This window comes from Ursus americanus, chromosome 1 (genome assembly GCF_024610735.1).
Source record: "Ursus americanus isolate L20-20 chromosome 1, mUrsAme1.1.p, whole genome shotgun sequence".
Classification (NCBI taxonomy): Eukaryota; Metazoa; Chordata; class Mammalia; order Carnivora; family Ursidae; genus Ursus; species Ursus americanus.
Genome location: NC_142127.1, coordinates 14,139,189 through 14,427,546, shown reverse-complemented (window position 1 = coordinate 14,427,546; position 288,358 = coordinate 14,139,189). Strand labels below are relative to the sequence as shown.

The 288,358-nt window shown below is 39.0% G+C and overlaps 1 pseudogene; it reads left to right on the top strand.

Moving 5' to 3' along the window:
• Positions 1 to 219,723: 219,723 nt before the first annotated feature.
• On the top strand, positions 219,724 to 220,713 carry LOC123796614 (nucleophosmin pseudogene; annotated as a pseudogene).
• Positions 220,714 to 288,358: the final 67,645 nt, after the last annotated feature.

The following is a 288,358-nucleotide window of genomic DNA, read 5'->3' as shown; positions in this document are numbered from 1 at the left end:
TACAGAAAACAGGGAGGGGGTTATCCAAATAAACATGGGGTTCTGTTAGAAGCAATCAAGAAGGTTGGATGGTTTGGATGGAGAAAACCAAAAATATGTACCACCGTGATCAGCAAGGAAGATTTTCGAATTTGGTGGATATTTCCTACGTAGCACACTGTGAAAGACAGGCAGTGCCATGGTCTGAGCACTGTGTCCTCAATGGTGTAATAAGCTCATATACAATATTGGCTCTGATTGCCTCGTAGTGGAGACCTCTTCTATGACTTCAGAGCAAAAGGACAAGAAGAGAGGACCATAATATTATCTTATTCAGACAGCCTTTTCTCCTTGGATCCCAGATGACTCCCTGTTCAATCGATTTTGCTTTGTATTGTCATATGCTTGGTGTTTTTTGTTTGCTTGTTTTACATGTCTTTGGGCTCCTTTCTTTTTGGGGATAATGAGTTTGGGGATGATGCAGGCAAATTATGGTGATATTCTTCATCAAATAATTAAGGTTGCTCAGGGACTTTCATAGTGACCTCCTGGTACCTCTAGGGACTTGGAACTCTGAAGTCCTCAGGAGCATTTAAACACTGAATGTCTCCAAGGTTAAGAGGTAACATAAATATTACAGTTAGATGTAACTTGAATTTGTGGTAACTGGGGAGGACATGTCTCAGCTAAAGGCATCCCGGAGGAAAGCCCACTCCCCTTCCCAAAGAAATACCTTGGAGGGATGTTTAATGAGGAGACGATCGAAGATACAGGATCACACCAAAAATATTTTTAGGGGCTCAGGACATCTGGTCTGTAACCTCTGGCTGAGTGCTGTTGATAAATACCATGAATTTAATTACCAGATCCTGAATACCAACAGACTGGGTCTCCCACCCAGACCTTCCCCTCTCCCTCTATTCTTACATGCTGCTCTGTACTCCATATTCTCACTGGGATGTCTAATAGACACTATATATTACCATCAAGACTTTTGATCCTTGCTGCCTACCCCTGTCTCAACTCACTTCCTTAAATGATACCAATATCGTCTTTTCAGAGACTCAAGCCAGAGTTTGGTTTCTGCTAAGATGGATCTTTCTTCTCTTCATCACCCGGTCCATCAGAAAATCTTGCCCATTCTACCTCCTAAATTTATCTTCAGTCCAACCTCCATATCCACCACCACCCCTGTCACTCAAACTCCTTGCACACTTACCTGAATTATGGCAACAACTTTAGTGGGCTCCTGGCTTCCAGCATGCTTTATCACAATTAATTCTCCACTCAACAGCCAAATGGGATTTTAAACTTTAATCACTTTGTACACTGGCTTAAACCTTAACATTCCTTTTAGAAAACAACCCCAGAGCCTTCACCTTACCCTGATGACCCTGCATTATCTGGCACCTGTTCTTCCCTCTGACCATATTATGTCCCATTGTCTCCCCTCCTCCCCCACCCCATGACTATTCTCCAACCAGTGTGGTCCCTTTCTGACTCTGAAACAAGCCAAGCTCTTTGCCAGATGATGGTTTCTTTGCTTAATGTTCCCATTCTGGGTTACTCTTTTTTTCTTGTCACTTCCCATAGCACCTTTCTAGTTTCACTTAGGCCTTTTCTGATGCACTCTGCTCATCTAGGTGTGGTCACCACTATGACAGTGCTGCAGAGGCTCATAGCCAGAGGTGGTAATTATCTTGCATTATGCGGATAAGGCTGCTCTCAAAGTCTGTAAGCCACAGGGGAATGAGGCACTCTTTGCTCCCTGAAGGCTTTAATCTTTGTTATATTTCTTATCAGAATCCTGATTTGTTCAGGGTTTTATTTTATGAAAGAACCATTCTGTATTCTAGTTTCCAATTCTATTCCCAACAATATGTTATTTCAACAAATACTTATTGAATGCACAATAAACGCTATGTTGCACAGATGAAGATACCAAAAGCCATAAGACACAGAGCCAGTCTTTAAGAAGCATACAATCTGGCTTCTTTTCTCCTCTCTCGTTGGCTGGGATGAAGGAGGAGGACATGAAAAACCCAGTCACTGATGAAAATAGACTATGAATGTGCTTGGTCGATCAGAGAAGGTGCACCTTACTCCAGCTTGCCGCAGGGAACGAAGTTTGAACTGAGACTTGATGGGCAAGCAGTAGTGATTTTGGTGAAGAATTGGGGGATAAGGGCATTCCAGATGGTGGAATGTGCAAAAACATCCATGTAGGAAAGGGCACCACCACCACCATCATCATCATCATCTCTTCTTTACCATCCTAAGTACCACACCACAATACATACAATTCTAGGTGCTTTTAAGTCCACAAAGAACTATTAGAGAAAGACTTATTTTTAGGTGAGGATATTAATTTGCCCAGGCTCTGAGACTGAAAGAGGTGGGGCTCGTACTTGAACCCAGACAAGTTGCTACAAAACTCAAGCTGATCGCTCAGATTTCCTGGCTCCTGTTTGGGTGTTCCCAACCACTCAAATGAACTGCCAATCGCTGTTGCCCAGGGTCTCTTCCTGTTTTAAGCCTCTAAGCCTGTTATCTCCCACGGGAATGCCCTGTGTCCTTCCTTTTTACTTCTCTGGTTTGGATTCACATCACAGGAATTCACCTCCTTTCTAAAGCTTCCCTCCTTCTCCTCTCCTCGTTCCCTTCTTTCCAGCCCCAGGAAGAGTCCTTGCTTTGTACTTGACTGGAACTGCAACACACGTCTGTCTTTATATATATTTATCTTTGTATCTTCTTTCTCTGCCCTCTTCTTTGTCTTAACCACTTTGCACTGTACATTCCACCCACAGCTAGACTGCAGGCTTCTTGAGGCAAAGGCAGTGTTCCTCTTATCATTGCTATGTTAGTGTCTAATGCTGTCCTTAATATGGAATGGATGCCCAAAAAGGGCTTGCTGGGTGAGTGAGCGAATAAGTTAGTGAAGGCTATCTTATGTGGGGAATATGTTCTTGCTTCAGAATATTCTTCATAATATTAATATTTTCTTTCATTTGGTGTATAGTTACACAGCTCTCATTCTGGCAGAAGATACAAGTATGTGAAAGAGAGCCAGATATGTTCTTGGTTTTTTCAAAGGATTTTCTTCCCTCACTGTGGGTGGGTGGGTGTGTGTGTGAGAGAGAGAGAGACAGACAGACAGTATGAGAGTTGGGTTTTAAAAAAGTAAATATAACTGCAGTTGACTTATTGCTAACTTCTTTCATTAGAGTTTAGCTGAAAAGGCAATAAAGTAATTTCAAATGTGGAGAATTTATTATTTTTAAGAATGAAAAATTCACATAAGTAGAAAATATCTTCTTAGCACCTGTTCTGTGCCAGAAATTCTCATACCAACAAATTCATTTATTTTTTACCACTTCCCTGCTAAGGAAAGAAGTGGGAACCAGCACATAAATAGCTCATCTTGGTGAGGCTGTCTGCATTCAGTATCTCTTTTAACATTGCAGGGCAGACACGGTTCTTATTCTACCACAGAATATTAAGGACTTAATGGATTAAGGAAGGCGAAGATCTGGGCCTCCTCCCTGGTCCTGTGTTGACTCCACAGTTGAAGTCCCTTTTATTAGACCACGGGGAAAATACCCACCTCAAGGGACCTTCCTTCCAACACATGCAGGCACTCGATTCTCCAGGCAGTAGTTTCATGCTGCCAGATTTGCCTCTGCAAAGTCTCACATTTTCACATGAATCGCTAATGGATGGGGCCCACCTGTTCCTATTAAAACCCAGGGTTCAGCGAGGCAAGAGGAACAATAGAATCCACAAAGTGCATCTGATAGGAGCACCGACATAGCACTGTAAGCTAGTTTTAAAGGATAGCTTAGGGTCTGATAGAGCCAGGATATTCAGGAACAAGAAGAAGTTCACACAGGTATGGAGGAACAGTGATTTTAAGTCCATCTGGACTAGTGACTTCTTAATGTTTGAGACCCGAGCAGAGGAATCTGTAGCAAATTGGGCCTCGCTAGAGCCAGAGTAAGTATATTTATAGCAACCACAACAGAAACGTGTGTGTTCCAAGTATTTGCAAAACAGTTTTAGATAGCTGCTTATTGAACGTCAGCCACAGTCTTGTGAAACACATATACATATTATTGATAGGATATGACAAAACGGAGAAGGAAATTCGTGGGGTTGGAGTAAGAATAATAGCAGTATTTGAGGAAGTATGCTTATACTATGTGGTTTTGTAAATAGTAATCATTTTTTTAATTACAATCAAATGTGAAAAGGCAGCTGCTAAAGAGTGTGGTTTGTGATTATCTGGACAAATATTTGGAGCATTTAAAGTACTGCGTTGAGTTTTTCCTGGTCAGCAAAATAGGGCAAAGGAGGCAGCTGACATTCTGGATACCGTTTAAGTGCAATAGGCTGTGGGACCATGTAAAGCTGGGACCAAGTGAGGCAAAGGTAGCAGTGAATATCACAGCACAGTGCATGTCCTCTGTGCCTGGTCACCGTGGTTACAGAGTACAAGTTCTGTATTTGATGGCACGCTAAGAAAGCCATGGGTGAATGTTGAAACAGGGCAAGTGGAACTTACCCATGCCAAACTAGCTTCATCATGGGGGAGCATCTGAGAATTTGAAATCAGTTTATGGACTAGACCAAGAGTAGGATCTAGGAGGGTAGTCTTGGGTGAAGAAATATGAACTGCATGTTCAGATGATACCAGATACCATGTATCTGTTATATCTTCCACCAAGACTCTGTCAGTCAACATAAATTTAATAAATAGGATTCTCTGTATCCGTTTGGTCTCACGTGGTCTAACTTGGAATTTCTCAACCTTGGCAACAGGGACACATTGGACCAGATTGTTCTTTGTTATGAGAGGGTCATGTGCATTGTGAGACATTTAGCACCATCCAAGGCCACTGCCTGTCAGGGGCACTGTCCCCAGTTGAGACCAAAGAGTCTCCAGACATTGCCAGATGTTCTCTGGGAAGCAAAATTGCCCCTGGTTGAGAACCATTGGCCTAACTGGTGGCCAGTGCTGCAGGTGAGGGAAGCATGGGACTGGGAATAAATGTGGCTTATTCTTATTTTGTGGCTTATTTGTGGCTTTCTGACACTGAGGATGGTTGAGCTGCTTAAAGGCACTCAGACTATTGAACAATGATCATCTAGGGTTTATAGACGGAGGAATTCAGACCAAGAGCTAGGGATCTGGCACCAAATCACACGGCCAAACTGATACTTGAACACCAGCGATAACACTCAATACTCCATCTCTTTTCTCTACAATTTTTTTTTTATCCTGTAATTTTCAGAACTCCAAGCCTTAGGTATTAAGGGAAAGGCAAAATAGGTAGGACTTTCAGCCCTTCTACATTTCCACTCCATCCCTACTCTTACCATGGCCAAAGCAACATCGCTATCACCATCCTGAGTTGATAATGGTTAATGTTGCTATTAAAATAATAACATAAAATCCCCTGCATTATCTCTTTATGCCTGTTTATTTATTTAGGAGCAAAGGGGACATAGAAAGCTAATTTTTTTTTTTTTCATTTTAGTGAACATACAGTTCCATATTGGTTTCTGGAGTATAATTCAGTGACTCAGCACTTAGATACAACACCCAGTACTCATTAAGCAGGCTGTATGCCCAGCTTAGAGCCAGATGCGGGGCTCGATCCCACAACTCTGCGTTTATGACCTGAGCCAAAATCGAGAGCCAGACACTTAACCACCTGAGCCACCCAGGCACCCCTCTTTATGCCTGTTTAGACTTGAAGAAGACAGCACGAATCTTAACCCAGAGAGAAGCTCAACAATATTCCTTATGTGCTGTTGGAAATCTATTTTCAGGGGTAAGACATGCTGAAACTGTAGGGGCATTAAGTTTGCTAACGTGCAACGTAGAAAGTTATAGGAACTGGGACCCAAAAAGGCCATTTCGTCATCCATTCCTGGTCTTTTTCCAGAGTCATCATCTTGCCTCTGTATATCACTTTTCCAGGATACCCTGAGTTATTCTGCCCGAGTTTTCTCTTGGCAGAACATTGCTAAGTTGTACCCCATTCCTGAGAATCTCAACTCTCATCCTGGTAGCATCTTGTTGGCAACCTTCAAATTCTATATTCATCCAGGAATTTCTGACTCTTCACTTTTTCATAAAAATAGGGATTATCTCAGGGTAGGAGAAACACAGCTTGACCACTCACATCTCCCCTCTCTACCTGCCATGATAATCTGAAATTTAATGTTTTGAGATTGACTTGGTTAAATAAAGAGATTGACTACCCTAGTTATCATTTTCTTAAAAGCAGATGAACTTGAAAATTTTGACATATGTATATTTTGTCAGCCAAAGGCAAACCATCTATTTCAGGAGGCAATATTGCATACTTGTTAATTGTGTGCTTTGGAATCAAACTTCCTCAGTTCTTAATCCAGGTTGCCACTTTTAGCAGTATTATCTCAGACAAGTTTTTAGAATTTTTATGAACTTCATTTCCTCATCTGAAAGGTGGGGTGATAATCCTCTCCATTAGAGTCATGGGGATTAAATAAGGTGATAAATGTGAAGTAGTTTTAAAGATGCTTAATAAATAATAGTCAGCTCCAGTATTATTACTATTTTATTCTTAGGGGCCACCCTGCCTGCATATTTTACATTCAAGAGATCATTGATAAAAGTAAATGGAGTATTAGAGATTATCTTGGCAATTTCACAATCATTTCCATGTTATTGGAAAACAGGGGTTATAACGAATAGATTAATAAAAATATAACTACAGCACGGAAAAATGGTATGAAATAAGTTATACTAAATCACCCTGATCAGAATCAAATTCTTATTGTAATAAGCCAGCAGAGTCCATATATTAGACATTTAAAAATGTGATCTACTTTTCTTCTTGTTACAAACCCAGGGTTAAGTGGATTTCTAGGCTTCTAGTGGAATTTCCATGCTCTTTTTTTGGACTGATAATTCCAGAGGATCAAGGATTTCTCAAAGAGTGAATCTTGCCTTATGTGTTAGAAGTCTCAAAAAGAAATATTAAAGTGGCTGAAAGTTGTATTAAATATTTGCTGTTTCAGATATAAGAAGAGTATTGTAAAAATTGGGTAATTAGCATATTTACCAAAATAAGTGTCTTCAGACCAATATTTTATTGTATTCTTAATCTGGGGCTTAGAGGAGAATTATATAGTCAAATTGCTTCTACCTTTACTAATTGGGTAAGTTCTAGAAATGTTAAGGAAAGTACAATGTAGAAAGAACTAAATAAATATTTGCAGAATGACTGTTGAAGATATTTTGTTCCTAAGGGTTGCCATTCTCTATACCACGCATGTTCTTACTGTTGCTATGACCTTGTTCTGTTGGCCAACTGCACTTTGTGATACAGCAAGTAACATGTACCATTGGGTGACGTAACTACCGACCTCGTTGTTATGCCAGGACAGATTTTTTTCTAGGAACCTAAATTGTAAATACCCACATCACTGATTTTATTACCCAGTGGTATCTCTTACTCTTGCTACATGTTGGTGTCAGGGGTGAGAACCACTATCTTTTGTAAGTAGACCTCACATAGCACAAGAAAGACCCAGATCTATGTAAGGTCTGCTTGCAAGGACTGGTGTCCTTCTGAAAATGATAATATTGTTATCTTTCGTTTTACCTGGGCTTCCCCATTTTCTAATACATGCAGAGCCAGTAGAGTCAGCTTGGATTGCAGAGGAAATGATCTCTTCTGTATTACAGGAGGTCTCAAAATAAGCTTATCCCAAAAGGATAAAAGCAATTTAAATTAAATAGCAGTGGATAATCATTTAGTTTATTATAAGGCATTGCCCTTCCCACATTACATTTTCACTATAAAATTTTTGTTGATACTTGTTTTTTCATTTAATATGTCACAGGGCAAAAACATGCTGTTGCCTTAATGAAGCTGTGTCCTTTCTTCTCCTCCTCCTTCCTCTTCTGTTTTTGACTTGTAGTAAACAGAGTCATATCCTGCTGTCACCATGGCTTACCCCCACCATTCATTCCTGGGGAAACTGCTTGGGTGTCATGGCCTGTGTCGTGACAGGTTATTCCTTGGTGGGCTTAAAGTGCAGTGGATGAGAGCCATTCTCATCTCCCGAAATCCTCTTACAAACCATCTACCAAGGTGTGTCAAGCCGAGGAAAATGTCTTCCATTCCTTCCTGCTGAGTATATGTAGCAATATGCTAGGATGATAACAGGGCTAGATATGAAAACAAATAGAGTATCAGAAAATCATTCCATTGCAACCAAATACATTTGAAATGATTCTTTTTAATTTTTGTAAATTCTAAGAATATAAAACATACACTTTTGCGTTGAAATTTTTGTTGCTGCTTTTCTTAACCCTTTTGGAGACTTAATGAAAACTTCGATGGTACTCAACCTCAGTCCTTTCTTATATTTTGGATACTACTGACTTTTTACAAGCTATAGGCCTTTTGCATATAATTTAATATTAGTTGATATATCTAGATTTAATTAAGCTCCACCCTTCCTACAAGAAGAAAAAGCTCATTTGTCTGAACTGCAGTAATTCCGAATATAATGATTTAGATGTGCCTCTTATAACTACTTAGTTAAAAAAATAAGTACTGCTGAGCAAATTCAAAATGTATACAGGATAATGCAGTGTACATTTAAGCTTTTGATGCAAAAAATTTTTCAAGCGATCCATTTTGTGAAAAATAGTACCAAGTATTATTTGTCTCTACTCATTAAAGACCAATTCTCTTTTAGGTCCTTCTTCTACTGTAGGTTTTGTGGCTTAGTTTGTGTTACTTTTTGTATATGAAACAAGTCGAGCTGCATATTTTTCAGGAGACATCAACCTTTCACTAATTTAGAATGTCTATTCCTTTAATTAATCCAAATTAGAGATTATGTTTCTCCCCAAACAAAATACATCCTTACATCAATTAAATGAGAGTTTTTGATGAAATGTTCCCTAACAGAGAGTAAGTAATTGAGATATAATTGTTTGTAGATGAAAAATAACTGCCACTTTTATGGCAAATGTGAATTTAATGCAGATGACTTCCATGATTATGGTGTGCTTTATGTGGCTTTTTATACCACTGTTTTGGAAGCATTCATAGTACCAGTTGAGGCAAAAGCATCTTAATGTTTGTTTTAGTGTTTGGCAACAAATACAGTCTATAAAATATGTAGTAGTTAATATTAAAAGCTCATGCCAGATTGTAACATAAAGAGTTTATTCAGTCTCTTTAAATGCATCAATTTAAAGCTTCATCTGAATGAGTTCTCGTTTAGCATTTGGGTTTCTTATGATTTTCAGCAGGTGAGCTCGGACGAAGTTAGGAGGCATATTTTCCCCCCAGATTGGCACAGCCTGCAAACGGAGGACTCTTAATGAGCCTGCCTCGCTCGTTCTTTTAGGAGGACCACTGGAGGCAAGCACCTGCAGTGCCCATAGGGTTGGCTCAGTGAGCAGAGCATAAACAATGCTCTATGTAGGAGGCGAAGATGACTAGAAATGCCAGGCTTACTCTTTCCTTGTCCCATTGGATCACCAGGAGGGAGCAATTTTCTTTATTATGGTTGCATTTTCTCAAGGTTGCCTTTACTTACGATTTGATTACTTGCCTCCCTCCACCCACTCCCCTCTCCCATACACTCCCTCACTCCCAATAATGATCAGGTTGTTTTTAAAAGTCAGGTAGTACATTTCTTTATCATGTTACATTACATGCTTGAAGCAAGCAAATCTAGAAAGCTTTAAGAAAGACGCAGCAGTGTCTGGCTGGCAGGGGACCTGTGCATTGGGAGACAAATAGTAGCTTTTCAATTTGGTCGGATATAGGCCACTTATAAGCCACCTAGCCTTGGGCAAGTTATTGAAACACTCCGGGACTCAGTTTCCTCATCTCTAAATTAGAGGGTTAGAAACAATATATGTAAGTAGCTGGCATATACCAAATACGAGAGAAGATAGCTTTAATATTTAGATCAAGGATGGAAGGGGGAAAGAAAGAGGGAGAGAGATGAGAGCTGTGTGTGGAAGCTGGGGGGCTGGTTAGGAGATAATGACACCTGGACTATGGAAGGCGTAGGGGTCCTCCTTATGAATGGAAAGGGAGATGACTGGGATTCATCCAGATGCCACAGACTGGGCCGATGTCAGAAGAGAGGCAGGAACAGAATGATCAAAGCAAACACGTGTGGAGCTTTTTTAGAACAGAACATTATCGTGCACTACAAGGTAATTTACTTTTTTAAAATACATATTTATTTTAGAATCCTTTCATATTAACAGACAGGTTGCAAAGGTAGTACAGAGAGTTTCCGAAGATTCCAATTCACGTTCCCCTTTTGTTAACATTCTAAATTTGGTACATTTGTTACAACTGAAGAGCCGACATTGGCATGTTTTATGAACTAAACTCCATACTTTGTTCGATTTCATTTGTTTTTTCCTAATGTTCTTTTTCTGTTCCAGGATCCCACTCAAGATACCACAAGACCAACATTTAGTCACATGTCTTCTCTGGTCTCTGATGGTTTTTCTGGCTTTTCTTGTTTTTGATGACTTTGGCATTTTGAGGAGTCTGTTATTTTGTAGAATGTCTCTCAAGTTGGGTTTGTCTGATTTCTTTTCATAGTTAGACTGAAGTTATGGATTTGGGGAAGGAAAACCTCAAACGTATTTGCTCTTTAATTCGTATTATACCAAAGCAATATGCTATCAATGTGTCTTGTTACTGATGATGTTAACCTTGATTACTTAGCAAAGGTAGTGCTTCAGTTTTCTCTGTTGTAAAAATGCTCCTGCCCCCTCCCTTCCCACACCTTACTCTTGGAAGCAAGTTACTAAGCACAGCCTAGATTTAAGAGATGGGTAGTTATGCTCCATATCTTTGAGGGGGAGTTATCAACATAAATTATATTAATTTCTTCTATTCAGAGATTTGTAGCTTTCCCCTGTTTATTTATTTATTCAGTCACGTGTCTCTATTTGCATGTACTCATGAATATTTATTTTATATATTGGATTGTAATCCAATACTACTTCATTTATTGCTTAAAATGTTCTAGTTTTGGACATTGGGACCTATTTCATGTCAGTTCCTGTGTCCCTTTGACATACTCTCATCATTTTTGCTTTCTTGAGCATTTTCTTGCTTTCTGACACTACAAGATGCTTCAGACTTACCTTGTTTATTTCCTGCCCTGACCCCAGAATTCCATTTCTCCAAGGAGCCCTGCTTCCTTTTATTGGAGAATGGTATTAGAAATCAAGATCTGGGTGCTGAGTGTGCTCATTATTACTGGGGTGTTGTTGCTTCTAGGCTCTTTCATCAGACAGAGTTAGGACACACGTGAGTATATAGTAACCCATGCATGCATGTATGTGTGTGTGTGTGTGTGTGTAGAATTGTAAAATATATATATTTATACAGTATACAATTTTATACAACATACATTTTATATATATAAATATATATTTATATATGTATTTTATACAATATACAATTTTTACTATCTCTATATGCATCTCTATTAAGTATTTGCATCTATATTATTTAAATCTGAATTTATACTGATGTTTCCAATTCTAATACTATAGCACATAGATTATTATAGCGTTCCCTTTTTGCTTGTCTGTAACCTTTCACTCCAGCAGTGACAAACCTGACTTTTGCCATTGATCATCCATTTACTTACTTTTTGATTCCCAGTTTACATGTATAGTGGTTTCGGAATTGTTACCTTGCATGTCCCTGAAAAACATTTGAATATCAGTTAGAATACTCTACCAGTTAAAGTGCAGTACGTATATACTGTTGCTTTTCTCTCTAGTCTTATACTTCCCAGTCATTTCTAAAGTTACTTAGGTTGATACCTTTTTAACACACTCTCTTCAGTGAGGTTGGGTTATACTTTTAAAATACTTTTAGACTCTTTTGTCACAATATGCATTCCATCTTGAGATCCCCTAACCTAGTTATTTTAAAAATTTGCATACATTAAGAGTCACTCTTTGTTTAGTAAAGATATATAAATTTTGACAGACGTAGGGTCACATAGCCCTATGACACCATACAGAATATTTTCACCACCCTTAAAAATTCTCTGCCACCTAGTCAGTGGTCTTCTTCTCCAGCTCTTTGCAGTCTATCAGTTTTTGTCTATACTTTTGCCTTTTCTAGAATGTCATATGAATGGAATCATAGAGTATGCAGTCTTTTTTGATAGATTTCTTTTACTTTGTAATATGTACTTAAAATTCATCCGTATTGTAGGATAGATTCCTAGTTCATTGCATTTAGTGCGGAATAACATTCTCTGTGAATGTATCACAGTGCAATTTAAAATCCCTTCACCTTTTGGAGAACATCTTGGTGATTTTGAATAAAACTTCTATAAGCATTCACATGACGGTTTTTAAGTGGACATAAATTAAAATGTCTTGGGCAAATACCTAGGAATGGAACTGGTAGGACATATGGTTAAGTCTATATCTAGCTTTATAAGAAACTGAAAAACTGTCTTCCAAAGTATCTATACCATTTCACACTGAATGAGAATGTTTCACCAGCAGTATTGCTTTTGTCAGGTGTTTTGTTTTGTTTTTAGGTTTTAGCCATTCTAATATGCATGTAGGGACATCTTGTTGCTTTAATATGCAATTGCCTGATGATAAATGATACTGAACATTTTTTCATATACTTATTTGTCATCTGTATATTATCTTTGGTTAGGTATCTCTTCAGTTCTTTGGCCTATTTTTAATTGGGTTGTTTTCTTGTTGAAATTTAGTAAATCTTTTGGTACTTTTCTTTGCATATTTTAGATACAAGTCCTTTATTAGATAATGTTATTTGTAAATATTTATTCTAGTTTGTGGCTTGTCTTTTTCTTAGCTGTGTCCTTCTCAGAGCAAAAGTTTTGTTTTTAATTTTATTTTTATCCATAACTATATCCTCTACTAAATGGAACTGCTCAACTTATTTTTAAAGTAAATTACATTAATTTCTGTTATTCTACATAATTGCCTATTGTAGTCAAGAGAACCGTTTATGGAATGGTACAACTGGTAATCTTAGTTTTTCCCATTTTGCATATAATGACAGCTGTGTCTGTAAGAGCTGCCGCAGGACGTCTCCAGTCATTGACAAACCAGGGGCCCTTGAGTGGAGGAAGCCTATTACATTTCATCTATAGTACGACAACCGTGGACATTGATTGCACTCAGGGACCTTGGTTCAAATTCTGCTTTTAACATTTTCTTGTTGTATAAAAGTGAGAAAGTTACTTAATTTTTCTGAACCTGGTTTCTCATTTGTAAATTGAAGACAATATCACCCACCTGTTTTTTTTTAACTTATTTTATTATTTTTTTCCACCCACCTGTTTTTTTTTATTATTAAAAGATTTTATTTATTTATTTGACAGAGATAGAGACAGCCAGCGAGAGAGGGAACACAAGCAGGGGGAGTGGGAGAGGAAGAAGCAGGCTCATAGCAGAGGAGCCTGATGTGGGGCTCGATCCCATAACGCCGGGATCACGCCCTGAGCCGAAGGCAGACGCCTAACCGCTGTGCCACCCAGGCGCCCCTCCACCCACCTGTTTTTGATGCTATTAGATGAGTGTACATTTGACCCTTAAACAGCATGGGTGTGAACTGTGCAGGTCCACTTATATGCAATTTTTTTTTACAGTACAGTGCTATAAATGTATTTTTTTTTCTTATGGCTTCCTTAATAACATTTTCTTTTCTGTAGCTTATTTTATTGCAAGAATACAGTAAAAATAAAAGCAGAAAATAATGAAATAGAGAATAAAAGAACAATAGAAAAGATTTTTAAAACCTCAAATCTAATGCTTTGTAAATATTCATATAATTGATTAAACATGGGAAATTAATTTATAAAAAATAAACTCGTGGCTAAAAAATCAGAATTTTTTATTAATAGATATATTTATAATAATAAAATAACATCACAAACAACTACAATTAGAATGAGTAATGGTAGGAGAAAACACAAAATGCCAAATATGTGCAAGACACAATAGAAAGCCCAAGTAAATCAATGACCATTAAAAATTTTAAAAATATATAGTACTTAAAATATATAAAACATGTGTTAATCTCCTGTTTGTTATCAGTAAGCCTTCTGGTCAACAATAGGCTCTTAGTAGTTAGGTTTTTGGGAGTCCAAAGTTTTATATGGACTTTTGACTATGTGAGGGTCATTGCCCCTAACCTCCATGTTGCTCAAGGGTCACCTGTATATAAAGTGCTTAGCACAGAGCCTGGCACAAGGTGAGCACTCAGTAAATGTTAGTTCATACTGTTTCTCTCCTGTATTCTGCATTTTCTTTCAGCCTCTCCTGGTTTTCCTTGCTGGAACTCCTTACTCTACTGCCAGTTTTCATCCACCATTTCTATTATAGTGAGGGGTATGCCACTTTGAGGTGCTTTTCTATTCCCATCTACACTGCAAATGGCTCAAGATGAAGATGATTTCCCTGCTCCAGTGCTTCCTAATGTCCAGATCACAGTTCTGGAACAGACCAAGGCAATATCTGTTAGAAAAACAACACATCTGCAAGCTCTCCCTTCCCTATCCCTCATTTCCAATTTATCACCAAGCCCTATCAATTTGACTGCATAAGGATTTTTTCAATCAGCCTTCCCTATGATTGGACAGAAAGGCTTAATATTATTAAGATGATGATTCTCTCAAAATTAATCTATAAATTTAATGGAATTCCAGTTAAAGCCTAACATGACTTTTTTTGCAGACCTGACAAATTCATTCTAAAATTTATTTGGAAGAGAACATGTTTGGGATTAGTCAAGAAATATATCAAAACATTCTATAAAGCCACAATCATTAAAGCAGTCTGATATTGACTATATGTATTTTATCAATAGAAAATAATAACATAATCATGCATATATATGTCTATATAGTGTGTGTGTATATTATATATATGATTTTAAGCATATTGTAATGGTAGTATTTCAAATTATCAGGGAAAAGATGGACCACATCAAAAGGTCTGTATTGTATGATAGGTACGAGCATCAGACTGGGACCAGACTGTCTGGTCTGAGTTCTGGCTCTGTCATTTCCCAGCTGTGTCACCTTAGGAAGGTCATTTAATTTATTGGGGTATTATCTCAGTTTCCTTTTGTGCTAAATGGGAAGAAAAACTAGTACCTTCCTCAAAAAGTAATGGTGAAGTTTAAATAAATTAATGGGTGAAAGCTTAGAATAGACCTAGGCCCTAAGCACTACTAAACATTCAATTATTATTAGTAGTATTGAAATACAGAGTCTAAACAGTTGTCAAACTGTTTTGAAAAGTAACCCTTTAAGTGCCTGATTTAGAGTCCCATAGGGATAGGTGCCCGATTGTTGATTTTTTGCTACAGATACATTTTGACTTTCTTAAGTAAATAGACAATTTTAAACTTTATTATGAAGGTAGTAAGTGATAAAAGATTCTTTAAGAGATAGCCTTTTAAATACATTATGCACAACAAGAATTGCAAACTCAGTTACTTAGTGGGGCAGTGGGTAAATCATGGACATAGACTAGGTGGGGAATGTGGGGAGATGGAGACCTCGTAGCCCATATAAAAGAGACAACTGCTTTTCAACTCCACCTGATTCTTGTCATGCAGGAATGTGAGTGCACGTTTTTTCAAGCGACTCTGAAAATTTCATGGAAAATCTTGTGTTTCTAAATATTGATTTGAATTAAAATTTTTAAACATTGTGGGGGACAAATAAGACCTGGGTCTGCAGGTCATAGTTGGCTCATACTGTTTGTTTGCCTTCTGAGACTTAGAGACTTTAGGCTAGACCACCCTGTCTTTCTGCCAGCCTGTATATCCCCAGCAAAGCTCTCACAGTGCTGTCTAGATAATAACAGCTCAATACTTGTTTTTTAATGAATCAATTTGATTTTCTTCCTGAATCTTTCTGGTGTTGATCGATACTTTGAATCATTAATAATAGTACCTCCATTTGTTAGCCATTTATTTTAAATTTAGGGTGCTGTTAGGGACTCCATATACACACTCCTCTGATTGTTACAGTATTTCATCAGGTTGTTGTTTTCTCATTTTATAGATAAAACTGGAAGGCTAAGTTACTTTTCTAAAGTCTAAGGTTTGTGGTCAGGATGAATGTGATCCTACATTGTTTAGGTCTGCTCTTTAAAGTGAGTTAGAGTTCCAAAGAAGTAATGAGGGATTCGTATCTTTCCAGGGCATGACATGGTCCTGACACCAGCTAACTGAGTGTGCTGACCACATCTTGTTCATCTAGAAAAAGTTTTCCTAAGACCATTCTATTGGATGACCTTGTCAAGCTACCGCTTAGAATGCAGAAAATATAGGATGAAAGAAGTCCTTCCACTTACAAATGGGTAGCTTTCCAAATGTTCATTTGTAAATCAGTTGTTTGGAACTCAGAATTCATTTCCCTGCAGAAACAGTTACAAATGGCAGTTATGTTTCCCCTGAGGCTTGTCCACAAAAGACTATTTAGCCTTAATGTATCTGAAATAGTGTGCGTTTGCCATGAAAATGTGTAGAAAATAGAGCTGTTGTAATTCTAGTAATTAAATAAAAGAAAAAAAAAGTAAAATTGAATGAGAACTTTAAAATGTATTCTGAATGCTGATGCAAAGGAAAGGAAAATTTACCCAGAGGAGGATGTAGAATTTGGAAAATAATTTTGTTGGGATTTTAAGGGGGTTTCTGGACACTGTCAAAGTACTTGCAAAATTAATGGAATCATGTTCCTGAAATTTCTGATTTCATTTCATGACTTCTGGATTCACCATGATTAATCTCCCCATGATTAAATGCTGATTCTAGTGTCCATTATAGTTAAATGAAAGATAAGAAAATAGAAAAGAAGATAAATGGATTTTTTAGTGATGTAGAAATTGGGTGACACAGCAAGGAATGAAACTTAAAGATCATGCCCGTGTTTCCATAACCATGACAGAGGTAGAAATAGCTCTAAACTATGGGTAGTGAGAGAGAAACATAATTCTTAATTCCTCATGAAATCTTTCTCTGAGATATCCCAGAGGTTGTTACTATCTTAGTCCATCATCTCAGGTATCTTGGTGATAATCCATGGCAAATGTAGGCTTGGTACACAGTTGAATTCAAGAGTGCAAACACTTTTAAAATGCACTAAATATTTAGAAATGTGAATATTTAAAAGGGGAGGACTTGGACTTCAAATAAAGATCAATTTAGTATTTTAGTATTTAGGTTTTATATTCCATTTTGTTTAAGTTTCAGCTAGGAGAATGAAAGGCAGAGATTTTCCGTATCTTTGAGATAGTCAAATGGTTGAATGGGAAGTTGAGGAAGAAGAAACCATCTCCTGATACTTCCACAGTATATTTGGAAACAGTCATGTGAACAGCAGTATAAACAATAGTGTAAAATGCATCAACAGAGCAGCAGTCCTTCCTGGCAAACAGCTTTACCTAGAAGTAGAGAAGAGAGGAGTAGTCAAGATCATAGGACAACAACAAACCAGGGTGAGGAACTGTAAACTAACAAGACCAAACAAACGGGCACCATGAAGTAACAAGGGTAGACATGCATGAGGTATTTCCCTTCGTGGTTCTTTCAAGAGTCAGCTGGGCTTCTTCCCCTGACCCTCCTGGAGTTAGTTGCCCAGTCAGACCGAATTGCTCCTTGACCACTCTGCACTCACAGGAGCACAGAGACGTCAGAAGCTTTGTTGTGTTGCTGCGGCACCTGAGGAGTGTTGTTAAGGCAGCCTTGGTAAGTGGGAATTTTTAACCCAGCTGTAAGTAGTTCTTTTCTGGTTGTTGTTTTTAATCATTTGGAGTTGACATCCTGGTTCCCGCTGGGATTTGCCATTACAGTTATTAGTGATAGTAAAAAGAACCAAGAGTTTGTTGCTTCTAAGAGTTCCCATCCACTACCAGCTGAAGGATTGTGTTCTTTTTGGCAAATGAAATTAAAATCCATTTTTTATTCATTTCTCATTTAAAGTTAGAATTTTAAGTCATATATTCACATTCTAAGGTTGTTAAAACATATATTTGGGGCACCTGGGTGGCTTAGTCAGTTAAACCTCTGCCTTTGGCTCAGGTCATGATCTCAGGGTCCTGGGATCAAGTCCCTCATCGGGCTCCATGCTCCTCAGGGAGTCTGCTTCTCCCTCTGCCTCTGTCTCTCAAGAATAAATAAATAAAATCTTTAAAATAAATAAAACATATATTCACTTGCATTTTGGTAATTAAAAACCAGTGAATTAAAAATTGGCAAGATTAGGGTTCCGTTCCTTTAATGATAGAAGAAATTTATATGTTCACTTTGCATTTTGGTAATTAAAATCGAGTGAATTAGAAGTTGGCAAGATTAGGGTTCTATTCCTTTAATAATAGAAGGAATTTATATCACATATGAGAAATTTTGTTTTAGTCATAGTTTGGGTTGAGATATCCCATTATTCTGGTCTAAAGAATTCTAGATTGGTCAAGTGATAGAATTTCTAAAATCTAAGGAGTTATCTCTTGAGTATATTCCTAGTGGTTTCACACTGATCGTTACTGTGGGATTGCAAACTATTTAATCATCTTTCTCTAGAGGGGCTTAGGTTACTAGAAGAGAAGTCAGTGTCAGGTTTCATGCCTTATTATAAGTACACTAGGCTAAGGGTAGTGTGTGCAGGATGGGTCTAGGGAAGAGCAAGTGGCCTGAGGCATAATAATCCCTCAACAGCTTTTGCTGTCTTTGGTTGATTCTTCTCCTGCATTTCATTTGCTGTAAATAACCAGTGTAGACTTATCAGGCAATTAAAACAATCTTAACTATATAAGTTCATTTATCTCTATTGTATGGAATTTCCACATAAAGCTGTTGGGACCTGAGAAATTTCTAGAAATTTCATTATTTACTTGACAAATGCTGTCTATATTCATATATGTATTATCTTTTTCTTTCTCTAATTAAATTCTGAGCTCCTTTAAGTAAGGGACTTGTGTTCTATTTCTTATATTTTTCTTTTCCCACATCTGTAGGAGCCAGGATATCTCACTTCCACATACTTAAAATTGGAGTGCAAAACGTTTCATACAATTCTCACTTAGAATACACTGCTTTATTTGCTAATCGCTTTACACATGCAAGTTTTACCTTACCAGCTGGATTTTAAGTACGTCATTGGTTGGGGTTTTGTTTTATAGTAATGGTATGACAATTTGGATCTCATATTACCGTTTAGCACATTAGAGGGACAAAATATCTTCTCAACAAATAGTTGTCAATTACTCAAATATGGAAGGGAATAAGAAAGGCAAGAGCTTTTGGATTAATCTTGTGACCTTTAAAATCCATATCATTATTTCACAGCTTAATTATGTATCTTTTGAAACACATAGCATGTCATTAAGACTGGATAAATAATGCTTCCTCAATACTATTATTAAATAAAGAGTAATAAAAATATGCTGTTGACAATACAAGCATTCTATTCTTACCTCCTTAGTGCTTATAAATTCAAAATGGAACTAGTTTGAATTTGAGAGATTTGGATCCTTTTCCTGGCTAAGTCAGGAGACGTTTGTTTGCTTTAGGCAGTGTAAAAGGTGTTAAAGGATTAGAGCAGAGAAAATTCCAGCATTGCTGTGCTATAAGGTAGATTCCTGGATAATCAGGTAGAGTTGGGAACAAGGTGGAAAAACCTATCTCTGCAGAGTTTCTACCTAATTTCACACCTACAACCTCTCTACTTTAAAATCTTCAAGAACTAATAAAATTAAACAGGGCTGATAAAATATTGTCTGGAAGATAAGCAGTATAATTATTTTAAATTTGATTGTGATGTCTATGGATATAAATGAAAAAGTAGTTTCTTAAAAAAGGGTTCCCTTTTTATAAGTTATAGCTATATTATTTTATTCTTATCCTTTATAGGGATAAGAATTACAAATGAATTTATTATCTATTTTGGTACCTTATGGGTCCCCTATTGTCTATTTAAATGGTTCTACATGCAACTTATACATTGCCAGACCATGAGAAGAAATAGAGTAAAAGTCAACAGGCACATTTCAAGACCAGGAAGGCTAAGAAATTAGAGGTTCCCAAAGGTAAGAAAAGCACTACAAATCAAATGATTAGTGGAGATCATAACTATTAGGGGAACAGGAATCCTGTTAGATAAACTCACAAAGAATATCCAATACTACGGAACAGGATTGGTAGGAAATGAAACTTAACACAGCATCAACAAGCAATATCATCAAAAGAGGCAAAGCCAGACACCTGTTAAAGGTGTTAAAGTCAGATTTCATTCAGCCATAACTATTGCAACAGAGGAGAGACCTCAGTCTGACCTTAGGTCAATTCCATTGAAACAAAAGGTAGGATTGTTTAAATGCTGGGTATTCAGATGAAAGGCACTGAAGGGTGTTAAGAGGGGATTTGGTTCATATGACTAGACCATCAAGGTTTGCTGATTGGCACTTACAGGAGAAACGTACTTCTCATATTATTATGACAGAAGGTAGTGGTGGAAGTTGGAGCAAGGTGCCCATTTAGGCTGTTACCCTCCTACAGGGACTGAGAGCAACAACTATTTCTTTCAATATTTGTATTTCAAAGAGATGGATCCCAGGTCCTTGGGGAGACAGTTTTGGGTGGTAGAAGATTTATATCTTAAAGGGACAGAGAAAATTTTTGTAATTGCAAGCTTTCTCTAGAGGGGTTCAGGGGCCTATTGGCCTATCCCCATGTTTTGGCTGAAGTAAGTTAATTCTCCTGGCAGCATTGAGCTTTCTCAGGCAGGCATTTTAAGGGGAGCTGGGGTCATCCTAGGGGCAGGGCCTTGTGTTGTTAGAAGCAAATGCCAAAGTTTGGTTAAGTCTCTTAGGGAAGAGGTTTAGACAGTCATTTGAGCAGTCCTTATAGGCTAAGGTCAAGGCCTCATTGGAAAAGTGCTCAGGGGTACCTGAGTTGGGACAAGGAGAGAGTCTTTGTCAGTATCTTGGTAAAACCTGACTCACAGGCAGATTTCCCTATTGTCATCCAAAGAGGCTAGGGAAGAGTATGCTCCTCTGAGAGCGTGGAGGAGTGAATAAGATAACTGGTGTGAGCAAGACTGAACACCTGCCATCCTAGTACTCTTCCCATGGATGTAAAGTGCTTCCCCATCCAACATTCGTCTTCATATTGTTTCAGAAGAGTCCTAGCCAGGAGCAGAAAAAATGGTTGTCAGACTTTTATCTCCCCCAACCTCTTGTCATTTCCCAGAAGACACAAAGAACTTCATGGGTGATGGAGATCCCTGTAGGGAGCAGAAGCTTTGGTATATTGTATCAGTCCTGTGATGTATTCCAGAATTATGGAAGGAAGTAAAGAGAACTGTCAAAACTAGCTCACAAATAAGTTGGTGCAAAATCATATATGGTGCAGATTTATCTCAGTAATACAATGCTTTTAATGCTCCTCTGCCTTAGCTGATGCCCTCCTGTTACCATAGCAACCATACTCCCATAATAAGCCATTCCAACTCACAGAGTGACTCAGCACTGTCCTTTACACATGTGGGTTGACAAAGATGGAAGATACTATTGTAGGCAGTCTGGCCAAATTTTGGGTGGTGTGTGCCCTACTCGCTGAGACCTATGTCAGTCCATGAACACTTTCTGCCAATCATACTGATTCTTTTTCTATCTTCAGCATTTTCATTCATCTAGGAGTCTTCTGTGTTAAGTCTAGACAGACTTGCCCCAACTGTACAGCCCCAATTTTCTTCGTAGCAGTGAGTAACAAAAGTAACATAAGAATATGATTCAGTAAAACAAGTGCAGTGTTAAGTGTATGGCAGTTATTCGTTATAATTATTTACTTTTCTATGACTAATAGAATTCCAATTATCAATAATAATGGTTCCCCTGGGAAAAATGCTTATGTTTGCAACAAGAACATACTCCTACTTTTTTGGACAAACTGCTTTAATTTGGGAACTTTGTTTAAACTAATTTTAGGCTTCAGAATACTTATTTGACCCCAGTTATGGTCAAGTCTGTTCTCCTAGAGTAGCTTGCTTTTCCTCTAATGTTAATGTAAACATTTGATTATTTTAATGAAGGTGAAAAAAATTGTCATTTTTACATCAGGAACCTAATGAAATGATTGCACAGATTCACAGATGTCGGCGAAAGTGAGTTCATCACAGCCTCTCAGAAATGTCTTTAAAAGATATAGGATTTCTTATAGCAAAGAAAAATTCTGAATAGCCCTAGATATTGAATGCTGGATAAGTTGTTAGGTAAAATAAGGTAAATTTGTGCAATAGGCATAATGTAGTCTTACAATTGATGGTAGCTCTATAACTTTTTTGAAGTGGAAAGGTTTCACAATAGACTGTTAAGTGAAAGAAGCAGTTTTCAAATTAATATGAATGCTGAAATTTCATTGTTAAAATATATATAATACACAGATACGTAAATATACGCACATGCACATTCCAAATGAATACACATACATGTATTCATTGGCCTACACAGAATTCTGGTAGGATGATTTGTGATTTTGTGTGTGGTTCACTATTCTATAATTATTTTTCTATTAAAATGTTATGCTGATGGTGCAACAACCAAAATAAAACAAACAAGGACTGTGAAATCACCATTATTTTTCTCACCCATCATGTCGACAAAAGCTTGGGCAGATACACTAGCCCGTCTTCTGTTTCTGGGCCAGATCGGTCCTGTATCTAATCGTGACTAGAAGTGTGGGAACAAGATTTTGTTGGCACAGGCTCACCATGGTATCCCTCAGGGAATGCTATAAACAGAGGGCTCTAGGGGATACTTGAGAGATTCTTGAGGAACCTCAAATTCCAGTATTCAGAGGGATACTCATTACTGGTCTCTGTCTTGGGGCGAGAATGGGCCCCAAGAAAGGAGGAAGGTCACCCTAAGGTGCAGGAAGACTGTGGTACTGGTACCACGTAAGTACCATGCTTGGCTCTAGGACTGAACTTCGGTGTTAGTGGAAGAGTAGCTTTTAGTTGAGTAGCTTTCCTTTCCACTTGCAAGGCATCGCCTAGGCACCCAGTGGTGAATTGTAGCATGGAAAATCTCTTCAAGAGTTGCGAGCTGTGGTAGGGGCTGTGTTCCAGAAGGGCTGCAGACCCTGAAAGATGGGTCAGCTACACTCTGACCCTTGAAGGGGTGTAGAAACCATTGTCACCCAGAGGGCATGGAAGACTTGCCATATGTGTGGGTACTTCTTTTTTTCTCTTGTTTGGTTTTTGTTTTAGCTGTTTGGGCCCAAAAATTTGTGGTCAGCTTGAAGAGTCTTAATTCCACGGAAGGAGAAAGGGGTCTGTAGGGCATTCATGCCAAGACTTCCAGGGACACAGATGGAGCCACGGTCCCCAGGAGTGTGGATGGTGTTTGCATTCAAGGCTCTCTGAGACTTGGATTCTTGATCTTTGCAGTGGTTGGTTTGTCCTGAAGAAACAAGGCTTAAATAAAGAAGATCGACAGTGTAGCACAATTCAGCCACAAGGGTGCCTACCTATTTTTCTGTTTTCCCTGTTACACTGTCAGCTTTTTAAGGCATATTTCATCACTGCGTCCTCCAGTCTTGGCCCAAAGGTGTTTTATAAATAGTTATTGAATGAATGAATGAATGAATGAATGATGGGCAATGTGTGATCTATGATATTTACTGATCTCTTAACTTTATAAATCAGGCCTCATATTACTGGCTCACGGCAGCGCTATTTATACTCAGTTGTTATTGCCATTTGTATTTGAAAGGAACAAGCTTTATTTTCTTGCAAAGATAATCTTTGGTCTTGGGATTTTCATTTATTCAGCCTAGTTCGTTCTATCTTTTCCTCTCTCTCTCCCTCCCCATCCCTCCCTCCCTTCCTCCCCCCTCAAATGCTGTGTATCGGAATCACCTGGGATGATTGTTGAAAATGCAGAATCTAGGGCCCCACCCTAACCTGTGACTCTGGCATCTGAGCATCTGCATGTGTTAATGCCACTGTGGCTGATTTTCATGGACATTCAAGAGTGAGAGGTACCACTAGTTAATCTGTTTAGTGATATTCAGATCACAGTTTTGTATGCTCTCAGTATAAAAATGCAGGGTTTCACTTAGAAACTTTTCTTGTTGACAACTTTTCCTCTTCTGAACGTTGTAAAAGGAAATAGAGAAGTGGAGAAGTAAGGTGACAGAGGTGGGTGGATCAATAGAAACTCTGTTTCTTGTAAGGGTAACTTAATAGTGACTACACATTGCAGTTGGGCTGAATTGATTTTGTTCAAAGAAGTTTTCCTGTTCCTCAGAGTGTTGGCTGAGTGTTTTTTGCAGGATTCTTGCAGTGTAGGGCTTTACAAACTAGGAGAGGCATTTAGAAGGGCCAGGGGTCTTGCTAAATATGTCAGGGCTTAAGAACTTTGAATCTCTTGGGTGGAAGTAGTTTTCAGTGAATTGTTTGTTCTTTTGATGTAAGACAGTACCAGTAACCACTGGAATTTACTCTTCCTGCTTATTGTTTTGAAGACAGGATCTTCTCAGATTCTTTTTTTTTTTTTAAGATTTTATTTATTTACTTGACAGAGATAGAGACAGCCAGCAAGAGAGGGAACACAAGCAGGGGGAGTGGGAGAGGAAGAAGCAGGCTCACAGTGGAGGAGCCTGATGCGGGGCTCGATCCCAGAATGCTGGGATCACGCCCTGAGCCGAAGGCAGACGCTTAACCGCTGTGCCACCCAGGCGCCCCAGGATCTTCTCAGATTCTTGATGTGCTTTACTCATCAAGGCTTTCATTTCCAGTATGTATTTAATAAATCACTATTCATTTATCAGTCTTAAGTACAGAACACCAAAGAATGGATATCTACAATCACAGATGCTATAAGGCTAAATTATTTTTAATTAGCTAAGTATTGTTATAGAGAATACTCTATGATATCGCTATTTTCAATACAAAGCAAGCTTGAAAGAGTGCATATCAAATAAAAAATAGTTGGCAGAACTATTTTGATCCATTTCCTCTCTGTTAGAAATATGAATGGTTGTCAGACTGTTCAGCTGGCTTGTACATTGGACAGCAATGAGGCTGTTCAACCCTAAGGCCTAAAAAAACAAAAACAAAAATAGATGGTGGCTCTTTTTGAAAACACTGAAATTAATGTCCTCCTAGTCAAATGCGGTATAAAAACAGCTGTTTTCAGCTTTATGTTTATATGAATATTGAGTTCTGTAGCTCTGGTCCCTGGGAATTCAAATAAGAGGTAGAGAGAGTACCTGGGAGGGGAGTCCTCTATGGGGCTGGTGATGGGTATTGTTTTTCTTTCTTAACCAAAGTGTAGCAAGCATACAAAATGGGTAGGTAACTACCCATCTCAATGAACTACTCACAAATACCCATATTTCCATTACCAACACACAGGAAAAGAAATAGAACATGACTAGCACCCCAGAAAGCCTCCTCTATGTCCCCTGTTAGGAACTATTCTTCAGAAGGTTAACCACTATCCTGACGGCTAATGTCATAGCTTAACTTCCCTTTTTTGTTTTTTTTATAAGTAGAATCCTATAGAATGTACTCTTGTGGCTGGCTGATTGCTTAAAGTAATGTTGGTGGGACCAATGCGTATTTTTGTGTGCAGTTGTGGTTCATTTAGTCTCACTGCTTTATAGTAGTTCATTTTTTTGAAATATGATAGTATATAATTGTTTTCATTGGTGATGGACTACTGAGCATCTAAGTTTGGTCAACTAAAAATATACTACTACTCAACTGATGAGGCCAGTGTCACTCTGATACCCAAACCAAAGACAGCGCAAAAAAGAAAGCTTTAGATCAATATCTTTCATGAACTTAGACTTAAAAATCTTTAACAAAATATTAGGAAACTGAATACAAATGTATAAGAAGAATGATACAGTATGAACAGGTAGGATTTATTTCAGGTATGAATGGTTGGTGTGAAAATCAATAAATGTAATCTGCCATATCAACGGCTAGAGAAAGAAAAATCATATGATCATATGAGTTCACCCAGAAAAATAATTTGACAAAGCATAATGCCCATTTATTGCAAACACTTCCCACAAGTTAAGAATAGAAGATAATTATATCGATGTGATAAAGAGCATCTACGAAAAACCTATAACTAACATCTTACTTAATGATGAAAACCTCAGTGTTCTTACCCTAGGACTGATAATATGGAAAGAATATGCATTTTCGTCACGCTTTTTCAATGAAGTATCGAACACCCTAGCCACTGCTACAAGGAAGAAACTAAAATAAAAAAGAAAAGGAAAGAAAGAAGGAAGGAAAGTAGGTAGGAAAGAGAAGGCACAGAGATTGGAAAGGAAAAAAAAAATTCCCTATTTGCAAATAACGTTATTGGTTGCATAGAAAATCTGAAGGGGTCTCCAAAAAAACCCCGAAACTTATAGAATTAAAAGTTAGTTAAAAAAATCATAGGATGCAAGATTCTGACATTTAAAAAAGTCAGTTTCTACATACTAAGAGTGAATATGTGGAAATTTAAATTAAAAGTCCCATACCATACCATTTGTAATTGTTCAAAAGGTCATGTTAGGTGCACGTTTAACAAAACATGTGCAGGGGCACCTGGGTGGCTCAGCTGTCTAGTGTCTGCCTTTGGCTCAGGTCATGATCTCAGGGTCCTGGGATTGAGCCCCGCATCGGGCTCCCTGCTTGGGTGGGAAGACTGCTTCTCCCTCTCCCACTCCCCTTGCTTGTGTTCCGTCTCTTGCTGTCTTTGTCAAATAAATAAAATCTTTTTTAAAAATGTGCAGAATATGTATACTGACAATTACAAAATATTGATAAAAGAGAAAAGAAGACCTAAATAAATGAAGATATATACTGTGTCCACATATTGAAACACTCAAAATAATAAAGATGTCAGTTCTCCTCAAATTTATCTACAGATTTAATGCAATTCCTATTAAAATCCCAGTTTTGTTGTTGTTACTGTTTTTGCTCTTGTTGTTTTACACACAGACAAGCTTATTTTAAATTTTTTATGGAAAGGGATAGCCCTGGAATAGCTTAAACAATCTTGAAAAATAAAAATATAAGGAGTTACTTTTTCTGATGTTAGCTTACTATATAGTTCTACTAAAATCAAGACGGTGTGATATTGGTGGAGAGATAAATACATAGATCTGTGAAGTAGAAAAGAAAAGCTAGAAATGGAACCACTCTAATATGCCAAACTGATTTTTGACAAAAGTACAAAGGGACTTCAGTGGAGGAAGGACAGCCTTTTTAACAAATGCTGCTGTGGCCCTAAGACATTTATAGGCAAAAAAAAAAAAAAAAAAAAAAAAAAAGAACCTCTTCCTAAACCTGTCACATTTTATAAAAATTAATTCAAAATGGATCATAACTTAAATATAAAATACATAACTGTAAAGCTTTTAAAAGAAAAAAAATCTGTAGGATTCAGGGCAAAGAGTTCTTAGATTGGGTATCAAAAATTTGACTTCATCACAGGAATAAATGATAAATTGGACCTCATCAGAATTAAACAAAAACCTTTTGTTCTAAGAAAGACCCTGGTGTAGAAGATAAATAGACAAGCTGCAGACTTAGAAAAAAAACAAAAGAAAAACCTTGCAAGCCACATTTCTAACAAAGGACGAGTATCTAGTATATGTATAAAACCTCTAAAATTCCAAGGTATAAAACAAACCAAATGGGAAAAGGACAGGAAGAAACATTTCTCCCAGGAGCATATATAGACTGTAAATAAACACATGAGAAAATATTAAGTATCATTAACTATTAATGCAAATTAAAACTGCTATGAACTATCACAATACATCTGTCAGAATAGCTACAAGAAAAAGAGAGCTAAGGCTAAGTGCTGGTAAGGATGTGGAGACGCTGTATCAATCACACATTGCTGGTGAGAATGTTAAAAGTTACACCCACTCCAGGGGTGCCTGGGTGGCACAGTCGGTTGAGTGGCAGACTCTTGATTTCCACTCAAGTCATGGTATCAGGGTCATGGGATTGAGCCCTGTGTAGGACTCTGTACTCGGCAGAGAGTCTGCTTGGGGATTCTTTCTCTCCCTCTGCCCCTCCCCGCACTCATGCACATGGGTGTTCTCTCTCTCCCTCCCTCAAATAAATCTTTAAAAAAAAAGGTACAGCCACTCTGGAAAACATTTGTCAGTTTCTTAAAAAAATTAACAGGAATCTATTATGTGACTTGCAGTTGTACTCTTGGGCATTTATCTTAGAGAAATTACAATTTATGTTCACACAGAAACCTGTACATAAATACTTATAACAGCCTTACTCCTAATAACCCCAAATCAGAAATAGCACAGGTGTTCTTCAATGATGAACGTCTAAACAACTGTGGTATATCCATACAATGGAATACAACTCAACAGTCAAATGGCATACACGTGCAACAACTTGGATGAATCTCCATGGAATTATACTTAGTAAAATAAGCCAGTCCCCAAAAGTTACGTACTGTATGATTCTATATATATAACTTTTTTAAATGACAAAATTTTAGAGAAGAGATGAGTAGTCGTTCAGGGTTAGCAGGGGGAAGGAGGAGGAGGGCGTGGTGATAAATTGGTAACCTAAAGGATCCTCGTGGTCCTGGATCTATTCTGTATTCTTTTCTGTTTTGTTTTGTTTTAGAGATTTATTTATTTTAGAGAGCTCATGGTGTGCGCACGAGTTGGGGAGGTAGAGGGAGAGGGAGAGACAGTCTTAAGCAGACTTTACACTGAACGTGGAGCCCCAATCGCTCTCACCTCCCTGAGATCATGACCAGAGCTGCAACCAAGAGTAAGGTCTTAGCGGACTGAGCCACCCAGGTGCCCCTCCAATTCATAGTCTGTATTCCGCGTGAATGCGAGATCCTGTTGATGTAATGGAATTGCTCAGAACGAAGTACACACACAATATGCACACACACACGCACACACACACTCACACTCTCAAGTACCAGTAAAACTGGGGAGATCCACTAAGATTAGTGGATTATAGCAGTGTCCGGATACTAGTTATTATTCCATAGTTTTGCCAGATGGTACAATTGCAGGAATCTGGGTACAGGGGGCATGAGATCTTTCTGTATTATTTCTTACAATTGCATGGGAATCTACAATTATTTCAAAGTAAAATCTTTAATTAAAAATAGTATCAGTATAAATGTCGAATGTCTTTTAGTAAACATAGGTATTTTTTTTCTGTTGGTTGCATAGCTAGGAGTGTAATTGCTAAGTTGTAGGGTATGCATATATTCAACTTTAGTGGATACTGCCAAGCACTTTTGCAAAGTGGCTATGCCAAATTACATTCAAAACCTAGTGAATGTTTGACACATGAGAAAGGAACAGTCTTAGGAAAATGACTGCTTTAGAGCTGGCTTTCTGCATAATTCTTACCCTTTTTCTTCCTCTCCCTTTTCCATTGACCAGTTTTAACTTTATCAAGAGACTGTTCAATTTCCTGCTGCCCCTTACCTCTGCCCTCAAAGAACATTCGCTATCTTCTTTTAACCCTCTGTGCTCCTCTGTGACATAGTAAATAATAAATTGAAGTATAGACCAATGCCTTCAACCTGGAGCCCCTAAACTATAGCCTGCAGGCCAAATTTGGCCAGCTTCTGTTTTTGTAAATACAGTTTTGTAGAAACATAGCCACACCCGTTTGTTTACATATTGTCGATGGCTCATTTTACACACAGTGTAGAGCTAACAGTGGTGACCAAAACATTAGAGCTAGTAAAGTCTAAAATATCTACTATTTGGACCTTTACAGGAAAAGTTTGCCTACTCCTTTCTGAAAGCTTTACAAAACTCTATCATGTAATATGCAAATAGAATTTTGTAGCAAATACAGAGGGTTTTTTTAATACTCTTATGATTTAAATATGATCATGATATGAGCTTTGATACAGTAAAGAATATGGTAGAGGAGTTGTAACATACCTTATCAAAAAAACTTATTAGCAAATTGCTAACATACATAACTTTCTTAGAAGCACATTAAAGGTTTATCTGAGGCAGTATTTCCCTGCTGAATACTAAGGCAGTGGCAATATGCAGCAGGTAAACTATATGCTTTGGGAGGATGCTGATGAAAATACGTGGAACCAAATGGCAAACCTTGAGTAATTGTTGAAATCCATTGCAGCTACAGTTAAATAAGTGCTGATAACTAGAACAATATTGGCTTAATGTGTATGCAGCATGTCAGCGGGAATCATATGTTATAGAAAATTACAAATTTATCTCTTTCTTGCTAGGATCTAAACACAGATCTGCTACTTAATTCAGTTTAAGTTTTTTGTTCCTTTGAAGGAAGATACTTTAAAAATAGAGATCTTTCCAAATAGATCTTCACTATAATCTATGGATTTAATTGAATCTATTTTTACCTGCTTAGAAGAATACAGTAGAGACAGATTCTTATGATTTATAAGCTCTGTGAATTCCATTTTAGTAGAAATGAAAATTTATGAAAGCCAAACATATCAGTTATCTATTGCTGAGTACCTCAAAACTTAGTGGCTTAGAACAACAGTCACGTATTACTTTGCAAGAATAAGGGTCAGTTGGGTACTTTTGCTGATGTGGGCCAGGGCTGGCAGATCTTGGCTGGGTGCATTTGCTTCTGTAGTCTTATCGAAACAGATTGGTCGGTGGACTAGAGGTAAAAACATGCCCAGAAAGGAGTGAAAAACAGCCTAGGTATATTAATCAACTTTTTTTTTTTTTTTAGAGGCTTCTTGTGTGTTTTAATTTCCTTTCTTACTTAAGAGTTTCAAATAGATTTCTGCTTTGTCAGAGATTGCCTATATTGTTCAATACATTTTTTTAAAATTTTATGTAACTACTAATAAGTGTCTTTGACTTTGGTTTGAAGATCTGGGAAAATAAACTTCCTGCTCAGTGACCTGAATCCTGGATCTCATAACTTCAGTTTCTGGATTCACTCCCTGTGCAAAGCAAAACCCCACAACACTGTGTATCTGTGGCCACACAAGGTGGATTCTTTCAAGTCAGTCTGGCAACTTTGCAAGTGAAAAGTTAATCAAACAAATTATTGTGTTTACGAATAAATTTAATAAATATACTAGTTTTTTTGCCATTTTTTCGAATAGCTATTTAGTAATCACAACCCAAGAGTTGGGTGAGTAATTTAAGTGATATAATCATGAAATTGATTGAATCTTTTGTTGTCACCAGAACTTGTCTAAACCCAAAACTCTTTAACTAGAAGGCAGTGGGACCCTTGTTAGGACAGGAATGGACTTACTTGTTTTTTCTTAACCATTCTTCAGAGTGGTTGGATTTGGTGAGAGAGTAGAAGATAAAGTAGAGGTAAGTTTGTTTGTGTGAAAAAGGAGAAACCTCAGTGCACATCTGTTCAAATATGTTTTCTTCTTTTATTTTATTTTATTTTATTTTATTTTTTTAAATATGTTTTCTTCTACTACCATTTGGACACACTTGAAAAGATTAAATGACCCCAGCATTCGGCTACCACTTTGAAACAAGTGCCATGAAGCCTTTATAAAATAACCAAGTTATTGAACTTCTTTGCCCCCCAAAAGAACAAGATGCTAACCAGTAATCGTATTAAGTCCCAAGGTGCTTCTCAGACAACAGGCAGCCTCTGACAGAGCTGAAGAGAACAGTCTATACTTGAAGTATTCAGCCCGCCATTAACCACAAGGATCTTGCAGTAAACAAGAACTTTAAAAAGAAAAAGAAAGAAATGTTGACTAAGAATATATTAGGCAGCTGTGTAACTTCTTTTTGGTCATAAAAAAAAAAAAAAGGATATTCATACTTGGGGGCAACTTAGATTTGATTAGAAGCCATCATGTCTACACGTAGAATCTGGTTCTGCTTCCAGAGCTTACAAACCTATGCAGGGAAAGAAGAATTCTTCCTCTACCCTTCAAGATCTTCCAGCTGGACTTAGAATTAAATTTACATGAGACAGGTAAATAGGAGAGGAAAAAATAAAAACAACAAAACAAAGGTTTTATTACGGGAGGCTCAATAATGAAACTGAGACCTAAAGAAATGACCAAGGGGAGCAGATTCTATGCTTTTTAGACAAAGAGACAATAAATCAATGAAGAATTGAGTGGACAAAGAAAACTTAACTTTGAGAGCTTCGATTAGTAAGAAATTCTTTTTTTTTTTTTAAAGATTTTATTTTATTTGACAGAGATAGAGACAGCCAGTGAGAGAGGGAACACAAGCAGGGGGAGTGGGAGAGGAAGAAGCAGGCTCATAGCGGAGGAGCCTGATGTGGGGCTCGATCCCATAACGCCAGGATCACGCCCTGAGCCGAAGGCAGACGCTTAACCGCTGTGCCACCCAGGCGCCCCAGTAAGAAATTCTAAACAAGATTTGAGCTGGGTAGTAAATTAGTAAAATAACAGTAGCCTTCTCAGCCCTGAACTTTCCATCTTTGGTGATGAGGATGTCTCTTTACTTCCCAGTACAGGGAGGGTACAAGCCACATGGGAGATTTATTTCCTGCTTCCAGGGGGACAGAGGAGAGATTGAGTGTCCTTCTTGCACTGGCTGTCTCTTAAATACTTTTATTGAAAATAATGAATATGCCAAAGTGGCACATTTGGGAGTGGCCTGCCCTTGACCCCTATACCTGAACAATCTGAGTATTTGCTTGTGTGCAGTAAACATGCCTGTATTTCTATGTTGCAAAATTGTCTGGAGCCAAGTAGCAGCACTTTCATTTTGTTTCACTCCCCATCAGCCCTCTTGATGGGGGGTCACCTTTAGGCATTTGCTTTAGCTTCCTAAGCCCTGGAGACTTGGAGTCTGAGTGGTTTGTATCTATCTGTTAGACTGGACATTCTCTTCCATTTCTTTTGACCAAGGCCAATACTATGAGGGTCATAGTGTTTCAGAACTCCAGAGAATGACTTCAACACTGAATACTGTAGATTCCAGTAATGCCATGGAGAGGCTGTGAGCCTGCCCAAGTGTCCCACTCCAGTTCATAGCCCAAGTCGAACTTGAGGTGTACCCAACTACTTTGACTCTCCTGGGGTTGCTCAACCCACTGTGTGCTTTCAGCTAGATTTACATCACTTTGCCCTTAGAATCATGGAACTGGAATGAATTTGAACATAGGAGGAACTTAGATCTGGAGAGCTTGAGCATTCTCCTGATATGACCAAGTTCTGAATGGAAGAGCCGTTTAGTTACATAATTAGTTTTATTGCTCATTAATCAGTTCTTATTGGTTATTTTGATTTTTAAGTTCTTTAATGGGCAGAAGTAAAAATCTGTACTTTTTTAATTTTAAAATTATTAGAACACTATCACGTGCATGTACTTGCATGTAAGAGTGGGGGGAGGGACAGGGGGAGACAGAATCCTCAAGCAAGCTCCCTGCTGCACATGGAGCCTGACGTGGGGTTTGTTCCCAGGACCTTGGGATCATGACCTAAGCCAAAATCAAGAGCGGGCTGCTTAGCCAACTGAGCCACCCAGGTGCCCCCGTGCATTCTTTTACGTGCCACAGGGTTTAGCCCACAGCTGGTAACACAAGAGTCAGTATGTGGTCATAGGTCAGCAGCCTCATCATGTAGGAGTTTGTTAAAAAGATAGACTCTCTGGTTCCACTCCAGGTCTCCTGAATCAGAAGCTGTATTTTCACAAGGGCCCTGGGTCATTCATATGATACTCATTAGAGCTTCAAAGGCATATATATACAATCAAAGAACACTCAAATAAATACGTAACATAGTAAAGGAAGACCACAAAACAGCACCGCCAACGATTCAAGCGCCCTCCATACAGGAGTTTCGTGGAGTTCCTTCCTGATTTCAACACAGAGTAGTATGTGATTTTCTGCCTTACTTATTGGGCTTCTCCTAAGATTTTTTTAAAGAGAGATTTCCAAAGGTTTAACAAAACCAAAACTGATGATTGTTTTTGCAGCACAAACTGAAGAGAAAATAGAGGAATAAGGGGGGATTTCCTGGACAAAGCTCTGTAGAGGAGGTTGGTAAGTCTGAATGGCCTTTGGTGGTCGTGGGAAGCACGGGCCGACCACAGCAACTAACTGGAATTATAGCTGGAAGCCTAAAGGGCTTGCATGGTGGTGGTTATTGCATGTTTTTTTTTTTTTTTTTCCTGGACTGTCCAGGCTCCTCATTTTCTTCTTCCCTTTTTTTAGCTCTTTCCTCAATTTTCTCCTTTTCTTCTTCTTTGCTTTTTTTTTTTTTTTTTTGTATTGTCTATTTCTAAACTGGACTCTAAAAATCCCACATGCCTGATTGATGAGTTGACTCTGATAATCCAAGATTATCTAGCCTTCCAGCAAAGGAAAACACGAGTACTTGACAGCTAGAGGTAGGAAACATCCCTGGGGCAAGAATTAAATGCCACCTTATACAAAAGAAAAGTTGAGGCTAGGGTACATACATCCTGCTGTCCACTCCACCCTCTTGACACAGGCTCTCGAGGTGATAAGGTTGCTTATACTCTCTGACAGGGTTTGAGAGAAGAGCGAACTGCCTAGAGGATCCAACAAGGTCACATGCAACCACCAAGAGAGTCATAGAAGAAACAGGATGTTGATACTGATCAGTTGGTTGTAATTTATGCTAAAGAATTACAGAAACCCAGGCCATAGTGCTACAATCTTGAGTAGATTAGAATGACTAGACCAGGGTCTCCAAAGGTACATTCCTTTTTTGCCTATCATGTTGATAGAATGTAGCCTTGTACATGATATTCTAATGTTTTTCCTAACATTTGGGGACGTCCATATGGGGCTTATTCTTGCAATTTGTAAGAAAATTAAAATACAAAGTTTTAGGCAGGATATTAAATATCAAATTAGCATAAAGCATCTAAATAAAATGTATTAATATTTTGATAAGCATCCTTCCAAGAACATAATGTTTTAATGCAGATGCTTATCTTTGAAAAAGCTACAAGTGATTTTTGAGGAAGACAATTTAATGAGGATCTCTTCTTTTTTTTTAAATTTTTTTTTTAAAGATTTTATTTATTTATTTGACAGAGAGAGAGACAGCCAGCGAGAGAGGGAACACAAGCAGGGGGAGTGGGAGAGGAAGAAGCAGGCTCATGGCAGAGGAGCCTGACGTGGGGCTCGATCCCAGAACTCTGGGATCACGCCCTGAGCCGAAGGCGGACGCTTCACGACTGCGCCACCCAGGCGCCCCTAATGAGGATCTCTTCGAATTCTTTATCATCACAAGTAGATAGTATGTGATATCAGGACTATATGTAGTACTTTTTTCTCCGTTTGTTTACAACACCTGTCTTACCATCAATCAAAATTTATTTTCTTTAAATTATACATCAAGGAGTTATAACTCCCTAACTCAAATGATTTTGATTTGTCTTTTTCTTTCAAGAGAAAATATGATGTTGAAAATACTTGATAATGTATGCATATGGATTCCCTATCAATATTTTCATGTCAAATATTTTAAAAGAATAATGAAGCTTTTCTTCAAATACACACAGATATTGTTCCATTAGTGCTAATAATTCTTCAGGGTTTCAGTAAAGTGCTGATTAAACATTACTAATGAACCATTTTAACTCACTTTTTCAAAGTTGAGTTGTCTTTTGAATCTAAACGTTTTGCCAGTAAATAATATAATTTTAAATACACTTTGCATTTTTGTCTAAGTTCATTCCAGTGCTCAAAAATGTAAAAGAAGTAAGTCACTTTTCCCCATACCCCCAGTTTTATGGAGGTATGGTTGACAAATAAACAGTGTGTGTATTTAGGTTGTACGATGTAATTTTTAAAGGTATATGGTGTTATGAAATAATTACAACAATCAAGTTAATTAACACATCCGCTCCCTCGTTTTGTGTCTGTCATGAGAAGACTTAAGTCTACTTTCTTAGCAAATTGCAAGTATATGATGAAGTCTTATTATCTATAATCTCAATACTGTATATTAGATCTCCAAAAGTGATTCATCTTGTAACAGAAAGTTTGTATCTTTTGACCAACATCTTTCCATTCCCACCCCAGCCTCTTTACCCTTTAATCTCTAGCAACCCCCATTTTACTCTACAGCTTTATGAGTTTGACTTTTTAGATTCCACATGTAAATGAGGGCATGCAGTATTTGTCTTTCTGTCTGGCTTATTTTACTTAGCATAACGTGTTGCAGGTTCGTTCATCCATGTTGTCACAATGGCAAGATTTCCTGCTGTTTTCTGGCTGAATGATACGCTGTTATTTTTTTGTATCCATTCATCCTTCAGCAGATACTTAGGTTGTTTTCCTATCTCGGCTATTCTGAGTAATGCTGCAGTGAACATAGTGCAGAAATCTCTTTGAAGTTTTTGAGGTACTCCTTGATTTTCTCTAGATACATACCCAGAAGTGAGATTGCTGGATAATATGGTAGTTCTTCTTTAAAGTTTTTGAATAAGTTACTTTTTGAAAAGCAAACTTTAAAAGTACTTTGAATTTGGCAATAATGGTGTGCTCTTATAACTAGTTTATCGAGCTGTACATACTACTGTTGTAAAAAATCTTGTAGAAAAACTGTTTCATGTTTTGCCCTTGCACACACTTAAAGTTCAAATATTTTCCTGTTTCGTACCAGTGCAGTATTAACTATAATCATCGTGCTGTACATTAGATTTCCAGAACTTATTCATCTCGTAACAGGAAGTTTGTACCCTTTGACCAAAATCTTGCCATTTCTCTCCCACCCCCAGAAACCACCGTTGGTTTGTGGTAATTTGCTTAATAACTTTTCATGCAAATGAGCCATAAGTTTTGAAGAAGGAAAGTATTAAACACAAATAGAAATTTGAGAAAACCCTCATGTTGCCCAATTATTCATGCAACTTCTTTTGTGGTGAAATCTTTGTTTGCCTTATTAATCTGATGACTTCAGCTTTAATCAAAAACATTCCAACTATGGTGGGAAAAGAAATGTCAAATAAAAATTAAATCCATTGAAGTATAAAGTTCTGAAGAGAAACGATGATCGTTATAGCTTCAGAAAATTGATTTTCTGGTTATTAGACTATTAAGTTTCATTTAATTTAATAACAAAATTTTAAATCTTTATAAAATGTGATTTTTAAGTGATAAAGGCCTACCGTTTCTTTAATGACTCAATTTAAACAAATTACGTTCAATTAGTTTTATCAGGAAATAAAAAATTGTGCAAACAATAATTACTATCAAATTCCCTCAAACAGACTTTGACTAATCTTAAACATCAAAAGCTAATAAAGTGTAAATAAATGAAGAGATGGAAATCTATAGAATTAATATTACTTGTCTTTTAAATATCAATTCTAAGAAGAAAAACAATAACGACAATCATATGTAACTTCTAGATAAGTAGAGAAATCATGAAGATAAGAACATTCGAGGGAAAGAACAGGGAATGTTTTGCATGCACTAGCAAACAGAAGAGCTGTATTCTTGATAAATAACTGACAAATTGGGGTGATTCAGTAGAAAGACGCTATAAAGTTACTCCCATAAAGTCTTCATTTGCTCAAGTAATAATTGCTGAATTCAGGAAGTTACATACAATGTTCAAACATAATTTCAACTCTTCAAATTTTGAAATGGTTGAAAAAGTGGCTTTAAACTTCTACTGTTTGTACAAATTTTACCATCGGCTTACACATTTAGCCATCAGTATGTTATACCTGACCTGTATCTCATTGGTCGACATTGGCTGAGTGACTTTGGTTATGATGAAGTGACTGGGCAGGGTGTGGAATCACCTGGATTTTAAGCCAAGCTCTACCCCTTACTTGTTATATGAGCTTGGGTAGGTTACTCTGTGCCTCAGTTTCCTCATTTGTAAAATGATGGTAGCAATGCCTACTATATTTTAGGCTGGCATGAGGAGTAAGTGAGTTAACACTTGTGGTTCATTTCTGAACAGTGTCTAACACGTAGTGCTAAATTAACATTACTCATTTTTAGTAATACTACCAGTAGTAATAGTAATAGTAGTACATAAACAAAGAAGACACTTGATCAAATAATAAATTTGGAATTAGGGTAAATTAAGCACCTTTCTTAATTATAGAGTTTTCATAGCCATTAATATACTTTTAATATGCATTATGAATGTCTAAGGGAGAGGGTGCATAATATATTGTGTTCTCTCAATTTATATAGCTGTAGAACTTTCATTTTGGCCCAAGGATCTCATGCAGACACTGCTTTGCAGAATACAGTTTAGAAACACTCGCTTCTTGGCATTCCCACGATTAAACCAGACTCTGCAACATCCTTTTAATGAAAAGGTCTTTTTTTGAAGTTCAATCCTGCCTCTGGCCTCTGTCCTTTATGTCTGGAATCATATCCTTATGCTCTTTGTCAAGGCTGATTTAGCAGATGGTAAAGCATGATAGAAATATAATAAATGCTTATTGATCATCCTGACTAATTTTACATCATCTAACACATTAACTCAGTCCCAGATTTTTCTTGGTTCTTTGAAGACCTCTGCCAGGAAGAACATTTGGAGCATTTGTTCCCTCAGACACCCTTTGGATTACATGTGAATATTTCCATCCTATTTGAATCTGTTTTCAAAATAAAGCGTGATCAGAAGCTGCTTTAAATGTTTGACCAGAATCCAAATCCCTTCAGAAGGCTTTGTGAAATGTCATTCATGTCCAATTCCCTGATGTATTTATTATGTTTTTGTTGTATCTTTCTTCCCTGCATCTTTATGTTTTAGATATCCATCCCATTCTTTTCTTCAGGGAGGAGTGAAACTAATATTAAACAGAGACAGCCTTCCTGAGGGGTTGCCAGTAGATGTATAGCCCATGGGCCAAGTTCTGCTGTGCCTAACGGCCATGGCCCATGAGACAAATGACAGAAGCTTCCCAATCATATCCAGATGAGCAGGGAGGGCGACATTTGCTGTAGCTGGAGTCCTGGCATCCAACCCTTGTAATTCTTAATAAAAAAATATCAAGCACACTTAATGGGAAAACAATACTTTTCTCACAAATACTGTCATACTAGCATCAACTCCCAGAGAGCGGGAATAGCAGCCAAACCCCTATTTTGAACCTTTATCCCATTATTGCAGTACTCAAGGACATTACATTTTAGCTTCTTGACTCAGCCATTGGCCTGGCAAAAACTTTGTCCCCCTCTCACCTCGAGTTTGTGAATAAGGTCTCTGAATTTGGGCACACATGAGCTTATTTGGAAACTCTTGGAGGTAAAAGGACCTTGGACCATATACAAGTGGTTATTTTTTCATCAGCAGTCTCTGCGGTAAAATATGAGGCTTATGGGTACTTAAGAGGCACATAGAACCAAGTCTGAATGCAGCTCTAGTACCTATTATCTGCGTCATTCAGGAAGTTTTGTTAACCCCTCAAAGACTTAGTTTTCTCACCTGTAAAATGGGCTGATGTCAGGATTGCAAGAAGTAGTGTATATAAAACCCTTAACAAATGTCTGAACAGAGTGGAAGCTCAGTAAGTATTACTCTATTTATTGGTCCAGGGATTTTTTTTTATAAGGTCACCATGGTTTCTCCACCAGAGATTGATTGTCAATGAATGCCCTTTTAATGATCTCTTTTACACCAATTGCACTTGAGGATGTGTGTTTTTCTAAAGGGTTAATTTCCCAAACTCTGAACACTTTCTGCCGAGAATTTCCTGCCCTCTCGGTCCCATTCTGCATTTGGTTAGCTTTCCCCCACTGCCTTCTTTTCACATAGCCTTTATCAACCGAACCTACTGTTGGTGGTTTTGTCCTGCACTTCCTTGCCTTTGTAACTCCGCATGGGCTTTTTCCACTGTCCTGCTGGCTTTGCATGGAATGCTAGCTTGAGGAAAAGGAGAGATAGGGAAAAGATCCTTGAAAGTGAACCCAAAAGAGTTTCAAATCCATAATCAATCCCAGGAGACCACACAGATATTCAGGGGGCCACTACTGTGAATTGGGCACAGCCAAGTAAAGCTTTGTGGAGGAGGCAAGATTTGTAGAATTGATAGATTTGTCTAAATGAAGAAAGAAAAGGGAAGAAGAGAAGGAAGATATGGAGAAAGAATTCTCCTGAATGTTGGTAAAAGTCTTAGATTTGGAAACTTAAGATCTAGGTTTGATTCATTGCTTTGCTTTTCTAACTGTGTATTCTTGGGCAAGATATTTAAAAACTCTGAGCATTCGTTAATCCATGATGTAAATATGGTCTGGTAATGCAAACTCAGAAATCTTCTGTGACAACATATTTAATAAAAATTAGTTGAGTTTTATAGATGTGACTTCAATAGATGTATTTAGTTATGTAAATTTTAAATTGTGATATTATCTATGGTACAAAGCTGTTAGTGCTTGAAAATATAGTAGAATCCTGATATAAAACAAGCATCAAATCAGAACCATAATTATCATTAAGGTATTTTCAAGTGCCTACTGTGCCCTGGCAAGCTCATACCTCTGCATTTTGTCCTTTTTTTTTTACATCTGATTTAAACCAGGGATGCTTTAAGGTGTTTCAAGAAATTTGCCTTTAAAGGAAACCAATTATAATCTGATGGACTCCTGCATATGTAATTCTTTCCATTTAAAATTATTTTTATTCTCCCGAGAACCAAAGAAATTATTAAATTTTAAGAAGTTTTAAAAATTTTTTAAAATTTTGAAATTAGAGAATATGCTGAAGGTATAAAACATTGTGCATAAGCTTTTCCTACTTAACATTTTCCTTCATGACATATTCTTTGAAAATATCACTATTTGAAAATATTATTAATGGCCTCATATTATTTAGAGGTGTGGTAACGTATATGTATGTCACCATTCTTTGAACAGTGAACATTCTGTCCCAAGTTTCCACTATTATAATTAAACCTTCAGTGGATAGCCTTGTATAAAAGTCAACATCCATGGTGATTCTATTAGTTTCCATGAAGGAAGGAAATATGTCTCCTTCATTTATAGGTTTAAAAGTGCAACTTGACCCTCCATCTCTTATGCAAATTTTTTCCTGCAACATTAGAAGTACCATTTTCCTTGCATACTATCAGAAGACCAATTTCCACTGGCAACTTACCTGGAAGCTTTTCCATCAAATATGGCATTTCCTTAGGAAGGTTTTACTATAGTTCACTAGAAGATTTTATTCACTGAAGGAAAAAAAAAAAAACCCATGATCTCAAGATAAATAAATTCATGTCAAATGAGTTCTGGAAGAATTAATTTTCAGATATGTAATTCCAGAATTTAATTAGATCACCTTGAGGATAGATTCAATAAATGGTCTCAGATTGAGTATTTATGAGACAAAAAGGATTTTCCTAAGAACTAATGAGCATACTTGGGTTTTTACTTCAACTTCTTCTTTTTTTTTCCCGAGTGTATCTTATTCTCCTATTCATGAAAACAGTTGTAAAACCCTCCCCCCCAATAGAATGATGAATGAATATAAGCCTTTGATAAAGAATTAACAGATTCTGTAAACGAAAGCTAATCCTTATCAGTTACTTCGTATGGTGTCACGTATTTTTCACCTCTCTTCTGGTTAAGGGACATCAGTTGAGTTAATTAGTTATAACTGGACTGGCTTGTGCATTCTTATGCAAAAGATTATTTAAGAATTTCTAATTATCGAATAGAGAGCCCAGAAATGGACCCTCAGCTCTTTGGGCAACTAATATTTGATAAAGCAGGAAAAAACATCCGGTGGGAAAAAGACAGTCTCTTCAATAAATGGTGCTGGGAAAATTGGACAGCTACATGCAAAAGAATGAAACTTGACCACTATCTCGCACCATACACAAAAATAAACTCCAAATGGATGAAAGACCTCGATGTGAGACAGGAATCCATCAAAATTCTAGAGGAGAACATAGGCAGCAACCTCTACGACATCGGCCAAAGCAACCTTTTTCATGATACATCTCCAAAGGCAAGAGAAACAAAAGATAAAATGAATTTATGGGACTTCATCAAGATTAAATGTTTCTGCACAGCCAAGGAAACAGTCAGAAAAACTAAGAGGCAGCCCACGGAATGGGAGAAGATATTTGCAAATGACACTACAGATAAAGGACTGGTATCCAAGATCTACAAAGAACTTCTCAAACTCAATACACGAGAAACAAATAAATCAAAAAATGGGCAGAAGATATGAACACTTTTCCAATGAAGACATACAAATGGCTAACAGACACATGAAAAAATGTTCAAAATCATTAGCCATCAAGGAAATTCAAATCAAAACCACACTGAGATACCACCTTACGCCAGTTAGAATGGCAAAAATAGACAAGGCAAGAAACAACAATTGTTGGAGAGGATGTGGAGAAAGGGGATCCCTCCTACATTGTTGGTGGGAATGCAAGTTGGTACAGCCACTCTGGAAAACAGTGTGGAGGTCCCTTAAAAAGTTAAAAATTGAGCTACCCTATGACTCAGCCATTGCACTACTGGGTATTTACCCCAAAGATACAGACGTAGTGAAGAGAAGGGCCATATGCACCCCAGTGTTCATAGCAGCAATGTCCACAATAGCTAAATCGTGGAAGGAGCCGAGATGCCCTTCAACAGATGACTGGATTAAGAAGTTGTGGTCCATATATACAATGGAATATTACTCAGCTATCAGAAAGAACAAGTTCTCAACATTTGCTACAACATGGACGGCACTGGAGGAGATAATGCTAAGTGAAATAAGTCAAGCAGAGAAAGACAGCTATCATATGATTTCTCTCATCTATGGAACATAAGAACTAGAATGATCAGTAGGGGAAGAAAGGGATAAAGAAAGGGGGGGTAATCAGAAGGGGGAATGAAACATGAGAGACTATGGACTATGAGAAAGAAACTAAGGGCTACAGAGGGGAGGGGGGTGGGGGAATGGGATAGGCCGGTGATGGGTAGTAAGGAGGGCACATATTGCATGGTGCACTGGGTGTTATACACAACTAATGAATCATCGAGCCTTACATTGAAAACCGGGGATGTACTGTATGGTGACTAACATAATATAATAAAAAATCATTATAAAAAAAAAAGAATTTCTAATTATCATTTGTTCAGTAGTTCTTTAATAGGAACTATCACTTCAGAAAAATTTTTTAAAAGATTTATTTTAGAGGGAGGGACAGAGAGAGATAGAGAGTGCGTGTGCAAGAGTGGTGGGAGGGGCAGAGGGAGAAGGAGAGAATCTCAAGCAGACTCCCTGCGGAGCATGGAGCCCTATCTGGGGCTCCATCTCATGACCTATGAGACCATGACCTAAGCCGAAAACAAGAGCCAGATGCTCAACCGACTGAGCCACCCAGGCATCCCCCAGAACTTTTTTGCTCTGACAAAGTGATGTATTGTATCATTTTATCCCCAAAGCTAATTTGCCATTCCCCCCCATATGAAATGTTGAAAGCCTTTAGTGGGGCTGTAAAATGAGCCAGTAATTAGGTTATCAGTGATCAACTAACCAAAATAACTTCATTTTCTTTTAATTGAATAATAGTAACTACAATGGTAGTCACACACCCATGTGCAACTGCAAAATAATAACCATGCCCTAAGCATCATTTAGTATTGAAAATGACTGATTTCAAAGGATCAGGTAAATAAGGTTTATATGGACATGCATATATTCCCCAGAACTTAAAAAGCAAATACTTTGCATTTCAGTGTATTCCTTTCTTTATATAAAATAAGATAAAATCTTAAATATAGGCTAAAAAGAGGTTGCTTTCCAAAAGCAATTAATTATATTAATAATATCTAATGATATAGTATTACTAGCATATTCCATCACAACAGCAGCAGTGAACACACTTGAGTGTGGTTCTGGGTTAGGGTACAGCCCCTAGCTACAAGTTGAGATGGGGAAATAGCTTCCTCTCTTGGGAATTAAAGTAGTGCCCTGTGAACTACAGTCTGACTTTCTGTGGTTTCAGTAAGTTTTATTACCGTATGTTGGTATAATTTTTCTGTTTTATTAGTAGTTATTGTTGTAAATCTCTCACTGTGCTTAATTTATAACTTAAACTTTCTCACGGTCATATACGTATAGGAAAAAACAACATATATAAGGTTTGGTGCTATCTGTGGTCTCCGACATCCACTGGAAGGTCTTAGAATATATCTCCTTCGGATAAGAGTTGGGGGACTACCCTCTGCTATCTTCATTTGGCAAATGCTTACTGAAAATCTGCCATGTGCCCAGATGCCACGCTTAGCCATGGGGATACAGACGTGAGCAACACATACACAATGCTGGTTCTCCAGAGCTTGAGTCCCAGTGGGTGCTAAGATAGCTACACTGGTAATATGAGAAATAGTGGACAGTTCCTGCTTTGCAGGTCATTTACTCTTTACCAGGTCACTTGATGTCTAGGCCTGTGTCCTAGCAGTAAAACGGGGCCGTGATAGGAAAAATCACATGGAGATAGGGGGACTGAATGATATGATTTGCGTCTGAGAATTGCCACAGTGACTGGCCTGTTGTGGGCACTCAGTAGATGTTGGCCAAATGATGATGATGGGACTGTTATTTTGAGTGTGGACTTCTGTGTACCTGCTTTGGAGTACAAGTACCAGGTGAGATGCTCACTGCATGGTAGGGACAGAATCTTTCCTGGCCTGTGGAAAATGAGAGAAGCGTTAACAGGGAGTTGGAAATTCAAGCGGGCCTTCGCTATTGTACACTGTATATTGTAGGCAGAGCCCCACACCTGGGAAACAACTAGTCATGAGCTGCAGCAGCGAAGAGGAAAGGAATAAGACATGGTGAGAGCAGAAGAGCGCACATTGTCTAAAATGGCCTTGTGTGGAGGGAGGGGAGCCATGTGGCGTCAACCTGCTTGAAATCGCTGAAGTTATATGGAGAAAGCCAGATTTTGTTGTGGAACCCAGGCAAGGGAGAGAAAGGGCAACAGATACTGGAATTATGGGATGCTGTAGTATGTGGAAAACAAAGGACTTATGGTGGTTCCAAGGAGAAAGATTCAGAATTCAGAATGGTGGTTTACCTGAAAGGAGTGTAGCATGGTCAGGGATGGAAGAGAGGGATTTAAGTTAGTCCTGGAACCATTAAGAGGAAATCGAAGCCTATAAAGAAAAGGGAACTTGCCCAAATCTCTATACCGACAGTTCACAAATTTCGTATCAGACAAGCTGGGACTTACCAAAATGGGGAGTGAAATGTCATAAAGTAGCAGGAGACAATCTTTGTAATTCTGACAAAAAGATTAGAGGATTCAGTCATTACTGTACAAAAATTGACTATGGGGAATAGATTACAACAAAAAATGATAGTTGGTTCTTTAATTTTAGTTGCTTGCATTGAGGATAGGATATTACTCTGTTAGAATGGCTGAGAGGACAAAGTAAAGGTTCTTTTGCACCTGAGGAGGAAGGCAGACACTTTCTTCCACTTTAGCCATGGAAGATGGCATAGACCTTGTGCTGGTTAGAACTCTGACTAGGAGATCTGGCTTCTGGTGAAATTCTGTGACTTTTTTGGAGTAGCATGCTTTTTCTGGGCCTCGGTTCCCTCATCCACAGGTATGAGGGAATATTTTCATTTCTATTTCTATAGGCTCTAGAATGTAACCTGATATTTCACCTTGATACATACTCTAATTGTCTATCTTAGTGAAGGTATAATGCAAGAATTCAGAGCCGTGGTAGATAAAAGTAGTCAGGAATAACACCCCCCAACAAAATCTGTCAGTAAAAAATACTTACTGAGAGCTGAACTTTGGAGGCAGGCTACCTGGGTTCAAATCCTGGCTCTGGAGAGTTGATTCTTGGCAAGTTACTCAACTTTTTGTGCCTCAGTTTCTTCATCTATAAAAAGGAAATAATACCATTATATTTCTCATAGTGTTTTTGTGAGAAATGATATACTTTTAGTATATCTGGACTTTTAGCGTATCTGGACATCCAAGATGTTTATCTGATGTTTATCCTGCAGTTGCCAATATAGCCAGTGTTTTAGGGTATCAGTTGATGGCCTTAACTTTTAATGGTCTATCTCTGTTGGCATCCAATGCCAATATCTGAGGACAAGTCCTCGGAGGAGGTGGAACTAATGTGAGCTATGTATTAAGTGTAGAAGGATTCAGAAAGAGATTCCAGACAGAGGAGAGAGCATGTGGGCGGAAAGAAGCAAGTATGAGTTTGGCACCTGTGGATGCAAGACAGTGAAGCCATTTTCTAGAGCAGAAAGAAACTAGGACTGAATAATGGAGCACATTAATTTCTAGTGAAGAGATTTCTACCAAAAGGATTAGGGAATTTCATCATAGCTACTGAGCACATCATACTTTGCTCTGTGAAAATAATGAATGGGCAATGCTGGAGGTTCTCAAAAGGGAATTACATAGCAAACATACTTTTGGGGAGGCTGGATCTGATAGCCATCCATATACAGGTTGGATATACATGGATATACACTAATATACATTGGTGCCATTTGGTCAGGGTTCTCTGCAAGAGTAAGGGAAAGACAGTATTTTTAGATAATAGTAGGTCTGATGTACTCCAAAAGATTCAGGGTTTGGGCCATGAAAGGAAAACCTTGCCTTTGGACCTTCCCATGTAAATCACACGTAGGAGGTGCTGCAGACTGGAAAGAGTTTTGTATTGAAATGATGTTTTCTGTGGGTAACTTTCCTGTCAGGGGCTTTGTGAGATATTTTAGGTATTTAAAAAATATCTGTGTCATCTAGTTTAAATGGTAACCTGGTAACTTGGGAGAGGAACAAACAATATCATTAAAAGAAATCAATATCATTCAAAAAAAACCTTCTGGTTTTATTTGTAGGAATTATAGAAACATTTACAAATACATGTGTAAGATTCTTTGTAGGTTATTACGCATATGTCTTTGTTACAAATTTTAATTGTTATCAAAGATGTCCCCACCCATAGCATATCACCTGAGCCTGCATGGTGCCGGTATTTGAGCAAGCACCGAGTCATCAATTTGCACTAGGTCCATTAGTTTTGAGCCCTTTGGAGACTACCTGTAAGATTCAACTACATTCAACTCATTTTATCTGCCTTTGCATTTGCCGCCCCAGTTGATTAAATTTTTCTTTTATATCATATGGGAACAAGTACTGAACTCTGTAAATACTGCTTTTAACTCCAGCAACCATTTGTAAGCATTTTATTTTATTTTATTTTTTAATTTTTTTTAAGATTTTATTTATTTATTTACCAGAGAGAGAGACAGCCAGAGAGTGAGGGAACACAGGCAGGGGGAGTGGGAGAGGAGGAAGCAGGCTCCTAGCGGAGGAGCCTGATGTGGGGCTCGATCCCAGGACCGTGGGATCACGCCCTGAGCCGAAGGCAGATGCTTAATGACTGAGCCACCCAGGCGCCCCGATTTGTAAGCATTTTAAAACATGTAATCTTTCTCCCTTATCACAGGCCTGTCCTTACTCACTGCCCATCAACGTAGGAAATACCATTCAGGGAAAGCCAATTCCTCAGAAAACTCAAGCTGTGATAAAACAGTGAATCTGGCCATATCACAATTTGATAACTCTGATAGAGAATGTTCTTTTATAAGAAGCTGTGAAGGAAGATTTTATCCTCTAAAATACACCAAAAAATCCACTTGTCCTCAGATATTGGCATTGGATGCCAACAGAGATAGACCATTAAAAGTTAAGGCCACAAACTGCTATCCCAAAAACATTGGCTATATTGGCAACTGCAGGATAAACCTCAGATAAACGTCTTAGGTGTCCAGATATACTCAAAGTCCAGATATACTCAAAGTTGAGGTGATAGAGGTTCTGTCAGCTGAGAAGCACATGCCAGCTGTGTGTTGGCACAGACACATATATAGACACACACGTATATACAGTTGACTCTTAGACCATTTTGGAGGGTTAGGGTCACTGATCCCCTGATGAAAGTCTGTGTATAACTTTTAAATCCCCCAAATCTTTACTAATAGCTTACTGTCTACTGGAAGCTTTACTGATAATATAAACAACACATATTTTGTAATGTCATATGTGTTATATACTGTATTCTTAAAGTAAGCTAGAGAAGAGTAAATGTAAAGAAAATCATAAGGAAGAGAAAATACATTGACTGTACTGTACTCTATTTGTCAAAAAAACAAAACAAAACAAAACAAAACAAAACAAAACTGCATGTAAATGGACCCAGACAGTTCAAACCTGGGTTGTTCAAGGGTCAATTGTGTGTGGGGGGTGTGTGTGTGTGTGTGTGTGTGTGTGTGTGTGTGTGTGTATTCAATTTTTTCACTTTTCCCTCTTTTCACAACATTCATGTTGCCCTTTAGTAAATTCTTCCCCTTTTGGGGCAGGATTGATCTTGGTAGCCCTTGTATCAATCAGTGCCAACTCAGGAAGATACAAAGCAGACCAGATACCATAACAGAGATAAATTATTACAAGGAAATTAGTCAAATGATGTTGAACGACTAGCTCTGAACTTCCACTGACGTGGTACCTACAGGAAGCAGCTGCCACCTCCATGGTTGGGGGTAGAGGGAAATTTGGGGCTATTAGAATCAAGAAGCTTGGAGGAGAGGCCCACGAGGCTGGGATCCAGATCTATGGAGAAAAGCGGTTCTGCCCAGTTGGCAGTACTAAAACAGAAGCTCAAAGAAAGAACATCACAGAACCGGGACCTAGACCTCTAAGTGGATGCTTTGCCATCACTTCTGTTATATCTGAGGGGAAACAAGGGGCCCAGTTGGGGAAGACCCAAAGAAGAGTTGGAACTGGAACCAACTACCACTGCCAAGGCCAAGGGCCATTGTCAAAGTGACACCTGCAGGTACAGCAAACAAAACTGAAGAAGTGAGTCCCTTATTTTTCCTCTAGCCTTCCGGCCTTTTAGTTCTTCCTGGCAGAGTCTGACATGGAAACTCCTAGCAAAGGAGGGATATACTTGCTGAATTCCAGGCTGCACATCACCAAGCAGGGTATGGCAGGGTGGGTGTTGATCTGAGATAATGGGTTAATGACAGCACAGATCTTTTTACCAAGTTTTACTATTATAAAGTATTCCTAATGGAAGTACTGTAGAGACTCTCTCACCATGCGTAGACACATGCATAAATATACCTTAGAGCAGGGTGACTGGTGATCATAAACTAGGATGATGGGAATTATAATAATTCAGGGAAAAAACCTAATATCTCTCTTGCCCCATTATGGGTCAAGAATTTTATTCCTTCAGAGATATCATTTCATTTAATAATCCCAACAGCCTTGTTAGGGAATGGGATTATCTCTATGTTGCAAATGAAAAAAAAAATCACTCTCAAAGGATTTAAGTAATTTTGTTCAGTGAGTAGAGGGTAGAATTCCAGCCAAGGTCTGTGTGACAACAAAGGAAATACTGAGTTTTCTTCATCCACCAAAATGTGGAATAAGGCAAAACCAAGGAGTCAAAAGCACAGATTACCAAGAAGTAGGGGACAGAACAAGGGGGGGGAATGGGAAGGGGACCTTGGTTCTAAGAGAATGCCCATTTGGTCATGGAGGACACCCATGGTGGATTCAGTTTCAGTACTTCAGGACTTCACTCTGACCTTGACTTCTGGATGAGGTAGTTATCTCAAGGACTTGGGTTCTTCTCACAGACTTGAAGTCAAGTTTCTGCTACAAAAAATGGGCACCGTTAACCAGTGGTTCACCTCATTTTCATAATTTTCACTTCTTACCTCCCACCCGGGGGCTTTGCTGTATAGCCGAGGGACTTGAGGAACCGGAGCACGTGGTCAGCCCCCATGCACGTGTAACTCACAGGCGCAGCGGAGTTAATAGCCATTGAGCAAGGGACATAAAGGAATATTAGAACATGTGGATAAGCTTTTCTCCCTTCCTCTCTCTGGAGGGATTCTCTCGATTTACAACTTCATGTGGCCTCCCTGAAGATATCCTGCAAGGCTGAGCCGACAGCTTGTCACAAATTCTGTCCAGCTCCGTAACAATACTCTTATATTTGCTTCCTTTATATTCCTTTTCGTTCATTCGTGCTGCCTTGCGATTGCACTCCCCAGTACAATGGTAGCACAGTAAGCTTTTGCAATGACTGTTTTGGGGGGAAGGGAGGTTGCTGGATTGTGGGGGGAGAGTGCCAGGTTAAGACAATAGGACACACAGTTTTCCTTGTGCCTGGAAATAATCCCCAATATTGACTATTTTAAGCATTTAGGTGGAAGCTATAATGTGGTTAAACAAAGTAAGGAGAGAAGTTCTGGGGGAGAAGCGAGGATAGATCTGACGTCTCTTCCTTTATGAAATGAAAGTTTGTCATCCTGTAGAGCAGTTCTTGTGGGAATTATTCAAACTAAATCCTTAAATGAAGCCTGATGTATAGCAATGTTCTTACAGAACTTTCCTATTGTCAACTCAGACTTCAGTTGGTGTTCCTACAATCCCATATTCTCTGGATAGCCGACTTCCAATCAGAATTTATAACTAACGTCTTGTCACCTCCTCTGAGAAGAGTTTGCTTGACCCTCTTCTTTCTGCTGAAATTTTGAGACTGGTAGGGTATCACATCTATGTTTCAAAGATCTTTTGAAATTTATATTATGGCATAAATCATTCTGTTTCTATATAGTATGGAGAGATCTGAAAGCAGAGACTATGCCTCGGTTACTGCCGAATTTCTGGAAGCTCACAGAAGCTTGGCATACAGTAGGAAGGCACCTAATATTTGTTGATTCCATTGACTGAAACAAAGGATTCATGAAGAACTCTGATCAAGTCCTAAGCTTTTTAATTACCCTGTTGAACAAATTCCAGGAGAAAATTGCCGAATCAGACTCACATTGTGTGTGAGTATAATGTGCATTTGTCCATATGATGAAATATGAGGGCAACAACGATTCCATGGTATTAAAATATTTGTATCTCTGCCAATAGTCACAGCTCCCCATCATATAATTATTTGGGCCAAGCCTTTGAAAACCCTGATAAAATGCTAATTTTAAAGTATCATATCAACATATTTGATCAGATTAGCCACCAGCTCTCTGCTACATAGACAAAGAAACCAGATTTGGACCCACTCAGCCTAATGCCACAAAGTAGTGAGCTGTCCCCCCTGCCACACTACTTTACTCCACTAACAAGTGCCTCAAAAGCAAAGTAGGGTATTTATTGGCCTCCAGCGTCCAGGAAAAACAGAAAGAATAAAGGGCGAGGGAAAGACAGAAAGGTACATAGATTTGATGTATTGGAAACAAAAATACTGAGGCCAAAATACTTTCGTCTTCTTTGGCGTATATGAGAAAAAGGAGCCTTGGACAAGTAATTTGGTGGGGCAGAATAGCAAGGCAGGAATCCATCTGATGCATGAGGGTCTCCAAAGGAGATTGTCAGCAGCTAAGGGCAGCAAAGGGCAATAGTGAATGCCTCAGAATTGAGGGCCACAGAGAGGGCATTGGGAAGATTTTGCATGCACCTCATAACTATGACCAGGAGTTTGGCTTAGGCAACCTGTTTTAGAGTAAGAATTAGTGGTACGAGATGAGCAGTCATTTAACTCCCTGATGAATGACTTCAGGTCCCATAGCATTTCTTCTGGCAGGATTTTATTGTACTGAAGAGTGGGTGGTCTGTATCTATACAAAATAATCCATATTTTCACACTGTGAACATTTACTAACCATGTGACCATCTCAGCCTAGTTCTTTAACTTCCATCTGCCTCAGTTGTTGTAAAGTAAATAGCATTGCCTTCAGAGGGTTATTGTGAACATGAGGGAAATAAGGCACGTGAAGCCCCCGTCCCAGTAGAAATGGCAAGTGCACAATAAATGCTCATTGTCACATCGTTGGTACCATCAGGGTCCAGTTCTTGCAGGAAATCTCCTGCCTTTATGTTTTGATTAACAAAGGACGCATTTTTAAAAATACTCAAAGATTCCTAGTCCTCAGTAATATGGGCATCTGGTCCCTGGGACCTAGAAAATAACCACTAATTTCCCCAAAGCTGATAAAAATCTGCCGTATTCTGAATGACCTTATCAAGTGCCGTCCTAGTCTGGGGAGGCGGGGGAATGACTTGAAGGTGAAATACCCTGTTAGCAATCCCCCAGGTGAATGGAAAATTTAAAATAATATTCTAATGATTCATTGTACATTACTACGCCCCATTAGGTGCCTACATTACATCTTAGGGCACAATCAATATCTGTCATCTTGCTTATGGCTTTGGTGCTAGAGCGGTTCAATTTCATTTTGCAGCTCTCATGCCCACGAAGCTGTAGCTCAGGTGTCATATGGTAAAATATTACTCAGAAGTACATATTCACTGCGAAAGCATAGTGGGAAATAATTGATGAAGAAGGTGTCTTTCCATCTGGTCAAACACCATTAAAGTGAGGATACAATTGATAGGAGAAAAAAGTAAGACCAACATTCTATGAAACTTTTTGGTGAATCCATTTGAGAGCACATGTGTGTGTGCACGTGTATTCTGTATTAAAGAGAGTTCTCTGAAAAGCATTTTTGCATTATTTTGAGCATTTAAGCTAGATTGCTATTTATGAAATTTTAATACAGATAAAACTTAGTTCATGAGTGTATCTATTATATAAAGAGAGATATCAGTATGGACATATGCTATCTTTTGTTAAAAACATTAAAAAAAAAAGACCTATTCAGTTACAGACTATGGCAATACCAAAGGGAGACATTCCAAAGTAGCCATGAGTAGGTGATAATAAACCTGTTGTCATCATCCTAAACAAAACTAGAGAATTAGCTAAATAACCTGTATTTGAGGTGTTTTTTTTTTTTTCTTCTTCCAGAATTGGAATGCCAATGACTGCCCCCTCTTTTTTTCATGCGGGTGCTCTTATGGAGGAGTCCAGGAAAATACTACAATTAAAATATCTTCCCCACGCATTCTACCAAGTAGAAAGTCATTCAGGTTAATAGCAGCCTGTATTTGAATTTAAGTATAACTGGGAGGGTTAAACCCATCATCTGGTGTCTCATACTTTAGTGTGAATTCTTGAAAATGTTAAATGTATCATTTCTTTCCAAATTGAAATCAGATAGAAATGTGAATTCTGCTTAAGAGAGAGGGAATGCAACACTCTAAGGACTTCAGAACGCTAGGGGATAGGACAGGCCAGGACCTCGGCCATGGTGCGGAACTGCGGAAAGACAAAAGTCAACCTGAAAGTGTGTGTATGTGTGAATGCGTGTGTGTGTGTGAAGTATAAAAAGACCAAAGAGAGCTCCAGAAATAGATATGTAAGAGCCTCAAAAATGAATTTAACTGGCACTGCTCTTCTGTTTAAGATGCTGTTGGCTGCAGGCACCGTTTGCCATGACTCTGGAAAAACACCAGTAACATGGTGCCTCGCGCACAGATGCCCTGAGTGCTCCTAGACGTGTACAATGTTATAAAAGGAGGGACATATGCAATTCAGTACATCTGGTGACATTTGCTTTGGGATTAAAAAAATATATTTCTTTGACAGTGGCTTTCTTTGACATAGGAAAAGGTTTGGGCTAAAAAGGACTATGAAAAAGTGGCTTGATTTGATTGTTATTATCTAACTGTATACCTTCTGGTCAGGGTTTACTCTTGGGGATATTTGATACACTATAATAGTTTATTTGGTTTCCTTAAAAAAGCTGAGAAATGTAAACACCTTAATACTGATATATCACACCTTGGAAGGGCATTTTTGGGGTTTTAGAACCCTGAATTGAGACTCAATGCTACAGAAACACTGATACTGGAGCAAATGCCCTGAGATTGAGAAAAAGAGCCTATCTTGAAAGGGAGAGAAAGATCTGGAGGCCCAAATAATGTATTGTTTTAGCTCAGGGGTTGTAAGGAAGGAAGGGAGGTAGGTGTAGGATAAGGCAAATGAAACCATCACACAGAAACGTTCTGACTGGGATGGTCTCAGAATGCACTGGAGGAGATAATGCTAAGTGAAATAAGTCAAGCAGAGAAAGACAATTATATGATTTCTCTCATCTATGGAACATAAGAACTAGGAAGATCAGTAGGGGAAGAAAGGGATAAAGAAAGGGGGGTAATCAGAAGGGGGAATGAAGCATGACAGACTATGGACTCTGAGAAACAAACTGAGGGCTTCAGAGGGGAGAGGGATGGAGGAATGGGATAGACCAGTGATGGGTAGTAAGGAGGGCACGTATTGCATGGTGCACTGGGTGTTATACACAACTAGTGAATCATCGAGCCTTACATCGGAAACCAGGGATATACTGTATGGTGACTAACATAATATAATAAAAAAACATTAAAATAAAAAAAAAAAAAGAATGCTGCAGGTGATTGTAAACATTGTGGGGATCGGTGGGGCTGATCAGTGCCATTCCCTGTTCTGTTGTTTTCTTTTATGCTGGATATTGTCAGATTTTTCTCCTTGAAATAAAAAAACACTAGGAAGTTTTTTTTTTTTCCTTTACAATTATTCATCACTTTCTATTTTTGTATAGCTCTGGGGGACCGTAGGATGTCCCTCATATATTTTAGAATGCCTTTAAGGGGGGAAAAGAATGACAAGCAATGAGGAATTTACCTTGATTGTTGGAAGAAATATGTTTAACCAAGTGTAGTAAAGAGGGTCCCCTGTCTTCTCCATCGTCTGTTACAGAGGAGGCTCTACTCCCTCCCCACTCTCAAAATAAGTAGAATCTTCCTCTAATTTAAGACTGCTGTGGGGTGCTGTTTATTATGTGGATTTCTGACTTTCTCATTTCAGGCCTAAAGTTTAGAATTTTGTCGAAAGATACAGGTTCTTCAGTAGCCTTCTATTTATTCTTTCTTTTGCCACTTCCTATTTCCAACTCATGTGTTGCTATGAGACAAATTTTCTTTAAACACGACTTTGTTTTTTGAGCTATTCCTTGTCGAAGAAGGTAACCAATTTTCTCCTGCTCTTGTGTGTTATCTGTATTTCCCTTCCCAGATTTCAAGCTCGTCCTCAGTTTTGTTCCACTTGGTCTCAGCTTAATTTCCTGCCCATTTTCTACATGAAATATATCCTCCCCGCACACCAACTAGGCTTTTTTTTTCCCTCACTGTCCTTTGTGGTCTTCATGCCATTCCCTGTGCTACTGCTTTTTTCCTAGAGCACCCACCCTGCCGCCTTCTTTCTCCTTCGTAAATCTTACTGAATTTTAAGTTCACCTTGATTCTCGCTCATACGATAAAAGAGTTAACTCTCACTGAGACCTGACAATGCGCCAGCCACTGCTCTAAGCACCTGTCATGAATTGCATTATTTGGTTTCTGAATCGACCTTATAAGGTAGTTCTGCATCCCCATTTTACAGACCAGGCAACTGAGGCACAGAGGAGTAACTTGCCTAATAACACAGCTGTGAAGTCTTTCAGCTGGGATGCACGACGGGCTGCCCGCTGCCGCCTCCTGCTCTCTCCAACGCCATGCCCTCCTGCCACCCTTCCCGGTCTCCCGAGACATGCAGCTCACCCTGGTTTTCCTCCGTGATGAGCTTACAGGGTCGCTTTATTTGAAACCATACAGTGTATTATTTCATTATATCTGTTTTGTACGTGTTAATTTTTTTTCTGGACAGTCATATAACAGGATATCTTCAAACTAATTCTATACCCGTTCTACTTTCTTTTCAAAATAGCATACAGTCTCCGCTCATGGCAGGAACTCATGAAATACTCATTTGCTGTTGATAGATAATGCGAAAGTAACGCTCCTCCCCTCCCATTATGCAATAATTGTCTTCGTTTTGTAATTCATTCTGGCGGTATTGACTAAGTACCTTCAAGTGTAAGTGACATACTGTAAAGTGCTTTAAGTTTCATGTACAAAAGTTGGTCATGGGTCAATTGATAGTTAACTGCATTTTGGTCATGGGTCAATTGACAGTTAACTGCATTTTGCACTGGCTTCCGAGTTGGGCTCCAGCAGATCAGAATTATTTGCTTTTATTCCAACATTTTTTGGACCCAACTTTTTGAAACATTCTTAACATCACATCACACAAACCAGAAAAATCCCACCATTTGTGATATTACAGTCTACATTATAGGAGACACTATTTAACTATCTTGGATTCTCCTTAGTGGGTACCAGAAAGTACATGCTTCTAAAAACATGGCTATTGGCTTTAAAAAACTCATTTTCACTGTGGTTTAGCTGAGTTACCTTTCTTTTAACCAATATGATCACGATTTGAAAATATCAGGTTTTAACATTGGATTCAATCTTAGTAGATGGCCTTTGGGAGCAGAGGCTTGGGAATCAGGCAGACCTGAATTTGAATCCCATCTCTGCCACGGACTAGCTGGGCAATCTTAGCAAGAAACTTAGTTTATATAAACAACTGCTTCTTAACACCTAAAATGAGGATAAGAACACCTGCTCTGCAGGAGTAACTTACTCCTTTGTACCTGCAGAGTTGCTTGAGAATTAATTTCAGTAATACATATAAAGGAATTTACTTAGCATACGTTTTGCCATATGGCAATTGCTTTGTAAGAAGTTTTTATTGGGAGCAATCATTTATTTCTTAAAGGTAATATTTGATATATCCTGACTCACCTGAAAAAAATGGCATGTAGAATTTGCAGGGGACTTCTCTCCCTTCCTCTTTCCCTCCCTCCCTCCCTCCCTCCCTCTTTCTTTCTTTCTTTCTTTCTTTCTTTCTTTCTTTCTTTCTTTCTTTCTTTCTTTCTTTCAGCTTTGAAAAGAGCTTTATGGAGGTATAATTTACTTACAATAAAACTCTTCCATTTTAACACACACTTTGATGGATTTTGGGGATTGTGTGCAGTCGGGTAAGCACCACTGCAGTGAAGATGTGACACAGTTCCGTCACCAGAAAGTGTTGCTTCATGTCCATTTGCCATCAAAACACACCCCACCCCTACTCCCATCCCCGGGCAACCACTGATTTGTTTTCTGTCGCTATAGTTTTGCCATTTCTAAGATTCCATATAGATGGAACCATACAATGTGTCATCTTTTGCGTTTGATTTCTTTTACTCAGCAAGATGTTTTTAAGGTTTACTCATGTAGTTACATGTAATATGTTATGTCTTTTTATTGCTGAGTAGTACTTCATAGTATGAGTACATATCACAGTTTGTCTATCCATTCACCACCTGATAGGCATTAAATTTGTTTCAGCTCTTAGCTTTATGAATAACGTTGCAGTAAATATTTGAATACAAGGCTTTGTGTGAATTCTCTTTCTCTCAGGGCTTGGTGTGTCCAGGAAGAGGATACCAGATCTTAATGGAAAGCATCTGGGCGCCGGGGTGGCCCAGTCGGTTAAGCATCTGCCTTCAGTTTGGGTCACAATCCCAGGGTCCTGGGATTAAGCCCTGCATCTGGCTCCTTGTGCAGCAGGGGGAGGGGGGCTGCTTCTCCCTCCCCTTCTGCCACTCCCCTACTTGTGCATGCACTCTGTCTCAAATAAATAAATAAAACTTAAAAAACACAAGCAAGCAAGCATAGCACACTGTGCCAGAATCACAACAGCTGTGTTCTGGTCTTCTCTCTGCCTCCAGTGCTGCGATGATGATGATGATGATGATGATGATAATAATAATAATAATGAAGAACGAAGTAGGATATCCTTTTATTTGACTGGCCTGCCTATATCCCCTTCTCAGAGAAGCTGCTCCCTGAGCCCCCACTGAGCCAGTTACCCTCCCCCCAATCCCAGTCATTGTTTCACTGAACTGGGTAGACACCCGGCTCAAGTTTGCCAAATGGGTTTTTTCCCCTGAGAATGTGGAGTTCAGAAAAGGAGCTTTTAGAAAGAGGGGCTTTGTTTAATTGCGTGTGCTTGAACTACAGGTAAGGTGGATTTGGCTGGGAAAGTCAGTTGCCTTTCTTTTATTTTTTATTTTTTATTTTTTTAATGTTTTTTTATTATGTTAGTCACCATACAGTACATCCCTGGTTTCTGATGTAAAGTTCGATGATTCATTAGTTGCGTATAGCACCCAGTGCACCATGCAATACGTGCCCTCCTTACTACCCATCACCGGTCTATCCCATTCCCCCACCCCCCTCCCCTCTGAGGCCCTCAGTTTGTTTCTCAGAGTCCATAGTCTCTCATGCTTCATTCCCCCTTCTGATTACCCTCCCTTTCTTTATCCCTTTCTTCCCCTACCGATCATCCTAGTTCTTATGTTCCATAGATGAGAGAAATCATGTGATAATTGTCTTTCTCTGCTTGACTTATTTCACTTAGCATTATCTCCTCCAGTGCCGTCCATGTTGCAGCAAATGTTGAGAACTCGTTCTTTCTGACGGCTGAGTAATATTCCATTGTATATATGGACCACAACTTCTTAATCCAGTCATCTGTTGAAGGGCATCTCGGCTCCTTCTGTGATTTAGCTATTGTGGACATTGCTGCTATGAACATTGGGGTGCATATGGCCCTTCTCTTCACTACGTCTGTATCTTTGGGGTAAACTCCCAGTAGTGCAATAGCTGGGTCATAGGGTAGCTCCATTTTTAACTTTTTAAGGGACCTCCACACTGTTTTCCAGAGTGGCTGCACCAACTTGCATTCCCACCAACAATGTAGGAGGATCCCCTTTCTCCACATCCTCTCCAATTAAGTACTGAGACAGCAGAGACCTCCTGTGTGTGTGTGTGTGTGTGTTGTGTGTGTGTTGTGTGTTGTGTGTGTGTAGCAGCAGGGAAACAATGAGACCCAAACAAAAGGCTAGATGATCTGATGGAGGTATAAGCTACACCCTTTCCTCCCCTTTCCAGTGTTCCAACCTGCCAAACAATCCTTTCTGGAATTTTTGCCAGATGCCCAGATAGTCCTCCAGTGAACTCTCTCTTTGGTCTAAACTAGGCTTAAAGGGCTTTTGTTTCTAACAGACGTATCAACCAAATGATTCCTGACTGAGACAAATCATAATTGTCATGAAGATTTCCTAAGTTCTACCTATGAGCCAAATACTTTACCAATATTGCCTTTATTACTCTCTTAAATTTTTAGCACCACAGTAGCCCTGTGAGGAAGGGTTTTCCTTTTTTACAGGTGAAGGAATTGAATTTCAAAGAAATTAAGTCATTTGTTCAAGGTCACATCATTGGAGAGTAGCAGACCTAGAGCCCACATTCTTACCTTCTTTTCTTCAAAGTCCCTGTTGGCAACAGAGCTCCCATGCTGACCCTTGGTTGTGAAATGGAGAAGGTGACTGAAAGCTCCCTAGAGCTCCCCCAGTTTAGTGATTCCCCATTTACATTTCTTTTTTTTTTTTCTTTTAAATTATTTATTTGAGAGGAGAGAGCTCGAGCATGAGAGAGAGGGTGGGGGTGGGGGGGGGCAGAGGGAGAAGAAGACTTCCCATTGAGCAGGGAGCCTGGATGGATGCAGGGCTTGATCCCAGGACCCATAAGATCATGACCTGAGCTGAAGGCAGATGTTTAACAGACTTGAGCCACCCAGGCGCCCCATTTACATTTCAGAGGGAGTGAATGGAGTAACAGGCCTTGAGGAAGTTCCTGTCTGTGGACTCCAGTTTCTCTATGAATCTAGATTATTTGCTGCTGCTGAGGGCAGCTATGGTATGGGAAATTTGAAGAAAGCCACTGCAAATGCTACAGCGTGCTGATTTAGGAATGCAGAGAAGTTATAAGTATATGTGAGCGTCTAAGGGCTGTATTTCACACGTGTAAAATTGAGAGAAGTATAAATATTCGCTGACTGCATACTTGCTTGTTTGTTCTTTATTTTATAGAGGGAACACGTATGATTTTGAAAAGCCAAAACACTTTATTTCTGTTCCTTCTGATAAGGGACTAGGGGTGGGTTAGGACTTGGCAAAAAGCAGGAAATGAGGAAAGTGCGGTCAGCCATGGAAAAGGAGGGAGAGGGCGATGGGAAAGGCAGGGGCCTCAGGAGCTGTGAGGAAGCACTCAGAAGTGAGCCATGGTTCTTCCCCTGACCAGGGGCACTTTCCGGAGCAGATGCGGGACCGGTGGGAGCGCGTGTTTCACCCTTGCTCTTTGGATGTACGTATAGACTTTGCCATAAATTGCTGTGGCCTTTGACTAATTGCCGGTCTTTTCTCAGCTGTAGTTTCCTCTGAAAAGGAAGATTAACGTCATAGGCTTGCTGTAAAAAGTAAATGGGTTAATGCAACTAAAGTACTAGGCCTGCGGCCACATAGTAGGTGCTCCGTGAACAGGTTTCTCAGCACTGCTTCCTACTGTTTGAGACTTTCATTCATTTTTCCTTGAGGATTTCCTCTACCTTTAGGATTATTAGGATAATCCAAAAAAGTCCACAGCGGAGAATATCATGTCATGGCCCATCGTGGGGTCACTGTTTCACCCTCACACTTAAAATTAGATAAAAATAGGCCAGGGATTTCTCTGTAGTTATTAATTTAAATTTATCAAAACATCTTCTTAGTTATAGGCACCAAAGGCCTTGGGTATATGGTTTATAAAGCATCAGACACAAAGAGTGTTAAATCTTTCTACGGCTCAGGGATGACAGGTGTGCCTGGATCACAAGCCTTAGTGAATGGTCCCTTCTGCAGACAATATAGAGGCAGTAAGAATATGGACTAGTGATTCCATTTTATTTTATACTAGAGGTAATAAATATACATATATTTATATGACATATATATATATATATCTCGATACTTTTATAATGCATAGTGATTTGCCAAAAAAAAATTAGTTAATTGCTTTCTATATTTAGTCTTGAATGTTCTGTGCAAGGAGACTGCATAAAGTCTCTGACTCCAAGAAAGCAGTCTTGAAAACTTGGACCTTGAGACATACTTATGGAACATAGTCAAACGTTCCATCATTGGGCCTCAAAATGTTTTTATGCTAAAGACAAAGAGAACTGTCAGATCGGGCTTTTGACATTTGTCTGTTTATTCGTGCACTAAAACAGGCAATTTAAAAACAGTAGAAGAGAACTGACCAGCTATTTTTGAGCACAGTCCTCTGGAAGCGCAGCAGGAATAAAAACATATGTAAATGCATGAAGCTGATGTCAGGAAAGCCCAAATAAACCTTAGAGTTGGACATTACCCAGAACTTGAGTGCGGCCTCTGGCGTGCTCCAGGCTAATTAAACTTCATTATTGGTATGAATGTTGTATAGTGATTGGTGGTAAGTGGAGACAAGGAGGATTCACCTCCATCAGCTCAAATCTCACAAGTGTTCCCAAACTTCACATTAATTCAAAGTGTTTGCTGTGAATGTGATCCACCAGGTGACCCGGAGCCAACCAGGGGGAAGTTAGGCATGACGCTTCCTCCGGGCATACAGTCTGGGAGCTCCTAATTGCTTCTTGCTCTGTGTTGTTTCCAGATGATAAGTTTTCCATACATCTTCTCCCTTGCTAGAAAACATTTTATTCTGTCACCTACTTTTAAAAGTCAATTAAAAGGATTATCTGTAAAGATCTCCAGGCACCTGTGGAGATGATACTCCTAATTACTCGGAAGAGACTATGGTCTTTGAACATTTCAATGATACAGAGTTATTTTTATTTGGGAAACAGGACAGAAATAAATAGCGTAGAGAGGCTGTTCTTGCCTTTTGTGAAGCTTCAGTCTTTTGTAAAACATAATCCAGATGATCTTATTGTGAGTAAGTGTACCTTGATGTGAGGTTAGTAACCTGGGACAGGGAAGGTTCTTTCTCTGCCAGGCCCACCCAATTTCCTTCTCCTTTCACTTTTTGAGTTCTGATGGTTTCTGAGATATCCCCTGACGCCATCATCACCACAGCCTTCAGGACGCAGTGATTACACGAGTGTCTGTTTGTCTCACTGACTTGCTTACACGGACCCTGCACCTCAGGCTTTCATTCATCCTTTGCAGAGCCAAGTATATGTCAGACAAACCTGACAAGATGCACAAACTCTGCGGCCTCAGTTTTCTCATCTGTAAAATGGGGAGAATCGCTATAAGGACTCATTGTGCTGCTGTGTATGAAAGTTCTGAGCACAGTCCCTGGAGAGCCATAGGTACAGATGAAAGTCCTTTCCCCCCCACCCCTGTCAACACAGTGCTATGCACATGCACAAATATACTCTTTTCCCTTTACGTATCATAAGTTAGCCCGAGTTTTCTCCTTAACGTGTGACTCTGAGACTATTAATTTACCACCAGCAAAGCATGAGTGTTTTTTAGAGCTGGGCTATGAGTTCCTTCAGACCTACGCAAGCGTTCCAGGTACCAGCCAGCCGCAGACCTGTGCAGGCATTTCCTCAACTTGGAAACCCACTGCTTCATGGCGCTTCCTCACCTCTGACCAATCCCGACGTCATTGTGGAGGAAGGTTAGAGCTAGGTATTACGTGAAAGGCAGATCATCCGTTGCGTATCTGCCTGTTCAAGGAGTGCATTTCACTGCCTGTGATGCCTGATAGAGTAAAGAAGGAAGAGCAGGAGGAGGAGGGAAGCGATATCAATCTTTTAACCTGATTAGGTGTTCTCACTCCTTCCCTAGGTTGAGGAAACAGAATAGATACGATTACGACAGGTATTGAAGCCTCTTTAGGTCTTAACCCCCTTATGAGTCGTTCAAGGGAGGACAAAGCCTTAACAGGATACACCCTTCCCTAAGGAAGTTGGGCGTACTTGCATTCTGCAGGGCAAAGCCTCAGGGTCCCTGGCAAAGACGTAAGGTTTGCTTGGTACTTGTCCCTCCGGCCAAAATGTAGATATCTCCTAGAGAAACAAGGCAGTGACTTTGTCTTAGAAAAAATAGCTACAGTGCATTTGTATTTTCTGTCTCTCCATTGTCAAGGAGCAAGAATTTCCTGTCCCTTTCAAAGGTCCTTCTAGCCGGACTAAGAATCAAATTGACATGAGACAGACTAGAAAAAAAAGTCAAATTTAGTTTTGTACATACGGGCAATACACACAGACAGAAATTCCAGACAGGCAAGATGAGGTATATATGTGATTCTGAGCGAAGAGAAAAGGAGAGGAATCTGGGACTTCAAAGGTAAGAAATGTAAATTTTTGGTAAACACACATTTGCTGGGCCACTCAGTAACCTTGGGGCCTAGAGGACTTTGATCGAACAGGCCTTGCTGGGTCCCTCCCTGCAGGCCATACCTAGTTCTAGTTCGTAGCATAATGTAGATATCTCCGGTGATAGCTCCCTTCCTGGAGCAATTCCTCTATTAAATTCTTTTCAGGCAGTTGTGGGAGAGATAAAGTGCTTTTCCTTAATTTGCTGAGTTTTGATTGCTTTTTAATGCAAAATAATCTTCATGCCAAAGTGGCTCATCTTGGCACTGCCTCCCCTTCGTCCCTATAGAAGGTAAAAATGTTCTATAGTGAAGGTAGGAAAAGCAGGTCCAGGTCCTCATCAGAGTACGTGCCCTGATTCCCTGTCACGCGAAAAGGAATTACCAAGTATCACGGCCGTATTCCCCGACAATACTCAAGAGCGTTCACTCATTGCTGGTAGTAAGGACAGCAAATTGTGCATAAGCACTATTATACAGCATGCTGCAGTATAATTCAGCAGATACCTGATTAACCAGGCTCTAGATGCAAGCCTTTCCAATAATCAGATCTTCTTTTTCTTCATGCTCCTTTTAGAGAAAGAGGTAAAGAGATCAGAAACATACATAAAGTGAGGATTTAGCCCTAAGACAATTTCCAATTTTATCATAGGGTCAGCTTTACTTTCCAACATTCTGTATCCACAGACTTTTGTGATTAGAGTGAACGTTGAGAATGATAACCCCTGTGTCCTCCCAGAAACTACTTTGCCATAAGATGAGAGGATTTTAGTGTTGGAAGGAGCCCGTGAGGTCCTGAGGCCCAGGCTTCTAGTTTTCCAGAGAATCCCTTTCCAGCACCTCTACAATGGGCAACTAGCTTCTGTAAAGTGTTTCAACAAGAGCAGGCAAGAGAACCAGGGTATTTTAGAAAGGTAGGCAGCTTACTGAAGATACATAAATTTACAAAAAGAGCTTTGGGTACAATGCATTCTGATACTCTTTTTCCTGAAAATAAAATGCTGATTCAGATGCAAATAAAGGAGTTTGTTTCCACAGATGGATAGAAAATAGTACAGCATGCACCCTGGAAAGTCTAAATTCAAATATTGTGTATACAAACGGTTGTTTAGTTACCATTTGGAGCCGGAGATTGTCCCCAGCCCAATTCCATCGAAAGAGAAAGTCCAAAATAATGTAAGAAATAGTTTGTTCCTTCTTCTTCTTCTTTTTTTAAAATTATTGAACCTTAATCCATAACTCCACCCCTCACATTATCCTCTTTTAAGCATTAAATATTAAATATCACCAGGATATTTAGTTTCCTTAGGGACATCTCTCAGTGCATGTGCTGTGGATGAGACAGAATTCTAGCCCTCTTCTCTGCATGCTGGGGGTCACTTAGCTCCAAGTTAAAGTGAATGTGTCCCCACAAGTCCCTGTACACAGTTGTGTAACGGGTGATCCTGTTGCATGCATTAAAATCACCCAGAGGGCTTCTTAAAATATGTTGCTGGCCCATCCTGAGTCTCCAAATCAGTAGATTTGAGGCAAAGCCCAATAATTTGCATTTCTAACTTGTCCCCAGGTGGTGCTGATATTGCTGGTCCAGTAACAATTTGAGAACAATCATTACCCCCCCCCCCGTTCCCCCCAAAATGGTTGCCTGTATAATTCTACTCTGGAGGCACCTGGGTGGCTCAGTCGGTTAAGTGTGGGACTCTTGATTTCAGCTCAGGTCATGATCTCAGGGTCATGGGATTGAGCTCCCAGTTAGGCTCCACACTGAGCATGTAGCCTGCTTAAGATTCTCTCTCTCCCTTTCCCTCTGACCCTGTACCTCCTCTCTCTCTATATATAAAAAATAAATAAAATAAAAAAATAATAATTCTACTCTGGTTAGAGATGGTGGGGATGAGGTGGGACATTGCCCTGTACCCCGCTGCTGGATACACCACGCAGAGGCATACTATGCACACAATGTAAGAAATACTGGAGATGGAGTTCAGAGGTACAGATTTAATCTCCAAATCTCAAGCCAATCAGATTCATTAAGGCAATTTTTTTTTCTTCAAAGTCCATTTTTCCAGCCAGCCCTTCCTCCATTCCTGCTATGATGAGGCGCTGTGTTTCCTGTTTAGCTGCCTCTGCAGCTCTCTCAACCTGGAAAAGATGAGCAAAGACTCATCTTCTAACTCTTCAGCCTTTGGACAGCAATCAAAGGTAGATTGGAAAGAGAAGGGGGAAATATGTACACCAGGAGAAGCACCTTGTAGCAGACTGGCTCTGTACTTAGGTTCCCATGGAAACAGGATAATAAGTTAGTGATTTGCTTTTACTTAATGTATTGAAGAGAAAATGCCTTTCATTATTCAAATGTTTTGCTTGCACTTCACCAAATTATGAGAAAGCAGTACCAGTGTTGGCTCCTAACTAGTTTAAGCTGGTTTACCACCTAAAACTCGGAAGAGGGTGTCTCATTTAAAAATATAAATGAACTAGAATGGTTTTGTGATAAATTATAGGACTTTTAAACATTTTCTTTTTGTTTTGTTTTCATGAACTACTGATGTTAGCATTAAGAGACACAAAATCTCCGGGTAAAATCTGTTTTAGAAATTTTTGAAAGCCATGTGACTGGTTTACATACAGATACTGTCAAAGGGTACAAAAAAGACTTCCTCTTATTATGTTGTATTCACAGCAACTTTGGTGAATAAAAGTCAATACAATAGGTTCTCCATCAGCTTCTCAAAAGGTGGCTCTTCTCCACACTGATTTAAGGCATTCTGTATATCCTTGTCATTGATTTAATGAGATGTTTATTACATGGCCATTCACTTTAGTTCCTTTTGTGGGTTTGATACCACAAGCAATAGCCAAGTTCTTAGGGTCTGGGGAGTATAACCTGTCTTTACAGGGTTTGTCCGTTCCACGGATGAGTAAAGAGACTACCACTAGGGAATCAGCATCTGTCTTTTTGATAGGATAATAAAGACTACAAGAAAGCCTATGAAACATTTGACTCATATTTTTACCACTAATTTGCATTAAAGTTTCTAAGGTCATTTTGTGAATCCAAATACTGTCTTGAAATGAAAACACATTAAGGTTGTTTTTTTTTTTTTTTCCAAAATCCAGCCCCACTCACCAGGAGGAAGGTCACTGATTTCTTTTTTTTTCTTTTTTTTTTAAAGATTTTGTTTATTTGACAGAGAGAGACAGCCAGTAAGAGAGGGAACACAAGCAAGGGGAGTGGGGGAGGAAGAAGCAGGCTCCTAGCAGAGGAACCTGATGTGGGGCTTGATCCCAGAACACCAGGATCACGCCCTGAGCCGAAGGCAGACGCTTTAACCGCTGTGCCACCCAGGCGCCCCACATTAAGGTATTTTTAACCTGCAAATTACTTGATCAGCTGCCTCAGGTATGTGAAGTCTGACTGAAGGGGTAAGGAACAGTTGACATTCGTGTGCTTCTGGGGGCAGTTGTCAACTTTTCATTTCTACACTCATTCCATTGTTGATCCTCTCTTTCTCTCTCTCTCATATATGCATTACATATATATTATATAATACATTATACATATATGCAGTATATGTATATATACATATTGTATGTATACAATATATACAATACATATATATTATATAACATATATATATATATATATATATATTGTACACTACATATATTTGTTTTTTCAGGATTTTCAAACTTGTTTTTATAATTTCAAAAATAATCAGGCCCGGTGTGAGTCACTCCATTTTCATACTAATACTCTGAGAATCAGTTAGCGGACCACTCAGGACCTCTCCTCTCTCTGCTTATTTCCTTCTTCTGTTTTAAAGTAGACTAGTCAGGATGGTGAAGACGGAAGTTCTGAGTGAATGAGTTTTCTGGAAGCGGTTCATATTTTAGATGGGATTTCTTTCTAGGATGCTTGCTCAGTTTCTGGCAACATGGTGTAGTGGAATGCCTTGCTTCTCCAAGGGAACTCTTGGACCAGTGGCATTGACATCACCTGGGACCACGTAGAAATGCAGAATCTTAGGACCCTCTGTGACCCATGGAATCATATCTACATTTTATAAGATTTCTAAGTGATTCATGCGCTCATTAAAGTTTGAAAAGTACTGATAAATTGTATGGGCATCAAGGCGCATTACCTAACTAACTTCTAGTTTCAGCTCGACTTCTGTCTAGCAAGGTGACCCTCTACCAGTCAGTTTTTCAAACTGTGTTCTGTGGAGCTCACTCAGCTCAGCTGTGATTACTTAGAGGCCCATGATGAGGTCAGGACTCCCACCTGAGGCCTGAGCAATGTGTTTTATTAGTTTAATCCGCTAGACTTCAACATGAGATGCCATTTGAACAAAAGGTCTGTCTGTGAAGGAGATGTGGGTCCTACTGTCCCTGAGGAGTTCTAAAATCATTTGCAGACCCAAATTTTCTTGAATTATGATAGCACTCATTGATACTGAAAAATCTCTTAAATGGACACATGTCAGGTACTGAGACTAACAGTTTATTTGTCTCTAGGAGTTTCCATGAGTAGGAAAGAGAAACTCAGGTTGCCTGTCACTGAATTTCCCACTGTTTTTCTAATCTTAGCCATGTAACTGTCTGACTTTACCCCTTTTGACCCTTGCAGGAGAACTGTTTATGAGATCTCATAATAGCTATCTTTTATTTAATCATTTTATCAGTATTGGTTATTTGGGTGCACGCTGGCCCTTAGACATCCGTTGGCCAGTGCCAGTCACTTTCCATGCATTGATCTAAAAAGAGTTCAGAGGTCTGAGACACTCAGTGATAGCCTATGTCTGCCAAAACAATTTCCAGTCCCGTACACCCTGGTGAGCTGAAGAGGACCAGACTCCCCAGTTCATTTTTACTTGGCACTTGACACTTTCTGCAGCTGAGTCCCTGGGTCAAAATTAGAGTCATAGTGGCAGTCAGGTTCCCTGATCAGATCTGTCTTCATTCTGCAGAGAAAGAAGACACCTTAATAGCCCAGTTCTAAATGTGATGCCTTCTTTTCTCAAAACAGCAGCAAATGCACCAGATCTGTAGTGTGGAGCCATCACCCACCCTTTAGATTTTCCATCTGATAGCTACATCAGTCTATTACTTATTTATGTGTTTATTGGCCTTACATGGCATATTTTCTCCAAAGAACTCAGGCAATGAAAGGATTTGTTTTAGGAGTTTGTAAAATATATCCTTACTGGTTCACCTATGCAAGAACATGAAGTCCTTTTACATTCCCTTTCATGTATTGTGGTGGGACTATTATAAAAATACTCAGATCTTTAAATCTTCTCAAGAGTACATATATTCCCCTTTCAAAAGGTAACCATCGAGAAAAAAGAGAAATCTTCTGAAACAACTGACCAATGTTCTTTTCTTAGAAAAATCAATCTCATCAGTAGCTCATAAAATTCAATTTCCCTGGTCAGGAACAAAGCAGATAATCATCGCTTAACAATATTTATGGGTGATAGAAATGCAGACTAAATAAAATTGGCCTCTAAAACTATCATCGAATTCTTTAAAACATTTTTGTTTATCTCCAGAGGATTTATGAAGTGCTGGTAAGTGTATTTTCTTGTTTTTTTTTCTCAATTTCTGTTTGGGCCAACACACATCAAAGGCACTCCATAGATATTTGGTGAAAGAATAAGGGGTGAGTAAATGAACAAAGTAAAATACAGATGGCTACTAATTTGCACATAATGCATTGCTAGGGACCGCTTCACAACAGAGATTGCTTAAAGGCAAAGCACTTACTGCAGGAAAGCTGCTGCTTCGGTTTATAGAAATATTTGGAAATTGATAGCAGATAAAGTAAGAAAGACCAAAAGTAAATATAGGTCTTCATTAGGTAATAAAAAATGGATGGGGTGGTAAAAGTGTGGCAAGAGGAGGCATGGGCGCTGAACAGAAAGCGGAGTTCTAGGAAGAGACGATTGGATAAATACAATACTTGCTTCCCTTTAGGAAAGTATCTGTTAATAAGAAAAAAAGAAAAGGAGGAAACTCATCTTCTTCACAGAAGCATACTGATGCCAATCCATTCTTTTCTCCACCTTGAGCAGTAGTTATTAGGAGTTTTCTGAACCTGCTAATCAGAGTCCCTTGAAGAGAAGAAAACTAACTGCAAATCCAGAAAGAGGATGCGATAAGGGGCTTAACCATGTACCATGCAGAGCCAAAGGGCAGTACCAAAACCTTAGGAGACACAGGTATCCTGACAGACAATGGGACTGACTTAGGATAAAAGTGTTGTGAGGCAGCATTCCCCAGGTGGAAGCTTCTGGCTTCTCCAGACCACACTTTGCCCATCCTGCTTCCCATTCATGGACACATCACTGGTTTAAACAGAACTTGCCTCAATCCAAGAAGCACAATGAGCAGAAAGAAGCTAATACAAGATCTATAGAGGAGAGGAATGCCGAAAACAAAAGGCAAATCTGATAATCTATCAGAAAAAGAACTGAAGGAAAAGAAAGAGTATATTCTTCATACTTTAAGATAAAGTGAATGTAAGCCATTAGAAAAAAAAGATATCGGATAAAAGCTACACATGACATTGAAAGGAAAAACTGGTAGATCTTAAGAAAAGGTGGAGTGGAAAGAATAAATCTATCAAAAAATGTGACCATGTTGAAAATATGAAGGATTAAATAAGACGATGATGAAAACAGCATCCATGGCATAGAAAAAAGGCTTGATATAATCACAGAGAAAGAAATGGAAGTCAAAAAAAGAGACAAGGGGCACCTGAATGGCTCAGTCGGTTGAGTGGCCGACTCTTGATTTCTGCTCCAGTCAATGATCTCTGGGTCCTGGGATCGAGACCCATGTTGTTGAGATTCTCTCTCTCCCTCTGCCCCTCCTCCTGCTCATGCTTTTCTCTCTCTCTCTCAAATAAATCTTAAGAAAAAAAAAAAACCCTCAGATATGAAAGTGATTATAGATAATTTTATAGATATGGAAGTCAGACAAAGGAGATATAAATTATAATAAATGATATTCCTGAGAAGAGAATAATATAACACAGAAAAAAATTTTAATATTCAATAGAGGAACATTTCCTGAAATCAATTAATATCTGAATCTTAATGTTAAGAAGAAAAGGCCCCTTGTGTTCCAGCAAAAGTTGATGTGAAAAATATTCTGATGAGTATAAACAAAGTGCCCATGGGTATCCAGGCAGAAAAAGCAAGTTGGGCTAAAATGGCAGAATTCAATACCAAAACACAGAGGAGGAATTATAGAGAGTAATGATAGAAATTATTATCCAAGGTCTTTATACCCAGCCAAATTATTAAATATAAATTGAGACCAGTGAGTGCTCAAAGATTATAACACCCAAGACCTTTCCTCAAAAAAACAAAAAACAAAAAAATAATATTTGATGAAAGAACAGAGCCATACAAGATAACTCTGGATTAAAGAGCCCACTGCATCAGTGTTGAATCTATACATGGTGACTAAAAATTTATATATGTATACCTAAGGCTAAGAGCATCTCTGGGAATTATGATTATAGGAGCAAATATAAATATTGTAAATGTATTGCTACACTTCATATTATACTTTCAAATATTCATGTGGGAAGTGGGAAGATAGTCTAACAAGATGGTTCTATTTTGAGGAGCTTGGCATAGTTTTTCTATATGGAAATACAATAAACATTCCTGAATAAGATAGGTGGCTATAAAGGCAGATATAAAATAGAAATGGAAGAAGGAAAGAACCATGAGGAATTATTTTTAAGGACTCAGAGTTTGAGGAGAATTGGATTCTCTAACTGGTCTTTTGGTGCTGTCTTAGGTTGGATTTTTTAGAAGCAGACAGAGTCTGAAATGCAATTTGGGCGGAGTTAGTGAGTAAAACATGAGGTTAAGCAAAAATGTGGTCCCAGCTTGAGTCCGGCTTTAGTTGATCCTATACAAAGTTCTGGAGCATAAGTTGCACCCCAGAGTTGACCCCACCTTGAGGCGAGGGCCTGGTCTTTTGTACCTCTTGTGTTGGTCAGTCATTAACTACATGGAAGGAGCAAAGAGGGGCCTAACTCTGGAGCTAGGTGGCTCTAGTTCCAGAGGGTAATTCTCTGGAAAAGAGGACAACTGTGGGGGTGCCTGGGTAGCGCAGTGGTTAAGCATCTGCCTTCAGCTCAGGGCGTGATCCCAGCGTTCTGGGTTCGAGCCCCACATCAGGCTCCTCCGCTATGAGCCTGCTTCTTCCTCTCTCACTTCCCCTGCTTGTGTTCCCTCTCTCGCTGGCTGTCTCTCTGTCAAATAAATAAATAAAATCTTTAGGGGGAAAAAAAAAAGACAACTGTGGGCCACTGGTAGTCAATACTCAAAGCAGCTGGGGGTTAGGTGCACCTGCTTGATAAAGGACATCTGGGCAGGGTCTCAACAGTGCCACCTGAAGGGTGTTAATAGCTCTACTTAAGTTAGCTTTCCCTGTTGCTGACCAGTCCCTTATCTTTTATAGTGGTTTACAGATGCCAGCTTTGGTGTCAAGGAGATGCATTGCACCACAGGAAGGAAAGTAAAGGGACTCTGTGGAGAGAAGAGGCTGGGCGGAAAAGACTAGATTTTTTTTTGGAAGAAAGCATGCCAGTGAGCTTTGTGGGAGGTGTCCTAGCATCAAGTTCTCATTCTTGTTGCCCGGTGTGAAGTCACAACAGTCTTAGATGGTCAGCCTGTTCCTTTCCCCGCACACTCCACTGATCCAGCTCACCTGAGATGCTGCGTCTCCTATCACAGCCTGGAAACATTTTAGCCCCTGAGAACAGTAGGTGAGAAACGTGCTTTGTGGATGATGTTGAAATAAAAAGACAACATTGTCTCAGATGATGATGAGACTGGAAAGAACCAGTTTGAGATTGCCCTTTATCTGAGATGTACCAGTGTCTCTGTAACAGGTGCCAAGAAGGAGCACTGTGCGTCTGTAAGAGGACTAGAATGTGGCATTTTGCATATTTATTTTACAGTGGGACCCATTATTTGCTTACCATATCATGGGATTAGCATTCTTCAAAAATGTTCTTTAGCAAATGCTGGTGCTGTCAATGAGACCCAGTGGTTTTTCAAGAAGTATAGGTGATGGCATTTTTTTTTTCATTAGCAAGATTATTTTTAAAGAAATGTGGAGGATAGATCAGAGAGAGAAGAAAGTGTCAGTGAGGCCAGTTAGGAGCTAATTTTTCCTCAGTAAAAATGTTAAAAGCCTGAACTAATTTTAATGGTCATTAATGCAACCTCCCAGCTAAGTGCGGGATCCCACATTCCTTACAGGAGAGCCACCGATGTTCTTTCTCCATGAACCACTAATATAAACTGATGTATAGATCGGAACATTAGGGAGGTTTTCCTGCTATGCAGTTGAAATCTTTCTCTGAGAATCGTACCTATGGTGTTAGTTCTGCTCTTGGATGTTATGCAGAGCAGGGTTGTTTCTTTCTTTCTTTTCTTTTTTCTTCCCCCACTCAACAACCAGGTTTATATGCCAAGTGCTGTTTTAAAAGTGAGCACACAAAGGTCAGAAAGACATGGGTCCAGCTCTCAAGGAGCTTAAAATCGAATGAGGAAAGAAAGACATAAACAATCAGATTTTATTGTAATAAATGCCAGCAAAGAAAAACTAGAGGGAATTTAGAGGAAGAAACGAATGGCTGCCCTGGTGTTCTGAAAGGATTCACAGTGGCTTTATGAAATAATCCTTCCTACATTGAGGGAGGCAGTCAGATCCATCATGGCTTCCTCTTCCCTGCCTATGCCCCCCACTCCTACCCATCCTTCAATTACATAAGTTCTTCAACTTGTTCTTATAGTATATGATTTCTAAATTCCTTTAATCCCATTCTTTCCTTCTCTGGAGATTTTGTTGCTTTCCAACATTTTTTTTAATTCGTCAAATGTGGCCTTCTAAAATCGACCATTGCCTCCCTGGTGATCTGACAAGGGCCAAGTATTTGGACAATGTACCTCACATGTGTGGGGAATTTTTGCTGGTAGTGTTACTGGACCCCAAGGCCAGGTTCTTGAGTCTCAATGTCATAGAAATGAGCACTGAGCTCGAAAGGAAGAAAGCAGGTGGGGTTTAATAGAGAAGCTTGTATACGAGCGAGCCACAAGAAAGAGGAATGTGCTCCCCAAAGGGGAAGCATGCAGGGCTTATAAAGGCACTTTTCCAAAGGATGAGGAGCTGGGAATGAGGAAGCATCCTTCAGTCCCATGGTCATTATTTTGTGGTCATTACTTTGTAGTGGACACAAGACAATCACAGGATACCTTTGTCCCTGGTTGACATTCTTTCAGGGCTCCTGGAAAATAGAAATATTGTGCAAACAGGCTCTAAATTGTTGCTTCAGATTTTGCCCAGACAACCATTACTCCCTGATGGCTGTTATCTCTCATTTGTTCTCTTTTCCAGAAGGAGGTATTTGTCTCTTAAGTGTATGAAAATGTTTAACCCTTGCCTCCGACCACTGGCTTTACAGAAGTTAAGTCCCTGTTGCTTACCTTATACCAATTCGGTATATTAGCACTATCTCAACTTCCCCCTTTTGAATTGTTCCTTATACGTTTATCTCACACTCTAGGCCTCTAGAAACTCCACTCTGTCTTGTTCCACACTGTGCTAGAAAAAAAAAAAGAATCTCTTAAATTCATATACACAGATAGTAGTGCATTAATCCAAGCACGATCCAGCTGTAAAAAGTGTATTTTGGAAAGCGAATAATGCTTAACCCAAAGAAAAATTCCGTAAGAGAAGGATTTTAGGCATCTTAGTGAAAAACACATTGTTGGTAAAGGGGCCTTTTTTTTATTGAGTCACACTGTACATTTGATTGCTGACTTCACAGAGCACAGCTCCTAATAAAAAATATTGAAGAAAAGCATGTGTTATGAGTATACTACAATTAGAGCTAATATTTATTGAATATTACATGAAAAGCACTGTGCTAAGAAATTCTACATTTATTAAGATTATTCAATGCCCACAACAACCCCATGAGATATATGCTGTTATCTCTATTTTACAGATGAGGGAACTGAGGCATGGAGGTATTAAAGTTGTACAAGACCAGGTGAGAGACTTAGTTTCAGAATCAAGAAGCTTGGGTTCCAGCCTTGATTTTATCACTTACCATGTGATTTTTAAACCAGGCATGATGTTACATTGAACTTTCATCTCTCATCTGTAAAATGAAGGAAGTTAAGCAGACTTCTTCACAGGTCTGTTCTAGCTGTATGATTTTCTGTTCATCTCCATGGAACTGTTTGTTTATTTAGCAAATAGTCAAATCTGAGAAAAAGGCAAAACCGTGAGTCTTTCCATGACTCTTTATGTGTATACGTGTATGCCTTTCCCATGAGGCATTGCTCCGTATCTCCCTGCCAATGATTCTGAAACAGTAACTGTTTTTTTCAAATGTCTCCCTCAGTTTTAAGCATGAATAAGGTATTGAAACACATGAGAAATATGAACATCATACAAGGAAATCGATAAGGTTAGGAATCTTCACACATTTAACTTAATCATGTCTGACACTGGAAACAAAGTCATATTTTATTGCCTGAGAGGAATGCTCTTTGGCAAACTGTGATAGTAATCTGATTGTGAACAATGCTTATTCATCATTTCTGGGGCAGTGGTTGGTGTGGCAGTCAAGGGGACAGCTGACCTAATATGCCTGAAGTTGCGTTCCTCAACATCTGTTATATGGTTGTGTAAAATCACCAAAGCAGAGGTAGTTTATATTGGTCAGGCAGGAAATATGGGCTCCTTGGTTGTGTCTGCTCCTCTTTTCATTGACCATTGGCAGAAAGGTTACACAATGATAGCCAAGAGGGTAAATTCTCTGGGTACTTTTTAAAACGATCTTGTTTCCATTTCACAATCTCTGTTTGGATTCCAGAAGTTGGGGAAAAGATTTAAAAAAAAAATCACAAACCATTAAGAATCCGCTACCACAAGCATAAGTATAAGGTATAAGTATGGTAATTATCTAAGATATGCCATGGAAAACACTTAACGTGCTTTTATGTTTCAGAAATGGGGGGGATTATTTTTAGCTCTGTCAAAGCCATTATCTTTCCGAAGATAGCTGGGAACTGTTCACTTTCATAACACTCCTCCTCTGATGTCATATGATTGGTCCACTTTTGAAAATGTTTACTCTGGGAAATGGTCCACAATTTATACTCCCCTATCCCTGGTTTGAGTTTGAGACCCCTTTCAAGGCTTCTTGGGACTCTGTGATCACCTTTAACAGAACTCTCACCATGTGGAATGAGATATAGTTATGGTTATAAAATCAATCTTTAGACAAGAGTGTATTGATCATCTGCTTTACAATCAACTCTGTGTAAAGTTTGGGTCACTAAATTCTGGAAGCATTTCTTTTCAACTAGGTAATTTTTCAGTAACGTCCCTTTTCCCTCAATAAAAATAAATAAAAATTTGAAAAAAAAATTAAAAGCTGAGTTTCCTAAAGCCCAAAATTCTTGTGTTCATAGCAAGTGAATCACCTATCATGTTCCACCACTCTGCCTTTTATCAAAATCCTAATAGAAATGAAAATATTCCCCAATATCCTGCATTGATACATTGGGAAGGTAGGTGGGGGAGAATATTGTTCAGTGTAATTTTTTTTTCTTGTTTTCTTAGTCATGGAAATTATACATTGATTAAGTCTCTGAATTATGAGCAAGAAGTTAGTGTATCAGGAGGATGCCTGGGTGGCTCAGTTGGTTGTCTGCCTTCTGCTCAGGTCATGATCCCAGAGTCCTGGGATCGAGCCTCGCATGGGCAGGGAGCCTGTTTCTCCCTCTGCCTCTCCCTGCTGCTCCCCAGTGTGTGCTCTCTCTCTTGCTAGCTCTCTGTGTCAAATAAATAAAATCTTAAAAAAAAAAAAAGTTAGTGTATTGGATTTTATGGTGCTGACATCACCATAGGACATTTGATTCTTGGGACAGTAGAAGTTAGATACTAGCAGAAATTCTGGACATACACAGGGGGTTCTAGTTAGAGGACCAACAGTTAGAAACTAATCTCAAACAGTGAAGAGTAAAGGCTTAGAAATAGAAAGTGGAGTATTGCATGCATTGTGGGATCATATCAGGAACTTCTTTGACAATGAGCTTGAGAAAGGAGGGGCACATCCAGCATCATCCATCCCATCCCCCTCAACCCCATTCCAGGGCATGGGCAATGGAATGCCCACCTCCTATACAGGCCACAAGCACCAGCACTACAGAGAAATGCTACAGAGGAGACACTGGCTAGGGGATCAGGGGTACACTGTGATCTTATGGAAATACAAGCCAGTGGGTTCCATAGGCACTGGGAGAGGATTACTTTTTAATGCTCAGTAGTCAGTCAGAAGTGCTTGAGACTCTTTCTATCCTCAGGCATAAAAGCTTAGAGTATCAACCTTCCATCAGTTTGTAGGAGTGAGCATTACTGGCGTGGGGCCTAGCTGCTCTTTGCCTGGTTCTAGGTGAGGCATAGGGCTGCCTTGTCCTAGCTAGATGCTCAAGCCAAACTCTAGGATGAGAGTTAGGTTAGGGAATGCTTTAATACACCCATGTTCTTTCTCTCCAGCACCTTCGTAACTGATGCCCTGGATTTGTGGCATGATCAGCCATGGTTAAGTGCTGTACCTGTGGACCTCACGGTAGTTTGATGGTCCGCATGGATTTGAGATGAGTGAACGGTTATTGGTCTCAGATACACTTACAATTCAGTGTGTTGAGAGCTGAACTCACCTCTTCACACCAGCATGCCCTCTGCATTTTCCTCTAGGAATTGTTATCTTCGTGAAGAGTAGCAGTAGCTATCGCATTGCACCAGACAGAATCTGAGAAGAAATCTTTTCCTTCCTTCTCCTTTATCCCCACAAGCAATTCATCATCAAAGCCTATGGGCTTTGTCTCCTAGGTATCTCCCTAAATTATTCACTTCTGTCCATCTTACACATGGACAACTGTAGGAAATTTGCTAACCATTTGGGCTTCTTCTTCTCTGTTTGGGCCCCTCTCCTTAGATCCACTCTTGGCCCTTATCTGTCATGCCTTGATCAGGACTCAGACCCGCCAGTTGGGTCTGGCTGGGGAGGCACTGGCAAGAGAGAGGCCTTAGGAAGAGGAAAATCAGGGATGCCTGGGTGGCTCAGTAGGTGAGAAGCCGCTTCTTGATTTTGGCTCAAGTCATGATCTCAGGGTCCTGGGATCAGGCCCTGTGTTGGGCTCAGCACTCAGCGAGGAGTCTGCTTGAGGATTCTCTCTCCCTCTGCCTCTCCCCCCTCCCCCCCGTAGGTCTGTCTCTCAAATACATAAATCTTAAAAAAAAAAAAAAAAGAGGAAAATCAGAATATTTATCTCCATCCCTGCCCTGTCTGCTGGCCTCACTTCTGTTCTGACCCTCTACTTCTGTCTGCCTTGTCCTTTCAGGCGGAGAAATGCCAATGGCTGGCTATTCCTTTCAGTGTCTGGATTTTGCTCCTATCAGTGTAAATGATTCTTTTGCTCCATTTTCTTCAGGCAAACCTTGATGAGTAGGCCACCCCTTTTCTCGTAGAACACTGAATGATCCACTATTTCTGTCACTTTTGTCCACTTCACACCTTCTCCACATCACAGGCAAGTGATCTTTTAAGTGCACATTTGACTAAGTCACTTCCTTGATTAAAGGTCTTCAAAGGCTTATTTTTGCTCTTAAGATAGAGAAAAATAATGACTGTGGCCCACAGCCTGTGTGATTTGGCCCCTGCCTGCCTCTCCGTTGTTACTTTCTCTCACCTACTGGGCTCCCGCCATGTTGCTCTTCTTCAGATCCTTGAAATTGCCACTCGATCTGTTTTGAGCATTTTCCTGAATTCTCTCCTCTCTTCAGAACTTCCTCTTTTTTTTTTTTTTCTTTGCCCCCTCCCACCCTGAACCTGCGCTTTTACATGAAATGTTTCCCTCTCAGGGGACGCTTTCTCGACACTCCGTTCCGCTCTTGCCACAGGAATTTGATTCTCCAGTTAAAATAAGATGTGTTCAGGACAATAGGACTTCATGTTTGCTTCAAAGCACTTAGTATGAAGTATAATTAGATAATATTATAGCTATATAATACCTAATATAATATGTAAAAACAATTGTATAATATTTGCGTAATTGTTTTATTGATATAAAATAAGTTCAAGTGTGTGGCGGGATGCTCCATGTGTTGTTTCCTGCTCTTTTATCTGTAACACTTTGCTCAGTTCACGGCACATGATTACCGCCTGATAAATATTTGTTAGGTAAATAATAAACAAGAAAGTATCACTAGCTACAACCCACTTGGATAACAAAAAAGTAAAGTAAAGAACGTTTGAATGAGGCAGCAATAACAGTGAAAGCAGGCTTCTGTGATGAGTATTTAAACAGTCTACTGTGAGTTAAGCTGAAAGCTGACTGGAGGAGTTTGGGAATAAACATAGCCCATAGTCAGAGAAAAACGGGCTCATTCAAAAACATGTAGCTGCTCTCAGGTCAATGGCAGGTCTTTAACTCCATTTTTCACGAGCGTCCACAATAAAACCTCAGAGCACAAGCCAATAACTGAACCACTCAAATCCCCTCCAGACTTTCTTCCAAGTCAGTCCGCTGACCTCAGATCATCACTTTTATATGATGATCACAGCAGAAGCGTGTGTGGCAGTTCTCGCCCTTCTATAAGATTGTCAAAAAGAAATTAAGGATGTAATTAGAGTATTAAGTCTTAAGCTTTGTAGACCCAACGAAACAAGAAAATATTCTTTTGGATCATCAAGTTTAGAGATACGGTGAGGAAACCACTGATGGCCACTGAGAGCTACTGGAGAATCTATATTATTCATGTTTACATCATGTAAATATCTCTTCAGAATCACTTGTATCAATTGATAAAAAAGAGACATGAGTTAATTATTTAATTGAAACCTCTCTATAGGGATTCTGTCCATTCAATAATTCTGGGAAGCAGGGGACAAAGCCCATGCGGAAAGCAAGATATTAGAGAAGACTGCATTTGTGCCACAGACTGGAATGTCTTTTCCTCAAACGTACATCCAGTCGTCTGATATTTATTGAGTTCCTACTGTGTTCTAAGAACTGTACGTGTCGTTGGTGAAGAAAAGAAAAAAAGAATGAATAAACCGTGATACTTGAATGGAGAAGACAGCCATGCTCTACTTTCCTTCAGATTGGACTCAACTCACTTTTGGAAGCCTTCTCTAAAATATTCCTGTCTGCAGGAATCTCTGTGATGATTTCCGAAAGTGGCTACTTCAGCACACATAACCTTTTTCATGATTATGGTGAGCAGATAGGTATTTAATATAATATGTAAAACAGAAACAAATAGAGGTTCATGGAGTATGGACTGGATCAAAAAGCAAAGGGCTTTGAAAAGCATATGGTGTTTATTTTTACTTTTATAGATGGTGATATATATTATATCAAAGAGTGTATAAGACATATACACAGTTTATAAAAAAGCAATCACTTATCCATCCCTTACCCAGCTTAAGAATTAGAACAGGGCCAGTGTTTTAGAAGCCTCCTGTGTGCCTCTCTGACTGCATTCCCTGTTCCACCCTCCTTAAGTACTCACCACCCTGACTTTTGGGTTAATTACTTTCTTGCTTTTATTTATGATATTATGATATTATCACCAGTATCTGAAAATAATATATAGATTAATTTTGAAATTTGGGTAGCTGTGTAAGGAAGGAACGATGTTACCACTATTATATCAAGGCTCGCAAGGGAAGATAAACAGATTACAATCTGAAAAATCATGTATCTCCACCTTAACTGGATGTTCATTAATTTCCCTTGCAGGGCACATGACAGGGCTAAGGTGCAGACCATGCACTAGATATCCTACAGAACATGACCAGGAAGTGAGTGGCTCTGTATGTTCTGCTTTGGAATTCATTATAACCCACCTACAGGTCTGAGGAGTGGGTCTAAGATAAACATTTCCGTGAAGCAAAACGAATGTCTTCAATTGATGCAGGAAGCAGGGCAGGGTGAAGAACAGGAAATTCATCAGCATGTTGTCAAGACAAAGACCAGCTATGCAGAAGGGTCAGGCTTACCTGCGTATTTTTGCTGTGGTAGAAAGTATGGAGGTTTGCACAGATATCTTAGTAATCACAGTCCTAAGTGTGTCTGTCGCTTTGGGATGTATTGTCTAAAGTCTACTGGTAGGCGTCTAAATCGTCTGCACAGCTGTCCTATTGAGACGACAGGTTTTGATTCCCTAAAGGACCCCTCATTCTTTCCCCTGTGTTGGATGACCTATTTCCCACGTCATCATCTTGTTTTGTTTTGTTTTGTTTTATTCTCTCTCTCTTTCTCTTTCTCCTTGTGGTTTGGGGGAGAACTCATACTCCAGTAACTTCTTGAAAAAGGGTGAAAGGGAAGTACATTTTTTAAACTTGCATGTTTGAAAATATCTTTATATAATATCATATTAATTGATACTTTGCCTTGGTATAGATTTCAGGTTAGATATAACTTTTCTTCAAAATGTTAAAGGCATTTTACCAAGGTTGTTTGCTTCTAGGGTTACTGTTGAGAATCCTGAAGCCATCTCAGTACAGTGTTGTGGAAGTCTATTCCCCCCCCTCTTTTGAAGTTTATAGATTATTCTGTGCTGGGCACTTGCTAGACCATTTAAATCTACAAATTCTTATCCATTTCCAGAAAATTTTCTTGAATTATTTTATTGATGATTTTCTCCCTCTGTTTTCTATCATCTCCCTTTCTAGAATATCTATTATTTGGATGTGGCCAACTAACTTTCTACTTCTCTGTTTTCCATCTCTTGTTTTGCTCTCCTTTCTAGTATATTCCCTTTTTATCATAACTCTTCTGTTGAGATTTCCGTCATATTTCCCTGTTTATGTCTTGAATTTCCAAAAACTTATTTAGTATTATGGGTTTATTTTTTGTATATTTCTCTTTGTTTCATGTCTGTATTATCTTATGTCTCTGAGACTACGAATAATTGTTTTCTTTTTCTTCTTCTTTTGGCATGATCTTTATTTCCTCCAAGTTGCTTTTATTCTGTCACGTTGGTCTCTGGATTTCATGTGTGAGTGTTTTCTCTAATTGAGAGGCTTTCCTTTAACTCTGATGTCTGGTCAACTTAGTAGCCTGTTTATGAGTTCTTCATGGGATACCAAAAAGGTTACGTGAGGTTGTGATTGCCTAGTAGGTTATCAACTTTGAGTTCCTCTGGGGGAGAGCACTCAGTGCTTTTGGGACTTCCTTTTGCTAGCCATATTTCCCAGAAAACACGCTCCCACTCTCGCTCCTATAGTACTAGAAATCTGACGGATAGGGCTCTTGGGGAAAGAGCAGATTCCGGGTTTCATCAGTCAGCTTTCTTGTGCATGACCATTGATTTCCTTTGTTTGGTAGCCACTCCCTCACTTATACGTGGTTTCCACAAAGACCCTCTGTTTTACTCTCCCCCGTCCCCACCCCAGGCAATAGGCCTCAAGAATTTTACGGTGTAGCAGAAATCTCCCAGTATCATGGGGCTGAGGAGTATGGCAAGTAGTGATCTGCCTGATTCTGAAACAGCTTCGCCCAAGCTGCTTCTTTACTTACCTCTTCCTGCCCACCTCCACCTCCCCTGCAGTTCCCAAAGTGCCTGGGACTAGTGTGTGTGTGTGTGTGTGTGTGTGTGTGTGTGTGTGTGTGTGTGTGTATGTATTTTAATCCTCTTGAGGATTCTGTGATATAACTCATGTTGGTTCTAAGTTTTCCTCAATACTGACTTAGGGTTCAGCTTTCTCAGTTCTGCTAAGTTGACGCTTGGTCATCTGGTTTTCAGCTTCCAAATTCTGTTGCTTTTATCTCCTTTCCTGTTGTCGCCATTTATGTGGGCTTAAGACTTTACAAACAAAAATAATTTGCCATACGTTTAGTAGTTTCATGAGGGAACAACATTAATGCATGTGTTTAATTTGCCATATTAACTCATGACTCAGCTGCAATAATTTTAATGTTAAGCTTTCCACTCACTCAACAAATATTTCCTGATCTCTATTAAGTGAAGGGTAACACCATCTTTCTTCCATAAATTCTAAGAATTATTTTTTGTACTATTAAGATGCCCTTTCCTTGCTGAGAATAGTTAAGCTTTCTAGTACTCAAACTACTAGGTAAAAATAATTAATTAATTGGGGAAAGCAGGTCAACTCACTTTCTTAATTTCTTTCATATCTCAGTAGTTTCCCCCTCACAGGTTAGCACCAGAATATGACACAGATTAAAATATTCTCTAAACTAATAAATTCTACTGCACCCCCAATGCAAATACTGATTCTTCTTCCAACACCAACAATTACTAAATCAGGGAGTTGTTCTTAATCATTCCCCCATATCACCACTCCCCCATCTAATCATTCACTGAGTTTGGATGATTTTTAGCTCTTGAATATCTTCTGCACTTATTTTGTCAAATGACAACACTAAAACAGTTTTATTTAAGGGAAGACAATTCGTATGTTGGGGAAGTACAGTGCTTCATGAGCAGCGAAGCTCTGTTTCCCAGGGATTTTGGCAAGAGTGTGTGTGTTTTAGAGCATTGGAGAAGTACGATGTGGAAACAGGGCCTGCTTGGTTAGGAGGTCAGGGATCTCCTCATAAGGCTAGCAGATTCTGTGATTTAGGGTAAGGCAAACTAGCTAAAGCTGAATTGGAAGATTATGATTGGTGTATGTCAAGTTTCCTTGACAGTGAGGCATTTCCTGTAAGAGCAGGCTGACCGAGATTTAGATTTGTGGCAGGGCCAGGCCACTGGGCTGGCTGCCATTTTGTGGGTCCCCATGTACAAATTAGCTTTATCAGTTCCTTCTGTATTTTTCCTATGCACATCCCTCCAATCCATCCACTTCCTTTCTTTTTTTTTTTTTTAAAGATTTTATTTATTTATTTGACAGAGATAGAGACAGCCAGCGAGAGAGGGAACACAAGCAGGGGGAGTGGGAGAGGAAGAAGCAGGCTCATAGCGGAGAAGCCCGATGTGGGGCTCTATCCCATAACGCCGGGATCACGCCCTGAGATGAAGGCAGGCGCTTAACCGCTGTGCCACCCAGGCGCCCCTATCCACTTCCTTTCTGCCAGACTTAATTTTCTGAAATAAAAACATGACTGTATTACTTTCCTTTCTGATACTCCCAGATGAATCCTTATTGCTTTACTGAAGTCCAAACTCAGTGCATGGAGAGAGCTCAAGGATGCCCCTCTTGAGCAAGTCTCCTGTCCTCACTTTTCACTGTGGCCTTCCTGGCATGTGGCACTTCAGTGAGACACAAGCATTCATGCATTTCCATAGCACACACCAAGCAACTTTGTGCTGCTGTGCCTTTCTAAACGCTAATCCTCTACTTAGAGCACACTCCTTGCCCCTTCTCTTCTGGACACATCCTTCAAGACCAGCTTGGGTGCCTCTGGGAATCCCTCACCAACCCTCCCAAAGCTGGGCTCCAGCTTTTTTCTCCACCCTTCCAGAGAATTCTGCCCCATCCTATTGTTGCAACTTACATTGACATGAATTGCCTAAACTTCCATGCTGCATTAGAGCTGCCCTGTGTTTGTATCCCACATGAACTGTATACTGTCTGACACACAGTAGAATGTTCTCTGCTATGATAATACTGAAATTGAGGGCTGCCTTCAGATGAGCTTTTTGCCCCTTAGGGGGATATTTTACCCAATTCCAAATTATTTAAGCCATTTTTTAAAAGATTTTATTTATTTATTCGACAGAGATAGAGACAGCCAGCGAGAGAGGGAACACAAGCAGGGGGAGTGGGAGAGGAAGAAGCAGGCTCCCAGCGGAGGAGCCTGATGTGGGGCTCGATCCCGTAACGCCGTGATCACTCCCTGAGCCGAAGGCAGACGCTTAATGACTGAGCCACCCAGGCGCCCCAATATTTAAGCCATTTTGATTTAAAATTCACTCACAGAGTGCTGGGATTAAAGTAACTTTGGCCTATTCCTAATTAACTATTTAACCTCTTTGGCCCACAATTTTGTCATTGTGATAGTTATTTGTTTTAGATCTCTATAATTCACATCTAAAATTTCTATCTTCCTGATAATCTCTTTGTCCTTCTCTGCTATTCCCCAACCTCCTTTTCCATTATCTGCTGGTGTAAACTTATTCTCAGCAAGCTCTCACTAAGTCCATCCATGGTTTTAGCTAATAATTTCAAGTATACTCCCTAAAGTAGTTGCATTACTAGACAGGACTCTGGATTCCTGAAAAGTCTTACAACCCCCATATTGAAACTTCCTAAGGAAGGGGGATTTTATAGTGTTAATTAAGTGATTGGACAAAGCCTATATCAGGTACCCTTCCCCTCTCACCACCTAATTGACCTAATAGCAATTAGGTCCTTAATACCGATTATTATAGAACCTTGTCTCTAGGTCCTTTTGCTTGTTGTTATTTCAACCAGTGGCCCTGTGGATAAGAGTTGGGTGAAAACAGTCAACGAGACTCCCTTGAGATCTGAGGAATTGATATTTATTTTAGTAAGTTTATTCAGAGAATGGCAAGCATCTAGGGAGGTAAACTGATTACAGAGATAAAGTGGTTACGATCTCTCAAGAGGACAGGAATTCACGTGCACTCAGAAAGAAAAGAAAAAAAAAAGTTGCTCCTGTCTGTGTATGGAAAATCATCTCAGTGGAAATAGGTTGTTTACATTTTTAAGTTGGCAAACTCCCTTCACAGCTACACCATGCATCAAACAGAAAAGGGAGAAGGGAAGCTCTTATTTATCTATCTATTTATTTTTTTGGTCTCTCCTGTGCACAAGGAAGGTCCCTTGAGATGAATCATCTTGGAGCAGGAAAGATCATAATAGCAATAATAACAACAATGCATCAAAAGATTCTCAAATACTTCCATGGGTCAGAGTATGCTTTTCAAAGGACATTCACTTCTATTCCATCTCATTTGATTATTATGACAACCTCAGGAGGTACAAAAGGTGGGTATTACTATTACTATTTTACACATGAGGATCCTGAGCCGTGGAGGATGTAGAGTTCATTGTCCAGATTCACAGAACTAGTTAGTGGTAACTTTGGAGCCAGAGCCCAGGTTTTGGGAGAAATGCTGTCACTTAAATGGATTATATGTGCTATGTGCACACAGAAATGCCCAGGACATGGAGGAAGCCCAAACTTCCCTTTCATTCAGAAGTCTGGGTCAGTGGCTCTGGAGATTTTCCGATTCATCTGGCAGTTCTCAGAAGAAGACATACACGCAAACTGTGAAATTTCTTAGGAGTAGTTTCTTGATTCTCGTGACCATCTTAACCAGAAAAATTGGTGTATATCTTTTACCAGGTTAGCTGCTGGGCTTGTAAATTCTTAGAAATTAAGGATTTGTCTGGTGGCCTTGGAAGAATTCTGAATTGTTTCACTTTTTTCTTTATGCAAAGAAGAGTGTGAAGAAGCATTAGTGGCCTAACTCCTTGGGCCATGTATCTGTTGACCTGGTATCCAAAGAATATGCTCGATGAAAGAAAAGGAAGGAAAAATGTTGTCTAGAACTTCCAACTATCATGGACTCTCCTGCATTTGTTATCCCATCAGTTTGGAGTCCTGAGTTATCAGAGTCATGAGGGTCTAGTACAAACTCCTCATTCCCGAGAGGGAAATGAGACTCAGATTCTTGGTTACCCAGAGTCCGGAGGGCTAGTTAATAACTCAGGTGAGACTGAATCAAAAAACCAATGATAATAGTTTCTATACACCATTTTCTTCCCATCTGCTATGCCCTTTCTGCTGTGATATACCCTTATACAGTTATTATTTTTGTCTCTCACACTTACAAAATTGAGGGCTGTTATCCCCATGTATTGGGATAAGTTAGGCCAGCTTGATGTGACAGAGTAATGCTAAAATCGCAGGATAATGAACATACACAGATTTATTTCTTGCTCATGCCTCAATCTAGTGTGGATTAGTGGGTAACAGGGTCGGTAGGTGGTATCTTTTCTCACAGTCATTGTAGAGCCCGACTGAGAGGGCCTCCAACTTCTGGTAGATATCCATCATAGAGCACAGACCTTCATATTTTCTGGGGCAAGAAGGGAGAACACACAGAAAACTCCTATCCATCTCTCTACTTGGACCTGTAAGTGCTTCACGTCAGTTTTGTTCAAGGGCCCTTGACCAGTTCAGTCACGCCTACTGATCAAGTAACTATCTCCCTTGTACTTCAGAAGAGAACAGATACCAGAGAGCACAAGAGATGATTACTACTCTAACGTCTTCAGGCTCCATAGAACAGCCAAAGTGATACATTTAAAATAGAAATTTTATTATCTCACAGCTCTGGTGGAAACTCTGTGTTTTCTTCCCATCACCTTAAAATAAAACCCAATCTATTCCATAAGGCATGTAAGACCTTGTATAATCTGTCCCTTTCCATTCTCGTGCCACTCTCCCCTTCACAAATTTCACTATCACATTGCTTTCTTACAGTTCTTGGATATTTCAAGCGCTTTCCTTGCTCAGGGTCTTCCCCATGCTGTTTCCTCTCCTTGCTTGACTAATTCTTAGGCATCCTTCATGTTTCAGCTTCAGTGTCCTCGTTGACCAACTGCCTGTTCTATGTACGTGGAGAGCGTGGCTATTTTGTTCTCCACTGTGTATTCAGTGCATACTACAGTGCCTGGCTCAAAGAGGATAATAAATATTTGTGGAATGATTACACATAAGAATGTCTGAACAGAATCCTCTCACACAGAATACTATCCTTAGTCTTCAGAGCCACAGTAATGTAGCCATAGCAGAGGAATCATTTAGAATAGTAACTTTGTGTTTGAAGTTTTTAGTGAGGTCATTATGATAATGATGCCTATTTTCCAGGTAATAATTCCAAGTATTTAGAATTCACTACCTGTCTAACGAACAGTGTCAATGTGTATTTTAATTTTTTTGAAAATGAAAGTACACAAGAGGGCTAGAAACCTAAGGTTTGAGTGACAGAGGGAATGTGGAACATATTTGTAGAGCAAGATACCACCAATTCAGCTTTTTTCATAGAATTGATAGAGTGACAGTATTTTTCAAATAATGATTCAAATATAGTCTGACAAAGAATTTTTGTGCCATTTACAAGTGTGAAGAAACATCTAAGAAGAGTAGTTTTGACACTATTATATTGACATATCTGGGCCAATTTGATGATTTGGAAGGACAATGATATGGAATATATGTAATTAGAACTGTCATGGAAAATCTGAGACAGATGGTTTTCATCTAGTCAGAACTTAACAGAAAAAAATTCATTGGGAGTTTGGTATGCCTATTTTAAAAAAGGTACTAATGAATGGTATATCAGTAGTATTAACATATGTATTAAATGCATATTAACATATGTATTAAAATATATATATATTTATTTGATACCTGGAATGTTTTATGTAAAGTAGCAAATCCTTATTAAAAGCATTTTGGAAATTCCTTAAGTGGTAGTGGTCATGGTTTTAAAATTATTAAGAAAGTCATTTCATGGAAATAATTAAAGTAAAACTTAATATCGAGTTTCCTTAGCAATAGAGCATTCAGATGGAGTCACACTAAATATTCCCCTGTCTCCTGCAGCCATCTCCTTAATGACATTTGTCAGCACATATTACACACTAAAATTGTTTATGATATTTTGTTATTGCTGACTTTGATTTAATTACATTGGGGCTTAAATGAAAAGGAGTTATAAATTGCGAGGGTTTACAAACACTTTGTTACATAACAGGTCTGTGGAAGGTCATCCAGACTTTTCCCTTGTCGCTGAGTATGCCCCTACCCACCTCCCCAGTTCAAAAACCAGACATGGAGTCATATTGTCCAATCTCTTATAAGTCCCAGCTGCAGAAACGATGATGGGCTTCACTCAAAAATACCCTCCTGGAACTTATAGATACTTGTGTCCTCTACATCTTTCAGGGGTGAATACATCTTTTGAGAGTATTTCCAATTAGAACTCAGACACTCCTTGAGTTCTTTGCCCACTTGGGAAATTACTTCTTTGGTGGATGAGGTGACTTCTGATAGAGGCCAAGTCATAGGTTTTCTCAGCCACTGTATTATTATTATTTTCAATGTACAGGAATCTAATTGGTTGCCTCTCCTAAAACTCAGGATTAGCCTAATACTCCTGGAGTGTGCTCCAGAGGTATTTGGGGTGTTGAATCATTTGCATTGAGTTTAGTGGTTTGTGTGAGGGTACAGGCGGGGTGGTCAGTACTGGGAGATTGCCTTTGTTGGCCCAACCTCGCCTTTCTGTGCCACCTGCCTCCCCAGGATGGGTCTCTCACTCCGACTGCCAGGCACTCCAAGTCCTCCTGCTTTCACACCCACTCCCCCTTTAAAACCTGCTTCTAGGAAAACACCTGGCAAACTCTTCTCAATATACAGATGGGTCATCAGATTTTATATTCCAGCCTTCCGAAGGCATTTGAGAAACAGCAGAATGCTAAGCTTTAACAATTCATCTTTGTCATTTATAATAAGAAATAAATGGAAACAACCACTAATATTTTGAGAATTGGGTAAATTACGATGACACGTGACAGTATGTTCCTTAGATACTAAAATCACAAAGTATTTTGATTTTTTTCATATAAAACTATTAAATATTTTAAACTTGTAGAATTTTAATGGCAAAATATGCTTATGTCCTATGTAGAGCAAATGCAGCAGTGTGATGAAAAGTACAGTATGATAAGTATTTAAAACATCACAGGAAAAGACTAAAATAGTTGCCTTTGTGTCACAGGGTTATGGTTTATAATTATTGAAACGTCCCTCTGTTATCTTTGCTGTGAGGAAGAGAAAACGTAAATGTACAAAGAAGAAAGGAATGAATTGACAATGAGAGATTTTTTTTTAAAGATTTTATTTATTTATTTGAGAGAGAGACAGTGAGAACCCAAGTGGGGTGTGGGGTGAGGGGCAGAGGGAGAAGCAGACTTCCTGTGAAGCAGGGAGCCCAATGCCCGGCTTGACCCTGGGACTCCAGGATCATGACCTGAGCGGAAGGCAGATGCTTAAGCGACTGAGCCACCCAGGCACCCCACTGGGAGATTTTTAACAAGCAGTTTGTGCTTGTGTGTGTGTGTGTGTGTGTGTGTGTGTGTGTGTGTACACGTACCTCTCTGGATATCTTTATCTACTTCTGCCTGCATTGCTGTTTGGTAGGAATAGCGTGAAGTCTCACAAGCCATGCCTGGGGAGGGCTTTCCTCCACAAGGCTGCCTCTGGATGATGATATGCTTGGAGATTTCAACCCGGATTTATGTAAGGCTCACCTGGTACATCCACGCCTTTGGATTTCCGCTCCCAGCATCCTCTCCATTGCTGAGGCATGCAGTTTCTGGCCCTCTTGTCTCTTGGTATAGAGGAAAAAGCTTCGGCATTGCATCAGCTTCAGTGGCGGCTGACCCCACACAGACTGCTCCCGGTGTGACCCTGGGCTCTCTGCCTCGGTCAGGAAACCACAGCCTCCTCATCTGTGAAGTGTAATGAACGCTGCCTTGTTCTAGTAGGATAAACACGAGGAAAACCATGTTAAAAAACAAAAAACCTGGGGCGCCTGGGTGGCACAGCGGTTAAGCGTCTGCCTTCGGCTCAGGGCGTGATCCCGGCGTTACGGGATCGAGCCCCACATCGGGCTCCTCCGCTAGGAGCCTGCTTCTCCCTCTCCCACTCCCCCTGCTTGTGTTCCCTCTCTCGCTGGCTGTCTATCTCTGTCAACTAAATAAATAAAATCTTTAAAAAAAAAAAACAAAAAAAAAAAAACCTTAGCATAAGTTCTCAGAAAGGGATAGTTACTTTATTACTCCTGACTCATTGTTGTTCCATGCTTTCAAGACTAAGCATCCCAGTGGTGCGGATTTTATCAAGAGTGGAGTGCACCTGTCATTTCTTAGAATGAGGTGGTTGCTTTTTTCGTTTGTTCTGTTTTGTTGTTTGAGTCTCTTTGGCCTCATTTCTTCTTCTCTAAACATGCCTGAAACCTTGAATAAACAAAGTCCCAGCTTCATTCTATTAAGCCCTGGTTTTGCTCAAGAGAATAGTGGGGTTTTCTTTTCCAAGTTGATAGAGTAACATTTAAACTCTGTTTTCTCCACAAAGACTAGGTGAATTCTGCTAGAGGCTTTTTCCATTTCCTAATGAGACCTGAGGAGACCATGGCATATTAATAACGGTACTAAGTGTTAAAATTCACTTGTTACAAAAACAAAGGTTTCATTTTCTTACCGTTATCATTTTTCTTTTATAAAAAGAATTCACTTAATTCACTTAACTTCTCTTAAGAGTTGTTGCCGTCTTGTTTTCAGTGCTCAGTCAAGTGTAAACCTAAGCTCTCACCTAAAGCCTTTGGCCAAGTTGCTAATTTCTGTTATTCTCAACCCCCATTTCTGTTATTCTCAACCTCCAGTGTCTCTCAGCCCTGGAGCCCAAGTTGACAAATTTGCAGCAGATAGACACAGGGAAAAGGTAATCTACTCCTTCTCTTTCCAAGTAGATTTATTCCTTCATGGAAATCGGTTGAGGGTAAATGTTATTTTTATCTTTGATACTAATGCTTCACTCTGCCTCCTGGTGGTTGACCAGGGTGAGTTTTTTTTTTTTTTTTTTTTTTTTTTTTCCTGTCCTTTGGAAATACTGCTCATGGCTCCTGTGGGCTGTGGGAGCAGGGAGTCGACAAAAGATAAGGTCTCAAATCTCTTCAAACACTCCCCATACTTGCTCTGCTGCCAAGTCATTAAGCAAGGCAAACTCCTCTCCCATATGGGCTGTTAACTTTTATTTGTTCAGTGCTGCTCTTAAACATGGCTGGCTTGAACGCTAGTTTCTTCCTGGATTGAGAAGAGAATACCCTGCACCTGCTTTGACCACAGCAGGTGTGCGCATCTGCTGGCCTGTCTCAGATGAGCCTGGGCACATAGGTTGGTTCTTTTGGCCTCACTCATTCATTCATGAATTCTTTTTCCTAATTCAACAAATTTATTTTGACCACCTAGTAGTCAACCATTCTAGGTGCAGGGGTTATATTACTCAATATTAGCAGATAAAAAACAAAGACAGAAATCTTCATCTTTCTGGAGCTTTTTGTCTAGAAGGGAGAGGAGTGGAGAATAAGTGTACTGTATAAATTTCTGTGTATAGTGTATTAGAATGTGGCAAGTGCTTTGAGAAAAAAAAAATAGAACAGGGTAAGGGGAATGAGAAAGTTCGAGTGGAGAGGTTTACAGTTTTAAATAAAGTGGTCAGCATGGTTTCTACTGAGAAGTGACATATGAGGCCAGAGTTGAAGGAGGTGAGAAAGAGAGCCAAAAATCCATTTGGGGAAAGAATGTTCCAGGCCACTGTGGTAAGAATCAAGACACACTTACTAAAATGTTTTTTATATTCTTGCCTTCAAAGAGCTTATAGTCTACTGTAGAAAACTAGATCCAAAATAGGCAATTTCAGTATACTGTGATTATTGATAAAACATAGAGCTGAGGTGCTATGTGATGCTAAGAAGGTGCGGGATCCTTATTTGGATGCTTTCAGAATGCTCCAGGAACATAAAAGAGACTGGGGGAGGGTAACCCTGCTCGTCATTTCTCTTCGTCAGCACTTGCTAAACATGATTGGGTAGAGTATAGGCCACTAATTACAGAAAAAGTAAGATTCTCATGGTGGGAAAAATGGGTTCAAATATGTTTAGGATGGTCTATATAAAATATCCCATTTTAGAGTCTCTGCAATAAATGGTTTATTGAAGGACCTGAGAAATTTTCAGTAAAGGAATTATTTCACGTAGCTTTGTGAACTTCCAAAACATATCAATCAGTGGAATCCTTGGGAAAGGCTGCTCTAAATCAGGTTCCTTGTAGACAGTCAGTTGAGGCAGTGCTAGTCTGGATGTCAGGGTATCCTGAGCCTGAGATAAGTCAACCCAAAGCCAGACTGGACACATCCTCTCTTGCGTCCCTACTTTCTTCATCCATAAAATGAAAAGAGTGCTCTAAATGGCCTTTAAAGGTCCTTATGGTTCTGATCTGATTGAATCCATTGAACTTTTTCCTGGAGGCCATATGGCAGGTCCAACATAGACTGTTGTAGCCCATAGCCTTTATTCTATAAGTATGTATCAAGTAGCTACTATGTGCTATGTGCGGTTCTGGATTCTGGCACTGTAGCAGTGAAAGGGATAGAGAATGCCCCTTCGGGAGTGTGCAGTCTATTAGAGGAGACAGATACTGTGTAAGCATGTGTAAGATAATTTAAGGGAATGATAGGTACTATGAAGAAACAACAAAAAAAAAAAACACATAGAAAGGGGAGAGGGAGAATAACTGAACGTGGAGAGAAGAGCCATGTTAGATTGGATAGTTAGGGGAGGTAACTGAGAAGGTAACATTTGAGCTGAGACCTGAACAGTAAGGAGGAGCCAGTTGTCTAGTAATGTGGGCGCCATGTTCCAGGCAAGGAAATGATAGAATTAAAATTCCCGAGGCAAAAAGGGTATGACGAGTTTCAGGTTCAGAAAGAAAACACAGCTGCACGTCTGACAAGAAAGAGAAGGGTGTGCCAGGGGTCTGTTTTCTATATTAGTTTAGGCTCTGTGGTCCATACCGTCTTTATGATAACTACCTTGCCACTGTTTCCAAAGCAAACCCAGAACTTAGCATTGGGTATGCTTGCATTCTGATAAAATGTTATTCACAAAAACGCCCTGGATTAGATCCTAGCACCATGTTTTGTAGACAGCCGAGGCAAGCCATCAGGTTTCAGGTCCTAGGTAGGGACCAGATCATTGTAGAGCCTTGTTGGTCATGGGGAGGGACATCTGTTTCATTCTAAGTGTGATGAGGTTTCCAGAATGTTCTGGCGTGTAGTGATGTGATCCGTTTACACTGTAAAGGGCCACACGAACAGTGCTTGGAGAATGGATTGTAGGGACAAGAGTGCAAGCAGGAATAAAAGGCCATGTGATGGTTATAAAGGTACAATGAACGTGCTCCCTGCCCTCAACAGGCTCTCCATTTATGTGGGAAGATGTGGCAGAAAGAGAACCATTAAATTTCAGCCCATGCAAGGCTCTGAGAAGTCCTGCCAAAAAATAAATTCTTTCAGCTTTTTTTTGTTGTTGTTTAAATCATAGTCCTGGTGCATATTGTGAATCTCCAAGTAGGGACAATAATGTGTGCGTGCGTGTGTGTGTGTGTGTGTGTGTGTGTCTAATTTGCCAGTTGATAGAATGTTCTTCCATTTGTGCAGAGTAGCTTCTGGGGTTAGTTTTTATTACAGTATACAAGGCAGAATTTTACATAGAGTGAAAATTGGGTATAAAAAATAAAATGTGGAGAATATTTGAATACCAGAGCCAGTTTAAAGTTTTGATAACATGGGGCGCCTGGGTGGTTCAGTCGTTAAGTGTCTGCCTTCGGCTCAGGGTGTGATCCCAGAGTCCTGGGATCGAGTCCCACATCAGGCTCCTCCACTGGGAGCCTGTTTCTTCCTCTCCCACTCCCCCTGCTTGTCTCTCTCTCTCACTGGCTGTCTCTCTCAGTGGCTGTCTCTGTGTCAAATAAATAAATGAAATCTTAAAAAAAATCAAGTTGTGATAACTTTGTTCTCTCTACTTACCCACTTTTTATTCCCTCTTAATCCTGCTAGTAGCCCATAGTGATACTTAGTCATTCATTCATTCATCATAAGCTATCATGCGTGGTACTGGCCAGGTCACTGGTCATACAGGGAAGCTTCCGGTCACAAAGAGTTGCCTTAGAAATCCATCCATAACTGGTTTCAAGGATTCTTGCAGGGGGCACTAAGCAGGGGAGAGGCTGCCTAAATCTTTGTTGATTGGTGGAACAGACTTTAATGCTTAAGAAGTTTGGGCTTGCATTGTCCAATATGATAGCCACCAGCCAAATGAGGTTAGTGAGCCCTTGAAATGTGGATAGTGTAAACTGAGATGTGTGTAAATATAAAATATACACTGGATTTTTAAGACTATAAAAAAATATTGGAACCTATTAACAATTTAACAACTTTTATTACATGATAAAATGATTATATTTTGGGTATATTAAGCAAAATGAAATGTATTATTAAAATTAATCTCAACTCTCAGGCACCTGGGTGGCTCCGTCTGCTAAGCCTCTGACTTTGGCTCAGGTATGATCTCGGGGTCCTGGGATGGAGCCCCGTGTCAGTGTCAGGCTCCCTATCTGTGGGGAGTCTCCATCTCCCTCTCCCTCTGCCGCTCCCCCTGCTAGTGTTCTCTTGTTCGTTGTCCAATAAATAAATAAAATCTTTAAAAATATTAATCTCAACTCTTTAACTTTTTAAAGTGTGGCTGCTAGAAAATTTAAAATTACGCTTGTGGCTCACAGACAGAGCCGGTCTAGATTCACCAAGTTGGATGCCTGGTTTCATGGCTCCTTACCTCTTAGAATGCCAGTATGAACCAGTCCTAAGTAGACTGCCAGCATGGAGGCAGAATAGGAAACCTTCAGCCTCAGGCCCCAGGACAACTCAGTCATAGCAGGCATTCACCTCCTGAGAAAGCCCTAGGTTCCCTCTGGCTGAGATTCCCCACTTCACCGAGGGAGATGAGAGTGGAGATAAAACTGGGTTTATTGAGATCAACAGCAAATGTCCTACAAATACCTTACTTAATTTTTAATAACCTGTTGAGTACTTCTCATGCAGGAGATTTGAATAATTTTTTTTTTTGGACTTCCTTTCTGTGTGATCTCGTACCAAGTGTATCAATTTATGTGACTCTTCATCTTGAGAAAAATAGTTTGTCTTACCTATTCCATAAAGTCCAGTCTCTCTTCTTTCGTCCCTCATAGAGTTCATTTATCATTCAACACATGTTAAGCACAGCTGCTGTAAACAACTCTTTGTAGCCCAGTTGCTGTCAACTACTTTTGTGAAACAGTTCTGGTCTCACCGGCAGGAAAGCTCAGTCCCGTCTTGGATTTCTTTGTACCTCCACCTGGGAGCAAATCCTTCCCATGCAAGACTCTCAATGAGCAACTTGTTTCTCTTCTATTTCATTACCTGGGACGCCTGGGCCTTGGATTATGTATGAAGAATTCACAGATTCCACGTGGAAACAGGTGGCTGGCTTGCAGACTCTATTGGTGGTCTTTGTTTCTTTCCTGCGTAGCAGCTGGAGGTTTGTGTCCTCTGCCCCCACCCACAGTAAACAGCACCATGGTACCATTCTCGAGAGTCAGAATCAGTGCTGCCAAAGCCCTCTCAGTCTCCCTGCAGTATGCTCCAAGGACGGAAATGTCTTTCCCGGCTGATGATTTTGAATTTCCCCTCGACTAAGCCACCTGCCTCCAGCAAGAATGGTCAAGCGCACTATTCAGTTTCAAAGCGGTCGGTGGCATCCGTATCTCCGAAGGCAGAGTGTTCTCATTAGTGATTCGCCGCCTCTGCTAGGTGTGCACACGTAATGCAGGCTCAGTGTGCGTCTGCTGCCAAGATTAGTAGAAAAGTCACTAGAAACATTGTCCGGCTCAACCTTGTTTTCTTAATTACGAAGGAAAGCAAAACACCCCCCTTCCTTGGCTAACAAAATGGAGAATATAGATGGGTTATAGGACTGGGAAATTGAAGACGTGGTTTGTCTTTCGAGGCATGTTCTTTTTTTTCATCCTCTGACTTCTCCCTAGATACGAGAGGCATCCGTTCACTGGCTTTGGAAGGCAAAGTGATCCCATGGCCGAAGCACGGGTTTGAGAGTCAGACATGCCCCAAGTTCTGGCACCATCACACTATCTGAATATATGGCCAGCATCTTGGGGGTATAGGAGATAGGAGCACAATGCCCCAGAAAAAGGTGTCCTGCTCTTGGGTTTTAATGCCCGGTGGCTGCCATCTTGAAATTCTTAATAATTTTGTCTCTGAATGTGTGTTTAGTCTAACGATCACTGGAGCATGCCTCTGTTCACTGCCCTTCTCACCTCCCACTACATCTCACCTCCCCAGGGCACCAACTTTGTTGCCTCCTCACTCCTGGCCAGTGACAGGTGCCATCCTCTCTACTCCAGAGTCCTGGAGTCAGGTGCGGGGAAGGATTGAGTTGAGAGTACATGTCTGACATGCAAACTTATGGGTTGGATGCTGGGGTCAGTGAGAGAGAGTCTCTGTATTTGCTCCCAAGGAGTACAACATTAAATACCAAATAAAATAAATACCATCATAGGTTAAGAGAGAGACCACAAAAGAAGGGAAAGAGCTTTTTTATCTTGCTTTTTGAATAAGAGACCTACATGTTCACTTTGCACTGGGCCCTGCAAATTTTGTAGCTGGCTCGGGCTATGTGACTATGGGGAAGTCCCTTAGCCATCTGATCTTCTGTGTCTCAGTTGGATTCAGGGTACAATCAGAAAGCACTAGGATGTGTTTGTTTATGGGTATATATTTCTATATATACTTATTTATATTAACTTATGTGTATATACATATACAGGTGTACATATATGTATGTGAGTCATATATGCATACACAATTAACATAAGAGCCTTTAGAGATTATCTGACTTCTTTCCACACCAGCAGGGCAGGGTGTGGCCATCAGAACCCTGGGTCTTCTGAAGCTGTCACTGTAGAAGAGGGTAGAAATGGGCCACTCGGCAGAGATGTCACCTCTTTGAAGGAGCACGGTTATTATTGTGCATTGACCCAGCGGTGCAAGGGAGCTGGTGACCACATTCACTGACCTCTCTCTTCTCCTGTCCCCTCTCCTGCTGGTGTCTTCCTCTAGCAGAAATGGACCAGAAGCCACCCTGCAGGGATCACCATTGAAATGGTTCACAGGGATCAGCCTCCCAGGGCCAGAGCCGGGTGGCAAGGGAGGCCAGTAGGGGCCAGATGGAGAATGGCCAGCTTGACTTCGGATGGTCGCTTTAAAGATTGCGTGAGATACGATTTGTTAAATACTTAATGACTATAAAGTAGTATTTTTGAGTAGAAGGAGATATTTACTATTGGTATCCATATTATTTATCCCTTTTGGAGAAGCTGGAGCAAATCTGAATTTAGGGGGTGGGGTTAGTAGAGTGAGGAAAGTCTTGCTGATTCTTGTTTCTTCATACCATCAATGTCAGAAGTGGTAAGGGTATTTTAAGGCACAAAACAAAATTCTGGTGACGTAACCTCAAAGTCAGTAATACAGAAATAGAGGGCATGGGGCCACTTGGGTTCTACTCCTGCTCCTGACATATTTCTAAAGAACAGTTGAGCAAGTCACTTACTTCCTCCAACTCTCCCCTTATTCATCTTTGAAATCTGATGACTACTAACACAATAATTGTGGGGCTTGGTGAGACAGCAAGAAACTGCTTTTATATACTTGCTTCTCTCCCCGGAACAGGCCTGGAGAACTAGGTTGATGAGTCTCTGACACAGAGAGTTGTTTTTAACTATCTTGTACTTCACTTCTGAGCCTGCTTTTCAAGTGATGTTGAAAACACGTAGAATTGGTGGCTGTGGGGTCTTTTCACTCTGGGACCTGCGGAGAAAGTGACCCCCAACAGGTAGAATGAAATGACATCTTGTCTCTCCATGCCCAAATGTTCTGGGGTACCAATTGCTTGTAATGCGGGAAGGAAAAATCGAATTCATTTCTTCTGTGCCACAAATGTGAGGCTTACTTTAAGGAAGAGTTGCAATGAAGAACATCTTGTTTAGTTTTTATTATTATTTTTTGAATTTTATTCATTTATTTGAGAAAGAGAGAGTGGGAGAGAGAGAGAGCGGGGGGGGGGGGCGCAGAGGAAGAAGCAGACCCCCTTCTGAGCAGGGAGCCCACACGGGGCTCGATCCGAAACTCTGGGATCATGACCTGAGCCAAAGGCAGATGCTTAACTAACTGAACGACCCAGGCGCCCCTTCATCTTGTTTAGTTTTTAGAACAGTCTGATATGGCTTTAAAAGGGGGGCAGGACAATATCTATTAAACAAAAGAACATAGAAGTATAGAAATATGAGTCAAAGCAAGTACCTTATGTGATTTTCTTCCTGACTAAATGAATTTTGTGTTAGGGAAGGATGATGAAGGAGAAGGGTTAGAAATGCTTCGAGTTTTCATTTGGATCACTGTTTTGGCCTCCAGGGGACTTTTATTTAGTGGGGTACACATGCATAAAAATTCTGGGTAGATAGGGCAGAAGAAGCAAATCACTCTTGGTGGCTCAGATCCACTTACCAACTTCTTCATCGGTGGCATATGGCAGAGAGGACTCCAAGGGCGAGATGAAACTCCACTCGGAGAGCCATTTGCATTGCTCAAGCCCCATGTCTGGGTACTTCATGTGTTAGTTGGAGAGGAAGCTGTCAACTTAAAGCCTCATTTTAGAGCAGACCATTAAAAACATGTGTGTACAAACAGGAAGAAAGAGGGCAAGGATGCCTACCATGCTGGGCTCATTTCTGTACATGAGACGCAAAGGCTCTTGGAACTAGAAGGGCTAGTTGGAGATTATATCCTGGAAAGCTCTCATTGTACATGGAAAGAAACAGCCCAGTGTGGTGGATATTCTCAAGTAGAACGGCAGGGATCCACCCAAGTTCCTAAGCGTAATACAAAAGGACCTACATGACCAGACTTGTTTTCAAGACACGGGGCACACCACATTACATATTTGCCAGGTGCCAATGTAAATTGCCTGTAAATATAAACTCATTTAATCCTCATAAGGACTCTATGAGACATGTGTGATTATTGTCCCTATTTTACAGATGAGAAAACTGAAGCAGAAAGAGGTTAATGACCTTTTTCACAGCTAGCAAGACTTAGACCTGACACATCTGCTTTCAGAGTCCATACCTGTGGCCTCTGGGACCTACTGCTGTATACTTCCCTGTATGAGCCACAGGGCCTTCCCCACACTAGGATCATACGCAGGCTAGTCCCTCATCTGGAAGCAGTCCTTCCTCCTTCCTTTGCTTGGATATCATTATTATTACTTTTTTATTTTATCTTTATTTTTTTATCATTATTATTATACCGTATTATTTTTTAGACCTTATTTTTTAGAGTAGTTTTAGATCCAGAGCAAAACTGAGCGGAATACTGAGATTTCCCACATGCCACTTGCCCCTCCACACGCAGAGCCTCATCCATTATCAACGTCACCCACCAGAGTGGTACACTTGTTACAACTGATGGACCTGCGTTGACGCGTCATTATCATCCAAAGTCCAGAGTTTACATTAGGGTTCACTCCTGGTGTTGTATGTTCTATGGGTTTGGACAAATATATATAATGACTTGTTTCCATCACAGTATACAGAGTAGTTTCACTGTCCTAAAAGTCCTCTGTGCTCTGTTTATTCCTTCCTCTCCACTAACCTGTGGTAAACACTGATATTTTTTTTTTTATGGTTTCCAATATTTTCTTTTTCCAGAATGTAGTACAGTTGGAATTATGCAGATGAAGTCCTTTCAGATTGGCTTCTTTCTCCTAATAATATACATTTAAGTTTTCTCCACATATTTTCATGGCTTGATAGCTCATTTCTTTTTAGTGCTGAATTATCTTTTTTTCAGTTTATTTATCCATTCACTTACTGAAGGGCATCTTGCAGTTTCCAGGTTTTGGCAATTTCAAATAAAGCTGCTAGATACATCGGCATGCAGGTATTTGTGTGCACTATTTGGGGTAAATACCCACGAGCATGATTGCTAGATCCCATGATAAGAGTATGTTGAGTTTTGAAAGAAACGGCCAAGTTGTCTTCCAAAGGGGCAGTGCCATTTTGCATTTCCACCAGCAATGTATGAGAATTCCTATTTTCCAACATCTTAGCCAACATTTGGTGGTGTCAGTGTTCTGGATTTTGTCCATTCTAGTAAGCGTAATGGTATATTATTATTGGTTTAATTTGTATTTCCTTGGTGAAATATGGGGTATCTTTTTATGTGCTTCTTTGCTATATGTGTATCTTCTTTGGTGAGGTGTCTGTTAAGGTCTTTGGGCCAATTTTTATTCAGTTTATTATTAAGATTTAAGATTTTTTTTTTTGTTTTGGGTAACAGTCCCTTACCAGATATGTCTTTTCAAGTATTTTCTCCCAGTCTGTGGCTTGCCTTCTGTTTAATTTTCAAGGCTTACTTCAAGTACCACACAGGATCTTCTAGAAACCAGAACTTTGAATTGGTTGCCATGGCACATTATATCGGATTGAAATCCCGATGAATGTGTTTGTGTTCCCCAAACAAGCTATGTACCCTTGAGACCTGGGAAAATATTTACCTTTGGGTCACTTGCATCTGATCCATGTAGACACCTGAAATGAAAGATGGTGTGGATGATCGTTCAAGTTCTGGCTCTGTCTCTTGCCTACTAGAGAAATTACTTTCTCTCTGAAATTCTCTTTGTAATAGGGATAAACAGAGTACTGTCTGTAACACAATTACTGTGTGTCAAATTAAATGATGATTTTAAATGGGTAGCCCCTGAATGTCATGTAATAGATGTACCTCTGTTGAGTCAGGCTGGTGTCGTTGTAATGTGGCTTCCCCCACCTCCATCTTTTCTAGGTTCGTTTACCACCGGACTCTTGTTCTCCACCAAAGATCTTCCCCTTTCTCTCATCACAGTTTTCAAAACCCACCTGTTCGACGAAGCACTCTTCACCTAAGTAGCTTGCTTTTGTCTCCCTTCACCTATTTGCTAGAACACAACCTCAGCGTCACGATCTCTGCCATAGCCCAATACTCCCACCTGCCCCCCCTTTAAAAAATTGACTAGATTTTTTTTTCCTCTTATGTCCTCAGTGAGACGATACACCCTCAAATGGTCAAGACTGATTTCTAGTCTGTTACTATATTCACAACGTCCGCAGAATTTCACGTGTTTACCAGATAGTAAATACTTCCAGAGCTAAAGTTTATTGAAATGAGTTCCTTTGCCAGGTGCTTTGCTGCCTCCTAGCGTTGTGGCCGGGCTCCGGGCTGAGAGGTTTCCTCCGAGCTCCAGCTCGGTCAGCACCCTCCGGGTGGGTGATCGCTGTCGCAGATAGCGGACTGAGACAGCTGACTGATGCTGGGGATGGCTTCCTTCAGGCTGCCGCTCTACCGCCAGGGAGGGCGCTGTCATCCTGCATCCTCGAGTGGGTCCCTAGAGCGGACCCTTTTGCTTTTCCCTGCTATTTGTGGGACTTCCGTGGAGTTTTCAGGGACTTCCTTTCCTCCGTGGAGTTTTCAGGGACTTCCTTTCCTTCCTCGAGTACCTCGCTCCTTCCCTCTCAGCCAGTCCCGGACCTGACAGTCCTTTGGAGGTTTTTATTTATTCTTTGATCTTAAGGCTCCAGTGCAGCCCATGTTAATGTTCAGCTACTGTTAAGAAGAATAAAATGTTTGCTTCACCTCTCCCCATTATCCAGATTATAAATACATTTCTTTTTTTTTTTTTTAGATCTAGATTTTTTTTTTTAAAGAGTTTATTTATTTATTCGACAGAGATAGAGACAGCCAGCGAGAGAGGGAACACAAGCAGGGGAGTGGGAGAGGAAGAAGCAGGCTCATAGTGGAGGAGCCTGATGTGGGACTCAATCCCGGATCGCCAGGATCACGCCCTGAGCCGAAGGCAGACGCTTTTAACGACTGCGCCACCCAGGCGCCCCTATAAATACATTTCTGATCCTGGCAAGAGAGATTTGAAAGGCATCTGCTCTGTGAGAAGGCAAGATGGGGTCACTTCATTGGAAAATAAAGCGCAAGAAAGGGGGAACCTGTGTAGTTTATAGATTTGCCAGGTGTCGCTTTTGGCTAAGCATCCATAGAGATAACATAGTGGAAAGAACACAGGTTTTGGAGCAAACAGTGGGTTCAAATCCCAGCCTCTTTAATCTTCAGCTGTGTGCATGTGTCAGCGTCCCAGAGCTTCAATTTTGTTGCCAGTATGGGAAGGAGGCAGCAGGGCAGAGCTCCGAGGGTGTTAGGAAAATTGAGAAAACTTATGCAAAAGTAAGTAATAATGCATTGAGGCATTCTTGTTCTTTAAATGCGAAGAGTGTTGCTCTTGTGGGAGTAGAATGCGTGGATTCCCATTCCAGAGTTTGTTCCTGTATTCTTCAGCTGCCTTGTCTGTCCCAAGAACTGAGTCTCTCCGAAGGAGGAGATGATGTCTTTAATCTTCTACTATGGATTAGCACAGTGCCTGGCACCGACGTGTGTAGCAATGTTTACTGAATGAATAAAATGCCTACAGTGAAAGATGCTGACATTTTTTGTTTTTTTCACCATACATTCTTATAATTCTCAGAGTTTATCTTTAATATTTTAGAATTGGCAACTATTCGCCCCTTCCATCTGCACCCTCATTAAATAGATAGACTTTTTCCCATGTATCACCTTTCCTCTGATTTTCTCATTCAAAGCATGATCCAGCCGTCATCTCCTCCTTCTGCTAAGACCTCTCAGCAGCTCTCAGTCAGAGCTCCCAGATGCAGCTTTCATTGCATGTGATGTTCTTTAATTTCACTTGTCTTATCTATAATCACATCAAGCCACTTATTTGTTCATAGGCTGTTTGGCGGCTTCACAGTTGGAATTACTGTACACCACGTTTCATTGCCACAAGGGCATCCTTTATTCTGGTCTGCCTCTACATTGTCTGTCTTTTCCTCTTGCCAGGCTGAGCCAGCTTCTCCCACTACCCCTCCCAAATCAGCTGTTCATTTCCCCCCCTGTGGCTGTCACTGATAATTTCCAGGTTAAATCTTATAAGTGGAAATTGGATCCACAGCTGGAGTTGAAACACAGGTCCTTAGAGTTATTACCACAGTCTGTTCCTGGGTAGGTGGAAAAGTTGAAGATGATAGATTTCCAGTGCCGAGGAATTATAATGCCTTCCAACGGATGGTAACTAGGGTGGGGATTACTTCTCCCTGGGGAGAGCAGTATTTGTACCTTTTCACTCTGGGTCTATATCAGGGGGGTTTAAGAGAGGTGAGTGATTTTCAGTAGTTTCTGTCATTTACGAGAGACGAGCTAGATAAAGTGGTAATGTGGGCTGGACAGCAAATGAGTTATAAATGATGGACCAGCCATCTAGGCTGTCTGCTCTCTCAGATAGAATCTTTTTTCCAGAGTAGAGACATGTGATTTCTTAGATTCAATCAGTAGAAGTAAGGGAGGATCAAAGAATAGGTTTGTTCATTCAAACAACATTTGTTTGAGGACTCCGTGGTACCAAAGGCAGTGCCATACCTTTGAGCATTAATTAATTCAACAAATATTTATTAAGTACCTATAACTATTCTAGGATTGGGATTAAGAGATCGATAGAACACCTAAGATCTCATCCTCATGGAGCTGGCCTTCTAATAAACAAGGCTGATAATAACAAGAAAACAGATAAATTAGATGATTTCCAAAGTATTAGGAAGAACACAAAGCAGGGAAATATAATACTATCTTGGATTGGACGGCCAAGAAAAAATTCTTATGGGAGGGTTGATGTTTGTGAATCTATATTTGCTGAGGGACACTTATGTAATCTGATAGATCCTGAATTGGGACCAAGTGTGCCCATAACCCTGTTTCTTTTATCCCAACCCCATGCTTTTCTCTCTGACCCATTTTGATTCCCAGTAACCACCCAGAGACCAGGAACCCCAAAGGACTTCTCCTTAAAATGTCAACAACATCCCCTGAAGCCTTAATAGAAGGTGCCAGGACTTGTCCCAGCTGTAGAGGGTGGTAAGAGTTGAACTCTGAGCCGCAAGGGGAAATGGGTTCTGGTCTGACCCACCACCAAGGCTGAACCATCTTGGGCATGTTTGTCCCCTTTCTGGTCCTTAGCTGCTCATTCATGGAGTCAGTTGGGCTATATGCTCTATGTAAGCTCCATATGGAGGAGGCCAAATATAATCTCAAACAAAAAGTCCATGTGAGAAGAAAAGGGGAGCAAAAGTTGGCATGAGGGATCAGAATGAGACTCTCAGTGCTGCACTAGCCCCTTCGGCTTCCTCACAGTGGATCTGACCTGGTGGGTACAGAGAGGGACCACCTCTTATACAGTACAGTATATGGCTATCAAATAAGTAGTGTGATGGCGTACCTTCAAATTACCTCCCTTCTTGTCCACCTCATGGCTGGACAACCCCCCCCACCCCAAAACACACATACCCTACCATTGACTTGACTCTTCAAAGGTTTGGGACCACCTCTTACACAGTACAGTATATGGCTATCAAATAAGTAGTGTGATGGTGTACCTTCAAATTACCTCCCTTCTTGTCCACCTCATGGCTGGATAACCACCCCCCCCCCCGCCCCAAAACACACATACCCTACCATTGACTTGACTCTTCAAAGGTTTGGGACCACCTCTTATACAGTACAGTATATGGCTATCAAATAAGTAGTGTGATGGCGTACCTTCAAATTACCTCCCTTCTTGTCCACCTCATGGCTGGACAACCCCCCCCTCCGCCCCAAAACACACATACCCTACCATTGACTTGACTCTTCAAAGGTTTTAAATCTATCTTATGGGTTGGACATCCCGTGCCCTCTTGGATACTGGAGCATCACATAAGCTGGCTTTTTCTGATTTATCTCTTTCCTGTCATCTCAGGTGAAAGTACAGGTAGGAAAAAGGAATCAAAGAGGTGAGTATTAATAAAGAAGAGTTGAGGTACAAGGAGCACAACTGGTGTCCATGGACCACTGCCCTAGCCAGGGCATCCATAAATGTGATGGACCTGGCTATCACGGCTGAGAAAAATGGAGGGAAAAGTGCCAATGACAAGTTCAGTCATTGTCAATATTTCCTGGGATTAGTCCTGATGCAGACCAGAGACTCTCAGGTAATTTTCTGCCTCATCTGGAACGTAGTATATAGTGTATATACTATCATGTACGCACTTAGAGAACAGAAGCAGTGTGCTTCCATGTGCAGAGGACTTCAGCCCTGGACTGTCCAAAGTAGCTCTCACTGGACATGTCAGCTTCCCTTGGTTGTGTCAGAAATCAAGATTGGTCGGGGCGCCTGGGTGGCACAGCGGTTAAGCGCCTGCCTTCGGCTCAGGGCGTGATTCCGGCGTTATGGGATCGAGCCCCACATCAGGCTCCTCTGCTGGGAGCCTGCTCTTCCTCTCCCACTCCCCCTGCTTGTGTTCCCTCTCTCGCTGGCTGTCTCTATCTCTGTCAAATAAATAAATAAAATCTTTAAAAAAAAAAAAAAAAAGAAATCAAGATTGGTCAACCCGAAAGTATTACATACCAAACATTATTCTCAGCAGTGAACAAAGCCAACAAAAATCCCTGCCTTCAAGTGGCTTAAATTGTAGTGGGGGAGACAGAAAACACAGGCAAATAGATAAAAGCAAATAAATAAATAGATGATCTCGGATATATTGATGAGTACCCTGAAGGATATGAAATAGATAATGGATATCTGTGTTGCTTTCGATCTCTGAGGGGTAGACTATTTGAGTTCCTTCTTTCAACACAGATTGTTAAATACCTCCTCTGCTCCAGACCCTTATCTAGGATGAAGGGATTTATCAGTGAGTAAATTAAACAGCCTCATTCTCAGCCGCCTTCTAGCAAGAAGAGACCAAGAAAAAAATAAGTTCAAAGTATAATTATTAATACAATAGGAATATAAATGTTAAATGATTTATAGAATTGATATATACATTATAATTGTTGTTTTATTATACAGTAAACATTGTGAATAAGCGCAGTTGCAACTCGAGTGTTGTGAGAGCAGAGCCACCTGAGGATTTGGGAGCAGTGCACCCCAGGGAGAAGGGGACAAACATGAAGCTCTGAGATGGGATGGCATCCTCGAGCCACAGGAGATGGCTTGTGTGACTGATCACAGGGAAGCATGGATGGAATATGAGGTTTTGGATAGAAAGTGGGTCAGTTCCAAGCGAAAAGATGGAAAAGTTTGAAGGCAGGGGAGGACAGTGGTGAGATCTGACTCAGAATTTAGAAAATTCTCTTTGGCAGCTATTGGAGCATCTATTTGGGGCGAGAAGGGAGTGAGGAAGGTTGCTTAGGGGGCTGCTGCAGAGGTCCGGGGGGAGTTGGTGGCTTGGACTAGGGTTTGGTGGAGAAATGTTGAGAAATATATATATGATGCCGAGCTGTGTGTCTATCGTTATGCATGATGGGTATGTATTGTATTTATACAGTGTAGACCTGACAGCATCATAGGCTGGGAAGGAAAGAAATAAAGTTGTTCCCTGGATTTGGCCTAAAGAGTTGGGTGGATGTTGGTGCCATTTACCGCGAGGGAGAATTTGTGGGTAGTGAAGAGCAAAGTTAGTGGGGACAGATTAATAGTTCAGTGTATCAGCCTTTTAAAGTTTGACTCTTACAATGTACAGGTGAGGGTTGAAGGACATAGATAGAAGACTAGACTTTTGAGGAGAGGGGTTGGAATCTGGGAGGCATCATTGTCAAAATGGTACTTCCCAGGGAAAGGATGAGCCCAGCTAAAGGAAGTGTATAGATAGAGAAGAAAAGGGGTTTGAGGACCAAGCTCTGAGACATTTTAGGATCTGGAGGTTAAATAGGTGAGTCCACGCAAGGAAGAGTGAGAAGGAGTGGCTTTTGAGATAGAAGGAAAACTGAGTGAGTATCATATAGGAACGTTCTAGATCCATGTTAAGTGATGCTGAGAAGTTAAGTAAGAGAACAGAGAAGTAAGCATTTTTCTTGAGCAGAGTTATGGTTATTGGTGACTTTGAAGAGTCTGTGAGGGGGACAAAAACCAACTGGAGTGAGTTGAGGAGGAAAAATGGAAATAAGAGGGTGTCAACAGATGGTAAAAAAAAAAAAAGTTTTTTTTTTCACTTCTTTAAAAAAGAATTTTGCTGAGAAGTAGAAGAGCTATTTATTGGATCTCTACCCAAGGTCTAGAATTAAAATAGACTCTGAGGGATATGTAATGGTGACATGAGGGGGGGCTGAATTCTGAGGCTATTTCTTCTCTTGCTGGAGCTGGTCCCTACATTAGTCTGCAACACAATTTTCTTTTTTAAGGTTTTATTTATTTATTTGACAGAGAGAGACAGCCAGCGAGAGAGGGAACACAAGCAGGGGGAGTGGGAGAGGAAGAAGCAGGCTCCCAGCGGAGGAGCCTGATGTGGGGCTCGATCCCAGAACGCCAGGATCATGCCCTGAGCCGAAGGCAGACGCTTAACAACTGTGCCACCCAGGCGCCCCTGCAACACAATTTCTTTAGCAATAAAAAGAGTGGGGAAGGTTCCTTCAGAATGCTGATGGGCTCAGTTTTCCTGGTTTGTGTTCTACTGAGAGCTAGTGGGCAAGATGGTTGCTCCCCAAGTAAAAGCTCATTTTCTTGACAGCTGCTTCTCTGCCGTCTTATAAAATAGAAGGTAGGCAGGAACATATTAAAAACAAGGCATTTAATAAAGTGTCTAATTGTGACTTGGGACATGGAAGAGGCAAATTGAAAGTAGGAGTGGGTATTAATTTAACACAGACATCTCTCCCTAAAAATGATTCCAAGAGGCTGCAGATCCAGAGTCTGCCCATCAGATTCTCGTCGCTTCTCCCATTTAACAAGTCAGCAGGGAGGATCTAGCTTTTATATTCCACTATTCACAATGAGTGTGCACTTCATATACTTTGCCTGGGAGGGAGTTAGGGATAGAGAACTAGTGGTCAGCCTTCTATGAGTTAAAATGTATAGCTATGCAGAGAAAACACATTATCATGCAAGTATCTAGCAACTGTACCTTATTTCTAGAGGGCCAGTCCTAGATTGTCTGAAAAACTGTAAGGAAAGTGTGCGGATAATTGACAAGTGATCGGTTTGGGGCCTCTTCAGACCACAATGATTCTAGTCTCCTAACTGGAGCTTTATCCTCCAGCTGAATCTTCTCATGGAGCTCTTCACTCGGGATGCACATTTGATCTTGATTACAGTCCTGAGTTCTATTTCCAAATGTCCCTTCTTCTCCCTCCGCCTGTCCCTCAGCACCTGATCTTATTACCGGTAGAGAACCTCTTTTCTTAACATTCTCTTCCATACTCCAGTTGGTGAATTAAAAAATCATGAGCATGACTGGTCATGAAAGATTTGGGAACCACTTGCTATTCAGGAGAAGCTCAGAGAACAGTAAACTCCTCCATGCGGTATTTGTTGACCTCCCGAACAGATAGCTGAGGTAGAGGCAGAAGGGTGGAAAGCTCGCTCAGCTCACCTTTTGATTGGCTGGGAGGCCTTTGGAAGTCTTCTCACTGAGCAGTGGATTCACTTTAAGTCAACCAAAAATAATTTTAAAAAATTCCCAACTATCTCCAGCCCTGATTTTGTACCAGATAAGTGTACCCTCTTTCTGGCCTCAGACACACAAAACTGTTATTTGGCCTCAGGGCCTCTGTACTTCTTGTTCCCTCTACTCAAATGCTTTTCTTCAAGCCCTGTGTATAGTTGGTGTTTCCTTGTCTGCTGGAATCACTTTAAATGTCTCTGCTCAGAGAGATGGTCTCTGGACAATCAGTTTAAAGCGAGCCCACCCACGCCAGTTTGATTTCCTTTATAACGTCTGTTTCAATGTTCTTATTTCCTTGTTCATTTCACATTCTCCCCCATCAGACTACAGGCTCTTTCAGAGCAGGAATTTTTATCCTTCCTGCTGTATGCTCAGTGCCCGGCACAGTGCTGGACACATGGAGGGTGCTCAATGAATATTTGTTAAACAGAATAGCAAATATGCGCTCTGTGGAGAATATTACATGTTCAAAGATACATTTCAGAGATTTTTGCTGACTTTCTTAACCCCTTCTCCTCCCATGCCATAAGCATTGTGGGGGCTGGGACCACATGTTCTTCACATAACAAATGATAAATATTTGTGAAATCAGTGAGTGATGCAAAATTAATTTATGTCTGGTAATTCAATATAGTCAGAAGTGTGTCTTGTGTCCAAAAAATAAACCTATTCCTGTGGACACAGCTGAGTGGGGTAAGGAGAATGAGGTCACCTCCTCCAAAGATGTCCAGGCCTGCATCCCTGGAACCTGTGTAGGTTACCTTACATGACAAAGGGACTTTGCATATGTGATTAAGGTAAGGATCTTGAGATGGGTAGATTATTCTGAATTTTACAGCTGGGCCCGATACAATCACAAAGGGAATGAGGAAAGCAGGAAGGTCAGAGAGAGAGAAGGAAGTGTGATGACAGAAGCAGAGGCCAGGATGATGTTGCTGGTTGGGCGGCACAACCTGGGGGATGTGGTGGCCTCTGGAAATTGGAAGAGGCAAGGAAACAAATTCTCCCTTAAAGCTTCCATGAGAAATACAACTTACCAACACTTCGATGTTAGCCCAGTGAAATCCATTTTGGACTTCTGACCTCCAGAACTGTGAGATAACAAATTTGTGTCACTTTAAGCCACTAAGTGTGTGATAATTTGTCACAGAAGCAACAGGAAACAGATATACTTAGTTCCACACCTCAAAGCCACTCTAGTTTGCTCCATCCCCGGTTCCCTGTTAGGGAGGTTCCCTAATTGACATTGATGACATGTCAAGACAGGGAGTTCTGGATTGTTGGATTATTACCAATCTGCATGGATCGTGAGGAAGTAGATCAGAGATTTGTGGAAGACCGTCGGTGACTGGAGTTGGTAATGAGAGCGGATAGGGCTTAGGGAGTAGTGGGATGTTACTCCTCTTCCGGTTGGTTGAAGAATAAACTTCTGTTCCTGGAAACTGACAGATACTGTCATGGATTATAAAGAGAAAGACAAAGGTGGAAGGAAGGGGGGGGAGGGAGAGAGGGAAGGAAGGACAGACGGACGAGGGAAATTGTGACTATACTATGTCTTTCTCTGATATGTACCCTTCCTTGGCCTCTCCAAGCCTGGACTTAATTCGTGTGCCACATGTAAATGCTTTAGAATGATTTCTTTAAGTTCTCTTTTAATGCAAACCTTATTTGATTCTGTCATCATGGGTTTCTTTTTAGGATAATCTTTTGTCCCAGTGATTTAGAATACTATGTGATTGACCTTAGAAGTCATAATCAGGATTGCGATGGACATTATGAAAAAGCTGTTGCTGGTGAAGATGGAACATATTGTGGAAGTTGGAAGGAAGAGGAGGACAGTGAAATATAAGGAGCATGTAAGATGGATTCAGTATTTTGCATACATAATTAGAGGGTATAGTAATATTAACAGAAAAAGCACAAACCTTGGAGTCAGAGAAATCATCTAGAACATGCATTAACGAGCTGTGGCCGTCCACCCATCAGTAAAGTTTTATGAAAACACAGCCTTGTGTATTCATTTATATATTGTCTGTGACTTTCCTCATTCCCTTTGTGATTGTATTGGGCGCAGCTGTAAATGGCAGTGTTGGACAGCTGTGACAGACTGCGTGGCCCATAATGCCTGAAATGTTTACTTTCTGCCCCTTTACAGAAATATTTGCCAACACGTTACCTAGCAGAATGTAATACATATTTGTCCGTGTGGTATAGTGTAAAGAATATGAGAACCCATCATCACTATACCACTTACTAAGTTTGGGCCCATGGATTGGTCCATCAATCCCTCCGAGCTTTAGTTCCTCATCAATAAAATAAGATTAATAATTCTATCAAGATGTAAGTTCCACGAGGGCAAGGATTTCATCGTTTTGTCTAACACATTGCTGGTACTTGTAGGCATTCAATAGATTCTTCTCAAAGAAATTGTGATCTATCTCATAGGATTGTTGTGAAGCATATAAATAATATGTGTAAATAATGTACCATAATTCCTGGTATATAGTGAGCTGAAAAGAACTGGTACTAAGTATTTAGGTATACGTGCTGAGAATATTCAGGTAGCAACGTACAGTAGCGGTCAGATATCTGGGAACTCAAGAAAAAAAGCTTGGGCCTGAAAATATAGACATGGGTGTAATAATCTCAGAGGCAACTGACAAAATCACAAGAGGAGATGGGTTCTTGAGTCCAGGTGATTTATCCGAGGCAGGGTTTGGCTAGGGTGCAAGCTATTCAAGGTTCCCAGGATAGCACATGCCCAGGACCTCCTCAGGAGGACCTAGGATATCAGGTCAACAGAATTCAAAGAATTTGGAGGGAGAAGTTGTAGATTTAGGCTATTGTCAGGAAGACCTTCACTGGTAGAAAGACAGGGCATCAGTCAGTTAAGCATCTGCCTTTGGCTAGGGTCATGATCCCAGAGTCCTGGGATTGAGCCCCACATCAGGCTCCCTGCTCAGTGGAGAGCTTGTTTCTCCGTCTCCTGCTCCCCCTGCTTGTGCTTTCTCATTCTCTCTCTCTCTCTATCAAATAAATAAAATCTGAAAGAAAAAGAAAGAAAAGAAAAGAAAAGAAAAGAAAGAAAGAAAGAAAGAAAGAAAGAAAGAAAGAAAGAAAGAAAGAAAGAAAGAAAGAAAGAGTATACACACCCTTTATCTTCATAGACTTAATACTGGCCCAAGATGAGAAGGAGTGGGGCCCAGTGATGGGGCAGGGTGAAGCTCCGTGCAGTGATACTCCTGTGATCTCTCACCTGTCTGTTTCTCTCCACCACCCCTCGCAAGCAAGCCTCAGTCCTCAGATAGCAAAGCATTACTAAGTATGTTGTATTTTACTAGGTTACTGAGACAAGGAAATTAAGGTATACAGAAATCCTCCAAGGCTTCTAAAAGAAAAAGAGTATAGCTGATCATGTGCTAATGCCAGTCCTCCGTGGTTCCTCAAATAAATAGGTTTAGTGTTGGAAGGTGTTGGTTTGATTAATGATATTTAACTACTTATCCTCACTGACTCTTTGGTGTGACTCAGGTCATGGTACCATTCACCAGCACCCTACCCTTTTCTTCTGAACAACATCTGCGGTCTCATAGGTCTCCAGCAGGGAATCCTAAGGAGGCCCTGGGGAGATCTGCAGCACCCCCTTTCTCCTGCCTTGGAGTTCCCACCTGCCTAGACCAGCTCTGGCTGCTCTTCTGGGTCTCCAGTATTTCCTTACCAGCCCCATGGGATCTGCCTCCCTACTGCCTTCTAAACCTCTGTCCCCAGCCACATTCCTGGCCTCTCGAATGAGATTCCAAATTCAGGTGGCTGCAGGAAATCTTAGCACTCTTGCTGTCCATATGCCATTGGAACAAGGAGGAGGAGGACTTTGTTTTATCTGTTTGTTTGTTTAAAGGAGAGGAAGGGTAGATGTCTTTCTCCAAAGTAAAACACAAGCGCACACACACCCACCTTTTTGCTGTAGATATGTTATTCCTTTAGCACCCATTTCTCACTTTTGAGACTCCTCCTCCTCACTTCCAATTAGAGAGAAGGAGCTTTCCAGTTTGCTTTTAGAGAAGAAATAAATATCCTCCTTTAAGCATCTATTCATCACTTGTGAGACAGATTTTTTTTTTTCTAATTAGAAGGAAGGAACTTCTAAGTCTATTTTAGAGGAGAAATAAATATTCTCCTTCCCAAAATGCATTTTCAGCCAAAATATGCCAGCTGGGGGAAAGTTAGAAATTTTACTAGGTTTATCTTTCTTTATAAACTAAGCTGCACCTGTTATAAATGGCCTCTGACATAAACCATTCTAGAAATTTCTGACACAACATCGAATCAAGACTTTTTGACTACAGACTTAAACCTATTTCATCACACGTGTATTCCAGACAGCGAGCTAAAAGATGTTTAGTTAAAAGCACAAAACTCGTTTAACCTAGCAAGTAAATAATCTCAACTAGTAGAAGATAAAGTGTTAGCCTTGACAAAAGAAATATACTCAGATCCTTGGTCTCTACTTTATTGCTCGATGAGACTCAGCACAGGGTTGGCTTGGAAATTTAGTCATTAATGGACTTGACTAGCATTATAGGCACATGGTAAAGAGTGAGTCAGCTGAAAATCAGAGGACAGTCTGCTTGAAATTCAGAGAAAACACACGAATCTCACCTTCCACTTTAACTTGCCTTTTCTATTTTGGAAGAAGCAACCTCTAAATGTCTGTGCTTTCACCAAGAACATTTACTGTTACTTGCATGTGTCCTTTCATTTCCAATCTATTCTGAAAGCATCTTCCCTTCACCAGTCTGCTTGAGTAAATATTTATACCCAATCATCTCAAGTCCATTGGACTCCGTCACATGTGTGTTTCAATTATTTAAAATCAGGGTAGCATCTCCCGGGCAGCTAATGAAGTCTCAATAGATATACATTATTGAAGCATATTGTTATTTATTCACCTAATAAATCAAGCCTATTGGGGAGAGTAGATGCAATTCAAGCACTAGAAATGAGGAATAATGATGGCATAGATCATTTCTGAATCACTCTAGCCCATTTTACAGCCTGCAAAATACACTGAATTCCATAAAAGTGACAAACGACACAATATTGTAATAAATAGCTGCAGCTTGTGCACTGTGTATTGGAGCTCAGATTCCTACTGAAGCTCTCTGTCAAAAGGGTGGATGATGAATTAAGTATTGAAATCATACTCTGCAAAAAGGAATTATATGTTTTCCATTTATCTTGATTTATTATATGGCATCATGTGCTTAAGTATATGTAATGTTTCCAAATTGAGTTGATTTAATATTAAGGAAAAATTGTTACAAAGGAAAATTTGGTGTGTTTGGAATTCTTTCTTTATTTCCCCGCTCTATTTTTATAAGACTTTCAGATACTCCGTGGATGCTTACTCATACTAAAATTTTTTGAGTTGAATTCCTGGAAATATGCAATAGCATTTACAGGGCTCATTAAAAATGAAACTGTTGTATCACAATTAATATTAGTGTTTCTCATTCAAATTCAAATGCTTGCGTATTAAGAATAGAGAAAGCTTTCAATTAAATATTAAATATAAATTAACAGAGCCACTCTGCTCTGAAGGGTGAATTTAGACTTCCAAAATGATGGATTGAAGAATGAGTACGCTTTGAATTTATCCAAATTTCTGGAAACTTAAGTGAAGGATCTACCACTGTCTTTATTATTGGAAAATAGTCATTAGAGGAATAAGCAAATGCCAGCAGTATTATAGCGATCCCTGCTATTTCTCCCCCACCTTAGCAACTTGGCAACAAAATGATTAAGAAGAGGAGCAGCCCTAACTTTCTGAGGAGATGACTGGTTTTTTTCCCTGGTCATAGAGCACTGACTTTATTTTCTTGTTTGCTTTGTGGCGCAGTTCAGAAGACCAGAACCTAAACGAGCTAGTCTGACATTAGTCAGCATGAAAGTCAGGGGAACAAAGTGAAGTAATGAAACGTATCTGGGGACTCTCCACTTCCCCTGGTGCCTGTCGGACATGACACCTTCTGTCTGCCCTCTGCTTGTAAGCCTCTTCTTTGCTATACTCTCGAAGCCTTACCTAGTTTGCTACCTGGTGGGACGGCGCTCTCAGCGGGATCTGCAGTGGGTGGAAGGACACCTGGGTAGGAAACACAGAGACCTGAGGTTTGCCACTTTCCCCTGTGACCTCAGGCGATTTACTTTGAACTGCAGTTTTCCCAAATGTGTGAATGGATCCAGTGCTGCTTCCTGTGAGGATTAAGTGGGGTACTTTCCGTAAAGTTTACCACACAGCTTTGAAGCGATAGTCCACTGTGAAGTGTTATTTTATTAACAGTTTTTACATCGTCTCTCCCCAGGGAAAAGTGTACTGGTTTGAATTCTATCAATAGGAACTATCCTTTGGGCCCCTTCTTTAGACTATATAGGCCCCGTTAGATACCATATTTTAAACATTCTCACGGCAGCAGGAAGGTAAATATATTATCTTTATTTAACTGATGAAGGAAGTTGCCCACAGAGAAGTTAAGGGGTCTCCAAGGTCACGGAGATAGGAGCGGTGTGGGACTCGAGCCCAGGGTAGTCTGATGGCAAAGCACTCTTGCCACTTACACCATATTGATCCTCACTAATGACTATTACTTATTTAGAAACTGTGCATTATACAACATAAAGTACTTAGCATAGTGCCTGCCCTCATACAAGTTTTAAATGAGTGAATCAATAATTGAGGACATAGATTCTGCTCTCAACATCCTGCGTCCTCCCTTGGCACCAACACGGTGCCTTATATACGGTAGGCAGGAGGGAGGCAGAAAGGAAGAACAGGGGAGAAATGAAGTGGATGAATGAAGCACGGCGATGGTGGAAAAATGAGAAAAGACAAAGGAGGGGGAGGGGGAGAGAATTTCTCAGGACATTCCTGTTCCATCCTGTGAAAAACGTATACAAACATTTTACTGCTTTCAGGCTTCAGTGAACTGCTTTGTTGTATTTACGCCCAAAGAAGAAGAGACATGGAAAGATTTTCACTCACAAGATAATCTTTCCCTCCTTTCACCCATTAATAATTTCATTCAGTTTCAATCACTTCAAGTGGTGTGGACTAAAGATGCTCTTATTGCCTTCAAGGAACATGGCATGGGTCTGAATTGCGTCATAGGAGTGATAAACCCAAGTGTGTCTCAAGTGTAAACCCCCTGAGCTCCTCTTGCGGCTGATAGCAAGAATGCGTGTAAGCCTTGGTGCAAGGGCTTGTTCGTTTTGGTGCTCCTGGCTGGAGTCTTGTTCTGCCAAGACGGGGACGCTGTCGCTGCCTTCCTATCCGTAGGGGACTGAGGAACAGCGTTAGGTCTTGTGTTTTCCTTTGTGTTGCAGCCACTGGTCTCCTCTTGTCATCCTCAGCATGCCTAGTATAGTTTAATGCATGAAATATGTCCTCAGTAAACACTTGTTTGATTGGATTGAATTGAATGAGCGGGAAGCAGTGGAGTAATAGCTCGGGGTTACCACGGCGCCTGCCTATTCTGTTCTCTTGTTTTGTCCCCCATACCTAGAGTCTTCCTATTGAATCATGGTGACAAGCCACTCTCTTTGGATGGGGCTTCTTGAAATGGATTTTAGTTAAATTTAGCACCAGTAGCCATTAGGAAACCAACAACGTAAACACACGTCTCCTCTGTACTTGGATTATTTAGTGAGATCCACTGTGGTTCTCTGAGAGGAGTGAAAGCAGCCATGAAAATCAGGGGGAGGAAAATGGAATGGCACGTACCTACCCTGGGAATGGGGCTTGACATGATGGAATGCAATGTGTAGAATGCTGACCCAGACATCGGGAGGCCTGCATTCCAGTCTCAGACCTGCTACCTATAAGCTATGTGACTTCTTGGTGTGTAATCTCATTTCCCTGTAGCATAGGATTCCTTATATTTAAAGTGGGTCAGGCACTGTGCTCTGTACACACGGCTTATTCAACGTGCAGAGCGGTTACAATCATTCACTCATTCAACAAGTATTTTTGAAGTATTTTCTGTATACCAGGCACTCTTCCAGTTGCTAAGGATACAACAGTGAACAAAATGGACAAAGATAAACTATACTAGCCTTTATGGTGGCAAAGGTAGACCACATGTAAGATAAATGAGTATGTCATTTGTTTGATAGTAATGAATGCTAAAAGAAAGATAAAGCAGGGTAAAGATAAAGAAAATAGTACAGGTTTTGTTACAGTTCTCCGGAGTGGGGATTTTTCCTCCCCCCCCCTCCTTTCTTTTCTCTTCCTCTCTCCTTCCCTCCCTTCTTCCCATTTTTCCTTCCTCCCTTCTTTTTCCTTTCTTTCCTTCTTTCCTTCCCTGTTTTAGATAGCAGGATGGGGGGATGATTCACCAAGAAGGTGATGTGGGCAGCGTATTTTAGCCCGAGGGACAAACATGGGCAATGGGGCTGAGGAAGAATGACTGTGACAGGGCCTTATACTATACAATGAAAGGTGAAAGTAATTTGGCATTATTACAGTAACTGAAAAAATCATACTTTTAAAATGTTTTTATGTAGAAATACTTTTAAATGTACAGAATAGTTGCAAAGAGTATACAGGGAATTTCCATTTATTGTTAACTTGCATTACCATGATGCATTTGCCAAAACTAAGAAAGTAACCCTTTCCTATTCCACCAGTTTTTCTATTAACGTCATTTTTCTGTTCCAGGATCTAATCCAGAAAATGACATTACATTTAGGCGAGACAGCATTTTACACTCAGATATTGAACAAATGAAGTTTTATTCCCTTGAACCATGTGGCATTTGCAAGACAGCTGGCAAACACTAGTGAGGCCATTGAGTCTTCCTTAAGTGGGGTCAGACGTGGTAGAAAGAACACTGGGCAGGTGGTCTGGAGACCTGAGTTCTTGTTTCAGCTCTGCCACTGACCGGGTCTCCTTGGACAACTTTCTCTCTGGATCTGAGGTGGGTAACTCCTGTATGAAATGGAAACATTTAGGTCTGGTTTCTAAGACCACTCCAACCTCTTAAATTCTGCTCTGGCGTTATCACGGCATCAGTGTCTTCACATACAGAAACATGAAAGTCATGGGACTGATTCCCTAGTGCCAATCAGGGATTTGTGGCAGAATCAGATGGGACTGTAGAGAACTTCAGAGCTGCCTCTGCCCACACAACTCGCTCCCATCCTCCATCCATGCCGTCTCTCATCCCCCGTACTTGTTCCTCTCAATAGGCGCTAATGGCTAAGACCATCCATAGAAAAGGGACTGTTCTCAATGTTTTACCTGACTTTCTCATAACACTCTTGTGAAGTGCTATTTCCGCCCCCTCCTTGGTTTACCCATTAAGGTAGACAGAATAAGGGCTCCCTAAAGATGTTCTTGCTCTAATACTCAGAGCCGGTGAAAAGCTTACCTTCCATGGCAGAAGGGACTTTGCAGATGTGATAATAGTAAGGATCAGGAGATGGGAGATTACCCTGGATCATCCGGTGGACCTGGTAGAATCATAAAGGTTCTTGTAAACAAGAGATTAGAAGTCAGAGGGAGAGAAGGTGCTATGCTGCTGGCTTGGAAAGGGGAGGCCAGCAGCCCAGGCATTTAGGAGGCCTCAGGGACCCAGAAAAGTAAGGATACATATTCTTCACTGGAGCCTACAGAAGGAAGGCAGCTTCCAGACTGTGTTTATATTATAAACTTGTGTTTTTTTTAAGCCCCTAAGTTTGTGGTAATTTATTACATCCACAGTAGGAAACTAATACACCCATGGAAGTTAAAAAAAAAAAAATGTGTGCAGGGTTGCATAGCTGGCAGGTGTTGCAATCTAAATTCGAACCCAGGCAGTTTATATTCAGAAGCTGCATTGATAGTTCCCAGGCCATACTGCTTCGTTGAAGCAATAAATGGGCCTTCCCCACAGGCTCTCTGTAGAGTTTGGGGAACCGTATGGAGAGCACAGTGTTCAGTGCACCCAAGTGGAATCCAGTGTCAGTGTTACAGTGAACCCAACAATGTGCAGTACTGTTCACTCACTGCACACTCCCCGCCCATTCCAGAACCTCCTTAAACCCGAGTCCCATACTTCCATGCTCAGTTCTGATCCGTTTGAGCCCTAAACCAGGGCAACAAGAATGACAGTGACAAAAGCAACCTCAATGCAATTGTAGAGCAACTTGGACTCTTCAAGATTGCTTAGGGACACACGATCATACTTACTTTTGAGTCCAGCACCTTTGGGAGTGAGGTGGAAGGCATCACTGAGCCCTGCTGTGTGTCTGTCCTTCTCTCCATCTTCATCTTCTCTTTCTTCGCCTTTTGCATCCTGCCTATTCTTATATATTTGTCTGTATATCACTGAGTCTATCAGCACTGGAGTCTTTTTCTTGCTTTTGTCGCAGGCCAGAACAAAGCTGTCACATTTATTGCCATCAATACATATAAAGCATTTATGTGTTTTTAATGTAAGGATATAATTTATGTGCTTTTCAATATAAAGGTAAAAGAAGTAGAAGGTACTGTATGTTTCTTAAAACTCCACACAAACAAATAAGCACGACTAAGTTGTTTTTTTTGTGTGGTGTGTGTGTGTGTGTGTGTGTGTGTGTGTGTGTGTTTAACGAGGCGTTCAGCTGCATTTTCTCGTATGTGTTAATATCCTGGGATAGGAGAAGTACCCCTAAGAAGCAAAGGATGTGTGGGCATAGAGTAATGGAGGCACAGAAGCCTGGTTTAGACATGCTTTTACCATTGACTGCGAGTCTCTTAGAGTCACGAGTCACTGAAGATGCAGGTGTGGGTTGTGGTTGCTAATTCATCTTCCTCTCTCCTTGTTATTGGTAGGAGGAGGAAGTACTAGAAAAATCCTGTGAGAATGGGGCAAGGCACCCATTTTTCTATTTGCTCTACATTTGGGCTTAAATTGCTGCAAAGTCATTCCCTGGGGGAATTCTGGAGTAACTGTAAGTTACAAATAAATACGCCCCACTTTGCTTTCCACAGCCTCAGCATTTTCAGCCCCATAAGAGATGCTCTTAACAAGCAAATGTGCTTTTAACTTAGCTCTAAAATATGTCCCTGTATGTGGGAACTATTTTTAAGACAACAGTGAGGACCTGGCAGACTGATATTTGCTGGAATGAAAATTGCCTCACATCTGTTTTGACCTTGCCCCAGAATGAGGCCCCATCAAGTTATCATCGTCCCGCAGGAAAACCTATTTTGCGTTGTACTGTGCATTAGTGCTCCCTTAAAGATACTGGCCATTTTTAAGCTGTGTAATGGGGAAGACAAAGTGGGTGACAAAACAAAGAAGTGGGGAAAGACAAGGGCCGCACGAGGGAAAAAGAAACAAAAAACTGTGAAGTGAAACAAGAGTGAAAGAGTGAAAGGATTAGAGTGAAAAATAACACACACTACATACACTTCTGTCAATCATCTATCATCTATTAATGATTTATCTGTCAATAATCTATCATTTACCTGCTGATTACGTATCTGTCTGTCATGTAGGAAGCTGGAGGAAGAATGGTATATTTGAACTGAAGCAAATCAGAATAGGAAAAATAATCTTCATATTTTTTTCGTCAAACAAGGTGAATGTGCCAAGAAAGTGTAATTGGCTGTGGGAAGGTTTTTCTCCTTTTCTTCTTTACTCTCAACCATCCCTCTCCCCTATCCTTTCTGTCCTCATCAAAGCCAGGTGCTAAGCTTGAAAACAGGATTATGAAATCTATTAAAATACTTGTGAGAAACTGGGTTTGTCACCAGAACTTTCCAGGTGCAAATAAACCCTTTCCTTATCATAAACTGAAAAGCAAACTGTGTGGAATGAAGCCAGGAAGTATGGGGGTATAGCTTGGGTATTATAGCTTACTCGGAGGAACTGCGGATTCTTTCTGTATCTCCAACGTCATTATCACTGGGGGACCCTTAAGTCCAACCAGCATACTTCTAGGTGTTCAACCATCCAACTAGACGTTTGGATACAACTCAAAAGAATCCAACACAAAACATTTTAGTGATAGGTCCACCGGAGGGAGAATGATGAGGAAAGTTGAAATCATGCTATGAAGAGTAGATGAAGGAATCAGAGATATTTAGATTAGAATAGGAAAGACTCCTGGGGCCTGGGATATATGAAATACATGCAGGGCTTTTGTGGACAGTAAGAACAAAATTTGTTGCATTCTATCGTAGACTGGTGATTCTGACACTTTTCATCAGGACATATCTAGTGAACAATCCTTACGTCCTTGTAAAGGAGACTCCTAGCTGAATACTGCTTAGATGAGAAAGATTTGGGGTATTGTGTAATCTCAGCCCTTTGGGTCATCCCACTCCATTTCTCTCCCAATGGTATGCTACATCATAGAGTTGGAGCACACAGCGAGGACTGATGGAGGGAACCAGAGGGTGGTAGATTAATGAACTTTCTATTGATGGAAGTCTTGATAATGAATTGAATTGCTTTATAGGTAGTGAGTTCTCTGTCACTCAGGGTGTTCAAGCAGAAGTTTGATGACTTTCTGGTGGGAATGAGGCTATAACTTCTAAGTTTCCAGTATTTTATAATTCTTCTGGACAGAAGATACCAATTATGACTTTAAAAAGCCTTTGGATCGGTAAGCGTTCAAGAAAAATAATGGATTGGGTGATTGCTATGTGCAGCATATCGTCATTTGAAAGGAAAGAGAAGTTCATTTCAGGCGAGATACAGATTAAAGTGGGTGCAAGAACAGCAAAACTATGCTGGACACGTGGCTCAAGAAATCAGCGGAGTATCAGGTGCACGCACGCGACCCTGAGAATGGAGAACAAGGATACCATAATTTTTTATTTAAAAAAAATTACAGGTAAATTTTGTAATAAAAAAAAATGTGTGCATTCTGCCCAAGAGGGAATTAGTTCTATTTAAAAGCAGGCAGTGTGCCAAGCACTCCATGCACATACTAGATTTTAAAATTCTTATAACTACCCTGTGAGGTAGGTTACTCATTAAAGAAGTGACAGAGCCACGATTCCAGCCTCAGTTGGTAGGATGCTAAAGGAGATATATCTATGGATATCTATAGATCTCTCTCTCTCTCTCTTTGTGTGTGTCTCTATTTTTTTTTTGCCCATTCCCTGCTAAGCTCCTCCTTCTCATTACACTTGCGTTGATCACAGCATGTGGCATATTGTACTATCATCATCACTTTTTTGATTCATCTCCTTATTTGAGGACAGGCATCCTTTTATGTGTATCTTGGTATCACTAGCATCTCTCACTGGTGGTAGCATACAGTTAATGTGGCATCAATGTTTGTGAATAACTGTGTGCAAGAGGGAAGGGGCAGACACAGGAGAACTAACTTTAGAAGGCAGAGGTGGAGAGGGGATCAGAAAAATTATTTTAGTGCCAATGACATTTGTATCATCAAATGATATAAAGATTTCTCTTCGGCTCACTGTGTGATCTAATAGATTGACCACTAACCACATGTGCCTAGTTAAATCGAAATTAATTCTAATTAGATAAAATTGAAAATTTTATTTCCTTAGTCACACTACCCACAAGTGGCTAATTGGCTATGTTATTGGGTAGTGAAGATATAGAATATTTCCATCATTGAAGAGAGCGCCGTAGGATACACTGAAAGAGAACCAACAAGCAATATTTCAGAAGAAATAAAGAGAAATTTTAAAAGACAAAAATTCAAATTTTTAATGGATTAAAATATGGCAGGAAGAAACGGGTGAGGAAGAAGTACAACGGGGAGAGAATCTTTGAAGAGGAACAAGAAAACAAAGCAAAACAAAGCTCCTTACTTTAGAAGAAACAGATTAACCTGAGGTGCCCCAAGTCTGATACAGGTTTCCGTCACTATCCAGAAGTAGAGTGTTCCCGCGAAATCTTTCATAGACTGTAATGGAATAAAGTGAGGGAGCAATTACCATTTCATAAAGCAAAAATCCTCTTCAGATTTCTTTCAGTTAGTGACATCAGGTACTAATGTAGGTCTTTCATAACAGTGTGTGGCATGACGTGAACTTCTGGGTAGCGGGGACAACCTGTTGTTCCGTAAATGATACGGACCCTAACATCCATCTGTCCTCACCCATTGCTCGCTTCGGGTCCATTTTCAATCCCACAGTCCTCTGGTATAATCACTCCCTTTCTGAAACCTCAGATCCTGAGTCCTCTTTTATGTCATCATACTTCTTAGCAATGACACCACTCTGCAGCATCCAAGCCTTCACTTCCTCATGCCTGCACCTGCGTAGCCGAATGTGGCTGGAGAAAAGCTCGTTATCATGCTAACTGGTTGCACATTAAAGTCCTGATGACTGAACTGATATCTTTAACTTATGCCCACAGCGCTAACAAGCAATCATAGAGCATTTCTGTTGTCCGTGCCTTCTTCCTCTTTGGGGTAACTTCCTGCACCTGTGTCCATATGCTCTCCTCTCCCTTCTGTTACTGTGGGTAAATTGTCATCTGAGGCCAGCCCTCTAACCCAGCACTGCATCTACTGGCTTTCTGCTACTCAGTCACTCCAGAAATTGTCCCATTTCTCTCCTGCACCACCCATTTATTTCTATTGGACTATTATAAACGTTCTGCAGTTTCTTCCATCTTAAAACATTCTGTCTTCATCCTTTATCAGCTTTCTTTTATAGAAAATCTCCTTGGGAAAAATTGCTTATTTTTTCTCTCTCCGCTTTTCTCATTCTCTCATAATACCAAATTAATCAGGGTTTCTTTTTTCCTACTCCACCCAGATGTATCTTGTCAAGGACACCAATACCCGCTGTAGTTAAATTTAATGACAATTCTTAACCCTCACCTTATTTGATCTGTCAGCAACGTTTGGTTCAGTGGATCAATTCCTTGAAACACCTTTTTTTTTTTTTTCCATTTTACTTCCAGGACACCCCACTCTCCTGGTATTTTATTTCATTGAGTATTATGTTTCAGTCTCTTTGCTCAGACCTCATTCTCATGGCTTCCATTACCTATCTCCATCCTGTATCTCTCCCCAGTCCTCCAGACTCACACATCCTGCTGCCTTCTTTCCTTTCCACTCCGGTGTCCAACAGCCATGCACATCCAGATGTACTCTTGAAGCATCTTCACTTCTTTGGTTTATGGCAACTCCTCCAAAAGCTGCAGTCCGCCTCATCTCTCATCTGTCTTTCACATCCCACAGACACCCATCTGCAAATCCTATTGGCTCTGTCCTCTAAATGTTCCTATAGTCTGAGCCCTTCTTACCACTTCCACCCTGTCTACTCAGGTTCCAGCCAGCATTCTCTCTCACACACGTTATTATAGACTCTTCTTAACAGTTCTCCTTGCTTCCATGCTTTGTCTTTATGACTGTTCACCCGGCAGCTGTAAAAATACTGTTAAAACAAGGTCAGATCATGGCTGGTGAAATTTCTCTGTTCATTAAGCTCTAAGAGCTCTCCTCTCACCCAGTGAAAACCAAAATCCTTACAGCGGCCTGCGAGACCTTACAAAATCTTCACCCTCCCCCTAAATTCCAACACCTTTGTTATCTTATTATTCTCGTCTTTTACTTTCCTCCCTTGTACTTTGTCCACTGCAGAAAAACTGATGCCCTTGTTGTCCCTTGAACCTACCAGGCATGGTCTCAACTCAGGGCACTTGTCTTTTTAAATTTATTTATTTATTTTGCCTCTGCCTGGAACATTCTTCGCCTAGATATTCACATACCTCAGATACTCCAGATATTTATTAAAATGTTCTTTAGTATAGGATTCTGAGAGAAAAGAGACCAAATGCAATTTTTTTCCCCAAGAGACTCTAGTGAATACATTAAGGATGGATATATATATATCATATATCATATATATATATATATGATATATATATATTATATATCATATATATCCCTATATATATGATATATAGTTATATATATATGATATATATATATCCCTATATATCATATATCATATATATATATCTATATATTTATATATAGCTGTCAAAGGACTGGGTTTATAGAAGAAAATCATCCAGAGACAGGATTTCCATTTAACACTCATCATGGAGATTTTGAAAAATAGATGATATCTTTTTTTTTTAAAGATATTATTTATTTATTTGACAGAGATAGAGACAGCTAGCGAGAGAGGGAACACAAGCAGGGGGAGTGGGAGAGGAAGAAGCAGGCTCCTAGCAGAGGAGACTGATGTGGGGCTCGATCCCATAACGCCGGGATCACGCCCTGAGCCGAAGGCAGTCGCTTAACCGCTGTGCCACCCAGGAGCCCCAAATAGATGATATCTTATTTGGATGATGAACTGTAATAAAACTTAAATCATTATATTATGGTATATATATCAAATGTATATAGTATAATACTATATAATATTATAGACCATATTATACCATATAAATGTAGATTTTGAAAAATAGATGAACTCTTAGTTGGATGATGAATTGTAATAAAACTTGGGGATTTTTATATAAATATGCTAACCATCGGGAACAAACACAACCAAACTTGACGTAGGCCAATAGACTTTGGACAATTTTTTTCTCTAGAAAAGAAAATAGATTATGAAATAGAAGACAAAATGTCTATTATTCTGTAATAATAACCAAAATCAGTTCCTTGAAATCTCAGAGAGTGTAGTGACATGAAGAAGATAAATTCCTACTGGAACATGAAAGACTTAGAAATACAGGGAAACTGATCAGATTTCTCTGCCCCAGACTGTCCAGTGCTGGTGACATAGAGCTGTGGCATTAGCTTCCAGGGAAAAAAGGAAAACAACAGCAAGTGCTGTAACTGTCTCCTGATACTTTTTAATGGGAAGAAAAAAGAAAACTAACATTTGTTGAAGGGTTACAGTGTGTCAGACATTATGATAAGATTTTAAAATGTGATAGTCCTTGGGGTACCCGGGTGGCTCCGTCAGTTAAGCCTCTGCCTTTGGCTCAGGTCATGATCTCAGGCTCCCGGGATCGAGCCCCATGTGGGTCCCTGCTCAGGGGGGAGCCTGCTTCTCCCCTCCCCAACCTCCCCCCACTCATGCACAAGTTCTCTCTCTCAAGTAAATAAAAGAAAGCAATAGTCCTCAAAATGGTCCATGTTATGGATGATGCTGTCTCTTTTTACAAATGAAGAAACTGAAGTTTGGGGTCCAGGTGAGATTGGCATCATGCACTATCCATTACAGAGCCTGTGATCCTTCCTTTCCACCATCTTGAAGGATTTAAAGACAAGCTGAAAACATATAAGTGGTAGCTATAATATTCAAAGAACATATAAATGAATTTGTATGTTAGGAACTAAGATATGTGAACAAATATATAAAGGAAAGACTAGGCCAAACCCAAATAAATCATGACTTACATGCATGTCAGAGTGTGGAAGAAATAAAGGGAAGGCACTAATAGGATTTCTTGGTAAAAAGGGGATTTGGAAAGATGATACTGAAAGAACAACTGTGGCTAAAGGAGGAGTACTTTATAGGTCAGTTTGGGGAACACGTAAGTGCAGGGAAAGGAGCAAAAACATGGGCAAAAGCTATCATAGAAGCAAAAAATAATCCACAAGCAGGCTTCTCAGCTCAGGAAAACGAGATTGTGAATGACGTCTTGGAAACGGAAGTTGCTCTTGGGCCTGCCGACCTAGTTCCTGAGTACTAAGGGAGTTTTGAGGACTGCTAGGAAAATGGTCTTTATCATCTTAGACCTCTATATAGGGGAGAAAGCAGACTCCCATATGGAAGGAATGCAAAGAATAATTCTTGATGGTGTCAAGAGTGGTGAAACAGAGGATAAGAAGTAATAATAACTACAAAGTCATTGCAGGATTTGTTTCAGGAGCCTGCTGCAAAGCTAACATTACTCAAAGTTGCTGGAAGGAGAGGACCCTTTGTTGAGAAATTTTCACTTTTCCAATAAAAGAATGATTATTTCATTTGTTTATGTAGCACTGAGAAGAAAATCATGACAAGTGCCAAGAGGTAGCAGAGAAGAAACTGATGAAAGAGTGTCTCAGTTTACTCCAAGTGGGGACCCAAATGCCATGCTGAATGAATTGATGGGGAAGGGATGAAAGGCCCAGGGCAATTTCAGGCCATATGTCTGTAGGAAAGTTCAGACAAAAGAGAACTCTCCACACCATACTTGACCCTAGAACACCACAGGGGTTAAGGGCACTGATCCACATACAGCTTTTGACTCCCCCGAAACTTAACTAATAGCCTGCTATTGACCAGAAGTGAATTAACACATATCTTGTTTGTTGTTTATATTACATACTGTATTATTACAAAAAAAGTAAGCCAAAGAAAAGAAAACGTTATTGAGAAAATAATAAGAGAAAATGCAGTTATAGTACTGTGCTGCATTTTTTAAAGATTTGATTTATTTATTTGAGAGAGAGATTGAAGCAAGAGCGAGCACATGCAGGGGGAGGAACAAAGGGAAAGGGAGAAGGAGGGGGAAAGAATCGCAAGCAGATTCCGTGCTGAGCAAGGAGCCCAACCTCATAATCCTGAGATCATGAACTGAGCTGAAACCAAGAGTGGGATGCCTAACTGATTGAGCCACCCAGTCGCCCCTGTGCTGTATTTATTTAAAAAAAAAAAAAATCCATGTGTAGGTGGACCCATGCAGTTCAACCTCACTGTGTGTGTGTGCGTGTGTGTAAATTGAAGAGAGGGGCTAACGACTGTTAATCCCCTACAGTGTGCTCTTTCCTTCACTTGCATTGTTTTATTTGTTCTTCGTTGTGAATTTGTAAATGTTATACTCCTGAGATTGACGGAGGATTCACGTTTTGCTCAAAGTTACAGTGCTCGTACACTCACAATAACTGAATATTTGACTGCAAGCCTGGACGGCTGGCTGATTTATTGTCTCTACTCCTTCTACTGGACCAGACTGCCTTCGGATGACAGGCTTAAAGAAGAAGGCAGGAAAAAGGGGAAGAAAAGTTGAAGAATATCAGAGATGAATAGTATCACAGTGACAGATGAGCTGGTGGTTGTGATATTAAAAGCATCGCTAAAATTTTTTGGCATATAGGTTAACTGGGTTAAGGTAGAAATTTCTACTAGTTACAACCAGTGTGATGTCTTTAGAGGGAGAGCTGTCAGTGCCAGGATGGATGTGGTAGCCAGATACCAAAGGGCTATCAGTAAAGAAATGGCATGTTCCATGGGTTTAAATGGAGAGTTTCAATGAATGGACTGTTTACTCAGGTGCAGGAAAAGTTAAAGGATAATGAAACTTGCAGGGATGAGCAATAATGCAAGTCTTCCAATTTTTTAAGGGATGGAGGTATTAAAACAAAAAATTATTTTATTTGTTTATGTCACTATCCCTGGTCCTGAAAAAGAGAGGGGAAGGAATGGTATTACTGGGATTTGTCATCTCTAGAATTGGGTAAGAGCTATAGCTTTAGGACAAGTTTTGCTGGAAAGAAGCTATGGTCTTAGAGGAACACAGCCACTGCCAAAAACATAACTAGGCATAGAGGGACCTGGAGACAGGAGGATCAAGTACTCCTGCCTCTCTTTGATTCAACCCTACGATCTGCCATCAGGACAAGATAGCTTGGATAAACAGTCTACAGAGATGTCCCTCTTGGGGCACAGAGCAGGGTAGAAAGAGTGGCGAAGAGACCTGGAGTGGAAAAGAGAAAAGCCAGCAAAGGTGCTTTAGTATCATGCATGCACTAATGAGCACTCTCACTCTCCCGGAGCCAGCCCAAATAAAACAACACTACACAAAAACAAAGCACCTGCTCTGCAAATGCAGACTCAAGACACGTCCTTTGGCAATGTCTTTTCAACAAAATTACTACCTCTAAGCCATCCTACGTAGAAATTCTTCAGCCATCTATAGGTAGGGGAAAATGCTTTTCCCAGAGAGGGATGAGTAGAGAAAACAGTGCAAGTAATTGTTTGCCTTAGATAAGAGAAAATCAGGAAGACAGAGTAACGGGGATGCTGTGGTAAAGGGAGCATAGAAATCAAGAGGAAGAACAGGCAAATTAATCTTACAGGAAAAGCTTTTTATGGCATATTATTAAGACAAAAGAGAAAGATCCCCCTAATCATGATCTGGGGATAAAGTCTCTAGGGCTGCAGAAAGGTGGTGTTCATATTCTTTCTCCCAGGCCTCTACAGCTGCAATCAACACTGAGTCAGGATCAAAGGTCTGGAAGGAGCGATCAGCATTAACTCATTTACACTTCATAATAACCTAGTGAGATAAGTTTCGTTATCCCCACTTTATAAAATGGGGGAGTTAAATAATTTCCCAAGAACACATACATGGTGATAGGTAAAGCTAGAGACCAACCTTCTACTGCCAATTCCCTTGGCCAATAAGTCTCCCTACAGAGAACATTGGAAGAGGTCTCTGCCCAGTAGTATATGGATTGAAGCCATGGTGGGTCAATAGCACACGCCTGAGGGACTGGCTGGGCACATCAGTTTACAACAAGTTACCTTTACTATAGATAGACAGAGGGTCCTTAGGAAGTCCTTAGGAGTCCTCCTATGGCTATTGGCTGATGCAGGTTTCTCTTTTGGCATACTTTCCTAAAAACCCATGACCATGTACTCTCAGCCTGTCTCCATTCTTACAGTAACAGGCTTGATTGCAACTGTGTTAGTTTGCTGGGGTTGCCTCAACAAAGTAGCACAGACAGGTGGCTTCTGCAACAGAAATGTGTTGTGTCACGTTTCTGGAGGCGGGAAGTGTGAGATCGAGGTGTCGGCTGTGTTGGTTCTTTCTGAGGTAGGGGAATCTTTTCCATGCTTTTCCCTAGCTTCTAGTGGTTTGTTGACAGTCTTTGTTGTTTCTTAACTTGAGGAAACCTTGAGCTGATTTCTGCCGTTCTGCACGTGTGTCTGTCTCTGTGTGCACGTCTCTGCTTTTGATGAGGACACAGGTCGTATGGGATTAGAGTTCACCCTAATGACCTCCTTTCACCTACTTGCATTAGCAATGACCCTAACTGCAAATAGGGCCACGTTCTGGAGTACTGGGGTTTAGGATTTCAACATATGAATTGGGGGGCGGTGGCTGAATTGGGGGGTGGTGGCTACCAGTCAACCCATAAAGGCAACCTATAAATTTGTGAGCAAATTTGAAGAATTGATTTGTAAGTCTTCATAAGGTGGAAGATCTAAAAAAGAAAATACAAATGAAAGGAAAACAGTGGACATTTAGAATATTACTCATAAGAACTATGATAGCCGATATCTGTACAAATGGAGTTGGCTTTGGTGATGAAAAATCAATTACACAAATATGTATGATGTGCAAATACATTTTACAATAACCTCTGTGAATCAAATGAGATACCATATGTGATGGCACTTTGCAATCTGTGTGCTCTTCAAATTAAGGCATTAATTTTATTGCCATTACTGTGTTTTTACTTATATAGGTAGCTTATTTTTATTGTTACATTGAACATTTCTCACTTATATGGTCCATTTCTTTTTACTTCAGTTACATCCTTGATTAGTAGCATATATGTCTCTTTCCTCCTAGAAAACTGAGCCCCTCCACATTTTTTCCTTGATTATTCTAAAATATTTTTCCCTATTCTCATTTAAAGGCAGAGTAAAGTTCTGGCACTGGGTTGTTCAAATAGCCAACTCTAACTAAACACCAATAAGCTCATCAACAGAAGGAAGTTAAATTGTCAGCACAGTCAACACATTACTGCAAACTAGTTCACATACTGAGCCATTAAAAACTGAAAAAGATGTCTTGGGTGCTTCGGTCAGATTCAGCTAATACCTGCAGTGACTTCTGGTTTGCTCTTTGTCTACTATCATGAATTTTCCTTTTCAGTCATAACCTGCTCCCAGACTGATATGTGTATAATACCCTTCTACTCAACTAATATTTCTGTATAAAATAAAAATAGGGAAATTATTTTTGTATGTCTGCGTGTAACTTGGAACTCAAACATTAAAGCATTCCTTTGATTACGTAAAATGAAAACTGTAGCTAATACAGGCCTTATGACCTATACTTTTCTGACCGTTACCTTCCCCTCTAAGTTACTCTCAGATTTGGCCGCTCTGCACTGAGACTCCAGTAATTTACAGTTTAGTTGATTCATGCAAATATATCGAGTGTCCATCACCTATCGTGTGCTGTGCTAGGAGCTGTATAGCAAAGATGAGACTACTTGGTAAGTTTAGGATTTGGTGGGTTTAATGTTATTGTTTTGAGTAATGACCAAGCACATGGGTTGCCGATATGCAGTCCTCTGCGGTTTTGAGAAAGTGCAGGCATGACCTCTGCACAGTTGGGCTGAGAGTGGGAGCCCCTTTCTCCTGAGGGAGTGAAATTGACTGCTCAGCACCCACAGCTCAGTGGTTTGTTTTTTTGCTTTGCCACAGCCTTGACTCTCATTAATTTTTAATTTCCTGAATTTTATAAGGGGAAATAATGTACTGTAATGACAATCACTGCGAGTCTTAAAGTGTGTCTCTCCAAAAATGCCAGATCTCATTTCCCCATGTAAAGTACAATAAAGGCTTATAATCTAGATTAGAGATTTAGAAATAAGTGCCTTGACATTTTCAGCCCCGGAGAGTACCCTCCCCACCCTTGCTCTGCTTCCTAAACTTTCTACAGAATCCGTTGTATAATAGAACCAACCAAACATCAAATTATTTCTCATGCAGCTATGTAAGAACTGCCATACTTGGAAAGTGACTTCACAGAAATGGGTGTAAAACCTGGCTGCTATCTTTAAGGAGTTTATAATCTAGTTGGGGAAATGAGACAGGTTTCTTTTCTTGGCACCAACACCAGTCAAGAAAGCAGAGGATGATAAGTAACAAATGAATAGTTCTCCCTGTGCCTGATTCATTACCAGGAGACTTCAGAGCCAGGCTACATCGAGCCGCAAAAATACCTTTTTTTTTTTTTTTCCTAGAGCTATAGAATGAGGGATCTCTAAGTGGGCCACCTGACAGAGTGGACTTATCAGTCTAGAAGCAGGGGTGACGAGGACACAGGAGGCAGTCTTTGCAATTTGAAATTTCAGTGAATTTGTTTTCTAAAAGGCTTTCATTAACAAAATTACGTGCAGTAAAAGGGCAATGACGGAATGCACCGACTTCCTTCCCTTGTGGGTTAGATAACATTTATGAGCTTTAAATTTCCAACAAACTTGAAGTTGCTCAAACTGGGCAAGGATGGAGATTAAAATAACCTTCCATGATGACAGAAAGTAGTGTTACCATTGAGGCCTCGGTCCTCCTGCCGGTGGACGCAAATACATTTTCTCCATTTAAAAGGATTTCCTTCTGGCCCCCACTTTCCCCGGGCATTTGGTCGTGATGGGGTTCAGTTTGACTGATTAATTTTAGTTCTTCTGCTTCGCACAAGGTAGACAGTGATGAATTGATATATTAAAGATGTGATTAATGGTTACTTTCTATTCAGTGTAATTATCAGGTGATAGTTTCAATGAAAAATGCTAGAAAATGAAACTTTTCACTCCAGATAACTACCCACCCTGTCTGGAAAGAAAAATGGGTCTCTATTTTCAACATATTACTGTAGAGCAAGGCCATGAGAGAGAGCACACTGGTTTTGTGAGTTTTGTAGAATAAGATGGATTTGGAAGAGTGGCTGTCTCCAAAGAAATTCTCAGGAAATCTCTGGCTGAGAAAACTTTTTTTTTTTTTTTTTTTAACCTCAATCCTGACTTATTTTACGAGCTCTTACCTAGACTTTCCAATCGTTTCTGATTGGAATCCACTTTGCATGTTGCATTGGATTGATACCCTTAATCCACTTTGCAGATTGTGTTGGATTGATATCCTTAAAGTACTGGTTTAATCATATCACATCTTTTTCCAGAAACTTCTAACAACTTTGCATTAGTATACCAGGAATAATGAAAATTGTCAGCATGATACTTAGGACCCTGTGATAAAGGACAGACCCCCTTTGTTGATGTTTCCGTTCCAGTCTTTGATCTCTCAAGACTTAACATCTCGTGGTCTTCTCAGCTAGCCCTGTTCTTACTGAAGTCAGCTTGACCTTGACCTTTTTTCCACCTGTTTCTAACTGGGAGGAAAAATTGTGGACACCTTTAAAATGAGCCAAAAGATGATTAGGTTACCTCAGTAAAGAAATTATGTCTATTGTGTGGAGCATACCCTCTGAGTTATTGGATTCTGTGTGGTTTGTACATATCTTTGGGAGATATTATACAACTTTGTAGGGTGAGATGTTTAACTGGTAAAAATGGCTAGTAATACAAATTATTCTTTTTAGATACAGGCAGATAAATTCTGCCTACTGGAGGTTTAATTAACTTTCTTCCCACACCGTGGAAGAAACTTGTTTTGCTTCTGTCAAACAAATTCATTTCAGCATTTCTGATGACCTTGTATGTTTGGTCTGTCGATTCTCCTCTGAAATTGTTACAGCATTTGTTTTCACCTTCCTCACCATGTAATGAGTTAAACAAAAAATTTTACCATATGTTTGTTTTATATCTGTATCCGTCATGATTTACCTTTTTTTGAAAATTATCATTTAATGTCATCTGCCCAATTTTAAAAATAGACTTCATTTTTTTAGAGCAATTTCAGATTCACAGTAAAATTGAAAGGGAATTACAGAGGGTTCCTATATGTCACCTACCCCTGTATAAGCACAGCCTCCCCCACTAACAACATCCAGCACTGGAGTGCTCTATCTGTTACAGATGATGAATCTACGTTGGCACATCATAATTACCCTAAATCCATAGTTTACATTAAGGTTCAGTCTTAGTGTCTTACAGCCTATGGGTTTTGACAAATGTATAATGATATATATCCACCATTATGTATCAGGTCATGTTTTGTATCTGTGTGTATTTTTTACCAAAATTATAAAAATTGAAATAAAAAACAGTAGTTTCATTGCCCTAAAAGTCCTCTGTGCTCTATCTGTCCATCCCCTCCCTTTCCTAACCTCTGTCAAACACTCATCTTTTTACTGTCTTCATAGTTTTACCTTTTCCAGAATGGCATATAATTAGAACCGTACAGTGTATAGTATTTTAAGACTGGCCTCTTTTACTTAGCAATATGTATTTAAGATTCCTCCATGTTTTTCATGGCTTGGTAATGCCTTTCTTTTTAGAATAACATTCTATTATCTGGATGTACTGCAATTTATTTATTTATTCACCTATTGAAGGACATCTTGATTGCTTCCAAGTTTTGGCAATCATGAATGACGTTGGTCTAAACATCTGAGTGCAGGTTTTGTGTGGACATGTTTACTACATATTTGGTAAATACAAAAGAGCACAATTGTAGGGCCATATGTAAGAGTGTACATAGTTCTGTAGGAAACTGTCAAACTGTCTTCTGGACTGGCTCTACCGTTTTGTAGTCCCACCCACAGTAAATAGAGAGTTCATATTGCTCTTCATCCTTACTTAGTATTCTAAAAGCTTCCAGGAGCTGTTGGTATTGTCAGTGTTCCAAATTTTGGACATTCTAATAGGTAAGTAGTGGTGTCTCGTTTCACAGCATAGTGATTGGACAATTCTGTACATTACCCTGTGCTCACCATAGTAAGCATAGCTACCATCTGTCACCATACAACATGATTACAATATTATTAGCTGTATTCCCTATGCTATAGTTTTCATCCCCGTGACTTACTTATTTATAACTGGAAGTTTGTACCTTTTAATCACCTTAGCTTATTTCACCCATTTCCCACCCGCCTCAGTTCTGGCAACCACTAGTTTGTTCTCTATATTTATGATTCTGTCTCTGTTTTCTGTTTTTTGGTTTTTGTGTTTGTTTTTTTTTTTTTTTAGATTCCACGTACAGGTGAAATAACATGGTATGTCTTTCTCTGTCAGATAACTGTCTGACTTTCACTTAGCATAATACTCTCTAGGTCTATCCATTATCCATGTTGTTAAAAATGGCAAGACCTCATTCTTTTTTCATGGCCGAGTAGTATTCCACTCTTCTTTATCCGTTCATCTATCACAGACACTTAGTTAATAGACCACTACCAGATGGGCCATGGTAGATCATACAACCTCATGATCTTTAGAATTATTGTTCTAAAGGCTTAACAGTGAAGGTAAAACTGAACAATGTTTAGTCAATTTGTCTATTATCCTCTTAAACAGAACTGTTGAAGCATTTGGATTCAGCCAATGAAATTAAACAAGGGATCGTAGATTTTCCCACAGGCTTATAGTCTGTTTATTAAGGCCACACTAGAGTGTGTATACTCAGAGTTTAAAATGAATATAGGTCTGCCTAACCTAAAATGTCGATGATTCTGCCTCTTTCTTAAATTTACTAGCATAGCTTCTTGCAGAGAAAGCTGGGGATATTCAAATGAACTTTTGACTCTTTAAATTGGAATTCTCTGAGGTAGCAGTTGACAATATTTAAGGTGGCTTTATTACACCATAACTCTGAGACCTTTCACTAAAGGCAGGAGTTACCTGCTATTTTAAATAAATCCAAAACAACAGATCTGCAAACCTGAATAAAGTCTACTTTCTCTTGTACAAGATAACATATTCCAAAAGATGATGAGATATGGAGTAACCTCTAGATAGCATTTTGTTCTCTTCTCGCTGATGCTCAGCTGTTATGAATCACTATTTAATATAATTCTCATTTTCCTTCTAGGCTTTTCTTTTATCTTACTATAAAATTTTTTGAAAGCAACTATTCTGGAGTGCACAGATATATAAAAGTCCTAGTGTGTTAAGACTTTAAGATATTTGGTGAAGAAAGAATAAGAGAAAAGAACAAACAAAAAGAAGAGGATCATAAAGGATTTAAATATTCCTCATTTTTTTTGCAAACATCAGCTTGCCACGCTTGCTCTCCCGCTGGCATTGTGAGTCTGCCTTTGCCTCTTCTGCAGGGTACTTTGATTTTGCTCTGAGTTAAAGACTGAAAAAGAAACATGCATGTGTATGAGCGTGTATGTATTTTTTTTTCTTTTCCTAGTTACCAAAAAGATTTCACCGGTAATAATACACCAGTTAAAACTAAACTTCAATACAGGAGTTATTGAGGGATGAACTTCTTCTTTGCCTAGAGTTGACAATCTCTGGTCATGTGATACATACTTTTTTTTTTTTTAATTGAAAAATTGTTTAACAATAGGTAGCCAGTGACTTGGGATTTGGGTAAAGAAACTGCTTTGGAACTCATTGTAACCCGACAAATGGCGGTCCTTAGGCTTTATCCCTAGGCATGAAGAACATTTCATTTTTGTGAGGGAGAGATGGAAACCCAGCAGGAATGCTGAAAGAGCGTAGGCTGGAACCCTAGCCTCGGTCTGAAGAGTTGAAGGTTTATAGGACAGAGAAGGTTCTAAATCTCAATGTGGATCATGATAGAAGCCCCTGAGGATGAAGTTTCAGCATTTGGAATGTAGAGAAGACTGTCCAGGTTTAGAGTGTGAACTAAGACAACTAGTATTAATTTTCTCTTGCTGTGTAACAAGTTGCCACACATTTTGCAGCTTAAAATAATCCACATTATGAGCTCACAGTCTGGCACTGCATAGCTCAGTTCTCTGGTCAGAGTATCACAAGGCTAAAAACAGGGTGTGGGCTTCTCTGGAGGATCTGGGGAAGAAGCCACTTCCAGGCCCAGTCAGGATGTTCACAGAATCATGTTCCTTCTGGTTATGGGATGGAGTTCTCCTGTTCCTCGCTGCTGCTCTCAGCTCTTGGGGACAGCCTGTACTCTATGGCATATGTTTTCCCCCACCTTTGTCTCCCTCTTATTGAATTGTTCATTTTTCTAACCTCTTTGACTTACTTGTCCCTGACCACTAGACTCGGACTTCCAGGGCTCAAGTGATTAACCCAGCTCTACACAGATAATCTTTTACTCTTTAAGTCAACTATTTGGGGCTTTAATTACGTCTGTAACATCCCTTCACAGCAACGCCTAGATTAGTGCTAATTGAATAACTGGGATTAGGGATGTATAAATGAGGCGTGAGGAATTTGGGGGACCATTTAGAATTCTGCCTACCCCTGAGCTATAGATTCAGATTCAAGTGATCTGTGAGGCTGACAGGTCATCCAGATCAAGGAAGCATCACTGCAGAGTAGACATTTATGCCCAGATCAAAAATTAGACGATTTCAACAGTCACACAGTATACCAGTTAGAAACAGTCAGAAATTGACAGTAGAATTGGGTTTTTTCTCAGCTTTGTGTTCCTAAAAGGTCTGACTTCCTTTGCGCAGAGTATGCCTTCACATTTTGGGTCAATTAAAGTTTGGTAGGGGCTTGATAGGTGATAGTGGGCTTCCTGTCAAAAGGATACATAGAAATTTGAAAATGTCGTTAACTATTTGCATTGCAAATACATGCAGGAAGTCACAAAAATTTTTTTAAAAGATTTATTTATTTATTTTCAGAGAGAGTTGGGGGAGGGGCAGAAGGCGAGGAGAGAGAGAATCTCAAGCAGACTCTGCACTGAGTCCAGAGCCCAATGTAGGGCTTGATCTCATGACCCTGAGATTATGACCTGAGCCGAAATCAAGAATCAGACCCTCAACTGACTGAGCCACCCGGGCACACCAGGAAGTCCCAGAATTTAAACATTGTTTTATTAACTTGTTATAAGATCTTGCCCATGTCATCTCCTAATATTTGCTATATAGCATATGGGAGACAAGTTAGTATAATAATAAAGAACATAGTGGGATTAAAAATCCCCACTTTTTACTCACTGTGTGATTTGGGAAAACTAACCTTAAACCTTAGTTTTCTTTTCTGTAAATTGGACGACATAGTAGTACTGACCATGTAAAGTAGCTATGAATAGTAAATGAAATGCAATACTTAAAGGGCTCGCAACAGACTTCAGTTAAGCGTTTAATGAATATTCTCTATGTTGAGTATAATTTGTCTGATTACTAAGCCATGTAGATCTTTGGCCATTTTTGAACCACATTTCCATCCTTGAGAATACGATTTGAGTTGATTCATTCATTTACTGTCCATTTGTTCATTCAATATCCCACCCATATTTATCAAGTTGCAAGCTAAGCAATGGATATATCAATTTAAATAAGAAATAACTCCCTAGTCCTTGAGACATTTACAGCCTAGAGATTCTAAGGGGAATCATTTGTATTCTCACCTGACTCCGTTCTCACTCACATTTAGAGAAAAACTTAGAACATAATGTGGTTTTAAAATAGAGCAATACAGCAATTTTCTCCTTTCTCCAAAACACTGTTAGCTCTTGGAGTTTAGGGACATTATATTACACATTTTTTATTCCACCAGAATTTGGCATGGTGGGAAGCACATTCACTTAGTGAATCAATTTAAACTAAAAATACTAGAAACAGGTGTTGTCCTTAGGAAAATAAGCAATAATATATGCCAGTACCAGTGTCTAATGATGAAATATCATCTTAAATAAGAAACAGATCGATTTATTACGTCAAGATTACGGGCCTAAAACACAAGTCAGAACGAAGCAACGTTGACTGCAACCTCTGCTTTTATGTAATGCCTCTAAACAAGGTCCCAGGTGTTTCAGAAGCTGTGCTGTTTTAGCACAAAATAATACACCACTGACTTTCCCCCCGTTTCTTCTAAAATAATTTGGATTTTCTTTTGTCTCATTAATGGAACAAAGAACCCTTCAATTGGTGAGCCGGCAAATAAAACTCATTTTGAAGAGAAGGCTGAGAATCTCTCCTAAAAAATAATTGGACAGGATGGCAGATATTTATAACCAGAGATGTTACATCATTAACATTTGGGGGAAATTATAACTTACCTATGTGACTAGCAGAAGAGAAATGGTTAAGTATAATATAGTGGTTAAGTATAGGACAATCGTACAATGTCATATGAGGCAGCCTTTGCAAATGTTTATGAAGCATTTTTATTGGTGCAGCAAAGGACAGCGTAATGTCAAGTGAAAGTAACAGCAGGGTGCAAAATAGATGCAACGTTTTCAGTTACCATAATCCTATTTTAAAACTTTTTTTTCTAAGTATAGAGGCTATCGGTTGTGTTATTTCAACCAGACATCACTTCAAACAGCTGGCACCGTGGTTGGTCGCGTTGTGATGGAATTTGAAGGATTGTAGGCAAGGTCTCCATAAACATCTGGCTAAAAGCAGAAACTGTACAGTTAGGGATTTTTGTTGTATATTGTTGCTTGGTACTCAGATCCAACTCTGTCTCTTCCTATTGTGTTTTTCTGTTGTGTAGATGTGGGGAAGCTAAAACTCACATTTCATTCTCCCTCGAAGCTGTGACTCTGGATGTGAATTCGACTCTGCCGGTTAGATACACGTCCGTGCTGTCTGGAAGCAAGAGAGAGGTCATTTCCCTGCTGGTTCTGGCTGTTTACAGAAACTGGAGATGTACAAGTTTAGAGTCGTACCTTACTAGTGAGCCTTCTGGAAATCTTGTGGGTTTGAGGGCAGTGGCATTTTCTTGATCCAGGCACCCGTATAAGTTTAAATCCGAGTGGTGGCTTGTAGCAGAGGAAACATTCCCTCAAGTAGGTCACTTCTATGAAGTTCTGGATCATTACTGAAGGCCCGGCCTGTGGAATGATCCCCCTGTGCCCTAGTGATGCTCTGAGTACCTGATGCTCTTTATTAACGCCCTCTCTGCTAAAAATACCAGGAGTGGCTTCCGTTTTCTGTCATAAGCCAAAATGAGGCACAATGTGAATGAACAGAAGCAAGAAGCAAATGAGGATTGAGCTTTTTATTTGAAAATGACTGAATCTATTTTTTTAACTTATTTTTATTTATTTTATTGATTATGATATGTTAGTGCATCTAGTTTTCAGTCTTAATAAAGCTCTACTTCCCAGTTGCAGGATTTCATGAGGAATATGGTTCTAGAGCTACAGCCATCATATTCAGACTTCAAACAAACCTTATCAAAAAGCTGTCACCAAAAGGAAGGAAAATAGCCCCCCAAATCCACAAAAAAACAAAAACATACCAAAAAATTTGAAAAATCAAATAAATTAAGACAGCAGTGAGATATCTTTTTTTTTTTTAAAGATTTTATTTATTTATTTGACAGAGAGAGTGACAGCCAGCGAGAGAGGGAACACAAGCAGGGGGAGTGGGAGAGGAAGAAGCAGGCTTCCCAGCAGGGAGCCTGATGTGGGGCTCGATCCCAGAACGCCGGGATCACGCCCTGAGCCGAAGGCAGACGCTTAACGACTGAGCCACCCAGGCGCCCCAACAGTGAGATATCTTATATACTGTTTAATATCTGAAATTGAGGGTTCACTAGAATATACATTTCCCTACTCTGCTTTTGTGGTAAATTTTTTTTGTACAATACAAATCAATGGCCTAAAAAGCTTATGTATATTGGAGATGTATGGAATTCTAGATCCTTTGTTCATAATTACTGAATAATAATGCCTCCTTCTGCAAACTACTAAATGTTGTTAGTCTTTTTCTGATTGGTGTATTTATAATTTCATTTTTTTCTATATAATATGTTAGACATAAGCCTCTTCCAAATGATACAAAACAAAAATGACCCTTTTTTCTCATGCTGCTTTTAGTAATGCAAATTTCATCAGTGGTTAAACACTTATTCACCCATTTGATTTGTAAAACCATTTAAAGCAGCTAAGTACAAAATCAAGGACACTTAAAAGGACAATAAAAGGGCAAAAAAATCAGGAAAACAAAAGAAATAAACTGTAATAAGTGTAGATCATGAGAGGAATATTAGAACACTGATATAGAAACCATGTGAAGCTCTGTAGATGGAACAGTAGAGCTACAAAATTTGTCCACTTGGGCTTGAAAGTCAAAGGGCAAGAGCCTTGATCAGTACCCCATGGGTTTTATTGACTTAGTTGAGTTGCTTTTCACATGAGACACCATGTGGGGCTGGAATGTGTGATGGACACACAGTGACTCACAAGCCACAGCAGCTTGAGTTACATGCACTAAGGAGTGTCTGAGGCTGCTTTCCTTGGAGCACCCATCTCTGAGTCAGAGCAAATTGTTTTAGCCCTTCTCACCCCAATCTTTCTCTGGATTCCAGGGTCCATTATACCCATTGCATTTTGTTATAGCCTAGGAAACAAAGGGGTCTAGTTTTCTAACTCCAGGGAGGCTGGAGCAAAGGGTCAACGGGAGAAGCAATTGGATACATTTTGTCTCCTCTCCCAGCTGCCCGCCTCCCTGACTTTGTTGCATGCCCACTTGTAACAGAGAGTTCTGCTGGGGTACCAAATGCCCATGCCTCACCACTCTGTCGAGGTCTTCATGCCCACTTGTAACAGAGAGTTCTGCTGGGGTACCAAATGCCCATGCCTCACCACTCTGTCGAGGTCTTCATCTTTTCGCTGAAGTGGTAAAAAAGCAGAAAGTGGGTGTGTCTTGAGTGTATCAGGAGGAGCTGGAGCTCCTCAAAGGCTCATCTTAACATAGATACCTGAAAAGGTGGTGGAGGCAGGGCTTGGAAATCTACTGGAGAAGGATTAAAGGACCACATAGTTTTTCACTGAAATCTTGGAGGACACAGAATAGTAGATTAATCCTTCAGCCAAATATCTAAAATGCCCTTATAGCCATCTCCCATTTTCCCAATGGTCTGCTGTTACCACTTGGACCCTCTTTGTCTCTTTGGGTTGTGCTCAGTCTCTCTCTCTCTGCTTTAGTCTTTCGGCTCTGTGGTGCTTGATCTCTCTCCCTCATTTTCTCTCCACTATTATCTTTTATCAGTCTATCTCTCTTTCCCCAGTCCCCACCTGATCCTCCTGCTTGCCATGTTTTTCCAGATCATTCCTTCTTTGTATCTTCTCCATGCTTTCTTATGCAAATCTGGCTTATCTGGGCTTTCATAATTAATTCATCTGGTTAGAGAGGGAAAGAATGATTACAAACATTACTCTTTTTTTTTTTTTTCTGTTACACCTCAAATTTCATTTCTCAGTCTACCTAACGTCAAACTTCCATCTGAATTCCCCACTCCTACCCTTTTGGTGGTTGAATAAGCAACAGATAGTGTATGTACAGACCAAATATTGAGGAAGAAGAAGAGCCTATTTGAAATGTCAAAAAAATTTTTAAAGAAAGTATTCATAAAAGTTTTCCTATGAAACATACCACCCACCCCACCCCCACTCCATTTGGGGGCCTGAAATTTATTTTTAGTCATCAGAAAACTGACCAAAGATCCATGGTTGATTGTGAGGACAGATGTCTCTGGACTAATGCAGAATGACCCAGAAATTATACAAAAGAAAGGCTTGCAGAGCCTATGACAAGGCCACTAAAATAATTGGTACCTCAAGAAAAGTATTTTTACCCAACTATATTCTGTTCTGATTAATTATTGTCATTTTTTAATGACAGATGGTTTTGATTTTTAGTAATATTTTTGTCACCACAAAGGTGAAAAGCCAACCTATGTGGTCTGACTTAGAGGATGGGAGGAGTAAGCGATCTATTAGTGACCTTTCAGTAGTCACAGATGAGGCAGTTTCTAGATGCTGGGGCATGCATCCCAAATGAGTCTCAGGGAAAGCACTTCTGTGTAGAGCGGAGACCAGAGCCTCAATAAATAGCTTTTCTATGACCCAAGAAGAGTCAAGGATGCTACCACAGACACCTAGAGAGATGGGTGACCTGCATGCCCCCCACATGATTCTGGATCTTTATCTTACTTTCAACTAGATTTTGATAAGAGGAGATTTAATCAGTGATTTGTGGGCCCAGCACGTTTGCCAAAGGTTGCTATTAGTAGGAAATCAATTTAGAAATGTCATTTGAGGATGAAGCTCCGTGGTATTCACAAAGCCAAGAGGCATTGCACTACCAGCCCTTCAGAAAAAGCTCCTGAGTCACCCAGTTCCACCTGAATTTGGGGGGCATACATCCAAAAATCACTTGTGAATCAAATCCAACTGAAAATATGCAGCCTTTTTTTTAGCTACTGCTTTCTCCTTGAGCTATTTCTTGAAAACTGTGGAGGAATTTGTACTTTTTATTGGGCCCATTTACATGAATTATGTATATTTTTATATCTTTTTCATATTTATCCTCTATCCTACAAGCTGCTCCATAGTTAGGCCCCTCATCCTTGTGTATACTCATGGTGATATCATGGAAGTTTTCACTTTTCAGTCATCTAAAGGAAATGAGAATTTCCAGGGTCTTTGAAAGGAGAAAAACTAGATATTCTTTAGTCTATATTTTTAGAGCCTTGGATGGCGACTGACTGTACTGTAACAACCGCAAGTAAACATAAGTGTTTATACATTGAGAGCTCAGCCATAAGAAAAACACATGGATTTCTTCACGCATGGGTATGTCATGGGTTCTTTTAGTATTTTCTTTGTATTTTTGTGTTAATTTTGTAGCAATACAAATAATAAGAGCTGTAACTTACTGAGTGTTCCCTGCATGACAGGAACTATGCTATACATTTTATGCAAATCATTTCATTTCTTTACAATTATTCCACAAAGAATTACTACTTTCATTTACCTTTCTTTTCTTTCAAAATTAAAAAAAAAAATACTCAGATTGAGGGATGTTAAATGACTTTCTAAAGTCACACAATCAGGAAGTCATGATTTTATACAAATATGTCAAACTACCAATTTGGGCCTGTTAGCCATTTTCCTTTGCTCTTGTCACCTACCTCTCTTAAATCTGCTGATCGTATTATTTCAGAGAAGTGAACATTTGCTGCATGTAGCCATTGTTCTAGTCACTGGGGTTACAGGATGAATGTAACCCAAATGAGTCTGCATTCGAGGTTATTTAGGACCCTAAGTAAACGGAGCTCATATTCTAGGAGGCCAGTCAGAAGAGCAAACGAATGTAATACAGAGTAGTACGGGTAATAACACAAGTGACCACTAGTTAACTAGAGGAGGCTCAGATCAGGGAGAGATGAGCTACATTATGGTGTCCCAGAATGTTCAGTGGTTTAGCCTGGCAGAAAAGAGTAAGGGCAATGGCATTCTGGAAAAAGGGAAAAGCATGTGCAGTGGCATCTAGTGGTGAAACAGCATAGAGCAAAACCCAAGAATAATGGTATTGTTCGATCATAATGGGTGTGTAGGTAGGCATGAGGCCAGAAGGTGATTGGGTAACAAAAAAGAAAGAAGCTTATAATCCACTCTTACAAGTTTGCACTTGTTCCTGCAGGTCATAAAGACCACAAGAGAAATTTTAAGCAGGAAAATGATTAGAACAAGTCATATGTAGAGTAATTATAGGGCAGCTACGTTTTTTTCCCCCCAAGAGAATAATTCAGTAGTTTTGGTTTTGTTTTACTGGTGAGAACATACTCAATAGCGTTTTCTTTTATCTCAGTTGATGGCTCATCAGATGTTAGGAATGAAAAGTTCTGGCTGGGTTAAAAATTATGATGAAGATCTTATGCCTATCAAGTAGAGAAGTTTTTGTTCAACATTCCAATTACAGGGGCGCCTGGGTGGCTCAGTCATTAAGTGTCTGCCTTCGGCTCAGGGCATGATCCCAGCGTTCTGGGATCGAGCCCCACATCAGGCTCCTCCGCTATGAGCCTGCGTCTTCCTCTCCCACTCCCCCTGCTTGTGTTCCCTCTCTCGCTGGCTGTTTCTATCTCTGTCAAATGAATAAATAAAAAATCTTTAAAAACAAAAACAAAAAAAACATTCCAATTACATAAATGACAGAAATTTGCCTGCTTCTTCCAAGAATACCACTTCCTTTGAGGCCATCTTGACTACAGTCTCCATCCTTCTACAGTATTTTCAAGCTAGAGGAAAAGATTTGTATTCTCCAGGAAACCATGTATTTTGTCTTCTCCTGAAGATCCTGACCCTCAAACTAATCCACTTTTCTTCCCAGTGTCTCTGTCACCTATTTCTCAGTTACTACCCCATGGTTACGGAAGACTTTGGAAGTTGGCCCATTGCCCATCATTTTCACCTGAGAGCCCACCATGATTTTCAGCCACTTCAATATCTTTATTGTCAACCCATAGGATATAATATTGTGAGAGTTTGTAGAATAAAGAGTATACTGACTTTGGAAATAAGGGAAAAGTTTCAATAAAGAGAGGTCATGTCACTCTGCTCTTCCATATGTAAGTGAAACTGTAATGCTCAAATATTGGGGTCTAGGGAGATTTTCTGGGTGGAAGAAACAGCATAAGCAGTAGCACAAGGTGAAATGAATGACGGAGAGGCACAGTGTGCCTGGATCATAAATGATATAAAAAGGGGCAGTCTGATATTAGGCTAAGAAAGCTAACTTGTTTCTACATTGTGGGAAGATCTTGTTTTAATATTAGGAAATGAAGTCTGAGTTTCATTTGGTTGGCAGTGGGGGGAGGTGAAAATGTTTGCGAAGTAAAAAAAATCAAACTACACTTTAAGAATGGAGACAGAAGATAGATTTCAAACTGATGCTAATCCTTTTGTTTGTAGACCACGGTATGGATAAGATTGCCCAGGGATAGGGAGCATATGGTAGAAGGAGCACAACACCTATAACTGCATCCTTTTTCTTCAAGCAGAATGGTTTTATTTATTTGTTTATTTTTATTTTTTTTATTTTCAGTTAGCCACTGTATAGTACATCATTAGTTTTTGACGTAGTGTTCAATGATTCATTGGTTGTGTGTAACACCTAGTGCTCATCACAACACGTGCCCTCCTTAATACCCATCCCCCTGTTACCCCATCCCCCCACCCGCCTCCCCTCTGGAACCCCCTGTCTGTTTCCCGGGATCCATAGTCTCTCACGGTTCGTCTCCCTCTCTGATTTCTCCCCTTTCATATTTCCGTCCTGTCCCCTATGGACCTCCATGCTATTGCTTATAACTGCATCTTGAGGAAGGCTAGCACTCCATTCCCGAATGAGCTGGGATGAGTATGCTGATGAACTTGAGAAGGAGTGGCTGGGGAAGAAGGAGGGAAATGAGGAGAATACTTTATATGTGAAAAGGAGCAAAGGAGGTATGCTTTAGGTAGGAAAAAATGCACTACATACATGAGGTCAAATAAGATGTGAGTTAGAGCGTAACCATCTGCATTAGTAACACGGGGGCCATTAATGGTGTTAGCCACTTATTTGCTTATTCGTTCATGCTTTGGTTGAGGGCAGCCTCCAGGTTAAATTTGGTTGAGGGTAGCATTACAAAGTAGGACAGACATGAGAGAGATTTTGTAAATAAGTACTACCGGTAATAATTTGAAGGCAAATATATGTTCAGTCCTGATTCCAAGCTAATTGTGACTTGACTTCTCTGAAACTTTGTTTCTTTACAATGGGCAAGGAAACAAAAAACAATGATTTTGTATTTAGAATAAATGAGATTGTAAGTGAATTATTGGATGAAAAGAACTTTACTTGTTCTTGACCCAAGTATTCAAACGTGGTGACAGTTGCCGTATTTGAATTTGGAAAATGAGAAAATATTGGAGGAAGGAATAACGGCTGTAAAAATAACTTTATAGTTTTGACTGAGGATAAAGATGTCCTTCAGAGAACTGGGAAGTCAAAAGAGGATATGGCTTAAAAGAGAAAAGAATGAGTTAGATTGGTAATTTTTCCCTCTTAAAAATTGAGGTAAAATACACCCCCATTTAAATGCACAGATACTTTGAAGTTTTATGAATTTTGACAAATGCTTACGTCTTTGTAATTCAAAACCCTTTAAGAATAGATTATTTCTACTAAAGTTCCCTCATCCTTCTTTTGCAGCCAGTCCTTCTATCATCACCCCCCAAAGCAGCTACTGTGTGATTTCTATAACCACAGATCAGTTTTTCCTATTATAAAATTTCGTTTCTTTTTTTTTTTAAGACTTATTTATTTTTAGAGAGAGTGGGGGGAGGGTCAGAGGGAGAGAGGGAATCTCAGTCTCATGACTCTGAGATCGTGATCTGAGCTGAAACCGAGAGTCAGACGCTTAACCCACTGAGCCACCCAGGCACCCCTCTATTCTAAAATTTCTGAAGTCAGACAGTATATACTTTTTCTGTCTCTGGCTTCTTTCAAAATAATGATTATGAGATTTATCTATGTGGTTTTATGCACTAGTAATTTCAATTTTTTTATTGACACTTTTTTTTTTTGGTTTCCAGTTTTAGACTATTACAGATAAAGCTTCCATAAACATTTTTGAAATATTTATTTACTCAGAGAGAGAGAGAGCACATATGAGTGGGGAGAGGGACAGAGGGAGGGAGAGAATCTCCAGCAGACTCCCCCTGCTGATCTTAGAGCCTGATGTGGGGCTTGATCTCAGGACTCTAAGATCATGACCTGAGCCAAAATCTGGAGTTGGACACTTAACTGACTGAGACACCCAAGTGCCCCTCCATAAACGTTTTTGTACAGATCTTGTCATGTAAGAAGTTTTACATACTCAAGTCATGTAGAAACTTCCTTATGGTTTTTTCCCCTCCAGAAGTTTATATTAGTTTTTATGTTTAGGTCTGTGATTCATTATAGATTTAATTATTGTGTGTAGTTCCAGTTGAGAGCAGACGTTCATTTTTTTCCTATATGAATATAATGTGCTTCAGCTCAATATTTGAAAAAACTATTCTTTCTCTGTTGAAATGCTCTAAGAATTCTCTGTCGGTCTCTCTCAAGGGATCTGACTATGGTGCATCTAGGGATGGTTTTCTTTATCTTTATCCTGCTAGGGTTTTATTGAGCTTCCTTTAATGATTGATTTTTAAAGAACAATTTGGAAAAATTGTACGCTACCATTTCCTCAAAAATTTGTTTCTCTGCCAATCTTTCTCTGTCTTCTGAGATTCCAGTTGCACATTTGTTAGACTCTGTCACGTAGGTTCTGTCCATTTAAATTTTTTTCCCCCTCTTTGAATCAATTTATTATTTTTAGTTCTCAAAGTTGACTGATAGTTTCTTCTCCAGTATCCAGTTATGTTAAGCCAATAAGATATTTTTACGTGTCAGATATTCCATTTTCATTTCCAGAGCTTCCATCAGATTCATTTATGTAGATTCCACTAATTTTCTGAGAACTATCTGCTCATTTTTTATATTTACCTTTCTCAAAATCCTTGAACATATTCATAATAGCTATTTTAAAGCCCAGCTAATTCCAATCTGTGTGATTTCTTTGGGCCTATTTGTATTGGGTAATTTTTCTCTTGGTTCCAAAAGAAATCAAAGGATTTCATTGTCATAGGAATTATGACATAAATATTGTCTTAATTTGACATGACACAGTCCTAAGTGAATTTGATATGCCTCAGAATTATTAATTTATTCCAATTTAGTGTTCAATATAACAGTGATAATATTTATAGCCTATATTAGTGTAGAATAGAAACCTCAGCTATTATGTAGGGGAATGGAAAAATATGATTACACATGATAATAAACAGCAACAGTTTCTGATTATTCGGATTTGAACTCTGTCTTATTAAACTGACAGTGCTAAATTTAAGAGTAGTACTACATTGAATAAATGCTACTTTGACAGAATTTGTTGAATTTATACGTTTAGAAGTAGAATAATTGAGGGGTGCCTGGGTGGCTCTACCAGTTAAGCATCCAACTCTTGATTTCATCTCAGGTCATGATCTCTGAGTTGTGGGATGGAGACCCACATGGGGCTTTGCGCTGGGCGTGGAGCCTGCTCAAGATTCTCTTTCTCCCTCTCCCTCTCCCTCTCCCCACCCTGCTCATGCACTCTTGCTCTCTCTCTTAAAAAAAAATTAAATAATATATAAATAAATAAATGAATAAATAAATAACAATTTTAAAAATGTAAAGATTAAAAAAATTAAAAAGTAGAATAATGGAGGAATAAGCAAGGATGTTTTAGAAGAGTGTATGCAAAGATAGACACCTAAGCAAAGAAGATGAAATGCTCTTTTCTGTTCTCTTTGTCTTCCAACTTACCTTTCTATATTAGAAGACTTTGTGTTGCAGTAAAGAACTCAGATTTTCTTTATAGATCCTGTTGGGAACTTTTTCAGAGCAATTAATCATGATGGAGGAACCTAGTTGTTTTTATATAGCATGTGTTTATTAACTCATTCAGTATTCACTAGGTAGCTGATATGTGCTTGTCATTCTAATAGACATTATAATAGGTAGAAACAGACATGGTTCCTACACTCATGGAGTTTAGATATTAGTATCTACTTTCATGCTGTGAATTTGACAGTTGTGTAGTTGCCACCAAGTACTCTAATGAACCACCTTTGGTTCCCAATTCCTACACCAGAGGTCCTGACAGATGCACTTATCTCTTATACTTGATATTCCATAACCCTGCAATCCCACAGTTTTGTTTTCTTTTGTTTTTCCAGTAAAGAATGAGGATGGAAATGGGATTCTGCAGATATCGTAGTACTCTGGATGTAGGATTACAATTGTTTTATCTTTCTGTTTTAAAATGATTGGGGAGAAGGGTGGCTCTTATCAGTGTACGGTATTCCATACATAGAATACTATAGATTCCATTTCAAGTTTTAATGATAGTATAAGCAGTATATTGAAAGACAGCCAATAACATCCATCTCTTTAAATAAGTATGCTGCAGGGCTGAAATAACTTTGACTTTATTGCTTTTAAACTTCATGAAGCCTGGGTTAAGCTCTTGGCTATGTTACATCGGAGAAATACAGACCTCATTTCACCTGTTCCACACTACAGCTGCAGTTTTATTTGGAAAATTGATGAGGGCATTAAGTTCTGAACTCATGTTGATTCTAATGTAAATAAATGGCATCATTACTTCATAGTTGGGAGTGCCGCTAATCCAGACCTTAAAATTAAGGGTTATCTTGTTGATTGGGGGAAAATTAAGGCAATCAACTTTCAAGGCTTTAATAAATGAGATTGAGCACTTAAAAATCATTTTCAATGTGGTTTTAAAAGTAGATGACTAGAAAATCAATAGCAATAATACATGCTTATGGAAATAGTATGGGCTATATTTATTTTTAAGGATGTTTTTTCTGTTGTTTAAGATGAGTTTATTAATATGAGGATTAAAAGTAATCATATAAAATGCTGAACATATTTTAATAGGAGAAGAGACATTGTATGTTTTGGCGGTAGTTAACATAAGTAGACCCCTGAAAAGTTGAATTTTCAAGAAAAAAAAAAGATGATACAGGCTTAGTACAGTTAATGCAAATTCATGAAATTAAAGGTTTTTCTAGGAACTTGATGTATAGAGGACTCAGTCCTATGCCTCTATATAATACTTACATATGCGTGTGTGTTTGTGTGAGTATGTAGGTGGTGTGAATGTATGCGAGTATGTGCATGGTGGTATGTGTGTATGCATGTGGTGTGTGTGTAAGCGAGAGAGCATGTGTGTTTATGTGAGTATGTGTGTATGCGAGTATGCATGTATGTGGTGTGTATGTGTCTGTGCATATAGTGTGTATGTGCACATGCTATGTGTATGTATGAATGTGATGTGTGTGTTTAAGGGTTATTGAATTATGAAATATTAGTGGATTGATGTCAGAAACTATCTAAGCTCGTGTTCTGACTGGAAGACATGTTACCTCTCTGCTTACTACTTCCACTACTACCACCATTATCATCCCAGATCATGTTTTTTGAGTCTTTTCTGTACTGGAGAGATGCTGTGCTACATGCTATTTAGCATGAGGTAGGCTCTTGATAAATGTTTGGAAACTAAGCTTTGTGTTATCCCACGTTGTATATCCACTAGTGATCTGAACAAAATCAGTACTTGGGATGTGTTTTGAACTGTTAACAACAGAAGGCAAATGTGTCCGTTCATACACATTTGAGGAAGTTTATTACTCAATTTCACGGATATAGAGTCTTGTATGGGAGAATAATTTGTAAAGTCATTTTATGAGGTGCCTGGTGGCTCAGTTGGTTAAGCATCTGACTCTTGGTTTTGGTTCAGGTCGTGATCTCAAGATCGTGAGATCGAGCCCCAAGTCGGGCTCCGTGCCCAGGATGGAGTCTGCTTGAGATTCTCTCCCTCTCCTTCTGCACCTCCCCTCTGCTTGCATGCTCTCTCTCTCACATGTCAATAAATAAAATCTTTAAAGTCATTTTATACATGAGTGTATGCCCAGGAACACAACCTGTCCACTCCAAAACAATGCTTTTGATTGTTTTTACTGTTGTTGTTTTGAAGTTTGGGACAGATTTGTAAGGCACTTCAGAAATAATAGAAGAAATTGAGATTTGCATACATAGGAGTTTGGAGTTGATTCAAATAAAACTTTCAACACTAATCTGATGCAAATTTAATAAGATACATAAGTATTGTGTGATTCATTATAAACATAAAAAAGGTGTCAGGATAGTATGTCCTAGATAATCCTCATTGTCTATCTTGCCATCCTTGCTCTTGGAGCCTCAGAGCAGCCACAGGAGCCCTGAGCCAGACAAATCTCTGCTGTAAGGATAACCATAGCCATAGTAATAATAAAAAATGATCCCCATGTGTTTCAGGTTTACTGCCTACCAGATCCTATAGTACATACTTAACATACATTTATCACTTTATTTTAATAAAAACCCAGGGAGATAGCTGTGATTTCAGATGAAAATCCATTGAGACTGAAGACCTGAAAATGAGGGCCATTTAATATAATGGAAAGAACATGTGATTCAGAATCAGATACACTCAGTTTTAAAGACATGATTCACCACGTACCGTGTGGTCTTGGGAAAATTACTTAACCTTTCTACATCCCAGGTCCTTAAAGCATACCAGAGGATTGCTGTGGCTCTCTGTTATGATCATTTATTTAACTGTGTATATAAAACCCCAGAGTCCCTACGACATAGAAGAGCATTTGCAAGTATTAGTTCCTTCCTTCCTCTATTCCTGGGACCCACTTCTGTAAATGCAGTTACTATTAATCGGGCAGTACTCACTCTCGCTTCAGTGAGGAAAAGGGGCCCGGGACCATTGATTTTCCATATTAGCTAAAGGACATAGTTGGGGACAGGAGCCTATCCATTTTCCTTATCCTCCTCTCCTCCCAGTAAAACCTCAGTTGTTCTTATGTCTTCTTGTGAGTGGGGGAAAGCAGTACATCCAGGTAGACATAGCCCCGTGGAACACAGGATGGTGAGCAAATGCCTTCCTAGTGTGAAAAGAAAAGTATAGTGGAGGTCCCAAAGGTGACCCCCAGTTCACTAAAAGGGTACAAAGCAATTAGCAAAGGGAAAGGCCATGGAGCATAGTCCAGAGAAAATCAGGCTTGAGCTTCCTAGAGTTCTCCCTCAGCGGAGTCAGGCAGGATATGCTAAATTAACCTTAGCAAGTTGTGATGACACGTGGGAAATGTCTTCCAGGAAGGCTCATTAGAGACTAAATGCACAGGGAATTTATAAGGGGCTGTTCACACAAGCACCCGCTGCCTGGAATATATCAAAACTGCAGATATTTCAAAGAAAAACAGGTGTTGAGCACAAACCATGTTATTTGAATAAACAGTCTATGAACAGTTAGACATTCTTATCAGGAAATGGTGGTAACCCTCATGCCATCCAGGTTCCTAGATTGCAGCCAAGGGCAACTTGGCAAGTAGGCGTTTGTAGAGATAGCAGATTCAGGCCTGCTCAGGTTGTATTAACTCTTGCTAGCATAGTTTCAGGCTATGCTAATTCTTATCTGCATCAAAAGGCACTCTTTTCTTGAGGAAGACACAGTACTATGCCAAGACATAGGAATTAAAGAGCAGTATATGGATGGGTTTTTGTTCCTACCTGTCTCTCAGTCACATACTTTTGGGTAATGAACAGCCTGCTCAAGCTTGCATGGCTGCCCTGCCTTCTGGGAAAGTCTCCAGTTGAAGAGCATAGCGTGTGACTTGTGCTACAGTGGACTCTAATTCCGTCTGCACTTTCTAATCCTATCAATGTTGATGGATCTGGCTTTTCTCACAACTACATTTGCCTTCTCTGGAGTAGCGCTTTGCACATAGAGCAGGTCTGATGAATGTTTTACTGAAGCCTTGGATGACTTCTGCATTAGTTTCTGCCCATTTGGTGTAATTAGAAAACTTAAATAAGGTACCTAGTTTATCTTGTACTTGGAGTTCCATAATCTTTTAGTGACTATTATTTACATTTGTGTGTATCTCTTTTTTTTTAAATCTGTGTTTTGGTTTTCTTCAGTAAGCAGCTCTATGAGGTGATGAGGGCTGTTGACTAGGTAGTCAGGACTCAGTGTAGTTAAGTAGCCATATTACAGAAGCCTGTTGGAAAGACTTGGACCCAAACACTGATTTTTCATTTCTTGAAGGAGCATCCTTCCTGTAGAATCAACTTAATGTCATAAAAGTCAGTTCATGGAAAGAGTCATAACAGTTAGGCAGTCTCAGTCCAGGTACAGACAGTCCTTGCATTTAGGACCCTCTGTAGCAAAAGCAAGCCCAGAGGAGTTATAACCAAGGGGGTCATTGCCATGGTGGGGTTTTAGAGGCCCGAGCCAGATTAGTCAGGACGGCCAACTACCCTAGGGTGATTGGAAATTAACAGCTTCTAATGATAATTGCAAACCAGTAAAATGATCAAGACTCAAGAAAGTGTATCTACTCATCAAATCAAAATTCATGAATAAGGAAAAATATAAAAGAACTTCAGGTATAGTGGGGGGGACATATTCAGCAATGAAGCAGCGAGTGAAGGACAGAGTCAAACACAAAGATGGAAATCCAATTATTTGGCCAAGCACTGGGCTTGAATTTCCATTCTTCATATCTAAGTGTAGCCTATCGTAACACAAATTTTCCTCTCGTTTGGATATAAGTTGGCTAGTAAGTGGGTATCTTGACTGTTTTGAAGCCACTATTTGTCATGAATAAGGCTTAACTCATTTAGTTTCATTCACTCTCTCACAAATGTTGAAATAACCATTTGGGCAGGAGTGTTAGTTTTATAGAGACATCCCACTATAAAAGATATTTAGTATTCAATAAAGCTTGCAGTCCTTTACCTTAATGTTGTGTCTTAATATATTGATTCAGGTCTCATTGGAAATCTGAGACACAGGTTCCATGATCTATGTGCTTAATAAACCTTTAAATAACGAAACAGGATATACTTGAAGAGCCAGCTGTCTTTGGTTCTGTTTTATGCCTGTACTTTTATGAGTTTGTTGATTAGGACCCAGCCTGGACGTTGGCAACATTGTTGAGTTAGCAAAGGTCTTTCCAGCCCTCTTCTGACTTCCCTTTTTCACCACCCTTGCTACATGTAAATTCTTTCTTCAGCTGCCTGAGGCTGTCATGCTGCTAGGATTTTAGTTTCTGCCTCATCCTTAGAGGATTTTCCTGGCCCTATGGCTACCCCATATAACAGATCAAGTTTTAACAGTACTTTGGAAGGCATTTATAATGTTAAGTTTTTGATTTTTCACTTCTTGTACAGAAAGGTCTTATCCATCAATTCATCTATTTCGACCAATTTAGGGTATCGTGAGTGGGAGTGGTGGTCTAGAAGAGAACACAGATGCACTATCAGCTGCTTCCCAGAGAAACTTCGATCCACATAATCAGACCCCAGACCCCCACATCATCAGCGCAATGGACCTAGGCTCTCCCACATACTTTAACTCTTCACATACCTTTCAGGAGGCACGTCACCCTTTGTAAATTCTGTCCCATTTCACGGGAGATTTTGATGTTCATTTAAACTTGGACTCTCTTATCTAAGTATCTTGGCTGGAAAGGATACAGAGTGTTGCCAGATAATAAAGACTTAGTCTGGCTAAGGAACCAAATCAGGTAATTTGTTGGTAAGGTGGGACCATAGTCTACAGCTCCTGAAAATGCTCATGGGTTCTGTGTTTCCTGGCCCAGAACATCCAAAAAAGTGGTCCTAGGATGCAAAGAACCGTAAGAGCTCTGGAGTAGCACTGACAGGATGATGGAGACATCAGAATGATGGAGCTTGTAGGGGGTGGTTTTGGTCATCTTTTAATTTGAAGGCTACTTCTTAGAATATTAATTTTTATTAACTTTTTCTTTCAAAATATAACTCTTTTTTTTTAAAGATTTTATTTATTTATTCGACAGAGACAGAGACAGCCAGCGAGAGAGGGAACACAAGCAGGGGGAGTGGGAGAGGAAGAAGCAGGCTCATAGCGGAGGAGCCTGATGTGGGGCTCAATCCCATAACGCCGGGATCACGCCCTGAGCCAAAGGCAGACGCCCAACCGCTGTGCCACCCAGGCGCCCCTCAAAATACAGCTCTTCTAAGAAGGGTCAAATAAAGAACAGAGTTCTCTTTGACTCTTATAGGAAAGAAAAACATACACCTTGAAATGATAGGTCTAGGCAATATCCAGTTATCTATGCTGAAAGCAGAAGATAGCAAGAGGGAAAGACAAAGTGTGATCCAAAAAATAAAATGCTCTTCCTGTTTTGATGGATGGATAAAGCTGAGGGAAGAGACAATTTGTAGTGGGAAGGAGAAGATACATTGTGTGTGTGTGTGTGCGTGCGCACGCACACTCGTGTGTGTCAAGAGGGACTTTGGGTTATAAGGGGCTGGACTTAAGTATGAATCATGTCTGCCTTTACAAAACTGTCCATCCATGAGCCTTAACTTTGTACTTGGTGATAAAGAACTGGCCAGCTTAGTCATGCAAAAGTCTTCCTTATATGTTTCTTAGAAGCCTCTTGCTTCATCATCTCATCCTAGTGGTCAGCAACTTCCTACAGAACACTTCATGAGCCAAGAACTCTGCCAGGCCCTGGGAGTATGCAGTGAACAGGGCACTGTCTATTAAGCAAGATAGGCTACTCTTATAGACACCAACCTTGAGTGGGGAAATGTTTACCTTTCTTTGCTTTGGTTTTTCTTCTTCTTACTGTGAATATGCTTTTTTGTGCTTTTGTTTGATTTTATTGCTTTATAGAGACTTCCAGACCCCTAGATAATTTGGACACGATGTCAATCTGAGTGCCAGCTGAACCCCCAAGCTCTTGTACCTGGACCTGACATGATCTTTTATCCAGGGAGGAGTTCTGTCCATCCCATGCACTGATTGGGGGATTAAGGAAGGGCCTTACTCTATGATAGTTTATGGACCCCAAGCTGGTGAGCTGGTCATGACCCCCAAATTCTTCATCTGCCATCCATCTCATGAAGGCTCTCAGCCCTCTATGCAAATAGCACCATCTCCCCTAAAACCTTGGCTATTGCTCTGGAACTCTCCAAATACAGGTATTTGTTGGCTCTGACTGAAAGAATTGGCTTTTGTGAAATCTGAGTGATAACCCTTATCTGTAATGAGTTACAATCTTTTGAGCCAACAAACAAGGAACAAAAGACTAGTAGAGGATAACCAGGTAGTTCAGATGACTAGTGCCATTTAAATCCTTGCTCAAAGCATTCATGCTCGTCACTAACATACTGAGCATAGATTTGTTCTCCAAATTCAGAAAAAACAACAAACAACAACAACCGTAAATGATGGTAGGAGAGGCTAGAAAAGATAGGTGTAAGAGAGAGGTTAGAGGAGGCAGTGGGAATAACAAATAACTTGAAGCTTGAGAAATACAAATTAGGACATATGATAATTACAATTTAACATTTATTGAATTCCATGTATAACACATTTCTATGAACTATCCATTTTATCTCCACATTAACTCTAAGATATAAATATTATGTGTGTTAGCATAAGGTTATCCAGAATGTAGAGTTTGGGAGGTTTTATGGACCATTACTTTAATTGAGAATACAACTCCAGGGACACGAGTGAGGGTACAAGAAAATGAAGCACAGAAGGAGGGAGAGCCAAGATGAGGATGCTTTATCAAGATGGCCATGACCACATGTTATAGATTGCTTGATCAACAGTACAGTCTCCCCGAGAAGCTAACTCGTGTGTCAGAACTCTCTCCAGAGGGTGCAGGGGAGGTGGATTCATCCACGGCTTGTGTCTCCCTTGGCCAGAAATGATTTTCAGGGCTGTAATATCATCTTCCAATGATCTCCGCAGGTGCCCATGCGTGGGAGCCATGGCAGTGAGTAGGACGCCTCAGGAAGAAAGGGGAGGCGGGAGGGGAGTTACTGTCCTCCTGTGCCCATATGATGTTGGTCTGGTCCCAGATGTGAGTGATCTAAGACAGGTGAGGCCAAGGGGACTTGAAGTGATGCAAAAGTGGTATCTAGTTCCTTGCTGTTTTCCCCATTTTACAGGTGGAAAAAAACAAAACAAAAAAACCCCAAAAAACAAAAAACGAAACTGAGGCTTAAAAAGAAAGTTAAGTACTTTGTCCGTTAAACAAAAAAAAAAAAAGTTCAGTCAGTGATAGGGAGAAAAATTTACCACAGAAAAAGTCTCAACTACTCTATCCAAACACTCAATATACTAATTACTGAGAGACAGACCACCTAGAAAACTTTCGAAATTAACCCACAAGGTGACATAGACTAAAATTATAGAGTATCGAAAAGAATTTTAGAAAAGTTTTGAATGAGAAACCCTTACTGAGGTACTACAGGCCAATGGGAAGTAAAAGGCATGTTATTTTTGTTTTGTTTTTGTTTTTTATGTTATGTTAGTCACCAGGGATGGAACTGGGGAATTATGCTAAGTGAAATAAGTCAAGCCATGAAAGACAATTATCATATGGTTTCACTCATATGTGGAACGTAATGAAGAGGCATGTTTTTAACCTGGAAAACATTCAACTAGGACAACCACATTCTTCCATCCTGAATGCCTTTGATGTCCTTGCCCCTCATACAAAATAAAGACCCGAGCCTCATGCTGGCATTCTTAATTGTACTTGACCATATTCTAGAATAAAGGGAAAGTGGTGCTCATATTTGTTTGGTGTCTGCTTCGTGCCAGAGACTGCTATGTGTTTTATTTGAACAACACTGCAAGGTAGGCAATAGTATCTTCATTTTACAGATGGTAAAGCAGATTCAGACAGGGAAAGCGAGTGCTCTTTGTTCTCCCACACTGTCCTACCTTTATAACAGCTATAGATTTTGATTTTGGTCTGTATTTACCAGGTAATAAACTCTGGTTTGACATTTACAATAATTTAAGAAGCTTGTTGGGGCGCATTGGTGGCTCAGGGTCAGTTAAGCATCTGCCTTCAGCTCAGGTCATGATCCCAGGGTCCTAGGATGGAGCCCCAGGTCTGGCTCCCTGCTCAGCGGGGAGTCTGCTTCTCTGTCTCCCTCTGCCCCTTCCCCCCCCCATGTTCTTTCTGTCTCTCTCTCAAATAAATACAAATAAATAAATCTTTTAAAAAATTAAGAAGCTTGTTAAAATTATTGATCCCTGAGCCCCACTTCAAACCTGCTGCATTAGACTTTCTATAGCTAGGAAACCAGCTATCTGTAATGGACTGTATTTCACAAGGCACCCGATTGGAAGCCAAGGTTAACAGTCAAAAGGGCAGTCTGAAAGTGAATGACTTTAAAGTGCATGAAATAGCAATGTAATGTTCAGAACAAGGGTTGGGACAGAGATAGTCTTATTGTTCTTTGTAAAAACCATATCAAAGGTATTTTACGTTTGGAGTTGCTTACTTTAAGGGCCCAGTTAGGGAAGAATGACTGTGCTGGGAATTAAGGACTGCATCCCGTCCCGGTGACTCAAGGCAGACCAGACCCAGCCTGAGAGGCTGGGAGTTGGGAAAGCCTGGTAGGGGCAGTTCTCTCATCCTCCTTCAATCAACCACTGAACAAGGCCACAAAGGAGTCAACAGCTTCTCCCAGCTGGGGCTCTCTGTTTTGGGAGGCAGAGAGTCAGCATAGGTTTTAGAACAGACCCCTCTTCCTGCCCTGCAGTGTCCCTCCCCAGCCTCCCCAGCATCCCAATCTGGGCTTTGCCTCTCCCTCCACTGCTAACTCTTAGCTCCCCCGTTCTCCACTCCCCCACCCCCCCAACACACACACACACACACACACACACACACACACACACACACACACACAGAATGTTTTTCAGCAGGGCAGCTATTTTCTGACATTTGGCACTGAGCGATCATAATCAGATACAATTTCCCAACCACACAATTGCACTCCACGTGCAGCCTCAGCTACAATTACGAAGGCTGTCCCAGCACCCGCTGCCTACACTGTACTTAACCGGGAGGGATGGCCTCTCATTCTCCATTAAATGTTTTGAAAGGAAACCCGTAGGCATGACAAGGTTCAGGCACCAAGACGAAATGGGAATTGGAGTGTCCTTGCTTTGATAGGCATGTACAAGTGTTAATTATCTACTCATCCAGGATTTAATTTTTCTTTCATTTTTCTAGAAAAAGCAGAGAATGGTGACAACGTGATTTCATGGGCACGCAGGGATGAAATTGGTTGACAACATTGTCCACGCTTCCGTCACTGTCACTTTTCCTCTTTTTTTTTTTGAAGGGGAGGGGTAGAATAGAAAGAATCTTAAGCAGGCTCCATGCCCAGTGCCAAGAGGAGAGGGGGCTTGATCCCACAACCCTGGGATCATGACCTGAGCCAAAATCAAGAGTCAGATGTTTCATCAACTGAGACAGCCAGGTGCCCCTATTTTTTCCTTTTTAATGTTTTTTTTCCTCATTCTATGAAAATACAGAAAATATGCAAAATATAGAAATGCATAAAGATAAACAATCTATGGCCCCATAGTTCAGATAAAAGTTTTATTAATGCTTTGATGTATTTTTATCTAATCTGTTATTCATTGACACGTGTACAGAGAGAAAATAATTACGGTTATATTATTCTGTAATTCCATATTCTGATTTTTTTTGTTTTATATTAAGGTATGAAAAAAACTTTTATTCATGCCACTGAATACATTTAAAAAACAACTTTGCTGAAAGTTCTATAATATTTTATGTTCATATCCTTGTTTATTGTGCTTTATTTTTCCATTGTCGGCTATTTCAGTCACTCCTGGTCCTTTGCTAACTCCTTATAAATCAGTAACTTACCCAGGATGTTGATCACGCTCGTCATGTGTGTAGACACTCTGCACGACAGCACCGTGTAAGGAAATGTGCACAGGCTTTGGGGACAGAGAACCTCAGTTGAATCCCTTAGTTCTAGCCCTTAGCGCTGAGGGTTATCTCATTTGTAAAATGGAGCACCTTCTACCTGCCTGGATTTGAATTTTTTTTTTCCCCAGCTTTTCTGCCTCTGCCTTTTTCTAGTAAAAACCAGCTGTGTCATCTACTCTTTTCCTTCACATTCTTGCTCACGCTGCTTCTCTAATCTTGCAGCTGCACGTGGACTCACACACTGCCTTTTTAGATTTTCCTTAATTGTCCAGGTGAAATCTGGGCACTCTACCACTTCTCCCTCCACACGTTCTGCTTCTCCTTTGGCCCTTCCTTTGCTGGGCCCGGCATGGACTTCGCATCAGGGAACGTTGATCGGCTGTGGTTCTTCAAACACCACTTCTCATGCTTCTGCCTTTGTGCGCTCCCCTTTTCTGGGGATCCCCTTCTCACCTCCTCACCTCCCTTTTGTCCAGCTCTTCTGCATGCCTGAGAAGCCCTCCCCAGCTTCAGCTCCCCTGCAGGGGCAGGGTGAGCCACCGTCCTGGATGATGCCAGAGCCTGAAACCGCATCATTCTAAGTGAGAGAGATGTTCCACCTCAAACTTTCTGATTTTGAATATTTGGAGATTTTGTCTTCATTATTTCTGGTAAAACTGCAACCACACATCAGCATTTTCTTTCCTTTTTCATCACTATACCTCTAGATATTTGTTCCAGCCATGCATGGTCACATGATTGGAGTTTCCCAAAGTGTCAGTCTATCCTAAACCTGACTAGTCTATGGTGTCTATTGAAAGAGTAAGAATGAGTCTATGAAACTTATTCCCTAATGTTAGAAAAATGAAACAAATAAACAAAAAAACCCAAAAACCTTGTAGTACATGTCTTCAAGAGGCAAGATCATTGGTAGTAAAAAAAAAAAAAAAAAAAACAAAACTTAAATTCCATTTCTGGCTCAGGCTCTTATGAGCTAGGTGGCCTTCAGTGAGGATCTAAACTGTACAATCTGGGGCAGCCGGATGGTTCAGTTGGTTAAGTGTCTGCCTTTGGCTCAGGTCATGATCTCAGGGTCCTGGGATCGAGTCCCGCATTGGGCTCCCTGCTCACTGGGGAGCCTGCTTCTCCCCCTCCTTCCCACTCATGCTCTCTTGCTATCTCTCTCTCTCTCTCAAATAACTAAGTAAATCTTAAAAAAATAAACTGTACAATCTATATCTGTTTACATGGAAATAAGATTTGCTCTTAGAGTTGTGCCGGTTAAATAAATGGCATATAGTTATCACTTAATAAATAGCTTTGATCATTAGAATATTTTTGGCTGTTATTTTTATAGAAGAATCACATTAAAAAGGTTCTGTTGAAATCTGGTTGGCACATGTTCAGCTCCCAGAGATAAAATTGAATTAAATTTATGGTGGAATAAATTTTTAAAGGCTTTGACATTTCATTTTTCAAGCATCCATTCTACTCTATGCACACATATAACATTTTTACATGACAATGAAAATATTGGGAAAAATAAAATTATTAGGTTATCGGCATTAAATCTTTGGAGGAGTCGTAAAGGCTCAAATAACCTAGATTAGATTTCATCTTTTAGAGGGAGAAACTGAGGACCAAAGATGTTCCATAAATTACCAGAACCCAGATTTGAGAGGGGCAGGATTGGGATTAGAACCAATTCTCAAATTTTGCTTCCCTTACCCCATACAGGATTCCCTTGACCAGAATGCTTACTCTCATCACTGGAACTTTCTGGGTCTTTCAAAATTCTATTTATGTATCTAGGGTAAAAACAAATTTAAATTTAAATTTATATTACATATTGATCAAATTTCCCAGGAGTCTCCAAGTGTTTCATTGTTATTATTAATTATTGCTGTGCCTCTCCACCCACGCTCACCCTACCCCAGTTCCTAAAACTTGGTTTTATTCAAAGAACTTTTTTTCACAGAAATGAAACCCAGGTGGATTTTTATGCTATATGTCAAGCTCCCTTATGAATCTGCCTAAAACATCTAGGGAATAAATCCCAGGGCAGTAGGAACTTGTATTCATGCATCTAATTAAACTTTAATTGTCTATGTGACTGCCTTACAGTTCAATAGTTGCCTGATTTTTTATTATCCATCTAATTAGTGTGGCTTAAGTGGCTTTTTATGTCAGATTTTATTCTATCAGTTTGCTTACAGGATTTCAGGACACTCTAGGGAGCTCCAACATCATTGTAATGCTTAAGTGCTATATATCTGTTATTTGTTTGATTTTTCTCTTCGAAAAAAAAAAGTGCTTTGACCAATTTTTCCCACTAGGGTGTATAAGTAGTCTATGAAATTATATAATGATGGTAAAAGCCTTTCTATTAATTGTGCATAAATTATCAACACAGCCAGTCAGCTCTAATTAATTGTTTTTCTACCCAATAAGCCTGCAGAGTGACAGACTTGATATTCTGAAACAAGGAGGATAGTGAAAGAAACCTCCCAAAATACTTCAATTCAGGGCAAGCTGGCATATATTTATAGATCAGGCTCTATAGTCATGCAAATATAATTTGTTACTGAAATCTATGGATTGCTGTTAATTGTGTGTCTATAATGGGACGGTTAAGATTTAAAATAATCAATTACGTGTATAAATCTTATTCCCTACCACTGATTTTTTTCTTATTTTTGCATGCCAACTTTATTTCCAAATGAAGAGTAAACTTACTTTCAATCACATAATTTGCATTTTCATGTTAGTGCTCTTTTCTTATTCTACAAACTTACTAATTACTGAAAATTAATACGAATGCAATTTAATTCTCTCTATATAGAGCAGTATGATTGTCTCTACTATTGACTATGATTATAGTTTCCCTTAGTCTCCCTGAACTCTTGCTTTATTTTCTTTCTCCTTGACTTTAAAATAGAGTAGGCAGTTTGACTGATTTCTAGATCTCTCTCTGTTTTAGGGAAGTATAAAAGATGTGTTTAACAATGTCTTCAATTTATCACTAATAGTGAAAATATTCAGTGGTAATTGCTTTATGTACAGGAACAATGGTATGATAAAGAATGACAGCACTAGGGCATGCTGTCCGATGTACAGAGAAAGAACCCAAAGTATTGGGTTCTGTTCCCTACTCTATCTTTGACTTATGGGTTAGCCTTGGGCAGCCCATGCTTCCTACCCTCTCATTGTCTTATTCTTTCCATCTGGAAAACAAAGATAATTGTACTTGTAGGTAGAAAAAAAGGGAAGATGTGCCACAAATTTCTTTGAATGGAAACTATTTGTAAAACTCGAGGACTAATCTAATATATAATTTAGCCCACATTTATTGGGCACCTTCTTTGCTGCAATAATTGTCCTGGGCACCAGAGATGCAAAGATAACTGACATTACATTGGTGCTCATTATCTGACAGAGGGTAGAAGAGGGAACTGAATTCAAATGTTTGTGACACTCTCTGGAATCTCATGTAAATCCAAGTGTATTACGTTATAAGGATAGTTTGCTATTAATCTGAAGAAAGTCAGTGAATAAAGAATTAGAAGCTCAGGGGCGCCTGGGTGGCTCAGTCTTAAGGGTCTGCATTCGGCTCAGGTCATGATCCCAGGGTCCTGGGATCGGCTCGAGCCTGGCATCGGGCTCCCCGCTCCACTGGGAGCCTGCTTCTTCCTCTCCCACTCCCCCTGCTTGTGTTCCCTCTCTCGCTGGCTGTCTCTCTCTCTGTCAAATAAATAAATAAAATCTTAAAAAAAAAGAATTGGAAGTTCACTGTGGTAGATCGGATTATTGTTCACTATGCTTTAATCCCTATGCGGAAGAACTATATGTTAATTTTCTTTGCCATTGACTTTGTAGTGCCTCCCGTTAAAGTTGGTGGAGTGCACATCCCTCTTCTATTGACTGGTTCGGGTGAGGTGAGGTGCTTTACCTGAAGGAATAAGGGGAGAAAAGACATTGTCCTAGTTCTGAGCTGAGCCTTGAAGAGTCAAGGGAGATTTCTGCTAGCCTGCTTTGATTTCCTACCCTTTGCCAGAAAAAGTCCTCGCCTCAAGTGACTGTTGCTCTTTAGCCAGGCTAGAAACAAAGAAACATGGAGCAGACTGAACTCCACACCAAGCCTGGATTCCAGTCCAACTCATGTGACCCCACTCTAGATCAGCTGAATCTCAGACACATCTCAAAGCACAAAGTAAGTGTTAATATAAGCCTCAGAGATGTGGGGGTCATTTGTTATTCAACATTCTCACAGTTAAACATATCTATTTAAGAAGACACCTTTTTGTAAGCCCAGATGAAATTATTGACTGAGGAAATGGTCTTCAATGAATGATAAAACTATTTGATGGAATAAAGATGGAGAATTGAGTGTTTACATGACTCTGTAGATCTCTTGCTGGGCACAGGAGAACAAATATAGATTCAGTGAAGAAATCAAGCGTTCCCTACCTTAACCTGTGTGTCACTGATGGGACAACCGGACACCGTAATGCATCAGATCAGGCTGTGCACTCTCTCTCTCTGACAAATGAATAAAATCTTAAAAACAAATAAAAACACCAATTGACTGTCCTGTAGAAAGCACTGTGTTAAATTTTTCAGATGTTAACTCTAGGTACTGTTGAACTTCTACCTCTATACTTTGTACTTATTGCAAAAATTAAACTTGCATCTAGGGGTTTACTAAACTCGAGTTAATCACTTTGACAAAAATACTTGGTTTTGGCTGAGGTCATGATCTCATAGGTCCTGGTATGGAGCCCCGAGTTGGGCTCCACGCTCAGCAGGGAGTCTGCTGGAGAGTCTCCCTCTGCTCCTCCCTCTACTAGCATGCATGCACTCTCTCAAATAAATAAATAAATCTTCAAAAAAGAAAGAACTATGACATAGATATCAAGATACTCACAATGTTTGGTTTCAGTAATAATAAGGTGACCATCATGTTAATATCAACAGATTAGTTATACCATGTTTAAAATCTTCTAATCAAGTGTCTCATACTTGTAATAGGCAAGATACTGGAATTCATTGACAAGTTTTGCTAATTCCTCAAACATGATGTTTTTAAATTTATTTATTTGGCAGAGAGAGAGAGAGAGAGAGAGAGAGTACAAAAGCAGGGAGAGCAGCAGAGACAGAAGGAGAAGCAGGCTCTCCACTGAGCAGGGAGCCCGATGCAGGACTCGATCCCAGGACCTTGGGATCATGACCTGAGCCAAAGACACACTCTTAACTCACTGAGCCACCCAGATGCCCCCCTCAAACATATTTTTCAAAAAGGGAGTATATAATAATTTTAATATATTGATTAACCTTATGTATTCAACTACTAATATCAAGTATACAGGTTTCTATATTGTTTTTTATATCAACAGAGAGCTCAGAAAAGTGAGGCCTTCTTAAAAAAAGATGAAAAGTAGTAGTTACTATCATGTGGATATAATCTCTTTCAAAATATTAATAATGAAAATGATGATACAATCATTCATTTTGAACTGGCCAGGTCCCAGGAAACACCAGATACTCCAGGTTATATTATTTGCAGTGTTCTCATTAAAACCCTGCCAGCTCAATAAACTATTACCTGTTCCATTTTCACAGATAAGAAAACTAAAGTGGAATGGAAAATAAATTCTGAAAGATCATTCGTTAATACAAAGCTAAGTAAAAACTTGAACTCGGGTCTCCTTGAATCTAAATGACACATTCTTCCCACTACTCTGTCTTAAAAATATTTTTAAAGGTAATTGGCAGGGGGGAGTTTCACCAAAAGCCTGCATGTTTGCAATATTACTTACTATTTTAAATAACAATAGTCCTGGTGGGGATTAAAACAACAAAACAAAATAATAGACAATTAAGTTGGTGCCATGTAGACTAAAGCTTTATAAGGAAGATTCCATTTTTCATTTGTTATTTTTTTGTGGCATTAGGTAAATTGAACACCAGGTCAATATAATCAGTATAAAATAAAGTGGTATATTAAATCAAATATCCTAAGAACTAAAGCCAAGCATAGCACTCTTAAAATGTAAAACAAAAGAACAGGGGGTGTTTATTTATTTATTTATTTTTAAAGATTTTATTTATTTATTTGACAGAGAGAGAGACAGCCAGCGAGAGAGGGAACACAAGCAGGGGCAGTGGGAGAGGAAGAAACAGGCTCCTAGTGGAGGAGCCCAATGTGGGGCTTGATCCCAGAGCACCAGGATCACGCCCTGAGCCGAAGGCAGATGCTTAACGACAGCACCACCCAGGTGCCCCTTATTTTTTTTTAATGGTCTAGATAAAAGCCTCAATTTCTACAATACTCTTAATGTGTAGATTCAAGCTTGAGAGCTCAAGGGTAAGCATTTTCAGGAATCATTGATACTGATTAGAAAGAAGATGTAGCGGGGAAGCAATGGATCAGCACATTGGAAAGGAAAGATCGTGTTGCGGAGTATTGGCAGGGATTTATTCCTTGTCAATAAGACTGGCTGAATGATTTAGACCTTGTAATTAGGAATGAGATAAGAACCTTACGGCAGTGGAGAACAGTATGGATTATGATGAATAACCATCAGAAGGATTGGAGTATTATGTTTATCCATATGTGTAATGAGGGTAAAATTTAAGAAAAATGGAAGGAAGTAAAATCTTTTGTTGTGGTTTAGAAACATTTGAAAACATGCAAGTAATTAACAGGAAGCATGGAAATATTTGACAGAAAGTCAAATGTAGTTTAAACAATCTAAAAACAGCAATATAATTTCTAAATAGCCAGGTGAAAATGCCGACGTCACTGTTCTTAACATTTTTTCAAACATTAAATATTTGAACAATTTTGCTTCATCCATTGAAAATAATTCTATTTTATCTCTTCCCATTCCAACCTACTTCCCTGAATGAATTGATCTTCCAAAGAATTGCTTTCATCAGGTTCCTGCTAAGCTACAAAAAAAAAAAAAAAAAAAAAAAGTAAAAATGACAGTAGCTTCCCGTTAGCACATCAGGTCTGTGACTGCAAGAGATGAATCTATTCTGATGTGCTTGTCAGTATAAGATTCTCTTAAACCCCTTGTAAATACATTTTCTTCAATTTCCACTTGCAACCCCTCTGCATGGGGCCCAGATTAAAGGATCTGCAGGGCAATCTCTATAAATATTATCTTTATCACAACACCAGCAGCAACACCCCTATTATTACTACTGTCATCTCCATTCTTCTTGCTACTAATACTATGGCCATAGCTTACTTGTTCTATTTAAACCAGCTTTCTCCTATCCTTTTCCATCTTACCCCAAAATGAAATCCTCATTTAAAAAATTCTGTTTTAGGACTGTTAACTGGTGAACAGTTACTTTTAAAAGGTCTTAAGAATCTGTTCATGTTCAAGCCACACTCCTACAATATTATATTGTATTAAATTTAGTGGTTGGTATGCTCATCTTTTCCTATTAGACTGTGGACTTTCAATGATGGAAATTATGTTTTCTTAATTTTCCCTTCTTTGTGCCCAGCCTATATTTAGGAAAGTATGTTATATAAGTGGACAAGTTATCAACAACCATGTATATGAAAAAACTTGAAAATACAAATTAGGTAAATCTCTGACCTCAAAGCTTTTTCAGTGTGGCAAAGAGAAAGCAACATTTATACACAGAATACATAAGCAGGACTTATCCCCTAGATCTATGGGACCTTAGGCGGCGTAGGAGGGATCTACTTTGCAGGAACATTTGAGAATTAGCTATAACAAGAAATAAGGAAGAAACTTGAGGCAAAGAAAACAAAGGGCTTGGGTATGTCATTTTCAAGGAATAACAGTGAGTGGACCAGTTTTTCTAAAGAAAAGGGGACTTGAGGTGGCTGTTAGGATGATGTTTATAGGCTAATTATTGCCTTATTTGAAATCATTATTTTTCCTATTGAGAACATTAATTTAACTGATTATAATGGACTGACACTGTGATGTTTTAATTAAGGTTAAACAGGGAAATCTAGTATTTAATTAAGGGTGAGAAAAAAAAACTATCATAGAGGATTCTAAAAACCTTATGCCTTCCACTTTTGCCTCAAGAATTATCTGGAAATTCTTTTTCCAATTGACAGAGCAAAAACCATTAGTTCTATTTGGTTTTATGTCTGTGTTTTAAAGAGTATACTCAGAAGGTTTCAGAGGAAAGTACTAGGCCAATTAATGGGCAAACTGAAAACTTCAGATTGTGTCCCTGTCCCTTATACCCACTGCAGAAACCTTTATTCTCAGAATGGACTCTTCACCCAGATGAGCAAATGTTCAGCACCTTGTTGACTTATGCGTGATTTTCTCATTCCTCTTTCTATAGGTATCTGTGAATATCTTGGAAGCTCTTCTTTTGGCAGTAATTACATGTTCTTTCCAAATATGGTGGAATTGGTAAAATGAGAATCAGCAACTGAATTATATTTTTATTTTTAAGTCATTATTAAGGTGCAAGTAAATACAAGCCAAAACTTGGATAGAGATGAGAAACCCTTGTGGAGTTTTAAGAAAAGAACTGGTCCCAGCTCTCATCTGATTTTTCTCTCCACCGAGAATGAAACCAATGGAAATAGGCTTGAAAATGAGACAAGAATCAGCATTGAATTCACCTAGCTGGGTATTAGGCAAATGCTTTTATGTGTAATGTTCGCTTTTCCCAAGATTAAGGAGACATTTGTAATGCTTAGGTTTTGAATTCTCGAAATCAAACCTAATCCTATTTATGCCTTATATATTTCCCAAATCACATAATGGTAAATCTTATCTTTGCTAATGTTTATTGCTTTCCCAACTGTGTGGGAAGAAGCTCTTTATCTGCACCATTTTATTTAATATTCACATTCCCATATAGGTCCCGCACTACAAATTCTATAAGGCTTAAGAAGTTTATGTAATTTGCTTAATTTCACAGAGATTCTAAATGGTGGATATTGGGCTGAAATCCAGGTCTGTCTCCAAAGTCTAACCTCTTAATGTCTATTTCATATATTAATGGATTATTAAGTATATATATTAAATTCTGGTTTTTTTTTCCAGATGCAGGTAATCCCACTGCATATGATGAAATTCATAGGAATTAGAAGGGATCTTCAAAAGGCTTTCAGACCATCTTTAAAATTTTAGTAGGGTAGCACTAACTCTTCCTATACTTCCTAAACTTTCCTCCATCCCTACATAAATAAATAAATGCACAGAGGCCCTTTCATTTTATAGGAACAGTTTTCCTCGGTTAATCATTTCTTTTTCTTTTTTTTTAGAGTTGGGGGAGGGGTGGGGAGAGAGAGAGAGAGAGAGAGAATCTTCAGCAGGCCCCATATGCAGTGCAGGGCCTGACGGGGGCTTGATCTCACAACCTGGAGATCATGATCTGAGCCAGAATGAAGAGTCGGTCGCTTAACTGACTGAGCCACCCATGCGACCCCCTCAGTTAATCATTTTTATATTTATTACATCTTCTGCTTGTACATGCTTCCATATGTATAACCCAATATTCTCAAAATGTGATTTGATCTCACAGTCAGTCCAAGGATACAGAGGGCCTCTGTACAGAGTCGGTGATTAGTCCTGAGCTGAGTGCTAGGGCAGGGCACAAAGGAATAATCTTAGCTGATAAGGAGCTTAACAATTAGTTGATAAGACAAGGCATTTGCACATCCAGCATATGGAGGCTGTACTTACTATGTGCAATTAAGAGCTAAATTGTGTAATGGACTCTAATATGAGTAGGACTTCAGCAAATATAGATGAAAAGACAGGAGTAGTGGAAGATGATTTCCTAAATGAGATAAACCTATGCTTGGTCTTAACACTAGCTTTTATTGAGTGCCTACTATTTGGCAAGCAATTTGGTGCATGGCAAATGTTTGACTTCTGCTTACTCATTCGATCTTCATAAAGTAGGCATTATTGTCATTTCACATTTTACAAATTAGGAAACTGAAGTTGAGAAGGAATTAATTGCTAGAATAAAACTACACTATAAGTTTTTGAATTGGATATTGTCCCCATGTGATCGGAGTCTATATTTAGTTTTTGTTTGTTTTGGTTTGTTTCTTGCATTACCTTACAACTGTCTCAAGGCTTGCTCTATCTTCTATAGGTTATATTTATTATTTCTTGCCCGGAACCCATTGCCCTTTTGGTGATAGCTCTTCTGTTTTTCTTTGAGAGATTATCCCACCCCTACTTGCAGTGTGTGTCCTGGTAGCACCGACATCTTTCCATCAACTCTGGGCTGGACACGTGACATAGGTCTGGACAATCAACAATATCAGTTTCCAAGATAACAGTAATTAGTTCAGGTGGTATAAATGGCCATCTTTTTTTTTTTTTTTTTTTTTTTTTTTATCTATTTGACAGAGACAGCGAGAGGGAACACAAGCAAGGGGAGTGTGAGAAGGAGAAGCAGGCTTCCCGCTGAGCAGGGAGCCCATTGCGGGACTTGATCCCAGGACCCCGGGATCATGACCTGAGCCGAAGGCAGACAGTTAATGGCTGAGCCACCCAGGCGCCCCTGGCCATCTTTTTCTTAAGGATTTAAGCTCTGAAGATAGGAGTTCATCATTTCTAGTTGCCAACTTGCTACCAAAAGTGAGAAGGTATTTGAGGATACCATTAGAAAAGAAAGCAAGGGTCAAGTAAAGAGAACAGAAAGAGTTGGTCACCAAAATTCGCTTTCGTGGGCAGGGGTGAATTAACTTTTAATTCTTGTCTCAACCAGTTGGGTTTGAAGTTCTACTGTATAAAACCAAATGAACATGCTTGAACATGAACATGAACGTGAGAACGGCTGACAATTTGGGTGGCGCAAGATGAAACAAGGTTCTAATGAGGAAGGTGACATGTTTTAAATAAAGGCATTCAGAATGTAAGGCTAAAATGAAATGGAGGTCAACACCTCTTCATAAGAGATTATAAGAGTCAAAACCCCTTTCATTAGCTTTTACCTCTCACAGAAAGGGAGAATTTGACTAGCTAGGCTGCTGGCATACTGACATTTAAAGGAACACAACAAAAATACACTGAATATTATAATGCATGGTAGAAATAATGCGCATCATATATCTCTGATGAAAAGAAAGATACGATTGTAGTCACACTATGACAAGTAGAAAATACCTTGTGAAATGTACTTACAGAAACAGCCAATATTTTGTGTATATTAAAACCTTCTCCAAAATGATAAAATTGCCGGCAGCATCATAGTTCATTCTAAAAGGCAAATACATTCTAAAACAAAATAGATGAACTAGAAAACACATTATTTGTTCAGATTATATTCTGAGGTCAACCAAGATCCACTCCTAGTTTCTTACAATTTGAGGTATTTTTATAAAACTGATTTTCAATTGAGATTTTGAGAAACACCAAGTCTGGTCAAAATCTTTCATGACCTTGTTCAACCAAAAAATGGCAGTGACTTTTTTTTTTTTTAATCTTTTGTAAAAGGCTTTAAAACAGTAAAAATAACCCAGCAAAGAGCTCTAATAAAGAACTGCATAGCACAAGTAATTACTTGTGTTTTCTTCTGAGAAAAGTCAAACTATCAGTCTATTCCAGTAGGTCTACATCGCAGGAGTTAATTCAAATCAAACATATTTATTACATTATCTAAAAACTGTAGAGAAATAACTTTTCTTTAAATAAATTATTTAAATTCATTATTAAAATACCTAAGTAATCCAATGGTTACTGAGTGATTACTAGGTACCTTGAACATTGTATTTAAAATATAAAAGCAAAATGGATTTAATCCATCAATGAAGGGCCTGGGTTTCCTCATTTGTCAAATTTTGATGGTAGTGATACTTAACTCAAGATTGTTGGGATGAATAAATTAGTTTAATGTAGATAAAAGCACTTGAAACAGTGACTAGTGCTTGATAAATATTCTATAAATGGTAGTTATTGTTACACTGTGAATAGATATATTCTGTGAATGTATCCCTTCAGAGAACTGTGAAAGCATTGAAAAGGGAATGACTGGCTCTGTTTTGAGACTAGAGAAGTCTTCATAAGAAATGATAATTTTAGGACGATTATTAAGGATGAGTGGAAGTTAAATGGAAAAATTGGCTCTCCGGGGAAAGAGTGATGGGTCAAAATTCTGGAGCCATAGAAATGCTTGGTAAGTTCAGGGAATGATGAACAGACAATTGAGTATGAGGGGGTGCTTAAATTTTATCCCCTGGGGCATAGGAGATAATTGATTTCTTTAATTTTAATTTTTTTTTTACATACTAATGGTATAATATGATTTGGTTTCAGAAATGCCTCTGATTGTCATGTGAATATTAAACTATAGGAATAGTATGGTATGAAGTCAGAATTGTCAGAGTCCAATCAGCTATTTAGTGATTTCCTCTTTTGAATAATAGTTCTTATCTCAGAGATTTTAACTTAGGAAGAGATTTATATACTCCCATATATGTTAGGTATCATGTGGTGCTTTCCTATGTATATGGCAATAAGATATATGCATTATAAAAGTGTTGTATACATTATTATTACCAATAGGTTGATGTCCATTTTAAAAGTCGTTGGCTTAATGAACAGATATGAGACGTTGTTAAACACTTTAATGAACAAAAATTTCAAGCATATCAAAAACAGAATAACATAACAAATTATAATGAATCCCATTATCCATCTTCAATGGTTATCTATTCATGCCCATCTTGTTTCATCGATACTCCCATTTATTTCCTCCATTCCCTGGATTTAAAGCACATTTTAAAGAAATATAATTTCATTTGCCCGTAATTAAACATGCATCTCCAAGAGGTAAGGACTCATGACTCATTATATGTATATTATGTATACATGTATAATATATATATTTTATATCATTATATATATATAATATATATATCCCAATACCTTTATTCCACATAAAAATAACAATAATTTCTTAATACTTCCAAATATCCAATTTTTGCTCCCAATTATGTTCAGTTTGTTTGAATCATTATTTAAATGAGACATATTCTTTTTTATATTTCTCTAATGTCTTTATCTACTTACCTCTTTTTGTGTCCTTGCATGTTTTGAGATCTTCTGGCCCCAGAATTTTCTATCAGTTGTTGGTTAGATCAAGAGGCTGGATCAGATTTACATATGTCTTTTTTGGCAAGATTGTTTCATAAGCAGTGGATGTTTATCAGAAGTTACATTTTGTTTCATCTTTCATTTTATGATATTATCAGTCGTTGGTGACTGTTAAGACTTGCAAAATGGCAGTGATACAGTCCTATCTTTCCTCCTTCATTTAAGCTGAGATACTGGTTACCCTGAGATACAACAAGATAAATGCTTGAGGTTTCTGTTTACCAGCTTTCAAAACCATGAGTGGATACCCTAATAGTCTCCAAAGATAATCAATGGATTTTTAGAAAATACAGTTATGAATGAATGGATTGAGAGACATTTGATGTGTTTCAAATCATTGCACTTGCTAACCTTACTGAGACTCAGATTTTCCCATCTTTGGGGACGGAGGCTAACTCAAGTTGGTACTTTAATAGTTTTAGAAGCTTCTCTTCTGATATATAAGGTACTGCAGGCTCTCTCATGTATGTCCTGCTGCAGCCCGGGATTAGCCAGTTGCCAGTTCTCCAAGAAACCATGGTTCCTTTTTTTTTTTTTTTTTTTTAGAGATTTTATTTATTTATTTGTCAGAGAGAGCACAAGCAAGGGGAGCGACAGGCAGAGGGAGAAACAGGGAGCTGGATCCCAGGACCCTGGGGTCATGACCTAAGCCAAAGGCAAACGCTTAACCCGCTGAGCCACCCAGGCGTCCCCCCTGGTTCCTTCCAGTAGAAAATAGAATTTCTCTGGAAAGTAAGATCTAGGAATTGAAAAAGCTTATTGTTATTGGGTTAGTCATTTCTGTGTCTTTTCATTGACAGAGCATAAGGAATTTTCTAAAAAATTACATATGAGTTGATCTTGACCAATTCATATTCAGGCCTGTAGAATTTTAATGTATTCTCCAACTGTATTTTCTTACTCTCATGTCAAAAATCCTGGTTTTCAACAACACAAATATGATTACTCTTGCTTTAACCCACACTACGTACAAAATACACTCTAGAAAACTACCACCACCAATATGATTACTCAAAACACTTTATGACTTATGACTTTCAAAGTTCATTTTGCCCTTAGGGTATATCTCATTATAGATGTTTAGTGAAAACACACTATGTTTTCTGATCATTTGGAGTAGTTCCCTCTCTATAACTGTGCCACAGATTAGATAAGGAGATAGGTTTTTCCTTTCCTTTTAACATTTATGGATATCTTTTTAAATTTAAGTTATACTTTATGTAAACTGCATACATCGCTTCAAAGTCAAATCTACAAAGTTTATTCAAAATCACAGGCTATTGAGACATGAGATCTGTTGTTTTTGAGCCGCCTCCTTTCACCAGGAGAATTTTGAGGGCAGTTGCTGGATGCGTACTTCTTTGAAATTTCTAGTTTAAGGAAAGGCTCAGGGGTCACCCATCTAGAAAACCGGGTCTTATCAAGGAATGAAAGGACTTGGCTGGCACAGAGGACCAGGGGAGAGTGGCAGTATGAAAACACTTCTGAGATTGCTCAGTTCTGTACTGCTTCTAGAAAAAGTATGCTAAATGTCAAGTAATGTTATGAAAAATTGGGAAATTAAATAAAAATATCAGTCACAATGTCTTTCTACCACTATGATATTTTACGTATCTGTTTTACAGAGTTGACGTTAAGAGATTGCCTTTAACTTGGGATTCTGCACTTTTATTTGATATTCTGTCATAAACATTCCCATGTTGCAGTACATTCTTCCTATTCTTATTTGAATGGCTGCACGCTATTCCATTTCGTAGATGGGCCTTAATTTAATTAGCTGCTATATAGTTGTAGAACAGTTAGGCAGGTTCCAATTGTTTTGCTATTATAATCATCTTGCAATGAATCCATGATCATTTTAAAAAAAACCTAGGCATCGTCTTCAGCTGTGATGGCAGTAGCAAGTAGTATTTTTGATCATCTAGGTGCATAATACTTTACTAGGTCTTGTTCAGCAATTAGATGAAATATTTGCCAAGTAGAATGCAAGGTAGGGCAAAAACATTATTATTTTGTATCAGCTGCCAAGAGAGCAGATGGAATCCAGTACTATTTGAAACATTTGACCTGAAATGGCCCTCTGTGACCAACTCACTCTTTTCAAGATATATTTTCTATGTATTTCTCTGCTCCATAGAAAATATACTTTCACCATTCTCTCCTCTTGCAGATTATGCTCTGTGCTACCTCACTGAAGCACCCACCCTATACAAGTATGACTAAGTCAGTCCTGCTGCAGATCTAGGTCTCTTTTAGGGTAAACCGAACCCGGCAAATATGCAGCTAAAATCATCAGCCCCAGCACTGAACCCCAGGGGAGTTCTGTGGTCTTATGTAATAATTCTACAGAAGCCAAGAAGGAAAATAGAAGGAATAAGCTGGGCCTATTCTGGAGATGGAAGTAAGAGCACATGAAGAAGAAAATATGCAGTAATAAGGCTAAGTGGATAGAAGCTAGGAGACCCCAAGGCCACTGGGTACAAGAGATGGAGTGTTGCAAGATCTTTGAATGATCAAGCACTGCAATCTTCCTGGGTACCACCCCTAATTTAATTGAAGTCAGAGTTCAGAATTTGTGCAAACTTAGTGCTGTTAGGGTACAGGCCTAGGAGTATTTTGGGAATGGGGTTAGTCAACCGTATGCAGAGCTGTGATACAGAATGCCTGTCAGAAGATGAGCCATGATGGTTTCAGAGAGTTAATTTCTGGATGGTTTCAGAGCAGCAAAGAACATCCCTAGAGATGTTGCCGTAGTTGGATTGGAGCTTGGGTTTTGCAGACCACTAGTGGAGAGAATTTTTGGAGATATAAGTGAGTAGAAGCAGAGTATTAAAACTTACTCATTAAACATGGCTTCTTAGCCATGTTTGTCATTGAAACTCAGAGTGGCATTTGTTGGAGTTCTAGGGAGTTATAATGCACATCTGTGACAGGTAACGTGATTTTTTTTTCCATTGGGCCTTGAACTAGATTAAAGAAATATGATTTGAGGGGCACCTGAGTGGCTCAGTCAGTTGAGCATCTGACTTGATTTTGGCTCAGGTCGTGATCTCTGGATCCTGGGATAGAGCCCAGGGCTCCTCACTCAGCAAGAAGTCTGCTGGAGATTCTTTTTCTCCTTCTCCTTCTGCCCCTCCCCCTTCTCTCTCTCTCTCTCTCCCTCCCTCCCTCTCTCTCTTTCTCTTTATCTCTCTCTATCAAATAAATAAATCTTTAAAAAAAGAAATATGATTTGAGATAAGGTGAGGCTGATTTTCTTCTAAATAGTGAAATTGTGGGTTTTGAATGTTTTATGCTTAATTCTTCCCAGATTATTTCTTCGTAAATCAGAAAAGGTGCCTGCATTTTGAACTAGACATTCATATTATGCAGGAGGCAATTTTTCAACAAAGATGATTTCTGCTGCGATTTAAATGGGTAGGACCCTGGTCATAGGAGTCACGAGACATGTCTAATTGTCTCATCATTTTATTGGAATATCATTTCATTTGAAATTTTACCAACTTCATTAAGACATGAAAACCAAGAGAGGAAGAGCAATTCAGCTAAAATAATTAGCTAGAATTTTTCATTTGTGAGGTCTTTTGCCAACCTTAATCATTAACCTGGCTTTTAACAACTTGTGCATTCTTACTGACAGCCTGACTCTCATTCCAAACTCTCAAATCTAACAGGAATTCTCCTTCCTTGAGATAATCTGTGCACCTCCTCTTCAACCATCTGAGCTGCTGGGGAAATCTTAGTCCAAGAGGGTGGCAGTGACATTGAGATGTGTTGAGAGGTGCGTGAAGGGCTGTCCTTGACTAATTCAGGATGCTCAGGAAGCCATTTTGTCCTTCTGCGGCGCCATCTCTTAACGTCACATTTTGAAATACGTGGGAACATTGGAGAGACCGAGGGTGGCGATTTGAGGTCTTCTAATGTTCTTATCTTTGTGTCAGTTACAAAATTAACTTTTTCCAAGACCCCCAAGAAGGACAGGTTTATTTAGGATGATGGTATACAATTCTGTCATCATGACACACAAGGCAGATGGTGGCTCCAGTGCTGCCTCCTCCCGTGGGTTAGTTTAAATAGCTCCTCAGGTGTTCCAGGTGTGCAGCCAAATTTGAGAACAACTGGCTGGTGGAGAGACGATGGCAGAAGGGTCGTAAGCCCTGGCTCTGGTAACAGCAAACTATAAAATCTGAGACCTGGGTTTTAAACTTTAACAACCCTGAATAAATATATCCTCATTTATAAGATAAAAGCTTTAGAGTAAAAGACTGCTAATGTTTCTTTTCTTTTCCTGTCTTTCTTTCTTTTTTTTAACTAAAAATTCCTCTATTCTTCTTGCCTTTACAGTCAGCTGTCAGCCTGCCTCTCTGCCCTTGCTGAATTATGTAACACTCTCTCAATGGCTCACTGGTCCAGACTGACTGCATAAAAACTTTAAGGTCATTCAAAATCCAAACGATAACATAATTGAAAGAAATGCTTATTAGATAATTTTAATAATGGCTCTTAACAAAAGTTAGTTAGGGTTCTTCAGATACAAAGGACTCTTAGTAACCACTATGAAAATGGGCTTGGGTCACAAATAAACAATTTATAAAGAAATAATAATGGGTAATAACATTTGAAAAGAAGTCTAACCCAACTAATAAAATAAGTATAATTGAAATCATAACAGCTTAGCTTTGTGTGTTGGGTCTCATTACATTGGCCAAAGTAAAAGAAGGAAGATGCCCAGAAGTAGTGAGATGGTGAAAATGTTCCATTGCAGGGGTGGTCTTAAGTGGCACAACCACACTAAGCGAGTTTAGACAACATAAACCTAAGTCCTTAAAAATAAACATATGCATTGCAGCAGCAATAGTCAAGTATTCAAAGATGTTCATACAAGGGTATTTATGGCAATATATGTTTTTTAATTTTCAAAATATAAAAATAACCTCAGTGACCATTAATTAATACAATTTTGAATATCCTTTCAAAGGACTATGACATAGCCACAAAAAATAATAATGTGGTTGTATGGGTGTATGCTTACTTACATAATTAGGTGTTTGATATAAGATTAAGTAAAAAACATGCCATAAACCATACATACACGTACATCTAAACATAAATAGCTAGTAAAATTTGGAAGATTCGAAATGAACATTTTAGCAACAATTCTCTCAGAGGTGATGCTACTTTCCCTCTTTTTTTCCTCTGTAATTTATAATTGGGTTCTAAAATTTTAAAGCATATTATTAAATTTTTAAGAATTTGAGATTGCTCTAATTTAGACAAACATCATAGGAGGGTATACTCTTTCAAAATGTGCTGGTGACTTCTTGTGGGTTTATCTTGAGCTCTTTGAAAGCCTCAGAAAAACAACTGGAAATACTAACTAAGCTTGCATTTTTTAGTCAGTCCATTGTCCAGACCAATACCAACAAACCTGAAACAATTTCAAAGTTATAGGGCAAGCAGAGTCTGCCCTGGAAAGGTCAGTTTATTAAGTCAAAGTATCCATTCTCTTGCCCCCTCATCCCATTCCATTTTAATTCCATCATTTAAAATTAAACGAGAGGACAAATATATTACTATGGAAAAGACATTATTAGAAATCTGTCTGTCTTGGGAGTGGTTAAAACCCCAAGAGAATAGTTGCCAACCACACCCGCAGGCCAGAGAGGCACATGGTGCCAGATCATCAAAGCGGGACTTGTCACTGAGGTGGCCAAGGACCAGTTTTTAACCCTCAGATGAACGACTACCTCCACTCTGTTAAAAAGATTTGAGCGGCTGAGAGAATTTGGTGTAGATTAGAAGGCGGGTTTAGGAAACATCGATCAGACTACTGTGTGCTTCCCCCACCCTGTGCCTACCCTCTTCAACATGGAGCAGCTTTCCCCTAATTTCAAGTCTAAAGAAAGAGGCTGTCCTGGGACTATTTTGAATGCTTGATTTATGTTCCCTAGAGCTGGAATGCTGGTGCATTCATGTCCAGTTGATGCCTGAGATATAGAAAAGCTAGAGATTATGGCTGGTTAGTTGCTCTCATTCAGAACAAAGATTTGCTGTAGTGAAAACAAACTCCTGGAATGTCCCAAGTTTATCAGGACTTGGTTTATGTTCTCCAGGGACCAAATGTGAGCAGGCTATTAAGGGAGAGAGACAGAGAGAAGGAGAACAGGGAACAGAGAGGAAAGGACAGGATGCAGAGCTGGAGGGAGAGGCTGATTCTGGAATTATTTTAGAGGGGGTAAGAAAATCCCAGTAGAAAGAGGGAGATGTGTTGAATGACTAGGACTGAGGGAGAGCTAGAGAGATGCACTTGCTTGCAAGGAGAGGATTATAAATACAATAGCTGGGTTTCTGACAAGCCCACACATGTGCCCCCATTGATAGTTAATTTTAAAAACTTGCCATACCCAAAGGTAACACCACACACTCATTGAAGGGGAATCTGTCCTCCATTGCCTCACCCAAATCCCCTGTGCTGCGCCTGACCTCCGTCCTGGATAGCGCCGTGAGTGAAGGGGGGTGACCTGGGGAAATGAGCCTTTTCCATGCCCGAGCCTGGTCTGAGCTAGAGGAGTTAAAATATGTTTTTCAAATTGTAGACATCAAGGCACTTCGCCCCTAAATACTTAACGTGCATTTCCTAAGAATGTGGACAATTGCTTCTAGGACCACATGACCATTATCAGGACTAAGAAAATTAGCAATAATTTCATATCATCTAATACCTAGTTCACATGCAAAATTTCCCAGATAGTGCACAAATGTCTTCAGCTGTTAATTATTTATTTCACCAGTACCTTATTTGGCATTACACATTTTGTGGCTATACTTCTTTAGTCTCTTTTAGTCTAGAATATTCCCTCCATTGCTTTTTATGACAGTGAATTTTTGAAGCATCTAGGTTGTCTCACAATCTGGATGTGGTTGATTGTTTCACCTTACTTCATTTTAACATTTTCCTCTATTCCCTGTATTTTCTAAAAGCTTAACGAAATTAGCTTCAGGTTAAATGTTTCGTCTCTCTCCCTCTCTCAAGGATAGTTTATAGACGATGCTGTGTATTTCCTATTATGTTATATAAGATTGCCCTGCTATTAGAGATTCTGAATTTAATCACTTGGCTAATGTTGTGAATGCTCCATTGTGCTGTTCTACTTTTATCCTTGTAATTAGTAAGAAATCTGTGAATTCTGTTTCTCAACAACAGCTTCTCAACTCATGGTGATACATTTTTTAACCAATTACAATATTATAGGTTTACAAAATTGTAAATATATTTTTCCTTCTACATTTTTTAGCTGTTTTTTGTTGTTTAAAAAGGACTTCCTTTTCGTTCTCTTTTTTCCATTTGTTTGAAGGCCTTACTAAGGCCTTGGGGATTTCAATTTAAATTAATGGATAACAATTAATTACTGTCATGATTATTTTTGCTGTTACATTTATTGCAAATTTGACAGTGGGTGCTCCTTCAAGCTGACTCCTTTATCTATTTGCGACATGACTCCAATAGCTACTTGATTACTTCCTTGTCAGGACCCCCTCGTACTTTGCAAATCGTTGGAGTCAGTCATTTGTCTACATAGTTCTCATTCGTTTCCATGGGAACTAATAATTAGAAAGCACAATCTAGGTGCTGGGTGCACTTATTGCTACTCAGATACCATTGCTTATGGGTCCTTTCATTGGACAGAGGCAAGTGATATTTTGAAGAGGAATTAAGTACTTGGCATTGATATTTCCATTACAAATTTAACATTATAGATTTTTATTTACTTATTTAAATTCTTATTACACTGAAAATCTTGGCTCTTAACTTTTTTGTGGATTTTAGTTTATATTATTAGGTTATAATTTACTTCGTCCTAGTTGTGTGTTTATGTGTGTATTATTATTATATTTACCGATTGAAATTTAGTTATAATTTCTTGGCAGGTATGCTTAACAGATATCCAATACTTATAAAATACCCCACTAAGAAAATATAGATGTAATAGTGTGTCCAACAGTTATTTGAAACCGTTCTTTAATCTGCATAACTTTGTTAACAAATTAAATTCATTTGTTTCTGTGTTAAATTTTAACATCTGCTATTTTTTTATTTTTGATATGATTTTATTTTTTAAATACATGGCTCAAAGTTAAAACAATGTAAAATGTATATTCAGAGAAAGCTTATCCTACTCCCTGTCCTCCTCACCCCATTGCCCACAGGGAGCCATTTCCTTCAGCTTCTTATTTGTCCATACCTCTTACCCCATCATGAATCGGTCACTGCGGCAGAGCAATTATTTGCACACATATGTTGGCCACAGACTGACAGAGCCTTGAATCACACCGAGGCAGTCTGCTGCAGGGGTAGACCACTGCACTCCTTTGCAACAGCCATCGTGAAGTAACGCTGTGGAAAACACAGGCTCCACAATCAGTAAGTTCTGTCACTTACTGTCTGGGTGACTTTGGGCACGTTCTTTAACTTCCCTAAACTTCATTTTCCCCAGGTATGAATTAGGGAGTATAATGCCAGCTTTGCAGAAATGTAACAAAGTTTAGAACTAATGTGTGCAAAATTACTCTCCGATTGCTAGGCACAGAGTAATTATTCTATGTATGTTGTCCATTATTATCACTAGCAAAACCATAGTGATATCAGTCACACAGAAGAGCAATAAAAATTTTTACTGTGGTCAGTGAAGTATTTTGTGATCTGATTGCATGTCAGTTCTATTTAATAAAATTAAAATTTCCTAGGAATTGGTGAATTTGCATTATTGGGCCCAAAGCAAAACAAAATAGAACAAAAAGCAAACAAGCCTGGATTTAGTAATTCATGATTTCAAAAAGGTTAGAAGAATCTCAGAGGGTTGTGCTGACATGGCTTCATTTTCAAAATCAAGGTTTTAATATGATAGGGGAAAAGAAAGTTCACTACTTCTAAGACTATAGAAACAATAGTTTCTGGCTGAAGTGAGTCTTATTTAAATCTTGTGTTGATTATCTCATTGTTTTCCCTCTCTGTAATAGAAGATATTTTTATGCTTCTTATGTTTTAAAGAATTTGCATCCTGTGTTTAACACAAAAAAAGTTTGAAACGTGCAGAGGTGGAATTTGGTTTGTATAAAATCCTCTTAATAGCATGGTCTAATTAAGATACTCATTAAATTCATGTAATGCTAATTTAATTTGGAGGCAAATGTAATTGAGCACTATTGGATTTCTTTTAACATGAAATTAACACAGTGGACATAAAATGAATGGGCTAATGGGATATTGTTATCAGAAATATTACATGAATGAAAATTATGACTGCTATCTTGATGGTAATCATTGATTTACAGAATGAAACATACTGAGCTTACTTGGTTTACTAGCATAATTTATATAAGTCTGTATGAAGAAAACTCAGCGACTGTTTTTCTGAAGACAAAGGTCACCCTACAACTTTTTTTCTGACATTAGTAAATGTCTTGGTCTCTGCCTTAGAGAGTTTGTTATATTGCTGAACTTTATAATAGTAGATTGATTTGCAGTAAAGCACCAACTTTTAAATTTTTTTACCTCAAGACTCTTTTACATTTTTAAAAATTATCAGGACTTCAAAGAATTTTCATTGATGTGGATTTATATCTATGATATTTATGAGTAATTAAAATTTAAAAAAAACTTAAATATTTATTAACTTATTTCAAAATAACAAAACCTGGGGCTCCTGGGTGGCTCAGTTGGTTAAGTGTCTGACCCTTGATTTCAGCTCAGGTCATGATCTCTGGGTCGTGAGACTATGCCCTGGGGTAGGCTCCACACTGGGTGTGGAACATGCTTGGGATTCTCTCCCCCCCCCCCCCCGGTTTGCACACTCTCCTCTCTCTCTCATAACTAAAATAAAATCACAAAACCATTATATATTAATAAGTAGCATATTTCAGCAAAATTTCTGAAAAAAATTGACATTATTTTACATTTTGCAAACTTCGTAAAGGCTGCCTTCATAGAGGACATCCAGTTTCTACTAATTTTCTCTGCATTAAATGTATGATATGTTGCCTTGGTTGAGGCATGTATACCAAGACAATACTGCCTCACTTAGCTGTGTAGTTGGAAAAGTGAGGAGTATGTTAGGAGCCTTTTCAGATCATTCCTAGGTATTCTTCTTTAATGCAAGACCCAAACTCTACAGGTGGTAGTTTCCTAAAGAGCAGCTCCGATGTTCTATGTGGAACCATATCAGGGAAATTTTAACACCTGTTACGTTCAGAAGGGGGTCTTTATTCATGCATGATTATGTAACATCATGTATTGGTTGTGAAAAATACGGGTTCACTAAGTCATGTAGAGCTTCCAAATGTTGACATATTTTATTATAAAATGTAAGGAAATGACACTTGTTAATATCACAGTGTTCTCATCAGAAAAGTCTGTAAGTACTTGGGAAGCTGTCAGTGTCGGGTGGCAGAAGCACATTTCCCAGAATTTGATTTTTTTCCTTAAAAACTGTCTGTTGTTTTCTTGAAGTGACAGATTCACTAGTTTATTTTTGAGAAAATGTCTGCTAAATACCCAAGTCCAAATAACTACAGTTTTTGATAGTTCTTTCAAGTAAGAGTCATGTTAAATTAAAAAAAGAGGAGCCAGGGCGCCTGGGTGGCACAGCGGTTAGGTGTTTGCCTTCGGCTCAGGGTGTGATCCCAGCGTTGTGGGATCGAGCCCCACATCAGGCTCCTCTGCTATGAGCCTGCTTCTTCCTCTCCCACTCCCCCTGCTTGTGTTCCCTCTCTTGCTGGCTGTCTCTATCTCTGTCGAATAAATAAATAAAATCTTTAAAAAAAAAATTAAAAAAAATAAAAAAAATAAAAAAAGAGGAGCCAGTTAAGCTCACCACACAAACGACCTAACAGGTGCTTTCCTTGAAAGAACCACGATGCGTCAGTCTGCAGAATTGTGTATACAGACCCCCCTCTTCACTGAAGGTATTAAAAAGATAGGTAATCAAAGGTTGTAAATAACTTTTAATAATTTTTACAGCTTCAACAAATACATTTTATTTATTTATTTTTAATATTTTTTATTATGTTAGTCACCATACAGTGCATCCCTAGTTTTTGATGTAAAGTTCCATGATTCATTACTTGCGTATAACACCCAGTGCACCATGCAATGCGTGCCCTCCTTAATACCCATCACCAGCCTATCCCATCCCCCCCGAAGCCCTCCTTTTTTTAAAGACTTATTTATTAGAGCAGGAGAGACAGAGACAGAGAGGGTACAAGCAGGGAGAGAGGCAGAGGCAGAGGGAGAAGGAGACTCCCTACTGAGCTGGGAGCCTGAGGACGTTGGGCTCGATCCCATGACCTGAGCCAAACAAAGGCAGGCGCTTAACCATCTGAATCACCCAGGCGTCCTTCAAAAAACACCTTTCAAAATAAAACTGGCATTTTTGCCCTGTAAGTGGGTGGCTTTAAAAGTACAGGGACTGCTACTGCAGCGTGACGCACTGCTTTACCCCATGCGGAAGCACTAGCAGATTTACTCACGACGGCTTTTGCATCATTAGTACAAATGTCAATGCAATGAAAAGGCTAAATAACATCTTAGAATTATTACGGAAACAGTTTTGACTATGAGGATTGCTGGAAAATATCTGCGGACTCCCCAGGGGTCTGTGAGCCATACTTTGAGAGTATTAGGTCTGTATCTGCCCAGATGTGCTGGAATTGGGGGCATGGATGACATTTACAAAGAAAGGTGGGCTTACTTCTGGGATGCCATCTGCACCGTGAGACTGTGGGCGGTCTAGGAATGTCTGTCCTGGCCCGGTCCACGTCCTTTGCCTTCTCTTCATGCTAACCACACGTCGGCCACCACCCGATTAGCAAATACAACAGAGAGTATCTGAGGGAAATGTTTTTAACAGATCATTTGGGGGAGGAAGATGGTTAAGCTGCAATAGATGGCAATTTTTTTTTTTTTTTTTTTTTTAGAACAGGTGAATGCTCTTGTGAGTTAATGTTCAGATAAAGTCCGATTCAGTGTGTTAGCCTCAGCTCTTGAGGACTGGTGGGCCCTAGGCTTTCATTCTTTATTTTTTTTAAAATTTTTTATTTTTTTTTTAATTTTTATTTTAAGGATTATTTATAGATTTGAGAGAAAGGCGGAGAGAGTGCTCACACTAGCTGGGGGAGGGGCATAAGGAGAGGGAGAAGCAGGCTCTAGGCAGAGCAGGGAGCCCTGACTTGGGTCTTGATTCCTGGACCCCGAGATCATGACCAGAGCCTAGGGCAGATGCTTAACTAAATGAGCCACCCAGGCATCCCTATTTTATTTTATTTTATTTTATTTTATTTTATTTTATTTTATTTTATTTTATTTTATTTTAAAGGAAACTATACCCAGTGTGGGGCTTTGAATTCATGACCCTGAGATCAAGAGTCCATGCTCTACTGACTGAGCCAGGTGCCACCACTTTGATTTTTTAAATTGAAAAATTTTGGATTTATAGAAAGTTAGAAAAATAGTACAATGAGTACCCATGTAGCCTTTACATAGATTTATCAATTGTTAACGTTTTGTCACGTTCATTTGTACTGTTTGTGTATTGTTTTGAACCAAAGAAGGAGGTTGCAGACCTCTTGACGTTTTGCATCTCAGAGTAATAGGCATGATCACACCCTTGAGATATATACAGTGATTCTATAATACCATCAAATATAGAATCTATATGTAAATTTCCCTAGTTGTCCTAATATGTCTTTTTTTAAAAAAGGTTTTATTTATTTATTTAAGAGACTGTCTCTTAAATAGAGAAAGAGTGAGCTCACGAGCGGGGGTGGGGGGCAAAGGGAAAGGGAGAAGCAGACTCCCCACTGAGCGGGGAGTCTGATGTGGGACTTCATCCCAGGACCCTGGCATCGTGACCTGAGCTGAAGGCAGACACTTAACCAACTGAGCCACCCAGGTGCCCAGAGACCATCAGTTCCAAAAAGAAATTAATTAAATGCATTTTACTTTACTTGTAAATGAATACAGAAACTACTAATAAGCCAAATTTCTAAGAGGAAGAGGAGGAGCTGTAGGCTAAACGCAACTTGCGTATTAAGTACAAAGCCTGTGAATATGATTTTTTTTAGCACAAGGCAGATTTTTTAAAATTTTATTATTATTTTTTATTATGTTATGTCACCATACAGTACTTAATTTTTTTTAAATAATTTTTTATTATGTTATGTTAGTCACCATACAGTATATCCTTAGTTTTTGACATAGTGTTCCATGATTCATTATTTGTGTATAACACCCAGTGCACCATGCAATACGTGCCCTCCTTAATACCCATCACCGGCCTATCCCGGTCTCACTGGCTTCATACTTTAAAACTTTGCACAGGTGTTATGAATGTAGAGGCCCTATCAAATTTGTTTCAAAGAGCAGTCTTGAGAAAAGAATGCTGCTATTGATAATTATTTCCAGTTCCAGTATTCTAGGTGTTCAGATGGGGACAATGCAGTTGGGGATTGGTGTGAGATTATAACATATAGTCTGGCTGCCTTCTTGAGGATTGACTCTTCCATTCAAGGCAGAAGCCAAGTATTCTGGAGACATTGAAATGTATACCTCATTCAGGCTTCCATTTCCATTTTCAAAATGCTACTTAAGCTGCAATTGCCTAGGGGCACCTTAGTGGCTCCGTTGGTTAAGCATCCAACTCTTGATTTCAGCTCAGGTCATGATCTCAGGGTAATGGGATCCAGCCCATGCCGGGCATGGAGCCTGCTTGAGATGCTCTCTCTCCCTCCCTCTCTCCCCCTCCCCCACTGCCTTGTGTGTGCTCTCTCAATCAATCATCAATCAATGATAAACTGCATATTGCCTAGAAGAAATTAGAAATACAGATTACTTTCCATGTTCTTTGAGAATTGGGGGGTTAATATGAACTTTAGTAGAAAGAACAAAAACTTTCCTGGCCCAAAATACATACAGTGTATCTCTTTTGTTGGTTTTTGATACAAGATTGGGGTTATAAACAGCCCAGAAAGAGGACGTTACTTCAGCTATTTGGAGCATGAGGAAAGTAAGAGTGAATAGAATAATTTGGGAGGTTCAATCATGCAGTGGCGGAACTTTTGTTGCTGCTCATACTTGGAAAGACAACTAGAAATAAATATCTGGGAAGAACCATTAGTGAATTAATGTACATAGCGTAATATGCTTAAGTTCATTTTTAAAAGAATATTGTTTTGGGGCACCTGGGTGGCTCAGTCGTTAAGCGTCTGCCTTCGGCTCAGGGTGTGAACCCGGTGTTCTGAGATCGAGCCCCGCATCAGGCTCCTCCACTGGGAGCCTGCTTCTTCCTCTCCCACTCCATCTGCTTGTGTTCCCTCTCTCTCTGGCTGTCTCTCTCTGTCAAACGAATAAATAAAAAATCTTTAAAAAAAATAAAAGAATATTGTTTTTCTTTGACTAGTTTGAAAAGGATGTTTGCTAAGATAAGGATGAAATTTTGATTTCTTATATTTTAAGATCCTTAAGCAAGCACGTTTCATTTAAAATATTTAGCCTTGAAATAAAGGGCTAAACAAATGCATAATATTGATAATCATGTTTTTAAAATGCTTTTGTCAGATAGGTGACAATTACTGGGTGAAAGGAAATTTTTATTTAGGGCAAGTTTCTTATAGCATTGAAGGCTTCAAGAAGATCACCCGATCTGGGGCACCTGGCTGAAGCATCTGACTCTTGATTTCCACTCTGGTTATGATCTCAGGGACGTGAGATTGAGCCCCGAGTTGGGCTCTGCACTGGGTGTGGTGTGCACGTAAGATTCTCTCTCTCCCCCTCTCTCTGCCAGTCCCCCCCTGTTCTTTCTGTCTCTCTCTCTCAAAAAAAAAAAAAAATCATCTGATCTGTTACTTTTACTACTTCCTTCAACCCATGCAGGAGTGAGTTTAGCATAATGCAGAACAGGCTGCCCGGGGAAATATCAGTGCTCAACAGCTCATAGAAACTACACTGAAGATTTTATTTTATAAAACAGTAATTCGTTAATTTGCAAAACAACAACATATTACAGGTTTAAGGCTTTTATTCTGTTGTGGATTCTTCTAAAGATACTGGGCAATTTTTTTTTTCAAATTATTACCCTATTGTTGATTGTTTTCTTACTTGCAAAATAATTATAAATCCCAAATATTTCTCCTTCGGGAAAAAATGAGATTTCAAATGGATTTCTACCGAAATCAATTAACATCTGGAATGAAAACTTGCTGAAGGTACTCTGAATCAGTCTGCCAAAGATTCCAAAATATTTCACAGTCCTGTCTTTCACTGTTTCTAAAGGAATTATGGAAAGAATGAGATGACAGAGGAAAAGAATGGGACAAATAGATCGTAGTCATCTGAATATTGGTTTGTATAGAATGGTACATAGATTCTGCTGTTATCTGGGCCGTTAGCACTTTGTGATCTTACGTGGAGAAGTAATAGACAAACGATTCCCTGTCAAGATTCTCTGAGGACAGGTGGAGGACTGGAAACCATGCCTGACAGTGGTTCAGGCGGCTGGTGACTCATTCACAGAAGCATGCTTTGGTGGGCTTTGGGGAGCTGAATACAGTCCGAAGCTCCCTAGAACATCACACCTATTTGACATTCTCTCTGACCTCAGAATGCCTGCTCTCATTCTAACATCTTATCTTCTTTGCCCATTTGATTAGATGCCAGGCTGATCTGATAGTTTCACCTCTATTTCCAATGACTCTGAAGTAACTTACATCAACCATAGTGTATACGGCAGTATCTCTGATTCTTGTGTAGTGTAAATGTACACAACAGAAGAGGACACACCCAGCCATGCCTTAGTCCAGCAACCCAGCCTCATCTAAAGCTCTAATGGACATCTGATGGTAACAGTCACCCTCTGGTCTCTCCTATCTCTATCCTCCCTATTCCTCGCCTTCACGTGGCCTCTTGCTCCACTGCATCATGGACACCTAGGGTAGCTCCAGCTTGAAAATAATTCTACCAGTCAGCCATCTAAAGAATAAGGAAAAGAACTGTCTTTGGGAAACCCTTGGCTCTATAGACCAGTATCTCTTTTCTTCCTCTTTACTTTCCTTCTTGGTGTGCCACAGGGAAGGGGAGCAGAGGACAAAGTATCAAGTCAACATGGTCTTAGAATGAAGGGGAGGGAGATGCCCCTCTGTCCTAACAATACTCCAGAGAGCCAAGTACTGTAGGAGCCTCAAAGTGGCAGGATCTGTTTGACACTTTCCATACCTCTGTCACTATTTCTTTCATTCTCTGATTTTAATTTTCTGTCTTGAAGAGGAGAAAGACAGAAGAGATTAAATATCTTGTAAGCATCCACTATATTTTACGCAAGTCCGCTTATTCAGTTCTCTCAACAAGCCTGGCTGGTGGTCACTATCATCCCTATTTAACAATAACAAAATGGTGGTTCAGGGAAGGTAAATAATTTTCCCAAGATTTAATTTCTAGTAAGTCTGTCTAAATTCAAATGTTGTTTTCATTCTTCTGTCCACATCATGTTGTTACCCATTCACTATATTCTTTTCATATCTCATTCTCTTTTCAACTCAGATCTTCCTTTTTTTCCTGGTAGGTCACTTTGTTCTTGGCACTGCTTTCAATATTCATGACCAGCAGTGTCCTTTCCAGCTGTGTAAGGCAATGACGAGCTTTTTCTTACGGGATTTCTCAGTAGAGAAGTCATGAATGGCATTGCTCACGGAGGCCACCTCCAAAGGATCCACACTTACGTTAATAGCTGATGAAATGGATGTTGCCAAAGTGTTTGCTACTAAAATTGTTCTATAAAGTTTATTCTAAATTTTATTTTATTTTATTTTATTTTATTTTATTTTATGATTTTATTTATTTATTCGACAGAGATAGAGACAGCCAGCGAGAGAGGGAACACAAGCAGGGGGAGTGGGAGAGGAAGAAGCAGGCTCATAGCAGAAGAGCCTGATGTGGGGCTCGATACCATAACGCCGTGATCACTCCCTGAGCCGAAGGCAGACGCTTAACCGCTGTGCCACCCAGGTGCCCCTATTCTAAATTTTAAAATGATCTCAAGGTCTTGCTTTTTAAGTTGAAGTCAGTGCCACTTGTCTATTTTATAAAGATTCCTGGCCACAACTAAAACCTATTTTGAACTGTTAGTGTTCTCTAATGAGGAACTTTATAAAGTCCCAATAAAAGCCCACAATTCAGGAGTTAGAATAACTCAGTGAAATTAACCATGTAAATGCTCAATGAAGCAAATGATTGAAAAAGAATGGCTACAAAATAAAGATTAAAATGGGTAAAACTACATTTTGTCTTTTTTGGTACTGCTTATAGGTCATAATTAAATCATGGTGGCTCAAAAGCACAAAACCAACTTCATCACTCACCAGGTGTGGAAAATAATGTGGAATGTTTTCTAGCATTAGAGGGATGACACAGGTCCTATTTTTTTTTTTCACTTAAAAAAATCCCTCAAAGCATCATTCTTTAATATTTATTTTTTTTAAGGATTTATTTATTTATTTTAGAGGGGTGGGGCAGAGGGAAAGGGAGAATTGCAAGGAGACTCCAGGCTGACTGCAGACCCTGATGCAGGGTTCGATCTTACAATCCTGAGATTATGACTTGAGCTGAAATCAAGAGTAGGATGCTTAACCGAGTGAGCCACCCGGGTGCCCCTTTAATATTTACTTTCTTAATGACCACGAAATGTAGCTACTCTTTTGATTTAGGGTGATTTTAAGCCTTTGCTTTGCTCGTGACCACAGACCTAGGACTGCAGCCGGAACTGAAATACATTTGTAGTTGAACATCCTGCTGTCTCCTCCAATGAGGACGGTGTTGGGGTATATAAGCAATAATTATGTTTATGGCTTGAGATTAAAAAAAATATTTTCCAAATTCTTTCTAATTCACTAAGCTCCTTAACATGCAAGACGTCTTTTTTTTTTTTTTTTTTAATCATTACCTGATTGTGAAAGGAAGCTAGTATAGTTAGAACCATCCCTGTTTTACAGGAGAGAAAACTCAAAATCAATGAAGTTAAGTGCCTTCCTCAAGTTCCTCAACTACAGATTTTGAAAGAACTGAGAATCAGATCCAGATGGGTTGACTTTAAAGCCTAAGTTTTGTTAATCAAGATTGCAGTTCCCTCCCATGAGTTGAATTAAGCAAACAAAAATTAAACCAAGAACTAAGTAGGATTGTGTTTTCAAACACATCTTCTTTCCGTCATTAAGTAGCTACTAGATGTCAGCATTGCTCCCAGCAGGCACTGCAGATGGGGGAGTTAAGACAGTGCATGGGCCCTTGGGCAGTAGGTATGTCAGCAGCTATGGAAACCACAGTAAAATAAATGGCTGTCATGAGAGCAGCAGACACAAATCACCAGGAGAGCACAGTGAGGAAGGAAAAATCTCACCATCAGGAATTCCACCTAGCCTAGAAAAACACCCTTCCTCGCTTCCAGTGTGTTTCTTAACCAAACATCTGCTTAACACAGATTGAAATCAACACAGCTTCATTGTACATGTTTGTAAGTGTGAAGCTGGAAACAACCCTGATCCCGTTGGATCACCTATGGAAACACTTGCAATGAGCTCAGCATGTTTTCATATTTCCTGTTCTTTCTCTCTCACTTTCTGTCATGCCATTGGGCCTATGGATCACTGGTGGCCTCACGGGATAATATACTTATTCCCTGCATAACACAGCATAACACTGAGTGTGAGGACAGAAGTCGTAGTATAAACTCAAAAGCTTTCAGTCTAACCACATTCATTTTTACAGTCACCAAGCTGCTTCTAGGACACATAAAGCTCATGGAATGTGCTGCTGTGGTGTTCCAGTCACACTGTTATTCTAAGTTTTGCTCCTGACTTCCTCTTCACCTTTATGAAGGGTTTTCCAGACTCCTTGGTGATAGGCAGGGGTACCAGGTCACTCCAGGAAGCAAGCTCACACAGTCCCCCATTGACGAAAGCCATTATCCTCTCTCCCATAAAGCAACATCACTTAGTAGAATAAATGGGACCGTGTAGTTGCACGCTTGGTTCATTCACCCCGGTTCTATTACAGTGTAAGCCCGGCGGGCTGCTACTATTCTCATGGCTCTCTTGAGAATGCAGGATGCTGACAAGCTTTCTAGTTGTGACCCAAGGTTTAGTTCATGGGAGCTTAGACTTTATCTTCTGCCTGAGCCTTCCAAAGCCCCGTCACAAACCCTCCTCCAAGGTGAAGTTCACAAGACCGTGCGTTATTCCTAACCTGATGACTGTTTCCTTCATTGGCCTGTGACTCTTCTCATCATATTATTCCTCTGAGCAAGGCTCACTGTAGTGAGAACAACCAGTAGGGGTTTCTTTTGTGCTGAGTACTAGGCAGATCTTCTGTTCTTAAATTCCATCTGGGTTCTGGTTTATTTCCCTTTTTGGGGGGATGATCCATACTCTTTGCCCTTCTCACCATTTTGCTTATATTTTACTAACCAAAGCCGGTTCTTCTAAACTTGCTCATAAAGTATGTTCTACCTACACCGGATACAGAATTTTTCACAGACTGCATGACCACATGATCGTATCTATAGTTTTTTATTTTTTTTATCAAATATGTGTGTGTGTGTGTGTGTGTGTGTGTGTGTGAGAGAGAGAGAGAGAGAGAGAGAGAGAGAGAGAGATTTGCCAACAGCTGTATGTGTCTTTCTAAATATCTCTTAGGTAAAAGAGGTTCTTCTCCCCTGATTGTCACACTTTATAATTTGGAATCTCAAGTTCCCTGAAGTGGGACCGGTGATTAATTCTCACTGCTGATAGGGTTAAGTCCATGAATTACTGTTTCTTGGCCATAGCAAGGTCTCTGGCTGAAGGGCTCTGAGATTGGTATTTCCCAAAAGCTGTGGGGGTGGCTTTAATGCAAAGTTAGGTTCTCAGTTGCAGCCTGTGGAAGGGCCTGTTGATTTGACTTAGAGAATGCTAGGCTCAAAAAATTGCCCGTCCTCATTTATTCAGTCAATATTTGTTGGCAACAGTTATTCAGTAAGCAACTCAAGTTAAATTCCCCACCTCATGTAGGGTGACAGTGGTAGCTTTGGAGGTAGAGGACACGCTACTGACTTTCACAATTTTAGATCTCCCTGATTGAGTGAATGGAAAACAGGGCAACTGTTTCCTGATTCTCTAAGTATAGGCATACAAAGATACAAAGCTCCCCTACCACCTTCTAATTTCTCTTGGTGACATCCAGTTATCATAAATGTAAATTAAGGCCCTAACATGTGCTGGACAGATTTTTGGGGTAAAGGAGTCAAAATGAGATACAGACGCTTCCTTGCCAAATTAAGTCATTAAGAAGTACCTACGTATGATGAGTGACGTGAGGAAGGAGTGCGGGACGCTCACTTCATCTCGGAGGCGTACTAACCTGCCTTGGAATGAGGCAGTGTAAGATCTTTTTTTTTTTTTTTTTTTCCTTTCAAGTGAATCATTCCAGACTGTCTTTGGTTAAAACCCTACCAAGGGAGTTTATTTTTTCCTATATTATATACTTTTATTTGCTACCCACCTATTATTTTTATAGCTAAATTAAGTCTCTGAGGTAAGCCCTAAAGAAATGAATTAGCCTAATGTACAAGCCAAGCAAGCTGAAGATCATATGAGGTGACAGGATATGGATTTTTGAGGAATTTTTCATGGAGATCTATTTCTTGAGATTTTTCTCCATCAGTGGTTCTCGTTCAGGTTATATCGTGAGAACCGACAATATCTCATGCCTCTCTTATAAGATGAATCGTGGGGCTCCTGGGGGGCTCAGTTGGATGGGTGTCTGCCTTCAGCCCAGGTCATGATCCCAGGGTCCTGGGATGGAGCCCGCGTCAGGTTCCCTGCTCAGCGGGGTGTTTGCTTCTCCCTCTGCTTCTTCCCCCACCTTGGCTTATGCTCTCACTCACTCTCTTTCTCTCTCTCAAATAGGTAAAATCTTAAAAAAAAAAAAAAGACGAATAGCATATTTGGTGCAATTTTTTCTCTCAGTAAAAGCCAATTAGGATGTTTCCAGGTTGGCTTTGAGGTTGTCTTTGCCATTTGGAACACATTGTTACAACCTTTGGGGTCTGAGTTCTATGTCTATGGCATAAGGAATGGAAGGTTCTAGCCTGTATGTGTGCCTTTCCTGTTTATACACTGGTCGTCCCTCTAAAGTTCACCGGGCCAGAGCTCCTAATATGGAAATTCTTTCCTTACCAAAATCTTTACTATTTCTAGCTTTTATGGCATCTGTGAAACAAACCAAAATGTCTTCTTAATTCCAAATCCAGGCCTTCTCAGAAAAGCTGAAGAAAGAATTAAATGAGAATAAAAGCACTGGTTTTGTATCCATTCAGAGTCATGTGTGGGCAGTGGCATATCAAGCCAGTCCTTAATGGCACAGGACTCTCCAGTCACACCCGGTGGGTTTCCCATCCTCCCTTCTTTTTGCATATGGATCAGAAAATTGAATGGAGAAAGCATTCAAGTAAAATGAGAATCTAGAACAGAAGAGGGGGTCAAAATGGTAGGAGTACATAAATGATGAGAGACATTTCACCTGCTTTGCATTAGTGATGAAACTCCTGAAGGAAGACTGTACATGCATGAATCTTGGGCACTTTTGTCCCTGGACTGTCTCATCTGTCTCAATGCTCTTGGAATTCAGAAGAGCTCCCCAAGAGCAAATTAATCTATTGGGCTCTGCTCTCCCGGTAGATTAGATAGACATGGCTCTATCTCCACATTATCCACCCCTAAATTCCCTTCCTAAGAGATAAATGAACAAGGAGACAGCACTAAAAACACTATTCATTTCCAATTAAAGCCTATATGTTATTTCCCAGGAGGTGTCAGGGGAACTCCCTTTCAGTGTTCTGTGTCTGAATCTCTGAATGAATCTTGTTGGTCACTGAGGGAGTTTTCCTTTATTATATAAAACCAAACTCTGACTCCCTGAAGACTTATGGCCCCCAGTTGTGTGTGTATGTGTGTGGTTGTTGGTTTTCCACTAAGGAAAAATTTCAAAAAACTGATAGATCGTTAATGGTGGAAAGGAACAGGAAGATTTTTATTCCAGTTTTTATTAAATTCATTGTGGCAGGGGATCCTTACCTAAAATTAAGTTTCACAGGTATATTAAATACATAAAATAGATACCATTTGAGCTGGTTGAAGGGAAAGGTGAGACCTGGTTTGTTGGTCTTTCTCTTCAACCTGTTCTCCTACCCTTCACCGGGTTAATCTTAAAGCTTTTCCTTGGAATTGTCCCGCTTTACAGAAAGACATTTTAAACACCATAGATTGAGTGAGTGCGTCATTTTATTAAGGAGAAAAGTGAGATTGGAAGCAGAAGGGAGCCTTGGCTAAGGTCCTCTAGCCAGTTAGTTGTGGTTTATGTTCTGCTACACTGTGTTGCTTGGCATGACATCATCTTTCAATTATCTGTGGCTATTGCTTCACAATATATTCAATAGCATCCTGGGGCACACAAGCTGAACATGTTTTCCAATCAATGAGGGTAGCTGTGAATGAGAAGAAAGTTCACGGGAAGCTTATGGGATGGCTCCAGGTGTCCATCTTTCTACTTTGCCTTTGCTACCACTTTCTCTGTCTCAGGGGGCCCATTTCCCATTGGCTGTCCCTCAAAGTGAGCAGAAATTGAGTGTGTTTAATTTAGATTTTCTTCGGGTTCCTTGACTTGCAATCAGCACATCTTTGTACCCTTAGCTCTCCAGCTGTTCTCTGTGCTGACCTAACCAAGACTGTGGAAAGTGTCAGAGCCATTTAATGTAACGGAATTTCCCCAATGGCTTCAGCATTCTTAAAGTGACTAATTTGATTGGAGTTGTAAGGCATCAGATAATAATGATATCCTTCGGCTATGTTCTTAGTAGATTGTACACCTGTAATGAAATCCATAAAGGAAAATTGAAGTATATTTGGGAAGCAAATCTGAATTTCCTGTGAAGCCGGTAAAAACGTGTAATGCTTTTCCTTTGTTTTTACCTTCAGAGAATTATGATGAGTCTGGTTGTAGGATAAGGGCATTATATTAATAGAGGCAGTGGAAATTCCTATTGTACCCTAAATTCATACAGTATTTCTCTAAGTGGAAACCCAATTCATTAGTTTTCAGCCTTGTAAAACTGGGATATAATGTGGGCTGCTAACTGTATTAACTATGATTAATTTTTTCTCTTTCTCTTATTCCTTTTTTATTCTGGGGTCCTGTCTGCTATCTCCTTGGTCCTCATGCTGGGGTAATTTGCCATGGTATTTATTTTGGGGGGGCATAGGGGGAAGAAAGTGGCTAATTTGACTTCTCCTTTTCTAGTACATGCACCGAAAGCCTGACAGCTAAGTGTTCATGCGTGTGTACACACACACACATACACACACAGAGTCCCTTTCCAATGTTGCCCGGGCTCCACAGAGAAAGCAGACAGGCGGAGAGATAGATGCTGTTCCCCTGCTCACAGATCCACTTCCCCAAACACAGTATCTTAGATACCTATGGTGGCAACAACATCCACCAGCATGTGTCCCTTAGACACCTTGTCTAAACCAGCCAGGTGGACAAAAGCAAGAGCCTTGATCTTGCCTCGATAAGGGCAGCTGCTGCCATCAGACATCAGGTAAACTGAAACTCTCTCTTAGGATGCCATGGTTTTTCTGCCTTGTCTTTCTGGTATTTCCATGTATTATCTTTCTAAGAATGTTTGTATAGCAGATAACCTTGGAAAACAGAGGTACTCTCCCCTTCAGGCTAGAGGGCAATATAATGATGATAATGTGACCCTCAGGGTAAATGTTGGACAGGTCTGCTTGTGGCCTCCTTCATAGATTGGGGGTTATATAATCTGAAGGTTCCTCAGCTATGGCACAGACCTACCATGTGCACCACACCCCCAGCCCAACTCTACACGATCTCCACCGTGGCACTTGAGGGACAAAGGCAATTGATGTGAGCACGGACCTCGTGCTCCTTCATAACAAAGTCCTTTGTCGATGATCCAGGAGTCTCACGTCTTCTTTGAACATCTATGAAACTAGCAGGCTAACTTGGGGCTCTCTGACTGGTAAATGTCAGACTCTTCACAGTTCTTGGTACCTGGTTTCTTCCTTTTAGAACCTTGGTCTGAGATGCAGGTAATCGATTCCTGCTGCACCGTCTTTCCCCAGTTTCAGGGGTTCAGCCCATATTTCTAGTATCCCTTCCCGCTGGATTAATCCCCAAAGTGTGTCTCCCTCCCTGTGTCACAATGAAATAGAAAATTCCTGTGGTGTATTTCAACTTATATGCCAATTCTGATTTGTTAGTAGTGACAGCCTGGAGCTTAGGATAGAAAGATTCAGATGTTATGTCTAAACTCGGGGTGGAAGGGTTACAGGATCTACAGGGCTAGGAAGGAGAAATGGTCTAGACGTTTCAAGTCCAGAACCTCTGCATTAAGGCTCTGGTGTCAGCCATACCCCATGCTAAATGATATGGTCACTAGAGCAGTACGTATACACAACATGAAATTAACTAGTTTTGATGATGGTGAAGCCACTGATTATCCGAATAGATAACGACTCAAACTGTTTATAGAAGATACATTTGCTGAGTTCCCTACGATCTTGGTCCTGACCACTCTATGGCCAATCAACTAGGATCCTTCTAAGTAGTTTTAAGGGCGGAAAAGCACAACTAGCAAAGACATTAGTTTTATAATGCCACCGTCAATTTAATAGGTTTATAGAATGCACTATTAATTTGTGAGGCTTTTAAGTGATGACATTTCTCCCTATTTTCAACACCAGGAAAACTGGTAAACCTCCTGAACATTTGGCTTTTTGTTTTTGTTTTTTGTTTTTAAATTTTATTTTTAAGTTGACTTCTATACCCAACCTGGGGCTTGAACTTACAACCCTGAGATTAAGAGTCACATTCTCTACTGAGTGAGCCAGCCAGGTACCCCTCTACCTTTTTTTTTATTCTTTCCTTTGACTGCTAGAAAGATCAAGAGCACATTTCTTTATTAACCGGTAATGGTTCTCAAACTTTGCTACACGTGGAACCCAGGGAAGCTTTAAAAATACTGATGCTTGGGTTCCACCCTCACAGATAGTTACTTAATTGGTAATGTAATGGATCAAGGATTTTTTTTTTTTAAGATCACCAGGTGATTATAATATGTAGCAATAATTTAAAAGAAACTATTTTATAAGATTTTCCATTGAACATTTTAGACTATCCATAATTTAATTTTGGACTGCTATATAGTAGGGTTCTTACTCTAATTTTCCCAAATAGCCAAATTTTCCAACATTATGAAATCCTTCATTTTTCTAAAACTAGTTTTGTTTTCCTTACTGATTTTTCAGTAATATTCTTACACGTATAAATTCCACATTTCTGATTCTGTTTCTGAATTATCTTTGCTAGTCCATTGATCTATTTGACTATTGCTTACCAATACCACGCTGTTTAAGTGCTACATGTTATATGCGTGGAAGGACAAGGTCTGCCTCTTTGAACTACTTTTTTAAGAAATGGTCTTGGCCAAGTTATTTTTCTTTTTCAGGAAAAAAAAAAAAGATTAGGGGCACCTGGGTGGCTCAGTCGTTAAGTGTCTGCCTTCAGCTCAGGTCATGATCCCAGGGTCCTGGGATCCAGCCCCTCATTGGGCTCCCTGCTCAGTGGGAAGCCTGCTTCTCCCTCTCTCTCTCCCCCTGGCTGGTGTTTCCTCTCTCGCTGTGTCTCTCTCTGTCCAAAAAATATATTAAAAAAAAAAAAAACTTTCAAAAAAAAAAATTAGAATAAGCTCATCCTGTTCCACCATCTAGTGTTTTCGGGCCATTCAGAATAAGTTGCTGTGAGCAAGGAGGTGTGGCATTCTGATTGCCAGACCTGAGTTCCACGCTCTAACCTTGAAGTACCATCTAAGATCACATAATCTAAGATCCAGAAAGAGGGTTTTAGTAGATAGGGTGTGCTGTCAGGACTGTAGCATAAGCAAAATTTGGAGTTGTTACTTAAAATGGCAAAGATGGCTGTGACGCATCAAAAAGTCAAGTGCCCACTACAGTTTATTTTCTTTTCATGGCATTGGGAATCAGCTCAGGATGTGATACTACTTGGTCGTCCTCCAAGAAGGAAGCTATAGTTACAAGTGAAGAATGCCATGCGACCACCATCAAATTTGTTTTTCAACTCTTCATTACCATGGCAATCTTCAGGGTTGTGTTGTATCATAAAATTTCCCTACTTTCAACTTTTTAGTTATTCAGAGCATCCCCTTAGTTTACATTAAAATAAAGAAATTAGAAAGATGAATAAGGAATAAAGGAGGCCTTCGTAGTGGGGAGAATTCTATTACCTATAATCAGGAACGGAGTCTCTTAGAACTAAATTTCAGTTTCAAGGTCACAGTTCCTATCAATCTGTCCTCTGCAAAATCAGCTTCCCAGATGAGCACTAAGACCTTGCATTTTAAGTGAGTTCTTCATGATCTCTGATTTGAGATTCTATTGAAGATACCATGGCTTTTCCTGTCTCAGGGCCTTTGTACATGCTCTTTTCAATGCCTGAAAATTTCTCTGTTATCTTCCTTCCCTTTATTAAGCCTACTGCAACTCATACATTAGATATTTTTTCTGGTATATTTTTAGAAACACCTTAATGACTTAGAGTGACATTTAAGCTCCTTCCTACCCTGACTACCACCTGTTTATTTTTTTGGTCTATCTCCTCATAAATCAACCTAGTTGCCTAAATGCCCTTTTCCCTCCTATTGTTTATGCTGTGTCACTTGCAGAAATTTCCTCTTTCCACAGAAATCCTTCCACTTGGGAGTAATAGTTTGGTTTGTTTTTGTTTTTGTTTTCTTGGTTTTTGTTTTTGTTTTTGTTTTTCTATTCACATCCACTTTGCTTGTATTTAGTCACATTCTGACTAGAATTACAGGGCTTGGAAAGTATGTGTCTTGTTTGCATCTGTCTCTAGTCAAGGTGTTTCTTCCAGGTAAATTTTTGTTATTCCATGGCAAAGACCAGACTTCACTCATTTCTGTGCCTTCCATAGAACTTTGAACAAGTGGCAAGAGATGCTTGATGGCAGTGTTTCTTAAACTTCAAACCTCATCACAGTCACTCGGAGGACTTGTGAAAACACAGCTTGCTGGGCCCACCTCCAGAATTTTTGGTTCAGAAACCTGAGATGCAGACAAAGAATGTGCATTTCCAGCAAGTTTGGGGGATGCTGATGCCGCTAACTCAGGAACCACACTAAATCACTGTCCTGTGATGACAGTGTTTTCAAATGTGGCTGTATATTAGGATTTCCTCCTGAACGTTAAAAAAAAAAAAAAGAAAAAGAAAGACTGTGTGTGAGCTCCATCCCAGAAAATTAAATTAAGATCTCTGAAGGGTGGAGCTTTTTTGATAACAATAAAAAAATCAATAACCACAACTCTTCAGGTGATTTTAATGGGCAACTAGGGTTAAAATCCATTGCTCTACACAAATAGCAGATGAAGAAGTAGAGTTTTGAGCAAGAAAACATGCTTGCTAGGAGTCCAGACCAAAGAAAATGTCATAACTTAGCAAGCAAGTGTGAATTAGAGAATGCATTCACACTTTAATGTGCTTATGGTTAAGATGCAGAGAGTAAAGCTGGGATGGTGTCTGAGGTGCTGCTGGTCTGCAAGCTTGTAGGTGATTACAACCCATGAAGTGTACTTATTAGGGAAGAATTTGGGCATCTGTGAACAAATATGGTGGGGGAAAGCAGGGGATGCTAAAGACAGGTGGAGAGATGAGACTGGGAAAGCGAAACAAGACTAGAGGACACACATCCAATAATGCTTTCGGAATTCCAAAGTAGGAAGGAAGGGGGAGTGCTGGCAGATGTCCCTGTGTGGGAAACTACTTGAAAGCCATTGGTTTAAGATTTTAAGTGAATGTTTGGAGAAAGCATCCAATTTTGCCAAGACTGGCCCAGACTAAGGATTTAATTTCTACCTCATTGAGTAGGCAGGTATGTGAGTAAATAGGCAAGTGCAGCTTCTAGAGACACATCGTAAGAGAGTCCCAGAGAGATTTTGTTAAAGCCCGTGGGCTTTCTCCATCTTCTTAGTTGCCTTAGTCAAGAGGGTAATTTCCATTGCAAAAAAATAGGATTTTGCTTTATTCCCAGTAGCTGGCATTAAATTAGTCCCATAGAATGTGTTTGGGGACCAAGTTGATGAGCAGAGATTGTCTAAGTAGCAGGTGCATTAGATTCGTCTAATCATTTAAACCATGTGCCCTGCACATATTTCAGCTTTCTTAGTTGGGTTGACTTTTATTTGCAAAACATCTATCTGAAGGTGTGCCGTAGTGGATGTCTAATTGATGATGCCTGTCGGATTTTATGTTCTATAAATGCCAAGTGCATTTTCCCCAAATATACTCTTCCCTGATCCATTTTTCCAAAGTAAGCATTTGAAAGAAGTTTAATTCTTTCGAGATTCTTAAGCAGGACCCACTTTCTCACAGATATTTAGGGTGAAGAGGGGAATTACAGTCTCCAGATTCAGCCTAAATCCATTGTACTCAGAAATCTTGTGAATACAGAGTACAAGGAGGGAACCTCCGTGTCACCGATCCAGAGCCAAGGCTGCTGCCGGTGGCTGTTTTCCCTCTTTCCTCTCATTAGGGGTGTGTGTGTGTCTGTGTGTGTGTGTCTGTGTGTCTATGCATTCTGTACATGTGATGGTTTGAGTGATGACCTCCCAAAAGATATTTCCACATTTTGGAGCCTGTGAATACGACCTTATTTGGAAAAAGGGTCTTTGCAGATGTACCTTATTCATGGACCTTGAGATGAGATCATCCTAGATTATGTGATGTGTCCTAAATCCAATGCCAAGTGCCCTTATAAGAGACAGAAGAGAAGACATAGAGGAGAAGGCCATATGAAGATGGGGCAGAGACTGGAGTGATAGAGTCGTAAGCCAGGGAACACCTGGCACCACCAGAGGCTGGAAGACGCAAAGAACAGAATCTCCCCAGAGCCTCAGGAGGAAGCTGGCCCTTTGGACACCTTGATTTAGGGCTTCTGCCCTCCAAAATTGTGACAGAATACATTCCTGTTGTTTTTTAAGTTGCCCAATTTGTGGTAATCTGTTACAAAAGCAGTGGAAAACTAATACACTTACTAATAGCCGAGCTGTGAACCTGAGAGAAAAAGGGAAAAAAGGAAAACAAGTTCACTGGCCCTCCAAAAGGTCATTTTGTTTAAATGTTGTTTCCATGCACCTGTTGTATCCTCCAAAGGGGACTCCTGCTGATAACAGATTGTCAACAATGCTTCAATAAGACAGAGCCTTGTTTTACTTCTATCCTAACCTTAAAGCCAAATACAGCCCGGTAGGGCCTGAAGCCAAGGGGATTCTCTGTGGTTGGGTCAGTGGGGAGTTTTGGGTGTGCATGTAGGGTTGTAGCCAAAGTCTTCAGACCTCTGTGGACTAAATAAAATGCTTAAGATTTAAAAGGACATTCTCTATGGGAATGCCTGTACACCAGCTTCTCTGTGTAGTGAATACTGTTACTTTTTCTCTCATAAAATAGTCAGCTAGAAAGATACTAAGTCTCCTGGGTGAATCCACAGACTTCCAAGTCTATTTCCTATGTCTGGTTGATGTTATTAGTGGCAACATTGTACCTCTTCTCACTGTTGTTCAGTCTCGTTGTGGAACAATCAGTATTCATCTCTCAAATATTTTTAAGGAATTGATAAAAAAATAACTAACGATTCTCATCTGACCGATTTTTCCCTGCCCTTACCATCCCAACTGTCATTCCAACAAAGACTTACCACTTTTCTACATACAGATAAACGGCATTTGATAAAAGATTCTAAATGTCCCTGTGCCTACTTGGGTCCCCAGGTGGGTAAGCAGCCTAACTAGATTACAGATGAACTACATGCGGTTAAATGACTCGCCCAATTATATACTATTTGGCTCCTTTTATTGTCTTGACTATTCAGGGCTAACGTTTGGAAAGAAGGAGAACCTACCTGCCACTGAGAAGGATTTGAAATCACTTAAAAATGGAGAGAGGAACAAAGAGCAGAGATAAATTCTGTGAAGTGATGAAAACAGTCTGTGGGAGGCAGGAGCCCAAACTATAGAGAGGACGGATCAGAAATCCTGCAGTCCTCAAGTGTGGTAGCAGAATTTAAAGCAGACCATATAAATTGACAATCTCTGGGCCAGGTCTGACCCATACATGTGCCATTGAAAAATTTAACCGTTATTTAAAAATCAGGATATTTCACATAAGAGGATGAATTTTTCTCTTGAAAAATATTTGGCTGATACAGCAGCAAGAACTGGGTTATGGAGGCCCTACCTGGCCAAGACAGACAGAGGGAGGAGCATATGGACTGGGGTGATTGGGCGAGACCTTGAACAGGTTCATAAGCTAAAACATCTTAAATTAAGGGGAGGAGATATTCGTAGGAGTCCTATTTTCTAAGGAATGGATGTGGAATTCAGAAATTAATGTTAATTTCAGTTCCTTTTTTTTCCCAACTTCCCCACTCCGTGAGCCATCCTGTAGTCACTTGGTGTTAGAGCTTAGATAAGTGATTAATATTCTTGAACCCCTAGTGCTTCATACATGAAACAGGAATAATAATACCTACCTCATAGGGTTTTTGTAAAGACTGAACAAGACAGTGCGTGGTAAGTGCATACCATGACTGGGACCTAATCAGCCCTTCCATAGTAGCTATTATTGTGATTGTTATTATTAACAAAGTGGTAATACTTGCCATTAATGACTTTGAAATGGAGGGTTCAAACAAAGAACAAGGTGTTGGATGGTGTAGGCAACCAGGACGGTTGGAAATAATAGGAAAGTTAGTTACTGTTATACTGCACTAGCCCTTGAAAAAACTGGTGGTGTTTAAAGAAATTGCCTGCTGAACTTCTGTATGGCTTCAGTAAAAAATTATGTTCCATTTTCACAGCATGAAAGAGGCAGTTAAAGCAAGAAAAGTGCGTTTAGAAGTTGGAAGAGTTCAAGTGTCTGATGGGTTGAGAAATGAGATTAACCCTTCACTGACTAGTGCTCCATTTTCTGTCGGAGTCAATTCTTTAGGAAAAAAGTGTATGATGGCTCATGGAAGCCAAACAGTGACAGTGTCCTCTTGGTTGTTTTCTGTGTTTCTCCTCCAGGTCCATTTCATTATCAAAAGTAGCTTCTTTCCCTAAGTCCATCTGCTTTCTGGTAAGATTGTTCTTTAAGTATGCAGTTGACATAATTAAGTGTGGTTTTGAGGTTACCTTGTATATCCTAAGGTGAGACCTCCATGGGATCTAATTATTTTTTTCATTGAAAAGAAGATGTTTCACAGACAGAAGCTATAGATTAGGACTCATTACAAAGACATCTCATTATTTTTAATGAGCAATTCCATTATTTCTGACTCTGCTTGCGAGCGGGACATAATTCTGTTAAGAAGAGAATCTTGTTAAAATTTGGTGGTCGGAAACATAGGGCTTCCCGTCAAATTCTACAGTCCCGATTCCTAAGTTTAAAGACATAATATTATGCATACGTGCACTTCATAAATGTATGTTGATATAGGGAGCATACTTCCTTTGAAGGAATAATTAGATATATTGTGATTCAGTGTTATATATAGTGATACCTATATCTTTGAAATTCTAAAATTCTAAAAATGAGTAATTTTTAGCAAACATTCTCAGTATTCAAATTAGTTGAAATGTCGAAAATTAATCATCTGATAACCCTAAGATTTGGTCTGGGGTCTTAGAAATCCTCGTTTTCTTCCTGACTATTGGGATCTATCTTTTGTTAAAATATAGATAGGTAATGAATTTGTCTAAGAACTTATGGAAGAAGATCAGTAAAAGGAAAGAAAGAAAGGGGGTCATATATTTTTAGGGCAGGGGAAGAGTTATTTATAGAAGAAAAGAAAGAGGATAAAAGAGAGAAGAGAAAGGAAAAATAATGTTCACATAAAGTGCTTATCACTGATAACCATGAAAGTGAACCATCTTGTAGTAAATACCTGCAATCTATTGTTCCCATAGCCTACAAAGGGAGAAAGGAACCGAAATGTAATGGAACACCTGTTATGTGGTGTTGTGCTTGATGATAAGGATATGTAGCAAGTAAGAGAACATTTCTGCTTAAAATTATATAGTGTGTGTGGACATGTGTGTGGGAGACTGTATGGAGAAGAATGGTTGTAATGAGTAGAGGAGAATTTAGATAATTATAATAGAGAAGAAAGGCACACAGACTGTCTCATGATAGCTTAACTCCATCTGTACTTTGAGAACAGAATGACACCCTCCAAAGGTAAATATATTAAAGAGTTAAGGACAAAGAGTCATTCAGCCTCAGTGGTCAAACCAAGTTAAGAGAAAACGAAAACTAAAGCAAACCAAACCAAACAAAAACAAAAACAAACAACAACAACAACAAAAACCCACAAAGATAGAAGCAAGTATATAAACATCATTTTTGCTTCAAACTCTTTGTGGAAAAGCTGGGGAAACAGAACTGTACCTATGGGAAGATTGTAAACCTGGACCTGTCAGGGGTCTGAAGAGCCCATGGAGCTAGTACCAGGCCTGCGACCTGGAAGATTAACGTGTAGTTTCAATTCCCTGGTAATTCTTCATAGGCCCAGACTTATACCTGTTAAGATCCAAAGATATAATAAAAATTTTATCAGAAAATTTGTAATATACACAATTATATTCATATTCCCATGCTCATAATATTTTTAAAAGGATTTTTGTCAGTTTTAAACTTTGTCAAGAAATAGGCATTTCCCCCAAATATGTTTTAAATGGAAACTTTCCAGTGCACCTTTTCCTAACTAGGCATAATTTAATTTGATAACTTGTGCTATTGCCATATTAGTTATTAGTTGCTATTATTGGAGTTTTATACACTTAGTCAATAAATCAGCTTGTCAGATCTATATACACATTATTTTCAATGTTTTTTTCTCTATAATTTAAAATCATAAACAAAATAATTGTGTCCTTTATACATAGTTTAAGAATAACCCATTGTGAGAAAGCAAGGTATAATTATTATTCAACATATTATTTTTGCCAAATAACATGTTACTAAATTTGATAGAATTTCTTTGTGCGTGATATGTGAAACCAACTCCTTAAGCAATGCCTTGATCACATGTACTAGCATTGTGAAAAACTTGTGCAGCTTGTTGGTGTTTTATGAAATTCAAGCACAATTTGGTTCATGTGTAATCAGTTTGGGCTTAAAAACTCATATATTTTTTATTCTGTAAATATTAGTTAAACCTCTGTTATGTGCAAGGCATTATACTAATTGCTATAAAGTTTATCAAGATGGATCAAGTTTCTTACCTTAAAGAAATTTCAATCTATCATATTCATATTATATATATATATATATATATATATATATATATATATATGTATATATATATATATATATAACTCACAAAATCACTGGCAATTCACTCACAAAAATGAAGAAGATAAGCAGACTTCTATAACAGGAATAAGAAGATGAATTAAGCATCACTCTCCAGATGTAACCCATAGCTTGTGGCATGTACACCTTGTGTTGGTACCTGCTGTTGAGTGAAATTATTAAATCTTCTAGAATATGAGCACGGATTTGTGTCAGACATGTTGGAATGCCTCTGCCCAGGGAACCTGTGTAGCAGGAGGGTGTCAGTGTCCCTTTCAGATAAATAGATGAAAAAAAGAGACTATGGCTAGTTTAAAATTCTCTAGTAAGTGAACATTTAAAACAAAACAAAACAAAAATCAGAAGTGAATGTTCCAATGAATAGTAATAAGGGTGATGGAAAGACCCACATACCTGGAACTATTATCTTATCTCTGTACTGGTCACGAATGGTCTGATACATTAGGGATGGTGCCTCATTGCTGAGTTTTAAAAAATTCCCGTACCAAATAGGGTTTGGCATCAAAGCCAGACATTCTATTTTTGTTTTTTATGAGTTGGCCAAACATGATTGACTCAGAAAGCAGTCATCCAAGAATCCATCCACTGTCTCCTGTAGCAGTGCTCCCTTTATAAAAATAAAAATAATAACTTGGGAGCTCTGGTGGGTTAAATTCGGTCCCCAGAAAGGGTGTGTTGAAGTCCTAATCTCCAGTTCTATACATGCCACTTTATTTGGAAACAGGAACTTTTCAGATACAATTAAGCAAAAATGAGATTCCACTGGATTAGGGTGGGCCCTAAATCCAATGGCTGGTATCCTTATAAGGAGAGGAAAACTTAGAGCCACGTAAACACACGTATACACAGGGAAGGAGTCCCTGTGCAAACAGAAAAGTCGAAGTGGTGCTGCGGTAAGGCTAGTAACACCAAGGACTGCCAGCGACCACCAGGGGTGGCTGGGAAAGCAGCGTGGAACAGATTCCCCCTCAGAGCCTTCAGGGAAAACATGACCCTACCAACACCTTGGCTTCAGATTTCTAGAATTGCGCGAGAGTAAATTTCTCTTTTAGGTCACTCAGTCTGTAGTGCTTTGTTCCAGCAGCTCTAGGGAACTGATACACGAGTGAAGAAAAAGAAGGACCATGAGTAGGTTATATCACATTTCCAGCCTGACCACCATCTTCAATAAATCTACATTTATGTTAAGAGATTTCATATTGAATGTGCTTCATATTAACACCTACATGTGTCATCTGGAGAAAAATCATGTTGCTGTTTTTTTGTTTGTTTGTTTTTTAGAATAATTAGGCTTTCTCACTGACCCCTGCTTAGATCTTCTGGAAAGGGAGATTCCTGTGAATACTGTGTCTTACTAAAAATCAATGACCCACTGTCACCTGCAACCCTGATCTTGGGTTTGAGACAAGGTCCCCTGGCTAGATCTTGGACATGAGGTCTAGAAAGATTTACTCAGTATCTAGTATGGCTTAGCCAAGTGTTTCTTAGAAAGTGCAAAGGCAGTAGACCTTGATTTGATTCCTAACTCTGTGACTTTTTGGGAAGTGCCCTTGTACTTGCTGAGGAAACTTTCCAGACCTCATCAGTAACATGAGGGTTTTGTAGGAGGTCCCTTTTCAGCTTTCTGATTCAATGACTTAGGCAAATAATTTCCCTAACGTCACTCCCAAAGCATCTGAGTTATGCAACTAGAATTTACAGTTTATTCACCTATAAGCACGGGCTTTCAAATAATTTTAATTAGCTCTTGTTGAATTATGAAGTTTATTTTGTGTTTTGTTATAAATGAACTGCACTCTTACTCTTAGATGATTTTGCTAAGAACAAAAGGAAAAGCGGTCATTTGAATTTCAAATTTCTAGCCCATCAAATATGAAATGAATATTTAAAGATGAACAATAAAATTAGGCTACATTTTTGAAAAATATTTCTGCTTGCTAAAGTCAGAATTATACAGCTGCGACCTTTAAAATAAAATACAGAGTTTCAGATAAATGCAGTACTTGTAGATTATAGCTTCTGGAGAATTCTGCCCAAAGTGATATATGCCCATTCATCTTTCCTTTCAAAGAAAAAAAAAAAAATTCTTTAAGTCAGATGAGTGTTCTAGAATGCTAAAATAATATGAATGGCTTCCACTCTTCCATGTTAATATGGATTTCCCTCAAAGGTTTATAATCTTTGATGTCCAGTCATGCTTGACTTGGCATTTAAAAATTCGCCAGTAGATTTGCATCAGAATATGATTAACTACTAGGGACCCTGGAAAGAACACGGGGCTGCTTGTTTTTGCTTTCTCTTTAGATCAGATGCTATATTGAGTGATATATTACTGACAGTCTCAAGGTAAATGGAGGCAGAAACAAGGTAAATGGGAGTTTCCCATAGCAAATTTGATTTTGCTTGAGATATGGTAATACATGTACATAATATATATGACAATTACTCCACAAATTGGGGCATATGTGTTAATGTCATGAAAGCATCAATGAAAAATAAACTGAATTTAACAATGTAGTTGTATGGGGGGGGGTGATTATCACATAATTTGTATGGTAAGACAGAAGAGAGGCAGTATCCCTGGAAGGATTCAGACAATACAAGTCAACACATAGCATTTCTCCATCTTTAGTTATCTTCTCACATCTTACTTCACCCACATTCATTAGCTACATAACTCAGGGCTCCCTATTTCTTTTATGTATATAATTTATTCTACTGCCCAAATGTAGTGCAAATCAATTTTTGACTGATACAGTAAAAGTACAAGACAGATGCAGGGCATTTATAACTCACTATGGACTCCTTGGCATTTGGATGCTCAATAGTGTCGTGGTACTTTATGAAAATGTGGACAGTGGTAAGAGTTTTGCTACGTGTGTTCCAGCAACACCATGAAAGCATCGCTTCCTCAATGAAATAATGACACAGTAATGAAGATTCCTGCTGCATAATGAGCCCGGGGGTTAACAAAGGAGCTTAATCATTAAAAGCTTGGGCTCTCCAGAACCACACTACCTGGACTTACACAGCCTGCTACTTACTAGCTGTGTGACCTTGAGCAGTTTACTTAATCTCTCTGCAGATTGCATGCCGTAAAAGGTAGAATGGGAATGATGAGAGGGTCTTCCTCTGCGGACTGAGTTAATACATATAAAGCCCTTAGAATAGGATCCTTAACATAAGCAGTTGATAAATCATAGTTGTTATTATTAATGAGAGTTTAAAGAGAGGTAAGAGAGGCAATCAGGGGGAAGAGGCATTAAGTGTGTATCATCTGCAAACATCCCAGGGAGCAATTAGATAAAATTCTACAGTTGAATCTTGCAGTTTGATTATTTTAAAACTTAGGGTACCACGTTTGAGATTCTTGTTGTGGTTGGCCAACCCAGAGCATGTTAAATCGAATTTTGATTATATTTTTTGCACCCGCAGCTGGCTCTTTCAGAGCTGGTCTGTGGAACTCAGGCAGCACGTGGAAGTGAAATTCTGAACTCCTTTTCTTCCCTGTCACTGAAGAAGCATGTGGGTAAATGTAGAGCTAGCAGGAGGGTCATAACAGCTTTGAGAGACTCAAGGGTATAACTGAGTAGGGAATGGTTATCTTATTGGAAGCTTTTTTTAATTAATTAATTAATTTATTTATTTATTAATTTATTTATTTGACAGAGAGAGAGAGACAGCCAGCGAGAGAGGGAACACAAGCAAGGGGAGTGGAGAGGAAGAAGCAGGCTCCCAGCGGAGGAGCCTGATGTGGGGCTCGATCCCAGAACACCGGGATCATGGCCTGAGCCGAAGGCAGACGCTTAATGACTGAGCTGCCCAGGCGCCCCTATTGGAAGCATTTGTAGTCCCAGCCACAGTCAGGGGGGTGAAGAGGAATAGTCGCATAGGGCAGACAGAGGATGCTATGGATGCTACAGAGGGGGTCTTGACTTCCCTGACATAGCATAGGCTTCCCATAAATTCATAAGTGCAAATTTCATAACAAGAGAAAATGTATGCTGAGTAATGTGTTTGCATGTTGCTGCGTGCTTTGCCCTGTTGGACATAGCCTTATGAGTGGGTTCCACTGACCAGAGAAACCGGAACAAAGTTAAGAAGGTGGATGTCACACTGTTTGAGATAGGACAGTGGGTCTGTCTTTCAGGAGCCTCCGCCTAACAGCCTGATCCAGGGGTGCCCTCTCTACATCCCTGTCCTTCCCTCTCACTCATGCATGATCTCAGCCAAAAGGGATATGAGCTTATTCTTAACTGTATGCTTTTTCTTCTTCATTATTTTTTTTTCTCGTGATGCTGCCCACAATTGCTACAAGAGTTATATAACACAAGACTCTTCCCCAGATGCAAAGTGCTGTGTCTGTTGCCACTTCCTTGCTTCTGAGCAAAGGTAGAAGTGACCCATGGCTTCTTCACATCTGTCAAAGAAAGAAAACAGCTGTCTTTTGGAATTCCAGGACTAACCTTGTGTAAGACAGCCTAACAGAAAATTTTTCCTATCACCCGATTAGGGGAATTAGTTTGGAATCTGTATGGATACCAGGGGCACTGGCATTCTTAGCGTACTGCAATTCCTAGAAATACAAGCTTTGTGATCCCAAGGACTTGTACTTGTTCCAATGGACTTGAACAGACTAGTCCTTTGGAGAAGCGATGGGGTCTAGCTGCCCTCACTCACATCAGTTATTGCATTCTATTCATTCAGTAATATATTTTTAGACTTGGGGACAGTCATGGAGTCGAAGGAAGTTATTTTTGCTTTAGCAGCCCAATGAGAATAGTAAATCCTGGTTCTGGATGTCCGTCCAAAACTGAACATATCACTAAGCTTGAGTATAACTGAAGCTCATAATATACAGCTGATCAGATTAGAACCAGTATTACATTTAAACTAAAACACAGCTTTTGTAGGCCTGTATGATACTGAGCTTTAGTTTAAATATAATACTAGCTGATGGGACTTATCTTCAGGATTTAGAGTCTAACTCATCACCAAGCACTTCATCTGTATAATATCTATCCCGCTTGTGTTTTTCTCTCCAATGCATAGCCTAATGGTAGACACATGTTAGGCATTTAGCTTTTGTTTTTTTATAAGTGTATGGATGAATACTTGAGTATAAAATTAATGTTCTGTTTATATAAACATTCCAGTGAGCAGATTACAAGTGTAAAAATCAGGAAAGGCCAAATACATTGTGATTTTTCTTTTATACTTTATTTCTGAAGTTGACATAATTTGGCCTCCTTGAAAAAAGAATACCAGGGAAGAAAATGGGACATCATCTCCTTTTAGCAGAGGTGGGCAACTGTTTATTTTATTTTAATTAATTAATTAATTAATTTATTTATTTTTGAATATGAAAACATGAAGCTCTATACCTATTAGTAGGAGCTGTATGATGGGTGTTCATCAAAGACCCAGAGTCTTTCAGTTTTGACTGTAAGAGGAGAATTTAGAATCTGGTTGCTCTACTGCCCTCCGATATGTTAGAATTAAATAAGTGAGTGTATTTTTAACTTTTAAAGCCACATTGTACCGCTGTGGAAGGGAGATGGAACCAGAGGGGGCCAGAGATAGAAGTACCTTGCAGTTTATGTGTATGAGTCTCGTTTTCCCCCAACCATGAAAACTGGGGTCAGGGATGGATGGTTATACAACATATCTATACGACAGAATACTAACTGGGGCTCATCATGGAAAATAGGTATATGATAGAGTAAATAAAAAGGAAAATAAGGAACTTTGTATATGCTCTCATTGTTTTTTGTTTGTTTGTAAAGATTTTATTTATTTATTTGACAGAGAGGGAGAGCACAAGCAGGGGGAGCAGCAGAAGGAGAGGGAAAAGCAGGGTCTCTGCTGAGCAGGGAGCCGAATGTGGGGCTTGATCCTGGACCCTAGGATCATAACCTGAGGTTGAAGGCAGACGCTTAACCGACGGAACCACCCAGGTGTCCCTATATGCTTTCATTATAACTGCATAAAATTATGCTCATGGAAAAGATGACTAGTGATTTTTTTTTTTCATTTTTCAGGCATTCTCCTATTCATGCATTAGGAAACATTTTTTTTTTTGGTAAAGAGCCAGATAGTAATTTGTTTTAGCTTTGCAGGCCAGGAAGCCTTTGTAGCGTGAGAGTAGCCATAGACACTACGTAAGTACATGAGGAAGAGTGTGTTCAGGGACTGTGCAAAATAAGGGATGGCCAGATTTGGCCCAATGGGCACAGTTTGACCACTGATGTTTTCTCCTTTCAACAAATGTTTATTTATCAAACAAATGTTACATACCAGGCACTGTGTTATATACTGGGATAAACAGGCAAATAAAATATGATCCTTATGTTCAATTACATCTCAGTCCAAACCATAGTCATTGTCTTATTTTTAAATTAAAGTCGTCCATGAATTAATTTTCTCTTTATCTTGTTGACATCTTTCTAGTTGATATAACCTAAAGGATAGGGTTCTTCTTCCAACATGCTTTGAGAGTCTAGGGAAGGAACAAATGCAAATGAGTAAGGCAACTTTGAGCCTATATGAATAATAATTCTTCACTGAATATAAATTACCATCAAAGTATGTGGTTACTACTGTTGCTTAGCTCTGCAAAGGAAGAACGGAACTCAGTGTTAATGTTGAAATTTGCCTTCAAAGACAATAGAGTCACTGAACTACAGAATCCTTGCTATCCTTATGGAATATTCATGCTTGGCAAATCCCATTCTGTGTACTATTGTTGCTCAAAGAGTGCTCAGGGGATATTGAGTAAATGCTGCTGGAGAGGAGATAAGACTTCAGAAAAGACGAGCGCAAATAGAAACGTACATTTTTACAAAGGACTAAATTGTATGAGTGCTAATAAGAATGCAATCTAAGTTTAATCAGGAGCGCCTTGTAGATGAGGGGTAAGTACAAATCTGAAACATTCCGATGGCTTTGCCAGAGAATGTTCTACATGCTAAAACTTGGGCAAGAATTCTTATCAAGTAATGTAAGTTTTAAAAATATTCAGTAAGTATACACTGATTATCTGTTGTGTCCTGTAGTCAGTGACTTCTTGAGATTTGAGGGAATGAAACATTACTTTTGGCCCAATGGGAGGTGGTCCAGTGGGAATTTTGCAATCTAACATAGAATGTTGGTCATGAGCTTGCTTCTCCCCACATAGAAATTTTGTTAGCCTTCAGCTCAGATGAGTCTAAGCAGCAGGGGAAAAAAACCCCTTCAAAATCCTTTCCATCCCACATGAAATCATACCTGAAAACTGAACAGTGTATCATAGAGACACTTGCACTCAGAAACACAGCTGGTTCTCAAAAGACATGTTAAGTTTAAAGTTCTTTCAAAGTGATAAAGAGCAGGTTAAGTCGGCTGGTCCCATGATGTTTTAAAGCTATGCACAGTTTTCTCCTACTTAAGGGTTTACATAGTGTTTGCCATCTGTGTCCTTCTAACCTTGGTAAGTTTATCTTTGGCAAAAGACACTCCACATTCAGTGCTTACCACTCTGGTGCGTTATTTCCAAGGAACACTAAGAAGAACACACATCTGGGCTGCATCACAAGTTCCCGTGCTTGTTTCCTTGGAATTGCTGCCAAGCCTCTTATTTTCTTTATCTCTAAAAGTGGATAAAAGCCTATTTGGACGCCTGGGTAGCTCAGTGGGTTAAGCATCAGACTCTTGATTTTGGCTCAGGTTATGATCTTAGGGTCAAGACATGGAGCCCTGGCTAGGGCTCCCTGCTCAGAAGGGACTCTGCTTGAGATTCCCTGTCTCTCCCTCTGCTCCTCCCCTGCTCTCTCTCTCCCAAGCCCGCACTCTCCCTCTCTCTAAAATAAATCCGTCTTTATATAAAAAAGGTAGTATATACTTTACGGGGTTACTAGAGTAAATATAGATCAAGCACTTCAAGTGCCTGACAGATGATATCTTTTCATAAAGATTAAGAACTATTATTAAGAATACCAATTAAAATATATTTATGGTTAGCAAGAGTGCAAGCAACAATTCAGTCCTTGTGCTTATTATTCTGAAATTAATTTCCAAACTTTTCCTGAATTATCAGCATGTTAGTAAGACATTGTATATAACTAATAATCCTGGAGGTAAAACTTGGACATTTTTCTTTTTTTAAAATTTATTTTGTCATTTAGCATAGTCTGGCACTAATGATTTTTAGTGTAGAAGTAGAGTTCTTCATGTTGTATATGGCTACATCCTTCACCAACCAAATAGGGTCATTTGTAAAAGTAAAAAGGGTATTAAAATAATTAAATTCCATAATTTTTAATATTTACTTATTGACCAATACAGTGCGTTTATTGTTTTGTAGACCTATATGATAATTATAGTCAAAAACTATTTTCAGAAATAAAATTCTTTCAAAAAATAAAAGTAGCATATGCATTTTATTAAAGCAAAAATAATCCTATTTGATTATCTGGATGGTAAAAAAAATAGCATTCATAGTTTAATTATTCTTAGTACACATTTTCATACTTTAATCAAATTCTTATTTGTATCCATTTCATACTACATTGCTAGTATATTTCTGAAGAATACATGTTCATTTGTGATATGGACTTTAAATTATTTTTCATAAAAATATGAAATCAAAAATATGTAATTTTCAAAGTTGCGTTTTGTGGTTAATAAATTTGAGATTGTTGACATCTTCACTTGACTATCTTTATAGACCATAATATTTTTAACTGAGAATGTACTTTTTTTTTTTTACATATGCTGAAGTCCTAATTGTGAGTGAGTTTCTTAAAATCTCTCTCTATAGATAGATAGATGGATGGATGAATATATATATGAATATATATATATTCATTCTTTTTGGTTCTGTTTCTCTAGATAACCCTAATACAAACATAATGCATTTTTTAAAGCTCTACTTTGATTCCATGAATTGACAGAAAAAAAAAAATGGAACCACTACAGGAATTAACTTTCTGTTTGATGAGTCTAACAACATTGATATAAGACTAGACGCATTTAACTATTTCCAGAGTTCTTTTGTTATTCAAGTCAATAAATTAACAGCTATCACTTCATATTTTATTCTTGCACATGAGAAGTTGGAATTAAAAGGGAGCAAGATTAATTTAGAAGAATAGTAATTTGATCTAAATAAAAAGTCATGTTGCATAGAATGTTATATAAATATGTCTTTTCTGGCTACATGTATTAAATCCTTATTTTCCAGTATAGTCATCTTAAATTAACTACAACATTTGAAGGCCATGGAAGTGGTTTTTAAATATACTTGAGTTCTCCAGTTTTAATATGATCAGTGATGTTGCTACAAGTCCTATGGTGGAGAGTGAATAATGACATTTTGTGAAAGCGACATTATCAACTTTCTTTAAAAGCAGAAATCTAATCATTAAATTTTCATTAAATATGTACTTTTTTCATTTGTTGCTCCTGAAATGGTTTATTATGAATAAAAATAAGTTATAATTTTATACCACAAAACGAGGAAACAACCATTATGGCAACAGACATCAGAATACTCTCACTTGCTAAGGCAGGACTTCTTGGCTTCTGTTTCCCACTCAAATTTTACATATGCTCTTCCAGTATTTCCCACGTTTTCCATGGCCTTGCTGACTGATATCTTGGTGGTTTGAACTTCCTGAGAACTGGGGACTGGTTATGACCTTGGTGAAAGTAGATGGTGCACGAAGTGGGTCTTCAGGGGACAGCACCCACTCCACAAGAGATTTGAAGCATTTCTGAGAGTGCTTCATTTTATCACCAAGAGCCCAGCAACAATGCCTTAAAAAGTTAAGTTAAAGTTACATTGCATTTGAAAAGTGCTGGGAAAAGAAAAAAGGTATTGATGTTTGTCTTTAAATTTAACTGCCAGTGAAAGCGAAAACTCTGTTCTGTGAACCTAAATCCCTCATGTGCTAAGAGAGATCACAGCAAAAACTCACAGTATGAAGTAGAGAACTCCCAAACCTATACCAGATCATTTGAATTCAACTATTTAAAAAAATAGCATTGCTTAAAAATGAAAATTCTGGAACAAATGCCAAATCAGAAAGACATTAAGGCAACACATGTAAATTGGGCCTGTCCCAAACTAGGACATACGGTTAGCCTATGCATGAGTCACCACCAGACCTTCTGAGTTACTGCCACTCACAAATGATTTATCTGATACATACATAAAATATTTGTCAATTTCACTACTTTCTAATTTAATTATCTCAACCTTCATTTCTATAATAATGATGCTCTTCATTTATGTTCTTAAAATATCCTTAATGCTTTTGTAGTTGCTGGATATCATAGGAATAAAAACATGAGTTAAATACTTCAAAATTAAACCCAAACTTAGCAAAATGTGATACTTGGTCACGATTCCCACCACCATTTGTTGGTATGTGCAGAGCTAATGTACTTGGCTATGGAGCATACCTTTTTTTTCCCCCCATATGTGTGAAAGTAAATAACAGGTCACTAGAATAGAAGCTTCTTGTTTTAATACTATTGAGTAAATTATACAAAAAATTCAGGGTACCTAGGTGGCTCAGTCGGTTAAGCATCTGCCTTCAGCTTAGGTCATGATCCCAGGGTCCTGGAATCGAGCCCCTCATGGGGTTCCCTGCTCAGCAGAGTCTGCTTCTCCCTCTCCCCCCTGCCCCTCCTCTCTGCTCATGCTCTCTCTCTCTCAAACAAACCAATAAAATCTCTAAAAAAAAAAAAATACAAAAATTCAGCCCACATGAAGTTACATAAAAAGAAGATTGAAAGAATATGATCTATCACAGAAATGCTCAGTTATAAATCTGTGTCCCAAAACTGAAAACCAGAGCACTTAATAGCAGGGAGAATATTGGTTGACCTCTTGTTTCTGTATTGAATGACCATTCTACTCTTCTCTGATAGAAATATTACTGTTTCAAGTTTCAAAAGTTATGCCTTTCAGTACCTACTCTCTCCCCCATGTTTTTTTTTTAAAGATTTTATTTATTTATTTGACAGACAGCCAGTGAGAGGGGGAACACAAGCAGGGGGAGTGGGAGAGGAAGAAGCAGGCTCCCAGCAGAGGAGCCTGATGTGGGACTCGATTCCGGAACGCTGGGATCACGCCCTGAGCCAAAGGCAGACGCTTAACAACTGAGCCACCCAGGCGCCCCTCTCCCCCATGTTTTTATCTCAACTTGTAGCTACATATAATGAATCATCATCATGTTCTCTTATAAATACTTGTTTATTTTTCTGTGTTGTATAAGGTTCTGTCTAGGACAAGGTCAAGTCTTATTCCTTAAATTTAAACATCCACTTAGTGTGATTTAAAACAGAATAAATAGTTTAAGGCATGTTTGTTGAAAAAACATCAAGATTTCATTCATTTTCTGGTCATAACTGTCCTACTTATCACCTAAATGATTGCCATTTTAAAAATTCAGATTAATTTATAATACTGAAAATTTTGTAGATTCCGCTGGGACAGTTGGATTCTTAGTAACTCTACTTGAGACAAAAACAGTATTAAAAACTATTCTGATTACTGTACTACTTTTAAATAAGTGTATAGGCAGGCAGAATTTGTGTAATTTTTAAAAACCAGTAATACACATGTTTCAGACCAGTTGTTCAGCCTGTTGTAATTGGCGTACATATATATTTCTAGCAGCCTGATAATAAATATGTTGCTCTTAAAGGGGCCTTTGGTCTTGTGGATGGGAAGATGGTTTTATATCAATAAATGAGTTGTATCTTTCTGCAGAAACTTTGTCTCTCTCATATTACAGAGTGTCAGATTCAGTGTTGAGTTGTTGGCACTATAATAGCGAATAGCAATTTTCACATGAAAGAGTTTAATAAAATCCTTTCCTTCTTCTGCTTACTACCTATACAAGAGAACAATTTAGTTCAAGTACTTAAAATGACATATTTAGGGGCACTTGGATGGCTCAGTCGGTTGTATGGCTGAGCCTTGGTTTTGGCTCAGGGCATGATCTCAGGGTCCTGGGATGGAACCCTGCATCATTCTCTCTGCTTGCATGGAGTCTGCTGATTCTCTTTCTCCCTTTGCCCCCTCCCTACCTCATGCACTCTCGAAAGAAAGAAAGAAAGAAAGAAAGAAAGAAAGAAAGAAAGAAAGAAAGAAAGAAAGAAAGAAAGAAAGAAAAAGAAAGAAAGAAAAGAGAAAAGAAAAGAAAAAAGAAAAGAAAGTCTTTTTGAAAAATGACATTTAAGATTATTTAGTAATTTGTCATTTAGGCTGTCTTTAAGCCATCAACATTTTTGTCACATGGAACAAGCTTTGTCACATAAAAAGGGCCATTTTCTAAAATTATGAAGAACATAGAATATTTCAGGGAGAAACTATGTTTAAAGCATCTCCCTTTGTCAGTGTCATTAGGCTTGCCCTAAACATCCCATTTAATTTCTGCAAAATTTAAAGAGTGACTTTAAGCACAAAATCTACACATGCCAACATACAGAACACGTGATATTTCTATTTCAAGGGAAAATTGTGTTTATCCTATTACTTGTCATCATAATACCTGTCTGAATTGTTGTTGCAAGTCATTCATCATCTTAGAAGTAAATAATTTTCTTGATGTGTTGTAGGAAAAATACATCAATACAGAGAATGATGATGGTGTGATTATAGTAATTATCACATGTAACATGGGTAGTTACTATTATTTACTTCTGTTCTAATTCATTATAGAGCTAGTAAAAGTCACATTAGGGAGTCTATACAAGGTGAAATAACATTAAGGAATTTTTGTTCACTGGAAATGAAATGAATAAAGGGCTTTGAAATAGATTTGATTTACAGGGCTTTTTTCTGGCTAAACTCTAGGCAAATTTTAATTACCTATATTATGGTTTTGAGAGGGATTAAAATAACTTTCAACTGGGAACAGTATTATAAATAGTTATCTAAAAGATGAGAAAGTCAAGAGGATGATAGACTTTTAAATGTTCTGTTTTTCCAGAAGTTATCATTTGTGTTGTTGATTATCATTTTCTTTTACTAGAGCCTGGATTATCCAGAGGCAGAAATCACTTTATTTTTATTTTTTCCATAATGCCAAGCAAAGTGGTAGATGGAACATACTGGTATATGGAAAACGATCCATGTGTGCTGGGTCTCACTCATGCTGGTGTGTGAGAGCTGATTGTTAGATTTTTCAGGAATTGTACAGGCTGGCGTTGCCATGGTAGTTTGATATCAGGCATGGTGGGAGTATTTATAACATAGAATTAGGCAGGGAGAGGGTTTTTCCCCAGAGAACAGATTATTAAACACTTACTAGCATACCACTAGAAAGCTTTCAATAAATGATGAATGAACAAACAATGAGCAATCGATTTCTTAAAAATAGTGATAATCTACAATAATACAAAGAAATAAAAAACTACTCATGAAGTAAACACACAACATTAAATAAGATAAAATATTTGTAATTTGGTGTCAATCAGGCTTCCCATTCTAATGTAAGCTCTAGCACTGGCTGGTTGTATATTCTTATACAAGAAATGTACCTTCTTGGAGGGGGAAGCTTCTTCCATCATGTGAGGATACAAGGAAAAGTCTGCACCCTGGGGGAGGGCCCTCACTCGGCCATGCTGGCACCTCGGTCTTGGACTTCCAGCCCCAAGAACTGTTTTGAACTAAAAGCCAGCAAAAATTATCGCTTTCAAGTGGATAAAGATGACAATGGACACCCGTTTTCTTTAAAAATAATCAGGTTAGGGGTTTGTTCAAGGGCTGAATTGTACATTGTTGAAACAGAGGCACTGAATTAGGAAGGCAGTCCAGTTACATCCTACTGGCAGCTTCGAAAATGTCCGTACAGCTGGTGGTTTCCCTCGGGACTTTGAAATAACACCACCTGTGGTCTTGTGGTTAAGCGTGGTTCGGGGTCTGTGCGTATTCGTGGACAGCGCTTAGTGGCTCTAGACGAAGATACAAAGTCATGTGAAGCCCCTAAGTATATCTGGAAAAGTGACCTGCTCCTGGAAGTGGTAGCAGGTTTCCACCAACAAAATAAAACTTGCAGCTGATAAAGACGATGATGATAAAGATAATGATGATGATGGTTTTGAGGGTGAGGAAGCAAAGGAAAAGCTTCAATAAATAAATAAAGTGTGGGGGCACCAGGATGGCTCAGTCAGATGGTTAAGCATCTGCCTTCGGCTCGGGTTATGATGTCAGGTCCCCTTGCTTCTCCCTCTCCCTCTCCCTCTGCTCCTCCCCCACTCCACCCCTGCTTGTATGTGCTCTTTCTATCAAATAAATAAAAATACAATCTTAAAAAAATAATAAATGTAAGTATAATACTCCAGCCAAAAATGCACAAAAATCAAACCAGATCTTATTAACACTAAGATCAAAAGGTGAAGAATCCTTCAATAAACAGCAAAAAATTCCTAAGACACTGAAAAAACCTAGTTCTGTAGAAGACATAAAAACAAAAATGCAAACAAACATAGAAAAAAGGTGCCTGTCTTCCTAACTTGGAAGCCAAGTTTATCAATTATGTGAAGAGTTGGTTGTGGGTTTCTGACCTGGGAGGCTATTCAAGAACGCTGGCAGTGAAGACAGTCTCCTAAAGGAAGTATTTTAGATAGTTTGTTAAAATTTTCCATCTTATTTCATTTCTTTAACAGTTGATATATGGCTGTACTTTTTTTATAATGCAGAATGTGAACTTTCCCTGCCATGTCTGATAAATATTGTCCAGGTCCCATTGCCAAAAATGTGTTGTCCAAAATGTCTGTTCAGTTTTTAAAGATGGAAATGTACCTTTGCTTGGTTTTAGATATATGTGGAATGTCATAATAGCAGTGGTGGTCAAAGAAATGGAAATGGTAGGGAGACAAAAATATACTTGTGAAATAAACTCAGTATTTTAATAAAGTAAAAATAAGTTATTTTTAAGTAGTTTAAGTAACTTGCTCAACAGTGTGTGTGTGTGTGTGTGTGTGAGAGAGAGAGAGAGGGGAAGAGAGAAAGAGAAAGAAAAAGAAAGGGAGAGAGAAATGGGGTAATAATGTTCACCATATAGGAGTATAATGGAGATTGCCTAAAATTTATGAGATCGAATCATAGGGAATGGATTTTGTTATACATCAAAAACAGGTCAATTATTTCATATGCTTTGACTTTTATAGTAAGTGTGCAATAAATATTGGAAGGGAGACAGAGGGAAAGAGAAATAAAGTAGGTTAGAAAGAAAGAAAAAATATAGAAGCCATCCAAATTTTATTCAATAATTTTTTTTTCACTGTGTCCATACACATCCTGCCCAAACATCCAGTTCACTACTGTGGTCAGTGACTTAGCACAACAAAAACTGGTGTTCTCACAATCTGACTTAAGGTACTAAAGCCCCTAGAGATGCCTTCTAAACTGTGCAATATATGTTTAGATATGTAATGTGTATTAGTATATCGTAATCTTTTGATAATGGTAGTCCATTCAGACTATATTTTGCGGACTAGGTTAAGAAACACTTTTTAATCTATTTATGTAGCTAGCTAACTCACTTTAAAAAGCAATATTGTGTCCTTTCTTAAAGAAGAAATTCCTATCCATACTGAAGTTTAAAATAGCTGTACATCAAGGGGAACACATGTAAATATTAATTAGAACATAAATCAGGGGCGCCTGGGTGGCACAGCGGTTAAGTGCCTGCCTTGGGCTCAGGGCGTGATCCCGGCGTTCCAGGATCAAGCCCCACATCAGGCTCCTCCGCTATGAGCCTGCTTCTTCCTCTCCCACTCCCCCTGCTTGTGTTCCCTCTCTCGCTGGCCGTCTCTATCTCTGTCAAAAAAAAAAAAAAAAAAAAAGAACATAAATCAGATCATACTGTGCATCCCGTTGTGCAGAATGTGTTTCAAACGAACAAATATGCCATGTGTGTCTTTCTATTGCATGCAGAGAGATCTACTTCATCTCTTATTTTTATATAGTCTTCCATGGTATGGATGAGTCAAAGAAGACTGAATCAGTCTTCTCTCACTTTTGGCTTTTGTGAACAATGCAACAATGAACATTTGTATGTGCGTGTATACATGTGTGTATGTATGTTTTATATGTATTTATGCATACATATATTTATGTCTATGCACACACTATTACATATGCAGATACACACGTTGTTTTCATATGTGGGTAATTACCTATGTATGATAAAGTCCTGGAGTTGGAAGTGTTCCAAATTTGGCTAGATATGGCTAAATTGTTCTCCAAAGAGATTGCGCTCCTTGATACTTTCTGCAAAAAAAAGTGGCTTTTCTCCATATATTAAAAAACACTTCCTAAATAATCTCTGGAATATTTTCAAGTTTGGTCTATGAAAAAAACTCTTTTTTGCATTTATATTAATTGATTATTAATGGGCTGATCACCTCCACGTGTATTTATTGTTTTTAATTTTTTCTCCACATTTTCTCTTCATATTTTTGGCTCACCTTTCCGTTGGGTTGTAAGGCATCTTTTTAAAAAATATATTTGTCTGTCAGTATGTTCCAAATAATGTCTACATTTTTGTTTTTCCTTAACTTTTTCTGTGGTGCTTTTTACTATGCCAACATTTTAAAATTTTATGTAATGAAGTCTGTCACTATTTTCTTTAAAGATTTATATCACCCACACACATCTATCAATCCTCCCCTTTTCCAATATTTTATATATATTTTTATATTTAAATCTTAGCTCTCTAGGGAATTTATTTTGGTGAAGTGAGTGAGCACTGGCTTCTTTATTACCTAATGACTGCAAGTTATCCCAAAGACACTTATCGAATAATGTACCTTTCCCTTGTCCATTTGAAATACTTGCTTTCTGGGGGAGAGAGGTAAGATGGAGGAGTAAGGTGACCCTAAGCTTGTCTCCTCTCTTGAATACAGCTAGATAAATATCAAATCATTCTGAAGACGCAAGAAATCGGTTGAAATAGTTGAAATACTTGCTTTCCTATATTCTGATTATCAACATATCTTGGGTATATTTAGACTTTAAAACATTATTTTCCGGTGGTTACTCTGGTCTTGCAACTTCAACATCCTGTTGTAATTTTGGTTGTTTTATTATATATTTTAATACTATTTAGGACAAGTTCTTTTTCATTACTGTGTGTGTGTGTGTGTGTGTGTGTGTGTGTGTGTGTGTGTGTAATTTACCTGGCTATACTTAACATTTTCTTTTTCTAGATAAATTTTTATTTTTATTTAATTTTTTAGAAGATTTTATTTATTTATTTGACAGAGCACAAGCGGGGGTGAGCAGCAGGCAGAGGGAGAAGCAGGCTCCCTGCTGAGCAGGGAGCCCAATGTGGGGCTTGATCCCAGGACCCTGGGATCATGACCCAAGCTGAAGGCAGATGCTTAACAGACTGAGCCATCCAGGTGCCCCTCTAGATAAATTTTTAAATATTTTGACACATTGCAAATTTAAACAGAGATAGACACATAGGTGCTCACACATTGGAACTTTCACTGAGCATACACTAAATTTATGGATTGGTTTAGAGAGAACTAATGTGATACAAACTGAATTTCTGTATTTCTCCATTTATTTAAACATTTCTTTTTCTGCAGTGTTTTGCAGGTATTTTTGAAAAGGTATTTTCAGGATTTTTTTACTGTTGCTATTGCAAATGGGATATTTTTTTAATTACATTTTCTAAATTGTTATTATTTGTGTACCATAAAGGTAGGGGACTTGTTTTTTTTTTTTTTTTTTTTTTAAGCTCTGGCACTATTTTGAAATTCCTCAACATTTCTAATGCCTTTTTTTTGTAGTTTCTCCTGGGTTTTCTATTTTTGCTACTGTTTTCCATGTATTACATATCGAGTACTTTCACTCTGTCTCTGGTCCAATGGCATCGGCAAACAATTCCAAAATAATGACAAGAAAAGCAGGTATCTGTATCTTAAACATGACTTTGATGGCAAGGCTTTTAGGATTTCACCAGTAAACAGGGTATGTATAGGCTGGTGAGATGTGTTACATGTGTTTATCAAGGTACATGATCCATCAGCTCCTAGTTTCTTATAGTATTTTTTAAAATGTATTAAGCATTTATTGCAACTTTCCATGTGCTTTTCCCCCCACTGTTTTTAGAGAGTAGTAATCACATTTGTAATCAAATTTGGAATGTATATCTGTTGGTTACATTTCACTGATAGTTTAATAGGTGACTAAAATTGATTTGCTAATATTTTATTTAGAATTTTTGCATACATTTTCCTAAGTAGGAGATATTTGTAATTTTCTTTCTCAGTCCTATCTTCTCAGTTTTCCTCATGGTACTGTTATGATTATGTAAGAAAGGATTGGAAGTATTTCTCTCAGTTTATATCAGTGGTTCCCAACCCTGCCTGTAGGTTAGAATTTTCAAAACCATAAACATTTAAAAGTTAGTTAGGGACTGGGCCCCACCCCAGATCACTTGCATGGAGCGGGGAGTATCGGTGATTTCAGTGTAACGCAGTCTCAAATTTCTTCTCTTTTTTGCCTTGTGTTGAACACATGTGCCACCATTACCATTCTTTCCAACCTAGCAGAATAAGGGAATTAGCATACATCTGTAACCAAACCAAGCATCTCCCATCTTTCTCTGGAACAAAACTAGAAGAGGTTATTCAAGATATTGACCACTTGGGACTTTCATTAGGTTTGTGTGACCCTTCTGTAAACGGAACAGTTAATGACATTAAAGTATTAGGACTTTGATGAGATAGCAGATTCTGCTGAGTATCTGATTTTGAATCTTATTTTCCCCGCCACTTCTTTGTCCATACATCTCACTTTTCCTGTGTTCCTTTACCAACTTTGCTCTTCCCTAGAGTGAAATTGGTCTTCCATGCTTGGATTCTCCCCTTTTCATGATAACAAATTTCCTATCCTCCAACTGTCTCTCTCACTGTCCTTACATTTTATTTCTCTATTACAGATGTCCCTCTTCTGCCAACTGTGACTGTACCATGTTTCTCATTGTGCCTCCGAATTCATCCCTTGAAGGCAACCTTCCCACCCAATCACTGCTCCTCTGTTCCCAAGTTAAGTTCTGGGCTCTCTATGGATGCCTCCCCCCGCCTTTTTTTTGGATAGTTGCAGGGAAACCAATCTCTTTGATAACTTTCAAAACGTTTTTCATTCTTACAAAGGCACTATCATCTGCTTAAGAGCTGACTTCAAATTCCCTTGGAAAAATCATAACCAAATAATCTCACCATTCTTAACATCCCTGTTACCCTTGGTCGCTCTGCAAGGTATAGATCTTTAGGACCATCTGCCCATTTGTGTGTTCACATACCCACCTGCTCCAACATTCTCCACCAAACTCACAACCTGTTTTTCTTACTCTAAATTTGGTTGCTGCTTGCCACTGAGAGATTCGATGTAAACCAAAGTCATTGTATTCTCAGCCACTTCACTGACAATGTGATATCTCTCTGGCCTGACTCACTTTCTCTGTGCTTTCTCACACTAAGACTTCTGATTTCCCAACCCTATGTACCTTGTGTAAGGATTTGAATAAAACTCATTCCACATTCCTACACATAACTCATTAATTTGTCAACTTTATGTAAAAAGTTCTGCTCATCTGGGACTTTGATCATCTGCTAAATACCCCTTACCTTTCTTCTCTTCACTGCCACCTGCCAAACTCCCAGGCAGCTCTCCCTTCAATTCATTAAATATTTTAGCTTCGAGATGATTGCCTTCATTCACACCAAGCCCTGCTACCACCATCCTGTGTGATACGTCATCACAGAACCCACCCATTCAATTTGACCTCCTAAACAATGATCTCCATTTTTATTTCAGACCAGTCACCCTCATCAATGACTGCACGTTTAAATTTTCTTATCATGTAACAGATACACAATTCTAAAATTTTACATTTCGACATTCTACTTAACTTTCTATCCTCCCATCTCTCTACTGAATTACATCTTTTTCTCTATTATTTGCCTTGCGTCTTCATATCAGATGCATAAGTAAGTCCTATTGGTTCTGTTTCCAAAACTTACTCTGCATCCAATCACATCTCGTTCCTTTGGCCACGATCACAGTCATTCTGGCCGCCATTTTACCTCACCTGGACGTCTTCAATAGTCTGCTGCGTGTCTCCCAGCTTGCTTTTTGCTCCTCTGCTTTTCTTAGAGACTAAACCTTTTTATAACCCCCATGAGCTACCTGTTGCAAATAGGATAATATCTGTACCCTTCAAAAGCCCTGTAGAATCTGTTCCCTTCCAACCTCTTAGGTCCTATTTCCTGTCACTCCCTTTTAATCACTAGATCCCCATTACAGAGATCTTTCTATTTTCTTCCTTTGAAGAGGCCAAGCTTAGTCCAGCCTTAGGCTTTTGTACCTTTTTTTTTTCCTCCTGCCTGAAATATTTCTCTCAGATCTTTGCTTGGCTGCCTCCTTTGCATCATTTAGATTTTAGCTCAAATGCCTCCTTCTCAGAGGGTTCTGTAAAAATACTCACCAACCACTCTCTTTCCAGCAAGCAGTTTTTGTTTTCCTACATAGTTCAGTCCTATGAAAACTTACGTTTTTCTCTTGTTTACATGTTTAGTTTGTATATTTATTTCTGTGCTTCCCACTAGACCATAAAGTCCATAAGAACTAGAATCTTTTCTTCTGTCTCTTTTGTCACAGTATCCTCAGCCTTAGAAGAATGCCCAGAATATAGAACATTCCCATTAAATATCTGCTTAAAGAAAAAGAAAGCATGAGAGAGAAGAACTTCTCTCACGCTACCCTTTGCTCCTCTTTACTTGACTCCCATATGCATTTTAGATTTGGGGCTCTTCATTTTACTCCCGTCCCGCATGGGATTCTCTGAAATATGGCTGTATTTGTACCCATCTGGCAAATCTGCAAGATTCATCCGGGATCTTGTTATCTCCTGCCTGCACCTAGCCTGCAAAGCACTGTTGGGGAAAATCGCACACTGCACACATACTGCTCTGTGTTCCTGCCACTGCACTCTCATCAGCGCCTTGTATCTCCATCTCTTCCCTTTCATTATTTTCACGTGCAGTGAGGGAAGACCTGTCCTCTCCGTTAGGTAAGGAGAATACCTTCATTCTTCTCCGGATCTCCTCAGAGCCCTGCACCAGTCTGTACCTCCTTTCTTGGGATCAGTTGCTCTCTGATCTCTTGATACTACTCTTCATAAGCATTTGAACTTGTTTAGACCTCTGTCATCGCTCATCCCTACATTTTCAGGAAGAACTGCTTTTCACTTCCATTTTCTCCCCATGCTTCCCCATCTTGCACACAGTAGGTGCCCCATTGCCCATTGTTGATCATAGAGTTCCCCTGTGTAGAAAAACCTTTGATGTATCCCCATCAATTGCCTGAGGTCCAAATCCTTTGTCCTGGCCTCCACTTACTACACACATACATCCTTTCTTCCTTCTATTCTTTCTCCTTCTTTTCCTGCCTAACATTCTCTTACCTTCTATTCATTTATTCAACAAAGGCTATCTAATTGCCTGCCATGAAGTTAATACTCAAATTTGAAATTAATTATCTAGTACTAATAGATACATTCTCTTGGCAAAAAACAAACAAACAATACACTACAATTAAGACATATCATATTTTGTTACTACCTCTATTCTATCCTTTCAAGAGATATTGTTATCAGTTAGTGTGAATCCTTTCAAATACCTATTCACTTAACAGAAATTACATAGTATGGCTTGTGTTGTGTTTTTGTTTTCCTCTTACTCTGTTTTAATTGTTACATAAAGTGAATTATTATGCAAGAATTTTTAGCAGGTTGTTTTTTTCACTGAAGTGTAGATCTTGGAGAGTTAGTAATATTGGTGTACATATAAATCTGATCATTGTAACACTACATAGCATTCAGCAGTGTAATGTTTATTTAGTTCACCAGCTTAGCTTATTTAGCTCCTCCTCCATTAGTGGGCATTCAGGTTATTTTTCTTTATTACTTATTCACTTATTTATTTTCTTATGTATTTTGCTGACAGAGTGAACATTGCTACTTCTAGCTCCTGGACATATGTCTCACGGTTTTCTAGGGTAGATATGTAGAAGTGTAATTTCAGTGACACAGGGTGTCCAGAATTTAGAACTTGCAGATGCTACCAAATTATCTTCCGCATTGTCTGTGTTAATTTATATTTTCACCATCGCAATATGAGAATCGACTATTTCTGTACATTCTTACTTGCCAAAATTTGTTTTACTAAACTTGTATATTTGCCATTCGGATAGGTAAAAACAAACAAAGGAAAAGTCTTTTATCAAAGTTTTTCATGTTTGGGTTGTTGGAAGAGTTGAATATCTCTGCATATTTTATTGGTGATTTTTATTCCATAAAAGCCATTTATATCCTTTGCCTTTTGAAATTGAACAATTTTGTCCTTAAGAATTTTGAAGCATGAGAGACTATGGACTCTGAGAAACAAACTGAGGGTTTCAGAGGGGAGAGGGGTGGGGGAATGGGATAGGCTGGTGATGGGTAGTAAGGAGGGCACGTATTGCATGGTGCACTGGGTGTTATACACAATTAATGAATCATTGAACTTTACATCAGAAACCAGGGATGTACTGTATGGTGACTAACATAATATAATAAAAAATATTAAAAAAAAAGAATTTTACTTTTTAAGATAATAATCTTGTTATAGATGCTGAAAATAATTTCAGGTGTCTCTCACTTAAATTTTAGCCTTATTGTTTGTCAGTCACATTTATTTCTGTTTTCCAGTATGGACAGTGCTTCTGAATTTTAAATCTTTGGCTATTCTTAAGGGCATGCATATATTTTCTGTCATTTTATACTCATAATTCTTTTAATCCTCACAATAGTGAGGGCACTATGAAGAGGGCACTTTTATTATTTGCTGGATCATATGGTAGTTCTATTTTTAATTTTTTGAGGAATCTCCGTACTTGTTTTTTTATCGCAGCTGTGAAATTTACATTCCCATCAAGAGTACAAGAATTCCCTTTCTCTATATTGTTACCAACACTTACCCCTTCTCTTTTTATACAAGTCATCCTAACAGATATCTCCTTGTGGTTTTGATTTGCATTTCTCTGAAGATTAGTGATGTTGAGCAATTTTTATGTACCTGTTGACCATCTTTATGTGTTCTTTGGAAAAATGTCAATTCAGGACCTCTGCCCATTTTTAATGTGATTATTAGTCTTTTTGCTATTGAGTTATATGGGTTCTTTACATGTTTGGGACATTACCTCCCTATCTGATACGTGGTTTGCAAATATTTTCTTTTACTCCACAGGCTGCCTCTTCATTTTGTTGATTATTTCTTTTTCTGTACAGAAGCTTCTTCATTTTACGTAATCCCATTTGTTTAATTTTCCTTTCATCATCTGTGTTTTTGGTGCAGGATCCAAACCATTATCAAGGATATTTTCTCTATGTTTTTTCTAATCTTACATTTAAAGCTTTAATCTATTTCAGTTAATTTTTTGTGAGTGGTGTATGATAGAAATCCAATTTTGTTCTTTTATATGGGGATAGCCAGTGTCCCAGCATCATTTTTTTGAAAAAACGATCATTTCCACATTGAGTATTCTTGCCTCTCTTGTTAAATATTAGTTGACTACATGTGTGTGGGTGTATTTCTGGTCTCTTGATCCTGTTCTGTTGGTCTTTGTGTCTGTTTTTATGCCAATACTGTACTGTTTGGATTACTGTAGTTTTATAATATATCTTGAAAACAGAAATCGTGGTGTTCCCTGCTTTGTTCTTCTTTCTCCAGATTGCTTGGCCAATTAGGGTCTTTTGCATTTCTGTACAAATTTTAGGATTTTTTTTTTCTGTGAAAAATACCATTGGGATTTTTTTTTAATAATTTTTTATTATGTTATGTTGGTCCCCATACAGTATATCCTTAGTTTTTGATGTAGTGTTCCATGGCCATTGGGATTTTCCTAGAGATTGCATAGAATCTGTAGATGACTTCGGATAGTTTGCTCTCCATTTATCTGTGTCTTCTTTAATTTTTTCATCAATGTCTTACGGCTTCAGGGTACATATCTTTCACTTCTTTGGTTAAATGCATTCCTAAATAGTCTATAGTTTTCAACACTATTGTATTTCATTATCTCTCTTTCAGATAGTTTGTTGTTAGTGGATACTAATGAAACTGATTTTTGTATGAAGATCTCATATCTTGCAAATTTAATGAATTCACTTATTGTCCTAACAGTTTTTTGCTGGAGTCTTTTTTTTTTTTTTAAGTTTTATTTATTTATTTCAGAGAGAGTGAAAGAGAGAGAGCAGGGGGAGGGGCAAAGGGAGAGGGAAAGAGAATCTCAAGCAGACTCCTTGCTGAGCACAGAGCCCAATGCATGGCTCGGTTTTACGACCCTGAAATCATGACCTGAGCTGAAATCAAGACTTGGATGTTCAACCAACTGAACCACCCAGGAGCCCCTATGGTGGAGTCTTTGGTGTTACGTTTATATAAGATCATATCATATGCAAACAGAGGCAATTTTACTCTCTTTTTCCTATTTGGATGCTTTTTATTTCTTTGCCTGTCCAGCTGCTCTGGTTAGAACTTCCAGTACTATGTTGACTAGGAGAGATGAGAGTGGTCATCCTTGTCTTCCTGATTTTAGAGGAAAACTTCCAGCTTTTACTGTTGAGTATGTTGCTATGTATGGGTTTGTCATTTATTGTGTTGATGTATATTCCTTCTTTTTTTATTTAAATTCAATTAATTCACATATAGCATATTATTAGTTTCAGAGGTAGAGTCCAGTGAGTCATCAGTCTTATATATTACCTGGTGCTCATTATATCCATGCCCTCCGTAATGTCCATCACCCTATTACACCATCCCCCCACTTCCCTCCCCTTTAGCAACCCTCAGTTTATTTCCTTTTTTTTTTTTTTAAAGATTTTATTTATTTATTCGACAGGATAGAGATAGCCAGCGAGAGAGGGAACACAAGCAGGGGGAGTGGGAGAGGAAGAAGCAGGCTCATAGCGGAGGAGCCTGATGTGGGGCTCGATCCCGTAACGCCGGGATCACGCCCTGAGCCGGAGGCAGACGCTTAACCGCTGTGCCACCGAGGCGCCCCCTCAGTTTATTTCCTATTATTACAAATCCCTTGGGGTGCCTGGGTGGCTCAGTCATTAAGTGTCTGCCTTCGGCTCAGGGCGTGATCCCGGTTGTCTGGGATTGAGCCCCACATCTGGCTCCTCTGCTGGGAGCCTGCTTCCTCTTCTCCCACTCCCCCCCCCCCCACTTGTGTTCCCTCTCTCGCTGGCTGTCTCTCTCTCTGTCAAATAAATAAATAAAATATTTAAAAAAAAAAAAAGAATCCCTTATGGTTTGTCTCACTCTCTGATTTTGTCTTGTTTTATTTTTCCCTCCCCTCCTCTATGATCTGTTTTGTTTCTTAAATTCCACATATGAGTGAAACCATATTATAATTGTCTTTGATGGACTTATTTCACTTAGCATAATACCCTTTAGTTCTATCTCCATCATTGCAAATGGCAGGATTTCAATTTTTTGATGGCTGAGTAATTTCCATTGTATATATATACACCACATCTTCTTTATCCACTCATCTGTTGATGGACATATGGGCTCTTTCCATATTTTGGCTATTGTAAATATTGCTGCTATAAACATTGGGGTGCAGGTGCCCCTTTGATCACTACATTTGTATCTTTGGGATAAATACCTAGTAGTGCAATTGCTGGGTCATAGGGTAGCTCTATTTTCAACTTTTTGAGGAACCTCTATACTGTTTTCCAGAGTGGCTGCATCAGTTTGCATCCCCACCAACAGTGTAAGAGGGTTTCCCTTTCTCCTCATCCTCGCCAACATCTGTTGTTTTCTGACTCATTAATTTTAGCCATTCTGACTGGTATGAGGTGGTATCTCATTGTGGTTTTCATTTGTATTTCCCTGATGTCAAGTGATGTTAAGCATTTTTTCATGTGTCCATTGACCATTTGTATGTCTTCTTTGGAGAAATGTCTGTTCATATCTTCTGCCCGTTTCTTCATTGGATTATTTGTGTTTTGGGTGTTAGTTTGATAAGTTCTTTATAGATTTGGATACTAATCCTTTACCCGATAAGACATTTGCAAATGAGGTTTGTTCCTTCTATACTCAATCTGTTAAGAGCTTGTATCATGAAAGAATGTTAAATATCATCAAAAGTTTTTCTGCATCTACTGAGAGGATCATGATTTTTATCACTCATTCTATTAATGTGGTGTATCATATTTATTTATTGGTGTATGTCGAACGATTTTTGAATCCCAGTCATAAATCCCACTTGATTATGGTGTATGATCTTTGTAATGTGCTGTTGAATTCAGGTTACTAGTATTTGCTGAGAATATTTGCATCTATATTCATCAGAGATATTGGCCTGTAGTTTTCTTTGCTTGTAGATTCTTATCTGGCTTTGGCATTAGGGTAATGTTGGCTTTGCAAAATGAGGTTAGAAGTGTTTCATCCTCTTCAGTATTTTGGTAGAGTTTAAGAAGGATTGGCATGAGTTTAAATATTTAGTAGAATTCACTGGTGAAACCATCTGGTCCTGAGCTTTTCTTTTTGGGAAGTTTTTGAAAACTGCTTCTGTCTCCTTAGTTGCTATTGATCTGTTCATATTTTATGTTTTTTCAAGATTCGGTCTTGGAGGTTGTATGTTTCTAGGAATTTATCCATTTCTTTTAGGTTTGTTGCTCATTATTGTTCATAGTAACATCTCGTAATTCTGTGTATTTCTCTGGTGTCAGTTATGATATCTTCTCCTTCATTTCTGATTTTATTTATTTGAGTCCTCTCTTTTCTTTTCATGGTTGGTCCAGCCAAAAGTTAGTCAATTTTGTTTATTTTTTCAAAAATAAAAACAAAAACAAAAACCCAACCCTTTGTTTCATTGATTTTTTTTTTCTATTGTCTTTTAAGTCTCCACTTCATTTATTTCTGCTCTAATCTCTGTTATTTCCTTCCTTCTGCTACCTTAGGACTTATATTATTATTATTATTTTCTATATATTAAGATGTAAAGTTAGGTTATTTATTTCAGATCTTCCTTTTTTCTAAATGTAGGTGTTTATCATTATAAGTGATTGTGATAAATGATGGCTGGGAGAGCTTGAATTGACTATAGGACTCTTCAGGATCTCTGGGATTGCAGATGGGATTGTCTCCTGCTGGAGCCCTGGGTTAGCAGGTCTCTTGTCAGACTTTGGCTGTGAGGGGACTAGGGCCAAATATAGGACTCTTACAGGATCTTCAGGATTCGGGTGACAGTGTTTCCTATCATGTTTCTGTACTAGCAAGACTGTTTGCTGACTGGCTGAGATAGTCCAGAGCCCAGTTACAGGGTCCTTTAAGAATCTATGATCTGACTAAATTTGACAGCCTCACCTCCAGGGGCTCCCAGACTGTGGCTGAGAGGGGCTGAAGCTGATTCATGGGTCACTTCAGGGTCTGTAGTTGGAACCAAGTTCTGAATGCCTATTACCCAACATACCATGGGTAGGATAACTCCTCCCGAGTCCCTTGGCTTGTGGTGCTAGTGACAGGACCAAGACAAACGGGGCTGTAGCCAAGTCCATAAGGGTGTAGAACTGTTTCTGACTGAGTCACTGAGACTTTACTTCGCGTGTCAGCCACCTTGGGGGCAAGCCTTCCTTCTCAGAATGGCTCTCCTCAGTCTTGAAATGGACTGAGGTTTCACAGTCTCCACCCGGCTCCCCAAACCCCAGGAAGGCATTTTTATCTGTGGACGAATGCCGCATTATTGTTGTTGTTCATAGGGTATGAAAAAGAGGGGCACATCTTACTTGGCCACCTGACTGGCATCACTCTACCTTTGTGTACTTTTGTGTGTGGTGAGTGAAAAGCATTCATGCTTGTATTTATTTTCCAAATAGATATCTTATTTCAATATCACTTATAGAAAATTATATGTATATATTTTCTATTTATTGGGAAAGTGGGTAACATTTAAAAACAGACTATAAAAGCACTTGAAAGAAAAGCAGGGTTAATGGAAATTATATGATTATCATATTTTCTTTCTGGAATACAAGTTTCCCCTGTGTGTCTTTTTCTTCCTTCCTACATCTCTCTCCCACTCTCCCTACAAAGAAGTGTTTGATAGATTAAATTAGGTAACTGTTCTTTGCATGACTGAATTGTTTGTGTTGGTACTCAGCAATTGCATATTTATGTCAATACTTTCTGATTACGTTCCATTTGTAAAATTTGAAATCACAATCTCCATCCCAGCTTCAGGAGATAACAGATGAAATATGAGGCAAAGAAATGGGGAGGATGTCATGCTGATTGCTTTCTGGAAGACTCAATTTGTAAGCTAGTGAGAAACCATATCATTCCCAGTTGACCTTTCTTGTTACACTTTTTGTACTCTTTTTCTTCTAACACAAAAATTATCATGGGTATTTGTGGGAGGTTGTTTGATTCTCGGAAATGCATATGTTACTTTGCGTAATTTATAGCAGCTCTCTGCAAATAATTTATTCTTGCTTGTTGTTAAATGCCCTGTGAAATATCTGCCAGTCCATACTCTCACAAAAATATTGAGGCCTTTCCTCCATATGCAGATTCTTTCTTAATTATATTTATTCCTGGTACTGGGATATTCCCAACAGTGATGTCAAAAAGAATGGTATCAGCCCTTCCCTGTGTTCTAGAGTCATCCCAGCTCCAACAACATCTTTCTGTAGTATTACCTGCTGTTCAGTGAATTATTAGCCATCTGCTACCAGCTTAGTACTGTGATTTAAGTATTGTATCAAGTGGGTACAAAGGGTAAGAAGATAGATGTAACACTCTCTTTCTCAGTAGGCCACTTAATTTGCTTGACATATTACACCTTGTAAGTTCCTGTGTCTGTCAACACACCCTCTCTGCCCCCAACTTAGCCTGCGAGTCTGAGGTATGCTGTTGATTTTAAATCCTTCCCCCTTCCCTAGCTCCATACAGTGTCTAGGATGGGCACATAGTTTCTCATTCACATGTTCAATCAGATCCTTAGGTAATGGTAACTGACAGTGGTAGGAAAAACCTGAGGCCATGCATTTATCACTCAGAACTCATCCAACAGGAACGATTTGGTGACTGATTTGGTTTCTATTTTTGTTATCTTTTTCTAGTATCATATTAAAAACATTGCTTTACATACATATAACATTTTCCTATTCTTTAGGATACATTCATTTAATTAAAACAAATTTAGATCATATTTTTAAAAATCTGCCTTAAAAGCAAGTTCATAAGTGAATTTATTGCATAACAATACTAGAATCTATGAGTACTCACACTTGAATTTCTTGAATCGCAGTTATATTCCACTGTAACATGTCAAGAAACAAGGGCTCTTGATGAATTAGCTAGACCTGTAAGACTGAGAACAGGTGTCTTGCTTTAGTTTGAACTTAAACTTGGAAGTCTTTTATTTTCCAATAATTGAAGTTTTTCATGGAATATATTTAAAAATCTGAAAACTATAGGAGGGAATTTTAAATGGAAGAAAAATAACTTCTATGATTCTGAGTCACCATACTATTAATATTTTTATGTACATTGTTGTATTTTTTGTTATGCATATGTTTTTATAATACAATTAAAATCATACTGAATAAATAATGTATATCCTATTCATTTCACCTATCATTAAAACATAAGCATTCTCTGATGTTTGTAAACTCTTCATAACATTATTTTTTATGGATTCAGAATATTCAATTAACTGAATGTGTTTACTTCACTGAAGCGTTCTTAATATGGTACGTTTTCATTGATTTCCCATTTTTACCACAATCAACAATGTCCCAATGAATGACACAATATATTTTAGATTATCTTATTTTGCCAGAAGTTGAAGTCTCAGAGCAAAGGAAAAAGTATTTTAAGGTTATTACTAAAAAACTTCTTTCAAATAAACAAGTGAATGTTACAAGATATATCTGTGCAGTGTAGCTTTTCAACTTTGTTATTTTCTTAAATAAACGAGTCATACGGGTGTTGGCAATGAAGATCCCATCCTGGCAAGTAATAAATTTTTAAATGGCTTTGTGCTGACAATGATTCTGGACTTTGGATATCTCTTGCTGTGATAGGTACTGTGAAGGAAAGAAAAAATATGGAAAAGTTTTTATTTTCGAGGACAGTTCATCCAGATTTCAGACATCAGATTTCAGACCGCATATCATATAGCGTGCTTATTGAAATTTCTTCCAGAAAAGATGGAACTAAACACTTTGAAAACAATTAATTTTACTTTATATCCTATAAACTTAGGTGATAGTATCAACTATGTATGCTTATTGGAAACTAATAAAAAATAAATTCATCCTATCAGCGTATTTTCCTGATTTTAAAGTTAGTGTAACCCTTCACTCTAGATGACTTTCACAGCATGTGCATAAGAAGGGTCCTTTTTACAGGAATTTTTTAGCACATCAGAGTTTTCCCAAGGACCTCACCTAATCTTTGGAAATTCAAATAATTCTCTTTTGAACTGTCTTTTTAGGATCCTCCTACCTCAGTTTCCTGATCTCTTCCTACTAACTCGTCTAGCTCTGTTGGCAAGTCATTTGCTGATGGCTTTGCATGTGGTTCTTCCTCTTCTGTTATGAAATCCTGGATCATTTACAGAAATGCAAAGTTCCATAATATGACCCAGTTGCACTTGTGTTTTAAGCATCTCATAGATTTGTTGAATAGCAAAATGGGAAGAAATAGCTGTCAGGGGTAGGAAGGAGGACGGTTCAAACAGGGATTGATTTGGTAAATTGTCAGTTAGCACATGTTTTTGTATTATGAGTCCTAACCAATATCATGACTTTAGAATTGAGACTAATGAATGTTTGGATATAAAGAACCACATGTGTGTTCTGATCCTAGTGTACAATCTTCTGTCCTTCTCACCTAGTGTCCGAGTTTACAATTCACCATCAGGAGTGGACAGCTTGATGGAGATATTCTTCACACTAACCGTGAAGCTTAGCTCTACTGAAAACAACATTTTCAACTTTGGCTTCACATTAGAATTGCCTGGGGAGCTTTTAAAAAATGCCAATGCTCAACCCACACTCAAATAAATTAAATTAGAATGTTTGAGGGTAGGTCCCAGCCATTAATATTTTTTAAGCATCCTTTTAAAAAGAGAAAACATGAATATGTATTTCCCACCTTCTGACTCTCAATTCCAAAGAATTCTGATTAACCATATTTGGGGTATTTGGTGCCTGAGAATTTGCACTTTTAACTGGTCCCTATGTGGCTGTGATATAAGTTGTCTTGAAGAACACTTTGAGACAATGCTGATCTGCACAGACAAGAAATAGTATATAAAGAGGTAGATTAATATTACCCTATAGAATGCCAATACTCAATAATTTCAATTTTTACTTTTTATTTTCCAATTAATATCATCAAACATTTTTAACTCTCCATAAGACATTGGCTACTTCTACAGATAACAACTGAAGCTACTTAACATGCCAACTTCACCTATTTTATGGAAAACACAACTGATTATAAAGGATTTCAAAACAACTAATCAAATATTGGTGCACTGGTATATGGTATTTTATATATAAGTATTTATATACACACACACACTAACACACTGTCATAGCCATAACTCATAGAACAATTACCATGAAAAACATCTTTATATCAGTGCTTCTATACGTTTATTGTGCATCCAAATTATCTAAGGATTTTGCTAAAATTCCTGATAAGTTTCTGACTCATATGACTGATATGAGGCCTAAGATTCAGCATTCCCAACAAGCTTGCAGCTTTGGCCCAGGGCTATTAAACTGGACCAAAATTTGAGTCAGAAGGTTCCAGGCTATGTATATATATATATCTCTCTCATAGGACTAGATCCTCCAGGATGGATCATTCTCTTAAAATTAATCCATTATAATCTTCCCTATAATTATATACCCTTTAAAAACATAATTACTATGTATTCAGGATCTTCCATGGACAGAACACTTGAAACACCAAACATCAAACACATGACCTTGTTTATGAAACCCACGTAACTGAGGCTCAGAGAGCAAGGTCCTTTGCCCAAGGCCACAGTTTGAATTGGCAGGACCAGATTTGATACCCATCTTCGTGCGGTCCCCGTCTGTCCTCCAAGAGTCTTAGGGTCTGTCATCTAGCTAAACAGTGCTATCTTGTTCCAGCTTATCTTCCCCCTACCACCTCCTTCAGCCTGACTTCTCAACCTCATTTTTGGGTAATGATCGAAGATGAATGTTTGAACTTTATCCCACGCTACATATTGCACACTGAAGATAGCTGTGTAGGCAAGACTATTAATTATTACCATCATTCTGGAATACATAAGCAAATAGCAGGATATAAAGTTGTTATTGCACATTTGGAAAGTACCTCCCTTCTATAGTCAAGTCCTTTGATACTTACTGGATTTGAACTTCTTGTAGGGAAAATGACAGTTAACCTCCATCTTTATTTTTGGTTGAATAAAGTCAAGGAAATAAATGATCAGTTACTTGAGGGTCGAAATGGATCTTATAGTGTCTCCTCTAATGGAAAAATAACTAACATTTATTGATGCGTAGATTATGCTGCTCAGTCCTCACAAGCCACTAAATTAGTGTCTACGCTGTACAGATGAAAAAACTGAAAATGAAGAGTTAAAAGCCTGCCCGCAGTTAACAGCTGCTAAGTGATGATGGCAATGTCTGTCTTCTTAGCGAATCAATACAGTTAAAGGAGTATAGTGTTTGTTTCTATATAAACTGCAGATAACAATTTGGAATACATTAGATGAATTTGTAATATATTGTGCTAAAATAGATCTGTTCTTATTTTGGAGCAAATGAAAGCGTGTTTAATCTGATGATCGCTGCAATAACTCTAGCCTGATTGAGATTCATGAGAATGGTTATTTATGTGAGGAAGATAAAGTGACATTTTGCAAAAGCTACAGCCAACCACCAATATTTTTACATGTGATTTATAAAGTGAAAGCTTCCTGAAAATAAAAGATACGGAGTGTTTCGCTTCTTGTATTTTAGCATTTGTAATAAACTTTACCAGGATAAATGAATCACATTATATTGATTAGGTTTTTGTTGTAGTCAGTTATCATTTTACTTTGTAAGCCGTTATGCTTGAGAGTGAAAATTAAACAAATGGCTTAATTACAATGATATGGGATACTTTTTCACTTCCAACTAGTAGCCATGAAGATTTAAAAAAAAAAAAAGCAGACACGTTTCAGGGATGACTAACTTCTCATTTATGATAAAGACATGAATATATCCTAAAGCCTGTGTTTGTCTTGCTATTTTTAGATTAGGTCCATTTTCTAAATATCTGAATGGTTTTTATTTTTTTGTTGTTATTGTCATCTTGTTTCATTTTTTCCTGAAAATTGTTTTCACACTAGCCCTATATTCCTATAGGAGTTATTTGTCACAGCTATGGGAAAAGTTTGGACCTATCCTATCCCTGGATTTCCCTGCTTCACCAGCTAAAGATGTGTTGGTTGACCAATGTCTGCGTGTGTGCTGGTGAATGGTTCTTTCTTCTGTCTTCTCCTCCCCCCTGCCTTTATTTCATTCCTGCTCATGGATTGTAGTTATTATTTACAGAAGTTCTCTACTAGGTATAAGCCCTTGAGGGCAGCATTTTTTTTTCATATTTGAAATTTCAGGCATCACACAATGATGCACATTCAATAAGCTCAGTAAATATTGGTGGAATTAATAACTATTAAATACCCATGCAGAAAATTGATTAAACATTACTAACTTTCTATAATTTGGTCTAGACAATAGTAATATGGTAATTCCCTTTTTTTTTTATCTACTTTTGCTCTCAAATTTATTATCATGATGATATGATTCTAAGGAAATTAACTCTGCAGGATAAAAGTCGTCCTTTAGGCATTCCTTACATTTCCATTTGTATCAGTCACCTGGATGCATCTCTTTAAAAGAAGTCTTTTCTCAGCAGGTTGTTTCCGACTAGAAACCCATTTGTGTCCTCAAACAATCTGAGACCTTCATTTTGCTTTAGAGCACAGATTTTCTGAGTAGCAGTGGCCATAGTAATATTGTACACAGAGCTGGAATGTGGTTTTCAAACAAGGTCTGATTACACCCCAGTGGTTCATGAAACTCTAATGCAGGGCAGTTGTTTCAAAGCATTTTATTTGTGAACACCTCAAATGAGAATTCTAAATTTTATTTGCTTGGAGCCGGGATTGAAATACAGAGAGGCGGATCTGAGATCTGTTGTTGCAATGTGAAAAAAACATCTTGGCTTTCAGTGCACAGAACACTTCCAGGGAGAACCGTAAAGGGTCTGTGGAATTACTCCTTTTCTACCTGGTATGGTAGTAGAGTAATTGTTCTCTAAAAGGCACTGCTGTTATTGTAATGGCACTACCTACTCTTCTGTAGACTCTTCTTGTTTATATTATAGTATTTATTTAGAACTAAGTATTAGAGGACTCACGGGCCAGGGAGGAAATCCAGGATGTGAGTTGCCTATACATTTTGCCCAGTTAGCTTCCTAGAAAGCTTAAAAAAAACAAAAGGCTCTATTCTGTACTAGGAAGAACTTGGATTTTGAAGCTAGAGGATCTGGAATCAAATCATAGCCTCCTAATATACTAGTTGTATGTCAATAGGTAATTTTTATAAACCCTATAAGCCTCTTTTTACTTATTGGTAAATTGGAGGTAATAGTTCACTAAGTGATTGTGACTGTATACATACATATAAATACACACACCACAAAGAACCTACCCGTACCTGGCAACGTTGCAATATTAATAAACAGGACTTTCTCTTCTATGGTGAAACACTGTATGTCATTGGTGGTATAGTATTAAGGGATATTTACTGCAACTCTTCCAAAACTAGATTGAAAATAAAACTCTAGGTGTTCCAACTACGGAAAAGTTTTTGCATCATTTTAATGAAGAAACACTCAATTTTGACACCTGTAGGTGATCAGGAATTCCTGAAGCATTTTGGCAGTTAGAGTATAGCTTAGGGGTCAGTAAACTAACTCTAAGTATTTTAGACTTTTTGAGTCTTACGGTGTTGGCTGCAACTGCTCCATTCTGCCGTTATAATAGCAAGAAAGCAACCATAGACAATATATAAACAAATGAGCATAAGCCTTACTCCATTAAGAGATTATTTACAAAAAAAAAAAAAGATGGTTTGACCTTATTTGGCACATGAACCCTGGAAAATATCATAGGTAGTATAGCTTGTGACTGTAGCTTATTAGGTAGTATTACAGAAATTAAAGCACTACTTACTACTGATGGAGAGATGTGCATGTGTATGTCTATGTATATTTTATTTCTGAGTTTGAGAGAATGAAGAAGAGTAAGCTGTTGGTCTTACTTCCAGTGATGATTCGGACAACAGGAGGGGTTTAGATAATGCATCCTAACTTACTTCTTGGAGATACATCTGGAAGAATACATTTTTAAAAAGGATTATGAAATCTTTCCTTAGGGCTCTCCAGCTGATTGCAAGAATGCTTCACACTCTGATATTATGCAATCCTAAATTTTTTTCTTAAGAACTGAGAAGGTACGTCTGTTTCTGTTTTCATGTCTGTCACGGAGAACCTCAGCTCAACCCCTAGCCAAGTAAGCTCAACATACTGAACTATGTTGGCAAAGTGTGAGATCGAGGAAATGATTCTGAAAAATAAACACCTCTCCTATTTAAAATAGGGTGCAATTGATGGAAATCAATTTGCCCACTGTTATCTAGGACACATCTGTTGGCACATCTGTACTGTATATTTTAATGGAACTGTCTCCGGAGGTTTATATTTTATTTGAGGACATTTTTTAAATACTGTAGCATCAGTGTCCAGGCAAAAAAAAAAAAAAAAAAAGTATTAATAGCATCTACTTGTAAAATGAGGGATTTATACATATATATATATATATATATATATATATATATATATATATATATATATATAACATGCTGGTTTTAATAGGAACTTTCAGTGTTTCTGCTATTGATGTCTCTTCTGGGAAATTTGTGCAAGATTTTTCATGGTTTTTCGTATGTTGTGATCACTCCAGCCCATGGTTACTTTCTGACTTTTTTGTTCTCCTGTGTGTTTACCACTAAAACCACCTCCTCCAGTTTTATACACCTGGGTCTTGTGTTATAAAAGCTTTGTGAAAAGATTGAAATAATGGGTTCTTTCACCGCTCTGGTTCCACATTATCCACTCTGTCTTAGAAGTATAATTTTATTCTTTAAATCCTTAGTTTTTAAGAATTCAGTATTTTGCCTTTCTTTTTAAAAAGGTAATTATGTATTTCTTCGGTCCTTACAATAAGTGGTCAATTGAATAAAAATGTGTATTCAAACATTAGTGTAAACCCGTTGTTTAGGGTTATATAAATGCAGTGAAATAATTCTCCTTAAGTATAGAGTACAAAATTATGAGGTACCAATGAATATAGTCCTTAAAAAAATAAAGCAAATTGATTTTTTTTAAGTCTGTTAAATCCATTCCCTTAAAGGTTGTTTACATAGGCAATTCGAACATACATTTGGCGGCCATTTAGTCAACTACATTTTCAGTAAAATAAATTATAGACCAGACACTGTGCTGGGTCCCAGAAAAGCAGATATGACTAAGACATGGGCCCGACATTAAAAGAAATTACTGGGAGAGGGGATGAATTTTGACTGCTGCATAGCAGAGTCCTCTCACATAAGAAGACATTCCATGGTCTCCGAATCTAAGACTCCGTCTCCTTCCATATTTTTCTGTGCTTAGAGCATAATAATTAGTCTTGAATTAAGCTGTTTTTCTCCCCAAATGCCCATCCCAATCCTGTCCAAATTATTCCATTTTGCTGGCCTTAGGTTAAATCTTACTTTTTCTCAGGAGTCTTTTTCCAGTGTTCAGTTGTATCAGCCAACCATGTTGCATTCTTTGAATTACTCTAATACAGCCTTTTGGAAAACACCATCAGACTGCCTCGGACACAGTCTATCACAGTTCAATGTATGGATCAGTCCCACATTCCCAACGGTTCTCTTGATTCATTTTGATTCTTTCATACCAAGAGTCTGGCATGTAGTAAGAACGTTTTCATTCTATAATTTCAGATTGCATTTGCTTTTTCTTATGGACGTGGTAAAGTCTTCTCTGATTCTTGATATTTTCAGCTCTTAAAACAGTACCTATCTATTTCATGGGGACTGGATAGACTCATAAGTTGATATGAGGAACAAAACAACAATTACTTTTCATTGGTTCCCCCAGTGAGATAGAGTTCAGAGATGCTTATTGCTGTAACTGCATTCCTGATTTCTGAAAGGCCCTCTAAAAGAACCGCCTCCATTGGGTAATGGAGGCTGTGTGCGGGCTGCCTCTATTCTTCAGCAGCAGGGACTATCTGTGCATTAACAGCAACAGCAACAAATATTCTGAAAGAATACATTTTATGAAGCCGGTGCTAGATCAGAGTAGACTGAGCATGACTCAGTGTTAGAGTTTTAAAATTGCTTTGGAAAGAAGATAGCCTATTTTTATTTCTTTGTCATATAACATTGTTATCATGAGAAACAATTAATTTGCTTTATTTTATGTTCCTGTTATAATCTCTATTGTGAGACAGAGCTGTGGCATTTTGCTGTCATCATAAGAACAGATAAACAGCACTACAGTGTTTAGGGAAGATTACGTTATTTCCAACCATGGACAGCCTGAGAAATTGAGCAAAGAGCTGACCTGGTTTTTGGCCAGTGGCAGAGCTTAGAAGAGATGACTTAAAGCATTTATTCATCACCCAGTCCCATTTTTTCAGTGAAAGTGCTGAAAACTAAGGCTCAAGTCCTGGGCCCTGTTGAACTCATTTCCAGGATGGCATAATTGACAACATTTCTTACAACAGTCAGCAGGACTCTTGGCTTAGTTCTCTCTCCCTTTCTGTTTTTCTCACCCTTGCTCTCTCTCCTTTTCTTTCTCTAAAGAGTAAGTAGCCTTTAGACCTAGTCTTCCATCTAGCCAAAATCATCCCACAGGACTTTGGAGTGCCATTCGTCTTCCCAGGTGTTTGGAAACATGGTTTGAGAGTCTCATTCAACCCCGAGAGTCTGTGGTTCATGATATTTTAGTGTGCCTTTGATCTCTGCATTTTTTCTTTTAAATCTCATAATACTTGCAGGATGGATAGCCACTCTCAACTATTTAGTTGTAAAATACTGTTTTCTTGTACTTTGCATACACCCACAGTTCCAGATGTTTACCCACCAATCAATTCTAAATTACAGTTGCCAGGTTGTTGTTGTTGTTGTTGTTGTTGTTGTTTATTCTGCTTTCAAATAGTATTGGATATGTCCTTAAAAATTAAGTATACTTTCCCTCCCACATTTTAAAGCAAAAGTCTGTATAAAATTTAAGTTCAGATGTTTTATTCCCAGGGAATGTTTATGTTACTTGTGGAACTTCGAGAAGTACAAAGAGCATGCACATATCATGAGTCATCTCTGTTCAACCTGTTGCAAAACCACCTTCACTCTCCAGATTACATACGACTAACGTTCTGGTTCTTTAATTGGGGTTTCCATTTAGGAAGCTAAAGGGTCCTCTACGTCTAAAGCTTTGTTTATCAATATAATATCTAGCATTTACGGAGTGTGTCTTATGGACTAAACATGCTGATAAGCACACTTACATATATTCTTTCTCCTTGAATTCTCTTAGACGCTCCTTACTGAGCTATAGTCGTTTTCCCCATTTTGTAGAAGAGGAAACTAAGATTATGAGCTATTAAGCAACTGCCTCAATGTAAGACACATTCTTCCTATGTTATGTTCTCCTTTTTGTTTATTTTTCTTAAATTTATTTGACAAATATTTATTTAGCACCTATTATGTAGTGGGTACTGCGCTGAACACTAAGCATATAGGGGTAGGCAAAAGCAGAAGTGGTCCCTGTTGTCATGGAGCTATCTAACAAGCAAGTGACGGAAATAGAATCCTTATCCAGGTCCATCCTACTCTAAGGATGAACTCTTTAACACTCAGTGTGTCTTTTAAAAAACATTTTCGTTTCTCCCTGCGTCACAATTAAGAATGTAAGAGGGACAGTGAGTATGAGTAAAATTCTAACGTGGTCTCTGGTTTACTGATGCCTTCCTGCTCTTTCATGAGGATGCAGCTCTTCTCCTATCTTAGGCTCGCTGCCCATGCTTCCTTGCCCTGCAAAGAGTCCAGAACACCGGCCCATTGGAGTGGTTGGCGTCCCATCTCTCAATATTTATGCTCCTGGACCTCACAGATTTTCTCACTTCCCAAAGTCCTCTCTTAATATGTTCAAACCTACTGCTTCAGTAAGAAGCGACCAGAGCTACCCTTGCTACATATTGACACAAACACAAAATGTTCATATTTGCATAAGGCAGCTACTTGTGGCCATGATAATAGCTGCAAGGGTCCCGGCTGCCCCAGAACTCCTCTGGCCGCCTTGGGCAGGAAGAATTCTTGTCTCAGCACCCTGTAAACTACTAAGAACATTTGAAGTAGGGAAGATTTTTCTTAGGTATTTCCATTTTAGGTTGGTTTTAATGGGTTTTATTTTTCAGGTAACCCTGAGCTGGGTCCCGTGGGCGTTAAAAGTCAAGTGGGCCTTCCCGACAGTTACACAGAGAGAGAGCTGGGAGGAACTTTCTCTTTCACCCTCTGACCACTTTATGAGAAACGGAAGTTCAAGGAGTTGGTTTCACTCTACCGCTGCTTCACCGCGGCTCGCAATGTGACATGTTCATATGGTGTTCAAAGGTTGGAAAGAAGTGGATCCCGTAGTACAGAGAGAAATATAAAACGCAAAGGCAAAAGCAAAGACAAAAGGGGAAAAACAGGATGAGGTCAGCACATGAAAGTGTTTCCTTTCTCCCCTCCTGGGCTGCTTTCACAATGCTGGCACAGCAGGGTGGCTATCCTCCTCAGGACTTTGCTAAAGGCTCTGACTGGGTAGGAAACTGCACTAGAGGACATCAAACATCCAGCAAGCCTTTGGTCTTACCCAGGTTCCAGCGGCTGGGTCCTGTGCTTCTGTTCTCCTGTTCACCACATTCTGCTGGTGGAGTCCAGTTTGCTTTAGACACTCAGTTACCTGTTCCACAAAGGAAAGAGGGTGTTGGATAGAAAACGATCATCCTTTTCAGTAGGTGAAACAAAGAAGACCTGCCTCTCTTCCATCATGAGAAACCTGTGCCGGCATATTGGATTCATGTGCATAAGTATAGTTTTTACTAGTTACTGTTATGTTTTTAGCATACTTAATGTGTTTGTAAAATTAAGCCGACTCTACCTAAGGAAGCCCACAGAGACCCATTAAGCGATCATGGCTGATTGTGTTTGAATTCTTAACTGGTGAACATCTAACAAAGTAGTGTACCTGTCAAGGTCAGCAGGCATTTCCCACTGACTGAATCAAGCGGACATATTTTGGTTTTGCTTTTACATGAATTCTCTGCATAGCCTGACTTGGGTCATTATTTTCCATTTCCATTTCCATTTCCATATACTCTGTTTTTCCTTCTTCTGAATCTCTGGTTATTCTTTCTCTGAGTCTTTCTTGGATTCCTCATCCCCTGTTTACTTCTGAAGTATGACTGTTCACCAGGTTCCTTCTTGACTTCACCCTGCTGATCTCCTCACTCTGCCTCCTTGCCTGTTGAGTTCCCTACTCGCATATTTCATATGATAATAGCAAGATTTGCATGTAAAGCCATTCATCGTGCTAGGGAGGCTTTACTTATTTGGCTGCTGACTCAAGAATCACCACCTGGTCTCTGCTTCCCTCTTCTTGTCCCTGTTTTGCCAATAATTAAATAATTAACTTTTGGCTGTAGGAAAACATAGATCAAGACCCGCTTTTGCCGGAAAGGGGGCTTCTCTTTTTTAGACTCTAACTAATGGCTTTCATTTTTCTCACTGGACCATGAGACAACTCCCCTGAACTCCAGAACCGGCTATCAGTTTGTTAGGATTTCCCATTTGATATTCTATATTCAGAGACGCAAAATCGAACTTGCCCTTTCTTTACCCAATTAGCCATCATTCCTATATTCCCATGTTCAGTGAATGTTACCATTCAATACACGGTTGCTCAAAGAAGCGTACTGAAATCTTTTCTGATTTGTTTCTTCTTCTTTGACTTCTTATATCCAATTATTCTGCCTAATTAGTTTACTGACTATGGCTCTGTCCTTTCCATCAATCACTTAAGTTTAGACTCCATCATTATTTGTCCACATGAACATAGAAGTCCCCTGTCTGGTCTTGTTTATGCTGTTGCCTTCTTCCAGTGCATTATCCCCACTGCTGCCAAGCTTGTTTTTCTAATGTGTAAATGTAGCCTGTTTTTCCCTTACTTATGTTCTTTCGTGTTGTCTCCCTCTTTGACTCTAGCAGCCACCTCTCCCAGTGCACTCCATCTTCTTCTTTGAGTGCTATTTACAGTTCCCGGGATAGGACATGAACACACCTCTTCCCGCCCAGAATAAATGTACCCTGCTCTCCTTTTCTACTGCAACATCTCCTTTTCATCTTCAGAAGACAAGGATGTGCAGGGAAAAAAACATGCCCTCAAAGCATAGTCTCAGACCTTACTTCTCAAAGAAGAAATACAAAAATACAGAGAGACAAAACAACAACAACAACAACAACAACAACAACAACAAAAACCCCACAACAGATGGTCCAAAATCTTTGGGACACAGTGAAAGCAATACTAGGAGGGAAATATATGGCAATACAGGCCTACCTCAAGAAACAAGAAAAAGCTCAAATTACAATCTAACCTTACATTTAAAGGGACTAGAGAAAAAAAGCCTAAGGTGAGTAGAAGGAAAGAGAAGATCAGAGCAGAAATAAATGACAAAAGAGACTTAAAAAAGAATAGAAAACATCAGATATCAAGAACTGGTTCTTTGAAAAAATAAGTAAAATTGACAAACCGTTAACCAGACTCATCAAGAAAAAAAAAAAAAGAAAGAACCCAAATAAATAAAATCAGAAATGAGAGAGAAGTAACAAGTGACACCACAAAAATACAAAGAATTATAAAGGTTACTTATCAGTTCTAAAACTGCTGAGCCAAGTGACTTTGGAAAATTACCTAACTTTACTATCAGATTCCTTATCTGTTTTGCAGACAAAAATAATAAAAGTTACTTTAAAAGGTCAGAAGGATTGAGATACACATGTAATGTTCTCTATTGTTTGGACTTCTTTAAGCAGCAATGACTAGCAGACCAAAAAAAGAAAATAGTAATTTGCTGGTAACAGTCTATGGTACCTCACAAAATCACAGAAAAGAATGCCAACACAAGGATAGACTTATAGATTTAAAGAACTAAAAATGAGGACATCATAACCCAAGGATTTACTTCTTTCTTTTCTTTTTTCTTTTCTTTTCTTTTCTTTTCTTTTCTTTTCTTTTCTTTTCTTGCTTTCTTTCTTTCTTTCTTTCTTCTTTCTTTCTTTTTTTTTTTTTTTTAAGATTTCATTCATTTATTTAACAGAGAGAGAGAGACAGCCAGCAAGAGAGGGAACACAAGCCGGGGGAGTGGGAGAGGAAGAAGCAGGCTCCCAGCAGAGCACAGAGCCCACAGGTCCCTGGAATCACACCCTGGACCAAAGGCAGAGGCTTAAGGACTGAGCCTTCCAGGCGCCCCCATCTCCTCTTTATTTCTTATCTCTGTTTCTAAGTTACTATTAATTCTCACTCTCCATGACTCCAAGAGATACCATTTACCCTCTTAGACCCCTCAGAAAATCTAAGGTGATATATCTGATTGGCCCAGCATGAGTCTTGTGTCTAACATGAGTTAGATTAATAGCGTTGGGGCCTTGATTTACTTCATCTTGAGTCCCATGCCTTCCTGTGTGGTAGAAGGGCATGGGCAGGGAAAGGCTGTACCTACTGGGGTCAAGTACTTGTTTATCCAATATACAACCCCCTCCCCCCAAAAAAATTCCAAATTTTCCCTATCTGATATAATTCATATATCACATATGCATTCTGTCTTTCAAGGTATAGAGACCTTGAAATTATGTCCAGCTACTAAGTTTAGGGTCCTGAGTGTAGAATCTCTTTGTGATATACATTCTTTTAATAATGTATAGATTTGGCAGTCATTATCTTACAATATACGAGCCAAATCTATATATTTAACCATTCCTCAGATACCTATTACATAATGCTGGTGAGTAAACAATAAAACATGAATCAAGATTCCCATGTAGGAAAGGGAAATGGGGATCTCCACACATCTGTCCCCAGTTGAGGGAAGTATTATATACTGTGGACAAGGACAGTGAGGAGGAGCCATTGGCTAGCTCAAGCCCTTCCAATTGTGTGATTGCCTGGGCATCTTTTCTGGTTTCTCTTCCCCTTTATGGTACTTCTCCTGAAGATTATTCTTTCTAGCAGCACCTGAGGGGAACTTGAGGAAGGCCTACCTGGGAACTGGGAACCATACTTCTCAGGCAGTCCTTTTCTGGTATGGTCACAGGAGGTAGTCTTTGCCTTAGAAGTTAAATATTAACAGGTCTGTCTTTGAAACAAGTTGGATTTCTTTGGTAATTTAATGACTTAATTAACCAAATTGTCTACTCTATTTGGGTACTTTTATTTAGGCATATCTTCTTTATTTAAAAACCAAAGGCAGTATTCTTGTTCAGTTATAATCTTTAAATCTGAACCCTGACTTTGAAAATTTTATCTTGAGTAGGTTTTGTCCAGTCTGATAGAACACATTTTAAAAGATTCAATCCAGCCCCTGCCTCAGAATCCTAGGTTGGGTACTAAGGCAGAATTGAAAATTAACCTGGCCCCAGTAGGAATTCTTGAGAACTGGGAATTTCAGTTAAAGGAACAATAATCTCTTTTACATGCCAGGAAGTAATAATGAGGGATCAGACCTCCCCCATTTCTCTGACTGCTGCCATGTCCCAAATGTGTACTATTTTTTTTTTTTTGGCATGGCGTCTATAGCCCAGATATTAAGCCATTCCTACAAACACCTGGAAATATGCAGTCTTTCATCTTCACAGAATGTCTTTTCTTGTCCTGTCTATTTATTCTAATCTGTCAAAACTTCATATTCTAGTTAAGGCATTTTTTCTTTTTTTCTTTTTGGCAATTTCTTCTATAATAAAATATTTTCTTCTAATTCTGTTTAAATTTTTTTTTCTCCACTTGAACATCCAGAGATGAGAAATCTAGCACTTCATCATACAGTATCTTATGCCACTCTCTGTTCTTATGTGTGAGTCATATCACCTAAAAGAAATCAAAGGGAGGAACATGTTATGCCGTTCTATATTATTTTCTATAGTACCCAGTTTAAGATTGAATTTAACTCACTCCATTATTCATGTATCAGGAATCATTTATTGTATACATATTATTTGCCTATTACTATGATAGGGCATTGTGATAGAAATATTAAAAACATGGTACTCACTCAAGATGCTTATAATTTAGTGGGTGGGACAGAGAATGAAATGAATAAATGAGTAAACAGATAATGTGTCGTGATGGCTATACACACAGGCACTGGTAGAATGCTGAGAAATCTTTGTCAATAAGTGAAAGGAGAGCTTAGAAGTCTTCATGTTAAAGGTGATAATTGACGTACAATGTGAAGGGCCAGTAGGAATTAGTCAAGTGGATAAGAGGGTGGAGTCCAGCAAGGGGAAAGTCCCAGAGGCACAGTGCATTAAAAGACCTACGCGTGATTCTACAGAATGAGAGCAATGATTCTCCTCTATTTTTCCTACCTAGATGCACCTAAGGATTAGAACATACTCCTTTCCGCTGCCCTGTGCAGTGACTCAGACAGTAGTGATTTATCCAAAGAGGTGAAGGCCATACCCTCTTGCAGGAAATATGACAAAAACATCAAGCCTGTGCTTGGTTGGAAAAACCTCCCAGAAGATTCTTGGCGCTAAGAAATCGTTTTTTCCCCTTCTGCTTGAGAATCGCTGGGCTAAATGGCTGGATTAGTGTGGAAAGCTGGTGGAAAAGGAGGCCTATGATGAGCTTCTCTTGTATTCTGGGCATACAGAAGTAAACACGCTCTAGTCTCTGTGTGTGAGGAATCCACAATCCAGGTGAACTGATAAGCACATATAGGAATACAAGACCCATGACAGAGAAGGGCACAGGGTGCCATGAGTCGGAAAGGAGGAATTACGTAGAGTTCCTGAGAGAAGTAATGTCTGGGGTGTTTAATAAAGGATGCTATATTAATAGTTACCATTTTCAACAACAGTAAATAAATAGAATCATAGGAGTATATCTATCTCTGTGTCTTCTTGGCTACATCAGAAACCTGGATGGTGCTACTGGCTCATCAAGAACATATTTTGGTAAATTAAACCCAGCCGTATCTTTGCTGAAAAAACTGTAGGCATTAACTCAGCTGTTGTCTTATCCTGGTTGGTTTGCTAAAATATGTGTGTATATAAGATACGGGTATGAAAAAGTTCTAGGGAGGTGAAGAAAGTAATTTATGTTTTTTGATGAGAAGGGAAAAGAGGTTCTACTGCCCAGGAATAAAGGGTCAGATCTTGTATTTTTGGAAGTTTCTAAGATGAAATTTATTTTCCTTCTAATTTTGACTTGGGACAGCTTTATCCTTGGTTAAAAATAAAAACAGTGACTGAAAGGAATGTTTTATTGAAATATTATCAGCCCAGAATATCTGTGTTTGATTTAGATCATCTAATTATCTCTAGTAGAGAGCAGCTGTGAGAAACTCTGAGTGAATCAATTGTATAGTGCCTTGGGGTAGAGAGCAGGCTTTGGGGTAGGGGAGGCATGAGGAAGTCCTGGTTGGCCGGGTACAGTGCAGTAACATCAAATATCTGGGGACCTTGATAAAAGAGAAATGAATTAGACAAAATTTACCTTCATCAGTAGTTTTCCAGCGAATTGACACGAAGACACGGATAACAGTAATTGGATGTGGAAAATGTGTGTATGTATAGCTGTGTGTATATGTGTTGATAGAGGAGTGGGGAACAGTGAACAATCAGAAAGGACAAAAATGATTCCGGTGTCCATTTTTTCCAATGTTGGGGTCCTGGATCACGTTGGAACCCTTTAATAATTAGCAGGAAGAGTTAAATTAGTTTCATAATCCATGATATTGATTTCAACACCTTATTGGGTCAGTTCTCCTGCAGCATGATGAAATTTCAATTTTTTTTTTTGCATTATTTACACTTCAGTATATTGGTAGACTTATTTTCTATTGTCATATTAAAATGTAAAATATTTCTATAACATTTTTGTAATAAGACGACACTTGTTTGGAGGCATCTGCCCTTAAATGTGGGATGTCATTAACAGTCCAGGCAGTTCAACCCTGTTTTTGTTTGTTTTGTTAAATTCCTGAGTTGTCTACTTTTCCCAGAGGTATATTATAATTTACATTCAAAACTGATTTTACTGCATAAGAGATAACATTTAAAGAAAGGTGTCCACATCATTTAGGAATTTTCTGTGTATTTGTGTTTCTATGTGTGTGTCTGTGTATGATGGATCCCAGAAACCATATTCTAGAATAAGAGTTAGTAGTGTGTGTGTGTGTGTGTGTGTATGTTTTGTTTTGTTTTCCTCTTAGTGCTGAGTCAAATAAAGGACTATCAAGAATGTTTCAGACAGTAGAACATACATTTTGGAGTAAGAGACTTAAATCCTACCATTGCCACTTACAATCTGTGTAACCTTGGGAAAATTACCTAAATGTCTTTGAACTCAGCTTATTACATTTTAAAATAAAAATAATAAAAGTGCCCTCCTCATAGGACTGTTGTGAGGATTAAAGGAATTATAAATATAAAATACAGCACAGGGCCAAGCACATGGAAAGACCTCAAGAAATTTTCTTTCATTGATTTAAGACACACATTCTCCCCACCCCCCACATTTTAATATCTTTGTGAAGGGAACATGTCTTACTGTTTATGGTGTCTTATACTCAATCTTATAGTTGATGAAGCACAGAATTGTTAAATATATGATTAATAGTTGAAACGTAGCATTTAGTTTTAAAATGTTAGAAATCAACACTATGGAATCAGAGACCAACTATCCCATTGGGTATAGTTTGCAGTGAAGAATAAAAATGGGAAATTTGCAAATTAGGTTGGATTAATATATGTTCTTTCTATCTTGAGGTTATTCATTTATTTATCCCATAAGCATTCCTTTGTTGAATTGACAGCCAGGTACCAGGTTCAGTGTAGGTCAAGAATCTAAAACATGATCTTCATCTTTAAAGGTCTAACAGATGTCTCATGAAAGACAGCCTAACCATGTAAGTACAGTATCAGACATAAGTACCTAAGCTAAGAGTTTATATAGAAAAGGGATCTAGGGGCACCTGGGTGTTTCAGTCAGTTAAGCATCTTGGTTACGGCTCAGGTCATGATCTCACGGGTCTTGAGATAAAGCCCTGCCATGGGCTCTGTGCTCAGTGGGTAGTCTGCTTGAGATTTTCTCCCTCTCCCTCTCCCCCCACTTGTCATTCTCTCTCTCTCTCCCCCCACCCCTCTCTAAAATATATAAATAAATGTTAAAAAAAAAAAAAAGGACCTAAGCCATAGGAGAAGAGAGGGTGAGAAAAGTCACAATGAAAGATGTGATTCCTGAACTGCATCAACAGACTAGTAGAGTAAGCCAGACAAGAGGTGAGGGGAGTTGTGCCCTAGGAAGAGGAAACATATGAAAAGGGATTTAGGACATGGAAAGAGAATGGCTTCTGGCTCAGGAATCTACACGATGTTTAATTTGGATGAAATATTTGGAGAAGGAGTAAAAACCCTAAGCTAGAAAGGTGTAAGGGTCAGCTCATGGAGGACCATGAATTATCATGCTGATGGGCTGGGGTTTTAGCATGACTTAACTATAAATACTCTGGGATAGTTAGAAGTACAGGGATGGTATCATCACAGCACTATTTCCAAATACTACTCAGGATGAATTAAAGTGGACAAGATGGGAGACTTGTAGTTAGGAACTTACTTTGATAGTTCTTAATAATGGTATTGGAGATGTTGTTAGAATGGGCAGATTTGAGAGATTATTAAGGAGGTAGAATTCATGAGACTAAGTGATTAGCTGGATATGAAACAGAGATTGAAATCAACTTGAATTAGCAATTCTCAGTTCTTTGGACTAGTTTACATGTGATTGGTATCACCCATAGTGCCTACCAGTGCAGGGTCCATAATGAACATTTGGTAAACAGTCATATGTTGTCTGATCACCCATCCCTCTGGAGATTCTTTGTGTATTTCATAGACAGCTGACCATAGTGAATTAATATCTAATTATCAAGAGGGGGAAAAAAAATCCCCGAGTCAACATTTTAGAAATGTTCAATTGCCTTAAGTGGATTTTTTCATTGTCTTTTTCCATAATCACATGGTGACTTGGAATACAACATGACACCAAGAAATAGCAAAATAAAAAGGATCTCTGAAGCAGTTCCTTTTTATCTTGCCTTATTCTTAACAGCGTTTCTCTGGTCTAATTCTTTTATGGTTCCACGGAGAATTACATTTCAAATTCCATAATTGTACAGGAGAATTGGAGTCTTGTAAAAATTTAGAGTACTCTGTTCAAAGGCAATTTTTATTATCAACTGAACCTATTCTGTGTTGCAGCCAGAGATACTGTTTAGAGCATCGTTAAAAGAACCTTTTTTAATATGACTGCTTTCTCTTGAAAAAATGTAGCACACTCGTATTTAATATTACGGTAATACTACAATTGACTGCATATTTGTTGAAAGTCTCATAGTATGGTATCTAGGGTATTGAACCAGCACAAAATATACATGAACTTTATCAGTTTTCATTTTCCCTTTACAAACCAAGAACAATATTAAATGACATTTTATGACATTTGATAGGTATTTAAAATTTGTTATTGCGGCTGTTCAGTGAACCATAAAATACAAGTGTAATGGGCTGGCTGTGCTTCCATTAGGAGAAATGCAAGCGAGAAGCCCTGAAATCAGCATCCTATAATATGTGCCCATTTTCCATCTACGTCTTGCTCCTGACCCTCTGCCAATTCATTATCTCTTCTGTGGCCAAATTTGTCCATATGAAAAATTAGGAGAAGAGAAAGAATAAACTAATGCTTGCCTCTAAAATGATCTGAAATCCAGATATGGAAAATCTTAGCACTTTTAAAAGACCAGTGTATTAATTTGTTTGAACATACTACAGTGTTCTGTGGGAGAGTAGCTGAGAGACTGATGTAATAGTCTTTTTCTCACCTTCCATCCATAAAGATAGTTCTTTTATTTGCAGCTGAAGCTGTTATATCTAGAGCCTATGGCTGTTTGGTGCTTTTAACGATGGAAATTTTAAAAGAGAAACAGCGAGTAAAATGTGAAAATGTCCTCTGGGATATTATCTTATTACTACATGTCCCTTATCATTTAGCAAACTAGATGCAATATGAAAAATTCAGTCAAAAGGTTTGTTTTGTGGTTGGTTGGCAAAGAATCAAATAACAGGTACTAAAAAAAATGATGCTTAGCTAACTAATAAGCAGTGTGTGTGTGTGTGTGTGTGTGTGTGTGCATGCGTGTACCATAAGCCAAGTTGAAGAGGTGACTCAAAAAATTCATCAGAGGAAAGGCAAAGCTATCTGGTTTGAAAAAGCCGCATGGTGTCATGAGGGAAGAATGAACTCTGGAGGTGGCAAGCTTGGGTTTGGGTTATATATTTAGTATGTTATTTATTTATGAACATTAATTTCTTCAGGAAAAGAAAAATAAATGGTCCTACTAATAGCTCAGTGACTTTTAAGATCAAGTAATATAATGGAGGTCAGGCATGTGTAGAGATGTGTGCCACATTGTTGGAACTCAGAAAATGGCATTCGTGCTTTTTTTTAATTATGGGAGCTGTTGACAAAACGAAAGTTATCTAGAATAGCAGTATGAAAGTAGCATGCTCCATCTTCCCCAACCACCTCGTCACGTAAAGGGTTGGATCCTTGGTTGAGGTCTCTTTCAAGTGAATATATTTGAGCTGCCTTTGCATTGATAGAATCTCTGGGTTATAGCTGATGTGCAGAAAAGACACCAGAGATGACACTTCCAAGCTGCCTTACTAGGCCTAAACTAGTCAGCCCTAGTAGAGACTCTTTGGTGCATAGCTGTAACTGCTCAACTGAGTGGGGCTGAGTTGAAGACATTGATCAACAAAGGAATCTAATGCATCAGAAAAGGGAAAGATAACAAGATTGGTTAGTAGAAATAAAATAATCTAAGTAATTTTATGGTAAGTTATGGAGGTAGAAGAGCTCATATTATAATTAAGACTTTAAAGAGACCAGTAGAAGTGAATCAGCAATTATTTTTCAGGAAGTTCAACCTTAGTATCCCTCTTCGCTCTATCAGCTGGAAGTCACATTCCTCCCCCTTCAGGAGAGGCGGTCGTAGGTCTCTTGGAGATATACTTTTATTTTATAGATAGAAATATAGTACTATCATAGATTTTGGGTTGGTTTTAAATTGTTATTATTATTTAGATATTATAATTTCACTGTGTCTTGTTTCACCATTTGTATAGTTGACTTCATATATCATGTATTTTATGTTCTATCATATTTCAGATTCTTATAAATGTCCTTTCCCGGAAGATCATATCCTATGTAGGGACGTCTGGATTTCATACTGAAATAAAAATCAGGACATTTTCAACATGAGGATAGGTGTAATGTGCTTCTGAAGTATTCAATTATATCCCAGCAGAGTGAGTTACACTTTGTGACTCTGCTCTTAATCATTAACATAATCACCATAAGCCTAATGAAAGATATAAAACACTCACAGTTACCATTCGGCTTCACCAGTTCTGATGGTGCCCAGGGGCCCACCAAATCTTCCTCTAGCAAAACCGGGTGTTTTTCCTGAGAAATGAAACTAAGCAAATAAGCAATAATCATAGACTTTTACCTTATTCTGTGCAAAGTTCTGAATGTTCTAGGTTCTAAATTCAGTAAAAACCTCTCACCTTAGCCTGGATGTGGGCCCTCTGTTGACATCTGAGCCTTTTTCCTTCCTTGAAGATTGTATCACTATTCCTTTATGAGTTCAGTCTAACATGATGGTGTTAGGCAACTTTTCAAAGCTTTGTTAACGGTTTCACAAAGCCTTAGTCGGCTTGAGTACTTAGCTTAGACGATGTCAAACTGCCTCCTCTTTCTATTAATGCACATTTATGGGATTCTCTACTTTCTTTTCTGGATAACCAATTAATGAATTCTTTTTTTTTTAATGTCTTTCATCTTCTAGGTTTAAACTTTCATTATTTTTTTAAGATACTGTACTTCACTGTTCTTCCCCCCCACCCCCACTGTTTATATATCTTATAGTTAGAAATTCTGGATGCTAGAAAATTTTCTTAGAATACAGGCCTAATGATAGTATATTTACAGTTCATACAAAGCCCCATTATCCACTTAGCCTTTTATTTATATTTATTTAATTTTATTACAAAAATGTATTATTGCAAAGTTGGAAAACACCAAAATAGAGAAAGAAAGAATTTAGTCATTCTTTATGTCATATTTCAAGAACAGATCATCTCACATTTTTAAGTGCATTTTAGATGTGTCATTCAGATTATAATTCAGATGACTTCCTAATTACAACTCTGCTTTTTATCGACTGCTCTAACGAAATTGAAAATTCACAATTTTGTCTTGTGAAGATTTATTTTTTTTATTCAAATCCGCCATGGTTTTCAAAAAATATGGGCACATTCTTCATGTATATTTTGGTATATTTGGAAGAAAAATACCTGCGAGAGATTTCTATCCCCCCTCTCTCACAGGGTGATGGGAATTGGGTCAGGGATGCGTGGCCCTGTGTGGTAGGACTTCTGAACCCACTGAGGGTATATGGTTGTCACACTTGGCGGAAGGCACTTGATGATCCCCATTTACTGGTGACCATATTTCCATATATTCCCCTTTTGTATGTATTATATTAAATTAGTCTCTGTGTTAAAGTCTTGAATTAAAGTTGGTCTGTGTAGCCAAAAGAGTGACAGAAGTGATAGTATGTTACTTCCAAGATTAGGTTTAAGAAACATTGCTGCTCCCCAGCCCCCATCCCTACACCCCCTCTCTTAATCCCTCATTGCTCTCTCTGAGAGAAGCCAGCTACTGTATCATACAAAGAAGCCCATCCGGAACAGAACTATGGTCTTGTGCCAAGAGCTCTGTGAGCGAACCTCCTTAGAAGTGGACCCTCCAGCCCCAGCCAAGCCTTCAGATGATGGTAGCTGCACCCAACACCCTAACTGCACCCTCGTGAGAGACTCGAAGCCAGAATCACCCAGGCGAGCTTCTTCCAGATGCCTGACCTCAGAAAGTATGCAATATAAATGTTTGTATTTTTCACTGATAACTTCTGATATGGTTTATTATAGAGCAATAAATAATACAGGGAGATGGAGAGACCAGGTGGTGCTTCTATACTCACAACAGATGAAGTCAGAAAGTAGCAGCCCCTATAGAAGACTTGATGAACTCTAAGTCAGGAGAATGAAACTCAGTCAAGAGATCCTAGAAAAGGGGGAGGGGCAAATTTGGAGAGTTGAGATCAAGGCCGTTCAGAGAGACCTATGATCTGAATGAATTCCAGAAATCAAGGGTAACTGCATACCCAGCTTTTGCATGTTTCCAGCATGTACTTGGAAAGAAGAGCTTGGTGCACTGAAATGAATGAAAACAAGAGGGTCCTAACATATTCTGAAAACTGTTTGCATAAGTCAGGAATGCGTTCCAAGGTGATAATTGTCCCTTACATGCTAAATTTTCTAATTATTCTTATGTTTATGATTTAATGTTAAATTGTCATAAAATATAAGTTCCATTGGTCAGGAAAAGGCAATTGCTATATTTAAATGCTCTCATAATGTGTTCAGTAATCCCAGCTCTTCCTTGCCAGACGTTATGCTTCTTTGTAGACAAATAGCTTGTCATTTTTTAAATAAGTAGATAAGCTGGACCTTATGATCCACTTTAGTACTGTGATCCTATTACTCTTCTAAGTAGGAGATAAAAGTACAAACCATTAAGTGGCAATAAATCTAAAACACCCTACAGAATTGTCTCACAGAGGTAGTCAAACTCAGAAGAACCTTCTTTCTCTGTACATATTGGTGGTACTATGAAGGAATGAGCCAAGGTATAGGAAGAAGGACGAAGGAGAAAGAGAGAGAAAGAGAGAGTGGAAGGGAGGAGAGATAAATCTTTCACAAGGACAAAATATGATAAGTTAATTCCCAGGCATAAAAATAAAATGTCTGATGTGAGAGGTTTCTACTTGGCCATATATTAGCAACATTCCCCCATGGTGATCTTTGAAAAACACAAATATGACTCTTGTATCTGTCCTTAAACTCCTTCGGTAGCTCCCCAACATGTAATGCAAGTATTTTTAGCTTGAACTTGTGGATTCTTATAAGTTCCATGGCATGCTGGGGACTCTTCGAAAACATTGCAAACACTACTATGGTAGAATGTTTTTCTCCCCATCCCCATAACCCTATGAGAGAATGTTTTTACCTTCCTCTGGGGTTCTTGGTTGACATCTAAGCATGAAGAAGAAAACCTTTGCAGTCTTTGGTGGGTAAGCAAGGAGGCAGAGATTATTAACATTGTAAATCCTAGAACTGTGTGTGTGTGTGTGTGTGTGTGTGTGTGTGTGTGTGTTACTGGAGATATAATTGACATATAAGACTGGGTAGATTTGAGGTATGCAATGTGTTGGTTCGATACACTTACATATTGCAATATGATTGCTACAGTAGTGTTAGCTAACACTCTTACCATGTCAAGCAATTATTATTTGTGTGTGTTGAGAACAATTAGGATCTAGTCTCTTAGCAACTTCGAAGTTTATAATGCAGTATGGTTGACTATAATCACTATATAGTGGATAAATCTCTAGGACTTATTTACCTACTAGTTGCAAGTTTATAGAGTTTTGTTTTAAGAGGACATTAGTATTACGAGGAGGATTTGTTTATTAAGGTAAACAAATGAAACAACTGAGTAAATGCAGGACATAAAGTCCTCCTAACACGCTCCCAACTCCATCAAGGCAAATGTAATTAAGTACTGAGAGTTGAGATCATGCAGTGTGGGCAGAGTGGAGGGACCAAGAGGGAGAAGGACAAGACAGAGTGCAAAGGAGGCACTCACTGTGTTGGTTCTGTATGGACAAGTAGAAGAGTAGATATCTATTTTTTTTTTGCAATGTATTATTTAGGATACTGTTGGATACCAGTAATCAAAATCTAATTCAGTTTCATTTAACCACATAAGAGACTTAGTGGCTACCATAAAAAGGGCCCAGTGGTAGGTGGGCATCAGGGATGTATTGATTCTGTGACTCAAAAGTATCAGTAAAAGCTGTGTTTCTTTCCACCTCTTCATTCTGCCTCCCATGGTACCAGCTTAATTCTAAAGCCTGGCTCCCCATCACAGTCACAGAATATGGCTGGCACTAACCCCTGGAGATACTATGTCCTTAACCATATAGATGAAAAGAGAGAAATTTGCTTCTGGAAGCCCTCCCAGAAAAGCCAGGATGCTTATTTTCCAGACGCCTTCAGCAAACCTTTTCGGTAAATCGCTTGGTCAAACATGTGTCTCACATCCTCCCCTGAATCAATAACTGTGGCCAAATGGTGGGATTTTGATGATTATCTTAAAGTTGGGCCACATGTCCTACCCCCAGACCCTAAAGATTGAGTCAGTTTCTCTCAAAGCATTTTTGTGTGATATGAAGGAGTTGTAGCTGTTGAAATGAAAACCGGGCAAGCCTCCAAGATAAAAGAAACAAAAACAATTGATGTCGAAGAACCAGCCACCACACCCATGACTGTTTCATCCCATTGAGACTCCAAGTGCTTGTCTGATAGACTAAGAGTAATTTTTTTTTTCCTGGCTGTAGACTATACTTCCCACTTTTTCCAGCACTCAAGATATTTTATAGAAACGTGTGCATGTGTGTGTTTTCCCAAAAAGAGAGTGCATAACATTCACTGGAAATTGAAAAAAAAATTGTAATTCCAAAATATCCAGAATCTCTGAAATTTAGGAGGAGTTCCTAGATAAGCTGGTTATTTCTTCTCTTCTAGTGTCTTCCCAGCTTCCATCCGTACCTCCAATACAAAAACAATTCCAACCTTTCCCTTGGCCTTCATGGGCCATTTCATGGTCTCAGGTTCTGTAAACATGTCACATTATTTCATTTTATCTTTACAAAAACCTCAGGAGGTAGATCCTATCATTATTGTTTCCATTTTATCAATGAGAATGTTTAGGTTTAGAGAGAGTATTTAATTTGCCTACTATCATATTCTCTGTAGCTACAGGAGACAGGGTTTGAATTCAGGTCTATCTAACTACAGGTAAAACCTTGAGATCAGTTACAGATCATGGGTTAAGGGTCTCTGTGTACCAGGCAGAGCACTAGATATTTTACTATGAAATTAAAAAAAAAAAAGTTTACAACAATCCTGCAATGTAGGAATTACTACTCTAATTTTAAATGTGGGAAACTCAGATTTAGAAAAGATTTTTTAAAAATGCCAAAAAAGCATTATCTGTCATTGTAGAGCCACTCTTAAATAGTAGTGTTCTCAACTCCTGCGTGCATGCATGCATTTTTCAGTAAAAACCCATGAAAATAGAGTGCTAGCTATATCCTAGGAATTGTTCCTGTGTGTGTGTCTGGAAAGTTGAGGCAGTTACAGAAAGAAGTCTCTGCCTTATGGGAATTTTAGCACTGCCAAGATGGTAAAATCCAGTACTATAAAATCTAAGAGTCGGAATGACTATTTGAGGTCATTTAAGAAAATAATGTGAAAAGTTAAATACCAATGAAAAATTTAAATAGCAATTTAGCAAAAGCCTAGAGAGCTATCTTGGGATAGAAGGTGGTTAATTTTTCTATTGGTTGAATAGTTATAAATACAGGCACTTGGGGGAGGGGGATTTGAGCTCATGCCTCACTCCTTTTGAGGAAGCCCCTCCTCTGAAAGTCTATGAGAGACTTCACTCTGGTGTAATGTAACCATCACCTTCTCAGTCAACCCCACTAGTCTATAAGTTACTTGAGGGTAAGTAAGAATCATATAATGTTGTATTTTGTTCTCAGAACTTCACCCAATTTGTGGTCATTGGTAGTTATTCAGTGAAAATGTACCGGACCAGTCCAGCATCATTCCAACTATGAGAACAAGGTCGGGGAAACCATGACAGAGGACGCAAGTTTAGAAGTGAGGAAAGGCTTTGATAGGTTAAGACGATGTGGGAAGGTCTTTCAGCAAGATGAAATGTGAGCCACTTCATGGTGTCAGGAAAGAATCACAGTGAATGCCCTCTGTTCCCAGCATCTTCCTGGTCCAGTGGCAGTAGGCGTCATCACTATCTGGAGGTGGCCCTGCAGATAGGACACAGATACCTGAGGATATCACAGATGAGAGAGAAAACTGTAGATTCGAGAAGGTCTCATCACAGCTTCAAGGTTGCTGTGAGGCACCCTGGAAAGTACCCTGCAGGAATAATCAAGACTCGTGTTCTTTTCTGAGATGACAGTTATTTTATTATGTGATACTGGAGAAGTCATTTAACTTCTCTGAGCCTCAGCATAGAAAATAGTAAAGTAGGCATTATTATCTAGTTGAAGATGTTTGACCCTGATCTTGAAATGTTGAAATCCTACCCTGTTTCTTTCTATGCTTGGCTCCTTCTCCCTCAGGACAAATATCCATTTTATTGTTAGCTGGAGCCATGGCTTTACATTTCCTTGTCACAGTAAACGTTGATGGTGTGGCCTGCTGACATGTGAGTCACAGGACCTCTTCTGGCATGGAAGAGACCTAAGAAGACTGACTCATCCCTTACCTCCTTGGTCCCAACCAGGATTCCTCTTCTTTCCTAATAGCAGGATGTATCCCCAAGATAAGTGGCAGCCCCAGGCCAACAAGGTGCATGGATTGAAAGGAAAAAAGTAAATACAGAGGAAGCCCCTGGAAGATATTTTGCAAAGACGACAAAGTCTTTCTCTCTGTGTTCTTTTTACCACAATCTCCATGACCTTTGTTCCTTGACCAATTTGGGGCCCATATTGTCTTTGAGCTAATTCAGATCTCTCCGCACCGGGCTGAGTAGGGTGGGAAGGGGGGCGGCAGAGAGATGAGCTCCTTCTGGAGGTTGGAGTGAATCATCCATGTAAAATCACTTTAAAAAAAAATGCTAAGTAGTAAGCTGATTATTGGAGTTAGATGATTTTATTGATATGGAGGTTTTACATTAAATAATTATTCTGCCCTCCTAAAAAGCATATCTAAATGTCTTTCTCCTTAGGAGGTATGCTCCTCATTCTGGAAAAACAAACAGATAAACCATTAAAAAATAAAAACAAGAGAACAAAAAAATCCCAGAAAATCATAACTAGGTGCACAGAGCTACTAAACACGCATTAGATCACAACTGTGATTTTACAATACATCTTAATAAAAAGAGTGAATTACTTTTCATTTTCACAGACATATATTTGCTTCCAGGCTTGCCCAAGCTGATTGATATACTTGTTTGAATGTGATTTCCATTTACCTTTATATTAAAATGAATGAAAGTGAAAAGGTCAAGTTTATTTAGAAAATTATTAGCTATCCTTGGGAAAAAAAATAATTCAGCATGTGTGATTTTAATCAATTTTCATTCATTGTTAAAGTTCACACAAAGTTTAGCTTGATGTCCGTGGGAAATGAAAATGGTGACTGGTTTTATAAGTATAATAAATATACTTGAATCTAAAGTCCTCTAGATAATATTGTTAATAAAGCATATTTGTCTGGTTCCATAAAATAGAAATGTTTAAATTAGAAGAGCTGCTTGTTTAGATCCTAGGTTAATAGGAGCATTTTCAATTCTCAATCTTTATTATTTACAGTGCCAAGAGGGAAAATTGATTTGAACACAGTATCTGGGCTGTAAATCAGTATAGTTACATAATGTCTGGGGAACAGCCACAGGGGGAAGGATCTGGAAGTGGGAAATCCCAAAGAAGGGATTTGGGCCTTTTGCCTGCTGCTGTCCCAGAGTGGGGCTACACCCCAAGATTTTCAAGTTCTTAGTTAGCTCCCCACACAGGGCCATGAGGGCTTGGTCCTTTTCTGGTGTGATGAGTTTAGGAATGGGTGACCCTCAGAATGGTGTATTAGAGAAAGCAATTCAGGCCCATTTAAACAAAACAAAACAAAACAAAGATGGATTAGACACTGAGCTGTAATTGTGCAGGTGGTATGGGGGTCCAAGATGGAGAGGATCAGTGTGGCCTGGAATAGTAGAAGGGTTAGGGACGAAGTAGGTCTCAGTGTGAGTTGTATGGTAAGGGGAGGATTTGGACAGGCCGTTAGAGTAGAGTAGTTCTACTTGGAACCCATGGCCTGAAGTAGAGAGGCAGGGATAGAGATGTGGTGTGATAGAGTTCTGTAGATACTAGTCTAATCTGTTATGGGCAGCTTGTTTGTGTGTATTGGGTGGTTTGATTGACTGGGGCAAACTGGGCCTGAATAAACAAGCCAGACAAATAATGGCTATCTCAAAATAGGATGCCGACTGACTGCAACTTTTTGCAGGGTCATTATGACTGAATCTTTTACCATCAGTGTCCCTCAGTAAATGCTAATATTCTTTTATAAATAGGTTTTAAAATTCCTCCTTTCCCTTTTAGGTAAGTGTGGGGGGGTGCGTATGGTGGATTGCAAACATAGTATGGCTTCAAGACGAAGAGGTGTAGTTAACAAAAATCAAGAGGGCTGTTATGTGCTGAAGTACATCCTTCGCCAAATCCATATGTTGAAGCCCTAAACCCTAGTGTGAATGTACTTGGAGATAGGCCCTGAAAGGAGGTGATTCTGATTCATGAGCACAGAAGAGGAGGGTCCGAATCCAATAGGACTGGTGTCTGTACTGCACATACTAAGAGAAAAGGCCATGTGAAGACAGAGAAGGTCATCATCCCCAAGCCAAGGAGAGAGGTCTCAGCAGGGACAAACCCTTAACTCCCTTGATCTTGGACTTCCAGAATCGTGAGATAAAACATTTCTGCTGTTTAAATCACCCAGTATGTGGTATTTTGCCAAGGCAGCCCAAACACACTAATATAACAGGTTATAGTCAAACAGCAATTGCAAAACGACAGAAAATCAAAAGGCAAGTTGAGCTACATCCCTTCCTGGACCCAGCTGGAGGACTGTGACTTCTTCCCCAGAATGGAAATATTTAAATCCTGACCTAACCTTTCCTCCCAGTACCTTTTAAATAGCTTTGTTATGTTAAGTGCACTATAAACACGTGCTGTAAATTCACCGTGTTAGGGGAGGATGTTCCAAACCTCAGTTTTTATAACTTTCTGAGAAAAAAGCAGAATAAATATGGAAGAATTTTGTTCCGTTTTAACTTTTCTATAAACAATTTATAACTCAATTCTATCTTTTTATTTTACTTTCCTTGATCGTCATAAAGTCTATCATTTGGCAAGAGGAAATGGAAAACAACATATCTTGTTATGTTTATACTAAGAAAATTCTGGCTAACTATGGGACTAACACTCTTAAAAAAAAAACATGAAGCATAAAGGCCTACAATTCAACAATGACTTAGTAACTGCTGAATTTATAAGTAGAAAAGAGAAAAGAAAAGAAGAAGAAACAGAGAGGACAAGAGAAAGATAAGAGAGTACACCAACGAGGATACTTTTAGTGGCAAGTGATAAAATGTCTAGTACAAACAGAGTTAAATAATAAAGGTTCTTATGCTCTAGTTATTGGGAAGACTACAAGGTATACTTCAGGTGTGGTTAGATCAGGGTGCCAACTCTATTTTAATGTTATTCTCTCTAATCCATGTGTCATTTTTATCCTTAGGCTGTTTTCTCTCATGGTAGCAAAATGTCTGTATTAGTTCCAAGACTTCACACGAATATCCTATGCAGAGAGGAAGGAGAGGGCGTCTTTGTTGGGTCAGTTTATAGACTGATCCACACTGACGCACAGGTTATGCTCTAAACTTGGCGCAGACTAGCCTCGTAAGGTTCCTAGCATCTTAACTCTCAGTGGAAGTTCTAGGTCACTGAAGGAGATGCCTGGCCTTATCTTTGGAGCCAAGAGTTTTGTAAGAAAGAATCTGCACCCAGTTCACAATTTGATTTGGAAATATACAAGCTATGGAGTGTGTGTACTGAAGGGTGTGTCCTCCAAGAGACTAAATTGTAAAGAGAGACAATAGGATCTTGTATTAGTTTCTAAGTCTGCTGTAACTGATTACCACAAACTTGATGACTTAAAATAACAGAAATTTATTCTCTCCTAGTTCGATAGGCCAGAATTTAAAAAAAAAACCAAGGTGTTGGCGGGATTGGTTCCTTCTGGATATTCTGAAGATGAATATTTTCCGTGCCTTTCTTCTAGCTTCTGGTAGCTGTTGATAACCCTTGGTATTCTTTGGCTTTGTGACCTATCAGTCCAATCTCTGCCTCTAGCTTCACATGGCCTACCCCTCTGGGTCCCTTTTCTGTCTTTTGTTAGGATACTTACTGTTGGATTTAGGACCCATTGGTGTATACCTGCGCCCCATTAAGTAGAGTTGCAAATATTTTCTACTTTTAACTAAGATGACCCTCGCCAAATGAACAAGTGTCTTGAAATACTGCTACTACTTGAAGATAGTACTAATGCATGAGTAAATAGAATACATAGGAAGAGTTGATTCTTCTACTCTTAGCATAGACTCTCAGCACCCAAAGATGAGATAAAATCTTGCTAACCTAATCAGATCTGAAAAAGCAGTTAGCTAATAAAATTCCAAATTTTTAGGTCGGAACTATCCGTGTCATGGATTGATATCCACTGCTATTAGTTGTGATCCTCATTTTAAGTCTGTGGTGCGTCTCAAGACAATAGTTATTGAAATGTACATATTTCGAGAGTGTAAGCTCAAATACATTTTATTGCTAAGACAATACAATTTATAAAGTTTGGTTGCTACTTGTTTAACAAAAATAATGCACTGCTTGGGATCCGGTAGTTCTACTTGAGAAACTCTCTGAAAAAGAATGGGTCATGAGAGGTTGATGAGTTTTTTGGGTAGCTGGAATACAGAACCGTAAGTCGGCAGCCCAGGGAGGTCAGAAATTAACACACTCTTGTATCGCCCAGTGTCAGTCAAGCAGAGCAAAGGCCAGAGCAGTGGAGCCACAGACCCTGCCTGTGATAATTCCCTGTGTCCACCTCCAATATTCCTCCTCTGTCCCCATCACTGACACTTATCAAGAGACCCTATAGAGGCAGAAAGCTGAGCACCCCACTCTTGGGGGAGCCAGTGCCCCAGAGAACCAGTATTTTTGGTTTCACTACAAGTATGGCTCAGCTGAATAGCTGTGTACTGGTGGTGAAAGGGGGGGCGGGGGGGAGGAGGAAGGAAAGGCAAGAAAATGGAAGAGGGAGAACGTGAAGCTGATGTGTTGGGTGAGAATCCTTAGCGGCACTCCTGCCTACCACATTTAGTTAGCACTTATTTACTGAGCGACCCCTGAATGTTGGTCCAGGGAGATGTATATACGTAAGGAGTATGTGGTTTCCCAAGCCTCATGGAGTTTAGAGTCCGCGTCAATATACTTCTTTGTGGTTACCCTCTCACCTTTTCCTTTTGTACCAGTCCAGACATGTTACCCTTAGGGTCAGTTTTCCTCTTTCTCTGCTCTGCCCCTTATCACAAGTTGTTGACCCTCTGGGCTGTTTCCCAGGCTGTTTTATTTTATTTATTTGTTGTTGTTGTTGTTGTTGTTTTTTTACATTGGGGTCAACCAAGAGGAGGCATTGGTGGGAGATAGAAAGGGAGAAACCAGGGTACTTTCTCTTCTCTAGGCCTTAGGCGCAGCTCAGCACTGGCTGCTTCTCCTCCTCGATGATCCACCTTTTGTATCAGGACCATCCTGATTCCTCTGGGCTCTGATAACATGGCCTCTTTCTCTTTAGCCTGTCAACTTTTTTTTAAGATTATTTATTTATTTATTTATTTTGAGAGAGAGACAGAGAGAGAAAGTGCAAGAAGGAGGGAGGGCAGAGAAGGCGGGAGACAAGCAGACTCCCAGCTGAGTGCAGAGCCCGACAGGGGACTCCATCCCAGGATCCTGAGATCATGACCTGAGCCGAAGCAAGAGTTGGCCACCTGACTGACTGAGCCACCCAGGTGCCCCTTGTCAACTTGTTAATTACCTATGTAAATGATATCCTCCCTTGAATTTCTTCATTTAAATACAAGTACTAGTTTCTACTTCTCTGGTTGGGCACTGATTAATGCACTGTTTAAATTAGAAGTAAAGAGGTGATAGTTAACTGAAATATTCTACTTTACCACTTCAGTCGCATGGCGCTTTGCATCTGCCTGTGATTTTATGTTCAGCCAAGATTTTTTTCTATACACTTTTCCCTTTTTTGCCTTAGGAAATTGCCAAGAACTAATTTTATTTTCAATATCCAAAAGGGATATTATAAGAGAAGAGATGGAGTTGATTGATAAAGCAAAATCCAAATTTATAATTGGTAAATCTCAGATCAATCTATAAGGACCTAATAAGAATTTTTTCCCTCATTTCCTCTTTGCAGAGAGATCCCTGAAAGCACATTATCTTTAATAGGAAATTTTTATTTATTATCTTTTAAAGGTTTGGGAGAATGAAGAGTTTTAAGGGAAAATTGAGAAGATGAGATTAGGTGAGGATTTCATGCTGGGAAAGATATATGAAGTAAACCCCAGTGTGGTCTTTGCATATGCAAATGAAGCATCTGACCTATTTTCAGGAGGTCACATTCTCTTGAGGTTTTCCAGCAATGGGGAAGGTCTTATAGTTAAATTCATTCTCTCTCCTGCCTAATCTACTCTTTGGTATGTAGTAAGATTGCAAAGGGAAAACTACAGTGTGGGGCTTGGTAAAGACCAGGAGTTGTCAAATTATTATGGCCTGTGGGCAAAATCTAGCCCACACCCTGTTCTTGTAAATAAACTTTTATTAGCACATAGCCACATCCATTCGTTTGCTTATTATCTATAGCTGCTTTCATGCTACCGAGGCAGAGTTAAGTAGCTACAACATAGGCAGTGTGGCCTGCAAAGCCAAAATGTCCCTTTATGAAAAGTTTTGCCAACCTTTGCTTTAGAATATATTGCTTGTTCTTATGAAGGGCATTTTGGCCTTTTGTCTTTACAGATAAAATATTCCTGGAGTACCTACTAGTGCCAGGAACTCTCTAGATGCTATGCAGAATAAAAGTGTGGATAAAAAATAGTCAATGTACTGGAACACGCCTCACCCAGACTCCTTCCCGTAACGCATCCCAGGCCATCCCAGCAACTCCCCAGGCTGCTCTAGACCTTCCTACTCCATAACTCAGCTTTTTTTTTTCCTCCTTCTTTTATTAGTTTTAAATTTTCTTATTTAAGAATAGTTGACACACAATGTTACATTAGTTTCAGGTATATAACATAGTGATTTGACATGTTTATACATTATGCTACGTTCATGGGTCACTTCCAGGTACCTTGATGGCCTCACCGCTGGCTTGTCCATCTACCGTCTTCAGATTTCATGTCAGTCTCTGAGGCCCCTCCTTTCCCAAACAGACTCTAACTTAGTAAAGAGACCTTAGATATTGGGGAAGAAGAAAAAGAAAAAGGAGGAGAAGGAGAGGTGGGAAGGGGGGGAGGAAGGGGAGGAGAAGAAGGAGAAATAGTGTAATGAAGGAATTCATTAGGTAGTCCAGATGCACACAAAGACAGTTCCAGAAGATAAAAAAATTGCTTCCAACTAAGGTGGAGCCCACACATCATGGGTACAGATTTTACTTTCTTTTCAAACCAGGAAGGCACAAGGCCTCTTAGGCATTGCGAGAAAAAAAGGACTGGACACTGTTATTTGCACTTTCAATTCACCTTATGGGACCTCAGCTACTTCCAAGGAAAGCAGGATTAAAAAAAAAAAAAAAAGATTAAAATTAGGTGAAAACAATTTTGGATTATTATCAATTCATTTGTCCATTTACTCATCAATATTCGAGTGTCCTCTTCCAGGCACTGTACTATGCTGGAAGAAGACAATAAACATGGCAGGAGATAGCCCTACCCCCAGGAGCTTATATTGTGGTGGGTAGGTATTATACACACCGCACCTCGGCACACTGGCAAAGAGTTCCATAAGAATCCCCTGGAAGCTTTAGGGGGGATCTTCAAGACACAAGGAGAAGGCACAGTAGTGTTGATTCAGGAGAGCGGAGAGTTGGGAAGCTTGGATCAGGATTCAAACTGCCCAGGGTTGCATTCGGTTGCCCTTTATCAGCTGTGTGACCTTGGGGAAGTTACCAAGCAGCTCTGTGTCTCAGGTTCCTCATATCTAAAATGGGGGTGATGATAGTATCTAGCATAAGAATGTCGCAAGGGTAAAATGAAGGCTCGTTGGCAAAGTGCTTAGATTGGGGGTGCCTGGCACATAGTAAGCATCTTGTGCTATTTATTAATAGAAGAACCAGACTGACCCTTTGCTTTTACTTTAAAAGTGCCACATTTTTTTTTTTAATCTTTTGGGATATCTCTGATTGGATGAGTGAACAAGTCTGAGAAGAGTGAAATGTTTTGCTCTTTATTTATATTTAAAAAAAAGCACTTGAGGGTTAGAAAATCAAGCTAGCATGAAGTTATAATTTAATTAGCATGCTGAGCTTTCTTTACTTGATTTCAAATAATTCACTCCATATATGCAGGACTGCTTTTTTTCCAAGGTTGCAAAATGCTTTCTTTGAAAATATGCAGTTTTCCATTGAGTCATGAAGAATAACAAAACTGAATTATAATCATCATTGTCATGTAACATTTACTGAATGGCTACTGCATACTAGTTTTACAAGTTGATCTAACATATTTATTAAGTCTTTTTTTACTCATAGAAATTCCACAAAGCTAATGTCTGTGTCCCTATTTTTCAAGTGAATAAGCTCAGGGGGCAGATAGCTAAGGTGATAGTCCCCAAGTCACATGGGAGGAATGAGACAGAGTAAGAACATTCCCAGGAAAACTTGACTCCGAACTGCATGGTCTTTCCTCCCCCACGGGATGTGATCTCAGGGCACATGAACCTATAAGTTAACATTTAAAATACTTAACATCTTCTTTTAATAATAGGGTGTTAGTAAGTTAAATTATATTTTTTCTATCATTTGTCAATCATAAAAGCATTACATATTTACTAGAGAAGTTTCGAGAAATTTGAAAACTAGGAGGAAAGTGTGTATCAAGCATAATCCCACCCACAAAAATATCCATTATTAATATGTTTTATATATTCTTTTAAGGTTTCCTGTCTTTTTATATATACACACATAAACATTCCTAAATGGTTCCTTACTATATCTCAATTCAGATTTTTTATTAAACATGTCATAAGAGTTTTTGTGCCATTTTTTTAAAAAAAACATTATTTCAATGTCTGCATTGTGTATCTTTATGCCTATGACACAGTAACATTTAACCAGGTATTTTGAATGCTTTCATTTTTTTAATTATAAATAATTTTATAATAAAACTTTGATACAGTTTTGACTCTTTGACTATTTATAAGGTAAATTCTTATAAGTAAAATGGCTGGGTGGAAGGGTTAAATTATTTTAAGACTAGTGATATATATAGACAAGTCATCTTCCAGAAAGACCACAATTAAGTCAATGCTAATTCATCTAGTGCCCTATTTGAACATAGAAGCATCTATATAGTTTCCCCACAGTAGTCATCAGGTTATACTTGGCACTGGACTAAACAATACAAGATTATTTAAGACATAATGCTACCCCCTTCTAAAGATGTATAATCCAAGATAAAATCATTCAAAGTATCACCCCTTTACTCAATAGATATTTATTGAGTGCCCATTATTTTCAAAAAGAAAACTGATAAGGCTAGGTGCTAAAGGTGAAAACTGTAAGTTTTGTGTGTTTCTGACTCTGTGTGTGTGTGTGTGTGTGTGTGTGTGTGTGTGTGTTGGGGAGAGGTGCTGATGTGGAGCATTCCCACGAATTTCCTCAAATCTTCTAAAATCTATGGATATGACAAGCATTCCTAGTATAAGGATAGTATCCCCGGCAGTATAGTGGTAATCTAAGTTTTTTGGGGGAAATAGTCTAATTCCTAAAATACAGAAATTCATTTCAAAGCAACATCTCAGAGTTCCATACTTCATTACATTATTACTTATCCCATGGAAATAGGTAATTGAGTTCTGGATCGTGTAGCCCCGATACCCTAGTCAGAACTGATGATACCAGAGATGGGCCTTTGACTTCATGACACCAGACCTAGGCACAGAGAGAAGCAGAGAAGACCAGAGAGTAATTCAGGCAAGTTGATGGTTGAGCACTAGAGCAAAGCCAAAACAATGGCCTTAAGAAAGAAGTGATGAGCCTTCTGTGCCCAGAGGCCTTGCTCGGCTCCTTAAAAGTTCCCAAACTGTTGTAGCTTCTGTAAAGTTCAAGCATATTTGAGGTTTGGTTCTTTTTCTGAGCATATTTTTCAGGTTTTCTTTGGGTTTCTGTGAGTCCTAGATTATGGTAAATCTCCATTATTTGGAGAAGGTATTATCTCTATCATTTGATGCAATCTGAGTAAGCCTCTATTTCTTATTATAAAGCTTAAACTAATAAAGCAAAATGAGTTCTGAGGGTTCTGAAATATTAAGCTTTTCCATACTCCATGTGCCATCAGCAATCACTAGGAAGACAGAACTAAGAAAGACACAAACAAAAATACAGCTACTAAGAGTAAAAAAGAGAAAAATATTGATCTTATTCTGTAATGGTAACAGTCTCCCTGGACAGATAAAAGTCATTTGTAAGACGACCTTTCGATTTAAAAAATTATGAGTGTATTAATATTATAGTACATCTTCTAGTCTCTACCTATCCATATGTCTGAGAACCGTGTAGAGATTTGATAGCAGAAAAAATATATAGGGGGCTATAAATCTTTCTGTTATCTGTGAGCAAAAAATGGGCTCTATAAAAGGCATTGCAAGAGGCACCAACCTCACTTGAAATTAAGAGAATAATTAAGCACCAAAATAATGGTAACAACTGAGAAGAAAGTGTCCACTGGTGCAAAATTCTCTGTAATTCAACTTGTATTGATATAAATAATCTTCCCTAACTTTCCTTTGTGTCCAATCTCTTAATGGCCAAGTTGTCAATGGGATTAATGATTTATTCATTGAAAAGGTTAGAATAAGAAAGGATCATCCCTCTTGGTTGAAAGTGCAAAATAAAATTTCACTATTGATATGTTTAAGATATTCCTTTCCCTATTTCTTTGAAATAACTTTGAATGTCTCATGAAAGAGAAGTATTTTTTTTCTGCCAATAAAATTTTTAAGACCTTTAACTATGAATAATCTGAAAAATGTTAGAATCTAGGTACCAGGAGCTTTATATTAAAACTCCCTAATATAAAAAATACATGTTAAAAATTAAAATCAAAGCTGATTATAGGATTATCAGAATTGTTAATTTAATAATTACTTTATTGTGATATAAAAACACTAAACACACACACAGGTTGGTGTGTATATATGTATGTAGGTGTATACATATATATATATGGACATGTATATAAGGCTGGTCTATTAATTGATGGATGATTATTCGTATATCACCAAATATCTACATATACCAGTAAGTACTTAGTACATATAATGAATTGAAGAGAATATTCCATCTTACAGTATGATCATAGACATGATAAGCATGAATGGTAAAAAATAGAAAATAATGCAAGATGCTACAGGGTTGCCAAATCAATGGTGCAGTTGTCTCACTTTCATACTGGACTGGAGACACATCAAAAGTCGTGTGCTAATATTAGCAGAATTCCTAGTGAAAATGATTATCTTTTTTAAAAAATATAAAAGCCCTTAAGGCTCTAACTAAAAATTTGCTCTTATCACTCAGTTGATCCCCAAAATATTTAAGAAAATAAATTGGAGTTACAACTAGCTTGCTTGGAATTATACACCAAAGTGTGTTTGACATAAAAACCAATAATTTTGGTTATGTGTCACTTGGTGCACGCAGTTTGGTGCTCTTTGCTATAAACAGTAGGTACAGTCAACATGAGACATGAGACTAGAATGTGTCCTCAGGACACATCCTATCACTTCTTTCTTAACCTTCCACTTCTAAACCCCAAACCAATGATCATGAAATCCTCAGTTATCTTTCCTTATTCAGCCAAGTTGTTTCCTTATATCTAACTGTATATAGGAAATAAGACTCAGTAAAATACATAATATAAACAGGGAGAGATATGGACCACACCTCAGTTATGTAGCAATTTCAGCTACCTAGCACATCTCTCTTCTTGCACATTCTGGTTAAGCACTGTCTTACTGTATAAAAATAAAACTGTCATCTTGATTATGTCCTAAACTGGTTTATCTTTCTTATTCAAAATATAATGGGTTGAAATGGATAATTCATGAGATCTCTAAAAATCATGGTATTTTAGAATATAAGATCTACTTTTTGGAGAAGAGTGGTAATTGGCTTCGTTTTTCCCATTTTATGGGTGACTCAATTAATTAAAGAGACTTGCCTAAAATAATGACTACCGTATTTATTCAAATAGAAGACATCCACACATTCAAAAACACAACAACCACTTGCCAGCTGAGAAGCAGAGAAGAGATTTGGGATGGAGTCATGCCTGCATAGGTCTCTATGACCGTGCATGGAGGCCCATCCAGTCACCCACACCGTTAATTTTCCTAGTAGCACCATAAACAATCACATCTTAACTTATTTTTATATTCTTAATTTACCACTAAGATTTCTTTAAAAATTTTCATTAAAAGACAATTTGCAATGAGAAGCTATTGCATGTGAAGTAGACAGCATGCCCCATGCTGTGGGAAGCCCTCAAAGGCAGTAGAAAGTGCTTGATCCTTCGGAGTAAATCTGAGAAATCTCAACCACTGTTTTGTGATTGATACATGTGTCATAAAAGACTATCACTTAGGCAGAGAACATCTGTCAAAAGCATCTTGCTGGTATTCCAGAAAGGCTATTTAACTTAATCTTTAGAAATACATAATTCGAACAGAAAAATAAATGAAAGTAAGAGTTCCAGCAAATAGGAAATAAAGATGACACCTTGTTATTGTTTAATTATACCAGGGGGTATAATTCTAGAGGGGCTGAAGAAGTTAAGATCCTAAGGTGGGAGAATATAAAAACAGCTTTCCCTGAAGAAGCTTTATAGACCCCTGAATGACAAAACCATTCCTGAGATTTGTAAGATTGTATGTGTGGAGATGTTTTAGACTCTTCAAGGTTGCTACTGAAATTTAAATGGTAGCCTATTAATGAATGCTATCATCAGTTAGCTCAAAAGCCCCATGTCTTTCCTCTACCACTACCTTCCTTCCCCCAAAGCTGTTATTAAATTGATGGTGAATTTTACATTAAGTGGTAATTTAGCATTATAGAAAATAGTCATTGATGATAAAGATGAAACTAGAAATTCAGGACTCCATTTTTCAAATCCAGTAAACTGCTAAAGCCTTTATATCTACTCTTTTGTCCCGCTCCTGTCTTCTGCAAAAAAAACTCTTATGTAAATATCTTAAATCTCTGATGAGACATATTATAACAGACTATTGCTTTTTTGTTTTTTTTCCGCAGGATACTGTTGATATTTAGGTGCATTAGGCACTCTTTTGACACAGAAAGCTAGAGCTTGAGAAATCACCAGTGTCTTTCTTTGCTTCTGAAAAGGACTGCATCATCTCAGAACAGATTGTTAACTAAAATCTAAAAAAAAAAAAAAAAAAAAAAAAAGGAGGCCACAGTTCCATGTGAAAATGAAAGCCAGTGGTTTTCAAATATTAATTTATGTATCCAAATCATATCATTACCTCTCGATTTCCCTTTTGTCATTCACATTGTATACCTCTCCAGTCCTACACTGTTCAGTATGATAGCCACTAGCCACATGCGGCTGTTTGCATTTTATTTAAATGAAAATAAAAATTCAGTTTTTCTGTTGCCCTAGCTGCATTTGAACTGCTCAATAGCCACATGTTGGCAGAGGCCACTGTATTAGACAGATATAGATTCTGTCACAACAGAAAGTTCTGGACAGCGCTGCACTTTTGCACAAATGAAAATCCGTTCGAGGATTCTTGGATGCTATTTGAAATGAATATGGAGGAAAATGATCTTGCCTCAGGTTGTAATCAGTAGATGTAGACATTTGCATGTTAAATTTGTAAGGTGAGCTAGTCATAGAATTTGATAGCTGTAAGGACCCTAGGAGGTAATTTAATACAGCTCCTCTTATTTTACTGTTGCTGAAACTGAGGTGCAGAGAGGTTAAGTGTTTTGTGTCATGTCACCTAGGATTTTGTGACAAAGTTTAATCATCAATATTAATAACGACACACATACACAACTTGTGAAATAAGGATATAAAATTAATTCTTGCACTGAAACCAGATAGAGTTCCTACTCGAGCAAATCCAAACTGGTGAATGTGCCCCAAGACACCAAATTCGAAGCTCCAGCCTGAGAACTTATTATTTTTATCTAGTCATTCTAACTTTTGGCGTTCGGTCCATTCAATCAGGAATATCTCTAAATATGCCCTAAAACACTTTATTTGGATTTGGCAAAACACTTCACTTTTGTGAGGTGTCTGTTGAGCTCGACATGCAAGTGGTTGAGGGTTGAGGGTTGAGGGTCTAGAGTAAAAGGTAATGAGGGGAGACACTCAGTTCCAGCCTAGATGTTCCTCCTATACTTAGCTCATTCAGCTTGATCCTGAGATGTCAGGCAATTTTGCATTTAAATCTCACATTGACATTTACCAGCATTGTGACTCAGTCCATTTGGTCAACGATAACAAAATACCACAGAGTGGGTGGCTTATAAACAGAAATTGATTGCTCATAGTTCTGGAGGTTGGAAGTCCAAGACCAGGATGTAAGCATTGTTGGGTTAGAGTTCTCTGCTCAGTCACAGACTTCTCTTTCTGTCCTCATGGGTAAAAGCGGCTAGCAGGTTTTCTGGGATCTCTTTTATAGGACCATTAATTCCATTCATGGGGGCGCCATGCTCATGACCTACTCACCTCTTTGAGGCCCTAATTACTCATACCATCATTTGGGGGGGGGTAGGATTTTGACATAGGAATTTGGTGGTTGGAGGGGGGAAATATAAACATTTAGACCACAGCAGGGACCTGGCACAAGATTAGGCATATCCATTATGACCGGCCTGCCCACCCCACTTTCTGCAAGAAGTTTCCCTGCCCTTGGTCCTGCTGAGTCAGAGTGCCCATGCCCACTGCTTCTCTAGCTTCTTTAACCAGGTCACAGGTGCATCGGTTTGTGCATGATTGGGTACCTGGTCCAAGAGCAGATGATCCGTAAGTGGCCCAATGACTTAGGACTTACAAGGTTCATTAAATGAAGTAGGTATCCATTATTTTTAAATTTGCGACTAGGCTTTTAAGAGACAAGGCCAGTTAGTAGTGAGGGCAATGGCCATAGTTTAGGGTCGCCAGGATGTGTAGAGGACTGGTGAATGATTTTGAGATATTTACAAGCAGAAATAATAAAATGTTCAGAAACTAAAAGCAGAAAAAGATGGGCAGTGGCAGAGGATGGAGGACAGGCATGTGGAAACAGAAAACAGAACCAGACAGCCTGCTTTAGAAAAGCTGAGTTACAGACGACAGGGTGACCCTTGAGTGAGTGGCGACAAATTCTGAATGAGGCCCAATTCCAGCCTGTCAGAAGTTTGGTTTCCTGATGACTTTCCCTATTTGAGTCTCCATTAGCCCTGGGTCTCTTCAGTATAATTTCTCGTTTTAATTTTTATTTTTTAACTTGAGGTGATCTATTAATTTTATGTAATTTGCAACCAAAATGTTCTATCTAAACTGGGGCTAATATCAATCCCAATAACTTGTTGCAAGGATTAAAAGGGAAATTAAAGATGGCATTCCCTAGAAACTCAATAATTCTTTTTTAAGGTAGGCAATTGTATTTGGAAGGAATGAAGTTCAGTCAAACGGGTTATTTCCCTGAAATTAATGAAAAAAAAACTGTTTAGAGTTCAGAATACGTTAGAGTTTTCTGAAATTTCCTTTTAGTCTTCCCCAATTTCCAGCATCTAATTGCAGTGAGAAATAGTTCCCAGAAGTCATGAGGCCATCAGGAAGCCTGAATTTTGGACCCCTTCTCCATAGAGATTACTGATGCCCACCCATATCTGATTCTCCTTTACTTTCTGGACACACAGAACACTGCATTTTCCAGACCCTTGCACAAGACCATGTTACTAGTTCTGGCAATAGACTATGAGTAGAATTTACCAATGCCATTTCTGAGATGGGGCCATGAGTAGCCCTGGCAACCCGTCAGCTCTGTTTATCTAGCACGGTGATTCTAAAAGGGCACATAGAAGATGCACTGACAAGATGGAAACTGTGAAAGTCCATAAAGTCGTGTCTTAGAAGAAAGTCACGTCTGAGAAGAACACTGCTCTGGTGAGCTGCGTGAATTCCAAAGAGTTGGTACAAGCAAGAAATAATTTTTAAAGGCTAAGCCACTGAGATGTTGGGGTTTATATGTTATACAGCATGGCCTGGCCTGGCCTGATTATGCTAATTCTCAAGGCCTAGGGGAAGAAGTCATTGCTTTTTTTCTGTGCTCCAAAATCCTCATGCATATCATAGAAGTTAGACTAGATTGCCTCCAATGACTCTTGTAGGGCATACTTTAATTCTTTAATTCTTCTCTAAGGCCTGCCCTACTTATCTTGCAGATTTACTGAGAAGATGCTTTGAAAAGTAACAAGGGCCTTACCAATAGATTCTTATAAACAAAAGATGTTGCTGTCAAAGCTGACAGCTTCCAAAAGAAATCTTGCTATTTCTGAATTAAGCATTTGGAATGACATCAATTTTAATTTTTAATTTGGCTATGTGCAAGTTTTTATCTTTTTCAGTGGGAAGCTTTGAATAGACTTTTTCATCTTGTTTTGCCAGTATTTGAAAGCATGGTTTTGAGAATGCAGACAACCATAACTGACTGAGCAAGTCTGTTAGCTCTTCTGTGGTTCCTCTTTCCTTGCTTTTCTCTATCACCCAGTTGTGAACCTTACCTCTGGTGTCCTTGGCTAGTGCTCTGATTGCATAGGTCACCCCGACCAAAGCTTGTTGGAAAGCAGAAGCGGTACAACAGTCTCTGTGTGATCTTCCTGCCTCCAGGTCTGCCCCCCTTAGGTTCACCTTCCACGTAGTTTCCATGATCAAAGGGCCAGATCTAATGATGGAACTGTTCCTTCCATGGCTCTACATCTCCTGCAGAAGAAAGTCTTAGCTCCTCCCCATGGCATCTAAAGTATCCGATGTGATGATGAGGGTGATAGCCGTGGCTCACATTTCCTGAGCATTACTGTGTGCTAGACCCGCTGTACTTGACGCTTTTATGTGCATTACTTAATCCCTTAAAACAGTCTTCTGGAATAGGTATAATTATCCCTCTTTTAGGGAAGAACGAACTGCTTTCAAGATTTGTTTGCTTGGTTAGTAAGTGTTAGGGAAGAAATTTGATCAAGATCAATCATTCCCCAGAGAAGGCGCTCATAGCCCGTACATTACACTTCCTTGACTTTCCTGAACCACAATGACAAATAAGAATAAAGCCTTCTTTTTCTCTTGTAAGAGGTCCAGTGCATAATTGAATAGAAGTGGTTTCAGCAAAAGTCTTTCAATTCATTTGAGAAAAGCTAAAGTAGTCAGCCAAATGTCTCAGATGAGCCTGTGGTTCCTTAAATCAATGTTCAGGCCTAAGGCAAGTGGCAATGGGGAGTGGTTTGTGCTTTGAAATACTCACTTCCTCAACTTTTCATACGAGTCACACTTTGATCTGTTATAAGATGACACTTTCAGTGCCTCTTTTATGGGCTAAATGCAAGCTTCTAAAAGCCACTAGGGAATAAGCATTTTAAATTAGACCTGACAATGTGGCCTTCCAGTCAGTTCTTCTGTTTCATGATTATGTCCATTTTGTCTGTACTGAAATATTTGTTTTTGTAACTATTGGAAAATTTTACCTTGCTTTATTTTTTTGCTTTGATTTTTGTGTTTAATTATAGGAAAACAATTATATGTATATGTGTATGTATATGTATATGTATATGTGTATGTGTATGTATATGTGTATGTCTATGTCTATGTCTATGTGTATGTATATGTGTATGTGTATGTATATGTCTATGTCTATGTGTATGTATATGTATATGTGTATGTATATGTGTATGTGTATGTATATGTGTATGTGTATGTATATGTATATGTGTATGTGTATGTATATGTGTATGTATATGTGTATGTGTATGTATATGTATATGTATATGTGTATGTGTATGTATATGTATATGTCAGAAACAACAACGGAAATCATCAGATATGTCAATAGCAATGCTTTGGCTTCAACTCGACACCTTTCAAGATTTAAGCAGGACAGCTGTATTTTGAATTGTGAAGGATAAAGAAAAACTCAAGAATATCCTCGTTCCTGAAAATGTTTCATGAAAAGATGGGCCTAAAGGCCAAAGTGTGATTGGGATTCTCTAATATTATTAACCCTGGGGGATGGAAACCCTCCTTTCAACGTATACACGTATGGTTTGAATCACGCAGTCTGTCTTCATGTGTGTTTTCAGAAAGATGTTATTTCTTAGAGCAGAGGACATATATGGTTTTCTAGGTTTTCTGCATGGAAAAGGAAGGGATTCAAATGCTTGAACCCTCATTGTCCTAGCATCATTCTTATTTATTTAATAATCTCGCTCAGAGGAACTGTTTCTCGTTTTTACCAACAACACTGCACTGTTGGCCTGCTGCTTGATTTGCTGTGGAGCCAGTAGGCAGAGGCCTCTCTGGGGGAGACTGATTAAGCAGGAATTCAGGGAGCAGGTGGACGGCTGGGAGAGCTGGTGGAAGGGAGCCTATGAGGAAGGCTGTGGCAGCAAATAGAAGCTTAGTCTGCCTCTGGTGACAAGGTCTTCAGAGACTCTTCCTCCAGGCTGGGTTTGCAGCTGGGAACATCAATCTCCCCCCGGACTAGGGGCTTATTAGCATTCTGAGTATCGCTTTCAATTAAATTTCTCGAATGCTCATTTAGTTTCTAGTTAATAAGGCAGGATTGGATGTCATGTATGATCCAGCAGGTTGTTTTTAAAGGATAAAAATAAAAGGAGCCCTGGGATATGTTAAATGGTGGGCCCGGTTCCTCTAACAACATGGTGCCCAAACCACTGGCCACTGTGGACCTTGCATATGGACACGGGCATTTTTAAAGTTACTTTTCCCTAATGGATGACTTCAAATACTCACTCTTAGGAAAACCAACACATTGTTCCCTGATGGCTGCACAAATTCAGTCAGCGTTTTTAGTCCAAATTATTCAAGGTTTATGTAGTAAAGGACTCCTGCAAGTAGGGAAGAGAGGTAGTTCTAAGATGGTGCTGCAGATCGGATCTGGCAGGTCCTGAACACCTTTTTTTTGAGGTGATAAGGCTAATAATTAAAAGAATTGCAGTGACAGTTACTATTTACTGAGTGTCTTCTATCTCTCTGTCACTGTGGTCAGCGTTCACTTAATTCTCATATAATCCTATGAGGCAGGACTCCTATCCAGTGTCAGATGGTAAAACAGAGGCACAGAGCTTAATTTGTCCATGGTCAAGAGCTAGTTGTGCTAATAGAGAAATGGCAATTGTACAAATAAGAGTCAGGCTTTCAAACTTAGTCTTCTCTTTTCTCTCCTCTCCATCCTCTTAAAGTCTGAAAACAGTGTGGAACAGTCTTAGCACTGAAATATCTTTCCACAGACTTACTGGCTGACAGCATACTCAGGAGGAAGGGTGACTGAGTGGGAGGAAGGGTGACTGAGTGGGAGGCAGGCAGAGGGAAGGATCATGGCGCCCTCATCATGTCAGAAGAGTGTCAGGAGAAGATGCAGAAAATCATCACTTTCCCCTCAAGACCCTACCTTTGTGCCCTGCCTGAACTCCTAACTCAGGGCAGCGGAGGATTGAATGCTTGAGTCAAAACCTAGTCTGAGCTCCAACTCTGCCTTTTTCTAGTCATGTGAATCCAGGAGAGTGACTTTATTCTGAGCCTAGGCTGTCTTTCCCCCCTCAGGTTAGAAACCTTGACCTTTGGTTACAGGGGTGGGAATAAGAAGCAGGCTTGGTCAGTCACAGTGTTGTGTTCCTTTGAACAAAGATAGGGTCCAGAGGTGGTGTTTGCATTCCTGTGAACCAGGCCTGTCCAGAGAAATAGACTGTATTTGGAAAGAGTCTCAGCTTTACCCCTAAATACACGTGACCTTGAGCCAGCATTTGACCTTTATCTATGAGGCAAAATCATGGAATTTGATTAGATTGAGTTCTCTACTTCCAACAAGTTTTAATTGTTTATTATTCTACTTGGAGGAAAATAAACTGACAGCTTTCCATTCAATATTTTTGGGTTCTATAGAATATCAGATATGGGGACAGGGCATTTTGAGGAAAGATCTCTGTTAGGTGGCTATGAATAGCTAAAACAAAGGTATTTTTTAAAATGAGTTTTACAAAAAAGACTGTGCGCTGGGGCTTGATGCCTCTTTTGAAATAGTCTTTGAAAACCAACCCACTCACAAGAAACTTTGTACCTTTGGCATATTTTTTGGCACATGACTCCACACTCATAAAGGGAGGGAGGTGTCACTGGGACAGACTTCATAAAAGGCTGAAGGGCTGTGATTATAGCACAAGGGCTTTGGAGAGAAATGTGTAAACAGGAAACAACAGTGGCATTTGAAGTAAGAGGGAGAGAAAACAAATTCATGAAGAATAGATGTTAAAATAAATACTTGCTGAGTACATAATGAATTCAACAAAAAGCAAAACTTTTAAATATACATTTTCAATTGAAAATCAGAAGGTGGCAGTACTGCTTACTGAATAGACCCAGATGACGGCTCCGAGGAAACCTGCAGAGAGAATAAGCCATTTTGTAGGTTATGAGCAGCAGCCAGAAGTTTATCACTAAAAGTGAAATGATTCTCGGTAAAATGCACCCCTAAAACATCGGAGCGTCTTTGTGGCTTGGGCATACTAACCCAATTACGGATGGCTTTCCCCTCCAGGATGCCATGAACCCAGGATGCAATGAAGCTTATCAGAATTAAGAGTGAGGCTCTGGCCCGTCTGGCCTTTGGCCGAATTTCTTTCCTTGAAAACTGAAAAGTAAAGACCCCAGGTGGGGTCGGTCCCCAGAACTGCAGCTTCAGAGCCACCTGGACATTTTCCAGAAACGCTAGTTCCGGCCCTACTGGTCGGAAGTTCTAGGTGAGGGTCAAGAAATCTGGGTATTCCAGGCTTCCCAGCTGATTGTGGTGCACACTCATCTTTGAGAACCAGAGGTATAGACAGAGCTTGAGACAACTGTGGTTATCCACACTTCAAAATGTGGGGCAAATCCTCCCTGTAGGAGGCCTTACCAATTCTGTAGTCTTCTTTATAGCTGAAGGTATAAATGTGCTTGAAGAGCCAGGGTGGGCAGAGAAGAGTAACATGAAAGAAAGCAATCCCTTAAAAATGGACCAGAACAATTAGGGAGAAATGGAGAAGGAAAGTAATTTCTTCCCCACCACCCCCCCCCCAATCATTTGAATTTCTACCTACTTGCCAATAGCACAGATATCTTCAGGAAAATAGCTTTATTTTAAAGTAATTTTCTCTTTCAGAGAGGTTTACAACTTACACAATGAGAAAGAAAGCTTTGAAAATGATTTTTAATTGTTCTCAGATAGAATAAATGCATAATAAAAATATAATGCAGGCTAACTGCTCCATCGGGAAAAGAAAGAAAGGAGACAAAAGCTTGAGGTGAAAAGTCAATCACACTTAAAAAGCATAAAGACTCTTGGAAGAAGTAATTTTGCTACTTTAATGGGCATTGACTAAAGTCTAGTCCAGAAAAAACTTGGTTTTATCAATTAATTGTGTGGTTTTACAGTGGATGGTTGATAATGGGACCATACTGCATGAGATAAAAATAACACGACCACAAAGAGCAAGACCACAAACAAACACTGACCCCTCTCAGAGGACCTCGAGGAAATGGGGTCCTTTGGTGTAGCCACATATTTCCAAGAGTCCGTCGTAATTTAGTGTTTCTATATAGTCCATTTTGGCATGTCATCCAGACTTGATCAGTCCCTTAGAGATGATGTCTTTTTTATCTTTTATTTATTTTTATTTTTATTTGTCAGTTTTTTTAAGTAATCTCTGTGCCCAGCATGGGGCTCTGACTCATGACCCCAAGATCAAGAGTTGAGTCTCCCACTGACTGAGCCTTCCAGGTGTCCTTTTTTTCTTTTTCTTTCTTTCCCTAAATTTAAAGATGGTCTCTTTTTAACCAAACCCAGAAGAGATTCCTATAAATATTACTTACTATGCCCATTTTGTTTTTTCAATTTGCTATGAGCAGCAGAAGTAAAGAGCCAACCAGAGAGTCTGTTAGCTGATGAACACATAGTCTTCTTGGTGAATCTAAATGGAAAGTCAAATTAAAATTAGAAATGTGCTTGATGAACATAATATTAGATCACAAGAAATTAGAGGGGGATTTTAATATCCTAATGCATCCATCTCTGCTATGGGAATAGACTTGTCAAACAGACGTGCTACTTAGGTTCATAAGTTGTGGCATTATTATCCCCAGACAGTATGCATTCTGGCCCTCGGACTGATTTATTCATATTCGGTCCTAAATTGCCTCCCCACCCAGTAAACATTTTCGTTTTTGAGGTATGCTAATATCATTCGTTAGGATTTAGTTAAGTGCCATGAAATTTCCAAGAATGCCTTGGTCCTGAGACATATTTGTCACTGATTAGCAGGTTTGTGGTGCTACCTTCCTCAGTTACAGCTGTCCTGGTTGAGTGCCCCTCAGTGCCAGAACCTTGGAATGCCAAAGGGCTTAGTTCTAGACCTTCTGGGTTTACATTCCAATTGAGAAAACAGACCATGTAACAGGCAGCCATTGTTCAGTAGTGTGGAACATGCAGTGAGAAGGGAAATGGTGGACAATGGTCCATAAGAGCGACAGTTGACCTTATTACTGAGGTCAAGGAAGGCTTCCTTGAGGAAGTGGTCTTTAAGCTGAGTCTGAGACTAAGGAAATGGGAGAGAGAGAGGGAGAATTCTAGGGAAAGTCAGTGACAGATAGCAGTGCAGAATCCCAAAAGGAGGGCAAAACACAACAAATTTGATGGATCAGATGAATTAATATGGCTCCAGAACAGAGTGGAGGGAATGGGGGGACAGTGAAATGGGCGAAGATTGTGTTAGAGATGTAAGCTGGGACCAGAACAAGGATTTCGTTAATGTTGCTAAGGAGTGTGTTATTTATGTAAATGTGATGGTGAAGCGATTAATGGCTTTTCACCAGAAGAGTGATTGAATATAATTGTATTTTAAAAGGCTTATACTGGCTATAGGATATACTATGGATTGAAAGGGGGCAATACTGGAGAGAAGAATACCTTAATTTTTCTTGTTTTGTTTGTTTTTCTGTATAGTTCTATAAAATAGCTAATAATGATAGCTAATAGTTTACTCTTAGTCTATGCCAAGCATTTTACACAGATCCCATTTAATCTTTGTAATAAGCTATAAGGTAGGTTATATTAATATCATATTAATAAATTAATTGCATAGGTAAGAAAAATGCCCATTAGGACGTTTATTTTTTAATTTTTTATTTTTTTATAGATTTTATTTGTCAGAGAGAGAGAACGAGTACAAGCAGGGAGGGTGGCAGGCAGAGAGAGAAGCAGGCTCCCCATTGAGCAAGGAGCCTGATGTGGGACTCGATCCCAGGACCCTGGGATGATGACCTGAGCCAAAGGCAGACACTTAATTGACTGAACCACCCAGCCATCCCAACTCTTAGGAAGTTTAAATAACTTGCCCAGGTCCTACAACCAGTAAATGTAACAGTCAAGAAATAATAGACTCAGTCTGTGTTCTTACCCGCTGGACCACTGCCTGCATGCTGGAGGAGAAGATAGTGTGAACTAGGTAGAGGCAGAAGGAAAAGCAGACACCACACGCTTGAGAGGATGCACTAGAAAGGGCAGGTCTTGGTGATTGCTTGAAGATAGATTATGGGGTGGAGTCAGGGAGATGGTAGGAAGTCTTAAAGTTGGCTCAGAGTCACTGCAAATTTTGCTCCCAACTTCAGTTGGACAACTCTATCTTTGGACAGCTTCTTCACTTGTTTTCTGGACTCATCTCTTTCTCTTCATAGCAGGCATCTCCAGCATTTGCCATTCTTCTGTAGACACTGTGCTATTCCATCTCTCCTCCTCATCAGTCAGTAGTTGATTACCTTTCCTACCTGTTTTGGTGTCTTTGGCTAAGACTGCAATGGTGTTCTTATTTTTTTTCCAGGTCCAAATTAATTAACTGCTTTTTTATCAAAACATTTAGAACATAATATAAAGAGCCAGAAATCAATGAAAAACAAGATCTCTTTATTTCCTGTCTATAATAATATCAAATAACAGAATCTATTTCCAGCCCTGGTTTCTCAGCCTTTTGCTACAGAGGTTTTGTTCTTTTGTTTCAAATGCCTGAGCTGATAAGACTTCCAGCCTCAGGAGGGACAGATAGGCAGAAAAAAAGTTCATCCACGGTAGAGCTTTGCGGATATGACTCGGTCACTCCTTTCTCCAGAAACGGCAGGAGACTCTCTGACCCTCTTCTTTTTTTTTTTTTTTTTTTTTATAATTTTTATTTTGTTATATTAGTCACCATACAGTACATCCCCAGTTTTTGATGCAATGTTCCATGAGTCATTATTTGCGTATAACCCTCTTTATGTTTTAGATGTTGGTAGTGATGACATCCACTATCAACTTTTATTTTCTCATCCAGGGCCATAAAGGCTAGATTTTGGTGTTTTCAAATAGAATTACAATAGAGTAGCAAACATAACCATTCCAGAGAACGATTCAATTTCTTCCATTTCCTTCCATAGAAAGAACTTACATAAATTATTTCTTGAGATAAAATGGACAAGGCCTTGTGGTACCACACTTTAGTAACATTGGTTTGTTAAGCCAATTGCTTCCCAGTGGCAGGAGGAATTGTTATACGAAAATGTCTGAGAAGTTCTCCTAAAAGATTCTGGAGTCTTGCTATTATTTGGAGCAGACAGAAATACTAATTTTTGTGGCATGGCATCTACATTACTTCGCTATACCTGCCGTAACAAGATGCCACGGGCTGGGTGGCTTAAGCTATACGAATTTATGTTCTCACAGTTGCGGAGACTGGAAGACCAGGGTCAATGTGTCAGCAGGTCTGGTTTCTTGTGAATCTCTTCTCCCTGGCCAGCAGGTGGCGCTCTTCTCCCCGGCCAGCAGGTGGCGCTCTTCTCCCCGTGTCCCCTTCGGGCCTTCTCTCTGTGCTTGCCCATCCAGGCTATCTGCTCCTCTTGCAAGAACACCAGTCAGATTGGATTAGGGTGTACTATTAACAGCCTCATTTTTACTTAATTCCCTCTTTAAAGGCCCGGTCTCCGCATGGAGTCACATTCTTAGGTACTAGGGGTCAGGGCTTCAACACAGGAATTTTGGGGAGACATAATTTTGTCCATAAAAGCTCATTCTTGTATTTACTTTTACTGTTATCCAAAAGTAACAACAACAAAAGAAAAAGAAGAAAAAGAGCTTTGGGCCAGAAGAATATAGAACTATTATAATAATGATACCCAGTTTTTATAACATTTCCCTGCTTGGAGACCAGAGAGTTTTCAGTGCTTGCAAAAAGGCAGAGGGGAATATTTTCTGCTAGGTTACCCTATTTGGTTTCCTTAAAATAAGCAAGGGTTCAGAAGTTTCAAGAGTCCAGGTAAT